This window comes from Cavia porcellus, unplaced genomic scaffold (genome assembly GCF_034190915.1).
Source record: "Cavia porcellus strain 051 isolate PalLab524CR breed Dunkin Hartley unplaced genomic scaffold, mCavPor4.1 scaffold_8, whole genome shotgun sequence".
In the NCBI taxonomy this organism is placed as follows: domain Eukaryota; kingdom Metazoa; phylum Chordata; class Mammalia; order Rodentia; family Caviidae; genus Cavia; species Cavia porcellus.
This window is the reverse complement of record NW_026947491.1, coordinates 44,887,556-45,128,100: the sequence shown is the minus strand read 5'-3', so window position 1 is coordinate 45,128,100 and position 240,545 is coordinate 44,887,556. Positions and strand designations below refer to the sequence as shown.

Here is a 240,545-nt window from a genome sequence, read left to right as displayed (position 1 = left end):
GAGACACCCCATCATGACCTCCTCCAGCTCCTCCTCATCCCAAGACACCAGAGAAGTACTAATCAATTAGCGTGTGCAACCAGCCATGGGCATGATCTCGTTACTCACCACAGGGACCCGCTGTTAACACACCAGACCCCCGGGACGCGGGCACACGCCAATTACACAGCCAGCAGCTCAGCTAATCACAGCTCCTGGTGACACTGTGGCTCACAGAGGAATCCCCAGCTACACTCACACACGCATACACATACTGCCACACACCACCATCTTCTATGTTGCTGCCTATAAAATAGGAAAGCTGGTAGGAAGGAGATGAAAGCTGACTAGGAAAAGTTGAATCTTGTTGGGAAATAAGAGGCCAGCCACAGAGATGCTGACGGGAAAGTGAAAATGAGAAGCTGGAATGAAAAAAGAATCGTCCTACTAATCGTTTTGGGTTATAGAAATCACTATGAAATTATTAACTGCAGCAAGAAAAGGGCTGGTTAGACTACAAGAAGGACTTCCTTATGACTAGGTACCTGAAAAGGGGCAGCCTTTTGCACTATAAGAAGCAGGTAAGAGACATCAGAGTCCTCCCTTTCTAGTCACAGAGGAAGATAGAGAGGAACAGTTCCGCAAACCCAGGTATCGGTACCATCCTGTCCCCCAGCTTCAGTTCAAGGGTACAGAGAGGAGGCAGCACCACTGCAGACACAGATAGACAGCTTCCCTCCCACACACGTCCCATTGACTTTGCCATTCTGCTGTCACTCCACAGCTTCTCCAAGATTTAACATATTGACTCTCCGAGCTGCAGAAAATTGAATTTTCTTCATTACGACTGTCTCCTGACAAAAGCAGCTCATAAATTCTCCATCTTTTCCAGCCTTCTCACCCCTTCACCACCCAACATCTCCTCAGGGGATTCACATATTTGAACATACAATTCACATGGGTGTAAAGACAAGCATGACCAGCACTTCCCATGGTCACATGATTCACCAAGACTGGGCATTGACCTATCCTTCCCAGCCCATGCAGAAATCCAGTTTACATCCAGAGCCAGACTATTGGCCCCAGGAAGCAGGGTACATGTCTTCCACAGTCAGAGTCCTCCTTGCCATGGTCCTCATGTCTCCTCCATAGCAGATACAGCTGCTCTTTCCAGGGTGGAAAGGCTCAAAGCTTCAGCCCATACCTGCACTTCTCTACCCTTCTAGCAGCTTCTCAGGAGTCACTCCCACATGGGACAAACCTCTGTATCCTGAGAGGCCACCTTGGAGCCACCTAGGCATCGGCCCTATCACACTCCCTACTGGACAGGCCCACAAGCATGAAAACTATGCCTTGCACAGACCTTGCATGAGGGGAGGAGATATCTCCTCGGCCCTAGTGACTGTCTCCACATCACAGAAGCCACCTGTTCCTTCCCAGTTCTGCCCCAGCCCTACACATTCAGAAGCTGAGCTTTAGCAGTGCCCCTGAAAACACAAGCTTCCCTTCCACTGTTCAGGGCGGTGGCCGTAGTCCCCACCTTGACTGTGCCTTCCTTAGTTGACTCTGCCACCTCAGTCCCAGAAACAGAAGTGGGGGAAGCAAGGGCTGTTTCTTTTGGTACCTGTGCCAGCCAGGCAGCTGAGGCTGTAATAGATGGGCGAGGGGCCAGGCTGATGGCCAGCATCATGTGGCTTGTGTCCAGGGCCAGATTGGGGTAGGAAGTGGTGGGCTAGGTGCCCAGTCACTCCACCCTCCAAAATGTCACACAATCTGTGAGTGAAAAGCGACAGAAAGAGGGACCCATATAGATACAAATGAGGACACCCCCTGAGATTAGACTAAGCCAATCTCTGGTCCTTGGACAGCTGCTCCTTCCCCAAAACTGTGACTCAGTACAAAAGTCACCATGAAATGGCAAGAGGGAGGCAAACCAGTTACTGTCCTCTTGGGTGTGACCACTCCACCACAAGGATTGTTGGAGTGAGCAACTAGAAAATAGGATAGAGGTAGTTCTGTTAAGAGGGGCTGAGACTGAGTGGGGCATCTGCATGGATTTATACGTAAGCAAATGCGGAGAAACATCTATTGTCTTTGCAACTCCAACCCTCTCCTTCCTGATAACAATACGTGTATGTACATATGTGTGTACACGCGTTTATAATTGGCTTCTCTTTGTCTCCTAGCATCTGAGTTTTGATCTTTTTTAGCCAAGCACAGTGGTGCACTTCTGTAGCCCAGCTACTCAGGAGTTCAAGGCAGGCCTAAGTGAGATCCCATATCAAACAAATAAAAAAGCACAAAATAGAAGAACAAATCTAAACAACAGAAACGTAACCAGGAAGATAGAGGTCCACAATCCAAAGAATAGCCTTCTGGAGTCCAGACCTCTCTGTCCACAAGCAGACCAGCTTCCCCATTCCAAGCCTCCCCAGGTCCATCCCTAAACCTGCTCCTTCTGCCAGGATCTCCACCTCAGGGAGATTGCCATCTTCGCAGACACCCAAGCCGTCTTCCTGAGATCAGCCATGACTCTTCCTTTCTCCCTAGGTTGGCTGAGATGGGACAAAGGAGTCTGTTGCACGCATCACATGATTAAAATTAAACTTAACTCTCTTTTAGAGCTGTATGTCTTCAGGCACCAAAATGACCTGCACTTCAAAAATCTGACTTCCTTCTCCATCCCCCACATCATACCCTTGCTACCTCTTAAACTGTACTCTCATTTTCTTCTGATCTGCAGGTAGAACCCAGGGCCTCCACGGGCTATGCAAGTGCTCTGCCACTGATCTCATACATCCTGCCCCCCAGATGGCTCCCAAGCCTGTACTCTGCTGTTTTCTCTAGTGGCTGAGAGTCAGCTCTAAACTGCTCTTACTGCATTCCCTGGCTCCAGGCTTACCCCCTCCACTCCTCAGCACTGCAGAGGCCAGAGAAGCAGGGAGGATGCACCCAGCCCAGGTTTCCAGAGGAGAGTGTTTTGAAACTGCCAGAAGTGTTAGAACTGCAAAGTACATAGAATTGGCTACTTACATTATAGCCATAACACAGCTGTTCATTTCATGACAGGATAAAAATTTCCAAGTTCATAATTGATAGACTATAAGAACAAAGAAAAACTGTAACTGTGAATAACATAATAAAGTGAGACCTCATCTCAAAAAAGAGAAAAAATTAATGATTTCTCCACTTCCCACAGAGTCCACAGTTGGGAAATGTTAGTAACGGCCTACAATATCTGATAACACTGTTTCTGTGTGTTTTCTTTCTTGGGGGGGGGTTGTTATGGCTTAGATCTAAAATATTTCTGGGTGGGTATTCTGGGAATTTAACCCAGGGTCTTCACAATGAACTACACCCCAGGCATTTTTTCCCTCTGTCTTTTAGAGACAGGACCTTACTATTTAATCCAGGCTGTTCTTGAACTCACTTTGTAGTCCAGGCTGGCCTCAAACTCACAGTGATCCTCCTGCCTCAGCCTCCCGAGCACTGGTAGTACACGCATGTGCCACCAGTTTTGTTGTTGTTGCTTTGGTTTTTGTTTTGTTTGAGATAGGGTCTTGCTGAGTCTCTGTGTTGCTCAGACTGAACTTGGCCTTGCAATTCTCTCACCCCAGCTGCCCAGAGTGCTGAGTTACAAGTCTATGTGTTTTATACACCTATAAGAGTACTTCACCCATGGCAGGCACTCAATAAATACTGGGCATTATTTATTTTTTAAGAATGCATGCTGTTAAATTGGGGAAATTGTAAGTTTCAGAATAAGATTGTTTGGGGCAAGTTTCTTGAAGTCTCTGTTTCTTCAGTCAGGTGTGGCCAGCCCTTACCTACACAAATGACCCAGTATGAGATGACATCTCTCACACAGTAGCCAGGCAGCTAGTGGTGGTTCCTCAAAGCATTCCCAGGGACCAGGACAGCTTCCATTTGACAGGCATTGTGTTCAATCCCCAGTACTGCATTAAAAAAAATCTTGAGGAAAATAGGATTCCTTTTTTCACTAGCTGCTTCTACAAACTCTAGGGAGATCATGCCAGCTTTCCCCCTTCCCCTATCAGAAGCTAGCTATATTCTAAAGGGCTGGGGATTTGGCTCGGCAGCATAAGCACCTGCCTTGCAAGCAGGCGGTTGTGAGTTCGATCCCCGGTACCAATAAAAAGGAAAAAGACAAAAAAAAAAAAAAAAAAAAAGGAAAAAAGAAGCTAGCTATATTCTGAAAAAACCAACAGACCCAAAATCTTTCAAACTCAAAGTATTCTTTGAACCCTATAACTTCCATTTATCTTCACTGTATTATTTTCCTTACTCAAAACATCATTAGTAGCCAGACATGGTGGTGCATACCTAAAATTCCACTTTCTTGGAAGGTCAAGGCAGGATAACCACAAGTCTGAGGCTAGCCTGGACCACCCAGGAGACCCTATCTCAAAATTTAAGGATGTGGTAAAGGGACAGGGAGGTAGCTCAGTGGTAGAGCTCTCATTTAGCATACATAAGACCCTAGATTTAATCCCTCATACCACTAAGATGGAGAAAGGGAAAGAAATCATCAATGATCAACGTGCTACTCCTGATGAGAATTAAGTCAAAACTGTTGAACTCAATGAAATGATTAAGAAAATCCTAGCTACTAGTTATTGGTCAAGAAAAGTTCAAAATACTTGATCCTGCTTAGTGGGCAGCTCTCTGTCAAGCAGTAACTTAGGGAACCAGGTTCTTTCCGCCCCACAGCTCCAGTATCTTTAACATTTGACTTTAAAGATCGCAGAACTTAAAGACATCTGCATCAAACCCAAAAAGAAAGAACACGAAACATCTCCTTTGGGAGGTTTCACAGGCCAAATCTGGATACTGGAAAACATCTAAAGCAAAAACTAGAAACTGTGATCCATTTGTGTGCCCAAGTAAAACAATCAAGTTCTGATAAACATATAGTAGGCACTGCCTCACTTGGCATGTAAGATTGTCTGCACTGGCTTAAACTACCTCTGGCTAAAACCAACCTTTTGTGATTTATTTGACATTATTCATTCATAAATATTAGTCAACTTTGCTGCAGTAACAACCAACTCCAAAATCTCAGTGACATACAACAACAAAGGTTTTTCCCTGACTTACATGTAATGTAGGCTGTAAGTAGACTGCACTTTGCCCATAGGGTAGTTCTGCCCAGAGCCAGGCAGAAGGAGCAACCCTCACATGGAATATGTCCATTCTAATGGCAGAGAAGAAAAATAAGAGAAAACTTTGTGCTTAAATACAGTATGTCATATCTACTCACATCCTATCCACAAAATATGGATCATGACCAAACCCAAAGTCAACAAAATAAGGCATATATTCCTTCTACAGAAGGCACCATAAGACACATGGCAATGGGTAATGGAGTGAAGAAACAATTTCAAACAGTAATTCCAAACTTCAAACTACTACAACTGCCATCTTCCTTCCTGGAGCACATGGCAGATATTACTAATTAATCTCAGCACTTGTTTTTTTAAAGAATCCTTCCCACTACAACATTCCAGGATGCTATTATCAATGATCTGAATTTTTAAGTTAAAATTGGTGTGTTATTTTTATGTACCTCTCCAAACTCTAGTAAACTATCTCCTCCCATTTCCAAATCTTTAATTCAGCCTAGAATAAGCTTACCTTTCCCACTCCCCATCTTGGCAAACTAGGCAACTCTAATCTTTAAATAACTATATTTTAGCAGGATATAATATAGTAACCCACTTTGACTTTCTATTATCTCGATTTGAAGCCCTGTATTACTCTCACCATCTTGTTTTTGACTGATGTTCCCCTATTCTGTTTTGCTGGATAGTATCAGGTTCGAAAGTTTAGGCATCAGCTGTGAAGATAATGAGATTCATTATGACGCCCATTCTCGTTGACTTTTATCTACTTTTGAAGACCTACAATGTCTCCAATGTTTTGGTTTTGTCGGTTTTGTTCTTTACTGTTTTGTTCAATTGTATTATAACTAATGATATAGGCAATTCTATTAGAGATAGCGGGAGGCATTATGGTAACCATTGTTGATCACCTTGTATTATGTTTTTACATTATCTATTATGCCCACCCTTTTGACTTGACCGATTCTGTTCTGTTATGTCTCATTTGGTTTTACTCTCTTCCAAAAAAGCAATAAGAACCGTGGGAACAATGAAACCCAAAATGTGTAATAGTCATTGTACAAAAGAGAGGAAAAGAAAGTGCTCTAAACTATATAACTGCATGTATATTTAAGTATATAAGATAGAAAATGATATCACAGAGTTTTATTGGATCATTGAACAGAACTGATTGCAATATCATTGTTGGAATGTCCACTCTACAAGCTTTAATTTTGTGACTTGAACAATTATTTCTAAGATGGCAATATGTAATCCATTAACTAATGATTTCCTACTGTTCATTTTTTTCTTCTGTAAATCTGTATAACTTGTACCCTTTCACTGTTTTTTTTCTTTTCTCCTTAAATAAAAATAAATAAATAAATAAATAACTATATTTTATATTTCTTTTAGTAAAAGTTTTTGAATATCCACCATAGTACCTAACACATATTTGTATGTGTCAGTTTCACATTACCTTGTGCCTTGCACTGAGTATATAAATGCTGAGTGAATATTTATATCATGATTAACAGCAATGTTCCTGAGAATGATGGGAGCTAATATCACATACCAGAATTTTTGGGGTGTGAATATAGTATAATATTTGTGCTTGAATCCACTTACCAGCCGGGTGGCCCAAGGAAAATAATTGTGGCTCTATGTCCGATTTTTTTTTTTTTAACTTTTTGTTGGTACCGGGGATCGAACTCATGACCGCCTGCTTGCAAGGCAGGCGCTTGTGCTGCTGAGCTAAATCTCCAGCCCCTTGTGGCTCTCTCATCATGGATAATAATAGGGCCTACTATATCATGCTGTTTAAACACATTATGAGCAAGTAATAAATGGAAGTTGTTTCTACTAAGACCAAGTTTTCTTATAGGCCTTTATTCTAGGTTGGAGGCAAAAACCAAGAACATGTTCAATCGCCAGTACCAAAACAAACGAAAGAAACAAAAATTAAGAACAGTTGAATCTGGGTCTTTGAACAGGCCTCACTCTTAGCCCATACTAAGACCATCTCCTCATCCAGCAGTTTGTTCCCTAATTCATAAATCTGACTAATGACACAGACACATCACCTCAGGGATTATGCAGCCCAGTAACTTATTAAGTGATTGGAGATGGTCATATGAAATGTACCCAAGTGCAGGTTTGAGGCAGTCTGTTCAGTCACTAAAGAAAAAACACTACCAAACATAAATAAATAAGGAAAAGGCAGAGACTCCAGAACTTAATGTGGCAGAGAATTAAAGCAGGAAACTAGAAAGAGGAAATCAATCCTCTGACTGCCATCCCTTAATACAGACACTGGGAGAAAGAATTCTGAACCCTCAGATTAAAGGATTGGGAGGAGGTCAAATCTTTAAGATTACTTGGAGTGTAGGAGGTGTAAATATTTCACCTCTTCTAAATAAAAACCAGAGTAGCAACCTGTATTGTTACCCTAATTAACTTAAACCAGTTAAGAGGCTTGGGCAAACAGGTTCATGTTAAGTGGCTTGTTTGTGAGTTATGACACAGCCTGAATTACACTAGGCTGCCTTTTCAGTCATGCTTCTCCTTCTATGGTTCCCACCATTACTTTGGGTAATACAACCTCTTCCAAGACCTAAAAATCACTCGGGGGTAACTTTGTCTTAGTGTGTGAGTAAAGTCAGGTTTTCTCACTGAAATCTTCAAGGTGGAAGAAAATGATAAATCATGCTCAATATATAGATTTTTGGAAGGGCTGTTCCTGAGGTTAAAGCAAAGAAAAAACGTCGACTACAGTTTTATGTTTCTACTCCCCTAAATGGTGAATAGCTGTCAGTAGCAAAGAATGCAGAAACACAAAATTCTGCTTTCATAACTCTGACAGCAGTTACTTGACCACTGTAGGATTTGATTTCTTCCTCCTCTGTAAAGGGTTTATAATACTTATCTTACAAGTGGTTGAGAAAAGTAAACGCAGAGGACTTCCAAGAAAATGCCTTGCCCACTATAAAGAGTTTACAAAACGCTTTAGAGCCACAAACTCTCCCACCCCCAACCAATGCACGCTACAAACCAGCAGCCTCCACGGGTGCCACCCCCGCCTCCTGAAGAATCATGGGCTGTGAGTCCTTCGGTGGTCACACCCTCGTGGGCTGGCACGGACGCGAGGACTACTTTTCCCAGGATGCCGCGCGGAGGCGGCCGCCGACACCGCCCTCTGTCCCGCCCCCTGGCGCGCGGCTTCCTGGATGTGTAGTCTCCTAAGAATCTGACTGGGCGGCCGTCGGCCGGGGAAGAACCACACAACCCAGGAGCGCTCGCGCGCGCTCTTCCTCCGCCCCTTCTGGAGTCTGAGTGCTGTTTTTGTTGTTGGTGAAAGGTGAGGGGAACAGCTGATCGTCTGTGGGGTAAGAAATTTGACCTAATTGCGGGAGCCGGGGATCTTCTGAGGGCCACCCCACTTTCAAGTCTGTGAAAGGATCATCTGAGGGAATTGCAGAAGTGACATGAGGGAGTGTTTGGGTCTTAATACTTTCCGGATTGGAGAAACCACCCCCACGTTTTGGGTATTCTTGGTTTCAAGGGGGCCCTGAACAGGGAGGGTTCCCCCTCATTGTCCTCACTTTCTTCTGAGGCCTACTCCATCGAGCTTGGTACGATTAGAGGAGTTTAGAAGGAGCTGAAATCTTTGCTTTATCTCTTCCAGACGACATTTGTCCCTCACAAACCTTGCCTCTCTCACCTAAATCCAAAGGCCTATACTATCCTGAAGCCCTCGGGAAAGTCTTTCCAAGTCGTAGAATGCCAGGGAACTCTGAGGCCTACACAGTCGGAACAGGACACATGAGCACTCCGTGTGAATATCTGAGTCTGGCTACGCCGCACAGTACATACACTTCAAGTAGCCAGAACTTTAGGCATGGAGAATCTTTGCAGCTGTTATGGGTTTTCTTTGTGGGAAGTATTCAAGGGTTCCCCAGGCATAGATCTTTGGAGACGGTTTGCACTCTTTCTCCTTCCAGAATTGTATTTGGAAAACACATGGGCTAGTTTAACCAGGGATTTTTCAGAGATGAAAATTCAAAGAAACCGCTTGTCTTCAATTCAGTCTCTATTTTGGAAGAGAAGTTGCTGCTTTTTATATTGCTAGCCTATGTTTCCTTTTCCCTTGAGTTTCTATTTTTCTTTTAAAGTTCCTCCCCCACCCCTTCAGCCTGGTGTGGGTTTGTGATGTTTAGGATGTGCGTATTACTAGTGGTGGTGGCTGATTGGGTACATCAGCTGCACTGACACAGGAACCAGATTAATGGGCTGGAAAAGAGAGATGAGGAGAGGCCCTGGGCTGAGTAGTTCTTTTGATTGTTGCTATTGCTATCTGACCTCACTTCACCCTCGTATTTTCCAACTAACTCTCTCTAGCTATATTGGAACATCCCTTCCTTCCAAACCCATTATATAGCATGTTTTCAACTGCCAATCCAAGCAGATGACAGTATTCAAACACTTAGAACTGAGGCTCAGAGTAGAAAAGAAAAAATAGGAAGGAAATACTAGAGTTGGGTTAACATCTGTTCAAATCAATAGGTTTCTAGGCCTGCTTTAGGTAAGATCTAAAGAGAAAATGTTAGGTTCTTTTTTAACTATTTCTTCCTTTTCTCAACATAAATGTATATTTGCCCTTCTTCAGGCCCCTTACTTTCCACTTAAATGTGTCCCCTGCCCAGGGGTGGGGCTTTCCTGGCTCTAAGCCCCCACATTCCATCTCCCCACACCACAGCGTTCCTGCTGAGTGTTTCACTCCACCCTTGAAGCTGCCGCCTCCAGAATTCTTGACTTCCTGGAATAATGAAGTTGAAAGACAGAACCTGTCTTTCCTTATATCCTCCCCTTCCCTTTATTTCTTAGAAGAAATCAGAAGCTTTCTGTTTCCCTAGAATTTGTGGGGGTAGACAACTGAGGTGGGTAGGTGGGCTGAAGGCTTAGGGACCAGGATTTGGCTGTTGGTTCCCACCCCCATTTCCAGCCATATTCTAGTTCTGAAGACTCAATCATTCCTTTCAGAGGTTAGTTGCTACTTTCAGGTGTCACAGTTCAGTTCTAGGTACATTTGGATCAACAAGCTCAGGAACAGGAATGGAGACCTGCTCAGAATGAATGGACCCCACACCATGCTTGGTTTTTACTTCAAGAGCCAAAAGGCATGAAGGAGGGGATAGAGAAATGGAGACTAGAGAATTTGAAATGCTCAGTGAAGTTAAGAAACAGAAAGGAGAGATTGAAAGGAACAAAACTGGGGATAATGAGACTAAATCAGTACAGCAGTAAAAACTGAGAAGTTAGAACTGATCTCTAGGAAAGACCTATGATCCAGAGTGTTGAAAGTATGACACATGGTGGGCACTGACTTGTGTCCCAGGTAAGAGTGATGCCTTTAGAATGCCCTGTAACACACAGAGGCTGGGAACCAGATGGGCCCTCATTTTGAGGTGAAGTGGCTGGGGCTGAGGGTGGGTTGAGTGCATTGGGGAAAGGGATGTAGATTGGAGAGACTGTAGAATATCAACTGTTTCTTTCGTAGGAGGACACATATCTCAAGGACAGGATGGAAGAATCGTCACTAAGCCGGGCACGGTCCCGGGCTGTAGTCAGCTTTCTGAATGTAGCCCGGACCTACATCCCCAACACCAAGGTGGAGTGTCACTACACCCTTCCCCCAGGCACTATTCCTAGTGCCAGTGATTGGATTGGCATCTTCAAGGTATCCTGGGACCCCTTTTGGCTTGTGTTTATGGGGAATGGGTTTGTTGGAATAAGAAGAGTGACTAGGTTCTTAGATTCTCAGACCAAGTCAATAAAGAAGAGGGAAACAAATCCAGAAGCCACCTGTACAAACAAAACTCATCTTCCCATTTTAGCCTTGTCCTTTCCTGACAGATTAGCATTCGCCCCTGCTTTCCTTGTCTCTCATCATCTCTGCCACTATAACACCATCTTACATCCTCCTTCAGTCTTTCAGCCACCTCCACCATCGATAGATGGTAGATGCCATAACTCTCACCGTTCTTTGGCCTTTCACAGGTGGAGGCTGCCTGTGTTCGGGATTACCATACATTTGTGTGGTCCTCTGTGCCTGAAAGTACAACTGATGGTTCCCCTATCCACGCCAGTGTCCAGTTCCAAGGTAAGAATGAAGATGGAAAACAGGGAGGAATCAAGGGTTTAGAAGAGGGTGTGGAGAGTGGGCACAGAGAACAAGTGAATACAAATAACCGTAATTAAGAGCCAGGCATTGTGGCACACACTTGTAGCCCAAGCTACTTGGAAGAAGGATCACTTGAGCCAAGGAATTCAGGGCAATATAGACAACATTGTGAGACTCTGTCTTAAGAAAAACAGGGGCCCTTTTAATGAGAAAATATCCAACAGGCCTCAGCAGACATAGAAGTATAGGATTTTCACAGAGCCAGGGACTTAGAAGAATCTTAGAAGAGCATCTGGTCCTCCCACCTACCCACAGAAGAACTCTTCTTATAGAACTAAAGGGGAAGGAAGAGGATGGCCAAAAGATTTTGAAAGACTTGGGTTCAGAGCTCAGCTTTCATTCTTATAAGCTGTGTAGGCTTAGGCAAATGACTTACCCTCTCTGTGTCTGTTATCTATTAGTAAAAGGGAGTTACTGGATTATCAGGACAATAAGAGGCTTTTAAATGACACAAAAGTATTAGCACTCAGTAGTATTTAGCACATGGTGAGCACTCAGTAAGTGGCCGCTAGCATTGTGATGTTTACAAGGGCTGGGAGTGGGTTTGGGAAAGAGGAGAGAGCTAGGTAGAGGGTAGGGAAAAGAGTCTCCCAAGGAACAGGAATAGCCTATGGGAGGTAAAGAGGAGAGAAACAGTATATGGGACAGGGAGCAAAAGACTGGAGCCTCAAATAATGGAAAAACCTAGCATGCTAAGAAGAAAAGGGACCTGCTGGCTCATGAACGCTGGAATCATACTGGGGTCCTGGTTCTGTCCTTTCCACAGCCAGCTACCTTCCCAAACCTGGAGCCCAGCTGTACCAGTTCCGATATGTAAACCGCCAGGGCCGAGTATGTGGGCAGAGCCCCCCTTTCCAGTTCCGTGAGCCGAGACCCATGGATGAGCTGGTGACCCTGGAGGAAACTGATGGCGGCTCAGACATCCTGCTGGTTGTCCCAAAGGCCACTGTGCTGCAGGTGAGAAAAGAGCAAGAGACTTGCTCCTGGGCCAGAGATAGGGAGGACAGCATTACAGGGAAGACCTGTCTGCTTCACCCTCCCCTTATTGCGAGCCTCAAGGTAAAGAGTGCATTAGGAGTTAGATAAAGTCAGCTTTGCAGAAAGTTTCACCCTTGATGAAGACAAATATGTGGGGCAGGAGAGCAGGCCACCCACAGTCCAGGGTAACTCAGGATTTCCAAGATCTCTTCATGCCTGCCTTCTCGGAGAACTACATCCTGCCCTAGGACAGAGGCGGTGAACCTACACCATGCGTGTTCTTTGTTTTTCTTTTAAAACAAAAGATGTTAATGTGCCGGGTGTGGTGGCACACATCTGTAATCCCAAAACTCAGGAGACTGAAGCAGGAGGATCATTGTGAGTTCAAGGCCAGCCTGGTCTGTACAGTGAGACTTTGTCTCAAAAAAAAAAAAAAATGTTAACATATGAGTTGTTTTTTCTAAACTAAAACCTCAGTATGCAGGTTTAATTGCAGTGCAGGCATTTTTCAATAAACAAATGGATTCAGAGTTGCAGCATGGGCACTGATCTCTAAAAGAGTCGCCATTAACTACCTAGAGGAAGTTACAAAGGCTGAAAGGAGGCTACCTCAGGAACACTGAGAAGAAGGGAGAGTGGGGCCTGCTCACAGGACAGGCAAGGAGTTAGAACAAATAATCAGAGCCACACCTGCTCATCACGTGTGACTCTTGGCACTTCATGTGATTAATCCTTTGAGGTCTAATATATGGATAAAATGCATGCTGAATTTTGAAGACTTAATATTTAAAAAAGAATGTAAACAATCTTGATAATTTTTGTACTGATTATATGTCAATAGAGGATTATATGTCAATTATATATTTAGATGGGATGAAATAAAATATTATAAAAATTAATTTCACATGTTTCTAGTTACTTTTGGAGTAACCAATAGAAAAGTTAAACTTCTATATGGCTTGTATTATATTTCTATTGGGCCAGATAGAAGGACTGGGGATTTAGCTCAGCGGCATTAGCTCCTGCCTTGCAAGCAGGCAGTCGTGAGTTCGATCCCTGGTACCGATAAAAAGGAAAAAGACAAAAAAAAAAAAAAAAAAACAGATAGAGACGAATTAGGGAGTGGAGGCAGATATTAGCAAGGAAGACTTTCTGAAGGAAGGCGGGGGCCAGGACCAGGTGGGGAGGAAGTACATCCCCCAAACCAGAGAATAGGCCTGAGGAGGGCTAAGAAGGTAAGAGCAGGTGGCTTTTCTGGCATTTGGATAGACCCTTGCCATGGAACCCCAAGTCTTATAAATACAAGGAGTCAACCCCAGAATAAAAACATAGCTGGGTGTAGTGGTACACAGCTATAATCCCAGTATTCAAGAAACTGAAGCAGGAGTATCACAAGTTTAGGAGTAGAGAGAAATACCCTGTCGTAAAAATAAATAAATAAGAATAGGAAGACAGTGTTTATACCTCACCTCACCTAAGTCAGAGATGTGTGAGCTTCTACTCAGTGTTCTGTTTTCACGTTCATTATTCTCAATTAAACGTCACAGCAGCTTGGCATCATGGTACGCACCTATAATCTCAGCATGCTGGGAGGCTGAAGCAAGACAGCTGTAAGTTCAAGCCCAGCCTGGACAACTTAGTGACTTAATTAGACCCTATCTCAAAAATAAAAAATGGAAAAAAAAAAAAAAAAAAAAAATGGGCTGGGATTCAGCTTAGCGCAAAGGCCCTGTGCTCCATCCCAGACTAAGATTTCACCTCACAAATAAGGACACAGAGATTTCAAGGAGTTCATCAGTTTGTTTGGTCTCATGGCTAGCAGAAATTGTACTGCTGATTTGATCTCAGTGTGCCTGACTCCAGAACAGATAGTAAATTAGAGGAGTGTCCCTACTCATCTGTATCTTGTGCTAGATTCTTGTAGCTGATGGGTGAGGACAGGGCCAAGACTAGGCTGGGAAGGTAAGAGAGGGAAGGCAGAAGAGTGCTGTGACTGTATGTCTGAGCAGGCAGCGGGTAGGACTTAATGGCACACCAGGCCACCTCTGGCCACTTCTGTATCCCCTGTGTTGACTTGGCTCCCCAGCCATAATATGCATGCAGAGAGTATCTGAGCCTTCAAGTGTGTGTGTAACAGGCCCATTCTCATCCTGCCTCATCTCCCCTTTCTACCCCTTCTCTCTGTAGAGCCAGCTGGATGAGAGCCAGCAAGAGCGAAATGACCTGATGCAGCTGAAGCTGCAGCTGGAGGAGCAGGTGACAGAGCTGAGGAGCCGAGTACAAGAGCTCGAGACAGCTCTGGCAACTGCCAGGCAGGAGCATGCCGAGCTGACAGAGCAGTATAAGGTGGGAGTTGGGCTTGGTGGGGGACAGGGTCTGGATGCTCACCCAACATCTAACATTAGAACCCAGGCCAGGCGTGGTGGCACATACCTATAATCCCAACACTGAAGAGGCTGAAGCAAGAGGATTGCTACAAGTTTGAGACTAGCTCAAACTACATAGCAAGACTGTCTCAAAAAAAAAAGAAAGAAAATCAGAACCCAGTGAAGAGAGGAAAAGAGAAATACTAATGAGCTCTTAAGATGGTTTTGCCATCAAGGAAATAAGTTTAAGGGGTTACAAGTGAAACAACTTGAGTCAAGCTGACTCTTTAAACATGAGAGTGCTTGCATAAGATGGAAACAGCCCATTCCCAGATAAGGGAATGATCCCACACAGCTTCTTTTTCAAGGAAGATGCCTGAGTGAGAGTGGTCCAGTGCTAGTGTGCTTTCTGTGTGCCTGTGTTTCTTTCTTTGAGAGATGAGCCTCAGCCTCTCTCTTGTGTGGAAACCTTAATTTCAGGGGCTTTCCCGGGCACATGGGGAGCTCACAGAGGAGAGGGACATCCTGAGCCGACAGCAGGGAGACCATGTGGCACGCATCTTGGAGCTGGAGGATGACATCCAGACCATCAGTGAGAAGGTGCTGACAAAGGAGGTGGAGCTGGACAGGTGAGGCCCTGCCTTTTGTTTTCTGTCTCCTTCACACTCCAACCTCCTATTTCAGGCCAGCCAGCCTGCTCTGTCTTCCCCAGTGTCTCCTGTCGCTTCACAGTCTCACTCAGGTTCTTTCAGTGACTGCAGATCACTTTCTGCATTGCTCTCTTCCATCTTCCCGGATGCTGTTCTGCATTCTTTACTTCAGAAATGATCATAGTTACCACAGCTTTTTTTTTTTTTTTCCTTTTTTTGCAGTACTGGGGATCGAACTCATAACCTCGTGCTTGCCAGGCAGGCACTTATGCCACTGAGCTAAATCCCCAGCCCCAGTTACCACATCTTGTGCAGCAAAAGCTAAGAAAGAATTAGGATTAATAGTCAGTGGACAATAAGAGAGGATAGATAGCAGATTTTACCACAGAAGAGATACAATTAAACTCTGTTCCCTTCTTAGAAAATAGTTGAGCTGGTAATCGAAGAACATGTAAACCATACCCTTGAAAATGGTATAAATCATAGAATCGTAGTGTTTAAAGTATTGTAAGGTGTAGAAGAAGTCACTATCAGGAGACAACCTCTTTTAGTTTTAGATGGCTGTTAGTTCTATCTCATATACGGAGCCAAACTTTACCCTCCTATAATTTACCAATGGGTAATTACCAATGGGTCCTATTTTTTTCATTCTTATTTTTATTAGTATATGTTTGCAGTACGTAACTATCACATTCATTGTGGGGAGTTGTGTACACAGCATATCTTAATTCCCTTTTCATTCCCTGGATCCTGAAGTAGACCTCTAGAACCACATAGAATGTTTTTTTCTATCATAAAACTGTTATATTTACTGAATAGTATAAGTATTGGCCACTTCCCGTCAAATTTTCATAGTGTAGTTCTTTCATTTATCAAATATTATCATTTTCTCTTATTTAGTACTGGGAGCTTTAATATTTTTAGAGATTCTTTGAAGGAAAGATGTAATCTGCACAAGGCCCAGGGTAATAAATGAGCTGGTCTGAAAGGCTTCTTCAGGCTGTGCTGATCTTGCTTTAGGAAGATCCTACATGCCTGTGTTCTTAGAGACTGTCTAGACTGGGGTCAGCATACTGCAATCCATGTATCAAATCTAGCCTGCCACTTGGTTATGTGCAGCCCACAATGAAGAGGCTGTTTAACATGTTTTAATTGTTGAAGAAGAGATTAAAAGAATATTTTGTGATGTGAAAATTACATGAAATTCAAATGTCAGTGTTCATAAGTGAAGTTTTATTGGGACACACAGTCATTCATTTACTTATTGTCTGTGTCTGTTTCTAAAGTACAGTACCAAAGCAAAATAGTTGCCCCAGAGACCATATTGGCCTGTAGCGCCTAAAATATTTATTATCAGGCTGTTTATAGATGAAGTTTGACAACTTCTGATGTAGAACAAAGTTAATTTTATTTATTTATTTTAGAGACAGTTTCAAATTTTTTGTTTGTTTATTTATTTCAGAGATAGGGTCTCACTAAGTTACTAGACTTAGGTTGTCCAGACTAGGCTCAAATTTGCAGCTCTCCAGCCTTAGTCTCCCAAAGTACAAGGATTATAGACATGTGTCATCATGTTTAAGTGGAACAAAAATTTAATCAGTCACTTCCTCTAGTCTAAACAGCCTAGATTCTAATCTCTTGATTAAAGATAGTCAAGGAATCATCAGCAGACATTCCTTAAAATGATATATAAAAGTCAGGCATAATGGTCCATTCCTATGATTATAGTATTCTGTGAGGCTAAGGCAGAAGGATCAAAAATTTGAGCCCAACTTTGACAACTTAGCAAGACCCTGTCTTAAAGTAAAAAATGAAAGGAGGACCAGGGCTTTACCTCTGGGCTCAAAGGCTCAAACCCAGAGGCTCAGGGTTCAATCCCCAGTACCACAGTCACCCTCTAACCCCCACTACCACTGCATACACATACACAAGATAGGTAAAGAGAAAAGAAAATTGTTTAATGCCTCACTTGTGCTGTATGAACCAGGAATCTTGACTCTTTGAGACTTAAAAATGGGTCCTCTGATGACTTCAGCCTCCCAGAGTGAGGTAGAGGCTTGGACCTAGAACAACACCAGTGAACAGAGTAGGACAGAAGTCCTCTCTGAGTGCCCAGATGATCCAAATGTTGTCCCCCACTTTCAGGGTTAGAGACACAGTGAAGGCCCTGACTCGGGAACAGGAGAAGCTCCTGGGACAGCTGAAGGAAGTCCAAGCTGACAAGGATCAAAGTGAGGTAAGGGACTCACAGCTAATTTGCATTCTCAGTTGTTCATCTGGTGTTCACTGAATCCCTTCTGAGTGCCAGACATTAGAGGGGGTAAACATGGAAAGAACCTGTGTGCACTGTACTCCAAGCACACTACCTGCACCTAATTCAGGATTCATCAAAGTGAAATCTAAGAAGTGTCACAAGGGAAAGAGCTGGCTATGGTGTGATCCCTGGCTCCTGCTGCACAGTATTGTGGTATCCCAGAAAGTTATATTGTTGGAGTCATTAGAAAAGACTGTTAAAAGGAGGGTAAGAACTGGTCTAATACTTTAAAACCTTTTTAGCTACAGGACCCTTTCTTTCCCTAACAATGAAGTTTTATATCTTGTGCGAAACTTTACTAAAAAAGCAAAAGCAGTACAGTGCCAGCTTATTTTTATGAACTCAAATATATAACATTAACCTATAATGTAATCAATAAAATAATTTTGATGTATACCAAACTTTTAAATTAAGTATTATGAATGACTGTTAGTCAGCTGTAGAGGATAATGAACTTCTGTATTTTGTTTTGATACTGCCTAGCAGGTTTGAGGTTCTAAGTTCAGTCCTAGAAGCACAAAAAAATTTTTGTTTTGATTGTACAATACTGAGAATACCTTGAATCACACACAAGTAGGTAAAAATGATGCATTTACTCTTCATCTCAATAGAAAATGCAATAGAAACTTTATTCAAAGGTTTGCACAAAAATGAATTAACCTAGGAGCACACATCAATGGGTTGGTGATCCCCCAGTATGTTGATTTATAAGTTTATATGATTTTTTTTTATTTAAAAGGAAAAAGAAAAAAACAGAACAAAACAAAACAGTGTAAGTAATACAGAACTACAAAAAAAAAAAAAAAACAGTAAGATATTACCAGTTAATAGATTACACACTATCATCTTTGAAACGGTTATTCAGGTCACAGGATCAAAGCATACAAAGTGAACATTCAAACAGACTGCAAATAGTTCAGTGTTCAATGATCCAATCAAAAATATTAATATGGTCATCTATTTAACACACCTAAACACACTTGCTATTGTATCCTTTAGGGCACTTTTTTTTTCCCTCTCTTTATTACAACAAAATTTACACATTTTGGGTTTTATTGCTCCCATAGATCTTATTACTTTTTTTTTGTAAGAGAATAAAATCAAACATGATAAAACAAAGCTGTCGGGGCTGAGGATTTAGCTCAGTGGCATAAGCGCCTGCCTTGCAAGCAGGCAGTCGTGAGTTCGATCCCCCAGTACCGATAAAAAGGAAAAAGACCAAAAAAAGAAAGAAAGAAAGAAAGAAAACAAAGCTGTCAGTCAAAACCAAGGATAGACATAGTACATGATGTAAAAACAGAGTACAAGGTTATCAACAGTGGTTACCATAATGCCTCTTGCTTCCTTAAGAATTGTCTATCTCATTAGGTATTATAAAGTTGAACAAAACAGTAGAGAATAAGACCAATAAAACCTAAACATTGTAAACCTTACAGAACTTCAAAAGAGGATAATAGTCAAACCAGAATGGGCATCAAAGTGAATCTTATTGCCTTCAAAGTAGTTGCCTATACTCTGATACTTAATACTATCATACAGAGCGGAACAGAGTCTAATCAATCAAAACAAGATAGTGGGAGTATTACAGGACTTCAAATCAAGTTAATAGGAAATCAAAAAAGTTACTATAATATATCCTGCTAGTTTTTTTGATTTTTCCCCCTTAGTTTAAAAAAGAAATAAAAAAAATTAAATAATTTTTTAATGAATAAGGGAGAGGTTGAGATAAAAGAGGGCATAACAACATAACATACAGGTCAAAACATGACAGTTTCAGCAACCTAGTGTTTCACCACCAAATAACCCAACTTAATAGTAGTTACCATAGTGTCTTTTTCCTTGCAATATTTGAATATAACTTCATATGCTCTAGCATCAAACATATCAGGACAGTGTAACACCATTCAAGTGGATGAAAGCATTGTGGAGTATTTAGAACCAGCTAACAGAAAAATGAACAATGGTTTCTATATTGTCTCTTTGCCTATAACAATTTTTGTTTATACTACCACATATGATAAAATCCAGCAAGATACAACATGATAAAACCAATGGAGTTTGTATGATTTTTTAAAAACATAATGTTTAGGGCTGGGGATTTAGCTCAGCGGCGTAAGCGCCTGCCTTGCAAGCATATGGTCGTGAGTTCAATCTCTGGTACAGATAAAAAAAAAAAACATAATGTTTAATAATTTAGAACAAGTTTGCACTGAGGTAGAGGGTTTGCTTACCCCTGAGTTTCCCAAAACTGCATTAAAAAAAGAACAAGTTGAATCAGATGTTTATACAATCCTTCAACTGCTTCCTCAGAAACCTGCACCTCTATAAAAGGTGGTTTGAAAACCCTTTACTTAGCAGTGAAGAATGGATAGAATTAGAGTAGCCAGAGATAAGTGGAAGAACATTTTAGGAGCAGAGAAAGATTTGAGCAAAAGTTTAGAGACCAGGATGCTCAGGGAAGTTGAATGTGTGAAAAGCGTGAGATGTTGCACAGGTTACATTCTAGAGGAGCTTGAGTTTAGCCTATGTTCTGAGGTTTTTTTTTTTTTTTTTTTTTTTTTGGTATGTGTGTGTGTGTTTGTTTGAAACAGGATCTCACTATGCAGTTCAGGTTGGCCTGAATTCACTTTGTAGTCCACATTGGCCTTGAACTCACAGTGATCCTCCTCCCTCTGCCAGCTGGGATTACAGGCATGCATCACTACATACGCCCAGCTTAGCCTATTCTTTAAGCAGTGAAAAGCACTGATCATTTTCAAGTAAGGGTGACAGGTACTTGTAGAATTATACTTATGCAAGAGGATCACATGAGTTTGAGGCCAGCTTGGACTACAGAGTGAGTTCAAAGCCCAGACTATATAGCAAGACCGTATCTCCACAACACCAAAAAATATATATACTTAAAGATTAATCTGCTAGTTTTGTGGAAAATAAAGTAGTTGTGTGGTTATTCAGTCATCCAACAAGAAGCACAGAGCCTGAGCTAATGTGGTTGTGGCAATAATAAAAAAGAAAAAATGACTGATCTAAGAAGAAAACAGAGAAGTGCAACGCGGGAATATCGACATGTAAGACTCCAGGCTAAGATGCCTGATACTTTGTTCAGGAGATAGAGACTGTTCAGGCTAGTTGCCCTTTGAGTGACCAACACAAGAGCTAGCAAGAGCTGAGTGCTTGAACTTGTATTAAATGCAAGAAATAGGACCTTGACGTCTCTCATCACATGGCAGAAGTCATCCTCTCTCCCTAGTTACCCCAGCACTTCTACTCCTTTTTCCTTTCATCAGGCTGAGCTCCAAGGGGCACAACAGGAGAATCATCGCTTAAATTTGGAGCTGCAGGAGACCAAGGGACAGCAAAAGGAGCACAGTGTTCAGGTGCAGCGACTGAAGGACAAGGTGGCCCAGATGAAAGAAAGCCTAGGCCAGGCCCAACAGCGAGTGGTGAGTGAAGGCTGTAGGCAACACAAAGCATTGAGGGTAGCTTCTCTCTGGGTAGCCAGAAAGAAGGGAGAAAGACATGGCTAAAGACTTGACAATATAATCTGAGTCCTCATGCTGAGGATGGAGGGCTGGTTTACAAATGATTCATTAGATCTCTGATCTCTGTCTCCTTCTTTCTTCTAAGGCTGAGCTTGAGCCCCTGAAGGAGCAACTTCGAGGGGCCCAGGAGCTTGCAGCCTCAAGCCAGCAGAAAGCCACCCTTCTTGGGGAGGAGTTGGCCAGCGCAGCAGGAGCCAGGGATCGCACCATAGCCGAGCTCCACCGCAGCCGCCTAGAAGTGGCTGAGGTCAATGGCAGGCTGGCTGAGCTCACTCTGCATCTGAAGGAGGAAAAATGCCAGTGGAGCAAGGATCGGGCTGGGCTGCTGCAGAGTATGGAGGTAGAGGGGTAGGGGTAGTCTCCTGCCCCCTAGATCCCCCTCAGGGGGGCTCCTACATGTGCTCAGGCACTCTGGGCAGGATTAGAAGTCTGGGAGCATTTAGAAATGGAGCAGGGCTTAGAGGAAGGTGCTCTTTATTCTCAAAGCATGACCGGAGCCCTAACCAATATATCCTAATCCCTGATCATTGTAGCACATGCCTTAGTTATCATCGTTGCTACAGCAACATTTCCACTCTAAGCAGGCCTTATCCTAATACTGTTCCTGATCAGCATAGTGCCTTGCTGTTGTGTCCTATCCTTTGTTCAAAGAGTATGGGCAGTAAGAAAAGAAAATTGCTCCAAAAGTAATTCAGTCCAATAAAGGGAGAGATCCAGAGATCCATAGTGCTATTCCTGGAGCCCTTCCTGTTCCTTCCCCTTACCTTCCCATTCTTCTTTCACTGACCTCCAGGCAGAGAAGGACAAGATCCTGAAGCTGAGTGCAGAAATCCTTCGGCTAGAGAAGGCAGTGCAGGAGGAAAGGACCCAGAACCAAGTGTTCAAGACAGAATTGGCCCGGGAAAAGGATTCTAGCTTGGTGAGGCAGCCAGCCACCACAGGCCCCTTGTGTATCCTCCTGAGGTGTCAGTGTTACTCGCTGTGTCTTGAGTGGGGGTTCAGAAGTTCCAGCTTCCCACTTCTGTGTTGGGTGATATGTTGCACACCTCCCATCCTCCATTGGTTTGAATGTACAGTGTCCCTCTCTGCTCTCAGAGCACAGGTCTGGGACTAGGAGAATTACGGAGTGGCCCCTGATATGACTGAGGCCTCTGCATGCCAGCCTAGGGCAGTCAGCCAAGTCCGACCCTAAGCGAGGCAGAGCTAGTGCCGGGCATAGTGACGTATACCTGTCATCCCAGCACTAGGAAGGCTGAGGCAGGAGGATCGCTGCAAGTTTGAGGCTGACCTGGGCTACAAAGTGAGCTCAAAGCCAGCCTGAACTGCATAACAACACTCTGAAGAAGACCAAAAAAAGAGAGAGAAGCAGAGATTAGGTCTCAAACTGAGTCTCTGGCCAAGACAGGGGTTCGATGGAGGAAGAGCATTGAGCAGAAAAGAAACTGAGGTGTGATGAGACCCAGTTCTTCAGTGTTGGTCTGGGTCCAGAGCCCAGGTTCTTGGAGTTACATTGTAGGCTCCGGGTTTCACTGGCCCTTCTTCCTCAGGTACAGCTGTCAGAGAGTAAGCGGGAGCTGACAGAGCTGCGGTCAGCCTTGCGCGTGCTCCAGAAGGAAAAGGAGCAGTTGCAGGCTGAAAAGCAGGTGAGGACATATGACTCAAGTCCCCAGACCTCAAGGCTGAGGACCTGGAGAATCAAAACTCTGTTACCTTCTTGTCATCCCTGCCTTAGAAACTGTAATCTCTAAGAGGGCCCAGAGACTAAAAGAGGCTCTCTAGTTTGTTGTATTAGCTCACTTGGCAGGTCGACAGGGTCGCAGGAGGAGAGAGTGCAGAATGGCTCCTGGGTGAGGGGACTTATCTTGCATGACCCCACATGAAGGCTTGTATCCTGAGGAGCAGTGGGTTCATCCAGGAGCAAGGAAAGGCTGTGTGGGCCCACAAAAGTTGGCATCTTTGCAGCCTCTGCCAGCTGCTTCTCTTCCTCCTCAAATCTAGGAACTGCTAGAGTACATGAGGAAGCTGGAGGCCCGCCTGGAGAAACTGGCAGATGAGAAGTGGAATGAGGATGCTGCCACAGAAGATGAGGAGGCCGCTGCAGGACTGAGTCTGTATACCCCCACTGGTGACACCTCTCCCCAACCCAGTCCTTCTGTTGAGGAAGGACACCCCTGGAAGTTGCCTCTGCTCTCTATGTGTTTGGCCTTTTTCCTTCCCAACCCCCAGCCTCTATGTAGCTTAACATGCCCCTCAGAGACAGAGCTGATCCAGCCCTCTAACACACACCCTTCTTTTTCCTTTGCCTGCTCCCTGTTCCACAGGCTGCCCAACGGCTCTGACAGACTCGGAGGATGAGTCCCCAGAAGACATGAGACTCCCACCCTATGGCCTGTGTGAGCATGGAGACCCAGACTCCTCTCCTCCCGGGCCCCGAGAGGCCTCTCCTCTCGTTGTCATCAGTCAGCCAGCTCCCATTGCTTCTTCCCACCTCTCAGGGCCAGCTGAAGACAGCAGCTCTGACTCGGTGAGAGTGTAAGCAGGAAGGAGCGGGTAGGGCCACACCCAAAGCTCCAGCCCTAAGAAAGTCTTGTCACATAGGGCTGTCTGTTTTGTTTTTGTTTTTCGTTTTTATCGTGCTTAAGCGAGTAGCTCTGTCATTGAGTTATACCTCTAGCTCCCGATGTTCTCTCTTATTCTCGGGAGAAGCAGGCTCAGCCTCTCTTCAAAGCCATGCAGTACCAGTCCAGCCCGATAGGCTGATTGCCTCCAGCTCCATCATAACCTCTCCTGCCTTGCTCTTCCCACAGCCCCTCTACCCACTGTCCCAGCTTTGGCTTCTCTTCCCTTACCTGTCCCAGTGTACTGCTCCCTCATGTTGGGGTCCCACCCCCAAACCCATGCATGTCTCTTTGGTACCCAGGAGGCTGAGGATGAGAAATCAGTTCTGATGGCAGCAGTGCAGAGTGGGGGTGAGGAAGCCAACCTGCTGCTTCCTGAACTGGGCACTGCCTTCTATGACATGACCAGGTGGGTGCAGTGGGGGAAGACAGAGGGAGGTGGGAAGAAGTCACTGGGAAAGGACATCCATGTTAATAGTCACCGTGCCCTGTCCTTAGCCTCCCCCTTCTTGGCTTCAGTCAAAAAAAGGAGACACAGATGTGGTTGACTTAGGAAGTTGCCCACCATCCCAATGCCAGGTGCCTTCAGGTAATCTCTCACCACCTCTTCTCCTTGCACTCCAAGGCCCTGCCTTTAACTGGCTTCTGTATCGTTGTAGCACCATCTTCCATGGAGCCCTGCATCCCCTCACTCCTTTCCCTACCCCTTCCCCAACCACCAGGTAGGTAACCTAGGCTCCTTGAGGGAGGAAAGGAGTTGACCCAGGCTCTCATGGACAGGAACAGAAAGAAGCCTGGAGTACAGCATCTGTGTAGCTAGTCTTGAGATGCTGACCCTTTTCCCCAGGGATCCCCTGGGGACAGACTCTCCCAGGGTGAGGGGTTCAGGTATCCAACTCAGCCTCCTTTTTGTGCCTTGGGCCAAGAGGACAGGGCATGGGAAGAGAGATTTTTATCATCAAGCCCCAGCTCTGCCTGAGTGTGTGATGGGCTCAGGGAAGGGAGGGGTGATGCTATCATCCTTCTTGACTGGAGCAGGAAGATGAAGGACGATGTCAGACTCATTTTCAGCCTCATTAGGCAGCAGACGGAGATGGAGAGAGAAGCGCAGGAGCTTGGGGGATGGGCCCTGCACTACAGAGACCAGCAGATCATGTTGAAGAGCAGCCAGGGGGATCTGGAAGCAAAGGCGTCTTGTGTTGTGGAGAGAAAGATGCTGAAGGAGAGGCTAGAACAGAGAGTAACCAGAATGCTGGTCCTGCTCTCTGAGGTCTGCAAGTCAAGAAGGCAGCAGAGTACTCTGATCATCTCCCGTCTCCCTTTGTGTCTGTTTAGTGGCTTTGCCATGGATCCCTTGTCCGAGGCCAGCACTGGAGGCAGTGCCCCCCCACCATGGAAGGAATGTCCTATCTGTAAGGAGCGCTTTCCTGCTGAGAGTGACAAGGATGCCCTGGAGGACCACATGGATGGACACTTCTTTTTCAGCACCCAGGACCCTTTCACCTTTGAGTGATGTCACTGCTTCCTAGTACATACACAAGTACACACATACATGTACACGTGAGTGCACATGCGCACGCACACAGACATACGCTTTTCCATCCACTGGGCTCCATGATACTCCGTTTCCTAAGAACCACTCCTGGGTACCCTTGTTTTCATCCCAGGCTTGCTAACTTCATCCTCTTCTCCCTGGTTTTTGTCCCAGCCGGTGTCCTCTTTGAAAGCAGTAGCTAAACCTACCTACTGAAAGCAGTTTTAGAAGAACCAGGATAGTGGAGACCTGTGGGACTAGCACCATCTGCTCCTAGCCCTGGTTGCTTCTGATACACACTGATGCCCCAAAGCCAATTCCTGGGGCACCCCACCCTCTTTTATTTGGGGGTTTATGTTTGTTTACCTGAGTCTTCTCTGGGGCCTGCATAGGGGCAGTAGCATGGACACCATGACCTCTTCAGGTCTCTTTGCTTCTCGGTTTCATTGGTTCCTCTTTCTGTTCCCTGGTTGCTTTCCATACCCATCCCCAGCCTTTTCTGTAGAAGTAATACCTTAGATATAATATGGGGGTGTCTTTTGTATTTTTAAGGCTTCCTGTACTATCTCCTGCCTCTCCCTGCTGCCCTATTCCCCCACCCCTGTATCCTCACGTGAAAAGAAAATGTGCCTTCTGTGAGGGACAGGTGGAAAAAGTGATACTAGGTGTTCTCATTTCCAGCTCCTTCCCAAAGTTCCCCACAGTAATAAGAGCTTCCTCTCCTCCCATACCCTTCCTATCTTATCTGTAGTTTGGACAAATATATTTATATGATAAGTGTAACTGTTGTTGTAAAATGTGTTCTTATAAGGTAAGACTCCCAGAATGTGCAGAAGGGGTCAGAGGGAGTTGTTAACTGCTGGGCAGTTGTCTTCCCACCATGCTCCTGCTGGGCTGGCCATCTGCTCCAAGAGGATAAGGGAGCTTGGAGCACTGCAGTGGGAGGGAGCAGACTGACAAGTCTGGGGGCTGTGTTCACAGTGGAGCCCCAGGAGTGGGGCCTGCTGGGGAAGAGCAGCGAGGCTTCTGCACGTGTCTTCACCACCCATAGCAACTGTCCTTGTGCCTTGGGCCAGAGTATAGGCATGACTTCTGTCAAGAGTGCACATCTTTGAATACCCACATAGTGGAAGCTGCCCGAGGCCCCTTGCCTCTGAAGGCCATTTTCAATCCCATCCCTACCTCCCTCTCCCTCTGTTGCCACCTCATACGCCCACATGCACACTCTGACTCCACATCACAAAACACATTCATCCACTCTAAGCAGCTTCACCAGCCAGACAGACACATCTGCAGCATAATAAAGCATTTATTAAGGAACTGCATGCTCACCAAGGCTTCCAGTGGTGTCCTGCCTAGCTACATGCCCATGGCCCCCTTAGTCTCACCCCGGAGCTCCTTACCAGTGTGCTCCATTCCCTCCAGGGTCCCTGGGTGACACCCCTCAACCACCACCATTCCTTCTCTCCATCCACCTGAAACCTTCCAGCCCCACCTGGATGACATCTTACATCCTTCCTTCTTCCCTCACATCTCTGTATCCTAGCAACCCATCTCGTTCCCTGAATCCCTTCCAAGGAAATTAGAGATAATGGATCTCTCCTCGCTCCATCTCAACCCCTCTTTATTGATCCTCCTTTAATGAAAGTTAATTATAACAATGATTTAATTAATAGAATCCCTCTCTTCCTTTATTGCTTCCCGTATTAAGACTATTAATAAATACGAGCTGGGCTGACAGAAGCATCCATCACCCGCCTGGGATTCCCCCATCCCTCCTTTACCCTCCCTTTCTGCCCCCTCCCTCTCTTGGCCTATAAACTTGCCGGGGTAGTGGGGGTTAATCAGAGAGGAATTATGAGCCAACATCCCCAGCAGGAGGTGCATTTAATGAAATCACTTGTGATTTATGTCTGGGGGAGGTTAGGAGGAAAGAATCTGGGACCCACACATTCCTGGCCCCCTAATACAAGAGAAGAAAGAGGAAGAGAGGCAGAAATAGGGACCTAGGCCCTCTGTTCCCATCCCCATGGCCCCTGCTAAGCCACACTGCCTGCCAGGAGCTGTGTGGCTAACAGCACCAAGACCACAGACGCAGAGGCTGTCAGACCAGCACCTATGAGGACAGCAGTGTGGGTTTTGCTCTTTTGCACCTGCAGCACTTTCCAAGGGTCCTTCTGCCTTCTCCCCAGCTCTATTCTACTTCACCTTCACAAAGCTATTCCACGGCCCCCTCCTCCAAGAAGCCCACGATCCTTCATCAGCGCCTTCCACGTGGATATCTAAAGTCTCCAGCTGCTCCCTTCACTGCCTTTCTGTATGTCTTTCTGGTGTGCAAGCTACACTTTCACACTGTGACTCCCATTGGCATTGGGAGCCATTTCTCTTCCTCACTCATGATTTACCTCACCCAGTGTCCAAGTCATAGCCCTGATCCAGAGGAGCTATGGGGAGGGTGGTGCCCTGCACTGCAGGAGGGAAGACAGCCTGGTTCCCATTCTAGTCCTGCCTCCTGTGCACTGTGTGGTATTTGACAACTCAGCCATTCTACTTACTTCCATTATGTTATGGGTCATCTCGTTCCCTCCTTGCTTCCCAGCATCTATGCAGAAGCAGAGGAACCTGGATGGGCTCAAGTGGCAGCAAACAGGAACTCATGTGTCAGTATTTGGTGGCAGAATCTGAACATATCACCCCCCACTTCCAGAACCTTCATGGCCACCTGTCACCTAGAGAAATCAAAGTGCAAGTTACTCAGGGTGTCAGTCGTGGTCCTCACTATCTGGCTCTAGCCTGCCTTTCCACCTTCCATCCACCGCGAGCACCTTCATACTCCAGAATAACAGCACCATTCCACAGAAATCTGCACTACTTTGCATGCTTCGGAGCACCATCTTTTCTCTCAGTTCAAAGGACACTTCCTCTGTGAAGTCTTTCCTGACTTCCCCAGTTACCCTCTGAAATACCATATGTACATATGTAACACACACTCAGCATTGTGGTGTGCATCTGTAATCCGAGCTATTCAGGAAACTGAAGCAAGAGGATTGCAAATTCAAGGCCAGCCTAGGCAACTTAGGAACACCTTATCTCAAAATTTAAAAATTAAGCCATCACGCCTCTTAACAACAGGGCACCCTATACTATAGGGTATATTTTATTTTTATTTTTTCCTCCCATTTTAATGCAGCCCAAATTCAGTCTGAAGTGCCTGTTTTCCCTTACCCATATGTTTTTTCTCTACCTTTAATAAATGTGAAATTTTGTCACCATTAAAAAAAAATTTTTAATTATAAGTACTGGGAACATAGCTCAGTGGTAGAGTACTTGTCTTGTATATGCAAAAATCTGAGTTCAGTTCCCAGTACCACAAACAGACACAAAAGTAAAAGTGTAACATCATATACACAAGTTTTTCTTCTCTCTAGACTATAAGCAACTTGAAAATAAATCCTGGTCAGGCATGGTGGTACACACCTACAATCCCAGTGCTTGGGATACTGAGGCAGGAGGATCCTTGTAAATTCTAGACCAGCCTGGGCTACAAAGTGAGCTCAAGGCCAACCTGAACTACATAGTGAGACCCTATCTCAAAAAGACCAAAAAAAGAAAAAAAAAAAATTCTAGCCAAGCGGGGTGGCTCACACTTATGATCCTAGTACTAGAAAGGCTGAGGCAGAAGGATCGGTGAGTTCCAGGCCAGCCTAAACTATAAAGTGAGACTGTCTCAAAATAAACAAAACTTCTGTGTTTATATGCCCTGTAATCAAAAAATCTAATGCAGAGAGTTGCACATGAGTGTAGTTATGCAAAAATAATTTTGGGGGGCTGGGGATTTGGCTCAGCGGCATAAGTGCCTGCCTTGCAAGCAGGCAATCGTGAGTTCGATCCCTGGTACCGATAAAAAGGAAAAAGACAAAAAAAAATAATTTTTGTATTATTTTAATAAAAAATTCATACATACAAAATAATATATACAAAGAATAAAAAATCCAGGAGCAGTGGTAACACCTCTAGTCCCAGCACTTGAGAGGCTGAAGTGGAAAATCCCAGATTGCAGAAGTTAAAGACTAGCCTGGGAAACAGTGAGATTCCATCACAAGAAAGAGAAGAATAAGGTAGAAGAAAATGAACAGCATCGGATTCACTAACTAGCTTTAAATAACCAAACATGACCAATACCAGGTGCCATGGGTAGCTTGAAAAAACAGACAGGTGTTTCTGTTAGTTTAAGAGAGGGTATTCTTTATAACAATAGAGATGGAATGGTTAAAAACCCTGCCCTCAGACAGCTTGTAGTTGATATAAGTCACCAAATAGAGGAAGCAAGAAAATAATTGCTACCCTGGAGGTATACATAGCTGACTTTAGAACCACAGAGCAGGAAAACTTCACCAAAACTAGGCAAAGTAAAGGTTCCCACAGGTGACAATGTGGTGCTAAGTCTTTAATGGATTGAGTAGATGTGAGCCCAGCCTGTGAAGGCAGAAGAAACAAAGTGTGTTCAGAAATCTAAACACTTAGTGCTTAGTGTTGGGGGAGGACACAGAATGTGGGAAATGAGGCTGGAAATGTGACCCACTGACATTACTCACACACACACTCAACAAAATTAGTAGGATGCCCATTACATGGCAGATGCTGTTTTTGGCACTAGTGAAACACATGAAAAAAATAGGAATGCTTGCCTTCATGCAGCATATATTCTGTTGCTAAATCACGAAAGTCCACAGAAACTAGTTAGTTTGTAATAACCTAGGCAAAAATGGTGGGCACCAAATCTTAGGATGCAGAATTAATGGGACCTGGTGATAATTATATGTGGGAAGTGAACAGAAGTCACGAGTTTCTGGTTTCAATGAACAGATAACTGATGATGCAATTCTCCAAATAAATAACAGAAATGGAGAAAAACACATGTGAGGAAAACGTGGTCCAATTTTGGTTTGTAGATTCCCAGTGGGGCATAATTTTTCTTTTTGCTATACTGGAGATCAAACCTGAGACCTCATTCATACTAGGCAAGTGCTCTTCCATGGACCTACCTCACCAGCCCTTTTTAAATTTTAGTTTGAGACAGGGTCTAAATTGTTGTGACTGACCTCAAACTTGCATTCTTCCTGCCTCAGCCTCCCAGAGTGCCACCATGCCAGTTTTGGGACCCAAGAGCCTGCAATGAATACACAGTCTCTGTGGAAATTGGGACCATGTCTTCAGACTCACATAAGAAAGGGTGCCTGAACCAAGGGTAGGAGCCAACGTGTCTGGGATTCCAACATCAAAGATCCTGCTACTAGGGTCAGGGCTATGGCTCAGCTACAAAGCACCTGCCTGGCAAGCCCAAGGTCCTGAGTTCAATTCCTGGTACCAAAAAAAAAAAAAAAAATCATGCTGCTTCAGGCCAGCCAAGCATGAGGCACATTCTTTGTCTTTTTGCTTTAAAGAAAAAAATTTTTATTTTATTAGTGCATATTAATATTAAAACATTATGGGCTGGCACATGCTGAGTTTGACTCTCAGTACCAAAAATAAATAAAAAAGATTATGGGGTTTATTTGGGGAAACGCATATATATATTATTTAACATATCCTAATCAATTTCAATCTTATTACCATCTGAGACAGATCTCAAACACCTGGGCTCGGACTCAACCTCCTTGAGTAGCTGCAATTTTAATGCCACCTCGCCCAGCATCTAAAGTAACTTAAAACATAAGCCTCCACTGTTCACTGGGGCAGGCACTAACCACTGCTGAATGCTTGAAATGTGGCCAGCCCAAACTGGGCTTAATCAGTGTAAACTGCAAAACAGACTTCAAAGTCTTAGTACTTAAAAAAAAAAAAAGAAATTTAAAATACTTCAACACTTTTATGTTGACTCTTATGACTTTCCTCATGGTAGTCTGCTCTGCTTTCTCCAAGTGTCGTTTTTTATTTGTCCGTTTTTTTGCAGGGTGTCCTTTTGTCTTGCTTTTCCTCCTTTTACTTAGCCCAAGCTTGCTCTGCAGAGCCAGTCTCTCTCCCTCTTCATTTCTACTTTCTTGAATAAATTTGATCACTGCTTAAATAAATATATGCTTTTATGTTGATTGCAGGTTGATACGATAGTTTTTGGATACATTAGCTTAAATAATGAATTATTAAAGTTAGTTTCACTTGGTTTTTACCTTTTTAAATTTAGTTGCTAGAAGTTTTTAACTTATTATTATTATTATTATTATTATTTGTCTTTTTCCTTTTTATCGGTACCAGGGATCGAACTCACGACTGCCTGCTTGCAAGGCAGGCACCTATGCTGCTGAGCTAAATCCCCAGCCCCTAGAAGTTTTAGACTTATATTAAATGATTCCTATCAAATTTCTACTGCACAACACTGGCCTAAGCTCTACCACAAAATAGGACTCCTACAGTCTGGACATCATTCCTAGACTCCCCCTGATCTTTTTTTGGGTGGGGGAGGAAAGGTTTATTTCTTACAGTTTTTTTGGAGGTTTCAGTCCATACTCAGTTGGTTCCAAGGCAGGCTGGCATGGCGGGGCTGCAGCTCATGGAAGTTGCAAACAGCAAGGCAGAAACCCGCAAAAGAGCACCCCTGATCTTTTATCACCATAAATTCCTGAGTCTTTCTTAGTAGGAAGTCAAATACCTGGAATTTCCAAAAATGAATCCTCAAAGCACCCCTAAATCCCATACTCCCCAAACCTAGGACCTCACTCACTACCCATATCCAGGACAGCCCTGTCCTGGTCTACTCATATTTGTTTTTTGCTTTCCCCAGGTCATTTGATATTCAAGTGAAAGCAGGTCTCTCTCTCTCTCTCTATATCTATCTATCTATCTATCTATCTATCTATCTTTTTGAGACAGGGTTTTACTATGCAGTTCAGGCTGGCCTTGACCTCACTTTGTAGCCCAGGCTGGTCTCGAACTTGCAGTGATTCTACTGCCTCCCCCTCCTGAGTGCTGGGATTACAGTCATGCACCACCACACCCAGCTAATGTGTCCTATTCTAACTTACAAAAAGTAGGGTTTTTCCCTGGCTTAGAATCCAGAATCTTTCCCAACCCTGAACTTAGATGCCACGTCTTCTCCCTGTTTCCTTCATTTCACAATTCCTCTTTCTACTCTCAAATTAGTAGGAAGTCGATGTCGTGGGAATCACCAAGGCTTTAGAACACAATAAACCTTGCTTATCATACATCCTAATCATGTAACATAGAGAAAACCATCCATCTCTCTGAGCCCATAGCTGCAAAATGTCACTAACGCCCACCTAGAAAATGAGATCTCAGGTGCAAAATTGCTTTGAACAGAGCCTGGCTCACAGTACAGACTTTGAGGTGCCATGATTTTATAATTTGGGGCTTCCTACTTTGCCTCTTATTCTTGCAGATTTGGAAAAGTAGGGAAAGAAACAGGATATATATAGAACATAGAACATCAAAATGAAAAGAGCTCTTAGAGACATATTTCCAGTTTCTCATTCAGTGCAGAAATTCCCTAGACTATATTCCTCATTGGTAGTCATCCAACCTCTGCTTAAACATCTCCAGGGGCCATTCACTTGTTCACTCAATAAACAAGAACAAGGCACTCTGGGAGCCGCAAAGAAGGGCAGACACAGATCTTGCTGCTAAGTAGCTTATATTTTAGCAAAAAAACACACACAGAAAAATACCCATAAGGTAAAGTGGTATGTGCCAATTGAGACACCATGTTAATTCATGCTCAACAAAAGATGGCACTAATACCAAAATCTCTCCCAAATCTCAGACCTCAGTTTTTACCACGGAACATAGAACAAAATGCTTCCACCCTGGGTCTATGGAGGGTTCTTAAAGAGGACTTTTCTTCAATCCCCTCAAAACAGTAGGATAGTGTGGATGTGAAAGAGGTGTGGGGGAGACTGGGATCTGTTGCAAGATCCTCCAGCCTGTTGCGTCTCTGCCATGGAATGATTTCTGGGAGCCCTTGAATACTTATTCTGCCCTCTACCTCCTACTGGAGATTTCTGCCCCGTGTCTTGGAAAGTCCAGCATATCCCTATCCTCAAGACTCATCCGAGTGTTTTGCTGTTGGTACTTTTCTCTCCTGCCTCTCCACAATCTCTTATAACATATTCTTCATCTTTTATCAGCAATTCTATAATTTTCTTCGTGCCCACCTCTGCTTCACTAAGTCTTTCTCCTTATTTTGATATTTGGCTCTAATTTAGGGGGTTCTTTTGGCTTCTCTGCCTGCCCCTGTGTGTTTCTTTCTCTTTTACTTCTTCATCGTTCTCAGTTTCTTGGTCGGTGTCCATTTTCCTGTCTCTGGCCTGGCTTTCTCCCGAGCTGCCGCAAAGCTATAAACCTAGCTGGCCCTGCAGCAGGCAGCCGCCAATCACTGGGCTCCAAGAGTAGAGAGGGAGGGGTGACGGGGTGGGGGTGTGTGAAAAAGCTGGGGCGCTGTTGCTAGAGCAGGGGAGGGAGAGGAGCAGAAGAGAGCAAAAAGACGCCCCTCCCAGAAGGCAGCCATAGCTGTCTCCATAGCCCAGTGTCCAGACTCTTCTACAAAGACAAAAAACAAAACAAAAACAGCCAGACACTTTGTTCCCCATTCTGCTATGAGGCAGAGAACATGAGTCCTTCTCCTGTATTCCCCAAACCATAATTTCTCACCCCAAACCACTGGCATCATAAGCGATTTGCTTCCAACCTCATTCTTCGGCCCTCTCCAAATGAGGGCGCTAAAGGACCTTTGGGCTCTGAGGATACCTGGGAGAGGTGCTCACAGAAATACTGGGACAAGGGGCTGGGGATTTAGCTGAGCGTTGTCATCGCCTGCCTGGCAAGTGTGAGGTTGTAAGTTTGGTCCCTTACCTAAAAATAAAAATACTGGGATAAGATAGGCATTAAGAGAATTTTGAGACAGGTTTTGGGGAAACACTGAGAGGAAGGAAGAATCCTAAGAAGTCAGTTTTGAACTGAAAAGCTGGGCACTCCAGCTTCTTACCAGCTCCCTGAACCAAGACAGCTTAGGCCCTGGTCCTTGGTCTTAAGCTCATCCTTACAAGTCTACAAGATCAGAAAGGGGCTAAGACAGGAAAGGAGTGATTTTAGGAAAAGACCAAGAGGAAAGACATTTCCATCCTGTTTAGGGCAGGAGACAGAGTGGCAATTCCTGGTGTGCCGGCGACCCCTGCTGGCTGCTCATACCACCGCCTGGGAGCAGGAAGATACACCCAGCAGTTGTGAGTTCAGGTGTGTGTTGACTGTGTGGCCCTGTTATCTGAGTGTATCACTGAACGATGTATGTATGCAGGGCTGTCCAGGATTATGTGTCGGGACCCTTAGGTAAAGGCTGTAATGTTACTGACCACGAAAACCACACAGTTTGGGTTGTGAACTCCTGTCTCCCCTTTAGGAACTCCAGGTATTTGGGAAGGGTGAATTCGCTGGATGCAACAAATCTTACCATTGTCACTCCTGCAATATAAATCAATAAGATTCAGACGAGCTCAAAGTCCAGTGAAGAGGAAAGAATGCCCACCTTGGAATCAGTTACCTGCGATAAAATCCTAATCCTCTAGTTACTACCTAGATAACCTTAGGCAAGTTACTTCTTTGAAGCCAGTTTCTTCACCTGTAAGGACATCATAATCCCTAACTCACAGGGCTAATATATTAATATGGTAATTTTCTGCCTCCCTCTACCTTTATCTACCTCCACCCCCTCAGGTCAGACAGAGATTTCAAAAGGCAAATAAACCAGGGATGATGTTGACAATGATGATAGTGGTGGTTTATATTTACACTACTCATGCAAATCACTTTAAACATATTTTAATATATGGCTTTTTTTCCTTTTTATTAGCCAAGCACATCATGATCATGTTTTATTGGAATAGAAATATCCTGAGGTAATGGCAGGTATCTAGAAGGATGGCCTTATGAAGTGATAACAAGGCATGACAAATCTCTCTTTATTGTGATACATTTTCATTACTCAGGTTAATCAGGAATTACCCATTAGAACAAGGGCTTAAGATAAGTACATGACAGTCATCTGTGGAGATCAAAATCTCCTGATTTTCCAATGGGTATCTAATTGTTATAGCTATTGTGGGGGGACGATTAATGCTTAGACTGAACTGGTCTTAAAACATTAGAATAACTCAAGGAGAGATGACAGGTAGTTAGAATTAGTATATTCTGAAATTAAAAAGAAGACAGATTTCAATTCCACTAACCCCTACAGCTGTCCAGTGACAGGGGCAGACTGTTTATAAAGTAACGAGCTCCATTTCAGCAGGAATATTGACGCAGGGACCAGCTGACTCCCAGGCAGACTTACTGTGATACTCAGGCTGCAGGGAGGCTGGGTAAGAGCCCTTCTGAGGTCCCTCTGCAAACACATTCGAGTGTATGATGAATACTTAGCTCAGTGGAAGTGTGGTTCCAAACAGCATTACTGCTATACCCACAATCGTCACCGCAGGATGGGAGAAAGAGGTAGTAATAATAGCAACGGTATTCTTCTCCTGTCTGAGACTTTGTTTTTCCCAAGGAAAGACGAGAGTCTAGGATCAATCCCTCTCTGACTATCTCCACTTTCTCTTGGTTTCTTTTGCCACTCTCGCCATTTTCTTCATAGGAAATTTTAAGTACCTTAAAGCATACATTACTTATGGGAATAACTTTTTTCATCTTTTCATTTCCTGCCCCTAAAGGTAGGTAAGAAACGAGGGGGATAAACGTTTGTTAAGTTCCCGTGAAATGTAGATACTCTAAAATTTGCCTTTTATTAACAGAGGTGTGTATCCACTTTTATGTAGGTAAATCTACATGTATATACTGTTTTACATGTGGATTGTAAGTGTGGATGGGTCTGAAGGAATTATTTGCTGTTCAAGCCCCTCTGAGAGGTCTTGATATCTACCTTGGTATAGGAAAGTCTATGTGCTGCTCCTCTGAGAATTTTAATACACTCTGCATGTATGGAGATTATCCAAGGTTATTTATTCTTTTGGCTTCTAGATCTTCATGCAGGATCCAAGATTGTCTATCCCTATCCTGAGCAAATGTGTTGATACATCAAGACTCTTCTGCTTCCTTGCCTTCTATTTATGCATCATTGCATTTCCCACCTCCGCAACAATGCATGCACTCCATGTATCCGACCAGCCCACATGAAGCCATGTATGTCCCACAACCCCTCCTCCCAAGGAAGACTGTGAACAGTCCTTGGCACCCTCCCTTCATGGCCACTTCCACTCCCCACTTTCCATGCCAGGAGAGATCTAATTACACAGAAATTAGTACAGAGAAGGATCGTTTGCTTTTATGGCATCAGCACCAGGGCAGTTGTAAATCTGAAGCCGCTGCTGCAGCCGCCTCTGGGCACTGTGCAGGCTATGGTAAGGGAGTGCTCACCTCTTTACTCTCTGTGGTCCTGGGCATCTACCCTGCCCAGGACCTGAGAACCTTTTGTGAACCCATCTCAGCAGGAGTATGAAAGGGAAGGTGTAGTCAATCAAAGGAAAACACATAGTAGGTGCTCAATAAAAGATTATTAAATGATTAAAGGCATAAATTTCAGCAATGCTAATCCTTAACCAACCACCTAAAACCAGAGGATGAACCTTTCTAGTAAAATTTCTCTCAAAAATGTCAATTACTGGCAATCTTTTCCTTTTCTTTTTTCTGTTTCTTTTCCTTTCTTTCTTCACCCCCCTTTCTTTTGGATATGGTCTCAGTATGTTCCACACTACCTCAAACTTCTGATCCCACTGCCTCAGCCTCCCAGAGTACTGAGATTACAGGTATGGGGCCACATACCTGGCCCTTGTTTTTTTATGATCCCAGATAGACCAAGTAGGGTAAGCCGTCATCCTGGCTTCTACTGTAGAGAAGTTGGAACTACTTAGGCAGCCCCAAAATAGTGAAGATAGACCAGGTTCAGATCTTGATTTTCTGTTAACTAGCCAAATGACATTGAGTACACCTTCCCCAGACTGAGCCTTGGTGTCTTCACCTGGAAAATGCTGATCATGTAACCTACCTCCCAGCTTGGGAGACATCAACGAGAAAGCACAAGACCAACAGGAAGCAGTTCACTAATCATTGTTATCACTGTTAATGTCTTAATAGCTAAACTCTTACTTCCCCATTGCTACTAGATCTTCTCTCTCATCCTTCAACCACTCAACCTTTATTCAAGTGCCATCATATCCTCTATATACAAGATACACAGACAGGCTGTGCTCAGCTGCAAAGGAGTGTTTCTTTTATGAAGAGTCTCATCAGCAGTGTTTCACCCATGGCTGCTCTATTTTGGAAAATTTGGATCATCACTGTTTTCATGAAAGGAACGAATTTGTTCTTTGAGATCCTGGGGCGTGTAGTTGTAAATAATGGGGGGAAAATTAAAGGGATATAGGGAACTAGGAGAGAGCACAAAGCTTGACTGCATCCCAGAGGAAGTTCAAAGGGTCTTTTGGAAGAATAACAGAAACCAAATGTCCATTTTCCCAATTTCCTGCCAATACAGCCCCTAAATCTAAAGCCCTTTCCTATTTTGATGCCAAGAATCAAAATCCAAGGCACTTAACCCAAAATTCTTAATTTACTCCTGTTCAGATAACCCTGGAAAGCTTGAAGTGGGTAGATCAGGAAGGGACATGGCAAAGTAAAGGGACGGGATGCACCTTTTCCCCCAGCCTCAATCTGCCTAGATCTCTAAGCACCATTTGGGCAGGACTCCTGCACCTGCAGAGGCAGAATCCAGCAAGAGAAAGCTGAGGCACATCCTCCGTGACCAGCCTCTCACCCCTGATCTGCGTCCCAGGGAGGATGAGGATTTGGCGTGAAGGGCAGAGAGGGGTGGGGGATCTCTGGCCCCCGCCTCCCCCACCCGTCAACCCCAACTCAGCCTGCAGTCTCTCCTCGTTGTAGCAGAGCGAGAGCAAAGGGACGGGCAGTAAAGATGAGTGATGGCGCGGAGACAAGCAGAAATACACCATCATGAAAATGCTAATGACTCCTTGCTCTCTTTCTTTATGGTTGGAGTAATACAGACTTCAATCATAAAAACAATCTCCCAACATTTTAATGGGCTCCATCATGCCCACACTTGTCGGTATATTTGAAGAATAAATCACCCTCCCCGGTCGGAATGAATTCGCTGTCAAACTCGGCTCCCTCAGAGAAAATGGATGGGGAGAGAGGATGGAGTTTTTTTTTGGTGGGGGGGGGGCGGTCCTCTCTCCAACTCCCTCCTAAACCGGATTGCTGTGCGAGATGCCTGGATTCTGAGTGGGAGGAAGGGTGGTCGGAAATTAGGAGAGATGAGCTTGAAGAGGGGATTTGGGAATAGAGGGTGGGGTCTATACGGAGAGAAGCCACCTCTTGGATGGACTTGAAAGAGTAAAAGGGGCAAAAACAGTGGCGACATTGAAGGGAAGGGGCAAAATCCTGACACTGACCGAAAGAAGGCAAAGAAGATGCAAAGCATGCGTTATTTTCTGTGTTTTCTTTCAGACTGGGCCCCAGGTTGGAACGCAGACGGAAAAGGGAAAAGTTCGAGAGGTCTGCTTTGACTAAAGGGGAAGATAAGGCAAGAAGCGAGCCCGAAGTTTCAGCTCTAAGCTTGCAGGTTTCAACACAATAAGCCACAGGTCTGCACTGCTGCTAAGGGCCGCAGAGTCCAGTGTAATTCTCATTTCCATACAGGTGGCTGTCAGCCAATGAAAACTTGGGATGCGCATGCTGCGAGCAGCCAATCCCATTTAAGGATGAGCCGAACTGGCAGGTTTAATTGCGTCTTGATTGGTTGTGATGTTACTAGGCAGAAATCAAGTCGGGGAGATTGACGCAGCCAAGACTGAAGAGACAGGTGATTATGAAAATATCTAGAGACACCGACCCCTGGGTTAACTTCCCCTTCCCCCACCAAGCTCCTTCATTCTGAAAGGATTGATGGGATCAGGGGAATGATTCTCCCTTTTCTCTTTCTCTCTAGTGGAACAGAGTCAAATAATTTAGCATTGCCCACACCCCAATCCTTTAGAAAAATCTGGCTACTTCGAGGGTCTTCTAATCTGGAAAAGCCCCAGTGGAGAGATATTTTAACCTCACTCTGGTTCTTCCTGAAGCCTATCCTCGAGCCGGTAGCTCAGGCCATAGTGTAAGGCCAATATTCTCTACAATACTCAGAAGTGGAGAAATCGTGAACCGTGTTTTCCGTTCATACCGCAAGACTCAAAAGAGCAAGAGAGATCCCATCCCCTGGCCGCCCTACCAAGTTCCAAGAGCTCCCTGCAGATCCTGGAAGGAGAGGTCTGAACCCCACACCCAAAGGCCTGTGGAGTAGTATTCCCAGACCTGCAGCTTTGAAGCCCTTATTTGCATCTAGCGAACATAGAGCTCACTTGTGCCTGTCTCTCCCCCGCCTCTGCTCCTGTGGGTCCCCCCTCCGCCTGGCTCACTCCCCACGCAGACCCCTGATTCGCGCCCACCTCACCCCGGCGCAACCCCTCCTGCAGCCCCCTCTGCTGGCCACAGGGCCTGGAGCGTTTCGCAGCTCCCGATCACAGTCTCCGAGGAGTCCAGGGGAGCCGTGGCGAGAGGCGGGGGCTGCCGCGGGGAGCTGCGAAGCCCGAAGCCGCAGGTCTAAACTAGACCGTCCACAGACAATATGCCACCATTTAAATCTGAACGTGCGCCAGCAGCCGATTGTGATGTTAATTCGCCCATGATTTAAGGGGGCGGGCGGGGGGGGGGGGCAGCTGGCCGCCTCTCTGTCAAAGTGCTGTCCGGGGGCTTAATATTTGTAATTGAAGCTGATGAGGACTCTGTCTCTGTTTCTACTGATAAAAAAAAAGAAAAGAAAAGAAAAGCAGGGAGGAAAAAAGGAGCAACTAAATTATGGGGCCGGGAGAAAAACATGATTAATCAAAGGTTTTAACTGTCGCCCGTGTTCGAGGCCCAGTAAATCTCGTCCTCCAGGTCCTGTGGAGGCCGGAGGATAAATCTGAACCGCTGGGTCGGTGTTTGCCGCCCCTTTCTGTTTGCCTCTCGGTTCACACGTCAATTAACTCAATAATTGGATTTGAAGAGATGTCAGGAGATTGTCGAGGGAGAGCCAGGAGGAATACATGTGGAGAAGGGGTCTAGAGGAGACAGGAGCCAGTGGGGTCAGCTCGCAAAGGGGACCAGGACGCCTCACCCTCCACCTCAGTTTGCAGCCTAGCTCTCTGCACTTGATTCTCCCCAACAGGCCTTCTCAGATACTTGAGGTTCCGCCTGGAGTCGCTGCAGATTCCTTCCCCTGTTCTGTACCTGTTTTAAAGCTGATGAGTGTATCTGCGTGAATTTTTTGCAACTGTTTGTATGTTGGTTTGTAAATGAGGTTTTACTGTTCCTGGGTTCCCTGTGAGTCCCTGGTTCACCCAACGGGACCCAGTACCCCTATACTGTGAGTTCCCAGGAGTCTGAGATCAAGACTTCTCTTTGAATCCTTACCTCCAGATGTCAGAACCTGACTGTTGCCTTCACCAACCACCCCCTTGCTCCTTCCCACCCCGAATTTGCAAACACCAAACACCACACACACACACACACACACACACACACACATATGCCTGGAATCAAAACTACCTTCTGCTTAAGGAAAATACAGTGTTGCTTTACGAATTCATCACATATACAGGCACACTGACCACTGGCCACCAGTCCCCTTGGCCCATGTAGAAAAATATGCCTCAGAAAGCCCTTCAGCAAGCTCAGGTGGAGTCAGAAAGAAAAGAGAGGGAAGAAGGAAGGGAGGAGAAGAGGGAAGAAAGAAAGGAAGGAAGGCCATGGTAGTCTTATTTTAGTATTTGGGAACATAGAAAAGAGACAGGGATTGATTTTGAGGGTTTTCCCCTCTGGTCTCTAGAACTATATGCAAGGATGAGAAGGCTGAGGTTAGGGGAAAGATTACAAGAGAACCAAGCAAATAACCAAAAAAATGACAAGATGAAAATGGTGACCAAGGAAGGCGGTGAAGGCAGGTACACAAGCTATCCTGCCAGACTGCCCAGTAGTAAGAAAGACCTCAAGGACACCAGCAGGCCCTCAGGGGAGGCCACGCAGAACACACAGGCACACAGGAAACAGACGCAGGAGACTAAAGAGGGAGAGCAGAGGCAAAAAACAGCACGACCAACACAACAAAGCCATTTCTATTTAAACATACCAATTTAAAACAATGACGGATGCCAGCCAGCCACGCATACTTGAATTATGTAATTATCCTTTATCCAAATATGTAGGAGGCAAAATCCTACTTATTAAGGGGCAAAGTGGAGGACTTAAGCAGTTTTGGTTTCTGTGTGGAACCACCTCAGTCAGTCTTTGCTTGCTCTTTCTTATTTTCTGGTCTCATTTTTTTAAAAGACATTGAACTCGGGCTGGGGATTTAGCTCAGCGGCATAAGCACCTGCCTTGCAAGCAGGCAGTCGTGAGTTCGATCCCTAGTACCGATAAAAACGAAAAAGACCAAAAAAAAAAAAGTTATAAAAGACATTGAACTCCACACTCAGAAAGGAATTGGACCTCTCACCTTTCAGTCATATCCTGCTTTTGGTTATGTGCTGTCCGAATGGACTCACTCAAGCATTCCACACACTGTGAAAGATTTTTATTCAAACTTAGGAATCAAGGGTTGGATCACATGAAGAAATCAGGATCAGGATCTTTCTCAGCCAAGCTTTTCATGAATTCATCAATCTTAAGGTTCCTCTCAAAAGAATACCCTGCTAGACATGTAGTGCACACCTGTAATCCTAGCACTCTGGCAGGCCAAGGCAGGAGGATTACAAGGACTACAAATTCAAGCCCAGCCTAGGCAATTTAATGAGACCCTGTCTCAAAACATAAACAAGTTTCCTGGGTTCAAATCCCAGTACTGCAGGAAGAAAAAAAGTACTCAACATCACAAGCGGCCCCTGATACCACAGGAGATAAAAGATGAGATTTAGGATATTGCCATTAGATTTAGGCAGCCAAGTTGGATAGAAAGAGCATTTGACTTGAATTCAGAAGACTTAGATTTCTGAAGACCAGAGCTGAAATAATTTCTGCAGGTTACACAGTGAGTGAATGGCAGGTTCTTCATTTTCCTAATCTGTTGCACAGGTAGCACAGAATGGAATCAGATTTCTTGAGTTCAAATGCTGCCTCCACCACTAGCTGTGCCTCAGTTTCCTCATCTGTAAAATAGAGATAGTAATAGCACCTCCTTTATAGTTGTGGGTTAGGATTTAGATAATTCATGTAAAAATCACAATGGCTAGCACATAATAAGTATTCAATAATAACTTTTTATTATGATGAACATAGTTTTCATAGCTGACCAACCTCAGTGACATGACTGACAAAATGTAGTCACCAACACTTTTAAACTACTTTGTGATTTAACCAACAAGCCCTGTGGAAAGGAAGGAATACCTCTGTGAGAAGATAAAAGGCTCTGTTTTGGGGCTCTCAAGACCACTTCTTAGCTGGGTGCAGTGCTGCACACCTGTAATCCCAGGTACTCCAGAACCTGAAGCAGGAGAATCACAAGTTTGAGACCAGCCTAGGTGATTTAATGAGAGACTCTGTCTCAAATTTTTTAAAAAAGAGCTGGTATGTAAGTCAATGAGAAAGCATTTGCCTAGCATCCATGATGACCTGAATTCAATCCCCAGTACCAAAAAAAAAAAAAAAGAGAAAGACCATTTCTTACACCTTCCAATCTGACAAATTTAGACTCAAATAGAAGGGGTATGCCTGAACAGCTGTACTAAGTAGATTATTACTCATTTGTTTCATTCACTAATTCATTCATCAAGTACCTATTTAAAAAACATCAGAGACTTCCAGGAAAATGGGGGAGTGGTGAACAGCAGAGAAATCGCCTCTATGAGATTTGGTGTCCTGACAGTGGAATACAGCAAAGTGAGGAAGAGAAGAAGGAGAGAAGTGGGTCCCTGGGACCCAGCAAGAATCTGAAGTGAGAAATGAAGCCCACAGAGAAAGCAAAGATGGAGACCTTAACACAGAAGGAGGTGCCAGGCTGCACTTTGAGCCCTAACTGTGTGAGACCCGCAGATACATGCAACTCCAGAGGCCTCCACAGAGAAACACACCAGTGAAACAGAGCAGTGGACACAACAGACTGCCATGGCTGGTGATGTATTCGGGTTCAGATGTCCCTTAGGGGAGGGCATTGGCCGGGAGCCACATTGGATAGGTGCTTTTCTCCATTCTACATTGCCACTCACTGCCTATCCTAATTCAGACCCTCCCGCTTCACACCACCCCTTGATGTTTCTCTCACTCCTACATGTGAATGGCCTGTTAGAGACCCTCCCAATGCGCACCACCCCGTGATGTTTTTCAGACCAACTGAGCTGGAGCTCAGAGCAACTGCAGACCAGCTCCATCTAGCAGCTGCCAGTGTCAGAGTGAGAGAGAACAGAGTTCAAGTTAGCAGGAGGACAAAGAGCTGAGTTCAAGCCAACAGAAGGCACACAGAGTGTTATACAGGCTGAACAAATCAGATTCCAGCCTCACAGCCAAAAACTAGCCTGAATATCAGTGGAATTCAAAGTGCAAGCTTGCTGGTATTATCCACTACCCTGCCATAAATCTATAGCTGGTTTTCTGCGATTGACCAACACAGATTTGGACTCTGTCTGCCCACTCTATCTACCAGTGACAGTAGAGATATGCCTTGAGTTAGACTTTTTTTCTTATTTTCTTTTTTCCTGTTTTCTTGTTTTGGGGGAGAGGTGTTCATTTGGTTTTGTTTTTGTTTGGTTTGGGTTTTTTGTTGTTTTGTGGGGGGAGTTGTTTGTTTGGGTTTTTTGGTACCAGGGATCAAACTCATAACCTCGCACTTGTCAGATAGGCACTGGTGCCGCTGAGCTAAACCCCTAGCCCGTTTTCAATTTTTTTTATTGTTCTTATTTTTAGGTGAGTGTGAACATTGTTTCTAGATTTTGTTGTTGTTGTTCTGTTCTTTTTTTTTTTTTTTTTTTTTTAATCAGTACCAGGGATCGAACTCCTGACTGCCGCAAAGGCAGGCACTTATGCCGCTGAGCTAAATCCCCAGCCCCTCTGTTCTCTTTTTATTTCTTCCTTCTGTCTTTTCCTCCCATCTTCTTTACCAATTTTCCAAAGTTTGAGTAATCTTCATCCAGCCTTGCTTCTCATCTTGTCCTCTTCTTCTAATTCTCTATTTTCTGCTTATCTACTTTTAAATATTTTCCCCAAGGGTAAAATCACTATGCTATGGGTATATTTACTGTATAGAATTTTCTGGTTTGCCTTAGATTTTGTTATATAACCACAAATCTATTTTATATGGTTAAAGGTGGTAAATTAATAGTTGCCACAATTTGTCATTTTCTAGGCTGTGTTTGATGCTATTGTTGTTGCTGATTGTATTACTTTACCCAAAGTGATATAATTGTTCTAATCAGTTGTTCTTTCTGGTATGCCAAGACTGAGATTGTCTAAGGGTTACATAAAAGTATCAGAGAGTCTGCCATGGCATACTGTGGCCAGGCTCAGAAAGCACAGAAGGTGATGGTACAGCCCATCAACCTCATCTTCAGATACTTGCAGAACAGACTCTGGATTCAGATGTGGCTCTATAAGCAAGTGAATACACAGATAGAGGGCTGTATTGTTGGTTTTGATGAGTCAGTGAACTTCATATTAGATAGTGCAAAATGAATTCATTCTAAAACAGTCAAAAAAACAACTGACCTGAATTATGCTAAAAGGAGATAAAATTACTCTGCTACAGAGTGTCTCCAACTAAGCCAGGCATGGTGACACATATCTGTAATCCCAGCACTTGGGAGACTAAGGCAGAAGGATCGCCATGAGTTTGAGGCCAGCCTGGGCTACATAGCTAGATCGTCTCAAAAACAAAAACAAAAAGTACCTCCAACTAAAAATGATCAATGAATTAAGAATACAGCAGTGAAGTGAGGTGATCACAAGGGCACTTATGATAATGTGTGAAAAATGCAGCCATTTAAGTGGTTTGCCCTGGGAGTGTTTGTAAAACATTTGTTCATATTGTTTTGATTACCCTTATGTTATTATTGGATGGCAATAAATGTTGCAGGGTTGTTTTATTAAATTTTTTAAGAAGCATAATGGTTCATCTCTCCATCAAACCTACATTGAAGTCCCATTATGTGCTCAACACTTTAACAGGCAGTCATGAAACCATGAACCTTTCACATTATTAGCTTTTCTAGTTATATATATATATATACCAGTTAAATGATTGTGTCAACTTGAGTAAAAAACACCCAACTATATTAAAGGAGCACAAAGAAGTTCACTTCTGTTTCTTCAGAGGAGCTCAAGTCTTTGCCCTCACCTTGGAGATCACCTCCTGGCTACTGACACAGACCCTTCAGTCTTCTATTGCTGATCTTTTGGCCTCTATCAAGACTCACACAGAATAGCAACCACTGTTAGACTCCTATCATCTTGTTACTGTTTGGAGGTTTTTCTTGTTGTAGTAATTGTTGCTTGTCTCTTTTGTCTCTTTTGGGGGTTTTTTTTTCTGTGTTTTTTTTTTCTCTTTAAAATTAAAAATAAAAAAGACTCACATGGGGCACTACACTGAGCTCCAGTTACACTGGAGCCTTTGGATTTCCAACACATAGCCCTTTTGTCCTCTTTCATACCTGACTCTGCAGTCATTGTAAGCCAATCTTGCAAATTCATTTACACATAATTTTTTGAGACAATATTACTATGTAGTACGGGCTGGCCTTGAATTCACTATGTAACCTAGGCTGGCTTTGAACTTACGGTGATCCTCCTGTCTTGGCCTCACAAGTGCAGGGATTGCCCCCATTATATATAAGCACTCAGGAGGCTGAGGTAGAAGGATCCTTGCAAGCTCAAGACCAGCCTGAACTGCATATCAAGACCCTGTCTTAAGATAAATAAATAAATAAATATATATATATATATATATATATATATATATACATATAAAATCTAGCACAGCTGAAGCACAGTGGAAATTTCATACATGTATATTAGAAGAACATACAAATACCATGGGAAATAGAAGAGAATTATAGTTCCCACATTTAATAAGCTTAAATTCTCAGGGGAAAAAAAAGTTGTACACATGAAATAGAAAGGCAATAATATAAGACAGTGAACATATTAGGACCATGTTAAGTAAACTCTAGGTGATATAGACTAGAAAAGAACTCAAGGGAAGAGGGATGTAGTGAACAAGGATGCTAACATAGAACGTATAGGCCTCAAATAGAACTTGGAATGACTGAGAAAGAGGGAGAAGAGAATTCTAGATGCAGCAGTAGCAAGAGTGACAGCATGTGGCAAGAACCTGTACATGTTCAGAGACTAAAACAGCCTGACGAGGGGTCAGTCTCTGTGCCAGAAAGTCAGGATCCACGTGTGCTTGGAGAACTGTGTCTCTCTAACTGTGCTCCTGCTCCCCAATAAATGAGATTTAGATTTTTCTATTTTTTCAGATTATTCATACCTTTTTTCCTTTGTCATAACTTGAAAGCCAAGAATCAAAACAGTAACCAGCTGCTACCCTCAGCAAAATAAACAGATTGTAAAAGCAATTACACTGTTATCATTTCTCATTTATTTGTATGCAAAATAACTTCCTCTTCCTCTTTCCCCCACATGGCTACTGCCTGAACTGGGATTATTGGTGCCTTCATTATTGTTGTCTCCTTTATAAATTCATTTTTTTCCACTACTGGGGATTGAAACCAGAGCCTTTGTACTGAACTACATACCTAGACATTTTTTATTTTTATTTTGAGATGTGGTCTTATTAAGTCTCCCAATTGCCCAGGGAGAATTTGAATCCCTAATCCTTCTTGCTTGGCCTCCCAGAATACTAGTATTATAGGTGTGCACCACCACGCCCAGTGTATATACATACTTCCTCCTGGACACATTCCTACCAGACAGCCTTACAAACAATGGTAGTGAATGAGAAGGAAGCCAATGCGAATGGGGTAATCAAGGTCACTAAATGGTCACTAAATGTCCAGGTCACTAAATGTCACTAAATGTCCAGTGCTTTGAATACTTTATTTAATTCTAAACATAGCTCTCTTATTTGAGTACTGTGATTCCTATTTTATAAGGAAGGAAACAGGTTTAAAGGGGCTACCCAGCTTCAAAGAAAAGCAATTAAACATCTAGGTTTGTATGATATCAGAGTTCATGCCCTTACACCCGGCCAGAGGGACTCTACCCTGGGAGCGTATTTTAGAAAGTGGCCTCTCTCCTCTTCCTCCTCCTCCTTTTTGCCTCCTCTTCTTCCTTCTCCTTCTCCTCCCTACCTGACTGTTGATAATTTAAGGCCAAGTGGATGGGCCTACCCAGAGCTCATGCCTCCCTCTCCAGATTTTTCACTTCTGGGGCCTCTGAGAGCACAGACTAAGCTGCTGGGCCCCAGACCCAGAGCAGTGGCTTGGAGAGTGAATGGCCTGCAGATGTGTGGCTACACAGAACCAGGACAAGAATGAAAACCAGAGGCCATACAGGAGGTGGGAAGAATCCCAGGATTTGAAATATAAATCTTCCAGTTGACATGAATATACCTGTCAAGAGCTAGAACATGTTTTCTTTAACAGTTCCTCAGTTTGGATTAATAGATTTTATATATTTGAACATGTAGTATCTAGACCTCTATTTTATGCTCTGGGCCCTACAAATATTGGGGATGGTTCCACTTATCTCAGACAATATTCTGACTCTTTTCCTTCTATTCTTTCTTTTCTGTCCTTCATGGCTAGACAGACCCAGACTTGCCCACCAAACAATTCTCTTCATCCTCAGTGTTTCCCAAAGCCACCTTTCACCTGAAACTTCTTGAGCTTACTGCCAAAAGAGAGGCCGATTTCCTCTCCCTCGCTCTTTCTCAGCTGCCATGACCTCTGTTCTTCCTGACCTGAAGAGGATGTAACAAAGTTTCGCTGCACACCTGCAGTCATGTCCTGGCACTCTTCGGTCCTTTATGCCTGGGAATCTTCAGTCTACTTTAGCTCCTCATGAGTGGCTCCTGAGAGCCACAACTTGTCCTAGCCTTGGTGAAAAGATACTGAGGAAGAGCCCTGTTTAGATAAGTTCCCAACCATATATCCAAAGCAGGGCTTAATGACTTGGGCAAGGTTGGAAAAATAGGAACAGAGGTTTCAGTTTCATTCAGTGGGAAGGAAAATAGAGACATTAGAGTCCAGAGAAAAGGTCAGACAAATGAAGGATCATTGACTACAGGAAGGGCAGCTGAGAGGTGAGGCTGCCAAAGTTAGGGAGCCTGTGGGGAGTGGGTCCTAGAATTTGGAGATGGAAGGGGACCATGCTGGCACAGTCAGGAAACAGCACCACCAGTGACCCAGACCAGAAAAACGTGCACTGTCTCCCCTTCTTTCTTCTTCATCCCTCACAATACTGAGGCCTGTCAATTCTTCCTCCTAAGCATTTCTGAGCTCAACCCACTTATCTCCATCCCCACCATCAACCTGGAGCTCAGGCTACCACCATCTCCCACCTGGATTATGATAACAGCTTCCTTATTGCTCTCTGCGTGCTGACTATTGTGTGCCCCACTCCCCAGCCCCCCCTCCACATACACACACACTAGAGCTAGAATGATCTTTCTAAAACGCAAATTGGGTGCTAAGGATAGCTCAGTGATAGAGCACTTATATAGCATATACTGTACAGACATTCCTCATTTAACAACTGAGCCAAATTAACTGAATGGAGTTCAGTTCACACAGCTACTTCCTTAATTGAATTGGGTCACTAAATGAGGAATTGTATTTAGCATGTACATGACAATATTCTGAACAAAGAAATGGTCAAACGAAACACTAACTTGATGATTTTGCTTGTATTTGCATAACTCTTTCATCTAGTACTGTAATGTCTAACAACATAAAACTACAGCACTGTACTGTATAATACAATCAGCAAAAATTACAGTATTGTACAACAGAAGAGGCCGCCATAAGGCCACACTGCTGCACACGTTCTTACAACCTCAGGCTGAATTCTAGTGGTAAGTTGGAACAGCAGGTCGTAATCCAGAACCGCACACCTCGGTGCTATGTCTGAACAGTCATTAAACAGGCAGGTCATTAAGCAGGGAACATCTGTATGGGGCCAAACACGGCAAAACAAAAAACAAAACAATCAGAACCTTTCCCTCTCCTACTAAAATGACACTTTTCTGTCTTGGTTGTTATTCAGGTCCTTTCAGGATGTAGCCACCAACAGCTAGTCTCCTCTACACCCAGCTACCCAGCCACACACTTTTCTGTTCATTCTAACCAATCAGAACTACCGTACTTTGGGCCGGGGTTTAACTCAGTAACACAAACACCCACCTGGCAAGAGCGAGGTTGTGAGTTCGATCCCCCATACCAAAAAAAAAAAAAAAAAAAAAAAGAAAGAAAGAAAGAAACAAGAACTATTGTCCTTTGTATAAGACACCACTTACTTCCCTCATTGCCAGGACTTTGTGCACATTACTTCTCCAAAGGACATCTCCCCACGCAGAAGCCTGCAGAGTTTCATAAACATCACTTCTGCCTTTCTTGATGTCTCTAAATGAGCTCTTCCTTAACCACCGCTTCTCAGGATTGGGGTACATCCAGGCCCACCCCTCTTATATACTGCTGTAGTGGGTTTAAACTGTTTGCCTAAATCTTTGTCACCTTTGAGACTTAAACTTTTTAAGGACTCTTATTCACTATTCAAACATTCACAGAATTTCCACTCAGAGCCTTGTAAGTGCCAAGGGCTGTTCCAAATGCTAGGGATATATATAGTAGTGAACAAGGTCACTGCCTTAGGAGAGCTTCTCTTCCATTAAGGAAAAATAAAAATAAAACTATGGCAAATGCTAAGAAGAAAAATAAAGAAATTTAGAGGCAAGGGTGAAGTAGGCATGATGGAACACATCTGTAAGCCCTGCATTAGGAGAGGCTGAGGCAGCAGGATCTCGAGTTTGGCATTTAGCAAGTTGGCAAGTCCTTGTCTCAAAAATAAATAAACAAATAAATAAATAGCCTGAGGATGTAATCTAAAGGGAAGGTCCTGGGACTCAGTTCACAGTATCACATAAAATAAGTGTGGGGAGGGGCAGGCACAGTGGTATACACACCTGTAATCTTGGCTACTTAGGAGGCTGAGGCAGGAGAATTGCTTGAATCCAGGAGCTAGAGACCAGCCTAAGCAAAATAGTGAGACCTCATTTCCAAAAAAGTAAAATAAAATAAAAAGTGGTTATTTAGATGACACAATTGAAAAAGACCTCTTTAGGGAGACAGTATCTGAGTTAAGGACTAAATGAAATGAGAATAATCAAGATATTATCTGGGGAAAGAATATTCCAAGAACAAAGAACACTCAGTTTGGTGTACCTGAGAATGAGAAGAATCCTGTTGTAGCTGATCCCTGCGGTTCTTTGCTCTGTGTGTATCATATGAGAAAACTATTAGAGAGGTTTGCTTGGTTTGGTTTGGTGCTGGGGATTGAATTCATATTCCAATTTAGCTTCCCCACAGCCTGCTTTCCTTTTTCCTTTTCCCTAAGAGCCAAATAGTCAACAACTTCTTTCAACTCTTCTTCTTAATTATAACTCAAATCTATGTATTTTTATCCAATTTCATTGCTATCAAATAGAGCAAATCCTTATCATCTTCCTTCAGAGTAATGTAATTCTTACCCGTAAAATCCATCATGCAGCAAGAATGAAATAGAATCTAGACATGACACACCTATAATCCAGCCTGGCAGTCCAGAGATTGAGGCAGAAGATCACCAAAAGTTTGAGGCCAACTTGTACAACATAGTGAGTTCATGACCAGTCTGGAATATGTAGCAAGACCAAAAAAAAAAAAAAAGAAAAAAAGACAGAAAAAGTTTAAGTCTGACCATGTTACTCCCCTGTGGAATATCCGTTAACAGTTTCTCATTTCCTGTAGAATAAAGTCCAAGGAATTTGATTCAGGGCCCCATGCATGCTAGACAAGCCTACCACTGAGCTACATCTCTACCTCCGTATTGGGAGGTTTTAAGAAGTATGATCTAACCTAGAATTAAATTAACTCCTAACTGTATGGTAGGCAGATTGCAGAGAGTCCAGGTTGGAATCAAAGAAATCAGCTAGGAGGCCACTGCAGTGGACCTATAAAAGCTATCATGGGGCCAGGGATTTAGCTCAGCAAAGTAAGTGCCTGTCTGGCAAGCATGAGGTCATGAGTTTGATCCTAGGTACCAAAAAAAAAAAAAAAAAAAAAAAAGTAAAAACTGTCATGTTTTGGACCACATTAAATTTTGAAAGTGTTAAGGGGAAGGTGAATATATAATACATTTATATTCTAGAGTCTAGCTTGATGTCAGACCAGACATTCAATAAATATTTGATGAATGAATTAAGAATTATTAATTAATCCAACTAAATAAGCACTTAGAACTAGAACGGAAATCATCCATCCTTAGAATTTCTACTAAAATTCCAACCCTTCTGCACACTGGAAGTAAAAGCATAGGGCCAGATTATCTATTAACTAATCATATATATTATGTACATATTAATTGTTAATTCTTAAATCCATGGGGAGATGACAAATATCTCAGTTGGAAAATGGAAAAATGCATATATGACCAGGCATTTCACAGAAGAGGGATCGTGAGTGAGCAATAAATATTGGAAAATGCTCTACTTCATTAATAATCCGAGAAATATAAATTCAAATCACTACAAAATTCCATCTTTTACATTGACTAAATACCAATGTTGGCAAGCATAAGGTAGCCACCAAAACTCATGTACCTTAATGGGCTTACATACTGGAAAAGAAATAAACTGGAAACACTGAAGACAATCTGACCCAGGGTTTGCCAGGAAAGACTCACCACTGAGCTATACCCCTCAGCCCAGCAATATGTATGTATACCCTTGAAGAAACTCTTACCGATGTATACCAGAACACATATACAGAAAGGTTAAAAACAATATTGTTTATAATGGCAAAAAGCTGGAAATAAACCCAAATATTCATCAACAGAAAATTAATCACGGGCTGGGGATTTAGCTCAGCAGCATAAGTGCCTGCCTTGCAAGCAGGCAGTCGTGAGTTCGATCCCTGGTACCAATAAAAAGGAAAAAGACAAAAAAAGAAAAGAAAATTAATCAACAAATTGGTAGTCCATAATACAGTAATGAAAATGAATAAATGACAGAAGCCTATATTAACATGAATGAACCTTAGAAACAAAATGGAAGAAAAAGACCAAGTGGAAGAGATCTACAAGCAACACTACTATATGATTCTTACAGTGATTTTCAACAAGGACAGAGAACATAATAAATAACACAGTAATAATATGAAGAAAACCCAGGAAATAAACATAAAATTCAGAGGTTACTATAGGAAAAAAGCACATAAGATCTCTCAATGGCACCAAAATTTTTTTCTTAAATTGGAGGATTGTATAATGAGTGTCCATTTTATTATTATGCTTCATAATTTATATAAAATGTCAGCTCAGGGAAGGTAGGGATTTTTGCTTTGATTTATTCAGGCATGTATTCCCAGTACCAAGCACCTATAATAGATGTTCAGTAAATATCTGTTAGATAAATGAGTACATATTACATGTATTCATTATATGAATCAAATGTTTCTTTTTCCATTTTCTTTTCTAGGTTTTTCTTCCTCAGCCTCTCAAGGGCTGAGATTGCACAAGCATACCACCAACCACATCCAGCATATGTTTGATATATTTTAAAGAAGGAAAAAAAATCAAGAGGCTGAGACAGGAGGATTGCTATGAATTCCAGGCCAGCTTGGGTTACAAAGTGAGTTCAAGGCCAGCCTGAACTACACAGAGAGACCTTGTCTCAAAAAGAAGCCTACTTTAATCAAGATGCCCCTTCATTATTCTAGATGTAAATCATACTGCTGTATCACCCTTATATGTATATACGTTATTCTTGGTGATTCTAACTTTATGAAGACAAAGGATTATATTTTCTCTTTTTTTAGATTCATTCACAATATGTGGCACAGCGTGGAGGACCACCAGAACAGCTCTTCCTCAAAGAAGAGCAATTGTTTCCATTTTGGCTAAACTTGGCCCTATTTCTGTGCGATGATGTGTGCAGAGCTGGCTAAGATTTGTCTTTAACCACTGAATTGACTTTTAGCAATGTAAATGGGTCTGGCCAAGTTGCTAATGTGTAGTCTTCAAAGCAATGGACAGTCAGTGATGTCCTGCCTATAGCTCCCAAGTCGTATGTGTGAGTTAGATTGAATGAAGTCACACTGTTGGCTGGGATTGAGCCTAGACAATGAAACCGACATCTCAAGGCATGACGATTACACTCCAAAACTGAAGCACCGATCCCAAAACACTAGATACTGTTCCAGTCTCCTACATGCAGATTACTCTTTCTGCATCTCTCTCTCTCTTTGCATATTGCAGAGGTGATTTCAGACCTCCTATCTTGCCCAGCTGATAGCACTCACATACTTCCCACCTTTCTGTCACTCATCCTCTTCATGAATTAATGAAACCCAGGTTCAGCCCTTGGTTGAGGCCTTTGTTCTGGTCAGCCATTATTAGGATTAGACTTAGGACCCCTTTGGCTCCCTACCATTTTAGGTATGTATTTGTGTCTTTATTTGCACCATGGATTGTGCTGGAATTAACTTGATAGAATTCCAATAAATTTCCCCTGGGATTACAAATTTAAACTTCACTGAACTGTGACAAGGTGAGAGAAGGGCTTTTTTTTTCTTTTTTTTTTTTTTTTTTACCGGTACCAGGGATTGAACTCACAACCACACGCTTGCAAGGCAGGCGCTTATGCCACTGAGCTAAATCCTCTGCCCCAAGAGAAAAGGGCTTTCTATAGCACAATACCTTCATAGTAGATGCTCAGTAAATATTAGTTTATTACCTGGAATCATAAGAGATAGGGTTGATGAGCCAAATCTCTACTATTTAACACATACACACATTTTGTTGGTTTGTTTTCTGACAGGATCTTGCTATCTCAGACCGTCCTTGAACTCACTGTATAACTCGGGTTGGCCTCAAACTCACAGAAATCCTCCTGCCTTGCCTTCTGAGTGCTAGGATCATAGATATATGTCACCATGCCTGCCATATTTAACATATATTTAAAGATGGAAAAGAATTTAATAACCAAGTGTTGTAGTCAGGGGTTGTACACAGAGAAGAATTCAGATCAGGACATTGAGTTGATAACATTTTTATAATGGTCACCGGAAGTTAACACAGGAGAATGCAGGAAATCTATCCGCAACACCAAAGACATAGATTATTTAGTCAAGAGCCTAAACCCCACGGCAATGTCCCACATGAGTCCAGATAAAAACCCAGAGCTCAGGACAGTGCCTCCACGAATCCAACTGGAAGTCCAGAGCCCACAAGAAGGACTCACGCCAGTCTCTTTTACAGATTTGTGCCGGGAAGACCCAAGGGTCAGCGGTGGAAGCCAGAAAGTCTATGCCAGCAGGATGAAGGAGCTGTGCTAGTGGGATGAGGGTTCTACACTGGAGCCGAAAAGTCACACTTACAACAAAAAGCAGGGCTGTCCTGAAAGGCACCACAGCCGTCCTCAGCAACACGGAGGCTCCGAGCTGCTCTGAGCTTCTCCGACGACAAGCACAGTCGGATATGTGCCAGGAAGCAGCGTGAGGAGTTCATCCTGGAGACCAGGCAGCACATGTCTTCCACTCCAGAGCCAGGAAGCAATGCTCGATGTGAAGACCAAAGCTTCTCCAGGAGAACCAGCAGCTCAGACAGCAACTTGTAGGAGAACCCACAATGTCTCCTTCACACCTCAATCCCTCTCAACACCTCTCTTCTTCTCCACCTATTTATGACAACCCTCCTCAGGTGGAACATCTTCTCTCAATGCATGCTGATGTAATCCAGCTGGAGTTAAGTTGACCACCAGTTTTCAAACCATAACACCAAGTGTGATAGCACCCACCTGTAATCCCAGTATTCTGGGAAGCTGAGGCAGGAGGAGCAAAAGTTCAAGTACAGCTACAGCAATTTAGGAATAAGACTTATCTCAAAATAGAAAAGCAAAGAGGACTGGAGACATGGCTTTATACAAAGGCCCTGGATTCAGTCCCAAGTATAATCAACTAATCAATCAATCTTAGTATCATCCATTATTTTCTTACATTTTGCAAATAAGAAAACTGGAGGCAAGAAATTATTTTTCTCAAAATCACATAATTAATAGTACCCTCAAATCTAGGCTTCAGACACCTAACTTGCTGTCCTTAGCGCTTTACAACACACCACCTGGACTTTTATTTTCTATTTTGTCTGTATGTTTTCCTTGACTTGGGAAAAATCTTTCAATGACAAGTACCAAATCTGTTTATAGAGCTTAATTGTGGTACCTATGTAAATATGTAGGACATGTACAAATTCCTCATACAAATTCAAAAGCACTTTCCAGGCATAGTGTGCTAGGACTAAGGATGTGAGTGCTAGGATGGGTGGTCTGGATAAAATATGAGAGACAGAAAGAGGTCTGCTATTAAAAATGGCTTGTTGCTGCTTTTGTTTCCTCTGCCTCCCATGAACTGTCTCTCCACATCATGCCCCTCTGCCTGCCTGGCACTGGCTGATGATGGACTGAAACCTCTAAAAACTCTGAGTCAAAATAAACCTTTCCTTCTTTAACTTTGGGTGTTGGGTATTTTGTCTCAGCAATGAGAACAGAAACCAAAACAGCAAGGCACAATAGAAAAGCCATGAGTCAGTGCTCACCAACCTATGAGTTTGAAATTAATGAAAACAGGTTCACTGGTGCTTTCACCTATAATCCCAGTACTCTGGGAGATAGAGGCAGGAAGTTTGTGAGTCTGAGGTTAGCCTGGGTTAGAGTGAGATCTTTTTTTTGTTTTGTTTTGCTACCGGGGATTGAACCAATAACCTTGTACTTGCCAGGCAGGCACTTACATCACTGAGCTAAATCCCCAACCCAGAATGAGATCTTCTAAAAAAACAAAAAATACAAAGAAATTAACAATCACAAAGAGGGATTGGTAGCTTAGTGGTAGATCACCTTACTTAGCTGATCTACCTAACTAAGGTGATCCTGGGTTCCATCCCCAGCACAAAAGGAAAAAATATCACAAATAGAGGAAAGAACTGTCCTTGTTGGATGTAAAGGAACCGCTTCAACTTGCAAGAGAAATTGAACCCAGGAAAGTTAACGCTGGCAAGAACCTCAACAATCACCTACTTTCTCCCTGACTTTTCCTAAATGAGAAAGCTAGAGCATTTGGAGAAATAATTTGCATACTTTCTCAACTACTTAGTAATAGAGCTGGGAGTAGACTCAAAGTCTCCACATCCAAGACAGCTGTTTGTTCCACACCATATGTTGGCCACATGTACATCTAGCAAGACACATTATAAAGTACCCTTATCCTAAGCTATCAGGAATGAAAAACAAATTACTCAAACCCTTTCTTTTCTCTGACAATGTTTTTTTAAATTGACAAATAGTTGTGCATGTATGGGGTACAATGTGATGTTTTGATCTATGTATACATTACAGAAAGATTCAATGCTGCTAATTAACATATCCACCTCACTGATTTATTTTGTCATGTGTGGTAAGATAATTAAAAATTATTTTGACAATTGTATAATATTCAATACATTAACAGTGGTCAGCATGCAGTGTAAAGGATCACTAAAACTTATTCCTCCAATTTGTGTATCCCTCAATAAACTTCTTCCTTTCCCCCATCTTTTCTCCATCCCACAAATTTTTTCCTCTTTCTGTTTTTCTGTATCCTAGTCACTGTCACTTTTAAATCCCATTTAGATTTCTCCCTGTGAAACCGTCTCTCAGAGTTTCAAACTGAAATGTAGTATGTCTGCATAATTCTTACTTTCCTTTTTTCTTCCCAAAACTGTTTGCTGTCCAAAGGCAAACATGTACAATCAAAACTCTTTCATGATGACCTTTGAGGTAAAGAACATTTGAAATTTCGATATGAGAGATGCTGACCCTCCCTCCTAATCCATCCAGTCAATTAAAATGAGTCTCTAGCCCCGCTGAGGGTTTGTTAACCAATCCAAGGAAAGAAAAGATCAATCTCATTTGTCACTACCATGCAGGAAGCTGCTAACCAGTCAGGAACTGCCACTGGCAGTCATTAGGAAAACTGGCCAATCAGGCCAACCTTGTTACATGGCCTGGTAGGAAAAGAAAGCAATTGATTGGTGAGGCTAGTTCTGACTCCACACCCTTTCCTTTCTGTTGCCCTTAGTGAAGTGCAGAAAGGACCTTTCCCCAAGCCGATAGTTTATAAGATCCCTAGACCCTCAGCTAATTTTGGATCATCTTTTTGCCTTCAAACTGTCTTCTCCCTCCAAACCTCTATCTAATTCCTGTCATATCACTGCTCTGCTACCAAAGTAATTTCTTGTTTCAAACTTAGTTACAATAGCACCCAGGGTTCTCAGCCTCAGCACAGAGCTCTACTCACCAATATGCCAAATAACTTGTTCTGCATGATTTATGTGAATGAAAAAGTTCTAAGTTATAGCTGATTCTCAGGTATTACCAATCAAGGACCTTGCAATGAACAATCTCTAGGGAGCAGTGCAGAACTGCAGAACTGCAAAGCTCCTAACTATGATAATAGTGATGATGATGATGATGATGATGATGATGCTAATAATTGGATTTTTACTGGATATAAAGTACCTTACTAAAAAAGCCTTATTATATTACCATCCCAATATTGGCTGTAAAGTAAAAACTGTTTCGTTCCCGACTTACAAAGCAGCATTTATATAGAAGAGTTAAGTAACCTGCTCAAGGTCATAGCTTTTGGAATCCAAGTTTGAATCCAGAGCCCACCATTGAATGGGGGTAGTGGAGTAATCAAACATTGCAAGCTGTAACGACTTTTGGAAGGAGCCAGCTTTAGCTTCCTTGCAGGCCTCTTCTCTGAGCCTCCTCTGGGATTGTTAGCGGAATCTGAGGTTGTCCAAATTGTGGAAACCAACAGCTGCAACAATCATTTGGCGGTGGCGGCGCCTCAGAACTCTGAGCTTTTCTGTCTCATAGGATGTGAAGCTGAGAGCGAAAAGGAATTCCGTTTTGGAGGGGGTGGGGGGGCCCGGGGCCCGCCGGGGATAAACTGGCTATCCTGTCTTCTTTCTACAGCATCCGACATTGTACCTGCCACTGCTCAGTACTTTGTAAATACCTGTTGATTGATTCCCGAAGATCCTAGTTCTGCCCCTGCCCGTCAACAGGAGGAACTAGAGAGACATTTGGGGATTTCATGGAACCTATGAGGATCCTAATCGAGCTGAATTAGTGGATTTAGGAAAAGCGAGACCCCCCCCCCTTCCTCTTCACTTCGCTTCTCCTATTTCTCCCCACTCCATCCCCTCCCTTACAGGAGCTCAGGGCCATAAAAATGCAGATGGAGGATCGGTGTGAAATAACGGGCCCATATAAATCCCTCTGCCGCCCGCCTGCAAGATGGATTGGCTGCATTGAAATTCCTCCGCGAGGATAATTAAACTCGGGGCCTCATCCGGGCAAAATTACATTCCTGTAATGGCGTCGCTCGGGGTCCCGGGAAATTGCTCCGTGGGCTTTCAGCGGCGGTTTTTATCGCCGGCCGGGGTGTGCCTGGCTGCGGCTCGCCTCTCCTTCGGGACCGTAAAGCTGCTGCCGTGATTTATCCTCCCCTTCTCCCAAATCCGATTAAATGGAGGAGCTCGGGGCCGGGGCGCCGCGGGGCCCGGGAGCCAGGAGGGGGCGGCGGGAAGGACGAGGCCAAGGAGGGGAGGACAAACGGCCCCTCCGAGGGTGGCGGATTTGGCTTTATTTACAGCCATGGCTTTCTTTTTATTTTTTATTTTTTATGGGGGTTTGGTGAGTTTTCCCATCCTCCTCATGCAGCGTTAGAGCACGATGCCCCCGACGGCTGGGGTTTGGAATCAGGTAGGACTTTTACCGCCCTCTTCCGAAGGGCTAGTCAGGCCCTGGCTGGGCTACAAAGAGGCCTTGACGGGCCGAGATCAGGAAGCGCCCACTTGGTTTGCCTGGCGCGAGGAAGAGCGCCGCTCATCCCTTCAGGCCCTGTGTGACTTGGGCAGATACTCGGGCCTGCCTGGAGTGAGCTTGCACCTTCCCTGCAGATCTCAGGTGCCTATTTTTCCCACTCAGCCCTGGAACCTAGGAAAGAAGCTTTGAATTGTATTTAGCCCTTATCTTCTGGCTCGCTGGGGTTGGTTTTCTCTTGGTTGATCAACCCCTCAAGAAAAGAAAAAGGGAAACGATAAGGGGAAAGGCAAAGCCAGCAGAAGCAGCTGTGGCATTTTGCTATTCGCCCATTGAGTCGATTTTCCAGGCAAAGATGCCAGGTGCCTAAGGCGAAAGCAGGAATCCTACGACTTCATTTTTCTCCTGCTACATTTTTAGGCACTGAAACCCGGTCCCCTATTGCAGGCTATTTAACACTCGATTTCTGAGTAGGCTTCCACCACCCCATGTGATTGCGCATGCGCGGAAAGGGGCTGCGTATACAAGATGCCCAACGCAGCGCAGCCTAAAGCAGGTCGGTTTACTGCGGAGTAGATCTTATTTCGGCTAACAGCCGGCTCCGCCTGTAGTTCCTCTTCTCAAACACCAGGTGGAGCGTCTGGCTGGGTGCCGCCACAGAACTGGCAGGCGGCGCTGTGGCGCTTGAGCCGTCCCTCAACGTTGCATTCACTCTATCCGTGGCTGCACGACTCGTTGGCTCGCGCCACGCATGCGCCGAACCTTCCTGTCGGTAATCCCGGCCCCCCCACCCCTCTCTGTCGTTTCTGCACTGGGAGCAGGTAAGGCCTTGGGGCCTCGTGCCCTGTATGCGCCGCGCAGGCGCGCGGGGCATGTTCCCTCGTGCGGCTCCAGTGAAGCCCGTTTTGCTTGCTCCCACCCCTGTCTCCTCGTCCACCCGGTTTCTTGGTGTCCCCACGTCTGAGAGCTGCCCCTTCCCGCGCTCCGGTGACCTCCAGCCGCGCGGGCCTGGCGCCATCTTGGGTGTCTGGTGTGGGGGAGGGTGCTTTGGAGCTGGCGAAAGTCAGGTCCCGAGTACTGATTTTCACCTGTCCCGACGCAGCCTATACAGACAGACTCGCTTTGCTCACCATCTTCTCCTTCCAGAGTTGTCATGACTCCCAGTCTCCCCTCCTATCTGCTTTCTCTTTGCATCCTGACTCGTGCCTGAAACCTCCAGACTTGCATCCTCAGGACCTTAGGTGCCCTGAGCATTGTTGATGGTGCATCGTCTAAAGTCACCAGTCCCCCTGGTCAACATCCTTCGATTTAAAAAGGCAACTGAATGCGGTAGACAACAGAACACTTCTTCCCATTAGGCTGTAGCTTGGGACGGCTGGCTGGTTTCTTGGAGTATTGTTTCCCAGTACCTTTCTCTAATTGCGCTGGCACTCTGGTGCAATTGGAAGGATCATAGAAGGTAATGAGGGTTTCTGTTACAGGTAGCAGGCCCAGAAGCCAGGTAGTGGGGCCAGCATGAGTCTCCATTTGCCAGCTTTCTTGTCAAGTATTAAGCTCCCCTGGATGTACTATCAAGCGGAATACAAAGTTTAAGAAAGGGAATGGTTAAGTTAGCACCCAGTAACTCTGACTCATTACACCTAAGAAGATGCCTGTGGTGATTTAGCAGCTCTAGTTTTAGATGGTGCCTCTGGCCAGGTGTAAGATGAACATTGCAAACTTGCTAGAGTTAAGTGACCAGTAGAGGCGTCTGCTGGAAGTGCAGGCTGTTTGTCACAGTCTGGCATGCTTATTGTATGCCAGCACCACATTATACTTTACATATGTTAATTTTCAAATTAAAATTCACCCAAGACTACCTTTTATAAATGATTTTAAGGCTTAATTTCGTTTAGAAAAAAAGTCTTCGCTTTATAAAAACCTTGAAGTTTTGTGTGTGTGTATTTTGGAGGGTTTTTTTTTATAAATGTACTCTTTGAGACAGGCTTCCTCTATAATCAAACCTAGTTTGGACAGCATAATTGGTTTAGACATACATACACACAGAAATGGAAGTTCCAGACATCAAGCTTTGAAGTCCTCTGTGTGTGTGTGTGTGTGTGTGTATTTTGTTTTGTTTAATTTACTTTTTGAGATAGGCTTCTTCTGTAATCCTGGCTAGTTTGGACAGCAGAGTTGGGTTACATATGCACAGAAACCAGAGTTCTAGACATCGTAAGACTTGCAGGGGATCCTTTACTCTAAAATTAAAGTTCTAGATCCAGAACTGTCCCTGAGACAGAGGAGTCCAGTTCATTTAGAGAAGTAGCATTTAACAGGCCTAAGCATTTCATTCTGTGGTATATTAGAATTCAGGAGTGAAAAAGTCTTGAGTTCAAGTCCCAGCGGTAAAACTGTCATAGTTTCAGTATTGGTATTGACTATATTCATATAGATAAGTGTACCTTGACTGTAAGGACAGTTCATTTGGAAAACTTGTTTGAAATATAGGACACTTGAATTCATCCCTAGAGATCTTAACTAGGAACATCTAAGTTGCAACCAAGAGTGTGCATTTTTTAGTATGTTGCTTCTGTTCCCAGACAATTCTGGATCAGTTGGGCTTCTCACTTGGAGAAACCCTGATTTTAGATCTTTAGCTTGTTCTCTCTTCTCAGGTAAGTTCAGTTGTACCAAATTAGGCACCTTCTAGTGTAAGAACTTCTTTGATCTTGGGCATACAAAATTTAATACTTTAGCCAGGCATGCATGTACCTGTAATCTCACCACTCAGGAAACTGAACCAGGAGGATTGCTGTCAGTTTGCTACCAAGCTGAACTACATAAATCCTCTCTCAAAATCCAAAAAGAAAGAAAATTAGTGTCATGTTAAAAATGAATGGTTTTAATAGTCATTCCTAATTAATGTTAGAATTTCTAAAAAAGTAAAAAGAATTTCTCACTGATCTGCCTCATCCGGTTAATTAGTGTAGGAAATTAAAGTGTTTTTAGGAGTCAGATGCTTCCGTGTAATTCCGTAAAGAGTTCCCTTTTGAACAAAGATTGAGAAAACCTTAGGCAGAGGACACTGGGTACATTTTTCTGACAACCCCAAATCATGTGATTATGGAAATAGATAATAGGTCTTAAAGTGGGAACCAAGTGACTTCTTGCCAGACAAGGACAATATTACTTAAATGTAAGGAAATCTTGGAAAGAATTTGGGTTTTCTGGAGGAAATCATGATAATCAGGATTCTAATTCCATCTCTGCTGATAACTTGAGGTCACTCTACTCTCTGGGCCACTTAAGCTTTATGGAGCACCTTTTCTGCTAAGAAGCATATAGTTTCATGAGCAAGGACAGTGTTTACAATGGCACTTCTGTAATTCCAGCTCTCCTGCTACAGTCCCTCACCCCCTGAAAATGTACACGTGTTCTAGATTTGTCTTCACTCCATCCTTGGTGAGTACTTGTTTTTTTCTGGGAGTTTTATAGGAGAAACACCGTGTTTATCTCTTGCCGTCAGACCTCATTTTTCACAGCTAGTCTTGGAGAAGGTGAGTGAGATTCTTGGACAGGGAAACATTTTGCTGTAGGAGCCTGACAGAATAGTAAATGCTTGCCATGCACTCCCCTGCTTCATAGCCTTTGAAGGCCAGTTAATTCTCATCCAGTCATAACAAAGATCACATTGTTCCTGAAACTGTATGTTGCTATAAACTGGAACCTAGCTAAAAGCAGGAGGCATTAGCTTGGTCTGAGTATATGCTGTATGTAAGATTTTGTCTGGAGTGAACCACAGCTAGGAGTGCATCCCAGGAATTTAAATCTAAATACATATAAATTGGAAAAGTATGGCTTAGAAGCAACAACATGAAATAAATTAAAAATTAACTATATGTATGAGCCAAAATCTTTTTTTAAAAAATTAGATGAAGGCAGTTGATCTATCCGTAGTTTGCTATTATTTGGTAGCACTTACTGAGCACTTTCCACATGGTTTGCATTGAGTTTACCAATTTGTGGTGTGGTTTTTGTGTTTTTTTTAAATCGGTACCAGAGATCGAACTCACGACTGCACTTGCAAGGGAGGCGCTTATGCCGCTGAGCTAAATCTCCAGTCCCCCCAATTTGGTTGTTTTTTTTTTTCCAGGGATTAAACTCATAACCTCATGTTTGCCAAGCTGGTGCTTATGCTGCTGAGCTAAATCCCCAGCCCTGAAATTATTAATTTGTGTACTCTTATCTCATTTACTAGATCAACCCTAAGGGCTATGGTTCCTATTTGATTGTTTGGCTTGAACTCACAACCTCGTGTTTGCCAGAAAGGCACTTATGCCACTGAGCTAAATCCCTGGCCCTTATAGTTCCTATTTGATAGATGAGAAAACATGTTTAGAAAATGTGGCATCAATCCCAGCACTCAGGAGGCTAAGGCAGGAGAGTTGTCCACAGGAGGGTTGTCCACTATAAGTTCAAGGCCAGCTTCTACTACATGGTGAGTTCAAGGCCAGACTGAACTACAAAGTGAGACCCTGTTTCAAAAAAAAAAAGAAAAGAAAAAGATATGACATCCTGAGTTTGTACCAATGATAAAAGAATTTAAGATTTGAATCTAGATCTGACTCAAAAGTCTTGGCCGTTACTATGTTTTTCTGTTTTAGAGACACTGGCTTGAAGTTAGTCAGAAAAGACTACTAGGGAGAGGTAAATTTTAAGCAAGATCCTTTCCAGAAGGATATATTTAGGGAAAGACACTCCAGTCTGTGGTTTCCTTGTGGACTGGCCATTATCAGTATCTGTCTCCCTTGTTGAGTGAAGCAGATCCTTCTAAGATTTAGGTTTCATTCTAAAGGATTATAAAAAGGCATGCATATAATCCTAGCATGTTGGGAGGTTGAGGAAGGAGGATCAATATGAGCTCAAAACTAGCCTGAGCTACATACTGAAACCTTGTCCCCCCAAAAAAAGTACAAGGATAAATAACTCCTTGTATCCCATAATGAGTTAGTTTTTCCTACCTTAAAGCCTGAGAAGCAAGATAAATGGTACAGTTTATAAATTAGAATTTGTTATAGATTGGTATACTGGCAAAATTTCCAGCAATCTGAGAGTCTGAGGAGAAAGGATTGCTTGAGCCCAGGAGTTCCTGGCCATCCTGGGCAACAGAGTATGATTCTGTCCCTTTAAAAAAAAAAATAGCCAAGTATAGTCATGTCTATATTCCCAGCACTCTGGGAGGCTGAAGCAGGAGGAATGTTGCAGCTTGAGCGCAGCCCTAGCAATTTGGCAAACCCCTGTTTCAAAATAAAAAGGGGTTGGGATGTACTTTACTGTAAGGCCCAGGTTCAATCCCTGGTACCACCAAAAAATAATAATAATAATTTTCTAAAGGAAAAAAAGATTCAGCTTGGCATGGTCTGAAAGTCCTGTCAACAGTCTTCATTCACCTTCCTGCTCTGTGTCATTCCTGCTAGGTCAGGAGCACCTCCCAGCTGCTGAGCCGACCACTATCTGCAGTAGTGCTGAACCGACCAAAGACACCAACAGATGAGGTACCTCAATAAATGCAGTTGGGACTATGATTTGGGGAGAGGGGTATGAAGGGGAACCTGCCAGAGCTAGTAGGGGTACAGTAGGAGGACAGTTACCACAGACTGAAATTCTTGAAGAATCAAGGCATAGGCGGGATAAATGGGAGGATAATTGATACTGTGTATATGCAGTACCCTAGCTTTTGCAGCTGGCAGGACTTGCCCATAATGTTCTGCTCCTAAGTGCCATTACTTAGACTAGTCTGCTACCTTTAGGTTCCAGGCCTCATAAACAGTTTGGGAGCCTTGGTCTTAACACTTGTGGACCACATCTGAATATTACAGGCATTTGAAGTCCACTTACAATAAAAGGTTCTGCTTGCCTTATAGGAAATTTTCCTGGAGGTTACTTACGTGATTTCCCATTAAGGGGATATTTAGCAGCATAGAGAATTTAATGGCATGGATATTTCCAAAGCAAAAAGCAGATTTCTGAAAACACTTTACCTTCTACCTGCCTCCTTTTCACAGAGCCTCAGCAGCTTTGCAGTCCCTCATCCCCTGACCTCACGTGTTCCTAGCCGCAGCTTCCAAACCAGCATCATTTCAAGAGATATCGACACAGCAGCCAAGTTCATTGGAGCTGGCGCTGCCACAGTTGGGGTGGCTGGGTCTGGGGCTGGGATTGGGACTGTGTTTGGAAGCCTCATCATTGGTTATGCCAGGTAAGGTGACTCAAGCCCTCCCTTGGCTCTGAAATGCTTTCTAAAAGTGTGGGCAGATAGACTAGGGGGCCTAGAGCTCCACTGTCCTGTAGCTGCTAGCCATGTGCAACTGTTTTTTATTTATGTTTTAGTTGATTAAAAACACATTAAAATTGGGCATGATGGCACATACCTGTAATCCCAGCACTTGGGAGGCTGAGGCAGAAGTTATCACTGTAAGCCTTGGCTACAAAATTAGTTCAAGCCAGCCTGAACTACATAATGAAACCATCTCAAAAAGACAAAATGCATGCATACATACACATATATACACACATTAAATATAGGTAGATATTCAAGCTAAATGTGGTGACACATACTTGTTATCCCAGCACTTGGGAAACTGAGGGAAGAAGTGGATCGTAAGTTTGAGGCCAACCTGGGCTTCAAAGACCTTGTCTCAAAAGAAAAAAAATGGAGTGGTGGTACACACCTGTAATCACAGCATTCAGGAAGCAGGAGTGTCATGGGTTCAGGTGACTGCACTACATAGACCCTGTCTTCAAAAAAATTTTTGTTAGGTGGATGTGATGGCTCACACCTCTAGCCCAGCACTCAGGAGGCTAAGGCAGGAGGATTGTTGGGAGTTCAATACTAGCCTGTGCTACGAAGTGAGCTCAAGACTAGCCTGAACTGCATAGTGAGATTCTATCTCAAAAAGACAAAAACAAATTTTTTTCTCTAGGTTTTCAGTTCCTTACACCAACATAGTTCGTGTGCTTAGGAGTTACATGTGGCTAGAGACTACCATATTGGACATTGCAAGTGTAGAACATCAGTGCAGATATAGAGCATCCTTGGAGAAGATTCTATTGAACTGCTTTGGTATAGAGTAAGATTGACAAAAAGGCCTGAGGGCTAAGTTTTCTATAGCTGAGCAAAAAAAAAAAAAAAAAAGATTCATTCATTCTTTAGAAAGTTATGAGTATTTTTAATAAAAGGGAATGATAAGTGTTCAATGTGAACACTTGATATATTGGCTTCTGTGATTTGATACCACACTGTGCTCCATAACAATGCACAATTACTATGTTTGCATTAATACCATACTTTTAAAAACATTTAAAAGGCAACAGACAATATAGGGCTTACATGTTTATTACCTGCTCCTTTTCAGAAAAAATTTGTCATCCTCAGTATAGAATTCAGTCAGCATTGTGATTTGAGTGTTTTCCTCATTTCTGGGATTTTCCCTCTGTCACTCCTGGGAAAACTGCCTCTGCAGCTAGCCCTGCCATGTGGGACTATTTGACTATTGCCAACTCTGGACAACTCACTGTTAGAACTAAATCCTCTAGAGATCAACAAGGTCTCTTAATGTCTGAAGGAAATAAGGTTATTTTTTAGGATTTGTATTAAACTAAAAGTCTGCTGCTTCTGCCCATAATTCTGTTAAAAGCTGGTGTTGTAGGGTGTGGTGGTGCACATCTGTAATCCCAACACTCAGGAGGCTGAGGCAGGAAGAACACCATAAACTAAGTTCTGAGTTCCTTAGCTAGGCGTAATAGTATACCTCAGTACTCTAGGAGTCTGAAGCAGAAGGACCACAAATTCAAGCCAGCTTGAGCAATTTAGCAAGTCAGAACTTGTCTCAAAATAAGAAGAGAAGAGAAGTTGAGATGTAGCTCAGTGAGCTGGCCGAGTTCAACCCCCAGTACGAAAAAGTAAAAAAACTCAGGAATCCTATTTTGACCCTTTATCATAACACATTACCCCTTTTTAGGTCTTGCCCTCTCCACTCCTTTTCTTTTTCATGTACATGAGGGCAGGAGAGTACTAAGGATTAAAACCTGGGGCCGAGCTGGGTATATAGCTCAGTGGCACAGCACCTGCCTGGCAAGTGCCAGGTCTTGAGTTCGATTCCCATACCAAAAAAAAAAAAAGGCTTGAGGCCTTTGTACTGAGCTGCATTTTTTATTTTGAGACAAAGTTACCAAGTCACTAAATTGCCCAACCTAGGTTTAAATTTACAATCCTTCAGCCTCAGCCTCTCAGAGTACTGGGACCATAGGAGTATGTCACCACACCTAGCAATTTTTTTGACTATTCTGAAATATGAGAAGGAAGTTAGCCCCTCAGACTTGCATGACCTCTGTAACAGTATTTCCGTTGTGTCCATAAAGCCCTGGGTTCCTGTGGCCATACCCTAGAGACTGCCTGAGAGAAAGAAGGGGTGACTAGACAAACATTTACAACTCCCCATTTATTTTGTACCACTGCAGTTTGCCATATGTGCTTCTTAGTTTGCGGTAAACTGCTCTAGAAAGACCCTGCCAAGCCACTGTGGATGCCTCTTCCATCCTGTTCAGGTCCTGGATAAGTGTCCAGGGCTAAGTTATGACAATGATAATGACAAGGATGATCCACTGAAGGTAATATTTGTACCTGGCTGTGGTGTAGGATTTTAGATTGTTTACTGCCCCCTCATTCAGGCCCTGTAGAGACCTTGGTACAGCAGGGCAGCAATTGAGGCACAGTGGTATCACCTTGAGTGGCCCTGGCTTCATATGAACTTGAAGAGAATTCTCCCTGAGCCTAACTTAGATGTTTGGCCTTTCCTTCATGTGAACTAGATACTTAAGTCTTTTCTCCTCCCTTTCTCCCAGGAACCCTTCACTGAAGCAGCAGCTCTTCTCCTACGCCATTCTGGGCTTTGCCCTCTCGGAGGCCATGGGGCTCTTCTGCCTGATGGTGGCCTTCCTCATCCTCTTCGCCATGTAAAGGAGCCGTCTCCACTTTGCATAGTTCTTTCTCCCATGTCTTATCTGCCCTATGTGTTCCTTCCCACATACTTCCCCAGGCTGCCTGGGGAAAGTGACTGGCTCAGGGTTTGACAGAGGGAAAATAAATAAACACTGTATTAATAAGGTATTTGTTGAGTCTCCTGTGTACATTTCCGTTCTACAGCTGGCTGAGGAGAGCACAAGCCCTGGAGGTGGCAGTAGTTTTAACTTCAACAGGTCCAGCTGTGCTCATTTGTTCTTAATACTATTTCAGGAAAACTGTATTCAAAATAGCACTCCTTTGTCATAATTAACATTATGCATGGTCTGCAACTTGCCATGAAGGATGGAGTCAGTAGCAACCTAGAGTACTGGTTTAAAAAGATAATTAATAGACTTTCTGTTAACTGTCACTGCCACATCTTGGCTCAAACCTTCATTGTTGCTCATTTATTGCAAGAACCTTTTAACTGGCTGGCTGCCTCCAGTTTTCTAGTGTCTACTACCCACCACTACCAGGGGAGCCCTCCTCAAGTATAGAACTGGTTTTGTCATTTACCAACTCAACAAATTAAAAACAATTTTCTCAGGTTTTGGTTTTGGTTTTTGAGATAGGATCTCACTGTGTTGCTCAGGCTGGCTTCAAAAATGGGCTCAAGAATTCTTCCTTCGCCTCCTGAGTAGCTGGGATTACAGAAACGGAACATCAGGCTTTTCTTTCATTTCTACACACTTTTTTTCTAAGTGAACTGTCATTCTTTAGTTGCTTTTCTGTCTTTACCATATTGTTCTGCCTTGCCCTTCCTCTGCTCATCTCTGCCTTTTTCTGAATCTGCTCACTTTCTTCAAATTTACAGTTTTTAAAGACTTACTCTAACAGCTACCTCTTTCTCCATGAAGATTTTTTTTCTAATTTTCATCACCCTGTCAAGTAAGCATTAATCCTTATAAGGGACTATAGAACATATTGTTTCCTTTATAATACTGATAGTTTATGATAAATTATGGATTTGTGTACATATGGGCACTTCTAAATTAATCTGTTTCTTCAGGCAAGAACTATCATCTTTCTATCCCTAAACATGTCCAATGTAATATGTCTCACCAAGTGCCTAGTTTAATTTCTTATTTAGCCACCTAATCCATGCTCTCTTCACAAGTGAGAAAACATTTGGAGAAATTTATTTTTTCTCAGAAGCATTCACCGGCAGAGAAGGAACTAGAGCTGGGGTCATCTGGAATACAGGGTGTAAGATTGACGCCACATTTTGATTTTGTGGGACTCTTCCCCAAGCTTGGTATTGCTGCTGGCTGTTGAAACAGTAAGAAGCAAAGGGCAGAGTAAACAAAAGTAAAACCTTTTCCTTAAAAATACCTCAAGAGGGCCAGGGTTTTAGCTCGTCGGTATAAGTGCCTGCTTTGCAAGCGCAAGGTGATGAGTTCGATTCCCAGTACCAAACAAAAAATCTCAAGAGCCAGGAATATAGCTTACCACCATAAGTGCCTGCCTGGCAAGCACAAGGTCAAGAGTTTGATCCTCAGTACCAAAAAAAAAAAGCCTCAAGGACTTTATGCCATGGAGTAGATATAAAGGTGAGAAAATGTCATGCATTTTCTAAAGGCCAAATAAGCTTTGACTAAGCTTTGTCTTACATAGCTTGAAATAATGGTATTAACATCCTTTCAGAAATGATAATGTAACTAACCTTAATGGTTTAACTTTCGGCCTAATCAGTGACTAAAAATCTACAAGCAAGTCATTTTAGTCATTAATCCTAGCCCTTTTGATAGTGTGATGAAGTGTTGAAAGGGAGATACATCCACAGTTTGCTTCTAGATTGCTATACTCTTCTTAAATAACTTCTGGCGTATGGACTTCACAGAACAGGTCCTGATTTCTCTTTTCTTCAGCCAAGAGTTAGTAGGAGGTATCAACATTATTTGGAAATAAGCAAATCCCTCTGTTATGATCACATGAATCTGAACTCCTGGTATGAGGTTCTGCTGTCCTGTTCCCCTGTTGAGTCATCAGGTAACCATATTCTGTCCCTCATTAAAAATGAGCCAATGCCTTAATATTTTAATTGTTTGGAGAGAGCAATGTTGAGTAGCTCCATTTTTAAATTCTGTCTGAGGCAAGTGATGAGATAGTTCTGCAAGAAGCTTAGAAACAAATTTATTCAAGAAGAGTCAAGCCAACTTGGATCCTCTGAACTTCAGGCCCCAAGAGACATTAATTAGCAGCACACGTTGCCAACAACTTGGGATAAAGAAGTGCTCTGATTTGGAGAAATGGTTCAAGAGCAAATTTCCTGATCATCTCCAACTTTTGTTATGAAAGCTTCCTGCTTAATTGTTGCTTAAACTAACCAGTAACTTTCTAGGACCAATTCTTCATCTACTAAATAATGGTAATAATACTCAGCCTAGGAGTTTTGGGAGTGTACACAGCACTGTCAGAATTAAATGTATGTATATTATAATTTTTCTTTTAATGGAACTCAGAGCCATTTTATAGGTAACTTCTTTTTGTGGTTGGCATAGAGAACTAATCATTTAAAATAGTTTTAACCATTCAAAAATTTTAATCTTGCTAGAAAGCATCTGACAAGAGAACCTAGGAATGTTGAAGTCATCAAGACCTGCTTCCCTCGTACTCCTTAGTTGTTTCAAGAGTCAGCTGTTTCCTCAGCACAAGTGGTAGTGTTAACAGGTTTAAGCCAGCCTAATTGGAAATAAACAATGTCCTTTGTAAATCATCTAAACATTAAACACCAGTAATGAGGAACCCTGCCCTAGTCTCCCTTTTAGGAAGGTTTTATAACTGTTAAGGGTTTAGCTGGAGTTTATAGCCAGGAAACTAGGGAGCTCTGTCTTCACTTAAGAGAAATGAGATGAAGGATTATAAAAAGAAAAAGAGTAACATCATAACTGGTAAATAAAAGAATTGTCCTAGTCTTCCAAGTATTAAGCAATGAGAGTACTTTACTGAACCATATCTCAAAATACATTGCCTTATCTAACACATGTTCTTTGCACATACTCCTGGACAGCTTGGTGTTCTCACAGTCTAATGAGGGAAAACTAAAATATGGAATGATCCTTCAGTTCTCAGGCATTCCTTAAAATTATTTTTGAGCATTTACCTCAAGACACTGTAAATATCATATTTTTATATATATATATATATATATATATATATATATATATGAGTTAAGATAGTTATACTATTGCTATTTGTGAGTTCATTAAACAAAGGTTTGTGTAAGTATTGTTCAGATAATTAAATGCAGGTATCTTGTAAAAATATCCATGCATTGTGAATCAAAGTTGTCACTTTAGAAAAGGCAGAAGGCACTGATGTAACATATTGGGCATAATGACAGGTCATTCGTGTGAAAGGCTTCACTTCTCTTAGTGTAAAATGATCAGAGGTAATCTATTCTCATTTCCTCTCCTTCCCCCAAAGAGATCATTCCCATTCATCTTGTAAGTAAATGCTATGGTAGACAGAATTTCTTAAATGATCTTTTAAAGAAGCTAGGCTAGGGGGTGGTTTAGTAGACTGTTTGCCTAGCATACACAAGGCCCTAAATTTGACCTTCAGCACTATAAAGTGAAAAACAACCCCCTAAATATGCCTTGCTTAATCCTCATAACATGTGAATTTGTTACCACTCCCCTGGTTGTAGGGCTCTGGTGACTTAGAGGAATTATCTAGATGGACTGATTCACATGAGTGAGCCTTTAAAAGCAGTGAGATTTCTCAAACTGGTGGCATTAGAATTCAGAGATTTTTTTAAGACAGCATGTAGAGGGTCTTGAGTTTTTAGCTCAGGGCATAAGTGCCTGCCTGGCAAGTGCCAGGTCATAAATTCAATCCCCGGTACCAAAAAAAAAAAAGCATTTAGAGTCAGGAGCACACCTATAATCCCATAGGTTGAGTCAGGAGGATTACTACAAATTTGAGGCCAGCCTGAGTTCAAGTGAGTTCGAGACCAGTATGAACTACATAATAATGCATTACTGCTGGCCTTGAAGATGGAGAGGACCATAAGTGAGTACCAAAAAAGTGGCCCCAGAGCTAAGAATGAGCCCCTAACCTACAGCCACAAAGGAAATGGGGACCTCACCTTACAGCCACAAGGAACAGAGTTCTGTCAGCAAACTGAAAGTGAGTCTTCCTCATAACCTCCAGTGAAAAGCCCAGTCCAGATCACACCTTAACTTAGAGTTTGTGAATAAGACAAGTAAATGAATGTTGATTTCTTTTTCTTTTTCTTTTTTTTTGCTGGGAATTAAACTCAGGGCCTTCTGGGACTGGGGATTTAGCTCAGCAGGCATAAGCACCTGCCTGGCAAGTGCGAGGTTGTGAGTTTGATCCCTGGCACCACAAAAAAAAAAAAAAAAAAAGCATCTAAACTCAGGGCCCTGCACTTGCCAAATAGGTACTGTGCCACTAAGCTACTGTGCCCAGGCCTGGAAGTTGATTTAAACTGCTAAGTTTGTGGTAATTTATTATGTAGCAATAGGAAAATAATAGAAGTACAGTATTCTAATTTGCAGGAGTGTTGCTTCATCTAGATCTTAACTCCAAAGATTGATTTACCTACCTGCCTCCTGATTTCATTTAGTCTAATCTGCCTCAGAAAGTCTAAATAGGAAAGACATTTAAACCAAAATTCTGTGCCACTTTTTTTACTATAGCTATTCCACTTATGTGAAGTAGGTACTTTTTTCTTTTTACTGGGGCTGGGTGTGGTGATACACTCTTTTTTTTTTTTTTTTTAATCTTTTTTCATTTTTATTGGTACCGGGGATCTAACTCATGACCGCCTGCTTGCAAGGCAGGTGCTTATGCCGCTGAGCTAAACCCCCAGCTCCGCTGATACACTCTTGTAATCTCAAAACCCTGGAAGATTGAGGCAAGAGAGTCACAAATTTGACCTCAGCCTGGCAATTTAGCTACTTGGTGAACCCTGTCTCAAAATAAAAATTTAGGGGGCTGGGGATTTAGCTCAGCGGCATAAGCACCTGCCTTGCAAGCAGGTGGTCGTGAGTTTGATCCTCGGAACCATAAAAAGTTAAAAAAATAATAAAAAATAAATAAAAATTTAAAAAGGGCTGGTGATATAGATCAATGGAAAGGCCCTACATTCAATCCCCAGTATTAAAAACAACACACACACACACAAACTTGACAGCTTTCCATATTATCTAGATAGGAAATAATAGGATAGAATAGAAACCCTTGGCCAAAGCTCCCTGATTATGCCACCCTACCTCCTGGGGGCCAGGATGTCACTGGAGGAAAGGGAAAGAAATCTGGACACTTTCTAAGGTATCTCAGTGAAAGTGACTGGTCTGTTTTTCTTCTGTTTACTGCCCCTACTATTATCTTGCAAGCAGGCAACATTTTGCCTGCTCCTGGTTTCATTTTACCCCACTGCTCATTTTCTGGGTTTCTGGGCAGACTGTAGTTAGTTGGCTCAGCTCTGCCCCCGAGCTGGATATTTTTAACCATTGTGGATTACAGCCTTCCAGGAACCATGTAGCTAGCTGCCTTTAGAGAAAGGAAGTCTGCATATCTTGCTGAGCAGATGATTGGGGTGGGGGAGTCTGTGTCGGAATGATTTCTGAGCCTAAACAGACATGAGCCCCTGTCTACTCCTGTAGCTTCTGCCTCTGTATCTTCAATAGCTGGAGCAGAGACTTCAGGTTTCCAAAACAGAGCTTCAGAGGGTAACAAATAGCTAGCCTACAGCTTCCTTAACAGAACAGTCAATAGGCATTTAAGGTAGGGAAAAAGTTGAGCCCCGAAAAAGTCTCTGTAGTACAAAGGACTCAAGATTTTCTGAAAGTAAATTGGTTCTATAGAATTAACCAGATTTAAAACCCCAGAATTCTGGGTTCAAGTTACTTACTTTTGATTAACTTCCTGTGCACAAAATTCCTTTGCTGTGATAAAGGACTATCTGCCTTCCTCTAGTCATAGAAATAAGTGGAATTAGATGTATGTGTGTGTGCACACGTGCACCCATGCATGCATGTGTGCATGTGTTGGGGATTAAGCCCAGAACCTTGCCCATGCTATGCATATGCTCTAGCAATACACTACAACCCCAGCCCAAATTTAGGTTTTAAAATTACTTGTTGGAGAGCTAGATTGTGTAAATTATCTCTGCTGTTTCTTAGTTACCAATTTACCAGGAGTAACTTAACACTATGATTCTCTGCCAGTATTAAAATTAGACTACCACTCTTCGTTTTCTCCCTCTTACTTTTGTTTTTGGTGTGTGGGGAGACAGCTGCACAGCTGCAGTAAAAATCTAAAGAAAATCTTTTCCCACTAGAAAACACTATTTTCATCCTACATTTCAAAGAATTCAAATCTGTCCTGGATTTAATGGTTTGATTCTCTTGTGGAAATGGATTTGAGATAGCCTGAGAAACGGGAGAGGATGGGATAAACAGAACTGGAACAGTGGGAAGCTAGACTTCTGGTCTCTCTACCTCCCTCCCTTTTCCAGCCAGACAGGCTTTCTGCCACTAAAACTGAGGTTCCATGTCACATCTCAGAAGGGTGTTACTCCCTGGAGTTACTCCTAAGTGTGCTGACATCTTTAAAGGTAGGAATATCTGGTACTGGCCCCTTTCCCTGACATGGACATGGGAAAGAGGAATAGGCAAGGAGAGACCCAGTCTTTCCCAGCTGTAACATAGAAAGGGAACAAATTCTTCATTAGGAAGATTGTGTAAACAGCACCTTTGGCTGGAGCCATAGAGTTGGGGAGGCAAAGAAAGGGATCTTTGTTCTCCCGTACTCCAGCCAGAGCACAATCGTAGAGCAGGGATTGTTTGCTTTGGCAAGAGACTCCATGCCTGAAAGGACTAAGCATTCCAGAGACTGGTGAGGCCTCTCTTGGGTTTCCCTATGGAACAGGGAAGAGGACAACCCCCAGCTTCAATTCTTTACCTAAGGAAGTGAGCTGGGAGCCGCAGTCCTAAGGTGTCTGGCTCATTAGTTTTCTAGCTTTGTTTGCCTCCTTCCCTTCCTATCTTTCCTTCACTAGTTTTAGTTTACTTGGCTTCAATCTTCCTGCCTTCAAGGGCAATTTTAGTTCTTATGCTAGTGCAGTATCCCAAAAGAAGCTACATTTTCAAACAGCCACACAATACCAGGGCACCCCTCTACTAATTAAAGGGATTCCAAGGTCCTTTTATCCATCCTTTGACTTAAGGCTGTATTACACATGACCCTGATAGTTGCAGTCTCTCCAGAACTCTCTAGAGGTGCTTTACTTTTCTTGGTTAACATTGGCTGTCTCAAGCTGGTTGCAGTGGTACACACCTGTAATGTCAGCACTCTTGGAGACCAAGGCAGGAGGACTTCAATTTCAAGCCTGGCCTGGGCACCTTAGCAACTAGGCAAAACCCTGTCTCAAAATAAGAAAGAGTCAGGCATGTTGTACAGTGTAAAGTCCCTGGATTAAATCCCAAGTACCAAACAAGCAAAAACAAAACACATTGGTATCTAACAGATGTATTTTTGTGGTGCTTGCTTATGGCAGGTGCTCTGTGAATTCTCATTTCCATTAATGCAATGAGCACTCCTGTTTTACAGATTAGGACACCACAAATTAGCAATATTGAGTCATCTGTCTGAGGTCCACAAAAGATACTTAGTTTGCCAGGACTGCCATAACAAAGTACCATAAACTGAGTTGCCTTAACAACAGAAAGGTATTGTCTTGATTCTGGAAGTCATCAGTCAGAGATCAAACTGTGAGCAGGGTTGGTTCCTTCTAAGCATTGTGAGGAATAATGTATTCCATACCTGTCCCCTAGCTTCTAGTGTTTTGCTGGCAATCTTTGGTATTCCTTGGCTTATAGATCTATTCCTTCATCTTCATATGGCATTGTCTCTGTACGTGTTTGCATCCAAATTTCCCCTTTTTATAAGGACACTAGTCATGAATTAGGGGTCCACCCTACTTAAGTATGACATCTTAACTAATTACATCGGCAATGATTCCATTTCCAAACAAGGTCACATCCTGAGGTTAAAGGGATTAGCACTTCAACTCAGGAATTTGGATGGAACACAATTCAATTGAGAACTTGCTGTTCCAAAATTTGAACTTGGTTTCTTTCTTCTCTAAAACCATTTTATGCTCTTTTCTACTGTACTGTGCTCCCTGCTAAAAACCAAATTACTCAAAAATGTCTTTGGGGGCTGGGGATTTAGCTCAGCGGCATAAGCGCCTGCCTTGCAAGCAGGCAGTCATGGGTTCAATCCCTGGTACCGATAAAAAGGAAAACTACCAAAAAAAAAAAAATGTCTTTAGCTTCCAATATCTCTCTTCTTTAATCCAAACTCTATTATTACTACTACTAGTTATTTTTCTAAAATGTGCATTATCTACCTACTTAAAAGCTCTTAATTACTTCTAGGGGCTAAATGGACCCCAAAGTTCAGGCACCTTTTGGTGAGAAACAAGAGCTTTCTTTTTAAAGAGAAACCAGAGTATCACAAGATCTTTCTTTCATGCTTCTCTTTTCAGCCTGCTTTCTCTTCTGTCCAGCCACCATAAAATCTAACTCTACTGGCCTGTTTGCAGTTTCCTCAAACACATTACACTTATTTTAGGTCTTGCTTTCCTCCATCAGGTCTCCCAGTCTGTTCTTTTTACAGCTATCCTCACTTCAGCTATTCAAACAAAACCCAGAGTTCATCCTTGATCTTTCTACTTCCTTCACTCATCTATCTTCACTGTCGCCACCCTACTCCAAGTTACCATAATCTCTCTTACTGGAACTACTACAACAGGCTCCTAACTGATCTGCCTCCTTCCATTCATGCCTACTCCTTAGTGTAATTACTGAAGGCAAAATTGTGGTCCTGGTAGTCTTCTGATTAAAACCATAGGGCTGGGAATGTAGCTCAGCAGCACAGCACCTGCCTGGCAAGTACAAGGCCCTGAGTTTGATTCCTGGCACCAAAAAAAAGTCTCCCACTGCATTTAGATTCAAAGCAGAAGATGGGCATGGTAGCATACTCCTGTGATCCCAGCATTTAGGAGGCCAAGGCAGGGAGGAGGGTGCTGCAAGTTTAAGACCAGCCTGAAAGTGAGCCCAAAGCCAGCCTGAACTGCATAGAGAGATCCTGTCTCAAAAAGACAAAAAATAAAATAAAATCAGAATTCTTCACCATGTCTACACGTGATGCTATAGATTATCTCTAATTATGTAACCCACTACCACATACGTAGAGATAGAAATAAATATTTATGTGAGGAAGGAATTTGAGAGTGGCTTAACTAGTTGGTTTTGGCTTATGACTCCTCATGAAGTTGCAAACAAGATGTTGGTCAGAGTTACAGCTCAACTCACTGATGAATTGGGGTTCAAGAATTGAATTCTAAGATGTCTCATTCACATGGTTTTTGGCAGGAAGCCTCAGTTCCTTATCACATGGGCCTCCCCATAAGGCATTAGATGTAGGCATTGTGAGGAATTCTGATTTGATTCTAAATCCAGAGGGAATTTTGCTTTCAATTTTGCTTTCAGTATCCTCACTATATGGTATCTAGCCTCTTCTAGAGTGAAAGATTCAAAAAAGTAAAGAGAAAGCTCCAGTATTTTTTATGGCCATTTGGTTCAGAATGGATACACACGGGGTTCAGAGGTGTCACTTAGTGGTAAGCCACTTGGATAGCAGGCAAGAGACCTTGGGTTCAGTCCTCAGAACCAAAAAAAAGAACAGATACAAACTCAGAACACTTTATTGCATTCTTCTACTTAGTGCTCCCACTTGTGATAGCCCAACCATTAGCCAGGCTGATAGTATGCACTTTTAATGTTAGCACTTGGGAGATTAAGGCAGGAGAATTATAAATTCAAGACTACCATGGATTATATAGTAAAGCTCTTGACTCACCAAAAAAAAAAAAAAAAGTAGGGGGAAGCTCATACCTTCCTAGCATACAGCATAGTATCTGGCATAATATAGATTCTTAGTAAATATTTAGCAAAGGGATTAAGGATATTAAATGTTTTTTCATCGGGGCTGGAGATTTAGCTCAGCGGCATAAGCGCCTGCCTTGCAAGCAGGCAGTCGTGAGTTTGATCCCTGGTACCGATAAAAAGGAAAAAGACCAAAAAAAAAAAGTTTTTTCATCAAAATGCATAATGCTGGGTTTGGGAGTATAGCTCAATGGTAGAATACCTGCTTAGCATGTGCAAGGTCCTGAATTTGATCCACAGTAATAAAAAAAAAAAAAGGTGGGCTGGGAGGTAGCTCAGTGGTACAGCATCTGCCTAGCAAGCATGAGACCATGAATTTGAGTCCGGAGACCAAAAGAGAAAAGGAAAAAAAATAAAAGAATCTTAATCTTTTCCACTCCAAATCTCATATTTACTCATTAAAACAGTTCAATCAGACTTTATTAGGCTAAGGCAAGAAGATGAGAAGTTCAAAGTCAGCCTGAATTACATATTGAAACCCTATCTCAAAAAAACAAACAAAAAGCCTAATTTTAGCCAGGTATGATGGAACATGCTTATAATCGCAGCTATTCAAGAGGCTGAGTCAAAATTGCAAATTCTAGACCAGTCTGGGTAACTTATCAAGACTTTATCTCCACATTAAAAAAATAAAATAAAAAGGACTGAGAGTGTAGCTCAGTGATAGAACACTTGCCTGGAAAGTATGAGGCCCTTGGTTTAATATTCCATGTTGCCAAAAATAAAAAAGTCTGTCAATCCCTCTAAAGTTTGTTTGTACCTTCTGTGTGGTTGTACATATGTTCATTATATCACTTCCTCTATCATAAGTATAGGTTGAGCTCCCCTAATCTGAAATACCCAAAAATCCAAAATTTGTTGAGCACCAGCATGATGCCACAGTGGAAAATACACACCTGACCTCATGTGATGAATCTCATTCAAAGAGGTGGCCTAAAAAATTTTGTATGAGTCAGATGTGGTAGTGCAGGCCTGTAATCCCAGCACTCTGAGAAGCTGAGTCAAGATTGTAAATTCAAACCCAGTCAGGGCAATTTAGCAAGACTTTGCAACAAAACTTAAAAAATATGAAAGAATTAAGACTGTAGCTCATGCAGGCAGCTGAAGCAGGAGGATCACAAGTCAAGACCAGGTTGGGGAACTGAACAAGACCTGTCTTGAAATTTTAAAAACTTAAAAGTGGGCAGGCATGATGGCACATGTCTATAATCCTAGCAAGACAGAGGCAGGAGAACTTCTGTAAGTGTAAAGCCAGCCTGGGCTACATAAGCAATTTCAAGGATAGCCTGCACTACATAGACCCTGTCTTTAAATAAATAAATAAAATATAAAGGGCTTGAGGTAGCCTGCTGGTAGAACACTTGTCTAGCATACAAGAGGCCCTGGGTTCAATCCTCAGTACTGCAAAAAAATAAATATTTTTTAAAAATCCTGACTTCTTGTTGTTATTGAGGGGTTTTTGTTTTGTTGGCTGGTTTTTGTTTTGGTTTTGTGGGTTTTTTGTTTTTGTTTTGGTGACTTTTTGTTTTTGGCTTTTTGGACTGTAGGCTCCCTATGTATTTCAGGCTGACCTTAATTTCACAGCAATACTCTTGTGATCCTCTTGTCTCAGCCTTCCGAGTGCTGAAAATACAGGAGTGTGCCATCACACCCAACATTCCTGTTTTGTTGTTTGGAGACAACTACTTTGTAGTTCCCTAATCCTTCCCTTTTTCTCTCCTTTCCTCCCTTTCTCCTTTTCTTCATTCTTTCCTAAATAAGTCACTTAAAAACTATCCAAGCTGGTCATAGTAGCACACATTTGCAATTCCAGCACTTGAAAGGTTAAGCAAAGAGAACTGCTATGAGCTTGAGGCCAGTCTGGGCTATACAGCGAAACCCTGTCTCAAAAGTGAAAAGAGGGGCTGGGGATTTAGCTCAGCAGCATAAGCGCCTGCCTTGCAAGCAGGCAGTCGTGAGTTCGACCCCTGGTACCGGTAAAAACAAAAAAGACAAAAAAAAAAAAGTGAAAAGAGTAAACCAGGCTTGATGGCTCACACCTGTAATCCCAGCACTCAGGAGGCCGAGGCAGGAGGATCATTTCCAGCCTGGGCTACAAAGTAAGCTCAAAGTCAGCCTGAACTGCATAGAGAGACCCTGTCTCAAAAAGACAAAAAAAAAAAAAAAAAAAAGTGAAAAGAATTTATTTTAAGGAAGCAAGCTATCAGGAGCTAGCTTGGTGGCACATACCTGTAAACCAGCTCTCTTGAGGCTGAGGCAGGATCCTAAGTCTGAGTTCTATTTGAGCAACTTAGCAAGACCCTGTCTCAAAAAAAATTTTTAAAAGGACTGGGGTTATAGCTCAGTGTGAAGGTCTGGGTTCAGTCCCCAGGACTCAAACTAACAAACCTCTTCCTAGAAATCTACTAACATAAGAAGCAAAAGGGGTCCAGTGTGAGGGTTTGGAGGTTGAGGAAGACAAAGATGGTTCTCAGTGCAGTGCAGCCAGGCTCAGTGGGAGAAGCTGCATGGGCAGAGATCACGCAGGTTCAGGAAGGGCATTTGCAGCTGATTGAGAGGTGGCAGTAGTAGCAATAGGAGATTCTTTACTTGGAGGAATGATCAAAAAATATATTGAAGATAAAGCAGCCCAAATTTCTCCTTGCCAGATGAAGGTCTCAACTGTGGAGAAAAAAAAAAAATTACAATGAACCTGATAACTTTGGGTAAAAGAATTGAGAGGGGCCAATGTAATAATGACATATATATGATATGGAATTATGTAGTGTATAAAAATGTGTATAAATGCATATTATCTGTCTTGAATTCTGTTCAGTTAGGGGACTTGGAATTGTGATTTTTTGTTAGTATTACTCATACTTGGTGTGGGTTCCAAATACCATGCTCTGTTAAAAAGAGCCACTGCTTCTTAGAGAAGGCCAATTCCAGCTGGGGAGGGAAATACAGTATGTACTGAAAGAGTTTTTCCCTAGAATAAATTACTGTACGATTATGGTAGTGGTCTAACATGGCAGAAGGCCAAAACAAAGCAGGAATGCTTACCACTTCCTGCTTCTTCCTCAGCCTTAATTGCAACTCCCCTTCTTGTTTGTGCAGGAAGAAAATCCCAATCAGCTCCTAGCGCATCAGCAGTGCCCTGCCCTAAGCACATCCCCCCCACTCAAAGGTTACATATGTCCCACCCCACCCCATATTCCCGTGGAAGGAGACAGCGCAGCTGCCATGGGTTGTGTGCTCCTTCCCATGTCCTCATTTCAATAAACCTGTTCTTTTTGTACTTTTGCTTGTTCATTGCGCCAGAAAACTCATATACCTATAACCAGGCATGGTGTTGCATGCCTATAATCCAAGCAGCATTCAAGAGGCAAAGGCAGGAGGATCACCTTAAGTTTGAGGCCAACCTGGGCTATCCACTGAGGTCTAGGCCAGCCTGAATTACACAGTGAGACCCTATCTCAAAAAACCAGTATGTACCTGTAATGTCTACTTGTGCCAGGAAGTATGCAAGTGCTCAAAAAATTATAGGGACAAGTGAAAGGATGTTGGAGTCAACTTGAAGGGGATCTCACTGGCCAAATTTGGGACAATTTTAATACCCAATGAAATAATGAAAATAAGTGTTTTTAATTCACTCCATATAACAGGAATGCATGAGTCTTTCTGGATGTAATAAATAACTGGAAGAAGATAAGGTTTTTCTCTCTAAAATGACAATTGTAGAAGGAAAGATAGAATTAGAATATATCACTTTATTCATCATAGTAGTACATAGTAATACACCACAAAATATCAACAAATTCTAAACCTAGTAGGCAGAAATATGATACAGAACAGGACCTATCCATAGTCTCAAAGTACTTTCCCATAAAATACTTATTAGTTACAAAGGAAAAAAATAATTTTAGAGGCTAGGGATATAGCTCAGCAGTAGAACATTTGACTAGCATGTGCAAGGCTCTGGCTTTAATCCCTAACACCACAAAATAGCCAAATAATTTTACTGTAGAAAAAGCTGTCAGACATTGCTATAATTGATAGATCAAAGTTAACATTACCAGTAGTGGGACAATCAAAATAATATGTAGCTTTGCAGAATGCAATTAGAATCTATGGCTAGGAATGCAGTCATAGAGCACATGCCTAGCATATACAAGGTCCTGAATTTAATCCAATACCACAAAAATAATGAATAAAAAGGACAGGGCTATAACTCAATAATGGAGCACTTGGAATTCAACCCCCAGTGCTACAGAAAAAAATAAATAAATGAAAGGTGAACAAATAAAGTAGCACATGTCTATAATCCCAGATACTTGGCAGGCTGAGAAAGGTGGACTGCAAGTTCAAGGTCAGGCTGGACAATTTAACAAGACCCTGTCTTAAAAAAAAAAAAAATGGGGGCTGGGGATTTAGCTCAGCAGCATAAATGCCTGCCTTGTAAGCAGGCGGTCATGAGTTCTATCCCTGGTACTGATAAAAAACGAGAAAGAACAAAAAAAAAAAGAAGTAGAATGTTAAACAGATATCTGCTCTCAACAAATATTCAGCATTGTATTCAAGATTCTAATTGGTACAATAGAGAAGAAAATGAAATAGAAAATAAAGGCCAGACGTGGTGGTGCATGCTTGAAAACCAGCACTCAGGAGGATTGCCATGAGTTTGAAACCAGCCTAGGCTACATAATTCAAGGCCAGCTTGAACTACACAGAGAGACCTTATCCAAAAAAAAAAAAAAAAAAAGTAAAGAATTAAAATTGTCTTTTTGTAAATAACATCATTTTTTTAAACTGGGGATCAAACTCCTGACCTTGCACTTGCCAGGCAGGAGCTTGTGCCATTGAGCTAAATCCCCAGCCCTACCACGTTTATATAAAAAAAATTATGTAGTCTACCAAAAACCCCTACTAGATCTAATAATTGAGTTTGGCAAGCTTACAAGAAGAAAGATCAATATGCAAAATTCAGTTGTATTTATATGTACTGTCAAAACTATCAGATTGAAATTTTTGTAAGTTATTTTGTAAGTTAAGTTATTGTAAATAACTTCAAAATGTGAAACAACTACGAGTAAATTTGAGAAGAAACATATAAAACTGAAAACTCTGAAACGCTGTGGAAATTAATGGCCAAAGAACATGGAGAGATTATCTTGTTCAGGGATTGTAATAGTCAATAATCGACATGTCATATCTTCTCAAACCAATACATAAGATTCAACACAACCCAGTCAAAGTGCATATTCAGAATATGTAAAACCACCTTGCTGTTACCACACAATATGTATAAAAATTATCTCAGAATGTTCAAACAAATCATATACACTTGGGTGTGATGGCACACACCTGTAATCCTAGTACTTGGGTGGCCGAGACAGAGGGATTGCCACAAGTTTGAAGCCAGTGTATGCTACATAATGAGTTCAAGAGCAGCCTGTGCTACACTGTGAGACTTTGTGTCAAGAAACAAAGCATAAATAAAGTGGATCATACGTAGATCGCTGTAATAGAAAACAGAAGCTTTTAGTAATCATGAGTTTGTCAAAAATTTCTTAAATATAATACAAAAAATCCATCTGTATGTGTATGTATGTGTGTGTGTATGTGTGTGAAAGAAATATAATGATTTGGCTTGTGCAGTTATAGAGGCTGAGAAGTTCTATAATCTGTAGTATCTGCAAGCTGGAGACCCTAGAGAGTTGATGGTATTGTTCTAAGTATGAGTTCAAAGGTTTGAGAAATGGTAGAATCAGTGATTTAAGTTTCAGTCCAAATGCAATGACCTGAGGACTAGGAAAATCAGTAGGGTATCTTCTAGTCCTGGTGCAAAAGGCCCATCTTCCAGCTTAGAAGAGGCAGAGTTCTCTCCCCTACCCACTTTTGTTCTGTTCAGACTTTCAGTGGATGAATAAGAACTCCCACACAAACACACACATTCGGAAGAGAAATCTGCTTTACTCAGTCTACTGATTCAGATGTTGATTTTATCCAGAAGCATTCCTGAAAATGTACCCAGAATAATGTTTAACCAATTATCTGTGTACTTTCTGTCCCAGCTATACTTGATCTTACTTGATCTTAGCCAAAAGGCTGAGAAGCCAATGCCTGTCCCAATTAAGTTGATACATAAAATTAGCCATTACAAATCTACTTGTTAACTTGGCATTCACACGTATCTCCTGAAACACTCAATCTCCAAATAAAGGCAACAAGGCCATAATTCTGTCTAATTTGATACAGTTATCCTGCATACAATCAATAGGGCACTAACTCCTTTTCCTCAAAGAGGAGAAAAAGTCCTTGACTGATATTTCTTTTCCTTGGTATAATACTGATGTGAAATTAAAGGTACTACTAATAGCATGGTAAATCAATACATCTTACATTATATGATAAAGGAATATGAGAGGAAAACAAAGATATGTGCTTAATATAATACATGTGTACATCTCTATGAGATAGATGAGTGCATATATACATACATACATATTTATTACAAAATAAAGAGGAGTACTCATGATAGCTACAGTTCTCATTTCTATAACTGTCCACATGGTCATATTCGTAACTACCTGTTCCTCTACCCTTTTGTATACCTTTTGACTTCAGAAAAGAGCTCAGATGCTCATGGTTCTTTACTTGGTAAAGTGATTCGATCTTCATTCTTGAAGGTCTGGCTCCTTAGTAGACCTACCTTGGACCTCAGTCACAAAGTAAACCTCCATTACAAAGCATGATAATATCAAGAGGTGCTAACAGGAACTGTCTGTATTCTAGATGTCCTTACTTCCTACTTTGAGTAGTTAGATTTCCCACTTTTAGTCAGGATCAATCACCCCAACCAGCATATTAATTCCCTTCTTTGCTTATTGCTTTAGAGGAATATGGAGTTCATTTAGCAAGTGTCCAGATGTGTTTCCTAGTATAATACATTGCAAGTTAGGAGTATATTACTTCCAAACAGACCCACTAGGAATTGTGCCCTTTTTTGGTTGTAGAAAGAAGAACCACATACAACAATTTATCCTTTATTTTAAAAGGAACATCTCAACATGCCTCAGATTAGGAGAACCCCTAGAAATTGAGATACAAGGCCCCTGAATTTTTGTCAGATATTTTCCCTACCTTCTGCCATGCAAACGCCATACCAATAAGTTTAGAGTAATTCCTTTTTTGAGTTTTGTTTGTTGTTGTTCTTGTTTTGGTATTTCATTTTGTTTTTGTTTTTTTTTGTTGAGACAGGGTTTCACTCTGTAGTTCAGGCTGGCCTTAAACTCACTATGTAGTTTAGGCTGGCCTCAAATTTATGGCAATCTTTCTGCTTTAGCCTCTGAAGTGCTGGGATTACAGCCATGTGACAGCATGCTCAGCTTTTTTTGTTTTTGTTTTTGGTTTTTTTTTTTTTTGCTTTGTTTTTATTGTTTTGATTTTTAGCATTTTGAAAGAGGGTCTTACTTTGTAGTTAAGGCTGGCCTTGAACTTGTAACAGTCCTCCTGCCTCAGCCTTCCAAGTGCTAGGATTATAGATAGGTACCACCATGCCTGGCTAATGTAGTTACTTTTTTCTCACTAGATTTAATCAGCATAGTATCATAACTGTTATAGCATGATATTTTGCAGAAGGAAAGGCAATCAATATCCCTAATGAAGTAATCATAATATAGGGCTGGAGAACTGGTATACAAGATGATCTAAATTTGAGGTAGGACAGTGAAGGTGTACTGTTGGCCTTACCAGCTAAAAGTGAACTGCTTTTGGTGGTCTGACTTGACAATAATGGGAAAAAAACATTTTCTAGATTAATCTGCATACCAGGTTCCACATACGTGTCCATATACTCAAGCAGTGAAGTCATATCTTGTATAACAGCTACAAATGTAATCGTCATCACATTAAGCTTATAGTAACACACTGTCATTTTGAAGGATTCCTATCTCTTCAGTACAGGCCAAATAATCAAACTGAATGAAGATTTGATAGAATTCTCATGTATCTTTCAAGACTTTGATGGCAGCCCTAATCATTGCAATTTCTCTAGGAACATGGTATTACTTTTGATCTATTACTGTCTGAGTAGAAATAATTCTAATATTCTAGTACCTTCCGCTTGACTTTTATTGTCTTTCAGATGCTCAAGTTTAAACCTATGCCTTATACATGCTAGCTGTGTGCTCTACCCCTGAGCTACATGTGAGTCCTTCTTGACTCTTGCCACCATAATAATCTTCACCTCACAGGTCAGAGAACCAAAATAGGGATTCTACCGGCTGCTAAGAATATCTATTCCAACCACACATTCTAGAAATGGTAAAAAAAAAAAAAAAAAAAAAAAACCTCATGATCAGTTAGGAAGCCCATTGGGCCCATTGCGAGACAGACTTGTGCTAAATGACCTCCATAAGCTCTTGCTCTGACTGGTGGATTACAGTAACATCATGGGCCTCCTGGAACTAGTGTCAGCTCACAGCCAGTCTGCAGTAATTCCCAAAAGATCTGATCATTTCCTTTCCCCCAGTGCAGTTACTTTAGTGTTATGGCTTGTTTAAAGCCTCATGCAGTCATGGAGGTGGCTGAGTCTAGAGTTTGTGAGTGGTTTGTTATCTAGCACTGGGATTGGCAGTGTGAGTGCTGCATCTGCCCAGGGATGGGATGTAAGGGAGAGAAGGAGACCCGCTTTCCCCTCTTCTTGCCCTTATCGCTCTTGTTGCTTGCAGCCACCATGAACGGCTCCCCCTCAGCCAAGCCACAGCAGCCTTGGAGACAGCTGTATATGGACTGAAACCTCCAAACACTGAGCTAAATAAACCTATCCTTCCCTAATTTGGGGCATTAGGTGTTTTGTCTCAGCAACAAGATAAAAGTAACCAAGACATCTGGTAAAAAGCCAATGCTAGGAGAAAGATTATGAGTGTTAATTTTTGGTAATGTACCAAAAATTAAGGGCTTCTCTCTTTCTTTAGTGGTGCAAGGAGGTGAACCCAGGACCTTCACTCTTAGCTACATCCACAGTGCTTTTTATTTTTTGAGACAAGTCATTAAGGCTAGGGTCAAACTTGAGATCCTCTGGCTGAGATTAGATGAGTGTGCCACCATGCCCAGCACACCACTGCCGCAGTGCTGGGAATGCAACCCAGCACCTCACACATGCTTTGCAAATGCTTTACCATGAGTTATACCCCAGTTTGTCCCATTTTTCTGTTGTGGTACTTGTGCTTTTCTTAATGATTATAAGAATTTTTAAAATAAAAATAGTACCTCAGTTCACAAACACTTTTGTTTGCAAATAATCCTGAGTGCTTGAATTACAGATGTGTACTACCATGGCCAGCCCCCTTTTTATTTTGCTCCTAAATTATTTTTTCTTTGGATTTCTCATATAAGAGAAATCACCATGTGACATTTAACCTTCTGTGTCTGATTTATTTCACTTAGTCTCAAGGTGCATCCATTTTCCTACAAATCACTCAAATTTGTCCTTCATTATACCTGAATAGTATTCCACTGTATATATACATATATATATATATATACCACATTTCCTCTATCCATTCATCTGTTGATGAGCATTAGACTGCTTCTAAGGTTTAGCTATTATGAGTAGTGCTGCTAAAAACACGGGGTATGCGTACATCATTGTAATATGTCTTTAAAGGGTTATGTAACATGATTTCTTTTGGGAAGATAACCTAGAAGAGGTACAGCTGGGTACAGACTCTATTTTTAGTTTTCTGAGGACTCTCCATACTGATTTCCACAGTGGTTGCACTAGATTATATTCTCACCAACAATGTAGAAGGGTTTCTTTTTTTTTTGGGGGGGGGGTGAAGGGTTTCTTTTTCCTTTAAACCTCACCAGCATTTGTTGTTTTTAGTTTGTGATGATAGCCATTCTCAGTGTTGTTTTGATTTGCATTTCTCTGACAGCCAAAGATGCTGAACATTTTTTTTCATGTGTTGGTCATTTGTACTTCTTTTGAGATGTGCCTATTTATATCAATTGCCCATTTTGTAATTGGGTCTTTTGTTTTGGGTGGCCTATTTTTTTTATGTAATAGTTCTTTTTTTTTTTTTTTTTTTTTTTTTTGTCTTTTTTGTTTTTATCAGTACCAGGGTTTGAACTCATGACCGCCTGCTTACAAGGCAGGTGCTTATGCCGCTGAGCTAAATCCCTAGCCCCATGTAATAGTTCTTTATATAAACTAGATATTAGTAGTCTGTCTGAGGAGCAGCTGTCAAAAAAATTTTCCCGGCCACAGCAGCTTGACTGATCCCTGTGCCACTGCGCTCCAGCCGCCCCCTCCTGCACCTCCAGGCCACCAGCGAGACCTGTTGCCACTGCCGCCTGGAGGCTGGGGAAGTAGAGCCACTCAGCACCCAGAGACTGCCCCCGCCCCTGCCCCGCCCCCACTGCCACCGCCAATCCACAGGGGAGGCTGCACAAAGTAATACAGTGCAGGCCACAACAGCTTGACTGATCTGGAGGGGAGGGGCCAACATACCTGTTCCTGTCTTCAACTTACTAGCACACTGCAGTGGAAGGGTCATCTAGTCAGTGCACTTCAGAAGAATTGTAACCAACAAAGAAAGAAACTGGGGCCTCCTGAAAGACGCAAAAAGATGGGAAGAGGAAGCAACAACAAAAAAGTCCCCAGGCCCCAAACCTGAGAAAATTGACCCAGGACAGGTAAATACAAAGGATAATGAGAACAGCAAACATGCAATATCAGACACAGCACCAGTGGACATAAAGAGATATATTTGGGTGTCATAAAGACATAAAGAGATATATTTGGGTGTCATAAAGACATAAAGAGATATATATGAGTGTCATAAAGACACCCTTATAGACAAGTTCAAAAGTAAAATATTTAGCCAAATAAAGCAAGATATAAGAAGATTAATAAAAGGGATACTAAGCACCCCTCAAGCAGACACAGACGGAAGAAGGGAAGAACTCAAACAAAGGAGAGAACCATTTGGTAAAGAATATAAAAAAATATAGAATACATGAAGCAGATTCAAAGAGATCACCAGGAAATTAAAAACTCTATGGAAAGATGGCAAATCAGCTTGAAAGAAACTAAGGTTAAATTATCCAAACTGGAGGACAATTTTGCAATGTGGGAGTATGAAAGGGAAAACTTTTTAAAAATAACAAGGAAACAAGCAGTAATGATACAAAGGCTAGAAGAAGACAAAAGGATCTATAACATAGGGCTGGGGATTTAGCTCAGCGGCATAAGAACCTGCCTTGCAAGCAGGCAGTCGCGAGTTTGATCCCCGGTGCTGATAAAAAGGAAAAAGACCAAAAAAAAAAAAAAAAAAAAAACAAAAACAAAAACGATCTGTAACTTGAGAATAAAGAATGTGAATGAAGAAGCTAGAGTACAAACAAAGGAACTATAAAGCTATTCACAGAAATAATTAAGAAAAACATTCTGATATATGAGGCATACAGAACTCCAGCCACCTACAACCAAAACAGAGCTACACCCAGGCATATAATAATCAAGATCTCAGAAATTAAATATAAAAACAAATATTAAAAGCTCTCAGAGACAAGCAACAGATAACCTACAGAGGAAGACCCTTCAGAATAATGGCAGACTTCTCGACACAAACCATCAAGTCAAGAAGAGCCTGGAGCGAAATATTCCAAGCCCTAAAAGAAAATAACCTCCATCCCAGATTGATATACTGTGATAAACTGTCTCTAGAAATTAATGGAGAAACAAGATGCTTCCAAGACAAAGAGGAACTTGGGAAATTCACAACTACTAATCCAACTCTACAGAGCATACTGCAGGGCATTCTAGAGAGAGAAAAGTACTAGGATTTCAGGAACAATAGCAGAGAGGCCTCAATGAATGGAGCAGAAAACAGAATGAAGGAGATAAGCAGACAACTAATGGCAAAAAAAAAAAAAAAAGAGCATAACAGAAATGATGCAGAGAAGATTTTATTCAAAACTGATATGATTGAGAGTATCAAGTCTGAGAGTATAGGCAACTACACTGAAGATGACAAGACTCTACAATACACATTCTGGTTTGATAACTGCCAGTTTTTGAAGTTCTATACTATATACAAAGTTGTGTTTTTATTAATACTGTTATGTACTGCTATATTCAATTATACTATATCTGATGATATAGTCAATTTTATTGGAGATAACAAGAGACAACATAGGAACCATAGTAGAACACTCTGTACAATGGTCTTATATGTTTTTTTCATTTCATGTGTTTATAGGAATATGTTTTATTTTGCCTTGCTTTGGTTTGTTTCTCCCTCTAATATAGAAAGGATAGAAATACATGTTAAGACTCATGCATGTGTAGAATCTATAAACAGTTTATGAGAACTGATCTTATGACACATGATGAAATGAACAGATACTTTGAAGAAAAAAAGACACTAAAATACCCAGTGCTGATCCTGGAGTGTCATAATGTGACACCCAGAAATAGTATTATTCTTTGTTCAGAGAGATATTAACCTGCTTGGGTCTATTCAATCTCAACATAATTGAAGATATAGATAACTGCATGTATGTTTAAATGTATAGGATTGATAACCGTATTTCTAAGTTTTTGTTGGATAGTTGAACAGAACTAGTTGCAGTCTCATTGTTTGAATCCCCACTTTATATGCTCCACTTTAGTATCTTGAATAACTATTTGTAAGAAGACAATCTGTAATCATCAACTAGTGATTTCTTACTGTTTATTTTCTTCTTTGAAATTATGTATTATTTCTACCTGTTTTCTGTTTTGTGTAGTCTTTCTTTAAATTAAATTTTTAAAAAAGACACTACAGTGCCCAGTGCTGATCATGGAGTGTCATGATGTGAAATCCAGCAATACTATTATTCTTTGTTCAGAATGATTTTAACCTGCTTTAGTTTGTTTAATCTCAACATAAATGAAGATATGGATAACTGCATGTATGTTTAAGTGTATAGGATCGACAACCATGTTACTAAGTTTTTTTTTAGACAGTTGAACAGAACTGTTTGCAGTCTCACTGTTTGAATTTCCACTTTACATGTTTCATTTTTGGATCTTGAAGAACTATTTGTAACATGACAATATGTAAACATCAACTAGTGATTTCTTACTGTTTATTTTTTTCTCTGAATGTATGTATTATTTCTACCCATTTTCTGTTTTGTTTAGTCTTTCTTTAAATAAAATTTTTAAAAAAATTTCCCATTCTATATATTGTTCTTTCACTCTCTTAATTGTTTCTTTTGTTATATAAAAGCTTTTTAATTTGAAATAGCCTATTTGTTGAGTCTTGGTATTATTTCTTGTGCAACTGGGCTTCTGGTCAGGAAGTCTTTCCTATGCCTTTAAGAGTTTTATCAGTTTTTCTTCCACAAGATTTAGTGTTTTTAGTCTTATGTCTTTGATCTGTTTTTTATTTGATTTGAGTTTAGTTCAAGGTGAGAAAGATGTTCATTCTTCTGCACACAGATAACCATTTTTCCCAGCACCATTTGTTAAAGAGATTATCTTTTTCTTTAGCATATGTTTTTGGCCCCTTTGTTAAAGACCAGATGACCAAAAATGCTAGGTTTATTTCCGCAGCCTCATTTCTACTCCACTGACCAACATGTCTGTTTTTGTGCCAGTATCATGCTGTTTTTGTCACTGTGGCTTTGTAATATAGTTTGAAATTCAGACTCATGATGCCTCCTGCTTTGCTCTTGTCACTCGGAATTGTTTTTGCTATCCTGTGTCTCTTCTGGTTCCAAATAGAATTTTTTTTCTAGTTCTGTGAAAAATAATGTTAGTATTTTGATTGGCCATTTTGATAATATAACTTCTGGCAGATGTGGTGACACATACCTATAATTCCAATACTTGAGAGCTGAGGCTGTAGGATTTTAAGCCAGCCTAGACTACATAGTGAGTTCAAAGCTAGCCTATACTACATAGCAAGACCCTGTCTCAAAAACAGACAAAACAAGAATTTTGTGTTCTGCTTATCTAGAAACAAAAGATATTTCTCCATTTTCTGATGCCCTGTTCAATTTCCTTTTTTCAGGATACTATAGTTTTTTGTTTGTTAACTATACTTTTTTTTTTTTTTTATCAGAGAGGTCTTTCACTTCATTGAATATGTTAATTCCTAGGTATTTAAATTTGTTTTTTTGCTGTTGTTGTTGGGGGTTTTTTTTGTTTTGTTTGTTTTTGTACTGGGGATCAAACTGACTACCTCACGCTTGCCAGGCAGGCACTTAGGCCACTGAGCTAAACCTCCAGCTTAAATTTGTTTTTGAAGCTACTAGGAGTGAGATTGTTCTCCTGATTTCTTTTTTGGTAGGTTCATTGTAAATAAAAGTCACTCTCAAATTAGGTTAATTGTAAATAAACCTGTAATTAGGTTCATTGTAAATAAAAGTCACTCTTGAATTAGGCCTATTTACAAAAGTATCAATGGGTGCAAGAAAACCATATGGATAGGACAATACTCTGAGGACAGTGTTAGGACTGTGTCTTTTTTTTTAATCAGTACCAGGGATCGAACTCACGACTGAGATGCTGCTGAGCTAAATTCCCAGCCCTGTGAAAACAGTGTTAGTACAATACCCTAAAGGTGGTAACAGCAGACAAGCTATTGCTATGCTGACACCAAAAGGCAAAAGAATGGTATAAAGGAATTAGTAGGAAGAAAAGGCTACAAGAGGATACGAGAGACAGAGAGAGACAGAGACAGAGACAGACAGAAACAGAGACAGAGAGAGAGATAGTGACCCTCCAGGGATCCAGGGATAGTAAACCTGAGGCAATTTAGCAGAAAAGAGCTTGGGAAATCTGGCCTGTCTTTCCTCCAAATTTATTTTTCCAATTTTTTCAAGACAGGTTCTTGCTACATAGTTCGGGGTGAACTCGAACTCTCTATGTATCCCAGGCTGGCCTCAAAATTGCATTAGTCCTCCTGCCTCAGCCTCCTAAGTGTTGGGATTATAGTTGTGCACTACCATGCCTGGCTTCTTCTCTAGACTCTTATTGGAGCTCTACCTGGGCTGAAATCAGAGAGCAAAAGAGTCTACTGATACTGTCCATACAGCGTAGAGAACATCATGACTAATGAAGAGAGGATCGAGGGACAAATGAAAGATATCTGTTACACATTCTACTAGAATACCACGTAAATCAGTCATGTTCCAGGCACTGAGGATACAATAATGAACACATGCCTTTAGGTGTTTACATTCTAATGTGAGGAGACAGATAATAAATACTAGGAAATATAACATGAGGCACAATAAAGAAGATAGAGAGGATGTGAGGTATAGCGTGAAATGAGCAATGACCTAAAGAAACTAAGGGAATGAACCATATATAAATCTGATATAACAAAGCAAAGGTTTTAAAACAGGACAGTCTTCATCCATTTCCTGTCATTATATCAAATTATCTGAAGGTGAGTACTTTTTCTGATGGTAGGGGGATGAACAGTGAGAGCGGTCATGCGATTCAGGTTAGCCTTGAAGCCGCTGTGTAGGCTCGTATAGAACTCATGGTGATCCTCCTGTCTCAGTTGCCCAAGTGCTAGGACTACAGGCACATATTATGTCAGGCTTGAAGCTGAGTACTTACAAGAAAAAAATTTATTTAGCTTACAGTTTGAAAGACTAAAAATCCAACATTGGATGGTCCTATTTGTTTACTCCATAATTTTGTCTCATGACAGATGGCATTAGAGTGGCAGGAACACATGCAGAGATCATACGGTGAGACAGCAAGCCAGAAACAATTAGGGGCCAAGCTTACTCTTTTTATAACTTATTCTGGTGGGCACTAGCCAAGGTCCTGTGAGAACTACATTAATATCATCCAAGGATATTGTCCTCAATGATCTCATTACCTTCCATTATACTCCACCTCTCAAAAGTTCTTCCATCTTTTATACTCCCATATTGAGGACCAAGATTCTGGTCCATGAATCTTTGAAGGGTACAGACCTTGTAGAATTACAGCCACACCCATGTTTAGAAGTCTGAAAAAAGAAAGAAGATAAGGGATTTAGCTCAGCAGCATAAGCACTTGCCTGGCAAACATGAAGTTTTTGGTTCGATCCCTGGAATCAAAAAATAAACAAATAAAGAGTGAAGGCTGAGGGATTTAGCTCAGCGGCATAAGCGCCTGCTTTGCAAGTGTGCGGTCATGAGTTTGATCCCTGGTACCGATAAAAATGAAAAAGACAAAAAAAAAAAAAAAAAAAAGAGTGAAGCCTGAGCATGGTGGTACACCCATGTAATCCCAGCACTTGAGAGGCTTAGGCAGAAGGATTGTTGAGAATCTGAGGCCAGTCTGGGCTATATAATGAGTTCAAGGCCAGCCCATACTACATAGCAAGACCTTGTCTCAAAAATAATAATAATGAGTGACAGAAGAGCACTAGGTTAAAGGAGGCTGGTAACAATACAAGTGGTGAAAAGTGGTAGGATCCTGAATATTTTTCAAAGGTAGAGGATTTGCTACCCGTACAGGATTTGCAGATGTTGGATGTGCGAGAAACACAGACATCAATAATGACATTAAAGAATTCAGTACAAAAACAAATGGAAAGAAAAATTTAAAAGCAACCAGAGGGGCCAGGGGTTTTGCTCAGCAGCATAAGTGCCTGCTTGGCAAATGCGAGGTCGTGAGTTCAATCCCCGGTACACACACACACAAAAAGCAACCAAAAAGAATAATGTGAGCAAAAATGGTGGAGTAAGAGCCTCCAAAATTTCACTCATCCATAAAAGTGACAAGATCACTGGTAAAATCCTCAGGATCAATTTTTCTTTTATTACTTTGGAAAGGCTTGCAGCAATAATGGGAGTGTTTATGCAAGAAAAATAATTGACTCTTGCTGGGCATGGTGGTGCATGCCTGGAATCCCAGTACTTGGGAGGCTGAGGCAGAAAGATTGTCATGAGTTCCAGGCCAGCCTGAACAACCTAGTGAGACCCTGCCTCTCATCAAAGTGACTCTCAATAAGAACAATGAGTTTTGTGCCATTTTAATATGCCCTTGCCCATCCTTCCTCTTCCTCTTTCCTTGAAAGCCGGCATCTTGGTAGCTACTAAAGAAGCAAAATGGATTTAGAACTCCTTCAAAGCCTCATTCACAGAAAACTCCATTCAATGATTTGTTCTGTCTTATAGTTTCCTGGAAATTCACTCAAGGAAATCTAGGTTTCTTAGGGCTCTTTGCAAGGGCACCTGGAGCAACTTTGTATCAAATCAATATCTGCATTTACCATAGCTCTACCTTCAGCTCCATATTTCCCTTGGCAAAAATACCTTAAGTAATCTCCAAGTTAGAAGCACTCAACAAACAGTGACAAAGCAGATGCCAGAAACAGATATTAGATTACCATGACAAATAACATTTATGCTGTACTAGCTAGTGCAGCCACTTTCTGCATAGACATATACTATAAGAGAAATACAAATTGGAAAACAATGAAACCTGTCCACTGTTAACAACTCACCCCAAAGGAATGGACAGAGTGGTAATCATGCCAGCTGGTGTAATACTGAACTGTTTCATAACCAACAAATAACTGATGCCAAGTAAAAGCCCTAGAGGGCTATTAAAAATATGACATATTGAAGAAATAAAATATATTTGAAACTTTAAAAAAAAAAAGCTATATTTATTTGACCTGGCTTGGAACCTGTTGCTAAAAAGACTTTTCCTTTGGGACGTTTGTCTATAACAATGAAAGGCAACTGTTTAACATTGTACTATCTGTGATGATAGACAACAGTTGGAGAAAAGAACAGGCTAATTTAAAAGAAAAGACTGTGGAATGTGATATCCATAGGGATCTGGGGAAAGCTGCACATGTAGGAGGCTGTGTGCATGTTTAATCCTCAGGCCTTTGTGCATGGTTAGGAAAGTCTGAAGACCCCCCTAAACCCGCACCATTGCTTAAACTTGAGGCTGTATCCAAGCAGGAAAAGAAGCAGCATTGCAAACTGCCTGGGTGAAGGTTGAAAGCATGTTCCAATGTGCACTCTGAGACCCTTGGCTAACTGAAAGATTTACTGCTTCTAGTCATACGTGAGGTAATTTTCTCTCTCTCTCTCTCTCTCTCTCTCTCTCTCTTCTTTCCTTTCCTTTCTTCTTTCTTTCTTTCTTTCTTTCTTTCTTTCTTTCTTTCTTTCTTTCTTTTTTTCTTTCTCTTTCTATACCATGGATTGAACCCAGGGACTTTTCCACTAAGCTACATCCCCACCCTTTTTTTACCTTTTGTTTTAAGCCAAAGTCTTGCTAAGTTACTAAAGTTGCCCAGGAGGGGCTTGAGCTTACAATCCTCCTTGCTTCAGTCACAGAGTGCTAGTGTTGGGGCATAAGTATAATGTAAGAACACATATATAAAATAGCAAACTTAGAGGTACTTCATGATACGAATTTGAGGTCTCTGACCAAGTTTCTGCTCCTGAATTCATCTGACCTTGATAGTGTCAAAACTGCATACCTCTGATAAGCACTAAATCAGAATAATTGTTTATACCTTAAGAAATCCTGGGCTAGGGACTGGGGATTTAGCTCAGCGGCATAAGCGCCTGCCCTGCAAGCAGGCAGTCGTGAGTTTGATCCCTGGTACCAATAAAAACGAAAAAGACAAAAAAAAAAAAAAGAAATCCTGGGTTAGTTAAGGACACTTTTGACTATGCTCACCCTGTAAGGGTCCCCTCCCCTTGTTCCCAGAATGTTTATATACTATGTTCACCTTATAAAGGTCCCTCCCCTTATTCCCAGAATATTTTTTGTTCTGTAAGAGGCCCCTCTGCTTGTTCTGGGAATGTTTCTATATGATGATAAACAATTCTTTTATTTCAAACAAATCTGTTCAAGACTAACTTGCCTGTCAATATATGACTCAATGTATATAACCAATTATGTAACATTTTGTCACTTGCTTTGTACCTCCTACTTCTAAGTTCTATATAAACGAAGTTTCTGTCAACTCAGTGCTGTTGCCTTTGAGGAATTATCCCACAACAGTCTGCTGGTGTGAAGATTCACCAGTCTGCCAGCATAAAGATTAATAGCTGCCTTCTTATCTCCTCGGTTCAAAGAGTCTTCCAGTTTGGCTGGGTTTGGGAATTTTCCTGCAGCACTAGGATTACAGAAGTCCACCACTGAGCCTCAGGTAATATCAACTGGCTTAAGAGACTCCTGGGGAGGTAATTGGATCATGGGGGCCCTACACCATCAGTGAGCTAATCCACAGATGTTTATAGCTGAAGGTACTCTTAGGAGCTGGGGCTGGATTAGAGATGGATCACTAGGGTGGACCTTTGGAGTGTATCTTTCACTGGTGCTCTTCCCCTGTGCTCTGCTTCCTGGCCTCCATGAGCACCTTTGTTCCACTACACCCTTTTGACATGTTTTGCCTTGGAGCCAGCCAATCATGGACTGAGCTCTCTGAAACTGAGGCAGATTAAACCTCTCCTCCTTCAAGCCCAGACTGCATAACTTAACAGCATAGTGAGAAGCTGTCTCAAAACTTGAAAATTTTAAAAGGACTGACGAGATAGCTCAGTACTAAGATCCATCATTCAATTCCCAAAATTCAATTCCCATCATTCAATTCACAAAAAAAGAAAAAGAAACAAGGGAGGAAGAGAGAAAGTGAAATTAATTTACAGAGTTATTTCAGAAAAGCCAGTATACAAACTGTCACTGTCAATAACAAAGAAGAACAAAACAGAACCAAAGAGGAAAGAGAACCTAATTAACACAGGTGCTGTGTTATATTTATATGCATTTATTTATTTATTTATTCTTGCTGTGCTAAGAATTGAACCCAAGTTCTTCACACTGAGCTATATCCACAGCACTTTTTTATTTTTTATTTTGAGATAAAGTCTTAAGTCTCCACACTGGCCAGATTGCGATGGAATTTGTAATCCTTCTGTCTCAGCCTCTCAGAGTGCTGGGATATATAGGCTTGTGCCACCACAACTGGCTTCAATGATTTTGTTTTTGTTTTTTATTTTGTATTGAGGCAGGTCTTGCTATGTAATTCAGGCTGGGCCTGAACTCATTATGTAGCCCAGGCTGGCCTCAAACTTATGGCCATCCTTTTGCCTCAGCCTCCCAAGTGGTGGGATTACAAGCATGTGCCATCACACCCAGCTGTCTCATTGTTTTGTTTTTGTGGTGCTGGAAATTGAACTCAGAACTTCACACTGAGCTACATCCCCAATACTTTTTAATTTTGAGACAAAGTTTTGCTAAATTGATAAGCTACGCAGGCTAGCCTTGAACATGAGATCCTCCTACTTCAACCTCCCAAATAGATGGGGAAGATTTATTTTGTAAAGTCAGTTGTTGCAGTACATGCCTCTCATCTTAGCATTTAGGAAGCTAAGACAGCTGAGAATATAGCTCAGCAGCACAATGTCTGTCTGGCAAGTGTGAGGCCCTAAATTCGATTCCTAGTACCAAAAAAAGAAAAAAAAAGGAAGCTGAGGCAGGAAGATCATGAGTTTGAGCCTGGTTTGGGAGCTTAGTGATACCTTATTTCAAAATAAATAGGCTAGAAATACAACTCTGTGAAGGTCTTACGTTCAATACCCTGTACTGCCAAAAAAAAAATCTTGAAAATAGCAAGTTATTCACATGCATATGGGGTTCTCAATGTGATTTATCATTAGACATCATGAAGTCAATATGCAGCACAGTGATACACTCAACTGCTAAATGAAAGAACACTACCAACAAAAATCCAGCAAAACCATTATCAGATACGAAGAAGAGACTGGGGATATAGCTCAATGTGAGAGCACTGGGGTTGGATCCCCAGTTAAAGAACAAAAAAATAAAAGAAATAAAGAGATTAAGATATTCTCACATAATGCAATTTGTTACCAACAAATTTTATAATATACTTAATACTAAACAGTCAGGTGTGGTGGCAGACGCCTGTAATTCCAGTACTTGGGCGGCTGAGGCAGGAGGATCACTATGTTCAGGCCTTAGCCAGCCTGGACTACATAGCAAAACCCTGTCTCAAGGTCGAGCCATGAGAACCTGCTTGGACCTTGCTGACCACCTTCTCTCCATCCTGGAGGGCACGCCGCAGCTGCCCCGCCTGGAGGAGGGAGCTGAGCAGAGCCTCAGGAACCTGCTCCAGCTTGCCTGCAGCCTTCTTTCGGCCTGGAGAGCACCAGCATTACTGCCACCGCCTGAAGGAGGGAGCAGCCCTGCGGAGGAGGTTTGAGGCCTACCTAGGCCATAGGGGTGACCTTCTATCAGCCTGGGGAGCTTTGTCACCCAAGGAGGTGGATGGTTACACAACATCCGATCTCTGGGAGAGTATGAGATCCTTGCTATAGGTGGTTGGGGGCCCACTGGGCTTGAGGCCACATTAGATTGGGCTTAGTGGGATTTGGGCCTGCCTGGACCACACCTGGTGGCCTTCTTTCTGTCTGAGGAGCTTTGCTGCCAGAGGGGGGAGCTGTGCAGCTTGAGGAGGCTTTAGGCCTACCTGAGATGAGCCTGGCAACCTTTTAATCTGGGGGCCTTGCTGCCCAAGGAGGGAGCTACGGTACTAGAGAAGTCCCAGGAGCCCAGGGAGACATAGGAGACAATTTCCAACACGCCCAGGGGAAGCTTTGGAACAACACTTGAAACACGGAAATATAGGAAAATGACAAAACAAAAGACCAAAATGCAATCTCAAACATCTAGTCCATCCCAAGAAACCTTAGGAGCTATGTACATAGAAGAAAATATATTCCATACACCTGAAATATCAGACATAATAGCAACTGAAATAAAGAAGCAACTCTGGGAAGCTTTAAAGGAATTCAAATTAGAAATAATCTCCCAGGTAAAAGAAGAAAGGATAAAAGAAATGAAACAGATGCTGAATATATCTAAAGAAGACACAGTTAAAAAATTGGAGGAACTATACAAAAAGGTAGAATCCCTGGATGAATAATATAAGAAACGAACAGAATACATAAAGAAGATGCAAAGAGATAAACAGGAAATAAAAAATTCCATTGAAAGTTGTAAAAACCGCCTCAATGAAAGTGAAGATAGAATTTCAGTCCTCAAAGATAAGATTACAGCTAGTGAACAGGAAAGGAAAGATCTTTTAAAAAATAACAAGAAATCAGGAAATAACAATTCAACAGCTGCATGATGCAAAGAAAAACAACATAAGATTGAGGGGCTGGGGATTTAGCTCAGCAGCATAAGCGCCTGCCTTGCAAGCAGGCAGTTGTGAGTTCGATCCCCAGTACCGATAAAAAAGAAAAAGACAAAAAAAAAAGCTGTCAGAGAGAAAAGACAGATCATCTATAAAGGAAAACCTATCAGAATCACAGCAGACTTCTCAGCATAAACAATAAAGTCAAGAAGAGCATGGAGTGAAGTATTTCAGATCCTAAAGGAAAATGATTTCCAACCTAGACTGATGTACGCTGAAAAACTGTCCTTCAAAACTGATGGAGATCTCAAGAAATCCAAGGAGCAAAAAAAAAAAAAAAAATTGATGGAGAAATAAGATACTTCCATGACAAAGAACAGCTGAAGAACTTCATGATCACCAAGCCAACCCTGCAAAGAATACTGAAAGACAGTTTAGATACACTTAGGAAAGAACCACTAAGCAGAGCAGACAAACAGAACAGAAAGATAAAGATGCAACAGCAGAAAGATAACATATCAACAATAAACCAACATATAACAGTTATAACCATTAATGTAAATGGTCTCAATGCACCAATTAAAAGAAACAGACTGGCAGAATGGATCAAGAAACAAAATCCAACCATATGCTGTCTACAAGAAACCCATCTAACCCAAAAGGATACTTACAGACTGAAAGTTAAAGGATGGAAAACAATATTTCATGCATCAAGAACCCCCAAAAAAGCAGGCGTAGCTATTCTGTTTGCAGACAATGTGAACTTCAAACCAATAATGATCAGAAGAGATAAAGAAGGTCATTACATACTGGTTAGGGGAAAACTTCAAGAGGAGATAACAATCTTAAATATATATGCACCAAATTCCAGAGCACCCAGTTATATAAAACAAATATTAACAGAAATGAAAAACCAAATTAGCAGTAACACAATTATAACAGGAGACCTTAACACACCATTGACACCAAAGGACAGATCAACCAAACAGAAAATCAGCAAAGAAATAACAGAACTGAATCACACTGAAACAGAACAGAACTGAATCACACTGAATCATTGTGAACAAATGAACTTGACAGACATATACAGAGTGTTCCATCCAACAACATCAAAAATACACATTCTTCTCAGCAGTACATGGGTCATTCTCTAAAACAGACCATATATTAGCTCACAGAACATATTTAAATAAATGCAAAAGAGCTGAAATTATCCCTTGCATGTTATCGGATCATAGTGCCATGAAATGAGAAATTAATGATAAGAGATACTGCAAAAATCCCACAAACATATGGAAACTGAATAACACACTCTTGAGTAATCAGTGGGTCACAAGGGAAATTAAAGAAGAAATTAAACAATACCTATAAGCAAAAGAAAATACAAATACAACTTACCAGAATCTGAGGGATGCAATGAAAGCTGTCCTCAGAGGAAAATTTATTTTACTGAGTTCTCATGTCAGGAAAACAGAATGAAAACAAATAAACAACCTGATGTTACACCTCAAATATCTAGAAAAAGAAGAGCAAGTCAAGCTCAAAGCCAAGAGAAGAGAGAAAATTACAAAAATCAGAGCAGAAATTAATGCAGTAGACACTAAGAAAACAATCCAAAGAATCAATGAATCAAAGAGTTGGTTCTTTGAAAGAATAAATAAAATTGGTAAGCCCCTAGCCAACCTTATTTTTAAAAAGAGAAGAAAAAGCTCAAATTCATGCAATAAGGAATGAAAAAGGCGAAATCACTACAGACTCTATAGAAATACAGAAGATCATCAACACCTATTTTGAAAACCTCTACTCTCATAACACAGAAGAAATAGACAGATTCTAAAAACATATGAAGTACCAAAGCTAGGTCAAGAAGATGTAAAACTGCTGAATAACCCAATCTCTATAAATGAAATTGAAAATGTAATTAAGTCCTTACCAACAAAGAAGAGCTCAGGCCCAGACAGAGTCACTGCAGAATTCTACAAGAAGTACAAAGAAGACTTAATGCTGACACTCCTCAAACTCTTCAATGAAATTGAAAGGGAAGCAATCCTTCCTAAGTCATTCCTGGAAGCAAATATTACTCTAGTACCAAAACTGGAGAAAGACCCAACTAAAAAAGAGAACTACAGACCAATCTCCCTAATGAACACAGATGCAAAAATCCTCAATAAAATATTGGCAAATAGAATGCAGCAAATCATCAAGAAGATTATACACCATAACCAAGTGGGATTCATCCCAGGCATGCAGGGATGGTTCAACATACGTAAATCAATAAATGTAATCCACTATATCAATAAAACCAAAAGAATCACATGATCATTTCTATAGATGCAGAAAAAGCTTTGGTAAGGTCCAACATTCATTTATGATAAGAACCTTATGATAGGGGCTGGGGATTTAGCTCAGCAGCATAAGTGCCTGCCTTGCAAGCAGGCAGTTGTGAGTTCGATCCCTGGTACCGATAAAAACTGAAAAAGACAAAAAAAAAAAAAAAAGAGTAAGAACCTTATGATAAGAAAGTTGGAATAGATGGTCTTTACTTCAATATAATAAAGGCCATCTATGACAAACCAACAGCCAGTATCATACTAAATGACCAAAAATTGAAGGCCTTTACTTTAAAATCAGGCACAAGACAAGGATGTCCCTTATCACTGCTCCTATTTAATATAGTACTGGATATACTAGCCAGAGCAATTAGACGAGAGAGAAATAAGAGGGGTTAAGATAGGAAAAGAAGAAGTTAAATTATCATTATTTGCAGATGACACAATACTTCCATAGAAGACCCCCAAAACTCCATTGAAAGACTCTTAAATATAATAAATTCAGCAATGTAGCTGCATACAAAATCAATAGCATTAGGGGCTGGAGGTTTAGCTCAGCGGCATAAGCACCTACCTTGGAAACAGGCAGTCGTGAGTTCGATCCCCGGTACCCATAAAAACGAAAAAGACAAAAAAAAAAAAAAAAAAATCAATAGCATTCCTATACACTAACAACAAGATCACAGAGAGAGAAATAATAGAAGCCACACCCTTCACACTAGCAACCAAAAAAATGAAATATTTAGGAATTACTCTCACAAAAGAAGTGAAAGAACTTTACAAGGAAAATTATAATACACTGAAAAAAGAAACTGAAGAGGATCTCAGAAAGTGGAAAGACATCCCTTGCTTATGGATAGGAAGAATAAAATATTGTGAAAACGGCCATTCTCCCAAAACTGTTACACAGATTCAATGCAATCCCAATAAAAATACCATCAACATACCTCAAAGATCTAGAAAAATCACTCCTCAAATTCATCTGGAGCAAGAAGAGACCCAGAATAGCATAGACAGTTCTAAGCAGCAAAGGCAAGGCAGGAGGCATCACAATCCCTGATTTGAAGTTATACTGCAAAGCAGCTGTAGTAAAATCAACATGGTACTGGAATCAAAACAGAGCTGAAGATCAATGGAATAGATTAGAAGTTACAACCACAACTACCAACACCTTATCTTTAATAAAGGGGCCAAACATGTTCACTGGAAGAACGACAGTCTCTTTAATAAATGGTGTTGGAAAAACTGGCTCTCCATACGCCGAAAACTAAAACTAGACCCATGCCTATCACCATGTACTAAATTAAAATCTAAATGGATCAAAGATCTGAATATTAAAACAGAAACACTAAATCTATTGGAAGACAAATTGGGTAAAAACCTTGAATACATAGGAGTAGGTAGAGAATTCATTAACAGGACTCAAACCACACGGGAAATACTTCCCAGAATCAATAACTGGGATCACTCTTATTAAAAAGTTTCTGCATGTCAAAAGAAATCTCCAGCATAGTGAAAAGAAAACCCACAACCTGGGAAAAAATCTTAGTGAACTGTCCCTCAGACATAGGACTTCTGTCTGAAACATAAAGAATTTAAAGAAATCAGACCCCTAAAATTCAAAGATCCAATCCAAAAATGGGCATCTGAGATGAATGCACACTTCTCAGATAAAGAAATACAAATGGCAAATAAATACATGAAAAAATTTTCATCATTATTACTCATTAGAGAAATGCAAATTAAAATCACTGAGATTCCATCTCACTCCTGAAAGAATGGCCAGGATCAAAAAAACCACCAACGACAAATGCTGGAGAGGCTGTGGGGAAAAAGGAACTCTCCTGCACTGTTGGTGGGAGTGTAGACTGGTGCAACCATTGTGGAAGTCAGTCTGGAGATGTCTCAAAAAGCTGGGATTGGAAGTCCCATTTGTTCCAGCTATTCCACTTCTAGACATATTCCCAGAAGAACTGAAGGCATCATACCACAGTGATATATGTGCACCCATGTTTATAGCCACACAATTTGTAATAGCCAGATCTTGGAAACAACCTAAGTATCCAATCAACTGAGGAATGGATAAAAAAGTTGTGGTATTTTTATACAATGGAGTACTACTCAGCTATAAAGAATGATCACATTGAGATATTTATAAATAAATGGGCGCAGCTTAAGACCATACTCATAAGTGAAATAAATCAAACACACATGTATAAATACCAAATAGTTTCCCTAATGTAAGAAATGATAACAATACATAAAAGTATGTGGTAATCATGATTCCCCATTATATTGCTTTGAAGCCTTATAATGTTTTCATTCATTAATTGGAATGGTTTTATTCTGGGCTGTTTGATTTTATTCTGTGATGGTATGAACAGCTATTTTGAAGAAAACAAAACATCATAATAGCTAGTGTTGATTTAATATCATCTTGTTTTGAAGTCCCATCAAGCTTTTGTTCTTCTGTCTCCATCAGTCTTAACATGTTGTATCTTACTGGATTTTATTATATGTGATAGTACAAACAAAAACTTTTATAGATAAGGAGATAATATAGAAACCATTGTTCGTTTTCTGTTAGTTGGTTCTAAATACCCTATAATACTGTCATTCTCTTGAATGGTTTTACATTGTCTTGATATGTTTGATGCTACAGTATAAAAAGTTATACTCAAATATTCCAAGGAAAGAGACACTATGGTAACTACTGTTATGTCAGGATATCTTGTGGTGAAACACTATGTTGCTTAAATTGTTATGTTCTTACCTGTGCTGTTGTGTTTTATGTCCTCTTTTATCTCAATCTCCTTTTATTATTATTTATTTATTTTTTAATTAAGAGAAAAAATAAATAAAAAAATAGCAGGATATATTATAGTAACTTGATTTGAAGCCCTGCATTGCTCTCATCATCTTGTTTTGACTGATTTTACTCTGTTTTGCTTGATAGTATCAAGTTTGAGGGTATAGGCAACTACTTTGGAAACAATAAGATTCACTATGATGCCCATTCTGGTTTGACTATTATCTTCTTTTGAAGTCCTATAATGTCTCCAATGTTTCAGTTTTACTGGTTTTGTTCTGTATTGTTTTGTTCAATTTTATTATAACTAATGATATAGGCAATTCTTTATAAGATAACAAGAGGCATTAGGGTAACCATTGTTGATCACCTTGTATTCTGTTTTTACATCATGTACTATGTCCATCCTTTTGATTTGACTGACTCTGCTTTGTTATGTCACATTTGGTTTTATTCTCTTCAAAAAAAAAGTAATGAGTACTGTGGGAGTAATAAAACCCAAAATGTGTGATTGTAAAAAAGAAAGGAAAAGTATTCTAAAGGATATAACTGCATGTATATTTAAGTGTATAAGATACATAACCATATTACTGAGTTTTTGTTGGATCATTGAACAGAACTGTTTGCAGTCTCATTGTTTGAATGTCCACTTTGTATGCCTTAATTTTGTAACTTGAACACTATTTCTAAGATGACAACATGTAATCTATTAACTAATGATTTTTTACTGTTCAATTTTTTGAAATTCTGTATTACTTGCAGCCTTTTTCTGTTTTTTTGTTTTTCTTTTTAAATAAAAAAAAAAAAAACCCTGTCTAAAAAAACAAACAATACAGGGGCCAGGGATTTAGCTCAGTGGTGTAAGTACTTGCCTGGTAAGCGCAAGCTCATGAGTTTGATCCCAGTACCAAACAAACAATACAAAATTAATACTAAAGAGTGGCCGGGGATATAGCTCAGTGCACAAGCACTTGCCTGGCAAGTGTGAAGTTGTGAGCTCAATCTCCGGTACCAAAAAAAAAATAATAATAATAACGAGTCATTCAGGCTGATATTAAAAAGACATTTGGCATTCACACTAATGCATAAGAAGTAAAAAGCATCAGTAAAGGTTCATACACAGATAAATATAATATTGTAGAATCCGTACGTGCCTATAGTCTCAGCACTCAAGAGGCGGAGGCAGAAGGATTGCTGTGCAAGGCCAGCCTAGGTTACACAGTAAGTTCAAGGCAAGCCTGAACAACACAGCAATACCCTATCTCAAAAAGAAAGTATATTGTGTAATTTTTGTTTGTAACCCTTTTTGTCTTACCATATTTAAAAGACAATTGTATGGGGCCAGGGATATAGCTCAGTGACAGTGGCTGCCTGGCAAGCGCAAGGTCCTGAGCTCAATTCCCAGTACTCCCGCTAAAAAGCCAATTGCGTAAGACAGTAATTAGAGCTACACTGAAATACATACAATGTAATGTGTATGACAATAGAAGACCAATGGAAAAAATAGAGCTATATACGAGCTACATTTTTTCATTGTCAGTATTAATCCAAGTTAGATTGTTATAAATTAAGGTTTTTTAAAAAAAATTTAAGGGGCTGGGGATTTAGCTCAGCGGCATAAGCACCTGCCTTGCAAGCAGGCAGTTGTGAGTTCGATCCCTGGTACCGATAAAAACAAAAAAGACCAAAAAAAATTTTTTTAAATTAGAATGTAGTAAAAATACAACAGAACAAGACAGAAGAAAGCCAATCGAGACAATGCAGTAAAATTGGTATAGAATGTCATAGCAGGATATTGGGATAGTAGTAATAGATAGTATAGTATATCTCGTTATCTTCACAATATTTGTCCAGTAAATTAGGTATAATGAAATCAAACCAAAAATAAAACTTTATAAAACCAATTGAAAGAGAGTATTGAGTAGAGCAAAACAAACATAACAAAACAAAACAGTGAAAGCAACCTTTGTCTTCAAACAGAAGACAGAAGGAAATCCCCCATATTTGCTATATTGTATATGGTCACCCTCCCAAGAGATACTGAGACATCTATTCCCAGTTGCTATGGGGGGAGGAGGGTGTGTTTGATTCTCAGCCCGCGTGCCAGTAGGCTCTGGGAGCCGCTGGTTCTCCTCCGCCTAGCCTGTGCCAGGGGCACTTAACCAAGAGGGTGGGAAAATAAACTGATAAATTAAAGTATTAATTGTAGTACCCAGGACAAGCTAAAAAAAAAAGTATATAGTTGCTTGTAATCCCAGCACTCAGAAAGCTGAGGCAGCAGAATTGCCACAAATTTGAGGCTGTGTGATAAGATCAAGACCTGACCTACATAGTAAAACCCTATCTCAAAAAACAAAACACAAAGTATGTAGTAGTCAGGCAAAGGGTACATCTTTTTAATCTTAGCACTCTGAGAGACTGAGAGAGAAAGGATTGCTAGTTCAAGCCCAGCCTATACAATTTAACAACTTAATGAGATGTTGTGTCAAAAAATGTTTAAAAATGAGGGGCTGGGGATTTAGCTCAGCGGCATAAGCTCCTGCCTTGCCAGCAGGCAGTCGTGAGTTGGATCCCTGGTACCGATAAAAATGAAAAAGACCAAAAAAAAAAAAATTTTTTTTTTAAAATGGCTAGGTATGTAGCTAAGTGTAAAGCCCCTAGGGTCAATATCCAGTATCACAAAAAGTTTTTTTAAATGAAAAATTATATAGTATTCAGGCATGGTAGTGCATACCTGTAGTTCTAACTCTTCATGAAGATGAGTAAAGAGGATCATCTGAGCACAGGACTTTGAGGACAGCCTGTGGACCATAGGAAGAGCCATCTGGAAAAAAAGCTTATAGTAAAATAAAAAGACATAGGAATTAAATTATAAAATAGAAAATATCTAACAGAAAAGATGGTGATAATGATGGAAGAGATATGAAGGAAGACAAAAGACATACAAAAAACAAACAAAAAAAACAGTATAAGTAATATTTTATTGCCAGGTGTGCTAGCACACATCTGTAATTCAAGTACCTGGAGGTTGAGGCGGAAGAATGGCTGTGAGTTAAAAGACACCCTGGGCTATTTAGTGAGTGCAAAACCAGCCTGAACTACATAGCAAGACCCTCTCTCAAAACAACACAAAATAATAATAATACTTTATTGGTGATTATGTGATATAAAAAATCATGATGTCTACAATGATACACTATAGATTCAAAGACACATCGAGGTTAAAAGTAAAAAGATGAAAAAGGATAAATTATGCAAACAGTAGCCAAAAGAGATCAGAAGTATGTATAGTAATATAAAAAATACTTAAAGACAAAAACTGTTAGTAGAGACAAAGAAGAGCATTTTAAAAAAATAAAAGAATCACTTTATCAGGAAGATATAGCAGCCAGGGATTTAGCTCAGTGGCGTAAGTTCCTGGCTGATAAACCTGAGGTCATGGGTTCAATCCTTGGTATCAAAAAAAAAAAAAAATTAAAAAAGAAGAAGGCCAGGGATTTAGCTGAGCAACATAAGCATCTGCCTGGCAAGTGTGAGGTCACGAGTTCAATCCCTAGTACAAAAAAAAAAAAAAAAAAAAAAAAGGAAAAGAAGATATAGCAATTATAAACAAAAATGCACCTAACAATAGCACCCCTAAACACATTAGGGAAAAACTGACAGAATTGAACAGAAAAACAGGTAATTCAATAATAGTTGGAGACTTCACTATTATATGCTTAATAATGGACACACAGACAGAAAAGCAACAAGGAAAGAGAAAATTTGAATGATAACTGTAAACCAACTATACTTAACAGATACACATAAAAAATTTCACCCAACAATGAGGCTTAATTTTTTTAAAAACTAGATCTCAATATGTCGCCTGGGCTAGCCCCAAACTCCTCACTCAAATGATCCTGCTTCAGGAGTAACTGGGACTACAACTGCAGGCCACGATACATGGAATTGAATACAAGTTCTTTCAAAGGGCATATGACACCCTCTGTAGGATATGTTAGGCCAAAACATAAGCCTCAATATATTTAAAAGTATTAAAATAATGTGAACTGTTTTCTCCTATCAAAATGGAATAAAATTAGATGACTAATAGAAGGAAAAGGGAAATTCACAAGTATTTGGGAAAAGACATTCTCCTCAGTAACCAATGAGTCAAAAGATGTTAGAAAAGTACTTTGAATGAATGAAAATGAAAACAAAATTCTATTGAAAATTAATGAAATCAGCTAAAGCAATGATTAGAGGAAAGATTTTAGCTATAAATGAGTATATTTTAAAAAAGAAAAATGATCTCAAATCAATAACCTAACGCAAAGGAAAAGCATACCAAACCAAAGCTAAATGGAGTAGAAGAAAGGACATAACAGAAATGATAATACAAATAAAAAATAGGCAGATACAGAAAAAAATAAGCCCCAAAATTGATTCCATACAAAAGCAATGAATTTGAGAAAACTTTAGATAGACTGACCAAGACAAAAAAGGAGATGACTGTTGGGTGTTGTGTGCACACCTATTTTCCCAGAACTCTGGTGGGCTGAGGCAGAAGGATCACAAAGTCAAGCCCTGCTGAGCAACTTAGTTACTTCTCTCATTGCTGAGACAATAGCCAACAAGTTAAAGGGAGAAATGTTCATTTTAGCTCACAGTTTGTAGAGGTTTCTACATAGTTAGCTGGCTCCACCGCAAAGAGGCATGGTAGAGCAGCATTACAGAGGAGAAACAGTCCATGGCAGAGTAGGCAGGAGGAAGTAGCACCATGCCTGTACCTTTATATTCCACCCAGGCTACAAACCTATTGATTGGGGTCAATCAATGTAACACACATTTTTATTTATATGACAAGAATACACAACCATCTGAATAAGCATTTGGTAAAATCAAACATTCATTCATGATAAATATATGCAACAATCTAGGAATAGAAGGAAATTCCCCCAGTGTGATAAAGTACATCTACAAAAAACCTATAACTGATGGCAATGATAAAAAACTAAAAGTTTTTCCTTAAGATCAGAAACAAGAAAAAGATAGCCACTCTTGCCATGTCTCTTCATTTTACTGGAGGTTCTAACAATGACAATAATGCAAGAAAAAGAAATAAAAAACATATAGGTCAAAAGGAAAATGTAAAACTAACTCTGTTTGAAGATGACTTAATTGAAGTTTTTTGAGAGACAGAGTCTCACTATGCAGTTTTGGCTGGCCTTGAACTCACTATGTAGTCCAGGCTGGCCTTGAACTCATGGCAATCGTCTTGTCTCAGCCTTCTGAGTTCTGGGGTTACAGTCATGTGCCACCACACCCAGTGATTTAATTTTAAATACAGAAAATCCTCATGATTACAAACAATCTATTAGAGCTTTTTAAAAGTGTAGAAAGCTTACAATGTACATTATCAATACATAAAAATTAGTTTTATTTTTATACACTAGCAATAAACACACTGAAATTAAGAAAACAATTCCAGGGGCTGGGGATTTAGCTCAGTGGCATAAGTGCCTGCCTTGCAAGCAGGCAGTCGTGAGTTCGATCCCCGGTGCCGATAAAAACGAAAAAGACAAAAAAATAAAATAAAATAAAATAAAAAAAAAAGAAAGAAAACAATTCCATTTATAATAGCATAACAAGAAAAAAAAATCTATGAATATGTTTAACAAAAGAGGCTGAGGCAGGAGGATTGCTGTGAGTTTGAGGCCAAACTGGGCTATATATGAGCTCAAGGCCAGTGAAGCTGTCTCAGAAAGAAAAGTTTAACAAAAGGAGCAAAAAACACAACTGAAAGACATTAAGAAGATCTAAATAAAGACATTCATTCCATGTGGTTAGATTGAAAGACTCAATACTGGTAAAATGGTACTCCCCAAATTGATCTCCAGATTAAATGTAATTCCTATCAAAATCCCAGCTAGAAATTAATTAGATGCAGAAATTAATTAGATGATCCTAAAATTCATATGGAAATATAAAGGACTCAGTAAATCCAAATCAATCTTGAAAAAGGAAAACAAAATTAGAGGAATCATACTTCCCAATTTCAATATTTACTGAACAACTAGCCAGCCTTTCTGGTAATCTGTGCAAGCCGCATTAGCTTCCAGGAAGAAAAAAGTCAGCACCTCCTGAGAATTAGTCATGAGTGGTGGGGGAGCCAGAAAAAGAACCAGTCAGCCTCCCGTGAGCCTACCTGCACATGGGCTGAAAATCAAACATCCCATCTCCTGCCCTCTATTCCCCTCCCCCGTTAGCAACTGGGGTGAGAGGTCTGAGCAATTCTTGGGAGGACGACAGTATACAATATAGCAAATATGGGGGGTTTCCTCCTACATTCTCTTTGAAGGCAAATAATTGTTTTCACTGTTTTGCTTTGTTCTGATTGTTTTGCTCATTCAATATTGTTTTGATAGGTTTTATAATGTTCTGTTTTTCATTTGATTTTGCTATACCTGATGAATGGACAACTATTGTGAAGATAACGAGACATACTGTAATATCTATTACTGTTGTTCCGGTATCCTGCCGTGAAGTTCTGTACCAATGTCACTACATTGTCTCAGCTGGCTTTGTTCTGTCTTGTTCTGTTGTACTTTACTACCTTCAAAATAAAAAAGTAAAATAAAAAAACCATAAAATTCTTAGAAGAAAGCAGGTGCAAATCTTTATTACCTTGGATTAGGCACTTATTACTTTTTTTGTAACAGAAAACAAACTCAGGACCTTGTGCTTGCCAGGCAGGCATTGTGCCACTGAGCTATACCCAGCCCTGGGCAATGATTTCTTTTATTTTTATTTTTATTTTTTATTTTTTTTGTACTGAGGATCAAACTCACGACTACATGCTTACAAGGCCGGCGCTTATTCCACTGAGCTAAATCCCCAGCAGCAATGATTTCTTATAAGCAAAGATAAACTGGGCTTTATCAAAATTAGTAATATAGTGATACCTTGGCTGTCAAACTCAATTCATTCCAAATTCATATTTGAACATCAAAATGTTTGAGAATTAAACATATTTTCCCCATAAAAAGGAATGAAAAAGCAAATCATTTGGTTCTGAGGCCTCAAAATTACACTTATAAATTCATTTTTCCAGGGCTTTAACAAATTTCAGAATGATTTCTTTCTTTACTCTATCACAGTTCTCAGTTTTCCCCTTAATCTTACTGTAGGTATCACTAACTCTAGAGTCATGGATACAATATTTTATGCAAATATAGCATAAAAAAATCTCACAGTGACAAATGTTTTAATGCACTAAACACAAGCAAAAATGTTGTGTGGGTGACAGAGGTACTTACACTGAAGTATCACCCCTTTGTGTCCACAGCAAGAAGTGACAAGTGACTTACTCTTGGCCTATATACAGGTTTTTTAAGTTGGATTTTCTGTTCAACTATCAACCAAACTTATAAACACCAAGCAGATTTTTTTCAAACTTCGCTGTTCAAGTAGTGACAAGTTTAAGGATGGAGTCATGTGACAACCAAGGTATCAGTGTAGTTCAGTACTATCTGTATTAGTCACTTTTCTGTTGCTGGAGCAAAATACCTGACACTTGTAATTTAGAGTGAGAGCTCTATTTTGGCTCACAGTTTAGTGAGTTTAGTCCATGGTAAATTGGCTCTGATACCGAAATAGCATTGCTGGCTAGGAAGCAGAACAAAAAGGGATGAGAATACATCCTTCTAAATCATGTTTTCAGTGACCTACCACTTTTTTTTTTTTTTTTTTTTTTTTTTTTTTTAGCGGTATCAGGGATCCAACTCAAGACTGTGCTTATGCAGCTGAGCTAAACCCTCAGCCCCTATATAGCCAATTCTTTTGGAGGTAACAAGAGACAACACAGGAACTATGGTAGAATGATTTGTACAATGGTCTTATATGTTTATTTCATTTCATGTGTTTATAGGAATATGTTTTGTTTTACCTTGCTTTATTTTGTTTCTCCCTCTAATATACAAAGGATAGAAACACATGTTAAGACTCATGCATGTGTAGAATCTATAAACAGTTTATGAGAACTGATCATATGACATGATGAAATGAAAAGATACTTTGAAGAAAAAGAGACACTAAAATACCCAGTGCTGATCCTGGAGTGTCATAATGTGACCCCCAGCAGTAATATTATTCTTTGTTCAGACAGATATTAACATGCTTGGGTTTATTCAATCTCAACATAATTGAAGATATGGGTAACTGCATGTATGTTTACGTGTATAGGATTGATAACCATATTTCTAAGTTTTTATTGGATAGTTGAACAGAACTGGTTGCAATCTCACTGTTTAAATCCCCACTTTATAAGCTCTACTTTAGTATCTTGAATAACTATTTGTAAGAAGACAATCTGTAATCATCAACTAGTGATTTACTGTTTATTTTTTTTCTTTGAAATTATGTATTATGTCTACCCGTTTTCTGTTTTGTTTAGTCTTTCTTTAAATTAAATTAAAAAAAAAAAAAAACTACAGTACCCAGTGCTGATCATGGAGTGTCATGATGTGAAATCCAGCAATACTATTATTCTTTGTTCAGAATGATTTTAACCTGCTTTAGTTTGTTTAATCTCAACATAAATGAAGATATGGATAACTGCATGTGTGTTTAAGTGTATAGGATTGACAATTATAATACTAAGTTTTTGTTGGACAGTTGAACAGAACTGTTTGGGGTCTCGCTGTTTGAATTCCCATTTTACATGTTTCATTTTTGCATCTTGAAGAACTATTTGTAACATGACAATATGTAAACATCAACTAGTGATTTCTTACTGTTTATTTTTTTCTCTGAACATATGTATTATTTCTACCTATTTTCTGTTTTGTTTAGTCTTTTTTTAAATAATTTTTTTTTTTTTTGTCTTTTTCCTTTTTATCGGTACCGGGGATTGAACTCACGACTGCCTCCTTGCAAGGCAGGTGCTTATGCTGCTGAGCTAAATCCTCAGGCCCCCAATAAAATTTAAAAAAAAAAGATTTGAAAAGCATGCTTCTACCTAGGTTGCCAGCTAGTCAAAATGATGCTAAAACTGGTTAAACAAAATCTCTTGGGGTGAGGAGACATTGAACAAGATTTCAATTGATGAATAAGAAAGTGGTCAATGGTAACTTTAACCAATTCTTATTCATTAATTGGAGACCCCAATAATCTCCATAGCCTTATGGGAGACAGCCCAACTAAAGTTCATATGGCTAAGAAAATTTATTATTGCTAATCTTATGGTATATTCATGTCTTCAAATATAAAATTGGGATTGTTTAAGATGATAGACATTTTCTTTCAGATCCAGACATCTGCCTTTCTCTTGTGCTCCAGCCAGGAGATTCAAGTCAAACCAACATTAGGTCACCAATCAAATGATAATTTTTATTTTTGGTCTTTTTCGTTTTTATTGGTACCAGGGATTGAACTCACGACTGCCTGCTTGCAAGGCAGGCGCTTATGCCACTGAGCTAAATCCCCAGCCCCAAATGATAATTTTTAAATAAAAATTTATGTAATGTATATGTTTTATATGTGCCTCTATACTTAGAGAAGCATACTCTATACTGTGTGCTTAAATACTGAGCAGTCTGAACAATGTCACAAATTTCTTCAGTGACATCCTATTAAACGACATGTGTTATAAAATGTTATCTTAAATGAAAAAACACTCATGGTTAAACAGAAAATAGCAGTTCCATTTAATGTTCTATGTTAAGCTTACTGCTATTATACTGTACTGTTATTCAATCTTTTCTTCTAGATGTTCAACAACTAAAATTTAGAGATAATTATAAATTGATTCCTTTTACTAGGATCCACCAGATCTTTTCCAAAAAAAGAAAGTTATATGATGCATATTGATGCCATAATTAACTATACTCAACAGGCCTTAAATGACACCATAGCTGCTCTCTCTCCTAAGTAAAAAGGTAAAATTAATAAAACAGGCCATCCTCCAAAATCAGATGGCATTTGACATTCTAACAGCACAGGAGATACTTAAAAACTAAATGTATATATGACAAATCAAAGACATGTCAGTTTCTAAAATTACCTGGACTTTATTCTTATCCTCCTTATGGGAAGCCATTACTAAAACTATACTCATAAATATCCTGTTGATTCATTCCCTGCTGATTCTGTTGTTTTGTATCCTGTTGATTCTGTTTTCAACAACAGATATAAAAATCAAAAGGAATAAAAATAACAATCTGATCTTTTAGCAGTGACACTTGGAGCTCTAAGACAAGTAAATCAAGACAAGGTGGAGCTGCCCGAGCCCCTCTAAGACCATATTTCAAGTGCATCAAAGAGGATGCTGGGCAAGAGAATGATCCTTCTGCAATCCTAAGGGCCACTGGAAGAGCAACTGTCTTAGCCGCCAGAGAGCAGGTAAGCCATCCTCTAACTCCTTGCCCTCACAGAAGATCTCATCACCACTTGATTCATTACTGGCTGATCTACTTGGACTTGCTGCTAAAGATTGATGGGGCTCGGGGCCCACAGCCCCCATTAAGGTATCCTTCTCAGAGCCCCAAGTCTCACTAGAGGTCTTGGGTAAGATACTCTCTATACTTGCAGACACAGAGGTTATGTATAGTGTTTTTCCTGAGTTTTCAAGCCATTATATTAAATCTTCAGTCTCTGTAGTGGGTGTTGACAGCCAACCTACATAGCCTCTTCAAACAGGGCCCATTCCATGCATGTTTCAAACTCTCTTCTTCATCCATAGCTTTCTGGTAATACCAACACATCCACACCCCTTTTAGATAAGGATCTCCACCAAAAGCTTAACTTCTCCTTTACTTTCTCCCTCCCCACAGCTCTCATCCTCCAAATACTATCACAATGCACTGCAAAGCCATCCCTTCCTCTCCCTTCTTCCCTTGTTGATCCCATAGTTTGAGATACCTCCAACTCCACCAGTGCTACCCACGCTATGCTTGTTTTGTCTCAGGGATTCTTCAATTTTTCCTTGCATTCCCCAATATCCTATAGCTCCCAAACGTTTACAGGGACTTAAACTTATAATCAAGCATCTTTTTGACAATGGTTTTCTTAGATCTACCCATTCACCCTACAATACTCTCATTCTCCCAATAGTCAAGCCTAATGGGTCCTACTGTCTGATGCAAGACCTTAGGGTAATCAGTGACCTGCTTACTCCAGTTCATCCAGTGGTGCCAAACCCTTATACTATGTTCTCTCGTATTACTCTTTCCACCACTCAGTTCATAGTCCTAGACCTTAAAGAAGCCTTTTTTTACCATCCACCTACATCTTGATTGTCAGATTCCTTTGCATTTATGTAGACTGACCCAGACACTCTCAGGTATCAACAAGTTACACCTGTCATATGTGTTAAAATTTCTCCTCCAGGACTCATACCACCCCCTTCCTTTTGTACTCATCAATTTTGTAGACACACCCCTGGTCAGGACTGGCAGATAGATTTTACACACATGCCCCACTACAAAACTTTCAAATATCTTACCTTTATCTGTACTTTTCAGGATGAATAAAAGCCTTTCCCACAACCAGGGAGACTGCTGATGTAGTTACTAAAGTTCCATTACAAAAAATCATTCCAAGGTTTGATCTACCTCAGAGTATCCAGTCAGATAATGGTCCAGCCTTTATTTGTCAGATCCCTCAACAAGACTACAACTAAAGTGGAGTGGCCCCTACCTGGTCTTCCTTGGAACTTCAACGGTAGTCAAGACCACTGGACTGTCATCCTGGCTCCACATCACTCAAGCTGTTGGTGCTCTCCTAACCCTAACTCCCCTGACTCTCAACATCCTGGTCATCTCATCTCCTTTCTCCCATCTCCATCTAACAGCCACAACTTCCAGGCTAAGTCATGTTTTGTTATCCTATTTTGTTCCTGATCTCTTACATTCTATCAGTAATTTTTTTCACTGTAGGATTCTGGGCAGTGTTTCCTAAAGACTCCCATATTATACATAAAATTGTTTTCATGCTGTTTTACATAACAACTATCTTAGTTCTCTCTGCCCTCTGCTGTTTAGTTAAACATGAGACACCTGTATGTCTAGGATCTCATGTCACTTATAGTGACACAGCCACAGACCTCCCCACCTTTAGTTTATAATTTCCCTAACATGATTCAACTGTCAGGCCTTACATTTCTCATGCTTCCTATTCTCTCCAGCTCAACCCCTAGACCAAAGACAAACCCTACCTACACTTTTACCCTTTCAGATGGGGGAATAATTACCTCTTGTAACTCTACCCCTCCCAACTTCACACTTATTTTTCCGATTCTTCCTCACCATGGCCCTGACGGAACACGGAACAACACATTCGAATGAAGGGCACTTTTCCTTCTATGTCTCCTGGGCCCTTTAATTATGATAGTGATCTGCCTCCCGATAGCACCTTGTCTTTTATTTCTCCAATCTAGGAGATGGGAAGCATGAGATAGACACCTCTTGCTGTGGATCACATCTCGGGACAGAAGGCAAAACAAACGCAACCACACTCAAGTAAAATCCTTAGGTATTAAGTCTGCATCACCTGGATCATCCCAACCCTCTATAGAAGAGTCACTGATCCATAAAGAATACTACGTGACTAGCTTGCCATTTGTCCCTGATTTGGTCAATTTTACCTGAACAATTCAACTTATTGGTTGACCGTAGCTCTGTCCCACCTCATGCCCATCTGCCTTGAGAGGTCCCAGTTTTCCCCAATTTTAGACCCACCTAACCTCATGGTTTTCTCTATAAAAGTCCCTACAAAATACAGAATCTTTGGCAACCCACCCTGAACCCCTTCTGTCTCTCTTTCAGGCAGAAGCTTTCTTTCCCTCAATAAGTATTTCTGCTCTTAACCTCCGTCATTCCTATAATTCATTCTTGAATTTTAGGGCATACAAACTGGTTCCGGACATATGGACATATAGTAGGTCAGGAGTTTCGTTCCCCTATATCAAAAGCATTCATAGGTCTGCTGTACTTAACAGGGTTTTCCATTGGTAATCTCAGGAATGTAAAACACAATGGAAAAGCAATGGATGTGGGCTTGAATAATAACAGTGACACTGAGGAGGTCTGGTTTCCTTCAAAATTACCTGAGGCTTAATGACAAAACCACCCACCAAGAAAAAAGGACTGATAACCCGGCTGCTGTCTTCTTATAGTTTGAGAAATCTGTGAGTAATATCAAGCAATTTACACACCATCTAAATACATGACTATCGATGTACGTCTTGTAGCATTTCACGGTCATTGTAGATTCAGGCAGTATATTCCCCCAAAACCTTCAAAATATGGCATGAAATGTATGCCCTTGTAGATCTGAAGACTTACTACGCTTTCAAGTTAATAATTTATCCCCGAACTCAACCACCAGGTCCTTATTTATATAACAATAAGCCAAGTGACGTTATTGAAAGGATTTTGCCCTGGATGGGAAGCTGCAGTGGTGGGAGGCTGGGAGGCAGAACCAAGGGGCTCTATTGTGAGGTCACCTTTCCCACCCCTAGGCAATTTACCTGTGGTGCGAAATGAATTCTAATGGGCTACCTGTGCATCAATAATGCCCTTTAGGCATCACCCCAAACCTAAGGTATATGTATGCCCCCACACCATGTGTGAGGCAGAGAGAATACCAGACCCTGGAGGTCATGGAGCCTCTCTCCACATTCTTAAAATAAAGACCACTTTTACTTCATATTTCTTATCTTTTTAGCCACGCCGAAAATTCTATCAGTTGTGAACAGACTTGTTGCTCCCATCTCCCAAACTAACCTGAATATGACATTCCACAATTGGTTTACCAATCTCCAACTGATATCACACTTGCTAACAGAGCACAAGTTAACCAGCACAGGAACTGTACACAGGAACAAAGCAGAAATTCCAAATATGTTGCAATTTCAAAACAGAGAATTGTATAGTACAATCTTTGAATTTCAGAAAGATATAGCATCAGTATCATATATGGCAAATCAAACTGGTACTGCTAATGTCAATATTGCACTATGATGGAAATATTGACAGAGAATGCTCAACAAAACAAATCTGAGATGGTAACTTTCTACAACAAAAATGAAGTCAGAGATGTTGTCGATGAGTCTTGCAGCAATTATGATGTCACTCAAAACACAAAGTGTTGGCCAATGGTTGTGCTTTACTGGAGCCTAAACATGTATGGTATAGTTTCTTAGTTTACAAAGAAAGTAACAAGTGTGAAATACCACAGAGAAATTTTCTTAGCAGACTTGGACTGGAACTTGTAAGATATGATTTATAGCAGAGGAAAAAAAATGTTTCTGCCCTGAGAACTATGCAAAAAAATTATGGAGCACACTGGTGAGCTGACAGGTGAACAGGCAGGAGCAGCATTGCAAAGAGCTCCTATGACAACAGAAAACCAAAAAGATGTGAGCTGTATCCTACAGGAAACAACAGAAAAACATATATCCTATCAGCAATAAGCAATACGCAAGGAACATGCAGTTTTCATGTGTGAACACTGCCTTGAGTGTGGCAGTCGAATCAAAGATTATTTCTGTGGTGGCCTTGTGTTTGTATTTTTTTTTTTCTTTTTGTGTTTGTATTTACGTTGTAGTTCACATAGGCTTTTTTTTTTTTTTTTTTTTTTTTTACCAGGGATCAAACTCACAACTGCATGCTTGCAAGGCAGGTGCTTATGTTGCTGAGCTAAATCCCTAGTCCTCACATAGGATTTTATTTCTGATGTTACCTTTTAGGTTTTGTAAGCAAATAAATAGCTGATGTGAAAATATTGCTGTCCATTTTAAGTATTCATGTTTGATTTTCTTTTTTCTTTTTGAAACAGGGTCTCACTATACACTTCAGGCTGGCCTTGAGCTCACTTTGTAGCTCAAGCGGGTCTCAAACTTGCAATGATCCTCCTGCGTCAGTCTCAAAAGTGCTGAGGTTAGTTATGTGCCACCACTGATATTTTATTGGTATCTTATTTTCTTGCTAAGTACATATTGCACAATATAGTAAGGAGCTCCTGAAAGAATAAGAGAAGTGACAAGAAAGGCCTTCTACAAAGGAAAGGAAAGCTAAACACATGTGCTGTCAGTGTAAACGAAATCTGTGGATGGAATATGCAGTTGTTCTTTTTTTTTTTTTTTTTTTGTGTTTTTTGTTTTTATCGGTACCAGGGATCGAACTCATGACTGCCTGCTTGCAAGGCAGGCGCTTATGCCACTGAGCTAAATCCCTAGCCCCTATGCAGTTGTTCTGTGTGAAGACAGTCTTGGGTGTGACCATTAAAGCAAACATTTTTCTTCTATTGATATTTTCATTCTAATTCATACAGGAATTCATTTCTGATGCTATCTTCAATGTTTTATAAGCAAGTACACAGCTGATGTGAAAATGTTGATGTTTAAATGCAGAATACATGTAAATTTAATACTTTATTGATAGTTTATGTTCCTACTTATTATATAAGAACCTCCTGACAAAACAAGACTATCAAGATGTCAACTATGTCCTTTGAAAAAGCCATGAAAGCAAAACACAAGTACTGTCAGTGTAAGCAATCCTTGTGTATGGAACATGCTATGATCACATAATGAAAACTGCTTTAAGGTATGATAATTGAAGTAACGATTTTTTTTTTTTTTGTCTTTTTTCTTTTTATCGGTACCGGGGATTGAACTCACGACTGCCTGCTTACAAGGCAGGTGCTTATGCCACTGAGCTAAATCCCCAGCCCCAGTAATGATTTTTTTTTGTAGAGTTCTATTGGTATGTTCATTATAGTTCACATAGGAATTTGTTATTTTTTTAGACTTTGTACACCAAAAAACAGTATAAAGTGAAATTACAGAAAATTCTGATGCTTTTTTATAAACAATATCAAAATGCAAAATTTTATTTTTGCGATATTTTCCTATTAATTACTCATTAACATACTACAGCTCATAAAAGTAAATTAATAATTCACAAGAACTATCCTAAAGAGTAAATATGAGTACTCTACACCCACAATAATGTGTCTTTATGATAAAACTGATGTTATGCCCTTCAGGCCGTGGAAGTGCTGACTCTTCATGGCAGTAAAAACAACCTGCATATTAGAAAAAAAAAAAAAGCCAGTTCCTGAAGGGTACAGTGGTACGTGCCTGTAATGCTAGCTACTGGAGAGGCTGAAGCAGGAGAATGTCAATGGTGGAGCACCCCTACGTTTCACCCCAGTAAAGCAAAAAGAGCAAACATACATACAAACAAACCATTCAGCTAGTTCCTGAAGCTGAACTGTTACCACTCCCGCCTTCATTTCCTCACCGTTTCCTATATAGTCACCCAGAGCAGAATTTAAGGCACTGTACTGTAAATATAGACGAAAATGCAACTACTCACATGTTTGGAATCCTGAGTTCCCTTAATGTCGTTTGTTTATCTCCCTCCCAAGTTTTACTGCGGTGTAATTTTTTTTTTTTTTTTTTTTGGTACTGTGGATCAAACTCACGACCGCGCGCTTGCAAAGTAGGCACTTATGCCGCTGAGCTAAACCCCCAGCCCTGCGCTATAATCTTATGTTGTTTTTAAAGTGCTCCGTGACATAATGTCATTCCCTAGTGCAGTGGTGGCTAACCTACTGACAAGCGCGACACAGTCGGTTGTTTTTTAGTTCGAAAAGATTCACCATCACCATTTGCTTTACCTTTCGGATCTCCTGTACATGCACGGCTAAAGATTCTCTCCTCATCTCCCCATCCCATCCCCTATTCTACAGTCCAACACGTGTGGCTTATGTGTACAGTATTCCCTGGGCCTTCCAACCGAGCTCTGCCCACAGTAAGCCCCACCCCCTCAGTCCTTTTCCAACTCAGCCCCTACGAATCTCGCCCCCCCTCCCATTTCTCGCGAGAGATGAGAGCGCCCGGCCGGACAGGAGGAAAGTATCTGCTCCGCTGAGGGGGGAAAGGAGGAGCTGGAGACAGATTGTGGGGCCGAGTACGGGTGGGCCGGAGGCGACGGAGCTACCGGCGGGTAAGTCCTGTTAACATCAGCAGGTCCGTGACCTGACAGCAGTTTCCCCTTCAACTATGGCCAGTCCTAGCATCCGGGGCCGGGGTCTCCCCTCCCAGTGTGTTGGACGGGGGCGCTGAGGCGGTGGCCGGGCCCTGTCTGAGGAAGAGGGTGGAGCACAGGCTAAATGACCAATAAGAGAAAAAGAAGCTACGATTGACGGCGAAGAGCGCTAATGAACGATCAGTTTTATCTTGCGGCGTGCCGCCCCTCTTCTCTCCCTCCTCCCGCCTCCTTCCTTTGGGGGGAGGGCGGGGCCAGAGGCCTGAAGTGTGGGGAGAACTTGGGGGTAAGTAGCCCCGGGGGGCACAGGGCGTGGCAAGGACAGAGAAATCGAATCCTGAGAGAAAGGTAGTTTAGAGGAGCCTAATGGAAATATCTTGGTATGTGATGGGATGAGAAAAAGAGGAAGACCACTAAACCACTACAACTAAACTCAGGACTTTCCAAAAAGTAGAGTTAGGGGTTTGGCATTGGAAAAGGCAGTGGTAACTGGCAGGAGGTAGGATTGAGTAGGTGAGAACAAGGACATCCTGATCCGCTGAAGGCTTACTTCGAGTTTGCTGGACAGATAGGTAGGGCTAGATCTTTTAGAAATGAGCGTCGTGACATTTCGATTGAATATAAATATCAGAGACATAATAGTAGAGTAAGTTCGGATTTGAAGAGAATTAAGTGAATGAGTTTAGGAGGGCTGTGTGGGTAGGATGAACCGCCAACATGCATGACTTTAGGAATGGTAGGGGAACGGAAGAAAGTGAGAGAGAGAGGTGTTTGGGAGACGATGGGTAATGCACGGATATTTAGCCCAGGTATGGGAGGGAGGTTGTGGTGTTGACTTAGGACTTCTGGCATTGTGACTCCCAGTCTGATGACCAATTTAGAAAAAATGCTGGTATGGGGTCTAGAAGGAGAAGAACAGAACACTCATTACTCTACTTTTTTTTTCCCTTCCATCCCCCTTCCCAAATTTCATCTCTTCCAAAACAGGGATGTGGGCTTGGGACTTAAGCAGTCCAGGATGGAGGCCCAAAGGGACTTAGGTGTTGCTCTGAATTGCTTGTTATTTTGTCTCACTGGTGTATTTACTGCCCAGGGAACCTCCAGCCCAGATTCCCTCGTTGCTACTTACCCAACTTTAAAAGTTTGTTTTCTACTTAACAGAGGGTGTTTTAGCATCCTCTTGGGGTCCTGTCACATTGAGTGTAGATTTGTGGAGGTGTGCAGATTTTCTTCAGCTCAGCTGATGACTATGTTTAAAATTTTGCAGTAATTAATTTGTATAGAAACGTCAGTTTTCATAGATGTAAGTACAAATATACTAAAATGAAGTTTGTTCATTTAAATGTAGCTGTACTTATTTTTGAAGTTATTAAATGGATGGTTACAGTTAGTTTTAATTGGCTTATGTATATATTTTAAATACTGTAAATAAAATGTACACATTTCAGGAAAGCGAAAATATTTTCAGTTTTTTTTTTTTTTCACTTGTATCCAGACTCTAAAGATACATCATAATATCTTAGGGCAAAAGTTGGGGAAATCAAACACAATTTGTATTTAAACATGGAGATGTAAGGTAAGTGGAGGCTGTTGCAAAATGTACCATGTGTGCAAGAAAAGAAACTAAAGAAAAGTTTGGCAGCTATGCTAAGTAGTCTTACCAGTTTGCTCTTCATTCTATATAGAAAAAAGACAGGCTTCTGGCCTTTGTTTAATAGTTATGTATCATTTAATGATGAATTACAGAGCCAATTAATAAGTTGTTTGCTATTGCGTAGATTTCCTTTTTTACATTCTTTCTCTTTTTTTGCTTTTGAGAATTGGGGTAATGCCTGAAATACCAGTAAAGCTAATATATGAAGACAAACCAGACTGTAATTTTGTATTAACCTTTAGTTTTCAGCAACCAGTTCAAGCTTTACTCTTGGACATGACATTGCTTCTCCAGCACATTGAGACCAATTAATTATTGACCCTTTAGCATTAACTACTGAATTGAGTTCCAGGATCTTACATTAAAAACATTACTATAGGACATTCAGAGCACTTTCACAGTTTGCCTGCTAGCAGAAAGGAAAAAAAAAAAAAAATCCAGTGAGAGAACACAATTCCTCGTTTTGGTCTTCTAGTCTACAATTTGTGAGGGCTTTAACTTGGGGATATTAGTGTAAGATTTTTTTTTTTTTCCTCCCTAGTGTTACTACCCAGCAGAGATCTAGAGAATAACACTGCACATCTCTCAACTTGTGGATCAAAGTTTACACTGGTGGCTCAGTGTTGTAATTTTTTTTTTTTTTTTTTTTTTTTTTTTTTTTTTTGGTTCTGGGAGTTTGCCAGGCAGGTGCTTATGCTGCCAAGCTGTATCCTCAGCCCTTAGTGTTACGATTTTTAAACACCTCTGTTTACTGGGTCTTTAAAATGTTAATAGCTGCCATTTACTGTGTCTTGTTCTCTTTCCTCTCCTCACTTATGACCCAAATGAAAATTATTATTTCAACCAACTCTTAAGTAACTGCTTTGCCTGGAGTAAATTCCTTGGCTCTCTCTGGCTGAACACAGCTGCTCTGAAGTTATTGTTTTGTGCATGTTAAGACTAAATTGTCCTAAGCTACAGTGGATGATAGTCAGTGTTACCATAGCCTCTTATCCATGTCTGATAAGGAGGAGCCTTCTCCTTGCAAGGAAATTTTAGTTGGAGTCAGTAGCACTGCCATGTGAGTGCCAAGAAAAGGTACCTCTGTTCCTGGGAGCAGTTAGCAGGCTGCAACATAATTAATTGTCCTCTATCCTGTTGATAAAGGTACTAAAGTTAAGGGGCAGACATGTCTTTAAAAAAAAAACAATAAAGAAAGAACATTTACTAAAACCGGAAAGTATTAATTTCATTTGTTGTTAGTTTCCCTGAAAGGTTCTGACTTTGAAACTCATGAAAAAGTGTTCTATTTTTAGTTTTTTGAGAGAGGGTTTCACCATGTAGTTCAGCCTGGCCTGGAACTCTTGGTGATTCTTCTGCCTCAGCCTCCCGGATGCTGGGGTTATAGGCATATTCTGCCACATTCCTGGCTCCTATCAAGATTAAAAACATGTCAAAGAAAATATTTTTGTTTTTTCTGGTACTGTTTTTTTTTGTACCAGGAATCAGATTCAGGGTCTTGCGCTTGCTGGCTGCTGAGCTACATTGCTGGCCCATGGTACTAGATGTTGAACCCAAGGCCTTCATGCTGAGCTATAGCCCCACCCCTTTTTAAAAATTTATTTATTTATTTATTTTTTATTTTGAGAGAGAACCTTGCCAAATTGTCCAGAATGAGTCCAAATTTGAGATCTTCCTGCATCAGCGTCCCAGAATACTAAGTGTACTACCACACCTAATTTAAGAAAGTAATTTTTAAGTTTCTCTGCCATATACATGTTTACATGTTAATTTTTGGCTTTTTATCTCAGCGTGGTGGTACATACCTGTAATTGTAGTACTTGCAAGGCTAAGGCAGGAAGATCACTGGGAATTCAAGGCCAGCTTGGGCTGCATAGTTAGTTCAGGCTAGCTTGAACTACATAGGAAGACCCTGTCTCAAAAAAAAGGGGGGGGGGCTGGGGATTTAGCTCAGCGGCATAAGCGCCTGCCTTGCAAGCAGGCAGTCATGAGTTCGATCCCCAGTACTGATAAAAAGGAAAAAGACCCTCAAAAAACAAATAACTGACTTTTTTTGGAGGGAGATTGTTGTTATTGTTTTGTTTTTTGTCTTATTATATACTGTAGTCTGGCCTTGAACTCAGTGTGTAGTGTAGGCTGGCCTCAAACTCAAGATGCTTTTCCCTGAAAGGATCTTGAACTGGGACTTGACATGTTCTCATTTTTGTTTATTTTTTTGGTACAGGGGATCAAACTCACAACCTCGTGCTGTTGTCATTTTTAAATGTTGCCTTACCCTCAGAAGCTTCTTCTGGAATCAAGTATATTCATGAAGTACATATCATATTTGAAATCCTTGATGGATGGTCTGTTAGTGTCTGAATGTCATAGGGAAGAGATCTGCCCTTCATAGATAACCTGTTCCATTCATTATAGAAGTTCTAATTCTGTCATCTGAAGCTACATTCAATGAAACTGATTCCCCTTTAATATCGTAGACTTTAAATATTTGATAACACTGAAGTTTCATTAGGACATCTCTTTCTGAATGAATAACCCTTTCAAGTTTTCCTTAGATGACATTTTAAATAAAGTTCAGGCTTTTCATCAATTTAGTCGCTTGAGTTTTTCTAGGTGTGAAGACAGTATCTCAGATATGATTTTACCAACACAAAATATAGGGTGCAGGGGATCTTGACTTCCTTTTTTTTTTTTTTTTTTGTCTTTTTCCTTTTTCCTTTTTATCAGGGATCAAACTCACGACTGCCTGCTTGCAAGGCAGGCGCTTACGCCGCTGAGCTAAATCCCCAGCCCCCTTGACTTCCTTTTTTAATTCACTCCATACCACTATTCAGAAAGTCTAAAGTCACATGAATTTGTGTTTTTTAAACATAATTGAAAACTTTACATTTTCCCCTGTAGTTCTCCTGTTTGTTCTGACATATTATTTTAGTGTGATAGTGTTTTTTAGCCTCTTGATCATTCCTCATATCTTTATATTATTGATGCATTTGATAAACACGATGTTTGTGTTTTCATTTTACATCACTGGTAGAGCAATGCAATATATTTGTAGACCATTATGTTAAAATTAATTTACATTTTAGGATAAAATTCCGTTATAAATCCCTCATGCTGCTTTATATCATCTAACCTTTATGTATTACCAAGTATCAAGAAGTGTTCTGTTAGCCAGGCACTGTGACACACTTAATCCCAGTGACTTGAAAGGCTGAGGCAAAAGTAGCACAAGCCTGGGCAGCTTAGTGAGTCCTTGTCTCAAAGTAAAAAATAAAAAGAATGGGATTATAGTCCCATAGTAGAACACTTGCCTAGCATTTGTTAGGCCCTAGGTTTATCAGCACTGCAACGACAATAAAAAAAGAAGTGTCCTGTGAAATACAAATGTATTTTGTTTCTGACATCCCTGAGCTTCTAGGCTAGTGATCTCATTAAAAAATTACAAATTGGGGCTGGGGATTTAGCTCAGCAGCATAAGCACCTGCCTTGCAAGCAGGCAGTCGTGAGTTCAATCCCTGGTACCGATAAAAAGGAAAAAGACAAAAAAAACCCAAAACAAACAAACAAAAAAATTACAAATTAAGTTGTATATATGGTGCTGTTTGGCCATCTGATGCTAGTGTTTATATATCATTGCATAGTTTGCCAGTTCTTAAAATATACTTAATTTACTGTAAAGTGTAACTGGGAAATGTTTCACTAGTCTGTATTTTATGTACCCTACCTTCTTTGTGCCATACTTTTTAACACTACGATTTTGTGTCTCCATTTTATTTATTTATTTATTTTTAATTTATTGAGACTGGATCTCACTGTGTAGCCTACATTGGCCTCAAATTTGTGGCAATCTTTCTGCCTCAACCTCCTAAATTCTGGGATTAGAGGTATGTGCCATCACACTTGGCTTTTTCTCCATTTTAAAAACTGGTTCTGATTGCTTTTTCTTTTCTTCCTTTATTTTTAAAAACAAATTTGGAATGGTTAACAGTGTTTATTTGTGTTTGGAGGATTTTTGTCATTGGATGAAATTCTGCTTTGGAAACTCCTTTTTTGCAAGATACTTTACTCCATGATGATTTTAAGACAGAAATTAATGAATTAAATTACTGCCCATTAAACAGTTATATTATAGTTTCCCTATAATACTGACATTTCTGATTTAGAGCTCTTTTCACTTTTGATTTGGAATAAAAATCTCTACCAACTATAAATATACACGTGTAATTACTGTTTCTAATGGTAGCTTGTTGGTCTGATTTTCACATGCTGTGTGCTAGAGATGAAATGGTATCACAAACCCAGCAAAGCATCAGCAGATGTCTCTAGGGAGTAAAAATTTTATAATGGCAGCCAACAACTTTCCTGCATGTTAATTTTAGACCTGACAGTTGAATTTATGTTTGAGCAATTTTAGCTGATAAATGCATTTTTAAAACACCTTCCTCTTTTGGGGTTTTAATTTTTACTTTCATTTTTAAAAATTGCAAGTTGTGGACTGGAAATGTTTGCCCAGATTAAAGTAGCACAATATTACACAGGCACAAGATACCTTTTGTAAAGTCCATATACCTTCTCATCCTTTTGGGACTTAGTTATGAATTCTTCCTGAAGGTAGAAAAATAGACTTGATAGCATCTCAAGGTCTTTTCTAGTCCAACCACTCGTAAACAGAAGCTCAGATCAAGGAACTTACTATTGAGGAATCAGGAAGAAAAATAACTGGAAAGAAAATGAAATGGTTTTACTGACAAGGCGCAGATGGATAAACATCAGGAACATATGATGAGAAAAAATAACTCCTTTGAACTAAAAACAAAACAAAAACATCAGAAACAACAACTACTTTGCATTGGAATAATTTCTTAGTCTTAAAAATATTTTATCATATTTTTTCTTGAGTGTTTCCTTGGACACTATTTTGAAAGAATGTTTGTGGTTTTATTTTTCTTTTAAATCATAGTATTTCAGTTCTTTTCCTTTTTTTGTTTGTTCTTTTGTTTAGATTTTTAATTTTTCTTTCTTTCATTTGTTTCTCTAAATAATGTCCCAAGTGTGTACAGTGAAGTAATACTCAGTTCATTTTTGAAAGTAAATATTTGCTCTATTGCTTCCTTAGTAAAAAGGAGGAGTGTTAAAAATTAGGAACAGTTGTATGAAAAGATAAACTTTTTATTTAGTTCCTAAAACTTTGTAGGCTTACATTTAGGAAAGGTTCCTAACTAAACCAAAGATGAATTAGTATATAGTAGTGGTCTTGGGAAGTCTTAAGTGTTTACAACAAAACTCTAATTGTAAACTCACAACTTTATTAGCTCTTTCTCATCTTTTGGTAATTGTAATTCTAAATATTCTCGTACATTTGAAACTAGACTCTGTAAAAAGTTTCTTTTTTTTCTGTTGAGTACTACATTTCTTCTTAATAAATATCAGTTTATAAAAGTCTAATGGGAGCCAAAGTTTAGCTTAAAAAGTTATTTTGTAAGCTTGTGGCTTGGGCCTCTGTGTTAGCTATTCTTCCATAGCCACATCTTCTCACAAACTTCAGCTTGGTTTCTTTGGTTCCCAGAGGAAATTGCCTGCTGTTATCCTCCTACCTGGTAGAGCACTTTCTGAAGTACATAGGGAAGGGTTACAGGTTAAATTGGTCATTCATTTATTCAGACAGGGTCTCACTATGTAGTTTAGGCTGGCCTTGAACTCACTTTGTAGCTGGTGTTGAATTTTGACAGTCCTCCTGCCTTAGCCTCCCAAGTGCTGGATTAACAGCAGTATACCACCATGAGCAGCGCAAATTTTATTTTAGACTTAAAACTTACTATGTAAGAGGAAAAAACATCTTTTAGATTTCAAGACAAGCGAAAGAGGTGTGGTTCAGTGATAAAGCATGTACTCAGGGGCTGGGGATTTATCTCAGCAGCATAAGCACCTGCCTTGCAAGCAGGCGGTCGTGAGTTCGATCGCCAGTACCGATAAAAATGAAAAAGACAAAAAAATTAAAAAATAAGAAAAAAAATAAAGCATGTACTCAGCATGTTCAAGGCCCTGGGTTCTGTCTCCAACACGTATGTACTCCCCCTCCCCCAGTTTTCTTAAGAAGATGTTGAAAATATGTTTATTTATTTATTTATTGATCCCAGTACCTTATAACCATGCTACATCCCCACCACTTATTTACTTATTTTTATTTTGAGACAAGCATGTTTCTTTTCTCTCTTTCTGCATCTGTCTCTCCCTTTCTCTGTAGCACTCAGGAATGAACCCAGAACTTCAAACTGAGTTGTATTCCTAGCCCTTTTTTAAAATTTTGAGATAAAGTCTTGCTAAGTCACTGAGATGCCTAGGCTGAGCTTGAATTTGAGATCCTCTTTGCTCAGCCTCCCACAGTACTGGGATTAGGTATGTGCCACCATGCCTAGCTAAGTGATTTATTATTATATACAATAACTGTAAATTGTTTATGTCTGTACCAAGTTTCTTCATAAAGTTTATGAAGCTTGAATAACACTATGTTGGGTTTGTTTTAATATATTTCTAGTACCAACATGACTCATATAGCACATTGTTTATTTTATTTTATTTTATTTTATTGGTGCCGGGGATTGAACTCACAACCTCGCATTTACCAGACAGGCACTTATGTCGCTGAGCTAAACCCCCAGCCAGCACATTGTATTTTGAAAAAAGTTTTACTCAAGACTGGCATGGAGGTACATTCCTGTAATCCTAGCATTCTGGAAGGCTGAGACAGGAGACTCACAAATTCAAATCTAGCCTGGGAAATTTAGCGAATTAACAAGATCCTATCTAAATAAATAGAGTGAGGATGTAGCTCAGTGAAAGTGCTCTGGGTTCAGTGGCTACTCCTCATGGTTTATTGGATGTGGGTATTTTGGATTTTGGCTCTTTATTGTTGTTGGAGTCCTGAGGTGCTGTATCAAGAGTTACAACCCCAGACCCTCTCTCTGCCTTTTTTTGAGTCAAGGTCTGAGTTGCCCAGTCTGGTCTTGAATTTGGGATCCTTTTGCCTTAGCCTCCCAGAGTACTATGGATGTGTGCCACAATGCCTAGCAGCTTTATTGTTTTAGGAGTCATATTTTACCTGAAATGAGCAGAGAGAGAAGTAAAGTGAAATACTCTTATTTGTTTGTTTTGCTTTATCTTGTTGTATTAGGAATTGAATCCAGAGCCTTATGCATGGTCAGCAAGCACTCCACAACTGAGGTTTTCTTAAAATTTTGAGAAAGGGTTGCTATAAATTGCTCAAGCTGGCCTCAAAGCTGCAATTCTGTCTCAGCCTCCCCAATAACTGAGATTAACATAGTGTGTCATGATGCCTGGCTTTTAAAAATTTTTTCATTGACATCCTACTAGTTTCCAGGACTTTTTTCACTTCTAGAATGCACATTGAGGGAACTGGGAATGTAGTTCAGTGGTGAAGCACTTGCCCGGCATTTGTTTGTTTGTTTATTTATTTATTTATTTTTGTGCCAGGGATCGAACTCATAACTTAGTGCTTGCCAGGAAGGTGATTAGGCCACTGAGCTAAATCTCCAGCCCGGCATTCTTAAGGTTTTGGGTTTGAACTTTAGTGCTGACTGCAAAAATAAATAAATAATGAATTTGAAGCCAAAATCTGTGTGTGTGTGTGTGTGTGTGTGTGTGTGTGTGTGTTGTGGTACTGGGAATTGAATCCAAGGCCTTCATGCTGACCTACCTTCCCTACCTTCCTAGCCCTTTTTTATTTTTTCTATTTTAGGGGGATATCATCTTGTTAATTTACTTAAATGTTCAGTCTGGCTCAAATTTGCAGTCCTCCTGCCTCAGCCTGCCAGAGTGCTGGACTTATAGGTGTACCCAACCAAGCCTTGTTTAAATAGGCATATTTTCTGTAGTTATTTGTTTCCTGTTGTTAATTTAGTAAGTGTGCTTCTTTGCTTTTGCTTTATTAACACTCCTGGGGATAACTCAGCATAGTTCCTTGAATCTTTTTTTTTTTTTTAATTTTTTTTTTTTTTTGGTCTTTTTTGAGATGGGGTCTCGCTATGCAGTTCAGGCTGGTCTTGAGCTCACTCTGTAGCCCAGGCTGATCTTGAACTCACAATGATCCTCCCACCTCAGCCTCCCGAGTGCTGGGATTACAGGCATGAGCCACCATGCCCCGCAGTTTCTTGAATCTTTAAAAACCTTAGAAAACTTTTAAAAACTTTGAGTCAAGAGGTCTGTATATAAAGCTGTTTGCAGATAAATTCTAAGCTTTGGCCATGTGTTGCTTATGGTTCAGCCAGATTTTCATCCACATCTGTTTTCAGTCATTTGCTACAAAACTATTTGGTCTGTTTAGCTGGCCTTTCTTTGAAACCCATCCCTGTATGTCTAAGCCTGAAATCCAGAAATTAATTTCAACCTTCTGTTTGATTGATCTATCTAGGTATTCTATTATTCTTATAGATATTTTTTGGTACCGGGGATTGAACTCAAAACCTTGCACTTTCCATTGAGCTAAACCCCCAGCCCTATTATTATAGATTTTAAAGCAGTGGATCCTCAATTTTTTTTTATCTCATTACCTTCCCCTTTATACTCTTAAATATCATTGAGGATACTAGAGATCTTTTTTTATCTGAGTTATATCTGTTAATATTCAGTTATTAGAAATTAAAAGAGGAAGTTTAAAAATATTTATTTTAAAATAATAGCAAACTCATTACATGTTAGCATAAAAACTATCTGTTCTTTCAAAAAACATTAGAGAAAAGAGCTTCAACTCTCTCTAATGTCTGGCTTAACAGAAAACAGCTGGTTTCTCATAGTTGCTTCTGCATTCAATCTGCTAAGATATGTTATTTTGGCATAAATACATGAAGAGAACAGGGGTCACAAAAAAAAGAAAGATTGTTTTCAGATAATTATACTTAGTCTCTTTTGATACAATACCAGGATTTGTAAAGAGATAGTTTCTTAAAGATTAGCTGTAGTATACATTTGAAACCACATCTATGAACTTTTAATACTGTTACATTAAAGTGAATTGGTCTGTCTTGCTCTTGCTTTTTAAATAGGTCTTTTACTCATGAGTGATTTTAACCCCATGAACACCCGAAAAAAGATCTCAGATCTTTGGGATTCCTGCAGCCCACTTTGAGAACTACTGCCTTAACAATGTCAAACTTGAAAAGTGCAAGTGTTTTCCACATGTAAGAAATTACAACTTTCCCAGTCTTCCAGTGCTTCTCGAAGGATGGGCCACTGATTATTTGCATCAGAATTACCCAAATTTTTTTGCTTTTGTTTTTAATTGAAATTGTAAGTTTTGGGGGCCTTGTGACAAAAGAATCCAAGAGGCCTAGGAATCTGTAACTTTACAAAGTGCCAGGTCAATATGCAAAATTTGAGAATTATTGAGCTACTTTATTTTATTTTATTTATTTATTTTTGGTCTTTTTCTTTTTTATTGGTACCAGGGATCAAACTCATGACCGCCTGCTTGCAAGGCAGGCGCTTATGCTGCTGAGCTAAATCCCCAGCTCCTACTTTATTTTAAAAAACCTAATTTCATCCCCCAAACTGAATCTGATCACTATGTATATACTTGAATAAATGAAGGATTAGCATATAAATTCTGACATTTTTCATAAAGTATCAAATATAGCTACGTATTTTGATAGCCATCATGTGTACAAGGAGTTAGCAGAATATGTTCAGATAATAAATGTTATGCTATGTAGACATGAAATCTTTTGTACCTACCTAGCTCTGCTATTCTAACACAAAAGTAGCCACAATTAATAATAAAGGAATAAGCATGGATACATTATAATATAACTATCTACAGATGCTAAAATTGAATTTCATTAATTTTAATGTCACAAAATACTGTTTTCTGACTGTTTTACCCATTTAAAAATGGAAGCCAGGACTCCGTATATAGCTTAGCAGCCCAGTGCCTGCCTGGCAAGTGCAAGGTCCTGAGTTTGATTCCCAGTAAAAAAAGAAGGTAAGCCAACGGAAATGATGTACACCTATAATCCTAGCACTTGGGAGACTGAAGCAGGAGGATCATAGTGAGATCAAGGCTACCCTGAACTGCATAGTGAAACACTGTCTCAAAAAACAAACAAAAACATAACAAATGCTGGGTATGGTGGCATTTCTATAATCCTGGCTCCTCAAGGAGTTTGAGGAGAGAGGATCCTAGGTAAAGAACAGCCTGGTCAATTGAATGAGACCCTGGCTCAGAAAAATAAAATAAGGCTAGGATATAGCTCAGTGCTAGAGCATTTGCCTAGCATACTTGAGGCCCTGGTTTGAATTCCCCATCAATCAATCAATGTATTCTTCACTTGTAGGCCACACAAATTAGGTTTCACAAATTAGGACTGAATTTCACCTGTGAACTGAAGTTTGCCAAACCTTGATACAAAACTAGAATTTTGAAATAATTATTTTTTCTGGTACCGGGAATTGAATAGAATTTAAAAATAATTATAAAGTATGCTTAATGCTAAAACTGTAACTGTTACAGCATACTCCTTTATCCATGATTTTGCTTTTTGCAGTTTCAATTACTCTCATTAACTGTGTTCCAGAAATACTATATTAAGTGGAAAATTTCAGAAATAAACAATTTGTAAGTTTTAAGTTGTGCACTGTTCTGACTAGCGTGATGAAATCTGGTGCTGTGCACTCCTTCCCACCCAGAACCTTGGGACTGAATCATCCCATTGTCCAGCCACTCCACCAATCCATTTTATATATTGACTCTGAGTCACTCAAAGTAGCCCTCTCAATCATCAGATTAACTGTCACTAATTGCAGTGCTTGTGTTCAAATAACACTTGTTTTACGTAGAAATGGGCCCAAAGTATAAGAAGCAGTGTAGGGCCAGGGATTTAGCTCAGCAGCATAAGTGCCTACCTGGCAAGTGCCCCCGGGGTCTTGAGTTTGATTCCTGTTACAAAAAAAAAGCAGCATTGAAAAGGGTACACATAAGGACATGAAACATGAAAACACAGATTAACTCTTGTACTGTATGGCAATGCTGCAGAGCAGATGGGGGAAAAATTACTATCTGTAGAGTTCAATGCTGTCTGCAGTGTTAAGTTTCTACCGTAGGTCTTGGGACATATCCCCTTGAGGACTGCTACAATTTCCTAAACAAAGACAAAATTGCCAAGAATTGTAGTACTACCTCAAATTGCCATTTCTGGGCATTCATTTTTCAAAATAAGCATATAAGAAATACTGCTGTTTTCAGGGCTGGGGATTTAGCTCAGCGGCATAAGCGCCTGCATTGTAAGCAGGCAGTCGTGAGTTTGATCCCTGGTACCGATAAAAATGAAAAAGACAAAAAAAAAAAAAAAAAAAGAAATACTGCTGTGTATTAAATTTTTGAAAATACATGATTCAGTTGCAAGTAGTTACACAATATGCAAGTTGTCATCCAGTTTTGCAAGAGTTATATGAAAAGATGTGGTATAGCTGGGTGGATTGGCTCATGCTGGTGATTCTAGCTATTCAGAAAAGTAAAGCAGGAGGCTTACAAATTCAAGGTTGGCTTGGGTAACTAGCTTAGTGAGACTCTGCCTCAAAATGAAAATAATAACAACACAGCTCTGTGTTGGAGTGCTTGCCTGGGTTTAAAAACTACAATAAAAAGAAAAGGTGGTGTCCATTTTGTATATTGTTTGGAGTGTGTAAGAACAGAAAGTAGGATTTGGATCGATCTCCATCTCTTTTTTTTTTTTTGGTCTTTTTCATTTTTATCAGTACCGGGGATCGAACTCACGACCGCCTGCTTGCAAGGCAGGTGCTTATGCCGCTGAGCTAAACCTCCAGCCCCAATCTCCATCTCTTGACTTCTTTTTTTGCCAATTCTTTATAACTGTCTCGGTTAGCAACGTGCTTTACAAAACCCTAATATAAAAAGAAGGCTAAGGTCAGGTGTGCTGGTGCATGCCTATAATCCCAGCATTGGGAGGCTGAAGCAAGAGAATTGTTATATATATATATAATTTTTTTTTGTCTTTTTCCTTTTTACCAGTAACAGGGATCAAACTCACAACTGCCTGCTTGCAAGGCAAGCGCTTATGCTGCTGAGCTAAATCCCCAGCTCCCAATTGTTGCATATTTGAGGCTAGCCTGGGCTCCAAACAGCTCAAGGCCAGCCTGAGCTGCATAGGAGACGCTGTTCTAAAAAGACAAAAAAAAAAAAAAGTTATTATTTTAACATTATAGTAGTGTATGTGCTTTATACATAATTCCTCTATAGTAGTTGATTCGCCAACTGAGGTAATGTATGCTAAACTATTGTGATGCCAAATAATGCAATGGAAAATTAATCCAAAATTTACAAACAGAAATTTCAGTTCCTAAATAATCTATTTTCTAGCAAAACATGAGTCTGCTTTGTTTTCTAAGATTCACATAGTTTATATGTTTACTGGGATCTCTTCCTTAGTGAAGGCAATTTTAGATGTAATACAAATCAGAACAACACTGAGTATCCTATGGAGAATAAAATATTGAGACTGCTGTGGTGAAGAGCTTCACTGTTTGTACTCTTTGCTTAGCAGCAGCTAAATTGCAATCTGAAATGATAGATAGATACATAGATACATAGATAGTTTTTGTTGGGTGAGACAGGGTCTCGCTATGTAATCCAGGCTGGTCTCAAATTTACTGTGTAGCCCAGGCCAGCTTTGAAGTCATGGTGCACCTCCTGCCTCAGCCTCCCAAGTGCTGGGATTACAGATGTGTAAATTATATTTTTAGAAGAGAACTATTTGCATATAGTTTATTTCTTTTCAATATCATAAAGGAATGGAAGCTATAGAGCTCTGTTTGGATACCTGTTTACATTTTTCAGCTTGTCTGCAGATGAACCAAATGGCAGTCGGCACTTGCTAAGCTTGGTGTCAATTCTCTTTATTCTTTTTTTTTTTTTTTTATTGGTACTGGGGATCGAACTCATGACTGTGCGCTTGCAAAGCAGGTGCTTATGCTGCTGAGCTACATCCCTGGCCCTCTTTATTCTTTTTATGACAAGTGTTTGGGTCAGCTTCTAACTGCTTATTATTATTACCATTTATTTTTAGTTTATTTATTTACTTATTTGTCTTTTTTGTCTTTTTGAGGCAGCGTTTCAATATGCAGTTTAGGCTGACCTTGAGCTCACTTTGTAGCCCAGGCTGGCCTCGAACTCACAGCAGTCCTCCTATGTCAGCCTCCCAAGTGCTGGGATTATAGACATGTGCCACCAACGCCAGCCTTATTACCAGTTAGTATTACTGTCAATAATACTTGTCAAGGAGCTTTCATGGCATTCTGAAAATGGGTCCTTAAAGGTAGCAAAGGAGAAACTTCTTTTAATGGTAGTGGAGAATGAACCAAGGCACTTTTACACTGAGCCATATTCCTAACCCTTTATTCTTTTGAGATAAGGTCTTGGTAAATTGTCCGGGGTGGGTTCCGACTTGCTGTCCTCCTGCCTCAGCCTCAGTAAAGAGGAACTATGTTAAATTTTTTAATTTAAACTGTATATCAATCAAAGCTTATATTTTTACTGTCTGTTTTCTTTTTTGTTTTGGGACCGAGGATCAAACTCACTACCTTGAACTTTCCAGGCAGGTGCTTATGCAGCTGAGCTAAATCCCCAGCCTTTGCTTTTCTTTTCTTTCTTACTTTTTTTTTTTTTTTTTCTTCAGTCTTTTTGAGACAGGGTTTCACTATGCAGTTTAGACTGGCCTTGCAGCAATGCTCCTGCCTTAGTCTCCCGAGTGTTGGGATTATAGGTGTGTATCACCATGCCTATGTTGTGTGAAACTGTTTTTATAATCTTAGAAAGCCTTCCCACCCACACCTCCACTCCTATGGTACTAGGAATTGAGTCCTGGGTCTTTGGACTGAGCTATATCCCTATCCCTTTTTACTTTTGTTTTGAGACAAGATCTTGCTAGAGTACCGAGCTCTGGTCTCCCAACACATGATCCTCCTGTTTCAGCCTCCTCATTTAGTCGTTTGCTTCTCTACAGTTGCATATACAAGTTTATATCATCTCTTTTCATTTATTTTATTTATTTATTTATTTATTTTTTGTCTTTTTCATTTCTATTGGTACCAGGGATCGAACTCATGACTGTCTGCTTGCAAGGCAGGTGCTTATGCCGCTGAGCTAAATCCCCAGCCCCCTTTTTTTCATTTAATATATAGCATATTATGTCATTAAATGATTTTAAAAAATTAAATAGCTTTCAAAATATTATTCTTAACATCTTAAATATAGTCTGTTGTGAGGCAATATCTTTATACTTATCCATTCTTCTTAAATAATTTAATTCCTGTATATTTGATCACCCATATGACCATGATGAACATTTTAATATATAAAGGATCTTTTTTTTTTTTTTTAATCCTTAGAATAGAATCCTAAAAGAACAATTCGTTCAGAGGGCATAAAACATTTTAAGATACTGTAAATATTCATAAACTACTTTCCAGAAGGATTGTCCAACATTGTTCTCCTAAAAGTACTGTATAAAGATGCTGCATACTTGATTGGCATTCACTTGTACTGAAACATGTATCTTTTTTTATGTTTGTTTTATTATTTATTTTGGTATCAGGGATCAACATGACCTGTACTTGCCAGACAGGCACTGTGCTGCTGAGTTGTATCCCTGGCCCTGGAATATATATCTTAATAGCTCTGACCAGTATTTCATTAGGGTTCAATTGAGATTTAATTTGTCAGATACCCTCCTCTTAGCCTCTTAGTAAAAACTGTAGGACTTCCTTTATGTTATTGGGGTGATAAGAAGAACATAGAGTTGATTGGTGTAATCATATAGATATATTGGTTGGTACAAAATAGTCATAAATATGTATTTAAAATATGTCTTTAAAATGTGTGTAATCGTAAATGCATAAGTACTGGCATAGCAATTCTTTTGTGGACCTAGCAGTTTTCCTCAAATACTTTTAAGTGCAAACATGAGTGTTGACATCAAATATTTACTAATTATTATTATTATTATTTTGGTCTTTTTTGAGACAGGCTCTTACTATGCAGTTCAGGCTGGCCTTGAGCTCACTTTGTAGCCCAGGCTGGTCTCAAACTCACAACCATCCTCCCACCTCAGCTTCCAGAGTGTTGAAATTACAGGCGTGAGCCACCACGCCCCGCTATATTTGCTAATTATTAAATCACTATTTACTGAGCATTATAAGCTCAGTACCATTATAAGCATTATAAGCATTAAATCACTATTTACTGAGTATTATAAGAAGAAAAACTTACTGGAGTTTTTATCCAGATCTTTATATATTATGTCCCATTCCCCTTTTGATCACAGTTAATATAGTCATTTATATTTTAGTCATGAAATGAAACAAAAGTAACTCTTTTCAGCCGAGGATTTAGCTCAGCAGCATAAGCGCCTAAAGCAGGAGCTTGGTGAGTTTGATCCCTGGTTCCAAAAAAAAAAAAGTGGCTCTTTTCTAGTTACTAACATATTATTTCTTTGATAGCAGTTATCTTGCTATTATCTAAATGTGTTTTGTTTATTTGCTTATTTTCTCTTTAGAATGTAAGTAAACTTTAAGAGGCCAGAAAACTTGTCTATCATTTGTTTATTTATTGTCTCGTTTATTATTGAATTGCTTAGTCCCAAAGCATATGATAGGTTCTAAATAAAATATTTAAATTAATGAATTTAAATTGACCAAATGTGCATAATTGAAAACATAATTGTGATTAATAATTTCAGCCTTCCTATTAAATATTATACCAATACTGTTAACTTCTCTTTTTGGTGCTCTTGTATAGATAAAATACTCTGGAATTGGTAGCAAAAAAAATTTGATAAATGACCCTAGATACTAGGAGAGATAGCAAGGAATCTAAATAATATATATACTGATCAACCTCTGACTAACTGAACTATTAAATTATGCCCTCTATCATACCACTTACCTTCTTTTTTTTTTTTTTGAGACAAGGTCTCACGTGCAATTCAGGCTGCCCTTAAGCTCACTTTTTGTAATCCAGACTGGTCTGGAATTCACAATGATCTTCCTGCTTCCACCTCCCAAGTGCTGGGATTACAAAGGTGTACCACCACACCCAGTTTGGCCTCTTTCATATCAAATGAGTAAAACATTTTTTGGTGTTTTTTGTTAAAATCTATTGTCTTTATTTATTTATTTATTTATTTATTGGTACCAAGGAACGAACTCATGACCTAATGCTTGCCTGGTAGGCACTTACACCACTGAACTAAATCCCCAGCCTGTCTTTTTATTTTTATGTCCACTTTTTCTGGCACTTAATAGTTCCTTTGTAATGTCTTCTGAATGAATGAATGATAGGAAGTGTAATCCCATTCTAGATTTCAGTTAATCTTTGATATTTATAATGCATATGTCTTTCCCACTATTTGTTCCTAGCAATATTTACTTTTTGTCATTAGGGGCTGGGGATTTAGCTCAGCGGCATAAGCACCTGCCTTGCAAGCAGGTAGTCATGAGTTCGATCCCTGGTACCGATAAAAACAAACAAACAACAACAACAAAAAAAAAACAGTCTCAGGAACCTAAGAACAGAACCCATGACTGTCTGTATATGACTTTAACTCCTTACTTAAAGTAAAAATAAATTAATAAATAAAAATAAAAGAGTTGGTTCTATGACTATACCACCCTGAATACACCTGATCTAATTCCTTACTTAGAGTTGGGTCATCTTATTAACATCAGTGGATTACTAGAGAAGTGATTACATCATAATCTGGTCCAGAGAATTAATTTTGTAACCTTCAGTAACACATTTCATCTTTACTTTATTAAAAAAAAATCAATGTATTACAGAGAAAGAGGGAGAGAATCTGTTTTCTTACTTGCACATTGACCAGTTTTAGGATCTACCTCTGGCTCTAATACAACTATTTAACATAGACTTTTTGAAATTACCTCAGTCGTTAAAAATCATTCTCCAAACATTGCATTTTCTTAACTTTTCTCCTAGCATTCAGATGACTTTTTCTTTTGTGTAAATCCTAATTTTTGTCATTTATGCATTCTGGTTCCTTTCAGAGCATAAACCTTTTCCTCATCTAACTCTGACCTCTCTGACAGAGCCTTTTAATGTACCTTTATTTTCCTGTTGTAAAATCCTTACTTACCTTGGCAATGCCTCTTAATGTATGTATCCCTCTCCTGTCATTTATTGTTTAGTTTTATAAAATGCTTGTGTTTCATCCTGAAGAATAGATCGAGGAGACGACACACTGTGATCCCAGACACATGATCTACTTGTCAAGCAGTAGAGTTACAAATGACCTGTGAGTTACATTCTAGTGAGTGGTGGTGTCATCATTCAAGATTTAACTTTTTGTCTATTCTGTTTATCCTGCAGAAATGTGTTTTGTTTTTGAGAGTACATCAGTTTGACCTCTCTGATAATTAATAACTTGAGTGTCAGATAGAATAGTTGTATGTGGCATTTGGTCCAGCATTTGCTGAGAATTAATATATATATATATATTATATATATATATATAATATATATATATACTAGCTGGCTATTTTTTAAATAGGGAAACAGAGCATCCTTATAATTGTTAAATATTTAAATTTTCTTTAAAGCAAAAACGATGTAAATAACAAAGGGCAGTAGATTGAGGGAATGAGTTAAGAATAGCTCTTGGTATTTAAGAAGGAAAGCCTTCTTCCTCCCATTGTGATCTCCCTTTGGTGAAAATGGTAAAACAAAGGCTAGCAAATTGGGAAGGAAGCAGGAAATCCTAGTTAGTGACTGTCAGTTGAACATTTAAGAGAAATGAAAATGCTTACTTGTTTTAGATTTTAATGCTTTTTCTCCCAAAGTCATTTTTTTTTCTTCAAAAAGACCTGATTTGTCATCCCTAAATCCTAGTAAATATGCCGTTAAATAAAATTTGGATATATTATATGTGATTGTGCGGCACTAAAAGGCATCACCATCCATCCCTTCTATTTCTCTGAAGAATTTCACAGAATTTATACATTTTTTAAAATTATTCAAGCTAAACTCTTGAAATGTTGATGGAAATTCTAGCCATATATTATCGTGTGATTGTGTAAAGCCAAGTTTGTGGCTTGAGGGAAACCATTTTAGAATTTATTTAATCATTGCCAAAGCCAGCATTGTCCCCCTTCTCTTCCAAGATCTATTCTTCTCCGTGTATAAGCAGGAAAATGAAAATAGTCCCAAATAACAAAACCTAGGTAAAAGTAAAGAATTCTGCCTGGTATTTGCATTGTATCTACTACCCTAGCCCTTGTTGTTTACTTCCTGACTGAGAATACATTAAAGGACCTTTTTGAAATAAAATTCTGATTTTGTGATTATATTAGGAAAACAAGTTCTGGGACTAAGAATCAGAATTATGTCTACCACAACAGTTAGGAATTTTTCCAGAGATAAATTGTTTTCCAAAAATGATCTGAGTTTTCAGCCTTAATGGCCTTGGTCTTCATTTTATTTATTTGTATTTTTTATACTATATTGTGGTTTTAGAAAGTGCTAAAAAATCATCATGTATTTAAAACAAACAAACCAGAAAAGCCCCTTGCTTTGGGGCTGTGTGAAGAAAAATGAAGGTCTCATTTCCTAGTACCCAATCATCAGCTTGAGCTGGCCTCTCCTAGGAACAGAATTTATTGAAGCAATTTATCCTGGCTAAATGTGATATAAATCTGTGTACACGTATGTACATACAGGGTCTCTTCTATTACAGCAGTGCCACAGCATTAGTTTCCTTCATAGTTAGACCACGTTCCTATCACATTGAAAGATGAACCAAGAAGTCTTTTCTATTTTATTGTACACCCCACTATTTTAAACACCGATTAGTTGTGGAATTACTGATAAGACAACCAGAAATACTGCTTTCTAACCCCAGAGTGACTCCTCAGAGAGTAAGAGAGATGTTACCTACCTATTTTCTTCATTTTAAGCATGATTTTCTGATTACTACATTCATTCTAGAATATTAACTTTTTCTTTTAATGTAAGCCTGACTCTGACTCACCAGAGAGTTGGATTTATCTCCTGCATGAATTTGAAATTTGGTTAGCACTCTAAATAAAATAATTCCTTTCTTAGCTCTCCTTGTTCACATTCTTTGGTATACCTTTCTCTCATGGACAGATTTTTGAAAATATTCTCAGGAGCTTATTTTACTAAAGATCTTTTTTATCCCTTAACCCGTTTTCTTTTCCACCCTCCTAAAATACTGTTTATCTTTTTGGAATATTTTTACTGTGATTTGCATTTCTAATCCTTATTCCTCTTCATTTCTATTTTTATTCCTAGTTGGAAGATGAGAAATTTTCCAACACATTCAAATTAGAATTACTGTTCTTTGACAAAGAATTTCCATCAACATTTCAAGAGTTTAGCTTGAATAATTTTAAAAAATGTATAAATTCCATGAAATTCTTCAGAGAAATAGAAGGGATGGATGGTGATGCCTTTTAGTGCCATTTCTTTTATCCCCTGCAGCAGCACACATCTGTTGGCTGCAACAGAGCAGCCCAAGAACTCTGGCCGAGAGCAGCACAAACAGCCGGAACATATTCACCCAGTAAACCCCCAAAGAGTCGACATTTGTTTTATTGCTGCTTTTAAAAACCCAGCCATAAATAGAATGGGGGGGGGGACACCGATATTTCTCCATTTGCCACAGAGAGGATTGGTGGGGAGAGAAGGTGGCTCCCAGTGGGGAGAGAAGGTTTTTATTTTTATTTTTTTATTAATGAAAATCATTTCCCATGTAGCCCAATAGGATGGGTGCTTTGTTTTCTTTGGTAATAATCTGGGATAAATGACCCTTGCCAACAGTATCATAGTTTATACACTAGGGAGCCAGATTATGGCCCTGTAAAATGGAGCACCCCTCCTATAATCCCTTAATTAATTAAATGACAAATTTTGGTCTTCTCTAGTTCAGAAAATATGGCTTCCGCATCAAGCATTCAGTGAATTTATTGACATAGCGACCTGCACTGGTTGTAATTCAGCTGACTAGAGAAGTATGTTACGTACTGTAATAGAGGAAAAATCTGGCAAAGATTTTAAATTCCTTGACTATTTAAGTCTAAATTTTTCTAATTAAAAGTTTCAGTTGAGGAACAATAGGTCATATGACACCTGTCTAATGAGTCTCCTCAAAGTAGCCTGTGTTTATAGCTTTGATAGATGGCATTCTCAGAACACCTGTTTCTAGGCTTGATATTTTTGAAGCACATTTTTTGCTTCAGCGTATTTAACATAACTTTTCCCTTGCCTCCCCCTCCTCAGCTTTGCTCTGCTATATGAAATATGGGAGACGACAGACCGTTTGTGTGCAATGCCCCAGGCTGTGGACAGGTATGTTTACAATATACTTTATTGTGAATGTCTCGTTGTGAATCAAAGTGGCTGTTTTATCACTAAGGCAAAGAGTTTAAAGCCGGTATTTTACGTGATCACTGGAGGTAATCAGATCAGAGGATTTGCTGTGTGTAAATCCAAGTTATGAGGAAGTGTTAGGCACTCTACCATAATGAAATCTACCTTGCTCTCTTCCATATTGTTATTTGACTGGTGTTTGTTTTCCTGCACAGTGTTGAAGAATACATGTTGCTTTCTCCTCTTCCTAAACCGATCCATCTAATAAAAGCAAGTTGAGAAATAATCTTTTCCTCAATCTTCATGGATGTAAAAATCTGTTTACTATATTTGGAAAGACAGTTGATAATGTACCCATTCATTGTGGACCCCTGGCTTTATAGTCTATTTGGATTTTTTAAATTTAAAAAAGTATTTCTTTTGACTGTTGGTTCAGAGAATTATTGCTAACAGCTCAGGCACATATCTACAAATCCAACATAGAACCTGAGATCTGAGCATTACATAAACATTTCTCCTGTCTGATGCTATGATTAATGTGTTATTCTCTGTGTTAACTGCCACATAATTGTTTGCATATCTGTGTGTGTGTGTGTGTGTGTGTGTGTGTGTGTGTGTGTGTGTATGTTACATTTTTTGGTCATACTTTCTTAATAGAATAATTTTATTGAAGCTATCTTTTTTTGGTTATAGTATTAGTTCTTTTTCCTAGACCTTCTCCAAATGTTCCACAAAGAATACAAAAAAAAAAAATACAAAAAATTTTTATCTACCTTCATTAATTCATTTTATAATGAATTTATCTGAAGGATGACTTTCTGTTCAGTTAGAAATATGTCATGTGACTGTCCAGTGACACTTACTGGTAGTATGTGAGATTGCAGACTAGTTCTATTAAACATTGTAAATACTTAGACAAAAAGAAGAGCTAAATTCTAGAGAATCCTAAGAACCAGAGTTTGAGAGGTAGATAAGATGGGAATGGTGACAAGGAATGGACAGAAGATTTTAAATTTCAATAAATGATGAATATTTCAGACAAGACACTGAAATATCCATTGTATTCTACAGTTTTGAGTGTCCTATGGTTGTATTTCCTTAATTCTGTTTTGTTTTGTGTTTTGCATTTTGAGACAGTGTTTTACTATGTAGTTCAGATTGGCATTGAACTTACTTTGTAGCCCAGGCTGATCTCGAATTTAGAGCAATCTTCCTGCTTCAGCCTCCCAAATGCTGGGATTATAGCTGTGTGCCCCTATGCTGTCCTTGTCAAAGTTTTGAACTTTAAACTGTTTTTGACTGCTTTTCTTCCTTCCTTTCTTTCTTTCTTTCTTTCTTTCTTTCGTTCTTTCTCTCTGTCTTGCTCACTCTACTTCCCTCTCTCCCCTTCTCTTTCTTTACCTATCTTTTTCCTTTCTAATAGGGGTCAATTGGGAAGATAGGGTAAATTTCTCTCACTTTTCAAACAATTTTATTAAGGTATGCTTCTAAAAATCATCTCTCTAGATTTTCATATGTGCATTTGATAATGCTGTTCACCAGGACTCCCATAGCTGATGCCTGGTACTCTTCACTTATCTACTTGACAAATCTTTATTTTTCAGTTAAAGGTTTTCTTCTTATACTTACTATGCTTACTTACTTCTTATACTTCTTATACTTGCTATACTTATTATATGTATTTCTTCATTTATTACTTAAGCTACTCAATCTCTATATTCCTCTTAAATGTTGTACGCTTAAACCACCCAAACACAAGACTTTTCAAAGAAACAAAAAAAGGTGATAAAAGTGAGGAATACACAAGTAAAGTATCTCTTAAGCTTTCTGAGAAAGAAATATATAAATAGCATCTCTTTGTCTTGTCAGAAAAGAGTAGTAGTCACTGAAATTTGTGAGATTTCACGAAATTGTGAAATTTTATGATTCCTTGCTTCTGTTTTGCCTTTTTAAAAATGCTTTTTTTTTCTCTAAAGGTAGGAAAATGATAGGGATGTATTTTTCCTTATATTTTTATTTTTCCTTATATTGTTGGGTTTTGTTTTTCACAGGCCTTTTCCTTTTTTTTTTCCTTTCATTTCTAAATTATGTGTTGATATTTTGGTTAAAATTCTTTAGAACTCTCTGGTTTAGGTTCTGAAAACCTCCCCACCCCCAGAGGTGAGTACAGAACTTGAGAAAATGAGTACTTTCTTTTGGATTCACAATGCTTGTGTCATAGGGAAAAGGATAGAAAACTACAAGTTAAGACTTCGAAGAGAACATGATTCATCCCCTTACCTCTTTTTTCTGTCAAAATTATGTTCAGGTGAGATTATAGTTCTGAAATTATATTTAGTCTCCTACCAAGTTTCTTTCAATATCTGATAGCAGATAGCTCTAGAACAAAGTCTTTGGAAGATGTACTGTGTCTACTTTATGTTATATGAAATACTGAAAATCTGGCAGAGAAGATAAATTTGATTAAGTTAACTGCCCTTGGCCTGTTATCCAACTTCCCTGTATCCCTTGAAAATGGTTATATTCTGGAGCCACATCAAAGTTTTAAAGTTATTTGTAGTCCAGTTAGCATTGACTCAAATTACTTACTCTGGGAATACTAAAAAAGGCTATGTGTAAGTCCCAGTGTGGGTAATAAAGACCATGATAATTTTTGGAAGACATAGTTTAGAATCTGCTACTAGAGAAGTCTTTAAAAAAGCATTGGTTTCCATCAGGTAAAGAAAGAGTGAAAGCAAGTGATTATTGGAAGGCAAGCAATCAAACAAAACTATAGGAATATTGTATTATTTCTCTTCTCCCTGTCCAGACATTACCCTATGTATCCCTAATGATAAATCATCCTATACTTTAATATTAAGGGAACACAAAATTAGAATTTACCTAAAATAGACTAGTGGATTATGCTGTGCACTACATAATCAAAACCACCAGGCTTTCAATGGATACATAAACATGTTTTGGTTGCTAGGTCTTTAATAGCTGTTATTTTTGGATGCTGTTCATGATCTACTTCCCAACAGTAAGTCTGATGTGACACAGCTGAGTTCTAAATATGTGTAATTTTTTTTTTTTTAAAAAGATGGCTGCTGTGAAGGATGTGTTGTCTGCATTCTTATCTGAAAAGACAGGTGATGGGGTTTTTTTAGGTTTTTAAATTTCTATTCCCCTGTTGAGATTCTTTGTTTCTCTTGACACCTCATCACCTTCATGAAGAGAACATAGGAAAGCATTTCTCCTGCTAAAAATTCTCACTGGAATGTGGTAGCAAGAGCTGTTAACAGAGTGGCCTCCTGAGAATAGGTTGGTGTTGTTAAGGTAACAGTGCCCCAGATACTCTATTGGCAGAGGATTGGTAGAATTGTGATATATGGTTTTTGAAATCTTTCTAAGATAATATCTTTTTAAAAACATTGTGCTTATAAAATGACTTTACTTCTATGTCATTAAAATAATAGAAATATAGTTTGGTGCTAAATCTGATACATCTTTTAAGTTACTTGTTTGTGGGAGGTCTCACTGTGTTATCCAGACTTTTTTATTTATTTTTTATTTTTTTGGTCTTTTTGGACAGGGTTTCACTATGCAGTTCAGGCTGGTTCAGACTAGGTTTCACTTTGTAGCCTAGGCTTGCCTCTAATTTGCAGTGGTCATCCTGCCTCAGCCTCCTGAGTGCTCGGAGTATGCCTGTGTGCCACCATGCCCAGCTCCAGCCTGTTTTTGACTCCTTGGCTCAATTGACCCACCTGCCTTAGCCTACTGGGTGACTGGGACTGTAGGCATGCATCAACATATCTGGCTTAGTCTTGTAGGTTTTTAATACTCTTGGGGGCTATTTTTATTTGAAAATGGATTGCAAAGCTGGTTTATTAAATGTGGAAACAAGAATACTCTATTAGTAGTCTTGAATTTGAGATGTTATTTGTATGTTATTTGTATGTTATGTGTATGCAATTAGGTAACTTACCTTTATGTTGGTGTTTCCCTGCTTTTTATTAATAGGTGTCAACCAATTCCATACTCCTATACTTTCCTCTCAGGCTTGGTACTGATTTGCAGTATAAATGGACTTTCTGAATACCATCAAGTCTTTGAGCAAAGTCTGGTCATTTCAGTTTCTGTTTCACATTGTGTCAGGAACACATTTGCCCAGAGAAGATAACATTTATGGACAGTTAGCATCATCCCATCATCAGTGATTGAGAAAAGGTTCTACTCTGTATCAGCTCTGTCCTTTTAATGGAAAAGGCTTTGTTTTTTTCTTTTTGTCTGTCATAACCTTAAGGGGCTAACAACACTACTCTCAGATCTTCTCCCAGAGGACATCTAGGTAAAGGTTGAAAATCCTTTCATATCTTTCAGAGACATGAAGCCTACAACTAATTTAAAGACCAACAGGACTCCTTTTATTTTCAAAACCCAAAAATAGAAATGGAGCCCTAGTTATGGTGGTAGCTTCTTGTACCTCCTTATCTTTTCCTAGTAGAAATAATGTTTATGCTGCTGTAGTCCTGGCTTCACTTGGCACTTAACCAACCTCCAAAGCTGTTTATTGCTTCATATCCTCTGCTTCTGTGAACATTATCCCTTAAATCTCTATTGCTTTGTAATATATGAGGCAACAAATAGTTCCTATGATTGGTTAAATGCTGGCATGCTGCAAAGGTATATGTTTTATTGCCTATATAACACAAATCTATAGAGATTATTCCTGTTACCCCAGCCTACCATTAAAAGGATCATACTGGTACTATGGGATTCAGAATCTTTTATTCTATCCCTTTGGCAAATTTCCCTATTACCTGGCATGACAACAAGAGAAAAGCAAGGAAGAATGAGTTGGTGCTGATTACTAATTCTTTATGTGAGGGGAGCGTCTTGAATTGGAAAATAACAAGACAAGAAATGCTCTAGTAAATGCCATTTGTGGTGGTGTTTACATGCTACGACAGGTGAAGGCAATTTCAGGCAAACAGATAAGCCTTTCTTCTTCACCCCCTGCCAAGAGTTATCAAATTTTTATTTAATAATTCATATTTTATTCAATAATTCATCCAGTTCCCATCTGGTAAGAGTGCTTGCATGCTGTCAGGCAGCTGAAAATGCACTGCATTATACACAACTTGCCCAAATGCTAGCCTTATTTTTTGTAATATATTGATTTTACAATAACTTTTAGCCTACTCTTAGTATACACAGTTTTATGTAACCTGTGATGGAAGTAGACCATCATATAGACAGTCAGTGCTGGAATTTTTAAAATGTATTAATAGCAAGAAATTAAACTCATTTCTTAATGTCAGATCTGATACTGTGACTTTGCTCTTAGGAACATGTGGTTGATTTTCTTTTCATATTTATTATGATCTTATTAAAAGAATAGTATGTTAAAAGCATTCTTGCTCCAGTCTGTCCTCTCCTTCCTACCCAAAAGAGCTAAATGAACCTAATTGAAATTATACTTGGGAAAGTATGGTGAATATTTTCAGTTACTCACGTTTGTTTTCCTTGGATACTGCTTAATGCTTGAAATGCATGCCCATAGAATTCGCAGTAGAAAATAAAATAAAATCTTGTATCTTCATATCACAGTTAGGTTTTCCTAAATCAGGACAAGGTCTCTTCCTAGTCCCTTCTTTTATCAACTAACAAGTTAATAAAGTGCCTTCTGGATCTGAAAGCCTGTCATTTCTTTATCCTTCCTTTGTCACTCTCAAAGAATCACATATGGCCAGTTTTTTACTTACATGATACGGTCATTGTACAGACTTCATTCTTTTATAAAATCACTTCCAGCTAATATAGGAGATTAAAAAACAGCCAGTGTATTCCCTGTCTCTGTTTAGCTTTTTTCTTTAATGCAGATTGACTTGTTCAGCAGTCACATTCTGTCTGAAGTCCTTGTTAGAGCCTCACTGTATGTGAATTCATAACACATCTGTGTGTACATCTACAATGCTGTATAAATAATAATAAGTAATCACCAGATGGCCTATAACTGCTCCTTTGGACCCATTGGGTCTCTTGAAGCTGTTAGTAAAGTCTTCTGGCGTTTTGCTGGGGAAAACTTGTCATAGATTTATTTGTAAAAAAATTTGAGCTCACAACTGGGTGTTTAGGACTGGAAATTGCTGTCTGTGTTGTAAATATTTAACAGGCTTTGTACAGTGACAAGTAAAAGCGCCGTTACTAACCACACACAGTTACTGTGGAGCTCTTCTTCCCTCCCGGCCATTTACAAAGGAAAAGAAATGCCGATAAATTGTGCATTATGAACAAGGTGCTAAAGATGCTGTTTGAAAAATCTTTCAGAAAAGAAGAAAGAGTACCTCAACATTCTGCTCAAAGGGTTGTAATTGCACAAACTTAATCTTTTTAACCGAATGCCAGAATGCCTTTTTTAAAAATTTGATTTTATAGTACTTTAAGAAAAGCTCCTTCAGCTGGAGTTTGGTCAGAGCCAGATTTTGATCTTAATCAAGTCTGTATAACCAAATGCTAAACTGTTGTAAGAGGATTGCAGTTGTGTTAGTAGACATTGACTAAATCCCAGCCTGTTAGTAATGTCTAAAAATTTCAGACATACTGTATATTATTTTAAAATATATTTATAAAACAAAATAATGGTTTTTTGTCCTCTTTCCATTAATTCTTATGAAAAAGGTTGTTTTTGCTTTTATTTGGAGAAAAACTTTTATTCTGGTTTTCTGTGTTATGTTTTGCCATTACTGAGACCTTTGCTGCAGTACCAATTTGAGAGTACTTGCTTAATACAATATTGCATGTTTTAAAAATTAAAATAACTCATTACTACTAAATTTTGGGGGTTTGTTGTTCTTTCTTTGTTCATAGTTGTCTGAGAAGGTTGAATCTGTTTAACCACAGAGGTATCATTCTTTATAAGATATGGCTATTACTTTTTGAGTTAGGATATATAAAAAGCATTTCTCTTTCAAAATCTAATCTTCAAAAGATGACAAAAATTGAGGGGATGCTGTTAATAGTTTACTGTAAGGTGGTTTTGCTTTTCAATTTTTTTCTCATAAAATTGTGTTGAGGATAGGATTTTAAGAAGGAAAGCATGTTGGGGAAAAGATGGAAGCATTGGAGTTTATCTCTTTTATAACAGTATCTTTGTGTTTCATTTTGAAATTTCTTTGTGCAGTGAAATTCACTACCAAAGATTGTGCTTGGGGAAGAATCTGGACTATTTGCAATGGTCATGTGAAAGTATAGAGGGAATGAAAATGAATTTTGTGAAATTAGCCCATTCCCAGTCTGGCATACCATGTGCTCTGTGTGGCTGCTGATTCTACCAGCAGATTGAAGTGCTGAACCAACTTCTGCTCTAAGAGCTAAAATTACCAGCCATCATTCCAGCTTTTACATCAATGCTGTTCACATCAGTGATGCCAGATTTTGAGCAGATATAGCTTTGTCTTTAAATCCCAGTCAGCTTTGTCTTTAGATCCCTTCCCCTGAGTTGGAAGGAAATAGTTCTTTTTTGCCTTTGAAAGCCTTGTGCTGTGCTGAGCAAGTCAGCAAAATAAATGTGTAGGTTTGCTGTGTTCTTTGAGTCGTTGTAGAAAGCTGAATGCTCTGTTTGCCGTTCAGCAGATTGGCTGTCAGAGTTGTAGCTTTGCTTATCAAAAACATGGTTGCTTGAAGAGCCTACTTGTTATTCTAGAAAGAATCATCCTGTGGCAAAAGGAACACCCTCTTCTTCCCAAGGGTCAGATCTTCTTTTGATACTGGACAATTATCCCTTGATTTTTCTGAAAAATAGCACCATCTATCATAAAGATTGGCACCAGCACAGGTTACATACTTGGTTAGTGACAGATTCAAAACTGATTCCTTAGCTACAGGGAAAGGCATCAGGGTGACACTCGAAGATATACCAGGGGCTTAATGATGGTGATTTTTCTGCTGAGAATCTCAGTGTTCTTCATAAGCCTCTTGGATTCTGTTTCTGTGAGGGAAATAAATTTGTTTTAGTTGCTTACATATCAATCACTGTAAAGTACAATTGTGAGAGCTGTCTTTCTGTCCTTCCTTCATTTCCTTGTTTCTTTCTTTGTCCTTAATTACTGTCCTTGCCAGATTGTGATGTATGGTTTATAAATTTTACAATTTTTACTTTTTGTCTTCTTATTGTGTACAACTTGACTCTTACCCCTTGTACCTAGTCCTAGCATAACTGGGACTCAAACTTACAACCGTGAGCTTGCCAGGCAGGTGCTATGCCACTGAGCTGTATCCCTGGCCAAATATATTTTATTTTTTAGAGCAGTGATGCATTTGCAGAAAAATTGAGTCAAAGTCAATCCACATGTATCTCCTCAGTTCACCTCACACAATTTCACCTATTATTGTATTAATATCTTACATCAGTGTATTAAAATTAGTTAACAACTATTGATATATTATTATTGACTAAAGTCTATAGTTTTCATTAGGGTTCACTCTATGTGTACATCCTGTGGATTTTGGCCACTGTATTATGATATGTATTTGCCATTACAATAGCATGCAGAGTAATTCCACTACTCTAAAAATACCCACCTTGTCCTCCCTCCCTTTCCTTCTCTTTCCTTCTAAACCCTTGGTAATTTTATTATTATTATTATTATTTTTGAAAAGGGTCTTGCTATGAAATTCAGGCTCACCTTGAACTCACTATGTAGCGCAGGCTGACCTCAAACTCATGGCAGTCCTCCTGTTTCAGCCTCCCAACTATTAGCTTTCTATCCTTTAAAAATCGCTATCTATCATCTATTTATTTTGTAGTGTTGGGGATCAAACCAAGGCCTTGTGCTTGCTAAATATACTCTACCACTAAGCTGCACCCTTAACCTACCACTGATTTTTTTTTTTCTTTTTCTTTGTCTTTTTTAAACTGAGTTTTGAATCCAGGGTCTTTGCATTGAGTTTTGCACTGTTACTGCCCTTTTAAACATTTTTTTTTTCTTTTGAGACAAGGTCTTGCTTAGTAAGTTACCCAGGCTGAAATTTGTGAGCCTCCTGAATCAGCCTCCCAAAGAGCTGGAATTAGAGATGTACACCACTACAACCAGCAAAAACTAATTTATTTATTTATTTATTTAAATTTTGAGACAGTGTTTTGCTAAATTGCACAGGCTGAGCTGGAATTTGCAGTCTTCCTACCTCAGCCTTCCAGAGTGCTAAAATTACCAGCATGTGCCACCATACCAGGCTAAAAACTAATTCTTTACCAGATGGAAATGTAGACAAAACTAGAAAACTGGGACCTAGAAATTATGAATTTAGCATCTTCTCAAGTAGGTCCCAAGGAGCATTTTGATATCATTTTTGTGAATTCTAGGCTGGGTGCTACTCATATTCCCTTCCTTCACATCTTAGTTGTTTGTTTGTTTGTTTGTTTTCTCTGCTTTGTAATGCAGGCAGGCATCCAACTCAAAATGATCCTTTTACCTCAGCCTCCCAGATTCTGGGATTACAGACCTGCACCACCATGCCCAGCTTTTTTCATGTTAGTTTTAATTCTGTAAACTTGCAAAGTCAAACAGTGGTATCTGGGTATTTTTGGTTACTGCCATGTAGTGGTGAAATGCCATACTGTTTATGATCAAAGGTATGTTAACAGTACAGAGAGATGTATGATCTGCCCAGGGATTGTTAACTTGCTTCATCACTGATATTTTTGGCATATGATTGCATGAAAAATTAGGTGTTGAATAGTAATATTATTCTCTACTGGGAAGATACCTGAGTGGTAACATACCTGCTTAGCATATGCCAGGCCCTGGGTTTGATTCTTAGCATCATAAAATAAATAAAATTCTTCTCCTTCAGGTGTGAAATTCTCTCTTTTGGCTTCATATCTATATATCTGCTTTTTCGTTTTCCCTTGCAAAGTGATATGTGTAATGCAAAGGACATATTATTTATCATTATTGTTGGATGTGAAAATACATGGTTAAGCAGATACCTGGAAACATGTGAAATAAATTAATAAAAATATGTAAAAATACATTTAAAGCATCAGAATAGATAAGGTCATATGGAGTGTGGTGGTATATGCCTGTAATCAACTCTGGGAGGCTGAGGCAAGAGAACCACAAATTCAAGCTCAGCCTGGGTGACTTAGTTATTTAGTAAGACCCTGCCTCACCTGAGGTATGGTGAGGGATGCATAACTCAGTGCAAAGGTCTGTGTTCAATCACTAGTGTGGAGATACAATGGTGGTCAAGTAGTCTTAGAGTTGGTATTTATAGTAAAGGGATTCTTTTTTGAATGTCTTTGTCTTTCCCCTAGGAAACTCACTTAAAATATACTTTCTTTCTTATTCTGATAATGATTCATTGTGTAACTGTGGACCATGTGAAATTAACTCTGCATTCAGTTGCAGAAAATATCTGACTGGAGACTTGTCTTTTCCACTGTGAATCATGAAGTTAACTTGGCTTCAAAACTGAGAATGAGGGGCTGGGGATTTAGCTCAGCGGCATAAGTGCCTGCCTTGCAAGCGCGTGATCATGAGTTCAATCCCTGGTACTGATTAAAAAAAAAAAAACCTGAGAATGCATAGGTGGACGAAGTCACAACCTACCAAAATGATCACTGTAGTGTCCAAAGATCTCATTTGTTTCTATTTCTGGATGCTTCTGATAGACCAGTTAGTTATATATGTGTGTGTCTGTGTGTGAGTGAGAAGTTCCTGTAAACCTAAGTACAAAGCAAAGGTGATTCAGAGCAGCAATCCATAAAGCAAAACTGCAAGCTTGGCTCATTCGAGGTTATTAACAGATAATAGAAGTTCAATCCGATGATTTAAGATATAAATATATTTATTATTTTATGTATTTTATGCTTTTATCAATGCATTATATATTATTTTTTATTTTTTTAATTTTATGTATTTTTTGAGGCCAGAGGCATTTTGCTATGTACTTTTTTTTAATACTATATAAGAAGAGGTAAAACGGGCCACCTCAGTAGCTTCTGAGACTAATATATGCCTATCACCACAGTTACTTTAGCAAACCTGGTTCCCTTAGCTGCCACATCAGGTAGGCTATGTACTTCTTGAACTCCCTATGCCCTTGAACTCCTTATGTATCCCAGCTGGCCTCAGACTCTCAGTGATCATCCTGGCTCAGCCTCCCAAATGCTGGGATCATGGTCATACACCACCACGCTTACTTTAAAATGCACTTTAATACTGAACCTCACATAATTTCAAATTGTGTCTGATTCCAAACTTACTGACCAAGGTCTGGGCGGTGCTTTCATTGGAAGGTTATTAGAATCAATTGAAAAAGAAGTATTGATAATTTTCAAGTTCTCACTAGTGATATATACATATAACTAGCTATAGAATACCAGAGTGGGCAAATAATGTTATAGACATCTGCTACTTCAGTGTGCATCATTTTGTTTTACACAGAGACAACTTGTATACATTATTTTTTCACTGTGTTATGTTCGTAACTTCAGACATTTGTCATTTGACTTATTTTTAGGTATTAAGATTAAGGAGAGACTAGGTCCTTTAAACTGTATTAGAGAGGGGATTTTAATAATAATTATGCTAAAAATTCCAGAAATTGGGCCAGCAGTATAGCCCAGTGGCACAAGTGCCTGCCTGACAAGCATAATCTCATGAATCTGATCCCCGGTACCAAAATAAAATAAAATAAAATAAAATAAAATACAATTTGAGGGATCTAGATGTCTAAATAAAAGACTGTATTAGATTCAGCACTTTAGCTATTCCTTCTTCAGTCTTTCCTTTTATTTTTCTAGATTTCACATAGATAATTGCAATAGTGTAAAGGAGAGACCAAAGCAACAGCTATACAAGGCTCAGTTACACACATTTGACTGCTGAAAAGAGAGAGGTTATGTACCATACCTGGCAGCTCTCAGCATGCCAATGGTTAAAGATTTGAACATACTATACCTTGTTGACTATTCCGTTAGTCCTCAGGGAAGCATTTTACTCTTCCATAGACAGTAATCAGCTTGTCAGAGTGGAATGGCTTTTTGTTTTTTCCTTTATCTAGGAAAATACAGTGGGCTAAACCTTTCTGGGAAGCAATTGTTTCCTCCACTGCATGAACAGAAGGTTGTGAATGCTGTCTCTAAACAAAAAGGAGGTGGTGATAGAAAAATCAGTGCTAGGGTATAATTGGATTGGAGCTCTGTCAAGGAGATAATTCTTGCTTGAAAGCTGGACTTTCTGCTATGCACAGCTTTTTTTGTCTTAACGTTAAAATAATAAGCAGTAGATACTCTACTTCAGGCTTAATTTTTCAGGCTCTTTTCTGAGCACTCTATGAAAATAAATGTACAATAAACTTTTCATTTCTTTCTTTTTTTTTTCTTTAAGACAGCGTCTCTCTGTGTAGGCCAGGCTGATGCACTGTGTGTCCCAGGCTGGCCTCAAACTTTTGGTGATCCTCCTGCCTCAGCCTCCTGAGTGCTGAGATTGCCCAGCTAAGCTTTTCATGTCTGCACTTTGTTTTTATTAATAAACTTTATTTTTTAGAATAATTTTATTTGTTAATTTTGTTTACTTTTTGTTTTTGGTTTTTGAGACAGGGGCTTACTATATGTAGTTCCAGCTGACTTTGAACACACTATGTAGCCCTTGCTAGCTTCAAACTCTCCACCATCCTCCTGCCTCAACCTCCTGAGTGTTGAGATTACAGGCATGTGCCTCAATGCCCCGCTTTAGAATAATTTTAAATTCATAGCAAAATTAAGTGAAAAGCATAACGTTCTCGTATATTCCTGTCCCCACACACATATCACTTTCCCTCCTATCAACATACTGCACCACAGTGATGTATTTATTAAACTTGCTGAACCTACACTGACACATTGCCACCCAAAGGCTATGCTTAACATCAAAGTTCACTCTTGGTGTTGTGCATTCCATAGGTTTTAGCAGATGACAAGTATCCATTAACTGTAGTATTATATAGAAGAGTTTTACTGCCTTGAAAATCCTCTGTGCTCTGTGTGTCCCTCCCTTCTCTATGGAAACAACTGAGCTCTTTTACTGTCCCTATAGTTTTATCTTTTTCAGAATCTCATGTAGTCAGAGTCATACAGTATGTAACTTTTCCAGATTCTCTCACTTAGCACTACATATTTAAGTTTCCTCCATGTCTTTTTATGACTTAAATAGCACTTTTTTTTTTTATTGCTTTTTGAGACAGGGTCTCTATATAGTTCAAACTGGGTTTGAACTCACTGTGTAGCACAGGCTAGTCTCCAACTCCAAGTAATCCTCCTGTCTCAGCCTCCTGGATGCTGGGATTACAGGTGTGTACCACCACACCCAATTTATTTATTTATTTATTTTCTTTTTCGTTTTCATTGGTACCAGGGATCGAACTCACGACTGCCAACTTGCAAGGCAGGCACTTTATGCCGCTGAGTTAAATCCCCAGCCCCTCACCACACCCAATTTAGATAGCATTTTTGTGGTACTGGCCTTGAGCCCAGGGTTTTTATGCTTACTAGGCAAAGTGCTGTAACACTGAACTCGCCATCCTAGTCTTTATTTATTTATTTTTTTTAAATTTTTAAATTTTGAGACAGAGTTTCTGAGTTGCCCAGACTGGTCTCAAACTTGGAATCCTCTTGTCTTAACCTCTTGAGTAGCTGGGATTATAGATGTGCACCACTTCACTCAATTTGATTAGCTCATTTCTTTTTAGCACTGAATAGTATTCCATTGTCTGGATGTAAGGCAGTTTATTTATTCATCGATTGAAGTACATCTTGATTGCTTCCAAGTTTTGGAAAATATGAGAGCTAAAATCTGGATGCATACTTTTATGTGGCCATAAGTTTTTAATTCATCCAAGTAAATATCAAAGAACATGATTACTGGATCATTTGGTAAAGGTATATTTAGATTTATAAGAAGCTGCTAACCTGTCTTCTAAAGTGGCTGCACCATTTTTGCATCCCCACTCAATGAATGAGAGTCCTGTTGCTCTATGTTTTCATCACCATTTGGTATTGTCAAGTGTTTTGGATTTTGGCTATTCTAAAAGGTATACAGAAGCAAGTATAGTGCTATCTACCTTTAATCCCAGCTCTTGGGAGGCTGAGGCAAGAGAATTACAAGATCAAAGCCAACTTGGACTACATAGGAAAATCGTCTCAAAATACCACAAAAAAAATTAATAGAAAAGTGTGTCTGCTGGTATGTCATTGTTTTTAATGTAATTTGCGTTTCCCTGATGACACATGATATTGAGCTTATTTGGGGGGTGGGTAACTGGGGATTGAACTCACAGCCTCGAAGTCCCTAGCCCTTATAGTTTCTTATCCTTATTTACCATCTATGTAATTTTTTTTTGCAGGTATCTGATCAGATCTTTTGCTCACTTTTAATCAAATTCATTTTCTTATTGTTGAGTTTTAAAAGTTCTTTGTATATTTTGCCTGAGTTCCTTTTTTTTTTTTTTTTTGTTACCGGGGATCAAATTCATAACCTTGCGCTTGCCAGACAGGCACTTATGCTGCTGAGCTAAATCCCCAGCTGCCTAAGGGTTCTTTAGCCAATGTATTTTTTAGTAAATATTTCCCCCATCTATGGCTTATGTTTGCATATTCTTAAACATTATCTTTCATAGAGCATAGTTTTTTTATCGGTACTGGGGATCAAACTCATGACCGCCTGCTTGCAAGGCAGGTGCTGATGCTGCTGAGCTAAATCCCCAGCCCCTAGAACATAGTTTTTTTTTGTTTGTTTGTTTGTTTTTTTAATGTACATCACCTGGAGTCCAAAGAGAGCATAGTTTTTTAATAAAGTCCAGTTTATTATTTCTCTCAATGACTAAAAAGTCATTGCCATACCCAAGGTCATCTAGGTTTTCTCTTATATTATCTCCTAGAATTTCTGTACTTTTCTATTTTACATTTAGATCTGTGAGCACTTCTTTTTCTTTTTTGGTGCTGGTGATTGAACCCAGGGCCTTACACCTCTTAAGCATGTGCTGTGGTACTGAGCTATACTACCAGTTCTGTGATAGATTTTTTTTTTTTCATCACAGCAAAGGAGATCTGTGATGGATTTGAATTAACTACTTTTGTGGTGAATGTAAAGTCTGTATCTGAATTTGTTTTTCAAGAGGTTACTCAAGATGTTCCAGCATTATTTGTTGAAAAGATTAGCTTTGCTCCTTTGCACTGGGAATTGAACTCAGGACTTCCTGGTTGGCAGACAGGCACTAAGCTGAATTCCCAGCCCCTATCTTTGTTCATTTGTTAAAGATTAGGTAGCTATATTTATTTGAATCTATTTTGGGGATCCCTATTTCATTGGCTGTTTGTTCTTTCACAAGTACTATACTGCCTTGATTATTATACCTTTTTTTGGCAAGGGCGGTAATGGGATTGAACTCATGACCTTGTGTTTGCCAGGCTAGCACTTATGCTGCTGAGCTGAATCCCCAGTACCTACTGTATCTTATAAATTTTAAAGTTAGGTAGTATCAATCGTCCAATTTTGTTTTGTTGTTGTTTGTGTTTTGTTTTGTTTTTAGGCAGGGTCTCACTATTTAGTCCAAGCTCTGTCCTCTCTGTAACCCTTTTGCTTCAGCCTCCCAAGTCCTGGAATTACAGGTGCACACCATCATACCTGCCTTCACTTCGTTATCTTTTAAATGAGAGAGTTAGCTACTCCAAGTCTTTTTCCTCTCTATATAAACTTTAATAGTAGTTCATCCATATTTATTAGACAACTTCATGGGATTATGAATGGGATTATATTTATAGATCAGGTTGGAAAGAACTGACATCTTGTCAATATTGAATCCTATACATGGACAGAGATTCTCTCTCCATTTATTTAGTTCTTGGATAGCTTTCATCAGAATTATATAGCTCTCCACATATAGGACTTGTATACATTCTGTTATATTTATACCTTAGTATTTCATTTTTGACAGTGCTGATCAATGGTAAGATGTTTTTAATTTCAAATTCCACTTCATTATTGGTATATAATGGTGTAATGGAAAGCAATTGACTTTTTTCATGAATTAATCTTGTATGCTACAACCTTAGTATATTGCCTACAGTTCTATGTAGTTTTTTCTTCTCCACTATATGGTGAATTGAACCCAGGGCCTTTGCACTGAGCTATATTTGAACCTTTTAAAATTTTATTTTATTTTATATATATTTTTGAGACAGTCATTAAAAGTCACTGAATTCCAGGATGGGCTATAATCTATGGATCCTCTTGCCTCAGTCTCCTAGATTGCTGAGATTATGGATGTACCACCAGACCTGGGAGGTTGTAGGTGTTTTATGTTAGTGATTTTTTGAATTTTGTACATAGACAATCATGAACTTTAAACAGAAAATTTCATTTTTCCATGTATATTTATATATACTTTTATTTCTTTTTCATTGTATTAGTAGTTCTAGTACAGTGTAGGGGTTTTTTGTTTCATGCTATTGTTCAAGGAATTGAACCCAGGGCTTTGTGCATGCTAAACACATACTCTACCACGGAACTACATCTCTAGCTCTAGTGTACTAAGAGTTTTTTAAAAATTGTATTTGATTTTTTTTTTAAGCCAGTCAAATTTAGCAGTGGGGGGGTGGTATACCAACTTTAGTGACACTAATGTTAATAAGTTCTGATAACCCACTGCCATCGGACCAGCCTATATTTGATTTTTATCACATTATTTTTCTTTATCTATTGATTATGATCATGTGAATTTTCTTCTTTAGCCTGTTGATGTGCTGGCTTACATTTACTGATTTTTCAGATGTTGAGTGAACCATGCTTGCCTAGAATAAATCCCACTTAATCATAATGTGTATAATTGTTTTTATGTTTTATTGGATTCAGCTTGCTAATGTTTTGTTGGTTTTTACATCTCTGCTCATGAAAGACACTGATTTGTGGTTTTCTTGTACTGTCTTTGTCTGTTTTGGTATTAAAAAAAAAACTCAGTACACTACAGCTAGAGATGTAGTTCAGTAGTAGAGTATGGTTGTTTTTTATTGTTAGTATTGTTATTGTTCATTATTTTGAATTTTTTGGATCAGCAGTTTGGTATCTGACATTAACTAGGGAAAATTCTTAGTCTTTGTTTCAAAATATTGGTCCTTTCTGTTTCCTCCTCATATTCTCATTACCTGTATATTTTGAATAATTATCCTGCAGTTATTTTGGCTTTTTAAAAATCTCTTTTATTTTCAGGGTTAGACATGTCTAGTGTCATGTCCTCAAGCTCAAAGATTCTTACTGAAAGTGTTCAGTTTACTAATGAGTCCATCATAGGCCTTCTTTATTCTATTACAGTATCCTCTAATCGCTTGCATTTCTTTTTGATTCTGTGTTAGGACTTCCACCTCTGTTCGTATAATATCCATCTTTTCTTATACACTGTCTACTTTTTTCCATTAAAGCCCTTGGCATGTTAATGATAGTGTTTTGGAATTCTTGGTCTGAGAATCTCAACATTTCTGCTGTACCTTTAGATTCTGGTTCTGATGCTTATCAGCATCAGAACCAGAACGTGACTTCTGCCTTCAAATTTTTTTTTTTTTTTAATCTTTTGAGACAGGGTCTCCCTTTGCAGTTCAGGCTGGCTTTGAGCTTACTTTGTAGCTCAGGCTGGTCTCAGACTCACAACTTTCCTCCTGCCTCAGCCTCCTGAGTGCTGGGATTACAGGCATGTGCCAACATGCTGACTGACTTGCATTCAGATACTCTTTGTAATTTTTTTTTAGTACTGGGAATTCAACTGAGTGCCCTCACACTAATCTACATCCTTAGCTCCCTGCCTCATTTTTTAAAAAAACTTTTAAAGAAGTACAGAGTAATATTTTTATTAGACAGAAATAAGGATATTATAAGAAATTTCACATGTAAGAGATTTTGTAGCACTCATGCAAGATTTTTATTCAATATCTTGATATAGATGGTAGTTTCACTATTAAAATTGATTGAGATACCTATATTTTATTTTATTATATATATAGTCTTTTCTGTCTTTTTTTTTTTTTTTTTTTGCACTGGGGATTGAACTCACGGCCTTGCACTTGTCAGGCAGGCACTTAGGTTTTGTCTTTCTTCATGCAAGGTCTTGCTTTGCAGTTCATACTGACCTTGAACTCACTTTGTAGCTCAGGCTGATCTCAAACTTGCAATGATCTTCCTGCCTCCTCTGGTTAAGACACATGTATTTTGAAACACATTCAAAATTAGTGATTTTATGTACGTAAGTCTTTTGTTTTGGGTTTTTTTTTTTTTTTTAACATACTGATTTCTGGGCCAGCCCAAACTGCATAGCGAAAAATAAACAAATAAAAAGGGTTGTCTCAAAGCCAGGCATGGTGGCTCATGCCTGTAATCCCAGCACTCTGGAGGCTGAGGCAGGAGGATTGTTTCAAGTTCGAGACCAGCCTGGGCTACAAAGTGAGCTCAAGGCCAGCCTGAACTGCATAGTGAGACCCCGTCACAAAAAGACCAAAAAAGTGGGGAGGGGTCTGTCTGGAAAACTATGAACTTCAATAGTACTTCTCACTTTGTGTGTGGGGGGGGGTTTACTGGGGATTGAACCCAGGGCTTTTGCACTGAATTTACATCCTCAGGTCTTCATTTAAATTTTTAGATAAGGTCTCACTAAATTGCCCAGGATGGGCTGTTAGGACCCTTGTACTTCAGCCTCCTTCAGTATTAGAGGTGTGCACCACCATGCCTGGCTTCAGTTTGGTTTTTTTCTCCCTAGCAATGAGAGGGGCTAGAGTTGGGTATTAACCCTTTTCCCAGGGTTAGGATCTGATAAATCCCAGGAGATTAGGCTTAAATATGAAAGTTTCTCCTGAGAGCCTTGTTAAGAATAGAATAGTCTACTATATTTTAGAAGTGTACTTTTCCCCTGCTAGCTTCAGTTAGAAACAAGAGGGACTTTTCCTCTGGTATGCACTGTAAGAACTTGGTAGAGCAAGCTCCGGGATGTAAACCTCGCCACATGAAAGTGTAAAGGCTCCCCTATAACTGAGTTCACCCTGGAATTTTTAACTCAGACCTGTCCATACTGAGCCTCCAGCTTCATCAATTACAGTTCAGGTAACTTTCAGTCTCTGTCTTCCTGTACTTTAAAAGTGATTCTCTGTATCTGCCAGTTTGGAAGGTTGCACTTTGTCTTGTGACCTTACTTCTCTGAACTAAGAGTAATTGTTGATTTTTGAGTTTGTTCAGCTTGTTATATATTAGGATGAAGTGACAACTTCTAAGTTCCTTAGATGTTGGATCACAAACCTTAAGTCTAAATTCTTTTGGTGAGCCGAAGAGATATATTTTATGCCAGACATGATGGTGCATGCTTATACTTCCAGCTATTTAGGAGGCTGAGACAGGAGGATCATATGAACTCATGAGTTTGAGACCAACCTGTGCATTACAGTAAAACTCTCATCTCAAAATATGAAGGGAAAAAAAAGGAAATATATTTTGCTTTGAAACTTAAAACACATCAGTATAATAGAAATCAGAAAGCAATACAGTGGTACTCACCCTTTCCTAATGTGATAGACTCAGTTTTTGTTGTTGTTTTAGTGTTTTAGTTTGAGTGGTGTTTTCTTTTCTTTTTTAAAATGTTGAGTACCAAAAAGAAAAAAAAAAAAAAAAAGCTGGTTACAAGCCAGTATAGTGGCACGTACATGTAATCCCAGCACTCAGGAAACAGTCAGGGGCATCAAGAGTTCAAAACCAGTCTGGGCTACACAGAGTGTAAAGCTGTCCTGGACTACACAATGAGGTTCTATATTTAAAAAAAAAAAAATGCTGGTTTCAAACCACCAAGTTGGTTTCATTATCTACCAGTAGATTATATTTCAATTTGGGAAAAAAAAAAAAAACCCTCTAGTTTAGCCTATTCTAGGCTTTTCTTTCTCTCTTCTCTTTTTGGGGGAGGGTTTTGATTTTTGTTTTTTGAGACAGGGTCTTGCTTTGTGGTTCAGGCTTACCTTTAATACACTTCATAGCCCATGCCAGCCTCAAACTTGCAATGATCCTCCTGCTTCAGTCTCCTGAGTCTCATGATAGTGACAGCATGGGTAATTTGTACTAAAGAACAGTACAGTGGAGGAAATGGTTTTGAGGTGACATAGCACAGTGAAGCAACTAAATCTGCAGTGATAATGCATTTCAAGTAACTGGAAAAGAAGAATTTGAAGGTTGTCAACACACAGAAATAATACTTGAGAAGATGAAAATGGTAATTGTCCTGATGATCTTTATATACCATATAATGTATCAAATTATAAGACTGTACCCCTAAAATATGTACCAATATTCTTGTCAATTTTAAACGAGTGAAAAGGACATATTGAGTATTAGTCATTTCTTCTGAGTCTGTGCTGTGGTTTGAGTATCTACTGTAAAACTCATAAAATTTAATTGATACAGAAGTAGCATTAAGAGACGAGACCTTTGAGAGAGGCTTGGATCATTAAAGCCACCCCCCTTATGAATGGATTAAGGTCACCAGCTCAAGAGTGAGCTTCTGAGCAAAGGATGAGTTCAGCTGATTTTTTCTGCCTTGGTCAGGTGTATCCTTACTATGTAGCCCTGTTAGATTCTGGGCCATACTCTTGACCTTCTCAGGCTACAAAACTGTGTGCCAAACTAAGTTCTGGTGGCTGAGCATGTGATTCAATGGTGGGGCACTTCCCTCACATGTAAGAGCCCAGGGTTGCATCCCCAGCACCACACATGCACACACAAAAGGTACAAACATCTAATATTCATAATTCACCTAGTCTGTGTCCTTCTCTTACAGCAGTACCAAATAGACTGGCTATCATATAAACTAACCAGAACTTACCCTAGGAAATTGGTACCTCTTTTTGTGTTTTGTTTTGTTTTAATTTTTCTTTAAAAATTGCATTGTTTGATATCTCTTCTCATAAACCCATTTTTAGGCATGATAACTTGAGATATAAAATTGATTAAAGTTCTAAACAAAGCTTAATTTCCCTTCAAAGTAAATTCCAATGGGACAGGAAAAAATCTTAGTTGTTCACTTAACAGATATTTTTGCATGCTGCCTATATACTTTATAGATATTATGTTATCCTTTAGGAATTAACACTAAAATGGACATGGTCTCTGTCTTTTTTTTTTTTTTTTTTTTGCCTTTTTCTTTTTTTATCGGTACTGGGGATAGAACTCATGACTGCCTGCTTACAAGGCAGGCGCGTATGCCACTGAGCTAAATCCCCAGCCCCCTATGGTCTCTGTCTTAAGGAACATCAGCCACCTGCAATTAACCTCAAACGTTTTTTAACCTTAGAATTTCTATGACCTTACAAATAGTGAAAAAAACCAATGTGATTATGATTTTTTTCTGTAGTCTTTTTTTTTTTCTCCCTCACTCTCTCACTCTTTTTTTTTTTTTTTTTTTTTTTTTGGTTTATTTGTTGTTCTTTTTTCTGTATTTTGGTTTTTTGAGACAGAGTCTCAGTATGTAGTTCAGGCTGGTCTTGGACTCACTTCGTAGCCCATGCTGGCCTTGAACTCATCACACATCTCATGCCTCAACCTCCCAAGTGCTGGGATTATAGGCATGTGCCACCATGCTCAGCTTCATCCTTTCTCAGTGGACACTCTTTACTGACTCTTGTTTCTTTTTCTACAAAGCTACAACACTCTCAAAGTCATAAAATCCCTCTTATCACTCCTTTATGTATGTAGATTCCACTAAGTTAAAACTGCTTGAAAATCAAGTGTTTGGTGGTAAGGAGTCAGACAAAAAGTTGGATTGAAGGCCCAAGAAGTACACTTAAAGTAAGTAAGGTGTGAAGTAAGATGTGTTTGATAACTCAAACAATTCCATTAAAGCATTCTCTGTTACGAGTCTATATAGTACCTTTGGGGTTACCCCCAGTATTATAACTTAGGCTACCTAGTGTATAGAGTATTCAAGAAAAAACAATAAGTAAATTCCTCTAAGTGAAATTTATACCGTTAGAAAATTCAGATGTTTAAAGAATGCATAGATAGTAAGAATCACACATCCTATTCAACAACACATCTGGGACCAGGCATGGTGGTACATAGCTGTAATCTCAGTCCTCTGGAGGCTGGAGGATGGGCATGAGATCAAGGCCACCCTGGACTGCATAGTGAGTTCAAGGCCAGCCTGAATTATAGTGAAAGGCCCTGTCTCAAAAACAAACAGACAAAAATCTCCCCCGCATCTGAGAGGTCAGCCTCATGGAATTAAACTTTTACTAAGTAGATGTTCCTTAAAATGAAATAATTTGGAGCCAAGTGTGGTGGTACAGGCCTATAATCCCAGTACTCTGGGAGGCTAACGTGAGAAGATCACAAGTTTGATCCCAGCTTGAATAACTTGGTGAGACTCTGCCTCAAAATAAAAAATAAGTTTCAAAAAGGTCTGAGGGTACAGCTTAGTGCAAAGGCTCTGGGTTTAATGTCCATTACTGGGGGGAAAAAGAATTTAGGCTGGGTACAGGAGCAGATACCTATAATCTCAGTGACTCAGGTGACTAAATCAAGAAGATTGCAAGTTCAAGGACACCCTAGGCAATTTAGTAAAACCCTGTCTCAAAATAAAAAAGGATTGACAATGTAGCCCAGTGCTGTAGCAATCGCCTATTATGTGTAAGGTCCTGGGTTCAATCTCCATCACTGCCAAAAAAGCTAATATCTTATTTGTGATAGGAAAGGCAAAGGTGGTAAGTGGGAGAGTGCCTCTCACACTTTGTACATGAGGTTATTTGTAAATGATAAATCGGATGCAGTGCTTTGGGGGAGGGGGGCTACCAAGAATCAAACCCAGGGCTTCAGGTGTGCGTGGCATGTGCTTTAGTGCTGAGCCACACCTCCAGCCTATTATTCCTATTAACTGATGTTTATTTTCAAGAGCAGAAAGCTGAGGGATTATAATTGTTGGTATAATAACTTGGAATTTAACTGTGCCTGTGGAGCTTTTTATCTGCAGACTCCTTTACTACTCTTAGCATGGGGATAATTACATTTAGAAGAAGAGAAGATTATATGTGTATTAGATTCCTGTGGCTGCTATAACAAATTACTATAAATTAGGTGGGTAGAAATCAACAGAACTTTATTTTCTCCATTTAGGAGGCTAGGGATCTAACATCAAGGTGTAGGGTAGAGCCATACCTTCATGAGGAGGTTTTCTATGAGAATCCTTTTTGGCCCCTCTTAATCATCTTTTCCATCATTGTGACAAAATACCAGAGACAAACAACTTAAAAGATAAAGTTTCAGTCCGTGGCCAGCTGGGTCCATTGCATGAGGCAAGGCAGAAACATCCTGGTGCAAGTGCGTGGCACAGGAAAACTGCTCAGCTCATGGTAGCCAGGAAGCAGAAAGGGAGAACATACCCTGGCAAACTTCCTCTCTCTTTCACTTTTGATCCACTTGAGGGGGCAACCAGCCAATTGAATGGTTCTGCCCATTTTCAGGGCAGGTCTCCCCCTACAGCTCACTGTCCCACATACCAGTCATCCCTGGAACCACCCTCAAACACTCTCAGAAGTATGCTTTGCTATGTCCTAGGTGTTTCTCAACCCAATCCAGTTGACAATCAGGATTAACCATTATACCGCACACTGGTCTTTTCCAGCTTCTGGTTGCTTGTCAGCATTTCTTGGCCTAAGGCCGTACCTCTCTTAACTTGTACTTCGGTCTTCATATTGCTTTCTCTTCTCTGTGTATCTAATCTCCATTGAGTGCCTTTTTTTATTTTTTACTATTTTGAGTAGATCCCCCCCTAATCCAATATGTGATGGCAGTGAGAACCTGTCTTGGTTACTTTTCTCTGGTTACTGGGACAAAACCATGTAACACCCAAAAGGAAGGAAGAAAAGGTTTATTTAGCTCACTGTTTGTGGAGGTTTCGGTCCGTAATCAGCTAGCTCCAAGGCAGAGTGGCATGGCACTGGAGCAGCAGTTCAAGGCAGAAGCCAGAGCAAAAGGGAAATAAGCCTCTCCTCCTCCCTTTATGTTGTACCCAGGTCACCCTCACCCCTCCAGGGCGGGTGTAGCACTCAGGAAATCTCTATGCACTCCCCTTCCTCAGGATGAGACTATTTACAAGGGTAAGCCTCCTGGCTCCCTGCTGAGTCTCTCTTCCTTAAACTTCTAAACTTCTCAAGTTGACACAGTGTATCAGCCATAATAGGGCCCACCTGAACAGTAAATAACCTCATCTCAAAATTTTAATTTAATTACCATATAAAGTATCATTCAGATGTTCTGGAAATCAGAGCATGGACTTACCTTTGGGAGCTATTATGGGTTATATTGGGTCCCTCAAAATTTATATGGAGTCTCTCCCCAAGTACCTTAGAACATGACCATATTTGGAAATAGGGTCATTGCTTGAGATAGTTAACTATGAGGTCATACAGGTGTAGAGTAGATCCCCCCCCCTAATCCAATATGACTGTTGTCCTTACAAAAAGAGAAAATTTGACAAAGACACACACAGAGAAAGAACATCAAAAGGTTGAATTTATAATGTCATAAGCCAAGAAATGCCAGAAATTGCCAGCAAACTACCAGAATCTAAGACGAGAAGCACAGAATACATTTTCCCTGATATTCTTCAAGGATGCTACCCTCCTAACCTCCTGATTTCAGACTTCTGTTCTCACAGAATTGTGAGATAATAAAGTTCTATTAAATTACCCAGTTTGTGATACTTTGTCAGGGCAGCTCTAGTAAACAAATAGGGAAAGAATTTCAGCCTACCACACATGTTGAGTTGAAATCTGCAATTTGCTAAACAGTGAGTTGGTACCCAGAAGCAAGCCTCAGCCTTAATTCTCCCTGACATCCATCAATGTGTTTAATGACCTTGGTATTTACCCATTCTCTCCTTTCTTCCTCTAATAGATGAAGCTGTTGTAATGTGATATAAAGGCTAATAGGATCCCATTAGCACCTCCTGGTTTGTCTACATTCCAGTGTAGTAGGTTGAGAAGTTTTACATAATTGGAACAATTCATTATCATTTTAGACTGTAATCAAAAATTGAATATAAGGTTGTGTTTGTGTTGTTTTGTTTTGTTTTTGTTTTTGTGTTTTGGTGGGGGGGATTGAACTTATCACCTTGCGCCTGCCATGAATATAGGTTTTTGCGAATGTCTCTAGTAAGAGACTTAGTATACACAAAGCATAAATTATCTTCTACCAGGATATCTCTAACTTTGAGGAAATCTAGAGATAGGCTTCCCAAGACCATCTTATAAATAATTTTCTCAGTTATAGCCTTTGTGGGTTCAATTCTATAAATTTTAGTGTTTTTTTGTTTTGTTGTTTATTTGTTGAGACAGGTTGTCCCTATTTAGTCAGGAGTGGCCTTCAGTACATGATCCTGTGAACTTAGCCACCTAAGTGCCTAATTTATGAGAGTGTGGTACTATGCCTGACAGAAATTTTTTTTGAACATCTGTAATGTTCAGGCATCATACGCACAAATGACAGGAAAATACATGCAATATTAACATAGTCACTGTTTCCTAGGGGAACCAAACTCATAAATATGCATTTAGGACTGGTGGCATCCACAGGTGACCCCAGTACTTCGAGCTGAAGTAGGAGAATCACCATGAATTTGAGGCCAGCCTAGGCTACATACTGAATTCAAGGATAGCCTGGGCTACATAGCAAGACCCTGTCTCCAAAAGAAAAAGGCAATTACTTTGTAATATGTGTGATAATGTAAGTCCTTGCAAGTACCTAAGGATCTGATGAGATACCTAGGAAGGCTTCTTGAAGGAGGTGATGCTTTTAAAAGATACATAGAAGTTTGCAACACAGAAAAATTAGAGAACATCTCACACGTTGAAGAAAAGCAGACATGAAAGAATAAAATGGCTTATGTTGAGAAACATTGCAGGCTGCTTGATCTTGACAAAGTGCAAACTGAGAGCAGCAAGAAATGAGGCTAGATCTGGACAGTCTCCCAAGTTCTTGCTGTATTAGATGACTTGACAGTCAGGAAGTATGTGGGTGTGCATTACTGTTGAACGATATAGATTCCATTCTTCTCTGCCTGCTTCTTTTACAGTCAACTTCTAGTAAGTAGCAAGCATTCTAAAAAGTGTCACTTTAAGGCTGAATGAGTTTCCCATTTGCCTGACTTTACAAAAATGTAACTTGGGCTATTTGCCTGTCATGAGCAATCTACCTATATTTAATCCCCAACACTGCCAAAAAAAAATATAACAAGTTAAACATAGAGATAACCAACCAACCGAATGTGTCACCAAGTCAAGATTATTTTTCTCCACTAAATTAAGGTGCCAAGGCAGAATCAGAGCACAATACTAGCTTATGGGTTTATTCAGCAGACCTGAATAAAATCATTTAGACCTTGTCTTTTGCCTGTTCACTAACCTGCAGTTTCTTCTATAGTTACTGAGTCTTTGGGACCTTCACCTTTGATAACATATTTAAAACTAAAACAAAAGCTTTTTTTTTTTTTTTTTTTGTTCTTTTTCGTTTTTATCGGTACCAGGGATCAAACTCACAACTGCCTGCTTGCAAGGAAGGCGCTTGTGCCGCTGAGGTAAATCTCCAGCCCCCAAAACAAAAGCTTTTAGCCAGGCATGGTGGCACATGCCTATAATCCCAGCACTCAGGAGGCTGAGGCAATACAATTGCTATGAGTTTGAGGCCAGCTTGAACTCCAAAAATAAAAGACCTTATCTCAAAAACAAAAACAAAGTTAAATAAATAAATAGCTAGCTTTTTGCTGCATTTTGGAATTATTTTAATGTATATGTATGTTTTATATTTAGTTGGTTAGTTAACTAACTAGCTGGTTGTTTGTTGCAGTACTGAGAATTGAATCCAAGCATTTACACTGAGCTACTTTCCTAGCCCTTATATTTTATTTTGAAATAGGGTCTAAGTTGCTAAATTGCCCAGCCTGGCCTCAAACTTGCAATCCTCTTGCCTCATCTAGCATAAAAAATTTCTTGTTGACATCATACTCCCAGCCCTTTTTAAAATTTTGAGACAGAGTGTCACCAAGTTTCTCAGGCTGGGATCAACTTTGAGATCCTCTGGTATTAGCCTCCTGAGTAACTGGGATAACCGGTCATTGTGCCCAGCTCCCAGTTTCATATTTTCTTTTTATTTGACTGTTACAGTACTAAAGCATATAAACCATCTGATGGTTTGGTTATTTGTAGTCTGTATACTGACTTATATATCCTCTTTTAGCTTACATTAGAGGCATTCAGAAACTCTTGTATTTTAAATTAGTGTTTATAATATTGTTTTTCCATGGTGAAATTTTCAGCAACTCAAGCAAACACAGTGTAGACTTTCCTAAATTTAGTAGTAAAAGTCCACTTTTCACATTGTATCTTTTTGCTTTCCACCTATTCAGATTCGTAGCAAGTTAGAAGATAAAACTTCCTATTTTTCAAGGGCTCTGTACATCTTTGTCCTAATAAATGGGAAGAGATAAGATTGAAAATATAAAAGTATAATATCAACAGGAACTTTTATAGAGGTATGTAATTATTATTTTGATTTAAAAAGTTTTCCTTGTTGTAAGAACCAGTTTTACGTCTGGGGACTTTAATGGTATCCCGGCAAAGTAGCTACATCTGAAAACTAGACTGCTAAGAGATCTACCATTAAATAGAAACTGTGGAGAAAGCAATTAACCATGTAATTGACACGGGACCAGCACCAGCTGAACTGCTGCTGGGACCTGTGCACCTAGACACTAATCTTTTAAAGTCTGTTGACCACTTAGTCCACTTCTATAAATACCCGCCACCTAAAGAAAGATAATGAATCTGTCCTTGTTGATTCTTAAGCAAAGATTCCAAAAGTATTCTGGAGTTTAGTAAAGAACCTGACATTAGGTTTTGAGGGAAGACAGACAGCCAGAAATAAGAAAAGATAGAGCTGCAACCTCAAGTTCCTTCTTTAGTGCAGGGTGATAGTTCACTGCCTCACTTTTTAAGAGCAACATAATAAAGTGCCTCTTTTTTACCATGTTGTTCTTGGTACCAACTTGTCCAGAGCCCAGAGTATATAATCATTGTTTCTAAGGAATCTTGGGGCAGTAGATGATGATGTGATACAGTAATTTATTTGTTATACATTGTGTGAAAATGAAAATAGAATTCTCAGTTGGGCATGGTGGTATACTCCTGTAGTCCCAGCGCTCAAGAGCATGAGGCAAGAGAATTGCCATGATTTTGAAGCTAGCCTAAACTACACAGCAGGATCCTATTTCAAGAAATAAAAAACAACAAAATAAAGTACTGTAAATGTACTGTTTCCAAATATCTTATTGTATTCTAAATTTCTGCAATCTTGACATGGAATTTTTTTTTTAAATTGAAAACATTCACCTTTTCACTAAAGGAGGCATTTTATAGTATTTTTTTTTTTAGCATATCCAAATATCCAGCATTATTACTCTTGTTCTTTGGGACCATTATTAAATAAAATAAAGCACCATGCTACCATGATAGTCAGTCTGATAACTGATAACTGAGATAGATACTAAGTGACTAATGGGTGGGTAGTATGCTACATGGATACTCTGGAGAGAGGGAGGAGTCATATCCAGAGGATTAGCAGGATGTGTAGCCCAGTAATGGAACACTAGCATGCACAAAGCCTTGGGTTTGATCACCATTACTACTGAATAAATAAACTATACATTATTCAGTTTTGGAATTTTCTATTTAACATTTTCAGAGCAAAGTTGACACCATGGAAAGTGAAATCATAAATAAGGGGAGACTACTGTACCATTTCTTTCCTACACTACCCAGCCCCTGTTGGAGTTGGCCTGTCTGACCTTTGGCATTTCAGCTTCCTTTTGTTGTGATTTATTAGGCATCTGCAAGTTACTTGCCATAGTATATCACCCAGGAGGCTTGTGAATTTTCACATTTGTCATAAACCAGAGGGAAAAAGAAACTAAAATAAAAATGAATAATGAGATATGGCTGAGTGCTTAAAACTTACGCTACTTAAGTAAATAGTTTGTATCATTGGCCAGTATGATGTAGAACAATGCATTGATATTAATCTCAGATGATAATGATAAAGATCAAACAATTCATTGTTGGCCATGACTTTAAAATTCTTTTTCTATTCCCATTTTACTGGCTTGTTGACTTGATTATAACACACTTTTTCAAATACTCCTGCATATGTTGTATAAAAACTTCTTGACACTGGTTGGTAACCAGGGGATGCTAGTACTCTTACCTATAAAATTCAGGTAGTTGGGACCTAAAAAGAAAATTCTCAAAAAGATGTGCATAAAATTAGCACTAGAAGTTTGTCAAGTGAAGAAGGAACTTAAAACAGGCTATTTATAAATTAATATTTTTAAACTGACATTTTAGTTGACAAAATTCAACAATATAGACAGATATATTAAGAAAGAAATTGACCCACAAAGACATGGCACCAGGGTCCTTTCATTCAACAGCAGTAGAACTATATGGCATATTGAAACTGTCTTAGGTGCCTCTCTGTAGTAAAGGGAATCTGGGGTCAAATGGCAGGATACAGTAATTCTCACTTACTTGTGTAATGAAATTTACTTTGGAAGTGGAGATGGAAAGCATCATATGTTTCTGAAAGTATGCCTTGTTAAGGTTTTTAAAGCTAAGGTGATAAAGCTTTTCATAGTTCTTCTCATACCACTTTATGAAACTGTGCCCAGTCACTAAAGGAGGAATTTCATCAGCTGCCAAAATCTTCTCTTTTAGATATTAATACAGCTTTCTCAAAACAGATAAATAAATTTACCTAATTTTGTAGAGGTTTTCCTCTTCTGTTTATCCTCCTTTATTCCCCCAATGATGTTTTCTCTTAGAGTATTTTAGGAAGAAGTTTCCTGTTCTTGTTTTTCTACTATAAATTACCTCACTTACACATGCAGCATATGAACTGCTGCTGTTGCTGTGGTCGTATTTGTTGAACAATTCTGTACTTTGAAATGATTCATTCAGAAGCCATGAAGCATTCAAAGCAGGATGTGTGACTCACTTAGTAAACAGCAACATTAAAAAGCAAGAGCAGGAGCCTAAGACTTGACTGAGGTAAAAATGAAAGTCCTGTTGGCTTTAACATATGTATATATGTGCTTTCATTCTCTGCCTTCCTTTCTTTCCCATAATTTTCCAAACAAATGATACTGTGCCTTGGAAATAGAAGCACTGTGCTGAGGAAAAGTCTTGTCAAGATGGTTTTAGATCTCTTTCAGAATATGTGATCTGTTGGCATGATTATTATTCAAAAAAAGATCAGTTATGCTTTCCACTAGCCATTCACTAGTGATACCACTGTACAAAGCTTACCCCCACAGTTTCTCAGGATTCTAGTGGCTTTTTAAAAATATTTTCTTTTTTTTTTTTTTTTTTATTGGTACCGAGGATCGAACTCACGAACGCCTGCTTGCGAGGCAGGTACTTATGCCGCTGAGCTAAATCCCCAGCCTCCAATATTTTCTTTTTTCAAAATACACCAGGTGGTGCATGGTGGTGCATGTCTGTAATCTCAGCAGTTCGGAGGGTGAGACAAATAAGATCCCCATGAGTTTGAGGCCAGCCTTGGCTGCATAGTGAGTTCAAGGTCAGCCTGAACTACAAAGTAAGACCGACTCAAAAAACAAGCAAAAAAAGCCAAAGTATAAATGCTATACAAAAGCTGTTCCATTCATGAAGTGCTGCCAAACCCAGAGACATTAAAGAAAGGAGTGGTTAGATTTTTGCATAAGTGACATTTGAGACACATAAATAAAAACCAGATGTGGCAATACATGCCTGTAATCACAGCATTTCAGAAGCTGAGACAAAAAGATAACTGCAAGTTCGAGGCCAGCCTGGGCTACATAATGAGTTTAAGACCAGCCTAGACTTCATAGCAATACCCAGTTTCAAAAAAAAAAAACAAAGACAAGCCTGGCATGGTGGCATATTCCTGTAATCCCAGCACTTGGGAAACTGATGCAGGCAGATCACAAGTTTGAGGCCAACCTGCGCTACAAAGCAAGACGCTGTCTCAGAAAACAAAATTTTAAAAAACAAAAACATAAATGTAAACTTAACTCCTTATATTCTTCCTTGATAGCTTAGGACCTAGGTATTCAGGATTTATTTCCTAATAACTGGAAAGTTTTCTGATTGTATCCTTTCTCTAGTCTATTCTTCTAAAACAAGGGAAGAACTACATTGACTGTAAGTCAGGATACAAGAACATTTAAAAAATGTTTCCACACAGAAACTAGAACTGTAGTAGCCAGAAATAACATTTCAGGAATGAGTCTGGCTAGGAGTTGAGTGCATATTGCACAAACATTTCATTGGTCACTATGCTTTACTAAGATTTAGCTTAAAACTCTTTTAACATTCTTAATACCCATATGCTTGTGTCTAGCTCAAAGTCCAAAGGCAAAAATTTAGCTTTAATTTGGCTTGAGCTCTCATTTATCCTGAGCCTTCTTTTCAATTTTGTTCAGTGCTGCTATTAATAGGGGGCTTAGGGACAAAAAATAAAATGAAGTAAAAATACATCCAAGGGCCCAGCATGGTGGTACACATGTGTAGTCCTAGCATTCAAAGAATCTGAGACAGAAAATGGATTGTTGCAAGTTTGAGACCAGCCTGAACTATATAGCAAGACCCTGTCTCAAAAAAAAAAAAAAAAAAAAAGAAAAGAAAAGAAAAAGAAAACCAAATAAAGCAGAACACCCTCTAGCTAAATGGGATTAGGAAAAGAACTATTTTTAAATGTTTTCTTATTTGAATTGTTCCATTTAAAAGATGACATTTTAGTATAATACCTGTCTACCTTAACCTTTGAAAATGGAAAGAGGGGCTGGGGATTTAGCTCAGAGACATAAGCGCCTGCCTTGCAAGCATGTAGTTGTGAGTTTGATCCCAAGTACCAAAAAAAAAAAAGAAAAAGAAAAAGAAAATAGAAAGAGGGAACCAGGCATGGTGGCACGTGCCTATAATTCTAGCATTCAGGAAGTTTAGGCAGGAAAATGAAGAGTTTGAGGTTAGTTTGGGTTACATATTAAGTTCAAGGTCAGATTAGACTATACAGAAAAGAAGAAGAAGAAAGCAAGAAAAGAGAAGAAACAAAGGACTAGCTGAATTCATGCTGCATGCAAGGTACTATACTGTTTTATATAGTTATTTTATTTTAAAACTTAAGAAGATATGAGGGAGCCTTCTGGGATATTTCAAGTTTCATTTTAAAAATTTTTTTACTTTAATTTTTATTTTTATTTTTGTTACTGGGGATCAAACTCGCCTCGCACTTGCCAGGCAGACACTTATGCCACTGAGCTAAATCCCCAGTCCTGTTTCATCTTTTTATTTCTCCAAATACTGTGGATTGAACTCAGAGCCTTGCACTGAACTACATACCCAGTCCTTTTTTGTTTTTATTTTGAGACAAGCTCTCACTAAGTTGCTAAATTTCCCCAGGCTGATGTCAAAGTTGCAATCCTTCTGCCTCCACCTCCCAAAGTGCCAGAATTGCCACAGTACCTGGCTCATATCTTAAGTGATGATTATACAGTATTTACTTATATACAAACTCATTAATGGTCCAAGTGTGTAGCTCAGTGACACAATGCCTGCCTCACAAGTATCAGGTCCTGGGTTTGGTTCCTGGTACAAAAAAAATTCATTGAGACATTTAAGATTTTTGAATTTTCTATATGTTATACCTCTATTTTAAATAATTAAAAATCTAGGAGCTAGGTATGGTGGCACTCATCTGTAATCCCCGGATGCTTGAAAGAATGAGGCAGAAATATCACAAGTTCCAACCTGGACGATTTAGGAAGACACTGTCTTAAAATAAAAAATATTTTACAAGGGTTGAGCAAAAAGCTCTGAATTCAGTTGTCAGTACTGAAAAAAATAAATAAGTAAAAGGAAGACTTCATTTGCTGAGATTTGGTCTGATTTACAGTTCCTGCTATCTTTGTTCTTTAGGTCATACTTAACGATTTTTATTTAGCTCTGTTCATTCAGTTAATTTGCTAGGAGGTATGATTCCAGACCAGAAGGGTAGCTGAAGAGAAACTTCCCAGAAATGGAAAAGATTTTTACCAAATATGTCTCATGGAAAACTAATTGTTCATAAAAAACAACAACAACAACAAAAAAAACCTATACTTACTATTCTTTCCCTATCCATTCCAGAACTAAAATTAGTTTTCCAATTGGCTTCCTCATACTCCTGACACTTTATTTTGTGGTGCTTAACATTTCTTAAATTAAGAAAAAATCTTGCTTCTTGCTTTTTTTTTTTTTTTAATTCCATCAGGGAAAAAAAAAACTATCAGAAAATAAAAATGAAAAGTAGCAAAAATTGTTTTGATTACCTTCTTCCTTATTATCTTTTTGTTGATAACAAAGTAATGGGTAAGAATTCCATTTAATCTGTTCTTCGTCCAGTTACAGTGCTTTCTGTCTCTGTCTTCCTAATTTCCCTACCCTAAGCATTTGCAGGACGATAGTACATCAGCCATTTTATAAAACGAGTTTGGAAGTTTTCTGTTTGCACTCCTTCCTTCTAAGTTTCAGGTCCAAAAACATGTGGCAGTTTGGCAAGGGACTCTAAAAAAGTCTGTTTTCTTATTTTTTTCTCTGTTACTGTGTAGTAGAATTTCTTTACCAAAATACAGCAGACATTTCACATTAGATAATTCCTTTTTTTGGAGACTAGCTTTGCATTGTATAGTATTTGTCAGTATCCCAAGCCCATACCCTGTAGAAGCCAGTAGCATATCCCTACTTGTGACAAGCAAGTATGTCTCCAAATATTGCTAAATGTTTCCTGGGGAGGAGAGTTGCAGGTTGACAGTTATTGCCATAAAATATAACCTGCATTTACAGAAAAATAGATAAGAAGGGAAAGACTCAAGATTAACATGTGATTAAAATTCCTGTGGTAATTTTTTTTCTTTTTGGAATGGGGCCTCATTGTTGTCTAGCTGGCCTCAAACTGCTTGACTCAAATGATCATCCTGCCTCAGCCTCCTGGAGTGCTGGGATTCCAGGCACTCTTAGCTCATAAAAATTATTGAGATATTTTACCTTTTTTTGTACTATCTTCATAGTATATGTTTTGAGAAATAGCATGTCTCAATTCAGATTAGCCATATTGCGAGGACTCAGTAGCTTTGTGTACCTAGTGGCTACCATTTTAGGTAGTGCACATCTACATGATCATGATTTTTGGAAGGGGCACAAATTAGCACATAATGGTTTTTCCACTCCTGTTTATGTGTGCCAAAGCATCAAGAAGTTGTCCCAATTCGTTTACATGATAAAATAAGACTTTAAATTTAGTCTGATACGGTGTTTAATGCCTATAATCTCAGCAATCTAGGATATGAGATAGGAGGATTTCAAGTTTGAGCCCACCCTGGGCAATTTTATGATTTAGTGCAACACTATCTCAAAATTAAGAAAAAAAGTATATATTTTTTAAACTTTTTTTTTTTTTTTTTTTTTTGGTACTGGGGATCAAACTCATGACCTTGCACTTACCCGGGTAGGCACTTAAGCCACTGAGCTACATTTCCAGCCCAGAAAAAAGTATATTTTAAAGGTTGGGATGTGGGCGGTGTCATCTCATGTGGAAGCAGCACAGGGTAATGTGCAGTGTGTGAGTGCCGCTCAATCTCCTGTCCCTGATACCTCATGTGGCCACGGACAAACGTCAACCCATGAGTGGCTGTCTCACTGACAAAGCCACACTTGGTTGCTGTTCCATCCCAGACCCCAGCACCAAGGATTTTCTGTTGCAGCAAACTATGCTACGAGTTAAGGATCCTGAGAAGTCGTATTTTTATACTAGAGTTCTTAGAAGACGCTACTCTAAAAATTAGATTTTCCTACTATGAAATTTTCACTGTTTCTTGGTTTTTTGCATATAAAATAGATAGCCCCAAAGATAAAAATGAAAAAATAGCGTTCTCCAGAAAAGCTACACCTTAGTTGACATGCAATTGGGGCACTAAAGATGATGACACCCTAGGTTACCACAATGGTAATTCAGACCCTCGGGGATTTGGTCACATTGGAATTGCTGTTCCTAGTGTATATGGTGCTTGTAAAAGATTTGAAGAACTAGGAGTCAAATTTGTAAGGAAACCTAATGATGGTAAAAATGAAAGGCCTGGCACTTACTCAGGATCCTGATGGCTACTGGATTGAAATTTTGAATCCTAACAAAATGAGTGAAATGCTCCTTTGAGGTATCAGTGAGGATGGAAATAAAAGTGGAATAATGTGACTCAGGATACTCAGATAACAGAAATACCAAGGACTGATGAATCTGTGTCCCAAGTCAAATCATTCTGAAGTTCTTTTTCCTTTCCTTTTCAGGTCGTTTTGTTGTTGTTGCTTTGGGGTTTGGCTTTGGTTTTGGTTTTGGTTTTTTGCCTGTTTATTCATTCGAGTTTTTAAGTTGTGTTTTATTTTATGACCTTGATTATAGTTGTATAACTTTACTTTTTTTTGTCTTTTTCAAATGGGATCTTGCTATGCAGTCCAGACTGGCCTTGAGCTCACTTTTTTGGCTAGACCGGCCTCAAACTCATAGCTATCCTGCTGCACCCTGTCAGAGTGCTGGGATTACAAGTGTCTTACCACATCCAACATGTTAACTTTACTTTTTAGGTAATAACTAAAAAGATTCCCTTCAGAGGCTGCATTTGCTGCCTTTTAAGTCCTAAATATTAGGCTGGGTGTGGTAGCTCACGCCTGTAATCCCAGCACTCGGGAGGCTGAGGCAGGAGGATTGTTGTAAGTTCGAGACCAGCCTGGGCTACAAAGTGAGCTCAAGGCCAGCCTGAACTGCATAGTGAGACCCTGTCTCAAAAAGACAACAAAAAAAGTCCTAAAATTTTACCTCTCTTCAAGTCTTTCCCTGAATTATCATTTAAAAAAAAAAAATTAACGTTTTTTTGTGGTGGCTGTTGTCTAGGGTTTCAATTCCTCAGAAATAGCTTTTCAGGATGGAAAGTAAGGAACACTAAACAAAAATGAAGCTTCAAGAGCCGGGGGTTTAGCTCAGTGGTGTAAGTGCCGGTTTGGCAAACATGAGGTCATGAATTTGATCCCCAGTACTGAAAAAAACAAAAAGAAAGAAAAGAAAAGAAACTTCTCATGTACTTCAAACAATATAAAGTGTTTTTTTTTTATAAAAGAGAAGGTACTCTTGAGAACATTCAGAATCATGCTGACAAGGATACTGATAGAAAACTATTTTTTTACTTATAACTTTTAAAATTCAAGGACAAATTTCATTTATTTGGAAATAAGGAAGAAGAAGAAGACGAAGAAGAGGAAGGGGGTAGAATATTTACTAGATACTCAGACAACTGACAAGACTGTAGCATACTGTTTCTCATTTAATACTCCAACTCCTATGAAAAAGAAAGTAGGCTAGACATGTAAAATAACTTTAATGAGCTAAATGCAATACAAGTAGTCAAGATGTCATCTTAGTATTTAGACTACACTTGAAAATTAAACCTTACTGCATCTCCCACATTAGTTTCCTGTTATGAAAACCTACAGTGAATTCACATGTGATGCTCTTGGCTCTTCAGCCATGGTGAGGGAAGAAACGTAGAAGTCTTAACAGAAGACTGCTCAAGGGCCGTGCACTTATTCCAGGACAAATGATGCTTACATTACTTAGATGAATCTTCTTTACCCTAGGTCTCCATGGTGCCAGGAATCATGTTAACTGGCAACATAATACAGTTATTAGAAATCAGTTCAGTCAATTTGCCTGTTACAATGGACATTTAGTGAGTTTCAAAAAATCAAAGTGAGACTGAGGATATAGCTGAGCAGCATAAATGCCTGTCTGGCAAGCACAAGGTCCTGAGTTTGATTCCCAGTACCAAAAAAAAAAAAAAAAAAAAAAAAAAAAAAAAAAAAAAAGTGAATTTGAAGGAAGCTCTCTTATGGCTTGGAAAATAAAAACACCTAAAACACTACTCAAAACACCTAAACCATATTTTGGTTTTCTATAGATTCTAATAGAAGACCTTTGGGTAGGTCATGCCAGTTGTTCTTGTATTGCTAGAAGTGCTTTACATTTCCTTTTTGGATGAAGTGGATTCACATAAGCAATTTAAGCAACTAGCATCACTTAGAGACTAAAATAAAATAGATTTTAAACAAAAATAAATAGATAAAACACTGGGATGTAGCTCAATGCCAAGGCTCTAGGTTCACTCTTTCCCAGTACAGGGGGAAAATACACCTATATTACCACATAAATCCTCTCTCAAGATATATAAGCTGCTTTTCTAATCTATTGTGTCACAAATTCTTCAGCACCCATTTTGAATAATAATGGTTCTCTGTTGCCTTGGACAGAGTATAGTAACTTACATATATTGAACATTATCATCATTTATCCTGCATCCAGGATGAGTGACTACTAAAGCATCAGTCATGGTAAAACTAGAAAAAAAAATCATTGGCAGTACTTACAATTAGATTACAGTTAGATTCTTAGATGAGCTTTTTTTTTAAGACAGGGTCTCTCTATGTAGTTCTGACTGGCATTGAACTTACAGTGTAGCCCAAACTGGCCTCAAACTCACAGTAATCCTCCTGCCTCAGCCTCTCAAATGATGACAGACATGTACCACCACATCTGGTTTAAAGAGGCAATAATCTTAAAAGCAAAAACTTTTGGGATTGTTCCTCCCGTTCTCCCGCTTTAAACCAATAGAATAATCTGTATTTTTACTAAGATCAAAATTTTTGTCAATTGTGGCTATTTTAACTGAAAAATTGGTTTCAGAGAGATGATTCCCTAAGCATGAAGTTCAACACTGATCTGTTATCATCTGCAAGGTCCTGGCTTCAGTGCCCTAGTATAGGGTAGGGGACTGGTAGGGAAGATGACACAGCTAGCTATGACTGATGGAATCTTGGGACACTGATCTAGATTTTTTTTTCCTATTACTGAACTTCACATTCAAGGCAAGTGGCCTGTCACTAAGCTATACCTCCAACCCCTAATATAGAGAATTCTTAAAGAGCTCTTAATAAATGAGAGACAGTATAATTAAATCTTCAAACAGTAGGCAGTTTGGCATTCACTTTGACAAAAGCTTCAGTAAGCTTTTGTTTGCTTCCTTTTCTCAGGGATTATAAATCTATAAGCTTCTAGAAAAATACCTGGTATACACAGTTGATATTCAATAAGTGTTTCCTGAGTTAATAAGGAATGGGAAATGTCTAAGGTCAGGTTCCTTTCATCACATATATTAGTATAGAGAAGAGGTTCTGTCTTTCTTCCATGTTTAGAGTGCCATTTTGATTAGCAGTACTTGGAGACACTGTGCACTTACTGATTTATTAACCAATAGAGTAACCACCAACTAAATACATTACTGATTACATATTAAGTTAAGTTTGCTTAGCTTAGGATAAATGCAAATCTCTCACGGAATCAAAAGAAAAAGACCCCTTTGATTTCTGTGTTTTTCTGGCTGCATATGGCACAAAAGGAACTTAGACAGTTTGGTGTTATTTTCCTCAGTGGATGGGGCTAAAACCAGAGTATTTGTTTTCCCAAATGGGAAAGAGATTTGTAGAAAATGGGAAGGAGATTTGTAGAAAATGTGTATCGAGTGAAGAAGGTAGAAACAGGGTACTAACCATTGCTTTATTTTATTTGTGATACTGGGGGCTTCATTCAGGGCTACATCCCAGCCCAAACCCCTTTTGTTTTAACTTTTGAGATAAGGTCTTGGTAAATCGTTAAATTATTCATGCTGGGTTAGAAATCAGAATCTTCCTGTCTCCACTTCCCATAATGCCTAGGTCCCAACTTTAGTTATAAAAAGAAAAAGACAAATAAAACCTCTGGTAAAGGAGCTATGGAAAACTGCAACATGTGGGCAGTTGCTGTGTTGTAGGCATGTTTTAATGAAGGAACATGACCAGAAGCCTCAAAGGGACTTTTGAGGGTATCATTCTTTTGAGTTACTGCTGTTCATCTGTTCTTTTCATCTTCTTTTAAAGGGATGGGAGCGTAAATTAGTTCAGTAACCCTGTCGTACTTAGTCATAAACTGGAGTAGACTTTACCTCTTTGTTGTCCTTTTATTCCAACCCCTAAACAAACATGGTCTCTATACCATCTCCTTTTCTCTCCCATCATCCTGCCTACAGGCTCCTCCCTACCCTTATTTTTTTTTCTTGCATTTTTATTCTGCCTTTATATAGCCAGCAGCATTGTATTGGCCCCTTTATATGACTGATGGAACTCAGGCAGGCCACCCGATGAGGGGAGCCAACATTTGGCCGATGGGGCTGGTGTGTGCAATTATTGCTGGCCATTGGGCCTCAGTCCTGTACAGCTCCATCCTGGCTCATTAAAACCCTGAGCCAAATAGCCGCACAGGCGCCTGCTGTAGCACTGAGGAGGCCAGGAAGTTAAATAGTTCTCCTAATCCTGCATAATTTATCTCCCTGTTAGCCCCCTCATAAAATAGTATAATCGGCACCACCATGGAGAGCTTCATTCTGAAATTTCCTGTTTTTGTGATGACCAATGAGTTCCTGGCCTTCTCTTTATTATTATTTTTTTTATTATTATTATTACTAAAAATTGTTTTTCCCTTGTCCACTACAAGTTTGCCTTAGTGATTTTTTCATTTGGAGCCTCCTGCCTGGACTTTAGTTTACTAACAATCTGTCTACTTCTCTTCTTTGAATCGGATATTACAGAGCAGTTCGTGCTGTGGTCTTCTGCTCTCCTATCTGCTTTCTAGCACTGTTTTGTCTGTTTGTTCTTCTTTTTTATTGCTTCCAAGTTTTTCTTTTTCCATTTTCCCTTTTGAGGGACCAACCTCACTGCAACGTATTTGGTAGGACATTTTTAAAGGGGACTGAACTGGTGTGTGTATATTTGTTTATTTTCACATCTCCATTTCTGTTTCATTTCAGAGATTTACAAACGAGGACCACCTGGCAGTTCATAAACACAAGCATGAGATGACATTGAAATTTGGTCCAGCCCGAACTGACTCAGTCATCATTGCAGGTATTTGCTGCCCCCAAAAGCTATGTGCCTTATTGTTATCAGACAGTTAAGATTAATACCAGGGACCAGATGTACTGGGAGCTAGCTGTACTCCCCTTCTCCCATCATGAGCCCTTATGTGATCTGCATTTAATCAGGAAAAAAGAACACTAAAAGTTCCCAGTTTTCTATTGTTCCCTCTATTCTCTGATTTTTAATAACAAGATTCTGTTCTGTGGTTTTTGACAATAGATATGTTGAGGTTTTGTTCTAGCTTTTTTCATTGTATTCCCTCCTATTTACTGAGTCTTTGGAAAATTTACAGACAAAGATGCCTGTGACATTTCTCTCTATCTGTAGTACACAGGCGAACAAAAGGCAAAAAGCTGACCCACCCTGGCTGCTTTCTTTCCACTGGGTGTCAGTTGCCTCCAGACTATCAGTTTGTAAATTAAGCTTCCTTGTGAACTCAGACACCATGGAGGGGATATTTCCAGAACTCAGACAAGACATTTGTTTGAGTCTCTGGGACTTTTTATGCCAATTTGGGTGACCTGGAACCTCTCACCGGTTGTTTCAGATACTGTCTTGCTTCCATGCACCATCCCAAAGGACCATTCATAGCAGTAGCTCTCACACCATGTAGCAGTTATTCATGCCGTTTGTAGCTAGACAAATACAGAAATCAAAGTAGCCTTTTTTTTGACACCACAAGAGATTTGAATTTAATCCAAGTTAAGCAAGTTTAACTTAATATTTAATCAGTAGTATATTTAGTTGGTGGTTATTCCATTAGTTAATAAATCAGTAAATGCACAGTGACTCTAAGTACTACTAACCAAAATGGTATCCTAGACATGGAGGAAAGACAGAACCTCTTCTCCATATTAATATATGTGATGAAAGGGACTTGACCTTAGAGATCTCCTATTCCTTATTAACTCAGTAAACACTTACTGAGTATTGACTGTATATACCAGGTACTTTGCTAGAAGCTTGTAGATTTGTAATCCCTGAGAGAATGTTAATGGGGACAGTGCTATCTAGTTCTTAAGAAAACCTGTGGAGACCAGGCACATGCCTATAATCCCAGCACATGGGAGACTGAGGCAGGAAGATTGCTGCGAGTTCAAGGCCAGCCTGAATACAGAGTGAGACTTTGTTTCCAAAAAAAGAAAACCTGGGGGAGATCTTAGGTAGTAGAGTGTAAGTATATAGGTAGACAGAGCTTAATTAAATCAGATTATGTATTCATGAAAAAATTTGGTATTTGTACAAGTGAACAATACAGTGTAAATACTAAGAAATGAATAGTAAATGAAATTAATCAAAAAGTTTATGAAAAACATAAACTCTGGGCAAAGCTATCAAGTTGGAGAAGTTTAAGAAAGTTTATGAAAAGGTAAACTTAGGGCAAGTCTATCAAGTTGTTCCAAATTGGTGGAAAGGCCTATGCCAGTCCTCCAGGGTGCTGATAGATACTGTATGACAGTCCCAAGAAGAAAGTGTGTTGTTACCTTTTGCATTCAGTTCTGGAGTCATATGACTTGAGCTATTCTGTCCATGTTGATAGTCATCATATATCTAATTGAGACCTTCTGTTGTCATATGTAGTCCACTGCCCTTACTGAACATTTTTTCCTGGCTGTCATTGAAATGTTTATGTCAGCAACCACTCTTACCTTTGTCCTTTAGACTATCTTCTGTCCTTTGTTATCAACTGATAGCAGTAATTTTGAGTTGTTTTATTGTTTTGTTTTGGTGCTTTAAACAATTTATTTAACTGAAGCCAAGCATAGTGGCACCTTCCTGTAATCTCAGCAGTTGGGAGGCTGAAATAGGAGGATCATTGCAAGTTCGAGACCAGCCTGGCTACAAAGTGAGCCAAAGGCCAGCCTGAACCACATAGCAAGACCCTGTCTCAAAAAGACAAAAAAAAAAAGCTGGGGATTTAGCTCAGTGCCATAAGAGCCTGCCTGCCAAGCGCTAGGTTGTGAGTTCAATCCCCAGTACAAAAAAAAATTTTTTTTCTTTTTTTTTTTTTGTCTTTTTCCTTTTTATCGGTACCAGGGATCGAACTCACAACTGCCTGCTTGCAAGGCAGGTGCTTATGCCGCTGAGCTAAATCCCCACCCCCCAACCCAAAAAAAATTAACTGAAGTGGGCTTCCATTTATTTAACTAAAATGACTTCCATTTTATTTTGATACATCTTTTCCCAAGATGATTTACAAGATCTTCATAACAATATAAATATTTCATAAATATTTGGCCATTTGAGTATACACCTACATAATACCTCAGCAGTATCTTTTTTTGTTGTTGTTGTTTTGTTTTGTTTTTTTTTTTTGGTACTAGTGATTGAACTCATGACTTCACTGTTGCCAGGCAGGCACTTACACCACTGAGCTTTCAGCAAAAAAAACACTGAAGAAAAAAAAAGAAAAGAAAAACACTAAAGAGTAAAGACCTGACACAGTTAAATAGGTAGAATGAAACTCTGCTCCAAATATTTGTTTCTGAGGTAAAGGTACCACACCTGTTCTATTGAGATAACTATCCTTACAACACAGAATAATTTTTTTATTTTTAAGTAGAACCTAGAACCCTTAGCTGCCAATTAGGTACCTAATGGCAGGGTGCTATCCCCAGCTTATGCAGTGAATTCATAGGGAACAGGTTCCAACTCAGGCTCCTTCCCATTGGTCCTCACAAAGTGCACTTCTCTGGATGCGGCAGGCTGGTGCTTTAGTTGAACCTGAGTGCGTTTCTCTTTGGCTTCCTTCTTTTTCTGATCATTTTTCTTGACATGTTTCAGGAACCTATCATGATTCTTTGAATGTTTAATATGCTCAATACACACATGAATCCTGGAAAGAATTTTGCCCTTAACTTGCTTGTGTACAACAATGCCAACAGCATGCTGGGTAACATTGTAGATTCTTACTGTTTTGCCATGGTAACATTTGTGTAGCCTTCTTTTTGCACAGTACCCATTCCTTTGATGTCTACAATACTACCCTTTTTGTAGATTCACATGTATGTATCCAAAGGAACAACCCCATGTTTTCTTTTTTTTTTTTTTTATCAGCACCGGGGATCGAACTCACGACCGCCTGCTTGCAAGGCAGGCGCTTATGCCGCTGAGCTAAATCCCCAGCTCCAACCCCGTGTTTTCTAAAATGCCTAGAGGACATATACCTGGTTCCCCTCCACTTTCCCTTTGTGTTTGTCATTTTGGCAAATTACTGGAAGATGGTGGTTCCAGTCGAAAGCAGTTGTTTTATTCTTTATAAAAATCCTCTCCATTCTATTCTGTCCTTGTGTTAATCAGTATTCTGCCCCCCCACCACCACCACCAAAAAAATCAGTATTCTGACCCTGTAACAAATAGTTGAGATGAGTCAATTTAGAAAGTGTATTTTGGGTCACAGTTTTAGAGGTTTCAGTCTATGATTGGTTAGTCCCTGTCTGTTTTGGCCTACAGCCATTCACATCATGGCAGAGTGAATGGTAGAGTAAAGCTACTTTCTCAAGGCTGAGTCACCAATGAGAGAGAAAGAAAGCAAAGTCCCACGGTTCCTTTGAAGGAAGGTATGGTCCCAATGACCTAAACCTCCCACTAGGCCCACCTCTTAAAGGTCTACCTCCTCCATAGTGATGAGGGCTGAGAACCACAACTTTAATACATAAGCTTTTGGAAGAAGTTACCAAACCCTATAACATTCCTATTCTTCCTGCCACCACCCTCCGCTTGTAGTCCTCTAAAGTCTCCTAGCTTGCTTCCTTAGCTCTTCTTCTTCTTCTTCTTTCTTCTTCTTCTTTTCTTTTTCTTCTTCTCCTCCTCCTCCTTCTCCCCTTCTTCTTCCTTCTTCCTTCTCCTCCTTTGTCCTCCTTCTTTCTTGTTTCTCCTCTTCTTTCTTTCTCTCTCTCTCTTTTTTTTTTTGAATCTAGGGTCACACTATGCAATCCAGACTGCCCTTGAGCTCACTGTGTAACCTAGACTGGCCTTGAATTCTCAGTGATCTTCCTGCCTCAATCTCCCTTGTGCTGGAATTACAGGCATGGGCCACAACACCCAGCAGCTTTTCTCATTCTAATCCACTTTGCATGCTGGAAAAGCTAGTTTTCAACCAGACTCACACCTGTAATCCTATCTACTCAAGAGACTGTGGCAGGAAGATTACAAATTCAAGGTCAGCATGGGCATTTTAGTGAGTCTGTGTCTCTAAATCAGAAAGGACTGGGAGTGTAGCTCTCTGTTACAGTGCTTGCTTAGCATCCATGAGGCCCAGGGTTCAACCCCCCTACTACTAGAGGGAAGAACAGTTTTCCTTGACTTTTACTTTTGTGGTCATATTTTCTTATTTTCTCTTATTTTAAAGCTATTTACCTGGATGTGTCAATGCATACCTGTAATTCCAGCACTCAGTCAGCTGAAGCAGGAGGATCACTGTGAATTTGAAGCCAGCCTGGGCTATGTAGTGAGACCCTGTGTCCAAAAAGAAAAAGCTATATATACCTAGGTTTTCAGGCTTTTCATGATCTAGCCTCATGATACTAATCCAGCCTATATGGATGAGTTACATATATGCAACTTATATATGTAAAGAGCATTTGTTGTTGTTGCTGTCTTTTTGAGACAGGGTTTCACTATGCAGTTCAGGCTGGCCTAGAACTTGCACTGATCCTCCTACCTCAGCCTTCTCCGTACTTGGACTACAGGCATACATTACCACATCCAGCCAAGAGCTTATCTTTTGACCTAACATAATTTTTCCTCCTCATACATATATGGTGACCATATCCTGCCTTCAACCTACATTACTTCTCTTACACTTCTTTCATCTAAACCATTCGCTAAGGCCTGGTTCAATTCCCACTTCTTGAAAGCTTTCCCAACAACTCTGTCATTAATGTGCCTTTAGTACTGTAACTGTTGTTTTGTTTTGTCTTTTTGAGACAGGGTCTCGCTGTGTAGCTCAGACTGGCCTTGAACTCACTTTGTAGCCCAGGCTGGTTTTTGAATTTGCAAGGATTCTTCTGTCTCAACCTCTCGAATGCTAAGATTACAGATGTGCACTACCATGCCCAGCTACTGTAACAGTTTTATTCCCCACTGCACATAGCACTTATTTTATACACTGAGATACTGCTGTCTATGTATATTAGTTTTATTTACTCAACTAAAAAGCATTATCTTAATTTCTTAGAATAAGACCTATATTTTATATTTGGCTATTCTCCTAACTCTCCCTAAGATATAGACAATTATATGCATGTAACACCAAAATGCATATAAAGCATTCAGTAAACACTGATTTTTAGGAGTTATCACACCAGACTCAAGGGTTTCTTATATTTCTTCAAGCTGTTTGTTGAGGAACCAGAGCCATTTGAGGGTAGAGGCCATCTGGAATGTGGAGGACTAGATTTAATACAGATAGCCTTTAAAACAAATATCAGAAATGAGCGTGAGAAGCAGAATGGGGTGGGAAGACTTTGTATGAGCCTTAGATCACAGGTCCTGAAGTCCTTCTGCTGGACTGGATATGTAGCTCAGTGATGGAGCATTTACCTAGCATGCTAGCATGCCCAGAGGTATGAGTTCATGAGCGCCAGCAGCAAGAGAGAGAGAGAGGAAAAATCCATCTGCCATCTTTCTGCTCTTAGCTGATCCTCCTGTTACAATTGAGTTGTGATTTTGTGTGTGCCTTTTCTGAAGCATTTAAAGCATAAAGGATGACACACTTCTGCTCGCACCAGAATGGAAGTAAAGTGACTTTATTATTAGCCAACTAAAGCTACCCAAGAACCTTTTAAAACTATTTTGGGAGGTAATAGTAACTTTATTTTATTTTATTTTATTTTTATTTTAAAGTGGGTAAAATTAAACACAACAAAATAGAAAATAGGACATAAAAAAAGCAATGTAAGAGATATAAATTTCAAAGCTAGATGACCTGAGAGCTTCACTATCATATTTGTCTCTTGTTTTCTTCCAAATAGTTGTCCATGTCTTCACATACAGAGAATTCACACAAAATAACATAGTATAAAACTGATCCGAACAGAATGAGGAAGGCAGTTTAGGTCTTCAAAACCAGACAATAGGGAAATCACTAATGGCTGTTGTAGAGTCTCTTGTTCTCTTCAAAATAGCTCTCCATACTTTCATATATATTGAAGTTCAACAAAACAAAACAGGTGGGGGGAGGGGTTGCTTGGTTTCCCGATGTTCCAGATCCCAAGATGGTGGGGGTCCCTGTAAATGCTGGTGGGCCACTGCAGCCTGCTATGCTCACAGCCTCACAGCCGTTCATGGTGCGGGAGGGGTGCTTCAGGCTGTTTCTTTCTAATGAATTGACCATTTCACTGTCCAAGTTCTGAAATGGCCAACAGACCATAGAAAGACATCTCTTTAGGCTCCTGCTTGAAACGAATAGCGTCAGGAAGCTGCCGGCTTTGATTCAAGACCAGAATGGTAACTTTTCTAAACACTCTGATTCAGAAGAGGTTTTAAGTATAAGAAAAAATTGTATTGTTTCCATGAAAAATCCCACTGAACTATTTTCTCATAAGAGAAGGAATGATTTTGACTGCATATCTTACTTCTTAAAATGTAAGTTAGGGCCAGGTGTATATAGTTCAGTGGTAGAGTGTTTATATAGAGTTTGATCCCTGCCAAGGACTAGGACTTAGGTTTGATCCACAGATTTGAGCTCTAGCATTTCAAATATAAATATGTATAATATTTTTTAAATTATCTCTTATAAATATATTAACTATGATATATTAATTATATATTATGTAATTTAAGTATTCTATCATTTGGCCTGGCTGTTTAGAGTAGGAGATAAATCTCTGAAGTAACTAAGAAAGGAAAATCATCATAATAAAATTAGGATGCCAGGAATACACACCTAAAATCCTAGCACTCAGGAGGCTAAAGCAGGAGGATCACTATGAGTTCAAGGCCAGCCAGGGCTACGTAGTAAGTTCAAGGCCAGCCTAAACTACATAGTGAGACCTTGTCTCAAAAACAAAAACAAAACACCTTGATTCTCGGTTTAAAAAAAAAATGTGTGTGTGTGTGTGTATCAGGGAAAAAGATTCAACTCTAGAAAAGGTAGAGTAGAGAGAGAGAAGCTCAAATTTTAAATTCATATTGCTGAAAAAGTTCCCATGGATTATCAAGAGTCTTTGTCTCTCTAAGAGCAGAGGCACTGTGTTAAGGAAAAAGATTTGTACAACCCCTATGGGAATATTTTGGTTGGTAACTCTAAATCCAAATATCCTAGTTTCCGGAATTTGCTCTGGGCCCAGTTCTCTGTGAATTGAGTCCTATTGTTTGCAGTTTCCTTTCCTAACTCCTGGAATTGCTATCATGTTCCCCATTGTCTGGAATGCCTTTAGAAGGCAATGACCACCATTTCTTACAGTGGCTTTAGTATATCAACCATCTGGTTCTCGGTTTCTTTTTTTTTCTCTTGTTCTCTTTTTTTTTGTCTTTTTCCTTTTTATCAGTACCAGGGATCGAACTCACGACTGCCTGCTTCCAAGGCAGGCGCTTATGCCGCTGAGCTAAATCTCCAGCCCCCTTTCTTTCTTTGAAGTACCATGGATCTGACTCACAACCTTACACTTGCTAGGCAGGCACTTACGCTGCTGAGCTAAATCCCTGATCCTCTTTCTTTCTTTAAATTCTGTATTTTTGGGGGGGGGGGGGGGAACAGGGTCTTGCTATATAGTTTAGGCTGGCCTTGAACTATCTATGTAGCCTAGACTGGCTTCGAACTCACAGCAGTCATACTACTTCAGCCTCCTGAGGTCTGGGATACAAGCATGTGCAGTGCACACTGCTTCGTCCTCAGTTTCTTCTCTTCATCAGATATTAACATCCATTTGCTTATACCTACTCACTTCAGACCTAGCAGGGAGTAAGTTTAAAAAGAAAACATTGTTTAACTGTTGTAATATTTGACTTCAAGCAGGTGCTTATGCTGCTGAGCTAAACCCCCGGCCCTAGTATTTGACTTCAAATGTACTTAATTTCACCAGCATGGGTGGTTTTCTTTTGTTTTGTTTGGGAGCAGGAGGAGGGTGGTGAGAAACCAAAAGAGTGCTGAGAGAAAGGTGGGTAATAGAGAATCACACAATAAAACACTGTCCTGTCTTCCCCCTGCTGGCCTCCAGGCAACACAGCACAGGCGTCTTCTGGTAGCCTAGCACTGGCCTTTACCTGCTACAGATTCTTAAATACAAACCCTCTATTTCCAAATAAAATGCATTTTCTATGTACTCTCAAGTTTCAATTTCAGATCAAAACTAAAACAGAATTTCCTTTTCTTTTCATGTCTACAGATCAGACTCCTACTCCAACTAGATTCCTCAAGAACTGTGAGGAAGTGGGGCTCTTCAACGAACTAGCTAGCTCCTTTGAACATGAATTCAAGAAAGCTGCAGATGAGGATGAGAAAAAGGCAAGAAGTGGGACTTTTGCAAACAAAAAAAGAAAAAAAATAAAACTAGTGTTCTTCGGACCTAAATTATTTTTATTGTATCTTGGATAATTTAGTTAAAACATAAAAGTCTTGGCAGTGGTTCTATAGAACCAGATGATACTAATCCTTTTTTTTTTAAATCGGTACGGGGAATTGAACTCAGCTGCCTGCTTGCAAGGCAGGCGCTTATGCCACTGAGCTAAATCCCCAGCCCCTCAGATGATACTAATCCTAATCAACCATCCAGATCAGCACAGTTCTGTTTTCACCAAAAACCAGTCCTCCTGCTCTCCAGTATAGCATTATGTCAATAATCTGTTGTTGAAAAATGAGTTGGGTCCTGGCACTTAGGAGGCTGAGTCAGGAGGATCATTGCAAGTTTAAGACCAGCCTGGGTTACAAAATGAGCTCAAGACCAGCCTGAACTGCTTAGTAAGACCCTGTCTCAGAAAGACCAAAAAAAAAAAAAAAAAAAGAAGAAGAAGAAGAAAGAAAAGGAATAAAAAGGATTGGGCATTGTGGTACTCACTTGCAATCCCTGCTATTTGGGAGGCTGAGGTAGGAGAATCACAGGTTCAGGGCCAGCCTAGAGAATTTAGCAAGACACTATCTTTTTTTTTTTTTTTTTTTTTTTTGAGACAGGGTCTCGCTATGTGGTTCAGGCTGGCCTTGGGCTGACTTTGTACCCCAGGCTGGTCTCGAATTTGCCACAATCCACCTGCCTCAGTCTCCCAAGTGCTGGGACCACGCCTGGCTGCAAGACACTATTTTAAAAATAAAAATAAAAAGCTCAGTGCAAAACCTTGGGTTCAATCTCTTGTACCCTCCTCCCACAAAAAAAAAAAAAAAAAAAAAAAAGTTTTAAGTCTTTCCAATGGCCTATTTAGCTTGATTGATATCTCTGGAAGGCCATTTCATAGGTGATCAGGCCTTTTCTTCATGGGACTCCCTTAATGTTTCTTCCTGCATGCCTAGGAGAGGTCTTTACCTCCTCTTGATGAGATGCACAGACACAGTGTAATGCAATCTCCAGGAGTATTTAATGAACCTGAAACTTTTCCTGAACCACAGCTTTTCTTTTTTTTGGTCTTTTGAGACAGGGTCTCACTATGCAGGTCAGGCTGGCCTTGAGCTCACTTTGTAGCGCAGGCTGACCTCAAACTCATAGTGCTCCTCTTGCCTCAGCCTCCTGAATTCTGGGATTACAGGCATGCACCACCACGAGCCACTGCTGAACCAGAGCTTTTCTAGATGGCCCTTTGAGATTTTAAACCTCTCTTTATAGAAGCCTTTCCTTCCCACTAATCTCTGACTTCAGAGATTGCAGGATTAGCTAAATTGTGCCTGACATCTTATCAGTACTGAAAAAAAAATGAAGCAAGAATGAAACTGTGTTTGCCAATTCTCTCCCTTATCAGTTTGCAGAAGAGCAACATTACTACCTTCTTTAATTATAGTAGACACCAGATTTTCTTTAGTTTGCTCAGCCAGCCACCCCAAAGGATTAAGGTAGCAAGGGCAGATGTTGAAACAAACTCCTCTTTCACCAGGAAACCTAGGATGTAGGAAGAATAGGGCAAAGAATCCATTTTGTTGTGAAACCAAACTGTAGTGCCAGCTGCCTGTTGTGGGGCAGTGTCAGAGCAATGGTTTGCTGTTCCCTGCAAAGCCATTCACAGCTCCATGATTCTGTAAGATGATCCGCCACTGCCAGGAAGATACCTTACTGGCTTCTCCAGGCCTGCTCCAAAGACCAAGTTCTAATTTCTTCACTGATCAAAGATACAGCCTTTTCTTTCTCTGTTACTCCTAAATCCTATCTGTTTGAAACATCTACCCCTTGGACCTGGATTTTCAGGTGAGGTAGTCATCAAAGCAGGCCAAGTTTTCCAGAACAGACCTTTCCTATCTTGTGTGCAGTACTTTTAACAGCCAGTTTGTCTTCATTTGTTTTTGATAATTAGATAATCTGCTCATTCTGGTTAACAGAGAAGGTACTCATTGCCTTCAGTGGCCCCTAGGAGAGCAGATTGGGAATAAGCAGGCACTTGTTTCAGGAATTATTTTATTCCTATACAAGATTATAATAAAAATATTTGTATGATACCTTCTTTGTCTGTTTTCAAGTCTTCATAAGTATTTGCTTATCACCAGTGTTAATAGTTAGGAAAACCCTGAGATATCAAAGGATTTGGTAAAAGTGATACATAAAGCATAGAGCACACATTCTGTGACTTTCAGTTCAATGCTTTGGCCATGGGCTGAATATCTTAGCAGTCTGCTCTTGCCTTGTAACTGGAAAGATACAGGTTCAATCTGAAGGGAACTATGAGATTAAACTCTGTTCATTCTCATTCCTAACAGGGAGCTGCTGGGCCCCTGGACATGTCGCTGCCTTCTACCCCAGATATTAAGATCAAAGAAGAGGAACCAGTGGAGGTGGACTCATCCCCACCTGACAGTCCTGCCTCCAGCCCCTGTTCCCCACCACTGAAGGAAAAGGTAAAATTCTTTGCAGGGAGTTACAAGTGTTAACTGATAGAGTGTTTTGATTCATAAATAGTGAAGATATAGGAGGATCAATGTACATATTTGTTTGTTTTGACACAGGTCTTGCTAGACTGGACCCAAATTTATAATCTTCTTGCCTCAGCCTCTCAGAGTGCTAGGATCACAAGCATGTTATAAATTAACCTTTTCTTTTGTCTAGCAGTTCTACTTCTGAGTCCAGGTAGAAGAGAAATTAGTACATATGTGTACCTAAAGAAGTTTGTAAGAGTATTTATAGCAATTTTATTCGTAAGAGCCAAAAACATTCTAAATGTCCATAAACCAAAAAATGAATAAATTGTGGGAGGCTGAGAGGATAATTCAGTGATAAAATATGTGCTTAGCATGTGAAAAGACCAGAATTCAATTCTAGCATGATATATATATCTTTCTAAAATGGAATGCAACATGACATTAAATAAGAATAAGGCTGGAGGCTGGGTATGGTGGCACACACCTATAATCCCAGCATTTGGGAGGCTGAGGCAAGAGGATTACTGCAAATTTGAGGCAAGCCTGGGCTACGAAGTGAGTTCAAGGCCAGCCTGAACTGCATAGTGAAACCTTGTCTCAGACAAAAAAAAATAAAATAAAAAGAGACTGGGTGTGGTGGTATATACCTGTAATCCTCAGGCTCAGAAAAGGCTGAGGTAGGAAAATTGCAAGTTTAAGCCCAGCCTGGGCAGTTTACCAAATTAGCAAGACTATCCCCAAAAATAAAAAGGGTTGGGTTTATACCTCAGTGTAGATTTGCTAGGTTCATTCCCCAGTACCACAAACAAAGCAAAAACCAGTGAATTGGACGGGTGATGTAGCTCAGAGGTAGAATACATGCCCACCATGTGCAAGGCCCATTGCAGAACAAAAGAGAAAGTGGGGGAGGGATGAATTGATTATACAGCAATGTGGTTAGACCTCACAAATATATTAAACAACAACGACAACAAAGTCAGGTACAAAAATACATACTACATAATTCCATTTATATTAGGTTCAAGATCAGAAGTATTTCATGATAGAACAGCATGTACTAAGCTAAGTGAGGTAGCACATGTTACCACCAGTCCTAGCTACTTGGAATGTTAAGACAGAAAGATCACTTGAGCCCTGGAATTCAAGATCAAGCTAAGCAACAGCAAAACCCTCTCAGCAATAAGCAAAGTGAATAGTGTATATCTTTTGTGAAAGAAGAGCATGGAGCCCTGTGTGGTGGTGTATGCCTATAATCCCAGTAGTAGGGGCTGGAGATTTAGCTCAGCGGCATAAGCGCCTGCCTTGCAAGCAGGCAGTCGTGAGTTCGATCCTTAGTACTGATAAAAAGGAAAAGGACAAAAAAAACCTATAATCCCAGTAGTATGGGAGGTTGAGGCAGGAAGATTAAAAGTTCAAGGCCATATTGGAAAATTTAGTAATTTAGCAAGACTTTGTCCCAAAAAAAAAATTTTTTTTATCGGTACCAGGGATTGAGCTCATGACCACCTGCTTGCAAGGCAGGTGCTTATGCCACTGAGCTAAATCCCTAGCCCCTCAAAAAAATTTTTTAAAGGAAGATGTGGCTGGTTATGTATCTCAGTGTGAGAGTTTTACATTTAGTTTCTAGTTCTGCAAAAATAAAAAATAAAGAAAGAGCATGGATTACGAAAGTATACAGGAAAACCTCCTGCGATGCTAGAAATAGTCTCTATTCTGATTTTACATATGCAGAAAGTCACTTTGTTGCAATAACTTTTGTTTAATGTACTTAGGGTTTGCATATTATACTTTGGTTAATAACTGGAAAAGAAAAACTTACATAAATTAGATACTAAACAATTTAGAAAACAGTCTTCTCAGAAGGAAGTAACTCAAAGTATCTACGAGGGTAATCACCAGGATTCTGACTACTATTGGTTTTACTACTTTTTAAAGAACATTGTGTTACTTTTTTTTTCTTTTCTTTTTTTTTTTTTTTTGGTACCAGCAATTGAACTCAGGACCTTGTACTTGCCAGGCAGGTGTGTGCCACTGAGCTATATCCCCATCTTAAAGAACACTTTGAATAAAGTATTACTTTTATAAATTTATTATAGTACACATACAGAAAAGTACATACATAACTTACTTAATTTTGACAAAGTTAATAGACTTTTAAACCAAGACCCAGATTTTAAAACTACCAGAAGTTCTGAGGCCCCCTTAGGTCTCTTCAGGTTCTACCTATAACCATGTACCAGTGGTTATTAATTTTTAACATCAAAAGTAATAAGCACTAAGGAGTAATGAAATCCAAAGTGCGTGAACTTTGTTGTAAAAAAGAGAGGGAAAAAAAAAAAAAAAAGAGCTCTAATGGATATAACAGCAAGTGTGTTTAGGGGTGTTAAATAGCTGACTGTATCAATGTTTTTGGATCATTGAACACAGCTGTTTGCAGGCTACCTGTTTGAATGTCCACCTTGTATTCTTTGATACTGTGATTTGAGAAACTATTTTCAAGATGATAATATGTAATATACTAACAGGTGATTTCTTACTGTTATGTTTTTTTTTGTTTGTTTGTTTTGTTTTTTTTGTTTTGTTTTGTTTTTTTTGTAGTTCTGTATTACGTGTACCCTTACACCGCTTTGGTTTGTTTTGTGTTTTTCTCTTTTTCCTCTTAAATTAAAAAAAAAAAAAAAAAAAAAATTTTAACATCTGTTGTGGATAGAACAGTTATATCTCATCTCTCAAAATTCGACTTGATAACGTCTCAAAACTACCTTTCCATAAACATTAGAGCTTTCTCATCAGCAGCCAAGTCCTAGAGATGGTCTGGATATGCTTTCAAGGCCAGTATAGCTATTAGCAGTCCAAGATCCTGACAAATTAAGAGAAAGAAGCACTTTGTTCAATGCAGTGTAATCATGGCTCAAGCTTCCATAGATCTTTTTTTGGTAAATACTTTATAGGAGATGAACTGGGTTGTCTTATCACTAGTATAACTGCCTTTTCCCCTTGGAGGTCTGAACATACCTGAGTATCAAGTTCAGAGGAACAATGTCTAGATTGTGAAAAAATATAACTGTCCCTCAAATTTCATGATACTATAGTACATACATCTCCAAAGATTTCAAGTGATGTCTCAATTCTCATCTCATTTATATAGCCATCATCCCTGAAAGAAAGTGGCTAAGAGACTAACTGAGCATTCCTACTGAATGAGTGAGTGAAGTATGGGCACAGGAACATGGCGGAACAAGGTCATGATTTACATAAGTGACTGTAGTGTTCTTTCTAATACTTTTGTGGTAGGTTTTATGAGCTACTGTGTCTATTTTCCTATAAATAGCATCCCTTAAAGCATTGTGATTTGTTGGTCTCTTCTCCCCAGGAGGTTGCCCCAAAGCCTGTTGTGCTTTCTACTCCGACACCCACCATCGTACGTCCTGGCTCCCTGCCTCTGCACTTAGGCTATGATCCACTTCATCCAACCCTTCCCTCCCCAACCTCTGTCATCACACAGGCTCCACCATCTAACAGGCAAATGGGGTAAGTAAAGAGAGCAGAGAGGAACAAGGAAGCCTGAATCTCTTTCAACTTTGTGAAATTATTTGATAAAATAGGAACTCTTTGAATACCCAATGAGAATAAGTTAACTAAGATTGTTCCTCAAAATAAATATTTAGAGCTAGAGATGTAGTTCCGTGACAGAATACTTGCCTAGCATGTGTGAGGCCCTGTGTTTTGTGTCTAGCATGGGCAAGTAACTAAATAAATCCCCATAAGCAGAATCTCCTTTACCTTTTTCAGTAGGTAAGAACATACTTACTTGGGGATAATACATCTGTAATTTGGAGGCTTAATACTTCTTAATCTAAAAAAGAAGAATCCTTAAAACTTTTGGAAGTTCTTCATAGTGGTAGAAGTCACACAAGGAAGTATATTTAGTTCTCAATCTCATTCCTTTGGAGTAGATTTAGTTCTCAATCTCATTCCTTAACTCATCTTGTTTGAATCTAGTGTTCCCCCCAGCACCAAGTTATAGTTTTCGATCTTTACTGCCCCTAATTTTTTTTTGTATCTGTCTTTACTCCTGGCATGATCTATGCAAGTTTTCTGATGGTATGGGTTAAGAAGTTGTTATTAAGATTCAGCTTCTTTAAAGCTTATTCTCTCAACCCACTAGGAAAATTGTAAAAGAAAGTTCTCTTTTAGATAGAAGAGCAAGCATTAGAAAAGAACAAGATTTATTCAGATTTGACCACTGTATGACATAATTCATCTTTGCAAATTGACAACTTTGATCCAAGTTCCTCTTGCCTACTGCAAGATAAAACTTACACAGGCCAGTGGTAGAGATTTTAGGTAATTGTTCTAAACCTTTAAGAAGATTACCCTCCTACTAGTTGAGTTTGCTTAATTGGCAAGGTATAGAATTTTCCATGTTGGAAGTATAACTCACTGGTAGAATACTCACCAAGCCTTGGGCTCTGTCTCCAGTACCATCACCATTTTAAAAAAAAAAAGGTTTATTTGACATTTCTCTCCATCTGTAAATTAAGTAGCATTTCTTGTTTTTCTCTTCGTAAAGAGGGTGTCAAGACTTTACAATGCCACTCTATGCCTTCCTTAACGAGAAAAGATGGAAAATCTGTTCTAATTATAGGAGGGAAAGCCATAGGCAAAAGATCTGTATTTCACTTTATGTCTCCTGTAGGTCTCCCACTGGCTCCCTCCCACTCGTCATGCATCTTGCTAATGGACAGACCATGCCTATGCTGCCAGGGCCCCCGGTACAGATGCCTTCTGTTATATCGGTGAGCTCTGTAGTTGGGGCAGCTAATCCTACCAACACACTAATCCCTGCTTTTCACCCTCCTTTCCTCTGTCATAATCACAGAGGGGCCCAAGGGAAATGTGGGCGCTGGACTATATTAGTTGAGTAGGGAAACCTATCCAAACTCTTCACTAATGTCTGCCAACTCAGCACTGTGGAACATTAGACAAAGACTCATCTGGACAATTGGCATCTAGTCTAGGAATTGATCTTGCCAGCCTGCTGATTGGTTGATTTCACTTGGCACACAGTATCCATCAAATTGCTACCACTTTCCTCAAGATAAAACTGTACAATTTCACTCAGCAATTTCTCCAGCACTGAAGGATTAGATTCCCTGTTCTGTGTTGCTCCATGGAGAAACTTATTTCCCACGCTGTCCCTGCAGCCCTTTAGGAAGATTGCACAGAACAGGCCTAAGATGCCCATGCTTTCTGAGACAAGAGTATTATATATCCTGGGCTTTTGTCTTTTGATCCAGCTGGCGAGACCTGTATCCATGGTACCCAACATTCCTGGTATTCCTGGCCCACCAGTTAACAATAGTGGTTCAATTTCTCCTTCTGGCCACTCAGTACCATCAGAAGCCAAGATGGTAAGTATATCTCAGCTTGGGGTAATGTTGGCCCTTCTGAAATAAGTGGTATTAGCCTAGATTTTTCAAGTGAGCTGAACAAAGGAACTTCTAGGGCTTTTAAACCTAAGGACACCCTGCTGTGGAATTTGAGAAAGATCCTGATTTATTACTCTCATCTCTTCTCCCTACCTTTAGAGCCTGGTACATAGACCATAGCACTGAAAAGAGGCAGCACAGATTGTTTGGAATGGAATACTTTCCATTTTCATTCCAAGGTGACAGATGGAGAGTGGGTGAGTGGGCAGGGGAGCTGGCCGAGAGGTGAATAGCTGCATAAGCAGCATCTGGCCAGGCTCCAGGAGAGAGATTTCATCTAGCCTCTTTCTTCAACAACCCCCAGCCCCCAGCTGTGCCCAGGACAATAGCCACGGAGCAGAGTAGGCATTTTAGGGATCCAGGTACACATTTTCTCTTGCTGTCATTTTCTTTTAATTCCTCTAAGAGAAAATTTGAATGGAAATTTTATTATTCTATAAGATCAGAAATAGAATCTAAAGTCATCTCTCTCATCCTTGATAGAATATGAACTTTGACAGATATTTTTTCTCATCTTTCCTACAGAGACTGAAAGCTTCCCTTACCCACCAAGTCTCCTCAGTCAATGGTGGTTGTGGAATGGTAGTGGGCACTGCCAGCACCATGGTGACAGCCCGTCCAGAGCAGAGCCAGATCCTCATCCAGCACCCTGATGCCCCATCTCCTGCCCAGCCACAGGTCAGTACTGCCGTTGGATGGGAGGAGTCAGCTGTAATACTCTTACCCTTTATGACCTGTCTCTTTTTTTACAGGGGACATAAAATTAAAGAATAATGGATTTCAGATTCCTAGGTATCTTCCTGCTACTTTGGTTCTTGTGACAGTTTGTAGCAAAACACATCATTCTTTATTGCACATGCAAATAAACTGAATGACAGAGTTATTTGAGAAGATACCTCTGACTTTTTTTGTGTTTTCAATGTATGAATGCTAAATATTTGTATTCAGAATCCTCTGAAATATAGTATCCGTCATCTCAATCATATTATGGATTAAACAAAACAAGTTCCTCTAGGCCCATCTCTTAAGTCTTAGGGGGAAAAAATGACTCACCTGATTACGTTTTAAAATAATAATAACAACAACATACTAATACAGTGTGATGTTACCATATTAAAATGGCTCAGTAAATCACTAGGGTGGTGTATGTCTATAACCCTAGCATTCTGGAAGGCTGAGACAGAGGGATCACAAGATGAAGCCCAATCTCAAAATCAAAAAGAGTAGAGGATGCAGCTCAATGCAGAGACCCTGAGCTCAGTCCTGAGCACATACGAAAAAGATGGCCCAAGTGAAAGAATAAGAAAACACCAAAAGTTTCTTATTACCAACTAAATCTCTTTATCACAGATTAATAAAAACCCTCAAAAAACCAGGAGGCTCCCATTTAACTGCCTGATTCTTTTCTCAAGATCTCAATTTTAACAAGATTCTTCGAAAACCAAAGAGTTATCAGTTTTTATAGCAGTCTGCACTAAATGGGTGACAGTGACCTGAGACTGGTTTCTGGTATTTCGTTTTTTGCTCAGTCCCCCTTCCTGATGTCACCTCTTGCTTCATCGGTTACCACCACATGTCCAGACATTTCATGACCATATGCTGCCTTAAAGCTTGGCCAACAATACAAGCTTTCATTTGAGTTTCCTTGCTGGAAGCTAAGTCTGCCACCTTTTTGTATCCCCCTACCCCAAAGCCAGCCAGTCCAAGAGATGCTAAAGCAGTAACCTTCTGCCCAAGCGATACTCATTTCTCAGGGAAATTTATGTTTTTCAAATGAAAAGTCTTTATTGTAAAGATTCCCATCATGACAAATGATGACACACAAGCTAGGTAGAGTGGTCTATGGCTGGGATCCCAGCTATTTAGGAAGGCTGAACAGGAGGATCACAAGTTTGAGACTAGCCTGGGCAACTTAGTGAGACCTGTTTCAAAATAAAAAATAAAAAAGGGCTGGAGACATAGCTTAGGGCAAGAGCCCTGAGTTCTTTTTCCAGTTTAAAAAAAAAAAAGCCAAAACAAAACAAAAAAAGTATATAAACCGTAACAGTCCTCATGAACTTTTTTTAAAAAGTATATGCTTTAACAGTATCTAGATAATAACATTCTCTTCCCTGCATTCCCAGATAAGCTGTTGGCTGGCCACCCTTCTGGGTAGAGATGTGGTGTTCTATTTGTTGACTTTTTGGATTATGCTGTGGGGAGAAAATACATTTTGCTATTTGTTACAGGCATCTTAGGTATATTTAATCATACAGTAGATGATCTACATAGCAGGTTGCTAAAGTGTATTTCTCTAGTAATTCTTTTATATATATATACATTTTTTTTTTTATCTTTTTATTGGTACCGGGGATCAAACTCATGACCGCCTGCTTGCAAGGCAGGTGCTTATGCCACTGAGCTAAATCCCCAGCCCCTCTCTAGTAATTCTTTGAAACATTCTTTTTGTTTTGATTGACTTTATTCTGTTGTTTTGTTTGATTTTTTTAGATCTGATGGTATGGGGAGCTATTTTGAAGATAACAAGAGGCATTATGGTACCCATTGTTGATTTCCTATTATCTTGTTTTGAAGTCCTATATCACTTTCATTGTTTCATTTTGATTGGCTTTATTCTGTTCCATTTTGTTTGGTTTTATTCTCTTTAAAATAAAATTTAAAAAAAAGAAAAGAAAAATAAACTTTCTGAATTCATCTATCAAAAAATGTCTTTGCTTTTGCCCCAGAATCAAATGTCAATTTGGCTGGTTTCTGAATTTCAGTTTGGCATCCCTTTTCCTACAGGGCTCTTTTTTTTTTTTTTTAAGAGGGTAAAACAAACCAGAACAAAGCAGATCACAAGTAAGCAATGTAAGTAACACAGATTTCAAAGCAAGATAATAGGAAATCAACATTGGCTACCATAATGTCTCTTGTTTTCTTCTAAATAGTTGTCTATATCTTCACACACAATGAATTATTACAAAATAAAATAATATAAAATTGATCAAAACAGAATAATGAAGGTATTACAGGCCTTTAAAAGCAGACAATAGGAAAATCAACAATGGCTACCAAAATGTCTCTTGTTCTCTTCAAAATAGCTGTCCATACCCTCATGTACGTTGAAATTAAATAATACAAAACAGACAAACCAATCAAAACAAAGAATAAAATCATTACTGGATTTCACAGCATAACAATAGGAAATCAGCAATAGATACCATAATGTCTCTTTTTCTTTAAAGTAGCTGTCCATATCATCACACATAATACAATCAATTCTCATAAACTGTTTAGGGGAAGTTCTAGGCATGTATAAGCATCTGCTTATATACATTTATCCTTTCTGCATTAAAGGGAAAAACAAAAGAAAACAAATTACTAGAAAAACAAGAAACAAAAAGACAAATAACAATAGGAAGGAGCCCAAAACAATGACAATATAAGCCTTCAAAATAAAATGGTAGGAACATAACAAAGTTATTTTACATAGTGATCTTCAGAAGTGTTCCTCAGATCACCAGACACAAACATGCAAAATTGATCCAATCCTATGAATGTTAACTATTTTTTTCTAAGAATTAATAGAATTTGTAGCACCATCATCTTAGCTATTTTAAGTGTTTATGCAAACTTAGATTTTTTATTTTCCCTTCCTTTTTTTTCTCTCCTCTTCCCTGAGATACTATTTTTTCCCCTTTGAACAGATTCTTATCCTTTCACAGTATTTATTGAAGATTTTATATCTTAAGTACTCCTACCATTTCTTACACTAGGGAAACAATATGGTATTTACACGTGAGTTTGATTTATTTCACTTATGAGTATGGTCTCAAATTGTATCCATTTACCTATAAAAACTCAATGTGATCATTCTTTATAGCTGAGTGGTACTCCATTGTATAAAAGTACCACATCTTTTTTATCCATTCTTCAGTTGATGGGCATTTAGGTTGTTTCCAAGATCTGGCTATTACAAATTGTGCTGCTATAAACATGGATGCACATATATCATTGTGATGTGATGTTTTCAGTTCTTCTGGAAATGTGCCCAGAAATGGAATAGCTGCGTCAAATGGGACTTCTAATCCCAGCTTTTTGAGGAACCTCCAAACTGACCTCCACAATGGTTGCACCAGTCTACTCTCCCACCAATAGTGAGAAGAGTTCCTTTTTCTCCATAGCCTCTCCAGCATTTGTGATTGGTAGTTTTCTTGATCCTGGCCATTCTTTCTGGAGTGAGATGGAATCTCAGTGTTTTAATTTGCATTTCTCTAATGACTAATGATACTGAACATTTTTTCATGTATTTATTTGCCATTTGTATTTCTTCTTCTGAGAACTGCGTATTCATCTCAGATCCCATTTGTAGATTAGGTGTTTGAATTTTGGGGATCTGATTTTTTTTAATTCTTTATATGTTCTACACAGAAGTCCTTGACTGAGATTTTTTTCAAAATTCATGGGTTTCCTTTTTACTCTGTTAGAAATTTTCTTTTGACATGCAAAGGCTTTTTCAATAAGACAAGATCCCAGTTATTGATTCTGGAAAGTATTTCCTGTGTGGTTTGATTTTTGTTCATGAATTCTCTGCCTACTCCTATGTCTTCAAGATTTCCACCTGCTCTGTCTTCCAGCAGATTTTGTGTTTCTGTTCTAATATTTAGATCCATTTTTACTTTAGTTTAGTACATGGTGATAGACATGGGTCTAGTTTTATTTTTCAGCATATGGAGAGCCAGTTTTTCCAGCACCACTTATTAAAGATACTTATCTTTCTTCCAGTGTGCGTATTTGGCCCCTTTGTCAAAGATAAGGTGGCTGAGTATGTTTGTAGTTGTAGTTGTATCTTCTAATCTATTCCATTGATCTTCAGGTCTGTTTTTATTCCAATACCATGCTGATTTTATTACAGTAGTTTTGTAGTATAACTTTAAGTCAGGGATTATGATGCCTCCTATCTTGCCTTTATTGCCCAGAATTGCCTTTACTATTCCAGGTCTTTTCTGGTTCCAGATGAATTTTAGGAATGATTTCTCTAGATCTGTGAGGTATGCTAGTAGTATTTTGATTGGAATTGCATTAAATCGATATAACAATTTGGGGAAAATGGCCATTTTCACAGTATTTGTTTTTCCTATCCATGAACAAAGAATGTCTTTCCATTTTCTGAGCTCTTCTTCAATTTCTTTTTTCAGGGTATTACAATTTTTTTGTCTTTTTCCTTTTTATCAGTACCAGGGATCAAACTCACAACTGCTTGCTTGCCAGGCAGGTGCTTATGCCGCTGAGCTAAATCCCCAGCCCCTCAGGGTATTATAATTTTCCCTAAATAGATCTTTTACTTCTTTTTGTTAGATTGATTCCTAAGTATTTCTTTTTTTTTTTTTTTTTGGATGCTATTGTGAAGGGTGTAGGTTCTCTTATTTTTCTCTCAGTGAGTTTGTTGTTTGTGTATAGGAATGCTATTGATTTTTGAGTGTTGACTTTGTATCCAGCTACACTATTGAATTTATTTATTATACCTAGGAGTCTTTCAGTGGAGTTTTGGAGGTCTTCTCTGTAGACTGTCATGTCATCTGCAAATAATGATAATTTAACTTCTTCTTCTCCTATCCTTACTCCTTTTGTCTCTCTCTCTTGTGTAATTGCTCTGGCTAGTATTTCTAGCACTATATTGAATAGGACTGGTGATAGTGGACATCCTTGTCTTGATCCTGATTTTAGAGTAAAAGCTTTCAGTTTTTGGCCATTTAATATGATGCTGGCTGTTGGTTTGTCATACATAGCTCTTATCATATTGAGGTAAAGACCATCTGTTCTGATTTTCTGTAGGGTTCTCATCATGAATGAGTGTTGGACCTTAATCAAAAGCATTTTCTGCATCTGTAGAAATGATCATGTGATTGTTATTTTTGGCTCTATTGATATGGTGGATTACATTCACTGATTTGCATATGTTGAACCATCCCTGCATTCCTGGGATAAATCCTACTTTGTCGTGGTGTATAATCTTCTTGATGATTTGCTACATTCTGTTTGCCAGTATTTTATTGAGATTTTTTTGCATCTCTGTTCTTTAGGGAGATTGGCCTGTAGTTCTGTTTTTTGGTTGGGTCTTTCTCTGGTTTTGATATTAGAGTAATTCTTGCTTCCAGGAATGCCTAGAGAATTGCTTCCCTTTCAGCTTCATTGAATAGTTTGAGGAGTGTCGGCATTAAGTCTTCCTTAAATTTCTTGTAGCATTCTGCAATGAATCCATCAGGACCTGGGCTTTTCTTTGTTGATAAGGTTTTAATTACATTTTCAACTTCATTAATTGAAATTTGGTTATTCAGCAATTTTATATCTTCTTGATCCAGTTTTGGTAGTTCATGTTTCTAGGAATCTGTTCATTTCTTCTGTGTTCAAAAATAGAGGTTTTTGAAATAGGTACTGATGATCTTCTGTATTTCTACAAGGTCTGTATTGATTTCATACTTTTCATTCCTTATTGCATGAATTTGAGTTTTTCTTTCCTTTTTTTAATAAGGTTAGCTAGGGGCTTATCAATTTTGTTTATTCTTTCAAAGAACCAACTCTGATTCATTGATTCTTTGTATTTTCTTAATCTCTATTGCATTGATTTCCACTCTGATCTTTATAATTTCCTCCCTTCTTTTGGCTTTGGGCTTGACTTGCTCTTCTTTTTCTAGATGTTTGAAGTATAGCATCAGATTGTTTATCTATGTTCGTTCTGTTTTTCTAATGTGGGAATTCACTGCAGTAAATTTACCTCTGGGGATTGCTTTCATTGCATCCCACAGGCTCCAATATTTGCTTGTAGATACTGTTTCATTTGCTTGTAGATATTGTTTAATTTCTTTTTTAATTTCCTCTGTGACACATTGATTGCACAGGAGTGTATTATTTAATTTCTATGTGTTTTGGAGTTTTTGCAGTTTCTTCTGTCATTAATTTCTAGTTTCATGGCACTATGATCTGGTAACATGCATGGGATAATTTCAGTTCTTTTGCATTTACTTAAGCATGTTCTGTGGGCTAGTATATGGTCTATTTTAGAGAATGTCCCATGTGCTGCTGAGAAGAATGTATAATCTGGTGTCATGGGTTGAAACACTGTCCACTAAGTCCATTTGTTCACAGATATGATTCAGTTCTGTTATTTCTTTGCTGATTTTCTGTTTAGTTGATCTGTCTCTTTGTGTCAATGGGGTGTGTTAAGGTCTCCCATTATGATTGTTATTGTTTATTTGATTTTTCATTTCTGTTAATATTTATTTTGTATAGCTGGGTGCTCTAAATTTGATGCAAATCTACTTAAGATTATTATCTCTTCCTCTTGAAGTTTTCCCCTAACTAGTATGCAGTGACCTTCTTTATCTCTTTGGATATTCTTGGTTTGAAGTTCACATTGTTTGCAAACAGAATAGCTACCCGTGCTTTTTTTTTTTTTTTTTTTTTTTTTTTTTTTTTTTTTTTTTGGTTCCTGTTGCATGAAGTATTGCTTTCCATTCTGTGACTTTCAGTCTATGAGTTTCCTTTTGGGTTAGATGGGTTCCCTGTGTACAGCATATGGTTGGGTGTTGTTTCTTGATCCATTCTGCTGGTCTGTTTCTTTTAATCGGTGAAATGGGGCCATTTACATTAATGGTTATAACTGATATATATTGGTTATTTTTGTCATGTTATCTTTTTTTTTTTTTTGGTACTGGGGATCAAACTCACAATTATGCACTTGCAAGGCAGGCATTTATGCCGCTGAGCTAAATCCCTGGCCCCTTGTCATGCTATCTTTCTGCTGTTGGTTCTTTACCTTTCCCCTCTGTTCGTTTGCCTTGCATAGTAGGTTTTTTTTCCTATGTCTATCTAGAATGTCTTTCAGTATTCTTTGCGTGGTTGGTTTGGCAGTCATGAAGTTCTCCAGCTGTTCTTTGTTGTGGAAGTATCGTATTTCTCCATCAATTTTAAAGGACAGTTTTTCAGGGTACATCAGTCTGGGTTCTAAGTTGTTTTCCTTTAGGATCTAAAATACTTTCCTCCATATTCTTCTTGACTTCTTTATTTGTGTAGAGAAGTCTGCTGTGATTTTGATAGGTTTTCCTTTATAGGTGATTTGACTCTTCTAGCAGCTTTTATTCTGTTCTTACATTGGATTTCTGGGATGTTGATTATTATATGGGTGGGTGTAGTTTTATTTTGGTTATGGCTATTTGAAGTTCTGTATGCTTCACTTATCTATATGTCAGTTTCCATTCTCATGTTTGGGAAATTTTCGGCTATTCTATAAATAGTCTTTTGATATCACTTGTGTTGTTACCTTCTTTTTCACTTATACCTTATGTTATGTTGTTTTTCTCTGCATCACATCTTGCAGCTATTGAATTGTTACTTCCTGATTCCTTGTTATTTTTAAAAGATCTTTCCTGTTCACTAGCTGCAATCTTATCTTCGAGGTCTGAAAGTCTACCTTCACTGAGGCAGTTTCACTGCCTTCATTGAGGCAATTTTGCCAACTTCAGATGGAATTTTTTATTTCTTGGATATCTCTTTGAATCTGTTTCATGCATTCTGTTTGTTTGTTATATTGTTCATTTAAGGTTTCCATCTTTTTTGCAGTGTTCCTCTAATATCTTAACTATTCTTTAGATGTGTTCAGCAATTCATTACATTTATCATTTCTTCTTTTATCATTTATCATTTCTATCATGTTATTTCTGATCTGAGTTCCATTATAGCTTCCTGGAGTTGTTTCTTTACTTCAGTCGCTATCATTTCAGGGGTTTCAGGTATATAGCTTACGTTTTCTTCTGTGTCCATGTCTCCTAGGCTTTCTTGGGATGGGCTGGAGGTTTGAGATTGCATTTTGCTCTTTTGTTTTGTTATTTTCCTATATTCCCTTAGGGAAGCTGAAGGCAAAGTCTCAGTTGTTTCTTGGATTGAGAATATTTATCCCTACTGCAGGGAGTTTCCCCAGTCGAGTAGAGTAGAGGTCGTAAGACAGGCCTTACCAGATAGCTCCCAGCCCCTCGGGGATTGCTGGGTGGGGCACAACTGGGCCCAGAGGAATCTTCTTGAGGGTCCTCTGGTGATGGGGATAGGGTCCTACCAGACTCTGAGTGACTTGTCATTGCTGCATGGCTAAATAGATATCACTTCACAGAATTTCAGCTCACCATGTGGCGCTTAGGTGGCTCCAGACCACTCAGGAGTTACTGGGTGGGGCCCAACTAAACCAGAAGGGTCCCAACTAGGCCAGGAGAGACCTTCCTGAGGGTCCTCCAGTGATTGGGGATGCTGGGCAGCACCCTACAGGCTCTGAGTGATGTGCTGAGCCTCCACTGTGGGATGGAACTCAGTGTGCACTATTGGCTCGTGAGGTGGAGCACGGTGGCTCCGGTCCACTTGGGGGTCACTGGGTGGGGCCAAGATAGGCCATGAGGGACCTTTCTGGGGGTCTTTCAGTGATGATGAATGCTGGGCAGGGTCCTACCAGGCTCAGATCAATGTGCCAACACCGCATCATGGGATGGAACTGGCTGTGCGCCCCTGCAGGGCTCTTATACTATTGCCTCACTGACTTGTAGCATCAAGCATACTCAAAGAGAAATCTGCCATCTGCCAGATTCTTCTTCTTTTGTAGGTGATTTCTTTCCTCTCTTGGGAAACCTTCCAGATTTTCTCTTTCTCACTGGAACTCCAGAACATCACCAAGATATATGTAGGAGTGAGTCTTCTCTCACCAACCATGCTGGAAGTTTGATGAGCTGTGACAACCTCAAGACTTTAGTCCTTCATTAGCTCCAAATACTTTTCTTCAGTTATTTCTTTAATAATATCTTCTGCTCTGTTCCCTTTTTTGTCTTTTTCAGGAACTCCTATCAAATGAATGTTGAAGCTTCTGCATGTATCCTAGCTTACAGTTTTTCTTTATTCATTAGCTGCTTGGATATTTGCATTGTATCCTTAGATACTTCTTTCTTGTTTTTTTTTTTTTTTTTTGGTCTTTTTCCTTTTTATCTGTACCAGGGATCGAACTCACGACTGCCTGCCTGCAAGGCAGGCGCTTATGCCGCTGAGCTAAATCCCCAGCCCCGATACTTCTTTCATTTAGCTTTCTAGATTGCTCATTCTTTCCTTGAGTATACCTAACCTGCTATGTAGATCATCTACTGAAATTAAACATTCAGTAGATGACATCTTAGTGGTATTTCCTTATATTCTCAATCTCCTCTTGTATCTCTCTGAAAATGCTGATCACTCTTCTGAAGTTTTCTTCCGTTTCTTGGATTAACTGTGCTTCTTTGGATGTCAGCTCTTCTGTTTGCAGGGTCTTGTGTCTCTCTTTTCTGTTTTCCCTAAAAACTTGGCCTAAAAGTTCAGATTTGTACATGACCACTATTCATGCTCATCAGAACTTCGTTATAGTGATTTGGAGAGAAAGGTCAAATGCAAAATAGGACAGAATATCTTAATTCCTTGACCTGTGATAGCAGCTCTTTTCTCTTCTTCTTCAATGTTGTGTACCTCCTGGTACCTCATGAACTTTTCCTTCTCTCTAACTGAATAACTACAGGCAGTTTCCTTGCATAACACTGAGGCTTCTTCTCCTGCTGTGCTTGGGTTTCCTTCTCCCTCCTGCTGCTGCCTCTCCCCTTCTTCCATTCCTGAGTTTTCTTCTTCCTCCTATGGCTCTTCCTGCATTTGAGACTTTCCTGCCTCCTTTTCTTCTGTCCCTGAGTTTTCTTCTCCCTCCTGCTCTTCCTTTTTCTTCCTCTTCCTCCCCTCAGGTTACTTCTTCTTGCTCTGGTCCATCCCTGAGTTTTATTCTCCCACCTCTGCTAGCCATGAGGCCTCCTGCTTCTCCATCGTGAGGCTTTTCCAAATGCGTTCACGTTTCACTCTTTAATGAATAAAGAGCTCAAGACATCACTTGCTGGGCCTTCAGCTTCATACTTTGAGGCTTTTAGTGGTTTATCCCATTTTCTTTATACCCTATGTTGTCTTCCTCCTTGATGTGAGTTTGCATTCTATGGAAGAACATCTTTCAACAAATCTTTCATAAAAAACCTTTTGACTGGTAGATTTTCTGAGGCTTTGCAGGTCTAAAAATGTCTTTATTTCACCATCACATTTAAATGCTAATTCAGCCTTGCATAGAAATTTAAGGTCAAGCTGAGCATGCTGGTACATGCCTGTCTTGCCAGCACTTGGAAGGCTGAGGGAGGAGGATTGCTGCAAGTTTGAGGCCAGCCTGGGCTCATAGTTAAAGGCCAGCCTGAGCTAGATAGCAAGACCCTGACTCAAAAATCCCCAAAAGAAAAAATTGAGAGTCACAACCTTTTACTCCAAAATACTACAGATGAGGTCCCATTGCTTGCTGACTTCCAGTGGTTTTTCTTCTTTACTCTTCCAAATTCTCAAGGTTTTTTCTCTTTCCTAACTTTCTTCACTGGTTTGTGCCCTCCAATTCTGTGCTTTCTTTTCTGAACTTCTAGCTATACATCATGATTTCTCCGTCTATCATCGTTACTGCATGAGGCTCCTCCCTGTTTTTCTTCTTTTTTTTTTTTTCACTCTGTCATTTTGAGGTAATTTCCTACCTCAGTGCCCATTGTGACTTTTAGCTTTGGCTTACTTTGTTACTCAGCTCATCTAGTTTTCTTTTAAAGGTCAGTCTTTCAATATTCTCATGTATTTTAGAGTCTTCTATTTTCTCCACCATCTCTGTTTTTGGTGAGGCTAAATCTTTTACTTCCTGGTACTCCTTCCTGCTACTAGAGTTCTTTGAGTTTATCACTTCAGGTATTGTGATTTTTGTTTCTAAAATTTCTCTTATGTTATTTGTAGGAATCTCTATCATCTCTTCCAACAAGAGGTCCTGCTTTTCCTTCAAGAACTCAACTTTGTTTCTATCCTTCCGCCCCTTAGAGATTTACCTGTAACCCTATACCCCTGTGCTTAGTAACCTACCTCTGGCGCCAAACGTGTGCCAATGGGATACCTGTGCATCCCTAATACCCCTTAGGGTCCACCCAAGACAGAGGCTACTTATGTGCCTGACTCCACGTGTTTGAGAGAGTGTGTTCCCGGGAGAGATCGCCGGCCCGGGGGTGGAGATGCTGCGCCCTGGGGGCCGGGGGTCTCTCCCCACATTCCCAAAATAAAGGTTACTTATATTTTATACTTCTTATCTTTGCAGCCACCGCCGGCCACTCCTTCCCTCTTCCTCCCCTTCTCAGACCTAACACCTATCACCTACTGATGAGTCTGTATTATACTCTGAATTTGGTAGTGGGGCCATTGCCTTCTCGGTCTCTGTGGATGCTCTTCTTTCCCTTCAGGAGACCTTTTTCTTATTCCTTTGCCAATCTTACCAGCTTGGATCAGACTCTGGATATTGTGGTGTTGTCAAAGCTAATTTTCTCTTCTTGAAGAGTAAATTTGTTCTTGCACACTGAGTAATCTCCAAAACTTCAAAATTTTAAGTCATTCTCTGCATTAGCTGGAGGAAACCTCTCTTAGCAGCAGGAAACATCCAGCCTGTAGCTGGCTTAGCTCCTATCAATCGCAGCATGAGACTGATCCCCACAAGGCCTCAAGAAACAATGGGCTTCCTTTTTAATCATCACTGATTCCCCTTTTTCCACTCTACTCTTCTTTCTCTTGGGCTGTTCTCTTACCTTTTTCTCCTTCATGAGTTCCTGAGGTGCTTATGAGACAGGAACTTATCATTCATCCTTTGTCAAGTACTACACTGAGCTCTAGACAAACAGAAAGTTGAAATTCTTAGGTGAATTTTTGTAAATTTCTTGTTTTTCCTCTCAGTTTTTGTTGTTGTTGTTGTTCTTGGATTTGTTTCATTTTGCTTTGCTTTGCTTTGTTTTGTGAGATAGGGTCTTATTAATAGTATGTATTCTAAGGTTGGCCTTGAACTCACTATGTAGCCCATGCTGGCCTCAAACTCACAGTCATCCTCCTGCCTCAACCTCCTGAGTACTAGGATTATAGGTGTATACCACTACACCTGGCGTGAATGTTTATAATTTTTTTAAAAATTCAGTTTATTGGTACATTTTAGATATACATAATGATCACATTCATCATAGGGAATTTGTACTGTACATGATCTTTTTTTTTGGGGGGGGGGGGACAGGGTCTCACTGTGTGGTTAATGCTGGCCTTGGGCTCACTTTGTAGCACAGGCTGGTCTCGAACTTGCAACGATCCTCCTACCTCAGCCTCCCAATGCTGGGATTACAAGAGTGTGCCACCCCGCCCAGCTGAACATGATATATCTTGATTCCTCTTCCCTTTCCATTCCTCACCTTCTCCCTTCAACTCCTCTTCCCCTCATTTACAAAACTTTGTTTCCATTTTATCCTCCTTTTCTCAGTTTTTTCTTTTCCCTTCCTTCCTTCTCCCATCCTCTCCCTAGTTCCACTTTCCTTTGAACAGGTAAATTTCTTAAAGGGTCTTCCCTTAGTACAGTGTTACAGAGGTCTCAGTTCATTAAATGACTTTAAAATTTCCTCTCCATTTTTTTCTCTCAAGAGAGATAATGTTGCCAGGAGTGTTGGCACACTCTTATAATCCCAGCAGGATCACTGGAAGTTTGAGGACAACCTGGGCTATACAGTGGGTTAAAGGCCAGCCTGAACTATATATATAGTTAGAGCCTGTCTTTTAAAAAAAAGAAGAAAAAGATAGAGGTAACGTTAGCCTAAATAAATAAAATCATCTCTGAATTATCTTTATTGATGGAGAACAGAATTCAGTGGAGTATGTAGTGGAGTTCAAAACTTTTTCAAAACCTCATGTTCATTTTTATGAAATTGATGTGAGCTCTAGCATTAGAGAAGTACTAATATAGATATTCCCTACCAGTCACAGATCTATGAATTTACTTCTGGCATTGTTTTACATTATATAGTTTCTTTTATACAGATGCCTGACTTTTCTTTCTTTCTTTTTTTTTTTTAAACAGTATTGCAGTTGAACCCAGGGTTTTCACTACATCCCCAATGCTACTGCCCTCTTTTTATTTTTTATTTTATTTTAATTAATTTTGTCTTTTTGAGACAGAGTTTCACTATGCCGTTCAGGCTGGCCTTGAACTCACTTTGTAGCCCAGCCTGTCTTCAACTTTCAGTGATTTTCCTGTCTCAGCCTTCCAAGTGCTAGGATTACAGACCTGTGTCACCGTACCTGGCCAGGGTCTCACTGAATTGCCCAATCTTGCCTTGAATTTGTGATACTCCTGCGTCATCCAGAGTGCTGTGACTATAGGTGTTCATCATGACACTCAGTTCCATTTTGTTTAATTTTGGCCACCAGTAGGAAATCAGTCCACCTTCTATATGCATTCCAGCTAATAGAAAAGGAAGGTGATTCAGAAGGATTATCATGGCAAAAGACTTCAGGCTACTAAAAGAAGAGAGGGCTTGAGGATTTAGTTCAGCAGCATAAGTGCCTGCCTGGCAAGCGCAAGGTCATAAATTCAACCCCCAGTACCAAAAAAAAAAAAAAAAAAAAAAAAAAAAAAAAAACCCTTCAGGCTGAAGTTTAAAAACAAAAGAATCCAATATCATTAGTTCTCTATTTACAATAAAAGGGGGGCTTGCCAAGGATGATTAATTACCAACTATAAATCAAAAGAACATAGGAACCTATATCTTTCCATAATATCCCTTATTGCAATGAAGGGATATATATATATTTTGTCCTTCTTCGAAACCTGTTAGAGCACAGTGTTTATATGTATCGCTTGTCCAAATCAGTGGTTCTTAGACTTTTTTGTGTCTTCCTCTGACACTCTCCTCTGAGTTCCCTGCCTTCAAGATTTCCTGCTGTTAAAGAAACGTAAAATGATCCTAGGTTCATTTTTCATCTGTCTTAGAAATAATCAGGTTTCAGCTGAACTATAGTTTTTAGGAATTGTACTGAGGAGGCACAGAAATGGCCTACAGAATGAGGAGCCACTTACTACAAAAGAGAAGTGAAAGGTCCTAGTGATGAGATTTGCAGTGGTGACCGTCCACCTACGATCAGGTTTGACTTGGAAAACGTGGATGTTCCCATCAGATAACCTCTTCCTTTCTGGCAACAGGTGTCTCCAGCCCAGCCAACTCCCAGTACTGGAGGACGCAGGCGGCGCACAGTGGATGAAGACCCAGATGAAAGGCGGCAACGCTTTCTCGAGCGCAACCGGGCTGCAGCCTCCCGCTGTCGCCAAAAGCGCAAGCTATGGGTGTCTTCATTGGAGAAGAAGGCAGAAGAACTTACTTCTCAGAACATTCAGCTGAGTGTGAGTGGATTCTGGAAGATAATTGGGGTTGTCGACCCTGGAAAGTGAGATTAAATCAGAAAAAAATGGGACAGTATAATTGAAGATGGTAGTTGTTTTATTAGGACAGACTAAAAAATTGTGCCAGAAAGAATGCAAAATCTCTTAAAAGAGTTGAGATCTCTTCCCTAGTAATTGGCAGACACTATCTACTATGAAATTTGTTACTTGGCCCATTTGGGTGAAAGGAATTAGAAAAGTACCCCAGGGTGCTTAAATCAGTAGAAATCAGGTGTAGCAGTGCATATCTGTGATCCCAGCACTCGGAAGACAGAGGAGGGGATTGCTGCAAGATCGAGGCCTGCCTGAATTAGCTAGTGTGATCCTGTGCCAAAAAACAAGTTTCTGCTGGAGACTTAACCATGGTTATGGAAGACCTACCTTATTTTTTAACAGACATATGTTAGTACATTCTATAGTGTGGTTATATTGTAGGGTATGACATGTTGTTCTGATCTTTTGCTAGAACAGTAATGCTGCAGTGAATATTGCATGCATTCAGGTAAAATCTGCTAAACAGATGCCTAAACCAGGTGTGGTGGCACACGCCTGTAATCCCAGCACTCAGAAAGCTGATGTACTCAAGGTCAGCCTAAGATACATAGCTAAATGGAGGTTAGCTTGGACTATGTAGCCAGACCCTGTCTCACAAATAAATAAATCAAAATACATTAGATACTTAGATGTAGGATTTGTTAGTAAAAGAGCATATAGAAGCCGGGTGTGATGGCACACATCTGTAATACCATCACTTGGGAGAATTTTAGTGAATTTCAGACCAACCTGGGCTACAAAATGAGCTCAAGGCCAGCCTGAACCACATATGAGACCTTTTCTCAAAAAGTTAAGGAAAAAAAAAAAGAAAAAGAAAAAGAGCATATAGATTATTAGCTTGAATATTACCACATTTGCCTAAGTAAGAGTGATTTTTCTATTACAAGTCCCTGCTTTTCACAGCAGGCAATTCTTGTCATTGAATTCATGACTGTACTATTAGCCCTATGCTGTCTGAAGTCTGGTTGGATCTGAAGTCTATTTCAGGGGCCGGGATTTCACTCAGTGGTGTAAGTACCAGCCTGGCAAGCACGAGGTCATGAGTTTGATCCCTGGTACCAAAAAAAAAAAAAAAGCCCTATTCCAGTTTGAGGAGAAAAACCAAGCAGTGTTCTGTTGTTACTCTGAGCTATATTGCTATTCAGAGTCCTAAGAGTAGAAACTAAATCTTTCTCAATACTCTTTTTCTCTCCCCTCTTCTCCAGAATGAAGTGACATTATTACGCAATGAGGTGGCTCAGTTGAAACAGCTACTATTAGCTCATAAAGACTGCCCAGTCACTGCACTACAGAAAAAGACTCAAGGTTATTTAGGTGAGTGGCTGAAAACCTGTGCAAAATTAGTTGGTAAATTGCATGTTCTGGGTCTCAGCTGTTTATAACTCCATCCTGAATGTGCCAGGAATGCTCAGACAGGTGGGTGAAAAGTCCTTGTACAGCAACCAGTTCTACCCACCCCCAAAAACGTTTTGACAATAATATACTTATCCTAATTATGTACCAAACTTAGGGACAGAGGTTAGTGATATTTACTGTTTTTTTAAGGGAGTCTATTATCTTCCCAGTTTTCTTATGAAATAGGTATTATCTCCAGTTACTTGTGAGAAAACTACTCAGATCACTTCCCAGAGGTTACACAATTAGATTTACATCCAGGTGTTTCTTATTCCAAAGACATTCCTTGGCCTGGAGAAGAAATACATAGCAGGTGATGCATTGGGAATTAAGGATGTGTTTTATTTTTCTAATGATAGGTCAATATTGGTTTTAGTTTGTAATCTATGAGCAAATACAAAATAGTGGAAGAAAGATACAACCACAGACTTATACTCCATGTAAATACAGTTTTGAAATTAATATTATTGTCAATCAACTAGGCCTTATAATGCCTCTGTGCCAACTCTGGGAAGCTGAGGCAAGAGGATTGAAAGTTTGAGCCCAGCCTGGGCTACCTAGAATGACTTTATCTCAAAAAAAGAAAAAAAATTATATATATATATATATATATATATATATATATATATGACTGGAGATACAGCTCAGTGCAGAGACCCTGGGTTCAATACCAAGTACTACCACAAAAAAAAAAAGAAGAAGAAAAAAGAAATTGCCATGAATAATTTGCTTATGGTAGTAAATGCTAATAGATGCCAGTTTTCCTTTATAAATTAACTTGATAAAAATGTCAACTATTAGATTTTGTTACATTGAATTATTTGCTACTAACCATCTTTATCATTTCAGAGATGTGTCCCATAGAAAAAGAATAACCACATCACCAATCTTTAAAATTCTCTATTTAAATTTTAATATGTACTTCAGGGTATATTCATTCATTAAGCAGATACTGATTGAGTGCCTCTTCTGTGCTGGGCACTATTTTACATGCTGATAATATCATAAGGAATCAAATAGATTAGATTAAAACTTTGCCCTTCAGAAGCTTATATTTAATAGTTGAGACAGACAATAAATAATATATGGTAGGTTAGATATTAGTAAAGAAGAAAAAACAAAACAATAAACAGAGATAGGTAATATGAAGTGTTGCCCACAGCACTAAAATTTTAAATGAGCTGGCTTTTGAATTAAGACCCAAGGAAGTTAGGAAACTAGCCATGGAAGAAAAGTGCTTCAGACAGAAAAACAACAAACACAAAGACCCAAGGAAGGGGAGTGAGCCTGCCTAGAAATTTCTAGGAACAGCAGAAAGGTAGCTGGAAGGGAGGCGTTCCTCATAGGGGCTTGTCAGTTATAGCAACCACCTCAGCTTTTACTGGATACCATTAGGGAGTTCTTGGCAGAGGAACAATATGACAGACAAAAGAATCACTTTGTTAGAGACATCAGGAGTGCACAGGCGAGGTGAGCAGTCCATCAGAGGCCACTGCAATATGCATAAGAGTCTTCTCCAGGATGTTGGTAGTAAATGTGAAGAAAAGGGATGAATTCAGGATATATTTTTCAGTCTTGAGTGGCAGGATTTGATTACAGCTCAGATGGAGTGGTATTTATGAAAAAAACTGCTCCAAAGTTTTTAGCCTGAGCAACTGCAAGAATAGAGTTGTCATTAATGGAGGTATAGAAAAGTTTAGGAGGAAATGGTCTGGGAGGTCCCTGAGGAGCTCAGTTTTGGACAAATGAGGTTAAGAAACCTGGTAGGCTTGGGGCTGGGGATTTAGCTCAGCGGCATAAGCGCCTGCCTTGCAAGCAGGCAGTCGTGGGTTCGATCCCTGGTACCAATTAAAAGGAAAAAGACAAAAAAAACAAAAAAAGAAAGAAAGAAACCTGGTAGGCTTGCAGAGAGACATGTCTGTTGGTCTGCAGTCAGAGGAGAAGCTAAAGATAACTTTTGAGAGTCAGGAGCAGATAGTCATTTTTGAAAACCAAGTATTTTCTCCCACGGGGGAGAGTATCTAGGAAAGAGAAGGACTGGACCCTAGGATATTCAGCATTCAGAGGTCAGAGAGATGAGAAGGGACCTACAAGATATTGAAAAGGTACAGCCAGAAAGGCAGAAATCAAACCTGCTGAGTAGCTGAAAATGGTGGTCTATAAATAAAGTTAAGAAAGCATTGTAAGGGGCTGAGGATTTAGCTCAGCAGCATAAGCACTTGCTTGGCAAGCACCAGGTTGTGAGTTCAATCCATGGTACCAAAAAAAAAAAAAAAGAAAGAAAGAAAGAAAGGAAAAGCATTGTAGCAGTTTCATGATCATCTGTTTCAAATCTTGTTTGTGAGCTAAGGGGGATGAGGACTGAGTGTTTTTCAGTAGTGAGTATGCAGCAATTTTTTGACTCAGGCTTTGCAGTGAGTCTGATGAGTAGTCAATCCGTTAAACAACTACTTTGTTAAAGCAAAGATGTGTGTAGTTCCTGCTGGGTGGCATCAACATTATGGTAACACTTGACACAAGACAAATGAGACACTATCCCCACCTGTGAGAGACTGGGGTCCTTGTAAACTGAAGTAAGGACAAATATCCAAGTCAGAACCACTGACAGGGAGCTTCCTGAAAACAGGTTCCCACTTTATATCCCAGTGCCTGGATGGTGGTCCATAACTATTTGATGAATAAATGAATGTATCCTCTGAACACATACAAGATGAAGCTATTGATTTCCTTAATGGTAACAAGGATTGTTCACAGAGGAGACAATATTTAATCCTAAAAGATGATTCAGGCATCAAAAGGTCAAAAATTATCCATGCATGGTGGCACATACCTATAATCTTAGCACTTGGGAGGCTGAGACAGGAGAATCATGAATTCCTTCCTGAGTTTGAGGCCATCCTGGAATACATAGGCTCTGTCTCAAAAACAAAAGAAAAAAATTTTTAAATTAAAAAAGGGCTGGGGATATAGCTCAGTGGCACAGCATGTGCCTGGCAAGCACAAGGTCCTGAGTTCAATTCCCAGTACAGATACCTAGATTAGATAGATAAATAGATAGATAAAAAATTAAGCCAAGCACAGTAATATATACTGGTGATCCCAGCACTTAGGGATGCTGAGGCAAGAGGAACCCAAATTTGATTCCTGCATGGGCAACTTAGCAAGACTGCCTCAAAATAAAAAACATAGCCAGGTATGATGGCACATGCCTGTATTCTCAGCACTCCAGGAGGCTGAGGGAGAATGATCACAAATTGAAGTCCAGTGTGAGCAACTTAGCAAGACTATTTCAAAACAATAATAACAAAAAATGTTTTTAACAGCCAGACGTATAGCTCAGTGCAAAGGCCTTCAGTGCAAACCAGCTACTACAAAAACAAGTAAAAATAAATAATATAAAAGACCAGGTATGTAGCTTAGTGGTAAGAGTACCCGTGGGTTTGACCTCATTACAGCATAAATAAATAAATAAATACAAGTTTAAAAATAAGTTAAAAAAACACAACCACCTGTATCCCTGATTCCACACATCTGTGCTTAACCAGTGATAGTGGCTGTCTAATGTTTGAGAAAACTTGACCAATGAAGTTATATGTAGTTTAGATATTTATATTTAGTAGTAAAACATTAGTGTCACATACACTAAATGTATGCGCATGTTGATAGCAGCGTAATTTATAATAGGTACATCTTGGGAGTAGCCCATACATCTATCAACAGATGAATGGATAAAGAAAGTGTGACACACACACACATGCACACACAATGGACTACTACTTAGCCATAAAGGATAAATTGCAGTCATTTTCTGGCACGTACCTATAGTCCCAGTGCTTGGGAGGCTGAGGCAAGAGGATCACTGCAAATTCGAAGCCAGTCTGGGCTATATACTGAGTTCACTGTCAGCCTAGACTATATAACAAGATCCTGTATTTTAAAAAAAAAAAAAAAAGCCAGAATTCTAGGGAGTTCTCCCCCAAAAAAGATGTTTCATTTTCCTTTCTCGTCCTTTGAAACTATAGCAGAAGTTATTCCTGCCTATGTCCCTATTCTGTTTTCTAATCTCATGCTTTCTGCACTTTGCCCTCCTTCCTGGCAGAGAGCCCCAAGGAAAGCTCAGAGCCGACTGGTTCTCCAGCACCTGTGATTCAGCATAGCTCAGCAACAGCACCTAGCAATGGCCTCAGCGTTCGATCTGCAGCTGAAGCTGTTGCCACTTCAGTCCTCACTCAGATGGCCAGTCAAAGGACAGAACTGAGCATGCCAATGCAGCCACATGTGATCATGACCCCACAGTCCCAGTCTGTGGGCAGATGATGCCTCCCCTGGTGGAGAGGTCCCAGCTGGAGCTCACCCGCCCAAGAGCCACGAGAGATGTCATCCTACCCCCTCCCATCTGCCTTGGACATGGCAACATGGGGGGCAAAATTATGTGTTGTGAGTATGGATAGACATGGGGCTTTTCTCTTAGCCAGGTGGTCATGTTTGCTTGATACTTGTACTGGGGGCATTCCCCCCTCCAGAGCCACATAGATACCCCTCAGGGTGGGGTTTCTGATGTACTCACAGCCACAGACCTACCCTGATTGAGCAATCACCCATGCCCCACGCACGTGTGTCTGTCTCTTTTAACACTAACCCTGGCACTTCTAGGTTTGGGGTTTCTCGGTTTCTTCTCACTAAGCTGTGGCTGTTACCTTCTTCCTTACTAGCATGCCAGTTCCTGCCAGACAGAGGAAGGCTGACCCATCCTTTGCCCTCCATGGACTCAGGACTTTGTCTCCCAGTAGCTACTAATTTCTACCTTTTTCCCCTTTCCAAATTCTAGTTAAAACATTCACTTATGGGGCTAGGGATTTAGCTCAGCTGCATAAGTGCCTGCCTAGCAAGCATGCAGTCGTGAGTTTGATCCCCAGTACCAAGAAAAAAAAAAACATTCACTTATGGAGAATGTAAGGTTACTTCTGATGTATGAAATAACAGTATTTTTCAGCTCTCCCATGAACTTTATTTCTTCTCAGTACCTGCTACCAAAAAACTAAAAGGCAAAGCAAAAAGAAATAAGCAAAACTCCAAGAGTTCTAGTCGTTTTTCATCTATTTCCAGAATTATCTGGGTACCTCATTTTGTCTCTTGACTTGACTTTCCCTGGTCTAGGATCTCCACTAAGCCTTGGCAACCTCATCTTGTGGCCTTACTGTTAAGCATCACTTGGCAGTGAAAAGGGAACTAGGCAGGGATCTGACTAGTGATTCCCTCTCCCTCTATCCTCCTTGACTTGCAATCATCAGGGCAGACAGGAACAATAGCACTTAAAACTTGTTCCATCAGGTTACTGGATTAACTGATTCTTTTGTTTCACTAGAGTTTACTGGCCAAAGTTAGGCACGTTGTCATGTCTGGTCATCTTTATGCTCCTACCTCTCTCTTCATTCCCTGTCCACTTGACTGCCTTTCTCCATCCACTTTAATTACTCAGTCAGCCTTCCTGAAGACTGTCTCATGGGGCACTCGCGTTCTTTCACACTTCCTCCATCTCACAGACTCAGTTGTGTCTTTTCTGAGCTATATTCTGTACTCCTCAGTGTCCGTCACTTCTACACTACTTTCTCTCTCTCACAAGAGTTCTTCCTGGCCTGGCACAGCTCCTTCAACTCATTTCTGTTCTCTACCCCCACAATGCAAAATTACTTCTTCTTGATACAAGCTCCAAGACTGAAGCATAATAACCAAGGTCCTGAGTGGCTTGAGAGCGAGCTCAGGTGGAAGAGAGGGAGGGAGAGAGGTGCGGTACTGATCTCAGCAGGAAAGCCCACGGCCGGCCTGTCTGGGAAAATGTAAACTATGGCTCTCAGCCATTCTTACTTTAGAGTTGGGCTGCAGAGGAAGAAATCCATTCCCCTGTTCCTCTTCCTTCACCATTAGGACTTCTTATCTTCCCTTGGCTCTGAACTAAGCAGTTTTTACCAGGACAAGAGGACAAAATCCAAAGCCAGAGGCTTTGGATAGGTCAGCTTTAATAACCCCTCAGTGCGAAGCCTTTCCAGTTGTCCCAGGGCCACCTGCTGCCATCTGCCAAAGCCAAGGATGTCCTTTTCTCCATCTCCTTCTGCTTCCATCTTAAACATACAGTGTAGCTGTCAGTTTCCTTTCTTATTTTGTCTTCCAAAACTGGCTGTCAGTAGGGAATGAGAAAATGTTCTAAGCCACAAGATTCCCATCTCTTCAGAATGGTACACTGGTGAGCCAGTCAGATGATGCACCCTGCTGCATTTGTTGGAAATTTCCCCTCCTGCTCTTCAGACTTGGTGCTGAACAAACCACACCTGGTGAAGACAAAGGAGAGAAAACACGGTTTTCTTATTCCCTAACACCAGGCACCCAACAGGAACAGCCCTGAGGTGATACGACTAGCAAATGTCAGGCAGATGGTCAGGACACAGTTCTACCTGCAGGGACTTTGATTGCCTTGAAACAGTCACAGCCATAACTTGCGCTCAGGGCCTCTCCTTCAGATGGCTGCTCCACGGCTTTTTTTTTTCCATTTTTGAGTCTTGTTTCATTTCTTATTGTCCTCATTTTCCACTAGCTGCTTTACCCTACAGCATGACAAAGTTTATGGCTCCTAAGGAGCTTCTTCATTAGACCTTTGACTATTTTTCTTCCCCCTTCAGTCAAGTGTTTTTAAAGTTAGAATCCATTTGTCACTGCACACATACCCTGCCAGTCTCTCCCTGTGTTGAACAGCTCATCCTTATAGAGGGATGTTTGTAGTTTCTTAGCCCCCATACATAATTTTCTTGAGTTTTTAATTTCATTTTCATCAGCAAGAGCTTAGTAGTGGATTTAAATGAGGGCCATTGCTAGAACCATAGTAGTGAGGCAGAAGAAAGGAAGTGGTGAAAGGAAGAAGGTGCAGGACAGAACCCCAGGGGCTCTGTAGGTAGCCTCGGGTCTCACTGAGAAGGCAGCACAGTCGCTCGCTCTGAAGCCTCACATTTGGCTAAGGCGACCATCACTCACCTTGTTATTGCTGCCAGCCACCATGTGGTCACTCTCCCCTGATCTTAACCTTCCAGGCTTACGTGGACTAGAACCAGATACTATACAGGGTATCATTCAGTCCTTCTCAAGGCCCATGGGCTTCCTGGGGTTAATGGGAGGGCTCTTTTGAAAAGAAGCCAAATGTGGATATCTTGGGATTCTTCCAAGTGAACACAGTACTCAGGCTCCCACCTCACTCCAGGCCAGAGAGAAAAGGGTGAGAGCCAGGTCTTCTGGTCTGCACACCCTTTGCTCACTCCCTTAAGAGAAAGCTTGCGTAAAGCTGAAAAGGCTGAGACAGCCTCTCACCCAACTAGGAGGACTAGAAAGATTACATCCGTCCTTTGCTCATGCTTTCCTGTCAGTTAGACACCCCATATTCCGCCTCCTTCTGCTTGGCGCTATAGTAGCCCGTGTACTACAGGGGTTTGTTAAAGAGCAGCTGGGTCAACTGAACTTCGCCTTGCCTATCCCTGTTGTAGCTCTCAGCTCCTTTTTTGACTGGCCTCTCTGCCTCCTGGAGGGTCTGCCCTCCAGCACCACCATCCTGTCCTAGGAGATGGAATGCTTCACCTACCTGTGACCCAGCAGGCACCAAAAGCCCTGCCCCGCTGTCGCTGTCGGAGGCTCCCTCGCTCCACCCGACCCACTAAAACAGCGCCCTTTCATGACTCCCTTTCCATCAGTTTCCCATTAATATTCTACATTTTATACACAGGGAAGAAATGGTTTTGTTTTTTTTTCCATTTCATAACCAATCTGTTTAGATTTCAGTCCTCCTAGCTGTATCATGTATCTCTTTTGTTGATATGCTCTTCTGCTTTCTTTAGACTTAATGTTTGACCCAGGTGGGAGTTGTGGATAGACAGGACAGGTGAGGATCCCTGTGCCCCACTACAGCTTTCTTAATCCTTCACCTCTCCAAGCACAGGGCTGAGTTGTTCGTATCCGCAGACAGATGTGCATAGACATAAATCCCCACCCACCAGCAGGCATGTGCATAGGTGACTGCTGGCGAGCATTCCCACCCTCTGCACTAGTTGAATTTTCTTTTTTGAGGTAAAATCCTACCTTAAGATGAGAAAAGGCTGAGGGGAAGGGACAAGTTAAGGCCGCTTATGTCCTTTTTAGATGTGTTTAGTTACTAAGGCTTTTTTTAGTTTTTTTAAATGGGGGTGGGCAACAGCACCAAGAGAGCTTTCCCCAGCTGTTGGTGACTAATGTTTTAGCTGTCAGTGACCATGAGCACTACTGTCACTGACTTTACCTTAGGGGAGTGGTTTTCAGAAAATGGTCTGGGACCACCAGCAGAGCAGTCTTACCTGGAGCCTGCTAGAAATGCACATTCTCAGCACACCCCAGCTCTCCTGAATCACAAACACTGGGGGTGGGTTTCAACAAGCACTCCAAGTGCTCCTGATGCACACTAATGTTTGTAAACTGTTGCCTTGGGGACAACCTGGGATCTTATAAGGCACTAAGGATTCTTTAAATTCTATCCTCTGCCTTAGCACTGACACATTTTTCCATTTCTTCCAGTTCCTCCCCTCACATCATTAAAACAGCCACCACCGCATCACTCATGTCAAATTCTGGATTTATCTTCCTTCTAATCTTATTGCTAAAACTTGTCCCTGTGTCAGTCTCGAAAATTCTCTATTCCCTTGCAGTCTGGTCACTTGTGTCTTGGTTACATTACAGACCAGCCCCAACACACACACACACATTACACACACACACACACACACACACACACACACACCAGGCAGGGAGGAGATAAGCCTTGTGTCTTGGTTACATTATAGACCAGCCCCAACACACACACACACATTACACACACACACACACACACACACACACACCAGGCAGGGAGGAGATAAGCCTTGTGTCTTGGTTACATTATAGACCAGCCCCAACACACACACACACATTACACACACACACACACACACACACACACCAGGCAGGGAGGAGATAAGCCTTGTGTCTTGGTTACATTATAGACCAGCCCCAACACACACACACACACACACACACACACACACACACCAGGCAAGGAGGAGATAAGCCTCCAGCCCTGACAGTGGAGGCTGCTGCATTCTTGTGTAGTATCTGTGAAGAAGAAAGCAGTGTGTATCTGATTGTATTTCTGTTCATCTATATATTTTTGACATGTGGCAACCCCACTCCATCTCATCAGGGAACTCCGCATGCCCTGGGTCTCCCCAGGCTCCAGCGGTGATCCTGTCAGGTGGGAGGATGCAGTGCCACTGGCCCTTTTGTTACAAGCCCAACATGCCCCTTGCCACCACCCAGTTAGCATGACCCCTGTGAGCAGGCTCTCACAGTCTCCTGGGTGGGGCGAGGCAGGGGCTCTGCGCTCTTCTCCCTAACCAGCGCCCTTTCTTTCCTTCCCCTTTGCCACTCAGCAGTTACCCCCAGCCATGCCTTCTCCCTCCTTCCCTCCCTCCCCAGCCCTGACATATATTGTGCCTTATTTATGCTGCAAATATAACATTAAACTATCAAGAGAACCACTGGTTTGTCTGATGCTTTACTACCCTGACCCCCAGTCCCTATTGCCACTCTTCTGGGGCCTCACCGGACTTTCACATTGTGAGCTTCCCCACTCTTCCCACTCTTTGGGCAGATGGGGGACTCTTGCCCCTGCCACCTACAGGTGACCAACTCATGTGCATTACACAGCATATGACGGCAGGCACAGCTCTGACCAGTGAGCTGCCTCGGGGACCAGGGCCCATGTGTGGGTGACACACTAGAAAACGCAGTGTGCTGGGGGAGGGGATGGGTCTGAAGGCAGACATCTCATCTTCCAGTGTTTTGTCCCCATACCCTCCCAGCAACTGGGAAAAGAGAAGAAGCTCTGCCCTCGAGGACTTTCCAGCGGGAGTGTACACAGAGAAGTGAAGCTTTGTACAGGGAGGAGGTTGTTTTGGAAGTGAAGGGCAGTTTGTGAACATGTGGGGATGTGTTCGTAAGAAAATGGGTGAAGCTTAGAGACTTGGGGATGGAAGTCTCAAGGAATCATAGAATTCCTTACATTTGGATGTTCCTTTCTGATTACCAAAAGTAAGACTAGGGCCAGAGTGAAGAACCTGACACAGCAGGTGCCTCTGAGGTTTCCCACAGGAGACAAGAAATAAGAAGCTGTGGCCATACCCCCCCCCCACTGCTAAATTTGACTGGCTTAAAAAAAAAAAAAAATAAGCAGCTATGGCTGAGCCAGGTGTGTGGTGCACACCTGTAATCCCAGCACTTGGGGAGGCTGAGGCAGAAGGATTGTTGTGAATTTGAGACCAGCCAGGGCTACAAAATGAGCTCAAGGCCACCCTGAATGGCATAGAGGGACCCTGTCTCAAAAAGATAAAGAGAAAAGAAACAGCTGTGGCTGGTATTCAGTAATCAACTGACATAAACAGCCAGATCTTTCTTCGGCTGTGCAGATGGCAGTTGTGGCCTTCACCACGTTGTCAGGAGCACATAGGGTCCAGGAAAGGGTGAAAAGGAAGATTGCCAAATGTCAAGTTTTTGGGAGCAAGGAGGCAACCCTGAAGGCCGAGCAGTGTCGCAGGTTAGGCATAGCGAGCTAGACCAGCCTCCACATGCAGCCTCTGCTCAGACCCCTTGAGACCTGTACATACTCAGGGCCATGAGGAGGGGAAGCCCGCTCTGGGCGAGATGGAACACTCAGTCCTGTGCCAGTCACAACAGTGTCCTGAAAACAAGTTGCTTCATTTTATTGATGGTGAGCCCTATAGTAAAAGTCACACAGTAAAGTGCAAGGCAACATAAAAACAGTTCTGTCACTCCCAGAACCACAGTTTGAAATACCCCAGCCACCCTCACATCCTGCTTCTCTGGACTAGGTGCTAGACACAAACAGATCAGGACCAAGACGTAATGCAGAAGCAGCTACCCTTGAACTTGATACTTGAACTTGATACTCCTTTTTAAGAAATGAACTACAATCACCAGACATAGTAGAGCACACTTGTAATCCCAGCACCTGGAAGGCTGAGGCAAAAAGACTGCCACAAGTTTGAGGCCAGCCTGTCACATGCTATGTCACACATTGTGAGTTCAAGGTTGGTCTGACTACATAGCAAGACCCTGTCCCCAAAAACAAACAAACAAACAAAAAAATGATCTATAGCTGGGAGTGTATGATGGCACACACTTCTAATCCCAACACTTTTGAGGCTGAGGCAGGAGAATCGTCAAGTTCAAGGCCAGTCTGGGCTACCTACAGAGTTCAAATCCTGCCTGAACTATAACATAGGGAAACCCTGCCTCAACACCAGCCTCCATGGACACCTACCCCCCAAAAAGAAAAAACTACAAGCCAGACATGTTAGTGCATTCCCATTGTTCCAAATCTCTGGGAGCCTGAGATGATCACAAATTCAAGCCCAGGCTAGGCAACTTTGTGACTTAGACCCAATCTCAAAAAGGGCAAGACATATTGTTCAAAGTCCCTAGGTTCACCTTAGTACCACTCAAATGACTAGGACACAGCTCAGTGATAAGAGCATTTGCATACTATGTGTAGTGTCCCAGGTTCAATTCCTAGCACTGCTAGAAGACAAAAGCCTGCTATAATCTACAGATTTCAGGTGGAAGAGAAACTCTGAAGGGCTTTTACACACAAGATATCCTGTGATGTCTGCTGGAGAAAACTGAGACCCATGGCAGAAGCCACAGGGAGACGGAAGCCAACTCAGCACAAAGAGAAAATGATTTAAAGGCAGTCTCAGGTGACGGTAAGTTTCCCCGGGTGGTGTGAGGGAAACCTGCTCTATGCCAGAGCCTGTGCTGAGCGGATTACAGCGGGCATCAAAATGCTTTGAAGTCCCGTGTTCTAAGTGAAGAATCGACAGTGAACAGCTTGCCCAAAGGCTGTGTCAGAGCCATTTGCAGCTCCGCCATGCACACACAGAAACACACACACACACACACACACACACACACACGGTGCACTACACTTCCTCTGTATAGGCTGGTGTCCCACACTCTGGATGCAGGGGAAGGAGATGCAGCACAGCAGAAAGCCACCAGATTTCTTTGAAACCCTGCTTCCTGAGGAGTAATTCAGATTTCCTTAAGACAGGATTCTTGTCGTCTTCCTCAGTACGTCAGATCCGTAGCCAGGGAGATGAAACAAAAGGACAGTGCAGCCCCAAGGTCCTGTTACTCCCCTTGGAGTCAGGGCCTCAGGATCCTGAGCCTCCCCATCCTATCCTTAGGTTCCTCCTTTAATAAAGCCCTAGCTAGAAAAAGGAGTTTGACCTGGGAGTGAGCAGCAGTGGCCACAGGGTGGCAGCAGAGCTTCAGCTACAGAGCCCAACTCCCAAACAGTGGGGTTTTGCATTTTTTTCCCAAGAAGTGTTCTTCAGTGATGGTGGCTGTCCACACTCTGTGGGCTCCAAATCCTCTCCATGTCCTGTATCTCACTATCCCATCCACAGCCTAATCTCAGAGTAGTGAATCCATGTTTAACCATCTAAGAGGTGGTGAACAGAGCTGAAACAGGCTGTGTGGCTGACTTCCATCCCAAGGGGTAAGGGGGGACCCAGCTGGGTCACCCGCCCCGCCCCCCCTGCAATGGAGAGCCTTGCCCTAACACCTGTCCCTCCTCACAGCAGTTTATGCTTCAATCTACAAGTTACGAGAGAGGTGATCAGTTGAAGGTCTCCAACCTGTTGAGGGATTAAGGGTTTTTGTAAGGCCCCACCAGGGCCTGGCTCTGACAATGCATCCATACTTAATGATGCTTCTTCAGCTCTAGAGACAGGATTTATGCATCTAATAAAGTCTGTAACTCCAGGCTTCGGGGCTGGGGGCGGAGACTTTGAGAGCAGCAAGTCCCAGAGAGAGCCATGGGAGGGGATCTCAGGCAGCTCTTAATGAAGCCGTGCATTTCCACTGCCTGTCTAGACTCCCCCCTCGGGCTGCTGCTGGGGGTTGGGGACAAGAGGACAGCAGGTATAAGAGGCTGGTGTGGCTGTGGGAAGGAGGATGGTAGCATGGATTCCAGGCAGGCGGCGGCGGTGCTGCTGGTACTGCTGCTGACAGTGGGCTGGGCCTATGCTGAAGGACCAGGGGGGCAGCACAGCGACCAGGTCTTCATGGTGAGCAAGCTCCTGGCCTCCACATCACCATTTTCTTCTACTCCACATGGGACTTGTGCTCCAGGCTTAGGTGCTCCCTGGTCATCAACTTCATTAGGTCTCACACCTGAGGGAGATGGTACCTCAGCCTCTAAAACCTACCCTTGGAGGTCACTCCCTTCCCATTGTGTCTTTAGTGTCCTGGGCATCTGCCATCTTCCCTCCCTGTTGCCCCTGCCTTAGGAGGAAGACATTGGACCCCACCCACGGCAGCGTGCCCAGACCCATGGGTCCCTCCTGCACTCCCTGCTCCAAGCCATGGAGAGAACTGGCCGGAGCCCAGCCTTCCTGTTCCAGCCCCAGAGGTGAGTCTGAAAGCGACATATGCACAGCAGGGGCTGGGAAGACCAGGGGACAGAAGAGGATAGGGAAGGGGGCTTGACAGGAGAGACTTCAGGGAGCTGTATGCAGATGAATCTCTCCTCAGGTTTGGCAGAAATACCTGGGGGTCCTGGAATAGCGAGCGGCTGAGTCCCCGAGCTGAAGAATTCTGGAGCCTAGCTGCCCCTCAGCGCTTTGGGAAGAAGTAACATCATCTCCTGGTGTGTTTGCATGCAAGGCCTACACCCCAAAGTGCCATGTCACCCCAACCTCAATAAAGCTGTCTGCTTTGGAGTCCCTGTGTCTGAGACTTCAGAGGGCTAGAAAGAGAGCCCTGGGCACAAACCACTGCCCCTCCACCTCCACCATACCAGACTCCAGCAACGCAGCTGACAGTGTTCCCCAGTCGCCTGCCTGCAGCAGCGAACACGTGAATTAGAGGGGCAAGAAGCAGACAGCACAGAAAGGAAGGAGGGTAGTGCTGGCCTGTGCCACCCACATGACTCAGGGCCATACAAAGAACAGGATTTATGAAACCAAGGAGTATACATTTATTCTGGACTCTAGCAGAGCCTCAATTTCCTTCCTAGGCTCATCATCATCCACAGAATGAGGACGGAGACCAGGCTGACTGAGGCCCTGTGGTCCCTGGCCCCTTGCCCAGTGCCCTCCTCAGCAAAAAGGCAAGTAGTCCATGTCAGAGGTAGAGATGGCACCTCCACAGGGTACCAGAGGGGGGAGATGCACGGGCCCAGAGGCAGAAAGAGCAGGGAGCAAGCAGGGGCGCGCATCTGTGAATCCAGCTGGGGCTCTACTTGCTGCCCGCCATGATCTTGAGGTACTGCAGGGCACGGCGAGCAGCCTCGCCCCGGGCTTCCTCCCTGGTGGTCGCAGAGCCATGACACACAGTGGCTGGCTGGGTGGACAGTTCCACTAGGCACTGGCAGAGCCCACTCACGCTCAGCTCCTCTGAAGAGCAAAAGAGAAAAGGGAGGCAGTGTTGGGAGTAGGGAGCCAGCACTGGGCAAGGGTGCATCCAGCAACCTCCTTACACTTGGTCCAGTCCCACCCTCCCCTGGCCCCTCAACAAGCCATACCAATGTCCAGGTAGCTGACGTGGAAGGCTTGTTCCTCCGAGAGCTCGCTGAGGACACTGCAGCAGCCAGAGCCCAGAGCACCTAGGGAGCCCGGAGAGCAACTTCGAAGGTACAGGATCTTTTCTCCCTCGGAATTTCGCAGAGAATCCCATGTGCAGCCTGGGCCCCGGCTCCGAAGTCCATCCAAGTGGGAGCCCACACCCTGACAAGATGTGGCAGTGAGAAAGATGCCATCAAGGGCTGCAGGACCAAGGCATTCTGATAGTCAATGTCACAGTTGAGGCTATTGGGATTCAAGGACCTATGAGCCCTAGGTCTGGTAGGAAACTGACACAGATGCAGTCCCAGGACCTAGACAGGGTCCTTTCCTGAGTCCCAAACCCAACCCCTAGTGCCCCCCACACACAAGCCACTCACAATGGAAAAGTGATCGTCATCGGGCTCCGCCTCAGTGCCATCCCGGGCATCCAGAGGCACTGTGTGCACTCGGAGCAGCATCTTAGCTGCCGCGTTACGCTTCGCCAGCTTTTTGGAAGTGCCACTGCCTGCATGTGGGGAGAGCAATGCTGGATTCTGATCCCCAACAGACCGACCGATTCTTTCCACCCAGGGCATACGTGGAGACTCCCCTAAGTGAAGTTAACTGGATAGGGAAGCTCAAGGCTGGCCCATGCACCCGGGAACCTGGTTGGTCACAAGAGAAGGGGAAAGACAGTACTAGGTAGAAGCCAGAAGACGCTAAGCCAGGAGCCACAAAGCAAGGAGAGGGACAGCATAGCACAGCAAGCCTAAAGACACCTTATGCCCAGGCCGGACTGCTGTGGAGAAAGGAGATGTAAGAAGTCCCTTCTGCCTAGTTACCGATCTCAATGAAACGCTCCACTCGACAGGTCATGGTGAACTCTTTTCGGTGGGCAGGTCCAGACTCCTGGGTCACTGTGTACTCTGGCAACCGCCAGCCCTTCTGTACCACCAGCTCCTTGGAAAGGAGACACAAGGAACACAAGGCTCAGTGAGAAAATACTCATCGTGACCCTGTTGGCACCTAAGAGGTTCCAACTCTCAATGAAAGGAAGGCGAGAAGGTACAAAAAGGGCCTGAGCTCGAGGTTCCCACCCTACCCACAAACACTCGGTCTGGGAAGACAAGCACACACGGCCGACGAAGGCACACACCTGCAGAGCACCAACGGGGTTGCACTCAGACTGCTGAGGGGAGACAGGGGGCTGCATCTCCATGGGGGAGCTCCTAAAGGAAAAAGGGCTCAGGCCAAAGCTTCAGAGAATGGCTCTCCCTGGGCTGCCTGTGAGCCCCAGTGTTAACCACTGCTTATTTTCCCATTCCCACTAAGGGCCACTGTCTGTCCAGACATCTAGCCTTATTCCCTCCCTCTCCAATGAGGGTCCCTCAGGGTTCCAGACGCATTTCTTCTTTTGTTGTTTTTTTCAAGACAAGGTCTCATTATTTTGCCAAGTCTGTCTCAAAACTCACAATCCCCCTGCCTTAGGTTCCTGAGTGCTGGAATTATAAGCGTATGCCACCAAGCCCAGTTCCCAGGCACATTTGATTCTGGAATAGTTGGTGTCATTTCCCTTAGACAGTGGGAGAGGTGCTGATGGCCAGGATCCAGAAGCACCTGATGAGTCTCAAACAGGACATTACGTGACCAACCCCAAAGGAGGGAAGGGGCTGAAAGACTTTAAATGGCCTGATGGCATCGATATGGCTTCTCATAAATCACAAATTACCTCCTGCCTCAAAAGCTGACCAACTGCCACAAATTCTTTAAGCACTGGTCCCCACTATTCCATTCCCTGTATATGCTCCCTGTATATTCCTCATGCCTTATCAGCCTGGGTCTAAGCAATGGGGACCAGAAGCCAAGACCCCCTCATTCTCTTCAGAGCAGTCAGGGTACACAGATACCTTGTCAGGACAGCCAATGGAACAGGAGCAGCAATGGCCACAGTGGTAAAAACAGGAGCGTCCTCAGGCAGTGAAGAGTCTGGAGGAGAAAAAGAACTTCCCGAGGGGAAGGAGGCCTTGGACTCACACCCACATGCAGGGAAAGAGAGGAATGGGGACCCATCCCTTAACGGAACCACACTCAAGAGACTCAACAACAGCTCTTCTTCCTAGGATCTTTCACTACCCACTCTGACCCAAAAAGACTTGAGAAAAAGAGATCTCTGAAAAGAGTAACCACATGAATTCAAGAACCATGGGAAAAAACTCCACCCTGAACGTGGAAGAGGAAAGGACATCTTGTTAGAAACAGGAGGCACACTGGGGAATGCCCCCTGTCAGCTTCAGCTTCCTCCCTAACCCATGCCCCAGCTATAACCACAACCCCTCCAAGGGGCTGGCTATTCCCCCGAGAATTCTTCACAGCAGGAGAAGCCCTGGAAATACTTGTTTCCAGTTCACAGGAAACTCTCAGGAAGGAGTCAGGTCAATGTGGCCAAACGTCACTAAGGCCAGACCTGCAGGGACACGGAGGTGGTGCAGGACCTGGGTTCCTGGAAGGGCTACTAGGGTGCCTTGGCTGTTCCTCCCTCACCTGCTGTCCTCCAGAGCCGATTCCAGCATGCTCCCCCCTTTGAGGTGTTTGAGGGCCACCTCAGCGGCCTTGTGCTTGGCTGCCTTCTTGCTGGGTCCCTGACCTGAGAGAGGGGTGTGGGCAATACTGGAAGTCACTGGAAGGACAAAAGAGAAACGAGCATCCCACAGCCTCTCTCCTCACAGCCAGAGGAAGTCAACCAAGCCCCCTCTGACCAACCTCCCCTTGCCCGGAACTACATTAGGTTCCATTGATTGCTGGAAGGAAAGGCTCTTGGCCATTAGTTCCCAGAATTAGGCCTCAAGAAGTAATACTTCCGAGTTCAAACACTTTAGGGGGAGTTTCTTTCTGTGCTATTTTCCTCTTCAGATTACTTTCTTTTCCTTCAATAAACAGAAAGCTGAAAAACAGAGGATAAACTCTGCAAAGACCACTTCCTGCCACTTACTAGGCATGGGACTATGCACCAGTCCCTCTGTCTCTCATATTCAATATCCTCCTATTCAGCATGGGATACAGCACAGCAAGCATTCATTCCTCCCAGTGTCCACTGAGAATTCAGTGTTCCTCTGGGACAATGACAATCTGCCAAATCCCTGGGCAGTCCTACCCACCTTACAGCCCTGTTCTCCCAATCCAGTCAGAGGCTTTTCCCCTGACACCTCTCCTTCCCTCACTCGCCTTAGAGAACTGTGAAGAGAGACACTAAGATACAAAGCCATAGAGGCCCTTGAATGCGCACCCCAGCCAGGCTGCCCAAGCCTTCCTCACCAGTGCAGCTGGTGTCGCCAACGGTGACCCGGAAGGTGAAATTAGGCTGGTGGGCTTGGCCCTCGGCTTTGAGAAGGTCGTACACGGGCGTCTTCCCTATTCTGGTCCCATACTCCTGCAGAAGGCTGATCGGGGTCTTGCCCGGGTTGACGGCCAGCATTTGCTCTATACTGGGGGGAGGGGCACAGACCCACATCACACCTCCCCCCTGTACACCCACCTGGCCAAGCACTGCCACGCCAGACCTTGGCACATTATAGGGAACATAGGGGTCGAGGAGGCCTCAGACAGTAGAGCACCCAGTGGCTGGGTTTAAAGTGGGGATGCAGCTGGAAAGGCAGGGTTCACTATCTCAAGGCAGGTGAGAAATGCACTGTTGCTGTCTCAACGCTAAGGATCCTGTCCCCAGTACTCTTTGCAAGAGCATGCCCCCTGATACGGTGCAGGACAGGAACCTAGTACCCACCAAATGCACTGAATGTGGGGGCATAAAGCCCAATGATCCAGTGCAGCCTGGGAACCCGGCCAACCCAAACTATTTAGAGCTGGAGCCTGTGGCCACTGCCCCAGTGCATGCCGGGAACCACTGCCCACTACCCCAGTGTTTGCTGGGAACAACCCTTAGGCCAGGTGCATGCTGGGGCCGCGCCGCTAACCCTCCGCACCTCTCTACATTTTTCGCCTTTCAGGGACCGGGACGAAGCGGCTCACCTGGGCAGCCCGCAGCCCGTGGTAGTGCCAGAGCCCTGCTCCTCTTCACTCATTCCCTCCTCCGTCCCCGCAGTCGCCACCGTGACTACAGCCTCCACGCGCCCCAGTACACCGCCGACGAGCTAGGGCCGGGGCCAAGCCCGGAGTCGCGGCCGGTAGGGCCTGCCGCGGGGCATGCTGGGATATGGAGTCCCCCGCCCACCTAGCTTCACAAGTCTCCATCAAGAGGGATGCTACCCGCCCCACAACCCTTCGCGCGGCTCGCCGGGGCTGACCGCACCGCCTTCTGGGAGGAGCGGACCCCTAAACTGTGGGCGGTACCGCCGCTCCTGGCGTCCGTGAAGCTGTGAGCATGCGTACTGTTGGAGTGGAACCGGCTGGGGGTGGGGCGGTAAGGTCTGACAATTCGAGATTGGGGCCTTTTGAACCCTAGAAAACTACAGAACCCAGCAGCTCTCACATCTTTGTCGCAGCTGGAGGGACCGGTTCTAACAACCAGGAGGCTTCGCGGCGTTACTGGTCATTCCAATTACGTTGACTTCCTCTAGACGCTTTGAGATTGGTTACTTGGCCTAGAGGGGCGGGGACAAGGGACGAGGCAGGCCCCCCCCACCGTTGACCCGCCTCCTTCCTGGAAAGGGTTTTGATTGGCCCAGGAGGCTGCCGGAGGATCCTGGCTGTTTGCTGTCTGCGAGGGTGGCTCTTACCTGGACGCTAGAGGGAGCTGTTCTGTATCTCAACCCCGAGGGCTCTAGGGCCGTGGTAATCCAAGTTGGTGTCAAACAGTTGTCCGTCTACCCCAGGATAAGCTTCTGACTCGCAGGCCTCCGTGTCACAGAACCCGTTTCGTTTCCTTTTTCTAGATTGTCCTTGACCTCCCTTCCTTTAATTAACTCTGCACACAGCCTGTTGGATTTGGCGTCTCTTCTAAAGCCTTTTTAGATTAGTCCTACTGGGCCCCCTCTTTAACTGTCCAGGAATCTGGGACCCAAGAAACGGTCTGTAGGGACACAAAATTAGGATTCAGGCACCTGGTATCATTACCTCTGCTGTGAGTCTTGAGTCTCTCAGTTGAAGAGCAAGAGACTGGTCCAGTGATGCAGAGCCCCGTGCCCTCCCCCAAAGCCTCACCACCACTGGGCTGAAAGATGTAAGGAAATCTGACCTTGGATAGAAATTGCTAAAAGTGGCTGATTGCAATGAGTGCTTTGAAAATGGGGAGGGGAGACGCAGAGGAATCTTGGAATGATAATGAGGGGTCATCCAGGAACACTTAGAGGGGGAGGGGGCCTACAGCTAAGTGGATTCCAATTGGGTGAAATTGGAGTGGTGACAACCAGGGGAGGCAGTGCTGGCAAGATCAGTAGGATAGGGGGAGTAATGCCAGAGCATTGGGGATCCCACCCGAGGAGCTGCTCTCTCTGGGTATAGAAAGAGACTATTAAAGGGTCATAGGCGGCTACTCAGCATAGGGTGCGAGGTGAAACCGCCCGTGGGAGATCGCCAGCAGGAAGGCGCGAGGCCCGGGACCGGCCTGGAGTGCCGCGGATGGCAGCGGCGGGCTCCTTTAAGAGGCCGGCGGCTCCAGCGCAGCATCCCCCGCTCAGGGCGTGTCCGTCCCGGGGGGCCAGGGGCGGGGGCTTGGGAAGGAGCGGGAGTTCAAGCAGCGCGGGGACGAGGCTAGGGGCCAGGGGTGGGGGCAGAAAGCTGGGGCTGACATCCTTGCCCCTGGACCCTGCGCGAGCATCGCCGGTGACAGCGCCCTGGGTCCGGTCGAGGGCAGCAGGGGGAGGAGGGGAGGAGGAGGAGAAGAAGGAGGAGGAGGCGGGAGCAGCATCCGGAGCGGAGCTGCAGCAGCGCCGCCTTTTGTGCTGCGGCCGCGGAGCCCCTGAGGTGAGAGCCTGGCCGGGTTGTGGGGGTTGGGGTGCAGGGATGGGTCCGGGTCCGGGTGCGGGGATCTGGGCGTGGAGGGAGAGTAGCGATGCAGATGCGGCGTGGTGAGGGAAGAGGTGGCGCGCGGATGCTGAGGCTGTGGAGATGGAGGAGCTGGGGACCTGGACCCGACGCCGGTGGGGATGGGAAGCAGGGGAACGGAGCCGAGGGCTGCTGCGGCCCAGCTCGGAGGCGTAGAGCCTCCAGAGCTGGGAAGGATGTATAGGGGTGGGGTGATTGGGGTCGGACTTAAAGGACTGCGGGCTAGAGAACATCTTCTCCTCGCACTCATCCTCAAGAGGCAGATGGAAGGGGAGGGAGAGTTTTAGCTTCCTGAAGGGAAGAGAAGGAAGGGCAAGGCCTGGTGTCCCATCTTTCCCTGCCCCCACGTAACGGAGCAGGCTCCACCTGAAGATCACTGGCAGCACCTGTTCCTGGATTCCCTGGCGGTTCCTGGATTCCCTTCCATCTGTGAAACCCCTGATCCCTCCAGCTGTAGCATTCTCCCCTCCCCCATTCACCTCCCTCCTCTCTTTTGGGGCTCCCTGAACCCATTTCCCCAGATTTGACCCTTCACCAACCTCTTCGCTTTCCCTCACCCCCAGGCTCACCTTAGAAATGAGCACCAATCCTTTCTACAGACTTGGGACTTACTGATGACCATGGTCTCCACTGAGGGGAGGGAGGACAAGGGTCAAGACTCCATAGGTAGTGCGAAATAGATGTCTTGATTAAGGCAGAAATTCCCTCTCCCCCTGTCCCCTTTTTTCCTGCCTCTTTGGCCCTCAACCTGGAGGGAGTGCACAAGCCCTGCACCCCACCTGGAGTCCCTTCCCGCCAATCAGCACTCCCTCCTCCCTTTAAACACTCTCCCCTCTCAGCTCTCAGGAGGCTGGCACTCTAGGACCTCTGATTTCCAGTCGTATCAAGCCAAGGCCAGCAGAAAAGAGACTCAAGAAGGAAAAGGCCCATGCCCCTGAGCCTTCCTGTCCAAGGAGCTGAAAGGCACTGCTGCCTCCTGTCTCTCATGGTAGGGCGAGAAGGTGTCTGCCCTCCCAAGCCTACCACACATCTAGTCCCTCACACTGTTGCCTGAGGTGGTTCTGGGAAGACCCTCACTCCCCACACACATGAGAACTCAAAGATAAGTGGCTGTCCCTTCATGAGACCTAAATGTGGGTGGCAGAGGCATGCACTTAAGGAACTGTTTAGAGTTTCCTAGGTGTCCTTACAACTGTGGATGGCAGAACCCTTCTGAAAACCAGCTGCTGGCTGGGTGTGGTTGAACATGCCTGTAATCCCAGCTACTTACAGGGCTGAGGCATGAGGGTCACAAGTTTGAGGCCAGCCTGGGCAACTTCTTAAGACCTTGCATCAAAAATATAGGTCAGTGGTAGAGTGCTGGCCTAGCATGCCCATGACCCTAGGTTTGATCCCCTCAGACTCAAATCAGCTGGTGTTCTTCATCTTCCTCATCAGCAGGGGAGCAGCTAGAGCCTGGGGGTGCCAGGAAAAGGACCCTAAGTCCTACTAACATGCTCCCA

General features: G+C 40.5%; 5 protein-coding genes, 2 long non-coding RNA genes, 2 other non-coding genes and 3 pseudogenes across 19 annotated transcripts; 6 read left to right on the top strand and 6 right to left on the bottom strand.

Moving 5' to 3' along the window:
* Positions 1 to 8,338: 8,338 nt before the first annotated feature.
* On the top strand, positions 8,339 to 26,125 carry Calcoco1 (calcium binding and coiled-coil domain 1). 2 transcript variants are annotated; one of them, XM_013159388.3, is made up of 16 exons: positions 8,339 to 8,485; positions 10,657 to 10,836; positions 11,157 to 11,259; positions 12,107 to 12,297; positions 14,506 to 14,664; positions 15,165 to 15,313; positions 17,480 to 17,570; positions 20,936 to 21,091; positions 21,276 to 21,530; positions 21,984 to 22,109; positions 22,738 to 22,833; positions 23,189 to 23,297; positions 23,512 to 23,714; positions 24,111 to 24,217; positions 24,307 to 24,397; positions 25,144 to 25,327. In XM_013159388.3, exons 2-15 carry the CDS (start codon positions 10,681 to 10,683, stop codon positions 24,359 to 24,361), a joined length of 1,956 nt encoding a protein of 651 aa, XP_013014842.1. In that variant the 5' UTR covers positions 8,339 to 8,485; positions 10,657 to 10,680; the 3' UTR covers positions 24,362 to 24,397; positions 25,144 to 25,327. The 2 variants fall into 2 exon arrangements, with proteins under 2 accessions (XP_013014842.1, XP_003476297.1); XM_003476249.4 differs by lacking the exon at positions 24,307 to 24,397 and having other exon boundaries at positions 25,144 to 26,125.
* An 18,777-nt stretch (positions 26,126 to 44,902) lies between these two features.
* Positions 44,903 to 45,179, top strand: LOC100730217 (small nuclear ribonucleoprotein E-like; annotated as a pseudogene).
* Positions 45,180 to 60,227: 15,048 nt separating this feature from the next.
* Atp5mc2 (ATP synthase membrane subunit c locus 2) lies at positions 60,228 to 68,649 on the top strand. Its single transcript, XM_013159486.3, has 5 exons — positions 60,228 to 60,319; positions 62,873 to 62,942; positions 64,958 to 65,035; positions 65,546 to 65,739; positions 68,385 to 68,649. Exons 2-5 carry the CDS (start codon positions 62,904 to 62,906, stop codon positions 68,497 to 68,499), a joined length of 426 nt encoding a protein of 141 aa, XP_013014940.1. The 5' UTR covers positions 60,228 to 60,319; positions 62,873 to 62,903; the 3' UTR covers positions 68,500 to 68,649.
* Positions 68,650 to 78,270: 9,621 nt separating this feature from the next.
* LOC106028969 (uncharacterized) lies at positions 78,271 to 122,656 on the bottom strand. Its single transcript, XR_001202593.3, has 3 exons — positions 122,510 to 122,656; positions 94,403 to 94,534; positions 78,271 to 81,188 (listed from the first exon to the last, which is right to left on the bottom strand). It is a non-coding gene; the product is annotated as an uncharacterized LOC106028969 (long non-coding RNA).
* Positions 122,657 to 122,708: 52 nt separating this feature from the next.
* Positions 122,709 to 227,958, top strand: LOC100725948 (cyclic AMP-dependent transcription factor ATF-7). 4 transcript variants are annotated; one of them, XM_063254840.1, is made up of 13 exons: positions 122,733 to 122,838; positions 141,795 to 141,870; positions 144,873 to 144,941; positions 185,007 to 185,103; positions 193,446 to 193,564; positions 195,950 to 196,087; positions 199,482 to 199,639; positions 200,808 to 200,907; positions 201,409 to 201,522; positions 202,126 to 202,278; positions 216,692 to 216,889; positions 218,188 to 218,296; positions 222,477 to 227,958. In XM_063254840.1, exons 3-13 carry the CDS (start codon positions 144,894 to 144,896, stop codon positions 222,692 to 222,694), a joined length of 1,452 nt encoding a protein of 483 aa, XP_063110910.1. In that variant the 5' UTR covers positions 122,733 to 122,838; positions 141,795 to 141,870; positions 144,873 to 144,893; the 3' UTR covers positions 222,695 to 227,958. The 4 variants fall into 4 exon arrangements, with proteins under 4 accessions (XP_003476072.2, XP_063110910.1, XP_013014787.1 ...); XM_003476024.5 differs by lacking the exon at positions 141,795 to 141,870 and having other exon boundaries at positions 122,709 to 122,838; XM_013159333.3 differs by lacking the exons at positions 122,733 to 122,838; positions 141,795 to 141,870 and adding an exon at positions 122,916 to 123,166.
* LOC134477320 (lactoylglutathione lyase-like) lies at positions 144,948 to 182,227 on the top strand (annotated as a pseudogene).
* On the bottom strand, positions 155,909 to 156,039 carry LOC111753377 (small nucleolar RNA SNORA66). The gene has a single exon (XR_002788180.1). It is a non-coding gene; the product is annotated as a small nucleolar RNA SNORA66 (small nucleolar RNA).
* On the bottom strand, positions 187,735 to 188,320 carry LOC134477321 (large ribosomal subunit protein eL21-like; annotated as a pseudogene).
* On the bottom strand, positions 191,425 to 191,561 carry LOC111753316 (small nucleolar RNA SNORA2/SNORA34 family). The gene has a single exon (XR_002788134.1). It is a non-coding gene; the product is annotated as a small nucleolar RNA SNORA2/SNORA34 family (small nucleolar RNA).
* On the bottom strand, positions 215,944 to 221,369 carry LOC134477322 (uncharacterized). The gene is made up of 2 exons (XR_010049295.1): positions 221,208 to 221,369; positions 215,944 to 216,926 (listed from the first exon to the last, which is right to left on the bottom strand). It is a non-coding gene; the product is annotated as an uncharacterized LOC134477322 (long non-coding RNA).
* Positions 227,959 to 228,111: 153 nt separating the features above from the next.
* Positions 228,112 to 232,224, top strand: Npff (neuropeptide FF-amide peptide precursor). The gene is made up of 3 exons (XM_003476252.4): positions 228,112 to 231,570; positions 231,793 to 231,914; positions 232,037 to 232,224. The coding sequence occupies exons 1-3, from the start codon at positions 231,319 to 231,321 to the stop codon at positions 232,137 to 232,139; spliced, it is 477 nt and encodes a 158-aa protein (XP_003476300.2). The 5' UTR covers positions 228,112 to 231,318; the 3' UTR covers positions 232,140 to 232,224.
* Positions 232,225 to 232,457: 233 nt separating this feature from the next.
* On the bottom strand, positions 232,458 to 237,276 carry Tarbp2 (TARBP2 subunit of RISC loading complex). 7 transcript variants are annotated; one of them, XM_005006436.4, is made up of 9 exons: positions 237,070 to 237,276; positions 236,359 to 236,528; positions 235,588 to 235,723; positions 234,954 to 235,049; positions 234,203 to 234,275; positions 233,889 to 234,006; positions 233,445 to 233,572; positions 233,028 to 233,229; positions 232,458 to 232,899 (listed from the first exon to the last, which is right to left on the bottom strand). In XM_005006436.4, the coding sequence occupies exons 1-9, from the start codon at positions 237,120 to 237,122 to the stop codon at positions 232,742 to 232,744; spliced, it is 1,134 nt and encodes a 377-aa protein (XP_005006493.1). In that variant the 5' UTR covers positions 237,123 to 237,276; the 3' UTR covers positions 232,458 to 232,741. The 7 variants fall into 7 exon arrangements, with proteins under 7 accessions (XP_005006493.1, XP_005006494.1, XP_005006495.1 ...); XM_005006437.4 differs by having other exon boundaries at positions 235,588 to 235,690; XM_005006438.4 differs by lacking the exon at positions 237,070 to 237,276 and adding an exon at positions 236,825 to 236,972.
* Between the last annotated feature and the right edge of the window lie 3,269 nt (positions 237,277 to 240,545).

What these genes read in the sequence shown, in the direction of transcription:
- Calcoco1 (XM_003476249.4), top strand. Translation starts at nt 10,681, where the DNA reads ATGGAAGAATCGTCACTAAGCCGGGCACGGTCCCGGGCTGTAGTCAGC. An exon ending in CGCCAGTGTCCAGTTCCAAG is followed by an intron (nt 11,260 to 12,106) that starts GTAAGAATGAAG and finishes TCCTTTCCACAG; the next exon opens with CCAGCTACCTTCCCAAACCT. An exon ending in CTGACAAGGATCAAAGTGAG is followed by an intron (nt 17,571 to 20,935) that starts GTAAGGGACTCA and finishes TCCTTTCATCAG; the next exon opens with GCTGAGCTCCAAGGGGCACA.
- Atp5mc2 (XM_013159486.3), top strand. Translation starts at nt 62,904, where the DNA reads ATGTACACGTGTTCTAGATTTGTCTTCACTCCATCCTTG. An exon ending in TTGTCTTCACTCCATCCTTG is followed by an intron (nt 62,943 to 64,957) that starts GTGAGTACTTGT and finishes CATTCCTGCTAG; the next exon opens with GTCAGGAGCACCTCCCAGCT. An exon ending in CTCATCATTGGTTATGCCAG is followed by an intron (nt 65,740 to 68,384) that starts GTAAGGTGACTC and finishes CCTTTCTCCCAG; the next exon opens with GAACCCTTCACTGAAGCAGC.
- LOC100725948 (XM_003476024.5), top strand. Translation starts at nt 144,894, where the DNA reads ATGGGAGACGACAGACCGTTTGTGTGCAATGCCCCAGGCTGTGGACAG. An exon ending in ATGCCCCAGGCTGTGGACAG is followed by an intron (nt 144,942 to 185,006) that starts GTATGTTTACAA and finishes GTTTCATTTCAG; the next exon opens with AGATTTACAAACGAGGACCA. An exon ending in AGATGCCTTCTGTTATATCG is followed by an intron (nt 200,908 to 201,408) that starts GTGAGCTCTGTA and finishes CTTTTGATCCAG; the next exon opens with CTGGCGAGACCTGTATCCAT.
- Npff (XM_003476252.4), top strand. Translation starts at nt 231,319, where the DNA reads ATGGGAGGGGATCTCAGGCAGCTCTTAATGAAGCCGTGCATTTCCACT. An exon ending in ACAGCGACCAGGTCTTCATG is followed by an intron (nt 231,571 to 231,792) that starts GTGAGCAAGCTC and finishes CCCCTGCCTTAG; the next exon opens with GAGGAAGACATTGGACCCCA. An exon ending in TTCCTGTTCCAGCCCCAGAG is followed by an intron (nt 231,915 to 232,036) that starts GTGAGTCTGAAA and finishes ATCTCTCCTCAG; the next exon opens with GTTTGGCAGAAATACCTGGG.
- Tarbp2 (XM_005006436.4), bottom strand. Translation starts at nt 237,122, where the DNA reads ATGAGTGAAGAGGAGCAGGGCTCTGGCACTACCACGGGCTGCGGGCTG. An exon ending in TCGGCTCTGGAGGACAGCAG is followed by an intron (nt 235,050 to 235,587) that starts GTGAGGGAGGAA and finishes CCCCTCGGGAAG; the next exon opens with TTCTTTTTCTCCTCCAGACT. An exon ending in CCATTGGCTGTCCTGACAAG is followed by an intron (nt 234,276 to 234,953) that starts GTATCTGTGTAC and finishes TTTTTCCTTTAG; the next exon opens with GAGCTCCCCCATGGAGATGC.